The sequence below is a fragment of the Callionymus lyra genome, chromosome 4 (assembly GCF_982586985.1).
Source record: "Callionymus lyra chromosome 4, fCalLyr1.hap1.1, whole genome shotgun sequence".
Lineage (NCBI taxonomy): Eukaryota > Metazoa > Chordata > Actinopteri > Syngnathiformes > Callionymidae > Callionymus > Callionymus lyra.
This window is the reverse complement of record NC_141821.1, coordinates 6897393-7158951: the sequence shown is the minus strand read 5'-3', so window position 1 is coordinate 7158951 and position 261559 is coordinate 6897393. Positions and strand designations below refer to the sequence as shown.

General features: G+C 35.9%; 3 protein-coding genes across 5 annotated transcripts; 2 read left to right on the top strand and 1 right to left on the bottom strand.

Annotated features, from left to right (window-relative positions):
* The first annotated feature begins 18258 nt into the window (after nt 1–18258).
* On the top strand, nt 18259–25263 carry LOC148081156 (thialysine N-epsilon-acetyltransferase-like). 2 transcript variants are annotated; one of them, XR_015710877.1, is made up of 7 exons: nt 18259–18340; nt 18401–18452; nt 18508–18591; nt 20437–20538; nt 21617–21657; nt 21721–23425; nt 23477–25263. XR_015710877.1 is itself a non-coding variant. In XM_087788578.1 (6 exons), the coding sequence occupies exons 1-6, from the start codon at nt 18278–18280 to the stop codon at nt 21886–21888; spliced, it is 510 nt and encodes a 169-aa protein (XP_087644704.1). In that variant the 5' UTR covers nt 18259–18277; the 3' UTR covers nt 21889–25263. The 2 variants fall into 2 exon arrangements, 1 of the variants encoding a protein (XP_087644704.1); XM_087788578.1 differs by having other exon boundaries at nt 21721–25263.
* Nucleotides 25264–31432: 6169 nt separating this feature from the next.
* On the top strand, nt 31433–146290 carry tnfsf12 (TNF superfamily member 12). The gene is made up of 6 exons (XM_087790284.1): nt 31433–31906; nt 34488–34569; nt 133940–133996; nt 134142–134165; nt 134283–134410; nt 145299–146290. Exons 1-6 carry the CDS (start codon nt 31733–31735, stop codon nt 145572–145574), a joined length of 741 nt encoding a protein of 246 aa, XP_087646410.1. The 5' UTR covers nt 31433–31732; the 3' UTR covers nt 145575–146290.
* Nucleotides 146291–159498: 13208 nt separating this feature from the next.
* chd3 (chromodomain helicase DNA binding protein 3) lies at nt 159499–259114 on the bottom strand. 2 transcript variants are annotated; one of them, XM_087788570.1, is made up of 39 exons: nt 258625–259114; nt 252605–252711; nt 252337–252525; nt 252144–252271; nt 248651–248889; nt 246440–246579; nt 246249–246378; nt 246012–246187; nt 245019–245288; nt 242615–242818; nt 232792–233015; nt 232596–232727; nt 231337–231433; nt 231061–231252; nt 229785–229985; nt 229584–229721; nt 227808–227929; nt 227571–227744; nt 226455–226596; nt 225827–225958; nt 225637–225754; nt 223148–223504; nt 221997–222181; nt 220276–220453; nt 218901–218987; nt 218446–218531; nt 217186–217319; nt 210194–210338; nt 209963–210125; nt 209178–209305; nt 208073–208274; nt 207356–207418; nt 207159–207296; nt 191199–191307; nt 189933–190065; nt 186311–186506; nt 185341–185504; nt 182735–182861; nt 159499–161388 (listed from the first exon to the last, which is right to left on the bottom strand). In XM_087788570.1, exons 1-39 carry the CDS (start codon nt 258803–258805, stop codon nt 161282–161284), a joined length of 6138 nt encoding a protein of 2045 aa, XP_087644696.1. In that variant the 5' UTR covers nt 258806–259114; the 3' UTR covers nt 159499–161281. The 2 variants fall into 2 exon arrangements, with proteins under 2 accessions (XP_087644696.1, XP_087644695.1); XM_087788569.1 differs by lacking the exon at nt 159499–161388 and adding an exon at nt 172989–173318.
* Nucleotides 259115–261559: the final 2445 nt, after the last annotated feature.

Sequence of the window (261559 nt, the reverse complement as noted above, 5' to 3'; positions counted from 1 at the left end):
TCTGTATGTGTGTGTTTGTATATCTCTTTGTGTGTTAATATGTGTCTGTATGTGTGTGTCAATGTGTGGCTGTGTTTTTGTGTGTCCACATAGGTGTCTGTATGTGTGTGTTTGTATATCTCTTTGTGTGTTAATATGTGTCTGTGCGGGTGTGTGCCAATGTGTGTCTGTGTTTTTGTGTGTCCACATAGGTGTCTGTATGTGTGTGTTTGTATATCTCTTTGTGTGTTAATATGTGTCTGTGCGGGTGTGTGCCAATGTGTGTCTGTGTTTTTGTGTGTCCACATAGGTGTCTGTATGTGTGTGTTTGTATATCTCTTTGTGTGTAAATATGTGTCTGTTCGGGTGTGTGCCAATGTGTGTCTGTGTTTTTGTGTGTCCACATAGGTGTCTGTATGTGTGTTTGTATGTCTATTTGTGTGTTAATATGGGTGTGTGTGTACGTGTGTGAGTTGTGTCAACATGAATGCTTGTGTATTGATCAATGAATATTATGGGATGTTTGCAGCAGCTTCTCCTGTAAACACACGAACAGGAAAAGTGTGTTGTTGTGTGACAAATCACATGAGCACACAAACAAAAGTGTCGACACTGGTCCAGATGTGAGTCCAAATAAGGATGTGGACGCGAACCCGTGACCACGCGTCTGACTTCATGTTTTCGGGGTCTGTGATGATGTCACTTCCTGTCGCTCATCCTCGCCTGACTTCATGTTATCGGGGTCTGTGATGATGTCACTTCCTGTCGCTCATCCTCGTCCGACATCAGCTGACTCAGGGATTGTTCGGGGAATTCCTAAACGTTTGAACTTGTGGTTCTTCTTTTTGTCGTCGTGATTTTGTGTTGTTTCCACATTTTAATTCTTCATGTTGGTCCAAGTGTGGTGATGTAGAAACTCAAGTACGAGTCAGTAGAAGAACCTTCATCCTCGTTGATCTTCAGCTTCTCAACCATCACTTGTAGAAACTTGCACTCAAAGATCATGGAGACTAAACAGGAAGAGGAAGGAACTTCCTGTTCAGACCACAAGATCCTGATTCTCAACAACAGAAGAAACACAAATCTTCAAGAAAAACATCAACTGTGTGCCTGTGTGTTAGTGTGTGCCTGTGTATGAGTGTGTTAGTGTGTGCCTGTGTGTTAGTGTGTGCCTGTGTGTTAGTGTGTGCCTGTGTATTAGTGTGTGCCTGTGTATTAGTGTGTTAGTGTGTGTAATGTTTTAGTGTGTGCCTGTGTATTAGTGTATTAGTGTGTGTAGTGTGTTAGTGTGTGCCTGTGTGTTAGTGTGTGCCTGTGTATTAGTGTGTTAGTGTGTGCCTGTGTGTTAGTGTGTGCCTGTGTGTTAGTGTGTGCCTGTGTATTAGTGTGTGCCTGTGTATTAGTGTGTTAGTGTGTGTAATGTTTTAGTGTGTGCCTGTGTATTAGTGTGTGCCTGTGTGTTACTGTGTTAGTGTGTGTAATGTTTAGTGTGTGCCTGTGTATTAGTGTGTGCCTGTGTGTTAGTGTGTGCCTGTGTATTAGTGTGTTAGTGTGTGCCTGTGTGTTAGTGTGTGCCTGTGTGTTAGTGTGTGCCTGTGTATTAGTGTGTGCCTGTGTATTAGTGTATTAGTGTGTGTAGTGTGTTAGTGTGTGCCTGTGTGTTAGTGTGTGCCTGTGTATTAGTGTGTTAGTGTGTGCCTGTGTGTTAGTGTGTGCCTGTGTGTTGGTGTGTGCCTGTGTATTAGTGTGTGCCTGTGTATTAGTGTGTTAGTGTGTGTAATGTTTTAGTGTGTGCCTGTGTATTAGTGTATTAGTGTGTGTAGTGTGTTAGTGTGTGCCTGTGTGTTAGTGTGTGCCTGTGTTTTAGTGTGTTAGTGTGTGCCTGTGTGTTAGTGTGTGCCTGTGTATTAGTGTGTGCCTGTGTATTAGTGTGTTAGTGTGTGTAATGTTTTAGTGTGTGCCTGTGTATTAGTGTGTGCCTGTGTGTTACTGTGTTAGTGTGTGTAATGTTTTAGTGTGTGCCTGTGTATTAGTGTGTGCCTGTGTGTTAGTGTGTGCCTGTGTATTAGTGTGTTAGTGTGTGTAATGTTTTAGTGTGTGCCTGTGTATTAGTGTGTTAGTGTGTGTAATGTTTTAGTGTGTGCCTGTGTATTAGTGTGTGCCTGTGTGTTAGTGTGTGCCTGTGTGTTAGTGTGTGCCTGTGTATTAGTGTGTTAGTGTGTGTAATGTTTTAGTGTGTGCCTGTGTATTAGTGTGTTCTGTGTTTTAGTGTGTGTCTGTGTGTTAGTGTGTTAGTGTGTGCCCGTGTGTTAGTGTGTGCCTGTGTGCCTGTCCAGTACTTGACTCTGGTGTTGTGATAGTGTAGTAACAAGGATATATGTGTAGTATTGTCCAGTACTTGACTCTGGTGTTGTGATAGTGTAGTAACAAGGATATATGTGTAGTATTGTCCAGTACTTGACTCTGGTGTTGTGATAGTGTAGTAACAAATATATATGTGTAGTATTGTCCAGTACTTGACTCTGGTGTTGTAGTATTTACAGACCACATGATTCTTGACGAAGTCGTAACTGCTTTCATTTGTTTTCAAACCAAAATATGTCCAAACACCAGCTTTAAAAGCTGCTGGACTCACTGTATCCTCTCGTCCTCAGTCATCATCAGGATCTCACAGTTTCTTAGCATGCGGAGAACATAATAACTGCTGCCATGAAGAGCCGGAAATTAAAATCTGCTGTTGAATTTCAATACGGTTTCATGAAAACAAATAATTTAAGTGAATCAATATTTTCCTACTTGTTTGTCGAGTCAAACACAAAAAAAACACTTCAAAACGTATCAACAGCAACACGTGTGCGAATAATTAATTTAGTGTTTAGGACTAAACGTCTAAACTTCGTGCAGGCCAGCCTCTAGTGGACATTCCATGAACTGCAGCCTTCTGCTCACTAGCTTCTTTCCAACCCCTGGACCTGGAGAACAAACTGTCACGAGACGACACGTCGCATGAGCTGACGACAAACAAGGTGAAAAAGTTCCAAAAGAAAACAACAACTTTACTGACGTGTTTGTTCCTGAAAGCAGAAGAAAGAAAAACTATTGTTCTGATGAAATATTGTACTTTATTTTCATTCCTGGATTTTATACATTTCCCTGAAATGAATCCATGTTCGACTCATCAAACGACCTCCTGGGCAGAAGGTCACGGGTTCGATATCGTGCGTGAAGGTTTCAAACTTGACGGGAACAGAAGCTTCACTTCTCTCTCCTTCACAACAAGGGCGTGGACTTCGCTGGACGGAGAAGGTTTTACTTTATTCCTGCTTCTTCACAAACGACAGGAAACTCTGCCCAAAGCAAAGATTCGTTTTTCCTGCTCAGAGGTTGTTCCTTGTGTTGGTTTTTTTTCTACACGTGGCTGAAGCATCAGTTGTTCAACATTTATAGTTATTCATCCTTTACAGTTAAAAATTGTTTAATTATAGTTGAAAATTGTTTGATTATAGTTGAAAATTGTTTGATTATAGTTGAAAATTGTTTGATTATAGTTGAAAATTGTTGGATTATAGTTGAAAATGGTTTGATTATAGTTGAAAATTGTTTGATTATAGTTGAAAATTGTTGGATTATAGTTGAAAATTGTTGGATTACAGTTGAAAATTGTTTGATTATAATTGAAAATTGTTTGATTATAGTTGAAAATTGTTTGATTATAGTTGAAAATTGTTTGATTATAGTTGAAAATTATTTGATTATAGTTGAAAATTGTTTGATTATAGTTGAAAATTGTTTGATTATAGTTGAAAATTGTTTGATTATAGTTGAAAATTATTTGATTATAGTTGAAAATTGTTTGATTATAGTTGAAAATTGTTTGATTATAGTTGAAAATTGTTGGATTATAGTTGAAAATTGTTGGATTATAGTTGAAAATTGTTGGATTATAGTTGAAAATTGTTTACTAAATCGAATGTCTTTTTTCTCAAATGACTTAAAGCTGAATAATGCACGATAGAACATAAACAAAAACACATGAACATGTCATGAGTCTTGGTTTCATTTCCTTTTCTTCTTCTTCTCCTCCTTCTTCTCCTTCTCCTTCTCCTTCTCTCCACTCAGACACTGACTCATACTGTCTTCAGTGCTTCTGTGAAAACTATTTATCGACGTCATCTGATGAAAACTCTGCTCCTGGTTTTGTGCGTCCAGTGAACAGAATCATTACTCGTCGTAAAGAGCAACACGCCTCAGCAGAGCTATTTATAGCAACACAGTGTTTTCACAGCAGAGCCGGAGAGAAGTCGCGGCCAAAGAAAACCCACTCACTTCCTCCCCACCCTCTCAGACGCCTGTGACCAGTCACTGATATTTATAGCATTTATGAAGAACATCAACGCCGGAGATGATATGTGATCATGTGTGGATTCAAACATCAGTTCACATGTCAGTGTGTCTGTGTCTGTGTCTGTGTCTGTGTCTGTGTCTGTGTCTGTGTCTGTGTCTGTGTCTGTGTCTGTGTCTGTGTCTGTGTCTGTGTCGGTGTCTGTGTCTGTGTCTGTGTCTGTGACTGTCTGTGTCTGTGTCTGTGTCTGTGTCTGTGCCTGTGCCTGTGTCTGTGTCTGTGTCTGTGACTGTCTGTGTCTGTGTCTGTGTCTGTGTCTGTGTCTGTGTCTGTGTCTGTGTCTGTGTCTGTGCCTGTGTCTGTGTCTGTGTCTGTGTCTGTGTCTGTGTCTGTGTCGGTGTCGGTGTCGGTGTCGGTGTCTGTGTCTGTGTCTGTGCCTGTGTCTGTGTCGGTGTCTGTGCCTGTGCCTGTGTCTGTGTCTGTGTCGGTGTCTGTGTCTGTGTCTGTGTCGGTGTCTGTGCCTGTGCCTGTGCCTGTGTCTGTGTCTGTGTCTGTGTCTGTGCCTGTGCCTGTGCCTGTGCCTGTGTCTGTGTCTGTGTCTGTGTCTGTGTCTGTGTCTGTGTCTGTGTCTGTGCCGGTGTCGGTGTCGGTGTCGGTGTCGGTGTCGGTGTCTGTGTCTGTGTCTGTGCCTGTGCCTGTGTCGGTGTCTGTGTCTGTGCCTGTGCCTGTGCCTGTGCCTGTGCCTGTGCCTGTGTCTGTGTCTGTGTCTGTGTCTGTGCCTGTGTCTGTGTCGGTGTCGGTGTCTGTGTCTGTGCCTGTGCCTGTGTCGGTGTCTGTGCCTGTGCCTGTGCCTGTGCCTGTGCCTGTGTCTGTGTCTGTGTCTGTGTCTGTGTCTGTGTCTGTGTCGGTGTCGGTGTCGGTGTCTGTGTCTGTGTCTGTGTCTGTGTCTGTGTCTGTGTCTGTGTCTGTGTCTGTGTCTGTGCCTGTCTCTGTGTCTGTGTCTGTGTCTGTGTCTGTGTCTGTGTCTGTGTCTGTGTCTGTGTCTGTGTCTGTCTCTGTCTCTGTGTCCGTGTCTGTGTCTGTGTCCGTTTTTATTTCTCATTTTCGTCTATTTATTATTAAACAAAAATGGAAACATGTCTTTAAATTAATTCATCATGTTTTCCTTATAAACGTTATTAATAAATTAACAAACAAACAATTGATTGTTGAATGTAGCCTTTAGCTCAATAATGCGAACTAACTATAAACATTCAGAATCAAAACCAAAGACACAACCAAAATCAAAACACACTTGGTGATCAAAACACACTCATTAAAACCAAAGACAAAACAAAAAATAAAACACACACACAAGGCAGTCAACACACACTCACGGGAACCAACGGAAAAGCACAAAAACACACATGGTGGTCAACACACACTCATGCAAACCAAAGACAAAAAACAAAAAAACACAAAACATGGTGGTCAACACACACTCATGCAAACCAAAGACAAAAAACAAAAAAACACAAAACATGGTGGTCAACACACACTCATGCAAACCAAAGACAAAAAACAAAAAAACACAAAACATGGTGGTCAACACACACTCATGCAAACCAAAGACAAAAAACAAAAAAACACAAAACATGGTGGTCAACACACACTCATGCAAACCAAAGACAAAAAACAAAAAAACACAAAACATGGTGGTCAACACACACTCAGGGAAACCAAAGACATAATACATTTCTACATAATAATAATAATAATAATAAGTGTTTCTACAGCAGTTAAATCTGAACCAAATACAAGTACTATGATATGTTTCATCATCATTATTGTTATTATTATTGTAAAAATGTAACACAGTGTTGATTGTAGTCCTGAGGCACATGTTGATTCTTAAATGGCTGTTATTTTGAAAAGACATCAGCGTATTGAATGATGGAATATAACATTTCAAAATGTTTATTTGAACCTCTATTTCTTATTTTGTCTCTGGGTCAAAGGTCAAAGACCACTGCATATGTATTTATGGAGGTCATGGACCTATATATGACTTTTATCTTGTAAAATATGTGTTATATATGACTTTAATCTCAATAAATGTAATATTGTAATAAATACGACTTAAATATAAAATACATTTTATATTTACGACTTTTATCTTGTTATAAATGTATTATATGACTTTATACTCAAAAAATGTAATATATACAACTTTAATATCATAATAAATGTAAGTAAGTAAGTAAGTCATTTGTATTTGTATAGCGCTTTTCTAGACCAGGGTCACAAAGCGCTTAAACAATCAAAACAATATTCAATAAAGTATATACTTTAAAGATCAAGATAAAACTGAGAAACACAACAGGAGTTCCAGAAAATCAAGGAAAAATAAAAACGTCTTAAGAGGTTTCTTGAAGGAGTCAGTAGATCATCAAGCGCAAAGAGAGATATAGTAAATACGACTTAAATATAATAATACATGTAATACATACACATTTTAATTTGCACAAAAACACACAATCATGGAAACTAAAATACAAATGCAAAATACACAAAAGTCAAAACAAATCATACCAAATGCACATCTCTGGTCAAAACACACTCAGGGATCAATGGCAGTAATAAACGCAGTAATAAAGTATAAGCAGAATATTTGGAGCTGCACATGTTCTACACATGGTTTGTGTCTTTTCTGGATTAAAAGTTTTTTCCAACAAGGACTAATTCTTTGCACATCATGGAGTCAAATCAGACGTTGAGTCACAAACATTTGTCTCAGTTTTACGAGTGAGAAGCTGCGTCACCAGGTGTCGTTCCAACAGAACCTGAGGCTGGAACTTCACGAGGTGTCGCGACGACTAAATGAGTCCACGGGTTTTTCTCCACCTTCAAGGTCCAGAAATAATGGATCGATTGGAAACTATCATGGGTTTGTTTTCAGGAGAAAAGTTGCTTTTCGTCTGTTTGGACAAAAAAATCTAAAACTTTTAAATGTGATTTTTTTCTGTAATAAAGAGTTTCTTTGTTTTAAATGTTGTTGATTCTCCAGTTTCAGCTGAACTAATAAACATCCATCCATCCATCTATAATTCCATCCATCCATCCATCCATCCATCCATCCATCCATCCATCCATCCATCCATCCATCCATCCATCCATCCATCCATCCATCCATCCATCCATAAGTAAGTAAGTAAGTAAGTAATATATATTTATATAGCGCTTTTCGAGACCAGGGTCACAAAGCGCTTTAACAATCAAAACAATACTCAAAACAGTACATACTTCAAAGATCAAGATAACACCGAGAACAACACAGGAGTTCGAGAAATTCAAGGAAAAGCCTGCACAAATAGAAACGTCTTAAGATGTTTCTTAAAGGAGTCAGTAGACTCCATCAAGCGCAAAGAGAGAGGAAGATTGTTCCAAAGCTTAGGAGCAACAGCCTGAAAAGATTTCTCTCCTCTGGTCCTGAGCCGTGTGCGTGGAACCATCAGTAGATTCTGATCCACAGACCTCAGAGCCCGAGCTGGGGTGTAAGGCTGGATCAGATCAGTGATGTAAGGAGGAGCCTGACCATGAATAGCTCTGAAAGTAAGAACCAGAATTTTAAAGTTGATCCTGAAAGAAACTGGAAGCCAGTGAAGAGTTTTAAGGACCGGAGAAATGTGAGTTCTTCTACTAGAGCGGGTCAGAATTCTCGCTGCAGAGTTCTGAATCAACTGCAGGCGAGACAGCTCCTTCTTGTTAAGACATGAAAACAAACTGTTACAATAGTCCAGACGAGAAGAAACAAACGCATGGATTACAAGCTCCAGATCATGTTGTGACAGCATTTTCCTAAGTTTAGAGATTTTTCTCAGTTGAAGGAAACAGTTTCTGGTCAGTTTTCTACAGTGTTGAACAAGAGACATGTCTTTATCAAATACAACACCCAGGTTTCTCAGGCTCAGTTTGACAGACTGACCTAAGTCACCCAAGTACTGACTCAACCCTGGAATCGTATCATCAGGAGCAATCACCAGAGTTTCAGTTTTGTCCACATTAAGCTGTAAAGTGTTTTCACTCAGCCATTGTTTGATTTCTAGCAAACAATTGACTAAGCTGTTCAGCCTCTGGGGCTCAGTTGGGTCAAAAGAGCAGTAGAGCTGGATGTCATCAGCAAAAATGTGATAAGAAACATCTGGAAATCTCTGAATGATTTTACCAAGGGGAATCAAGTACAGCAAAAACAATAAAGGACCCAGAACAGAACCTTGAGGGACTCCACACAACAGATCTGCCGATTCAGACCTCATTTGATTGGCAGATACACTAAAACTGCGCCCAGAAAGGTAAGATGAGAACCATTCTAACACAGACCCAGACAGTCCCACTTCATCCCTTAGTCTTCTCAGCAGGATCTGGTGATCAACTGTGTCAAAGGCTGACGACAGATCCAAGAGAACCAGAACAGTGAATTTACCAGAGTCAGCCGACATCATGATGTCACTGGACACTTTCAGTAAAGCTGTCTCCGTAGAGTGATGTTTACGGAAGCCAGACTGAAACTTCTCATGGATGTCGCTCTGATCCAAGAACAAAGACAGCTGCTCGGACACCACCTTCTCCAAGATCTTGGACAAGAAAGGGAGCTTAGAAATAGGCCTGAAATTACTGAGGTCAGTTGGGTCTAAGCCTGGTTTTTTGAGCAGAGGCTCCACAATGGCATGTTTAAATGCATTGGGAAAAACCCCTGTGGAAAGGGAGAGGTTCACCATATTGGTAACCCAGGGGCCAATTACCTTAAATACTTTGATAAAAAGCCTACAAGGAAGGACGTCATCTGAGCAAGAGGAGGGTTTCATCTTGTTCACTAGTGCTGAAATATCACCCAAAGATACAGCAGAGAAGGATGACCAAGAGGAGGAGATGGGCTCAGAGACAGTAGACATCCATCCATCCATCCATCCATCCATCCATCCATCCATCCATCCATCCGTCCGTCCGTCCGTCCATCCATCCATCCATCCATCCATCCATCCATCCATCCGTCCATCCATCCATCCGTCCGTACGTCCATCTATCCATCCATCCATCTATTCTTCCATCCATCCATCCATCCATCCATCCATCCATCCATCCATCCATCCATCCATCCATCCATCCATCCATCCATCCATCCATCCGTCCGTCCGTCCGTCCGTCCGTCCGTCCGTCCATCCATCCATCCATCCATCCATCCATCCATCCATCCATCCGTCCATCCATCCATCCGTCCGTACGTCCATCTATCCATCCATCCATCTATTCTTCCATCCATCCATCCATCCATCCATCCATCCATCCATCCATCCATCCATCCATCCATCCATCCATCCATCCATCCATCCATCCATCCATCCATCCATCCATCCATCCATCCATCCATCCATCCATCCATCCATCCATCCATCCATCCATCCATCCATCCGTCCGTACGTCCATCTATCCATCCATCCATCTATTCTTCCATCCATCCATCCATCCATCCATCCATCCATCCATCCATCCATCCATCCATCCGTCCGTCCATCCATCCATCCATCCATCCATCCATCCATCCATCCATCCATCCATCTATTCTTCCATCCATCCATCCATCCATCCATCCATCCATCCATCTATTCTTCCATCCATCCATCCATCCATCCATCCATCCATCCATCCATCCATCCATCCATCCATCCATCCATCTATTCTTCCATCCATCCATCCATCCATCCATCCATCCATCCATCCATCCATCCATCCATCCATCATCCGTCCGTCCATCCATCCATCCATCCATCCATCCATCCATCTATTCTTCCATCCATCCATCCATCCATCCATCCATCCATCCATCCATCCATCCATCCATCCATCCATCCATCCATCCATCCATCCATCCATCCATCCATCCATCCATCCATCCATCCATCCATCCATCCATCCATCCATCCAACCATCTATTCTTCCATCTATTAAAATGGAGGAAACATATGAAAAATAATTGTAAAATATCTTTGTTCAAAGATTTGTTATAGTTATAGTTCAGTTATAAACAAACACTTATAGAGAAAAACTACAAATATAATGAAGAATGTTATAAAAAAGACTAAAGGATAATAAATAATCATGTTAATTTGTTAATTTGTTAATTTGTTAATTTGTTCATTTGTTCATTTGTTCATTTGTTCATTGTTTATTTGTTCATTGTTCATTTGTTCGTTTGTTCATTGTTAATTTGTTTATTGTTCATTGTTCATTGTTCATTTGTTCATTTCTTTATTTCTTTATTTCTTCGTTTGTTCGTTTGTTCGTTTGTTCGTTTGTTCGTTTGTTCGTTTGTTCGTTTGTTCGTTTGTTCGTTTGTTCGTTTGTTCGTTTGTTCATTGTTTATTTGTTCGTTTGTTCATTGATCATTTGTTCATTGTTAATTTGTTCATTTCTTTATTTCTTCATTTCTTCATTGTTTATTTGTTTATTTGTTAATTTGTTCATAGTTAATTTGTTAATTTGTTAATTTGTTCATTGTTCATTGTTCATTTGTTCATTTGTTCATTTGTTCATTTGTTCATTTGTTCATTTGTTCATTTGTTCATTTGTTCATTTGTTCATTTGTTCATTAAAACACATGAAGAACAAGAACATAATCCCTGAGCATGACTTTCATTTTCTTCTCCTGACGTCAGTCTTTGTTCCGAACCATCAAAATGTATTTTATTTCCTCGTAAAGACTTTTTTTACGAGGTGTTGTGTTTGGCTCGATGCCAGAGTCGATGATGTCATCCCTGGAACGTCATGTGACCCTCGTTGTAACGAGAAAACGATACAAATGAGGTTCGTATCTTTCTTGTGTCGTCTGGTGAAGTCATTCCTCACCGGCTTGAGAAACTATAAACTCGGGTATTTCTGACCCGCAGCTTCACATTAACCAGCATGAGGTCACATGACGTCACCTGGTTATTAACGCCAGCTTTAGTTACTGCGGATCAGATACACATTTGTGAACTATCTGTTGATATCAACGCACATGAATCCATCCGTTCCTTTGATCATCCAACACATCAAAGGTTGTTCTTAAAATGTCGTTAAATAAGTAAGTAAGTAAGTCATTTTTATTTATATAGCGCTTTTCTAGACCAGGGTCACAAAGCGCTTAAACAATCAAAACAATATTCAATAAAGCATATATTTTAAAGGTCAAGATAAAACTGATAACACAACAGGAGTTCCAGAAAATCAAGGAAAAGCCTGAACAAATAAAAACGTCTTAAGATGTTTCTTGAAGGAGTCAGTAGATCATCAAGCGCAAAGAGACATATAGTAAATATGACTTAAATATAATAATACATGTAATACATACGAATTTTAATTTGTAATAAATTAAATATATATGACTTTAATCACGTAACAAATGTAATATATTCGACTTTAATCTTGTAATAAATGTATTTGTATGATCCAGACTTACACCCCAGCTCGGGCTCTGAGGTCTGTGGATCAGAATCTACTGATGGTTCCTGAACACGGTTCAGGACCAGAGGAGAGAAATCCTTCCAGACTGTTGCTCCTAAGCTTTGGAACCATCTCTGTGTTTGATGATCTACTGACTCCTTCAAGAAACATCTGTGTTTGATGATCTACTGACTCCTTCAAGAAACATCTGTGTTTGATGATCTACTGACTCCTTCAAGAAACATCTGTGTTTGATGATCTACTGACTCCTTCAAGAAACATCTGAAGACACTTTTATTTGTTCAGGCTTTTCCTTGATTTTCTGGAACTGCTGTTGTGTTCTCAGTTTTATCTTGACCTTTAAAATAAATACTTTATTGAATATTGTTTTGATTGTTTAAGCGCTTTGTGACCCTGGTCTGGAAAAGCTCTATACAAATAATAATTACTTACTTACTTACATCAAGTAATAAATAAATAAATATGGCTTTATTCTCATAATAAATGAATATAATGCCTTGATAATGTACGACTTAAATCTCGTTACAGTTTAAAAAATAAAACGTGGCACTGGTCCTGGTGTGGTAATAATTGGTCGTAATTAAGAGAATGAATTGTGTGTAATTATTCTTTATGTGGGTCATGAACTAATAATGACATCAAGCCGGTCCGTGGTGAAGGTTTGACGTCTAGAGAATTCTCGCTCAAAGTGAAACATGAATTATATGAACCTTTATATTCTTATTTCTAAATGTCTGAAACGCTCCGAGGACACAGACTCACTAATGTCACCGTCTGATGTGTGTTTGTCGTGGTTGTTTACATCACGAACACACAACTAGACAACAACATCAACCTCCGTCACAGAGATCGACCAGAGGCTCTTTGAGCGTCTGACTCAGGGGTCGTCAAACATCTTTCTTTTCAGTCAACACCAGCCCAGGTGAACACAAACACACCTGGTGCAGGTGTGTGAGGGTTGTGTTGCTCATACACTTCATATCAACACCTACACAAACTACACACTCTATTAATGAGACCATCGACATAAACCACGAACAACAACTTCCTGACAAGTCCTCATGCATCGTTTCCTCTGGGCTGTTTGCTGAGCCCCCTCCTGTTCACCCTGCTGACACAGTGAAATAAAGTTTGTTACCTCCTCCTTAGAAGTTATGTATTATGATGTTGATTGTATTTTATTGTATTTACATCGAATCCTTTGATCTATACTTTTTGCTTTTGTTATCTCTTTGCACTTCTTGTTCTTCTTATCAGTCAACATCGGGTACTTCAGATGCTCTTGTTATAAAAAATGTAATAACAAAATAAATGTAATATACACGACTTTAAGCTCGTAAAACGTTTTACTTTTATTTCGTAATAAACAATATATACAACTTTAATATAGTAATAAACAACATATACAACTTTAATATAGTAATAAACAACATATACAACTTTAATGTCGTAATAAACAATATATACAACTTTAATGTCGTAATAAACAACACATACAACTTTAATATTGTATTAAACAACATATACAACTTTAATATCGTATTAAACAACATATACAACTTTAATATTGTAATAAACAATACATACAACTTTAATATCGTATTAAACAATATATACAACTTTAATATCGTATTAAACAATACATACAACTTTAATATTGTAATAAACAATACATACAACTTTAATATCGTATTAAACAACATATACAACTTTAATATTGTAATAAACAATACATACAACTTTAATATCGTATTAAACAATATATACAACTTTAATATCGTAATAAACAATACATACAACTTTAATATCCTATTAAACAACATATACAACTTTAATATTGTAATAAACAATGTTAAATAATAATAATAATAATAATAATCTCTATTTATATAGCGCCTTTCTAGACCAGGGTCACAAAGCGCTTTGACAGCCATTCACACATACAACTTTAATGTCATAATAAACAATACATACAACTTTAATATCGTATTAAACAATATATACAACTTTAATATCGTATTAAACAATATATACAACTTTAATATCGTAATAAACAATACATACAACTTTAATATCGTATTAAACAACATATACAACTTTAATATTGTAATAAACAATGTATACAACTTTAATGTCATAATTAACAATATATACAACTTTAATATCGTAATAAACAAAATATACAACTTTAATATGTGAGTGTAATGTAACTAAAAAAAGACATTTAAACAATGACTTTATTGTTTCTCTTTACGTTTCAAGTGTTTTTTGCTTCAAATGTTCAAAACAACAACAAAGAAGTCATGTGACTGTAAGTAAGTAACTAAGTAAGTCGTTTTTATTTATAAAGCACTTTTCCAGACCAGGCTCGTCATTCACTAAACACTAAATAAAGTGTTTCTATCCAAACATCACCTCCTGCGTCAAAGTGAAACAACAGTGACACTGACTCCACACCGGAGGAAATGTTTGGTTTCGTGATTCATTTTCTCCGTCAACTCAAAGGTCAAAAGGTCACTGACGTGAGAGATCCTGATTGGACGGCTTCATTAGCGTAAGCTTTATTTTTAGTTGTGTGCAAATAGGAAATTGTACTAATGTTTATTGTACTAATGGTTATAGTTGTTGATATATTTATCTTCTTTTTCAATTATTGGATTTTTTTTTCTTCATTAATTTCATTTTACTCATTTTTATATATTTATTATATATATATATATATATTTATATTATTTTTAATGTGTTCTATATTTCTCAATATAAGTAAGTAAGTAAGTAATTTATATTTGTTGTTTTAGTCGGTGCTAGAAAATGTGTCAGTTGTTCATGTGGTCACATGACCTCGACACTTGTAAACTACTTTATGATGTTCCTTGAACTCACCAGTGGAACCTTCTCGTCTCTCGACTCTCGACTCGTAAGCGTTTGGACCTGAACCTCCTGCTGTGACGATGGAAAGAATGAGCCGAAGAAATATCAACATCTCATTAGAGAAGATCAATGTTTGCTATGACTCGGAGTAGCTGATCCTCATCATTCAAGGCCAAGGTTTATTGAAAATATATACAGTATACAGTATTTACAATTGTTATACATCATAGTTCTACTATAATACATACATGTGTACAGTATGTACAATCATTATACATCATAGTTATACTATAATTGTTTATTGAAAATACATACATACACGTGTACAGTATGAACAATCATTATACATCATAGTTATACTATAACAGCTTTTCGAAAGTATATACATACACGTGTACAGTATTTACAATCATTATACATCGTAGTTATACTATAACGGTTTATTGAAAATACATACATACACGTGTACAGTATGTGCAATCATTATACATCATAGTTATACTACAACAGCTTTCCGAAAGTATATACATACACGTGTACAGTATTTACAATCATTATACATCATAGTTATACTATAACGGTTTATTGAAAAGATATACATACACGTGTACAGTATGTACATTTATTATACATCATAGTTATACTATAACAGTTTATTAAAAATATATACATACACATGTACAGTATGTACAATCATTATACATAATAGTTTCAATCTTACAACTACTACAACATCCTTTCACGACGTTCATTGATCTCTAAACATGCTTTATCTGTTAGTGTCTGATTATAAATACAGGGTTTAAAATAAAATAAAATTAAATAACATTAGATTAGATTAGGTTAGATTAAACAAATAAAATAAAATAAAATTAGATTAGATTAGATTAGATTAGATAAAATCAAATCAAATCAAATCAAATCAAATCAAATCAGATAAAATAAAATAAAATAAAATAAAATAAAATAAAATAAAATAAAATAAAATAAAATAAAATAAAATAAAATAAAATGAGGGAAACGATAGATTCAACCATAGATCAAAGGAACTAACACATAGAAAAGGCTTCATTAGCTTCATAAGATTAATTAGCTTTATTAGCTGCATTGGCTTTATAAGCTTCATTAGCCTTATTAGCCTCATTAGCTTCATTAGCTTCAATAGCGTTATTAGATTAATTGGCTTTATTAGCTTCATTACCTTTATTAGCCTCATTAGCTTCATTAGCTTCAAAAGCTTATGTTTTTATTCGTGCTGGCTTTTCCTTGATTTTCTGGAACTCCTGTGTTGTTCTCAGTATTATCTTGACCTTTTAATTTACTTTATTGAATAGTGTTTTGGTTGTTTAAGCGCTTTGTGACCCTGGAAAAGCGCTATATAAATACAATTTACTTACATATTACTTACATTGGCTTTATAAGCTTCATTAGCTTCATTAGCTTTAATAGCTTTATTAGCTTAATTGGCTTTATTAGCTTCATTAGCTTCATTAGCCTCATAAGCTTCATTAGCTTCAATAGCTTGATTATCTTAATATCTTTATTAGCTTTATTAGCTTTATTAGCTGTGTTTTATTGAGTGAAAATATCCAGTAACCAACATAAGAGATGAAAACTAAAGTTGTGATACAAATACTTGTATCGTCTGATATTTAATGGGTTTTTTTTACTCTTGAAGTTCAATGAGCAGGATTTGTGTAAATGGCCTGCGGTCCTAGAACAACATACTGCATGTGCTGCACGTGTTTAATGTTCAATGTTAGGATAACACGGCAGTGACTTTGACTCAAAACAACCACAAACACTATGGATTCGCTGCCGGCGTCTAAAGCAACATTTGCTAAAATATGACTTAAACATTCAACGTGTATCTCTCGTGTCAAGAGTGTTTATAAAGAATAAATACTGTTTTAAAAGTTTGGAAAACATGTTCACGTGCAGTTAGTCACACGTTTGTTGCTGTGGGTTTGTTTTTTCAAACGTATCAAGTCATCTTTACCTTTCTAATTGCATTAGTTTGGTCGAGTGAAACAAATAAAATAAGAAAAAATTCTTCTTATAAATTTTTAGTTAGTAAATCAAAAGGACATTGTGTGAGTTATTTTTAAGTTAAAATAATGAAAACGATTGATGTGTAAATTTATAAAGAATTTGATGATTAACTGCACTTCAATTAAGTAGAATATGTACAAGAAGTACATATCTAATACACTGGTAGTATATAAAACCGTTTGTTCTCAATTTACTTTAGGTATAGTTTCATAAATTACGTATTAAGTATTAGAAGTGAATATCTAACACATTTAAAATATATATAGATTACTGTACTTTGAATATACCTAGGTATACTTCTATTTAGTAAAATATGTACAAGGTATACATATCTAGAACAGTTTACTCCAGATATAAGTGTACTTCAATTGAGTAAAATATGTACTATAGGTGTATACCTACTACATTGGAAGTATAGAAAATACTGTACTTTGAATACCCTTTAAGTGTACTTCAGTTTAGTAAAATACGTACTAGAAGTATAACCCTAGTACAGTGTTAGTATAGAGGTACTTTGAATATAGTTTAGGTATACTTTAATAAACCAAAATATGTACTACAATTATATACTAACACATTGGTGGTATAACGAATACATACTGACTAGTACTTTGAATGTAGTTTAAGTAAACTTTAATAAACCAAAATATATGTACTAGAATTATATACTAACACATTGGTGGTAAAGAGAACACATACTGACTAGTACTTTGAATATAGTTTAAGTATTCTTTAATAAACCAAAATACGTACTAGAATTATATACTAACACATTTGTGGTATAGAGAATACATACTGACTAGTACTTTGAATATAGTTTAAGTATACTTTAATAAATCAAAATACGTACTAGAAATATATACTAACACATTTGTGGTATAGAGAATACATACTGACTAGTACTTTGAATATAGTTTAAGTATACTTTAATAAACCAAAATACGTACTAGAATTATATACTAACACATTGATGTCAAGAGAATACATACTGACTAGTACTTTGAATATAATTTAAGTATACTTTAACAAACCAAAATATGTACTAGAATTATATACTAACACATTGGTGGTATAGAGAATACATACTGAATACTACTTTGAATATAGTTTAAGAATACTTTAATAAACCAAAATACGTACTAGAATTATATACTAACACATTGGTGGTATAGAGAATACATACTGATTAGTACTTTGAATATAGTTGAATTGCACATCTGTAAACGGTTACATTTTCAAACTTAGTGTAGAGTAGTGTTAGTAAAAGTACATACACCTTAGTAGTATACCTACTTTACTTATACTCAGTACACTTGACAACGAGAACCTTAATACGGTATTTTGTTCTCTCACGCATCATGTTGTGCACAGAGCCCTCTAGTGGTGAACTAATAGTACTGCGGAACAAGACGACGCTCTTCAGACGTAAACACCAGTCTGACGTCATCGCTCCCTCGGGTTACACGCCCGCTTCCTCCTCCGTCCACGTGGGGGCGCTGTGAGCCGCTCGGCTCCACTCTCGTCTTCCGGTCCGAAGAACCGTCAGCCTCGACCATGGACTTCTCGATCCGAGCCGCGAGCCTGGAGGACTGCAAGGACGTGTACCGCATGATGATGGTGAGGCTTCGTGACGTCAGAGCGGTGACGTGATGACGGAGCGCGTGTGGTTGTGCGCAGGAACTGGCGGAGTACGAGAAAGTGCTGGACCAGGTGAAAGTCACGCAGAGAGGTAACGTGCGCGCGCGTGTCAGAGGTCGAGAAGTGACGTGCGTGATGTTGAGCAGATCTGGAGCAGGACGGGTTCTCCAAGAACCCCTTCTTCCATGGCATCATGGCTGAGGTTCCGGAGGAGCTCAAGTCCAAAGAAGGTGAGCAGATGTGACGTCACAAGAATTAATATTTAATCTTCTTTTATAACTCAGTTAATATCGAAGGCTTGAATATGTTTATTTTATTCTGGATAATTTGTTTTAAATTTAATTATTTTTTACACAGAGTTAAATATTATATTTCCAATAGTTCACAAATATAATTTCTAAATTATTTATTTTTTTACAGTCTTTTAAATTCAAATCTTAAATTGGATCGATCTTTCAGCCAATCATGTGACGCACAGACTATCATGTGATGAGGCGGAAACAGTAAAGTACGAAACATCAACATAAAATAAACTTGCGCAAAATAAACTTTGGTGTCAAATAAATCTGATGTTAATGTTGCTTACATTTATTTTGAAGACATTTTATTTAGAGTTGATACAATAATAAACACAAAATAAGATAGTTAGCTGTCAGAAAAAAATACAATTAAAGTATATTAATTTTAGAAAAAGTATTTTTTAATTGTTCAAATGTTTTCATATTAAACTCTGTTCGTAAAAAAACCCATTAATTTTATGATATAATTGTATTCGCATTTAAAATCAACCTTTATCGATATACTTGATTAAATACAACAATAACACATTTTTTTATTTAATGATATAATTGTATTGTAAAAAATGTGTATAAACAGTATATCGATATGCTTGATTAAATAAAACAATTAAAAAAAACTTATTTAATGATATAATTGTATTGTAAGTAAGTCATTTTTATTTGTATAGCGCTTTTTTCCAGACCAGGAATATTGATATACTTGATTGAATACAACAATAATTACTTAATAAAAACATTTATTTAATGAAATAATTGTATTGTAAAATATATATATATATATATATATATATATATATTTTATCTATATACTTACAATAAAACACATGTATTTAATGATTAAACAAAGGAGTTTCTCAGTCTATTGGTCCTACACTTGGGGAGCAGCAGTCTCTGAGTGAACCTCTGGTTGGTGATGACAGTGTGCAGAGGGTGGCTGGTGTCATCCATGATGTCCATCAGTTTGTCCTCTTCTCTGCCACCGACACCAGAGAGTCCAGTTTATTGCCGACCACAGAGCCTGCCCACCTGATGAGTTTGTCCAGTCTGGATGAGTCCCTCTTGGATATGCTGCCCCCCCAGCATACCACGGTGTGAAAGAGGATGCTGGAGACGACAGATTGATAAAACTGCAGATGTTGAAGGACCGCAGTCTCCTTAGGAAATACATCCTGCTCTGGGTCTTTTTGTACTGGTGGTTGGTGTGTGTTGTCCAGTCCAATTTATTGTCCAACCACAGGCCAAGGTACTTGTAGGACTCCACTGCCTCCACCTCAGCTCCGTCTAAGACAACTATCTATATATATCTATATAGAAATGATTGACCTTAATTATTAAAACTTAAAAAACATTTATTTACAGATGTACTTCTTCTGTGACTCGTCCGTCAACCAGTGCGTGTTGAACATCTTGTCGTCTTCATGTTCGTCTCTGTTCTCATGTGTGACGCATTTTTCCATCCGTCCACGTCAGTCACTTCCTGTCACTCATTTATTTCTCCTCAAAGACACTTATGTAACAAACATCTTTAACCTCCACGAGTCGCCATGACGACGCGGTCGTTCCCTCCGCTGCTTCTCCGTGAAGACCTTTGACCTCCTCCAGCTGACACTGACCACTGCAGGTTCACTCTAGTGTTAATGACGAGCAGTCGCGGTGAAAATTAGCCATGCGTTCTGCAGTGAGTCAGAAGGTCTCCTGCGCAGTGGTCAGTAGCTAGGCTACATTTGTGATGATTGTAAACGACAATTGTGTTTTAATTGTGGTGTTTGGCTGCAGGTCACACCAAGGTCGGCTACGCTCTCTACTTCTTCTCCTACAGCTCGTGGAAGGGCAGGTCTGTGTTCATGGAGGACTTGTACGTGATGCCCGACTTCAGAGGTGACCACGCATGCTAACATGCTAACATGCTAACAGACCAACTTCCCTTTATTTATTCATTCAAGAGTCAGATCACTATATATCTAATAATATTATATCTTACAACAACAACAAGTCATATAGTTTTTATACAAATGGATTAAATAAAGCACTAACTAGGACTGTAATTAATTAATCGCAATTAATCGACAACTTAATCACAAGACCAGCAACACAAAATCACTGCATTTTTTACAAAAGGGTAAATCATAAAAAAATTAAAAAAATCATTAATTAATGCGTTTCAATGGAATAGAACATTTATTATGGTTAATTAATCACAATTAATCTTCTACTCAATCACAAGATGAACAATCCCAAAAATTCAACATATTTTACATAATGGAAAATCAAATGATTTTTTTTTTATTCGTGCGATAACATGGAATAGAAAAATTATTAAGATTAATTAATCAAAAGTAATCTATTACTCAATCGCAAGACCAGCAACACAAAAAACAAGAGATTTTAGAAAAGTTTAAATCATAAACAAAAACATTAAAATAATGGATGAATGCGATTAAATGGAATAGAAAAGTTATTATGATTAATTAATCGCAATTATTCGACAACTCACTCACAAGACAAGCAACACCAAAGAAAACAAAAGATTTTACAAAAGGTTAAATTGTAAATAAATGGAAATCGTAAACAAAAAGAAAAAATAATTGATTAATGCGATTACATGGAATAGAACAATTATTATGATTAATTAATCGCAATGAATCGATAACTCAAGTACAAGAACAACAGACAAATTATAAACAGAAGGTGTCAAAAAGATGATAAGGCTATTTAAAAATTTAAGAGAAAAGTAAAAAAACAAAAAACAAATATTACTGGACTGAATTAATCGCAATTAATCGACAACAAAGGAACAAGAAAAACGATTTGACAAAAAGGCAAATTGTAAAAATAAACAACGGTATTAAAATAATGAAGCACTAAGAATGTAATTACTAATCAAAAGTCAGTCATTTGACCGCCGTTCCTCTCTGGACTCTGATTGGACGAGAGATGATTGACACGTGTGTTCCAGGGAAGGGAATCGGGAAGGCGCTGATGAGCAAGGTGGCTCAGGTGAGTTCCTCAGGTGAATGATCCTCGCCAACCGTTGTCTTGACGACGACTCTCTCGCCGTAGCTGGGGATGGCGGCCGGCTGCAACCAGCTCAACTTCACCGTCCTGGACTGGAACAAGCCGTCGCTGGACTTCTACCTCAGCCAGGGCTGCTGGGACGTGACCTCCGACATGGGCTACCACTACATGTGCTGCCACGGGGAGGCGCTGGAGAACCTGGCGCAACCTTGAGCGGGGGTCGCAGGTGCAGCAGGTTCATGACAATCAGGAGTTGACTAAGCCCCGCCCATTTTCTCCGCCATAATACCTGCGTTAATAATAATAATAATAATAATGATCTATATTTATATAGCGCCTTAGCTTTAAAGTTGTTTATATTTTACACTAAAAACATCTTAAATCATTGTGATGATGCAAGAACATTATGACCAGCCATTGATCAATCCAGCTTCATGTATTGCAGCTTCATTTACTCCAAAGTCGAAGAATACTCGTAATAGTAAATATTTGTGCTGAGACAGCTGAGATTTCAGGGCATTGCAGTCGCACTCTTCTGACACCGAGTGGCGCCAGAAACATCCTATTAAACTTGCGTAGTTCTACTTTAATGCACCGGAGAATATCTCAACGATGTGAACAAAACATTTATGGTAAAGTTAACCAGTGCCAGAATATTCAAATGGTTTAATTTAAAATTCAAATATTATATGTTAAATAAGTGTTTTTTTTAAGCATTGCATTTTCTATTTAATAATTGAATACAATAATATCTATATCATGAAGCTTAATTTTTGGACAATTAAGTTAATTGTTTGATATTCTTGTTCCAATAATTCAGAAATACATTTTCTAAAAAAAAAAAAAAAAAAATCGTCTTTCTTGTTATTTGAATAATAAAATAAAGTTGTTTTTTGAATGATAAAGTATTTTAAATACAAAAAGAACATTATGGTTAAAAGATAAAAGGCTCTGAATTAAAACACATTGATTTAAAAAGAAATACTATAAATTATATGTATTAAAAAATACATATAATTCAAAAATATTGATTTTTGTTTCAATTAAATAAAAAATAAAAACTTTTTTATATAAAAATTATTGAATTCAACTATTTAAAAAAAAAATCCATGTTTAAAAATAGTTTAATAATAAATTGATCATTTTTTTAATTCAATGTTCTGATGTCACTGATATACTTCCATAAATCGAGTCAATCAATGATTTATTTATATGGACACTTGTTCTCCACTGACCTCTGACCTTAACAAAATATAAAGCGTAAACAGTGTGTGTTTCTTAAAGGGGCGGGGCTCAGTTAACACGTTTACACTAATAGTTTATAATAGTTTAAATTGCACTATGACCTGATTCTTCTGTGTCGGTAGATTAAAAACAATCTTGTTCACGCTCACTGTATTTGCCACTAGTAACAAACTATAGTTGACGCACAAGTGTGTAGTTCAGTGGTGAGTGTGTAGTTTGTGTACGATTCTCAACACTCTTGACCGTCTGTGAACCTTTAACCTCAACTGTCGTTTTAAAGCTGTTATCAACCTTGATATTTTAATTAAGATGAAAAAAAAACAACATATTGTTTTTTTGAAAACTCTACTGCCCCCTTGAGGTCGATATTTACCTTTGTTACTATTTCACATGTTTTTTAAACACTCCTGCTTCCTAAAGGATTTGATGGGTTTAGAACTTTTACACCTAAACCTGTGGATTATACCAAAACTTAGAGAGACTACTGAGGCTTCGTGAAGTATGAGTGGATAGATAAATAGATGGATGGATGGGTGGATAGATGATAGATAAATAGATGGATGGGTGAATGGATGGATGGATGGAAAGATAAATAGATGGATGGATGGATTGATGGATGGGTGGATAGATAAATGGGTGGATGGATGATAGATAAATAAATGGATGGGTGAATGGATGGATAGATAAAGAGATGGATGGGTGGATTGATGATAGATAAATAGATGGATGGGTGAATGGATAGATGAATGGACAGATAAATGGATGGATGAATAGATGGATGATAGATAAATAGATGGATGGGTGAATGGATAGAAGGATGGACAGATAAATGGATGGATGGGTGGATGGATGGATGAAATCTAAACAACAATAAAGAACATAGATTTAAAAGGATACAAAGGTTAACATAGAATAGAATCATATTTTCACTCCTGCCCCCAAACTCAGAATAATAAAGTCTAATAGACTCAGGAACGAATGAGGCCCTGAGTCTATTAGTGTTGCATCATGGGAGGAGCATTCGTGCACTCCTCCAAGATTCATGAAACGTTGTCATTACACTCTGAGTGAACTATGAACTCTATCAAATCAATTCATTTGAAAAAAATATTGCAGTTTTTGATTCAAGCTCGAATATTATACAACGTTGTCGACCTTCGTTTAGCTCTGAGCGACTTCCTCGTCATTTTTTTCGGGAATCTGTTGCGAAAAAACTGCTGCTGGAAACCATTTTGAATCCATGCGAGCTTGTTAAACAATAAATACTTTAAACTAAATAGACAAAACAACAACATCTCAATAAACACAATTCAAGAGTTTGAGTATTTGAATTGTTAAATTCATTGAATAATATGAAGCAACTAAAACACAATCCGTGAGACATTGATCACTACTAGAGGCGGCCACAAGGGGGCGGTAGACAACACGTTGTTTTTTTCTTACATATAGTCGATGGAAAAATACTCTGCAATATTGTAGCTGGAGTAAGAGTTTGTGTAGCACTGATGTAGCATCCGAGCACTGTTTCCTGCTCTGGCTCCCGTCTTCCTGCTGTTGTGGCACAATGTTGGCGTTCCTGTCGTTTTTTTTTCCACTGAAGGTTCTTCACCAGTAAATAGTTGCTGGAGGAGCCAAAACGGCAGCTCTGGGGTCTGGACTCGAGAGAAGGAAGTCTGGAGTCTGAAGCTCCATGTGCTGGAATTTCAAGAAAAGGGAAAGTCTTGGCTCAGGTGGCGTCTTTGAACCTGCGAGTGGCTCCTCTCGGCTCCTGCTTTATATCCCGCGCTGGAAAAAAAAAGAAAAAGTTGAATTCCCTCCAGGAGTCTAATGAATACCGTCTGAGCGAGAGGTTATATTTAGTTTGTTTTGCTTCTCTCTAAACAAGAAAGAACAACTTACTGATTTGTAGTTTCTGTTTATTCTTTCTTACATTTCTATGGTTTCTTATTTACATTTTTTTCAATGTTTTTTTTATTCGTGTGTGTGCGTGCGTGTGCATGTGTGCGTGTGCGTTCACATGCAGCGGCAGATTGAAACGTCAACACGGTGTCGGTCAGAGGTATTTATATCCGACTTTGTCCGCAAACGTTCCAGCGCAGTTCCAGACCCCAAGCTATAAATTACACCGCGCCGAGATCTTAACGTGGATCCAAAGATGTTTGCAATAAAACCGAGGAGTCGAACAATAAACGTGGAGGTTATATTTTTCTACTGGTTTTCAAGATGTCAAAGTGATTTTTCTTTTGCGTTTTCTAATCATGTGATGGTGTCGCTCCGAGTGTTTCCCGTTCGTCTACAAGTGTGAAGTGTTTAAGGATGTTATGAATAAATGTGGGGAAAATATTCACAAAATGTCTTTATTTCAATCACTGATCAAGTTGCATCTGAAAGAAATGACCTTTGAAAATTGTCATTTTCTGTCATTAAGTACTTTTATTGAGTCTTGTTATTACAGGCGATATATTTCGATATATATATTTTCACAACAAAGTGTGTAAAATATAATTAACATGCAAATATTCACAGCTTTCGTCTATTTTCGTTTTGCGATTAAACCTCTGTATCGTGTTCAGAAAATATTATATTGAATCGTACGGTGAGATAAATATATCGTATTGTATTTGGAAAAATATTTTATTAAATCTTACGTGAGCTAAATATATCGTATTGTGTTCGGAAAATATTATATTGAATCGTACGGTGAGCTAAATATATCGTATAGTATTTGGAAAATATTGTATTGAATCGTACGGTGAGCTAAATATATCGTATTGTGTTCGGAAAATGTTGTATTGAATCGTACGGTGAGATAAATATATCGTATTGTGTTCGGAAAATATTGTATTGAATCGTACGGTGAGCTAAATATATCATATAGTATTTGTAAAATATTGTATTGAATCGTACGGTGAGCTAAATATATCGTATAGTATTTGGAAAATATTATATTGAATCATATGGTGAGCTAAATATATCGTATTGTGCTGGAAAATATTGTATTGAATCGTACGGTGAGCTAAATATATCGTATTGTGCTGGAAAATATTGTATTGAATCGTACGGTGAGCTAAATATATCGTATTGTGCTGGAAAATATTGTATTGAATCGTACGGTGAGCTAAATATATCGTATTGTGCTGGAAAATATTGTATTGAATCGTACGGTGAGCTAAATATATCGTATAGTATTTGGAAAATATTGTATTGAATCGTACGGTGAGCTAAATATATCGTATTGTGCTGGAAAATATTGTATTGAATCGTACGGTGAGCTAAATATATCGTATTGTGCTGGAAAATATTGTATTGAATCGTACGGTGAGCTAAATATATCGTATAGTATTTGGAAAATATTGTATTGAATCGTACGGTGAGCTAAATATATCGTATTGTGCTGGAAAATATTGTATTGAATCGTACGGTGAGATAAATATATCGTATTGTGCTGGAAAATATTGTATTGAATTGTACGGTGAGCTAAATATATCGTATAGTATTTGGAAAATATTGTATTGAATCGTACGGTGAGCTAAATATATCGTATAGTTTTTGGAAAATATTGTATTGAATCGTACGGTGAGATAAATATATCGTATTGTGTTCGGAAAATATTATATTGAATCGTATGATGAGCTAAATATATCGTATTGTGTTCAGAAAATATTGTATTGAATCGTACGGTGAGATAAATATATCGTATTGTGTTTGGAAAATATTATATTGAATCGTACGGTGAGATAAATATATCGTATTGTGCTGGAAAATATTGTATTGAATTGTACGGTGAGCTAAATATATCGTATAGTATTTGGAAAATATTGTATTGAATCGTACGGTGAGATAAATATAGCGTATAGTGTTCGGAAATTATTATATTGAATCGTATGGTGAGATAAATATATCGTATAGTATTTGGAAAATATTATATTGAATCGTATGGTGAGATAAATATATCGTATTGTGTTCAGAAAATATTATATTGAATCGTACGGTGAGATAAATATATCGTATAGTACTTGGAAAATATTGTATTGAATCGTACAGTGAGCTAAATATATCGTATTGTGTTAGGAAAATATAATATTGAATCGTACGGTGAGCTAAATATATCGTATTGTGTTCGGAAAATATAATATTGAATCGTACGGTGAGCTAAATATATCGTATTGTGTTAGGAAAATATAATATTGAATCGTACAGTGAGCTAAATATATCGTATTGTGTTAGGAAAATATAATATTGAATCGTACGGTGAGCTAAATATATCGTATTGTGTTCGGAAAATATAATATTGAATCGTACGGTGAGCTAAATATATCGTATTGTGTTAGGAAAATATAATATTGAATCGTACGGTGAGCTAAATATATCATATAGTATTTGTAAAATATTGTATTGAATCGTACGGTGAGCTAAATATATCGTATAGTATTTGGAAAATATTGTATATAATATTAAATCTTAAGTTGCAAACTCATCAAAATACGTTTGGTTCTAAGGAACTCACTGTCTCTTGGTTTGAAATGATCTGTATTTACTGGACAGAGAGTCTTCACAGTGAGTGTGGAATGAAAAATAACAAACATACCAGAGCAAAAAACGATTTAACCAGAAGGTAAGAAAAGAATGATGACAAAGACACAAACATGGAACCAGAAAACAGGAAGAGAATGAAAGAGGAGACTGAAGAAAATAAACAACTGAATTAACACAACTGATGACGGATAAATACACGTTTTAGCAGCAAGAAGTAAGAAGATGTTTTTTTCGAAAAAAAAGAGAAAATAATACATTGAATTATGTCCAATTTCTTGACAGAAATATTCTGTAGCCAACAAATAAATCAAAAATGGTGCAAAAACATTGACCTGGAAAAAAAAAAATTGGGAATGAAAAGTATGTCAAAACACTACAAAAAGTAAACAAACAAAGACAAAATACATAATCCAAGAGAACACAGCACGAGAGAAGAAAATATAGAAGCAATAACCAACAGAAAAAAACGTTTTGGTCTGAAATTCAGTAGAAATTGAGTAGATCAATCAGTTCCTGTTTCATCAGGATTAAAATCTTTATCTGAGAATATCGTTGGCCGTCGTACAACAGCTAGCATTAGTTACATAGAAGTAAGTAAGTCGTTAATGTTTGTCAAACACAGAGGAAGATCATTCCTTAGTTTAGGAGCAACAGTCTGGAAGGATTTCTCTCCTCTGGTCCTGAAGCGTGTTCAGGAACCATCAGTAGATTCTGATCCACAGACCTGAGAGCCCGAGCTGGGGTGTAAGTCTGGATCAGATCACTGATGGAAGGTCTGACCATGAATAGATCTGAAAGTAAGAACCAGAATTTTAAAATTGATCCTGAAAGAAACTGGCAGCCAGTGAAGAGTTTTAAGGATCAGAGAAATGTGAGTTCTTCTACTAGAGCGGCTCAGAATTCTGGCTGCAGAGTTTTGTATGAACTGCAGGCGAGACACATCCTTCTTGTTTAGACACGAAAATAAACGCTTACAGTAGTCAAAACGACACAAACAAATGATTTAAAATGTCTACCCCCACACAAACAATCTTAATCTTAATCTTAAACCACAAACTAAGAATCTTTGAAATATATCTCAAACTCAAGATATGATTATGTATACCTTCGTTGTTCTCACATTGAGTTATCACAGCGGTTCAAAAAAATTCACATTATATTAAGACAAACAGTACAAAGATTAAAAAATAATTATAAAAAACAATACATGAAAATGATAATAATAAAAGCAATAAATAATAATTATAAATACGAATGATAATAAAACAAAAATAATAATCAATTAAAGGGAGACTTATGTGAAAAAACAACTCTCCTGATGTTTCAAATCTTGAATCTTCCTCTCAAGATGCTCTGAAATCTGGGCGAACAAGAGGTTACGAGATTCCATTATGACGTAATAATGGCTTCACTCCTCCAGCTTTAATCACGCCCGCTTTGTTTATACAACACGTCCCTTGGAGGTGGAGACCATTGATGACGCATGGTGACAAACCTACATGCTTGACTAATCACAGCAGAGTGGCTGTGTTTATGGTCAACAAGATTTAATCTCCAGAACAACAAAGTGTTTTCAGTTGGCGGAGCTTAAGATCATTTTCTAATGTCAATATTTCAATGAAAAGAGAGTTTTGTACAAACACACACTGATGATACAATAGAGTCACACACCACAACAACACACACACACTGATGATACAATAGACTCACACATCACAACAAAACACACACACCTGATGATACAATAGAGTCACACATCACAACAACATACACACTGATGATACAATAGAGTCACACATCACAACAACACACACACACACTGATATTACAATAGAGTCACACAACACACATATTTGTTGAAAATGAAAAAAACACAAAAATAAATAAAAATATGATAAATATACAGTATAATCAGTACACGTGCACACACTACAAAAGCATGTTGTTGAGATTTTTCATTGCCAAAATTCAATTGATCAAAGAGAAAATCTCTCCCCCTTTGTTTGGAACCCCTACTGTCTCTGAGCCCCTCTCCTCCTCTTGGTCTTCCTTCACTGCTGTATCTTTGGGTGATATTTCAGCACTAGTGAACAAGATGAAACCCTCCTCTTGCTCAGATGACGTCCTTCCTTGTAGGCTTTTTATCAAAGTATTTAAGGTAATTGGCCCCTAGGTTACCAATATGGTGAACCTCTCCCTTTCCACAGGGGTATTTCCCAATGCATTTAAACATGCCATTGTGGAGCCTCTGCTCAAAAAGCCAGTCTTAGACCCAACTGACCTCAGTAATTTCAGGCCTATGTCTAAGCTCCCTTTCTTGTCCAAGATCTTGGAGAAGGTGGTGTCTGAGCAGCTGTCTTTGTTCCTGGATCAGAGCGACATCCATGAGAAGTTTCAGTCTGGCTTCCGTAAACATCACTCTACGGAGACAGCTTTACTGAAGGTGTCCAGTGACATCATGATGTCGGCTGACTCGGGTAAATCCACTGTTCTGGTTCTCTTGGATCTGTCCCCAGCCTTTGACCCAGTTGATCACCAGATCCTGTTGAGAAGACTGAGGGATGAAGTGGGACTGTCTGGGTCTGTGTTACAATGGTTCTCATCATACCTTTCTGGGCACAGTTTTAGTGTATCTGCCAATCAAATGAGGTCTGAATCGGCAGATATGTTGTGTGGAGTCCCTCACGGTTCTGTTCTTGGTCCTTTATTGTTTTTGCTGTACTTGATTCCCCTCGGTAGAATCATTCAGAGATTTCCTGATGTTTCTTATCACATTTTTGCTGATGACATCCAGCTCTACTGATCCTTTGATCCAACTGAGCCCCAGAGGCTGAACTTAGTCAATTGTTTGCTAGAAATCAAACAATGAGTGAAAACACTCATAGGATAAAACTGAAACTCTGGTGATTGCTCCTGATGATACAATTCCAGGGTTGAGTCAGAGCATGGGTGACTTAGGTCAGTCTGTCAAACTGAGCCTGAGAAACCTGGGTGTTGTATTTGATAAAGACATGTCTCTTGTTCAACACTGAAGAAAACTGACCAGAAACTGTTTCCTTCAACTGAGAAAAATCTCTAAACTTTGGAAAATGTTGTCACAACATGATCTGGATCTTATAATCCATGTGTTTGTATCTTCTCGCCTGGACTATTGTAACAGTTTGTTTTCATGTCTTAACAAGAAGGATCTGTCTCGCCTGCAGTTGATTCAGAACTCTGCAGCGAGAATTCTGACCCGCTCTAGTAGAAGGACTCACATTTCTCCGATCCTTAAAACTCTTAACTGGCTGCCAGTTTCTTTCAGGATCATTTTAAAATTCTGGTTCTTACTTCCAGATCTATTCATGGTCAGACCTTCCATCAGTGATCTGATCCAGACTTACACTCCAGCTCGGGCCCTGAGGTCTGTGGATCAGAATGTACTGATGGTTCCTGAACACGGTTCAGGACCAGAGGAGAGAAATCCTTCTAGGCTGTTGCTCCTAAGCTTTGGAACCATCTTCTTCTCTCTTTGTGCTTGATGGATCTACTGACTCCTTTAAGAAACATCTTAAGACGTTTTTATTTGTTCAAGCTTTTCCTTGATTTTCTGGAACTCCTGTTGTGTTATCAGTTTTATCTTGATCTTTAAAGTATATACTTTATTGAATATTGTTTTGATTGTTTAAGCGCTTTGTGAGTGACCTTGGTCTGGAAAAGCGCTCTACAAATAAAAATTACTTACTTACTTACTACAGACGAAACCGCATCTTTAGTCGGACTCTGTCGCCACCATGCGGTCAGAGTAGGAAGTGCCGCTGATATATTTGCAAGTTGCTGAAAGTGCTGAGAGGAGGAGGAGAGGAAGAGAGGGAGGAGGTGAAGCAGGAGGAGGAGGAGGAGAGGGAGGAGGAGGAGAGGGAGGAGGAGGAGGAGAGGGAGGAGGACCAGGACCGGTGCGTGTGTTTTCTTCTGCTCACATTTGTTCCACGGCGGATGCACGTTAATATCGCGACATCTGAGAGCGCACGGAAAGTTCAAGCCCCAGTGCGTGTGTGCGCGTGTGCGTGCGATAGCGTGACCCCCCAGCGGGCGCTTTTTTAAAGGGACCACAAGAGTCGCGAGGATGCAACAGTTGCCGCGCACTGCGATGTGCGAGCGCCGAGGATGGTGGCGCTGATCTGACCCGAGATCCGCCGGCTCGTGTCCTCGTCTTGACCCGGGACTAACACACGCCAGGATGGACGCGCGGACCCCGGTGGGGGGCTCCCAGCGGCGGTGAGTCTGCGGCAGCGACATGCATCGTATTCTGCAGCGGAGGCGAGTGCGCCAGCTGCGGGTGCTGTGGGCTTCACTGGCGCTGCTGGCTCTGTCTCTGGCCGCCTGCAGCGCGCTCTTCACGGCCTGGACCTGGAGGCAGACGCGGGACCTGTCCCAGTCCTTCAAGATCCTGCAGGAGCGACTCGAGCAGGTTTGTCTCAAACTCACTTTTTTTTTTTTTTCCACGAGTCTGTTGGAATAAGTTTGTCTCCCCCTCGCTCCCCCCTCACCCGCCATGTTTAATGGCTCTGGTGCCAGTTGCTGCTGCACTTTATCTCAACTCACTGATGCGGTTCTGGAGCTCCACGAGTCAGAACCATTAGCAGCGCGCAGGGGTCAGGGGTCACCAATCTGAAGGCTTTTTTTTCCACACTTTACTGATTTTCACTGTAAATAAAGATTTGTTGACTAAAATTCCACAGTTTAAACTCACTGAGAGATGTAAACATACAAGAGAGTCAACATACTTAAAGAGATCATAACAGTAATAAACAGTATATATATATTTTATCATAGTTTATATTTATAGTGTAGGTTATAGTTATCGTTCTTATTTCCTTATATTTGAATGTAGTTTGTTTAAATTAAAATAAGAAGAACTTTAAAGTTAGAGTAAAAAAGTTAATATTTCACAGTGTTTTTCAATTTTTTGTGTGGCAATTACACTTCGGGCCTCTAGATGGCAGCAGTCGTTACATCCTTCGCAGCTAAACCAACAATTAAATCCTGGCGATGACTGAGGACGAGAGGATACAGTGAGCTTTTAAAGCTGATGTTTGGACATATATATTTGGTTAAAAACAAATGAAAGCAGTTACGACTTCAAGAGTCATGTAAGTTCTACAACACCAGAGTCAAGTAATCGACAATACTATACATATATACTTGTTACTACACTATCACAACACCAGAGTCAAGTACTGGACAATACTACACATATATCCTTGTTACTACTATATGTACCGTAATATGTATCGCGATATATATGGTGATATGTATCATGATATACATCAGATATATATTGTGATATATATCATGACATATATTGTGATATGTATCATAATATGTATCGTGATATATATCATGATTTGTATCTTAATATGTATCGTAGTTTGTATCATAACACGTATTGTGATATGTATCGTGATATATATCATGATATGTTTCTTGATATGCATCATAGTTTGTATCGTAGCATGTATCGTAACATGTATCGTGATATATATCATGATATGTATCATAATATGTATTGTAGTTTGTATTGTAACATGTATCGTGATATATATCGTGACATATATTGTGATATGTATCATAATATGTATCGTGATATATATCTGATATGTTTCGTAGTTTATATCTTAACATGTATCGTGGTATATATCATGATATGTATCTTGATATGTATCGTAGTTTGTATCGTGATATATATCATGGTATATATCATGATATGTATCTTGATATGTATCGTGATATATGTCATGATATGTATCTTGATATGTATCGTAGTTTGGATCATAGCATGTATCGTGATATATATCATGATATGTATCATAATATGTTTCGTGGTTTGTATCTTAACATGTATCGTGATATATATCATGATATGTATCTTGATATGTATCGTAGTTTGGATCGTAACATGTATCGTTATATATATCGTGATATATATCGTGATATATATCATGACATATATCGTGATATATATCATGACATATATCGTGATATATATCATGACATATATTGTGATATGTATCATAATATGTATCTTGATATTTATCGTAGTTTGGATCGTAACATGTATCGTGATATCATGACATATATTGTGATATGTATCATAATATGTATTGTGATATGTATCGTAGTTTGGATCGTAACATGTATCGTGATATATATCGTGATATATATCATGACATATATTGTGATATGTATCATAATATGTATCTTGATATGTATCGTAGTTTGGATCGTGATATATATCGTGATATATATCATGACATATATATTGTGATATGTATCATAACATGTATCGTGATATATATCGTGATATATATCGTGATATATATCATGACATATATTGTGATATGTATCATAATATGTATCGTGATATATATCACGATATATATCGTGATATATATCGTGATATATATCATGACATATATTGTGATATGTATCATAATATGTATCGTGATAGGTAATATACGTATCATATCAGCAGTTGTCAATACTAACCTCTAGTTGCATCATCAAGTGAAAACACTTTAAATGGAAAAAAAGTCCTCTTTGGATGTTTTCAGAACCAGATGGCGAGACAGGTCGGGCTGTGTGTCCTGCAGACAGACCCACTCACACACTTCCCTCTCACACTCTAACACCCCCAAACCTTGGACACGTGGAGTGTTGATCCTGGAGCGGCTCCCGAGGGGCCCCCCTCACGGTCCGCATGAGCGCCTGACAAGTCGTGGTTCTGTGCCCCTCATTTCCACAGTAGCCGTTGACTTAAGCTCTTCCTGCATCTCTTCTTACCGGGCCCGGGTCACCAGGCGGGCCCGCTGCCAGTAACCCCTCGATTCCGCTGGCTCGGCAGAAAGAGACAGAGACGGCAGGAATGCACTATAAACACGCGCGAGACGTTGCGAGCTAGCATGGCAGCGGGACCTGGGTCCGGGACCGGTGCCAGGCCCGTCATAATAAACCCGGCGGTCGTTAATGGCCTGTTTTTGCTCTTTCAACAGGTCAACACACAACGCAAGGCCATTGTTCAGCTCATACTGGAGAAGAGGGAGCTGCTGGTGGGCCAGAGAGTCAAGAGAGACGGTACCTCCATCTTTTTAACCCGTCTAGACCGACCGACTATCTTGTCCCGCGGGCTGACTTCTAACCGACTCTACCTGACTCTACCCGTCTTCACTGCAGGAGCTCACACTGAGTGACCTGTGGCGACGTGTTGAAGAGGCTTCATGAAACAGTTGATGAAGTATCACGATACAGCGTCTTCATTTTGACCACTAGATGTCACTCTCTGTTTAAAAATGATGCCTGCCAGAACCAAAGAAAGGAGAGCGACATCTAGTGGTCAAAATGAAGACACTGTATCATCATAGACATCATTTTTTTAAATCGACCCTGACCTTATGACCTCTTAATAACCATGACACTGTTTCATGAAGCTTCATCGACACATCAGTGGTAAGATTGAGCTACTGCAGTTTCTCTCACGTCTCGGGGTTGATCGACGACTTAACCAAAGATGTTTGTTTAGTTGAAGCTTCATGAAACAGCTGATAATGTATCGTGATACAGCGTCTTCATTTAGAAAGACCACTAGGTGGAGCTATTGGTTTTGAAAGTGGGTCACAGACTAAAGAGCGTGCCATCTAGTGGACTTTCAAAATAGTGAGTCAGGTTCGTGAAGCCTCACAGACCCATCATTACAAATCTGTGGCTTCATAAAGAAATGAATTAAAAAATAGTAATAAATGAATTAAGTTAAAATAAACACCATAAACATATTAAATATTATTTTATATATGACATATTATTTAATAATAAGTTAAGAAGTACAACATATTTAAATCAATAATAGAAGTAAAAATTGATCGTTTGGTTTTTTTTCTGAATACAGTTTAAGAAAATATATATATATATATTTTAAATATAGAAATAATAATATTAATACTTTTTATCTTGGAGAAAAAGTTTCATACATGTTTGAAGCTCATGGGTTCATTCATTCAGTCGAATGTTCATACTAATAATATAAACTATTCATGTGTTAATGAGGCTTCATGATACAGTGTCGGACCACTAGATGGCACTTCATAGTATTTGACTCTTTCACTGTGAAAAGTATTTGAACAACATGTTGTAAGAAGTAAAACATCGGAGTGAACGTCTCGGTATCAAAGACCGTAGAACACGAGTTCCTGCAGAGAAACTTCTGATCTCAAGAGCTCGTGTAGAACCGGGCCGACCCACTCGGCAACTCCCAGAGTTCCTGAAATGGATTTTCAGAAGCCAGTGAAGAGAGCAAATGATACGCTTGGTGGTTTATGGTTGTTATTCAGTGACAAGTAGCTTTTATTGCCGCGACCTCAGAGTCTGCCGGAGAACACACGTCACACGGAACCCAACCTTCCGCACAAACGGCTCAAAAGGAATTCTTGCGAGAGGAATTCCTTCGGTTTTCAACCCGGAGGTGGGATCCGAACCGGCGACCTTCACGCTCGAAAAAAATAAAAAACGCACTCGGACTCACTAACCGTACTTTGCCAGCGCAGTCGTGTTGTTTTTCTGGGACGAACATTTAACACGAGCGGCTGCAGAGCCTCCCACCCGCAGGCCACTTTGGTCGGAGCTCGCGGGCCGCAGCCGCTACCGCTGCTAAAAGTTGACACAGGAAAGAGTCGGCAGCTGCGTGACTGGTTCACAAATTACAGGGTCACGCTTTCGGGCCCAGAAAACCCGCCGGTGCGGGAGCCAGGAGTGTCGCACGCTTTCCGGCGGTGACCCCTCTCATAGCACCCCCCTCACCCCACATTACACCCCCCGGACGTGAGCACACGACCAGGGTTTTGTTGTGAAAGACGTGATGAGCCATCGTTGCGTCAGAGTCACGAGACCATGGGTTCACTTCTCGCCCGAGAATAAACCCTGGAAGTTACATCAGCGTCTGAAGCGTCACTAGCGTCACTTTCACGCTTTTGAATTCATGACTGACGGCGGCGCAGCGATCAGATCGTCTCGCGGCGAGAAGGTTGTTGGTTCGCTTCCCGGTCAGTTGGTACGTTCTCCCCGTGTTGCTTGGTTTTCCACTCTCTCCTCACCCTCCTCACCCTCCCCTCTCTCCTCACCCTCCTCACCCTCCTCTCTCTCCTCACCCTCCTCACCCTCTTCACCCTCCTCACCCTCCTCACTCTCCTCACCCTCCTCACCCTCCTCACCCTCCTCACCCTCCTCTCTCTCCTCACCCTCCTCACCCTCCTCTCTCTCCTCACCCTCCTCACCCTCTTCACTCTCCTCACCCTCCTCACCCTCTTCACCCTCCTCACCCTCCTCACTCTCCTCACCCTCCTCACCCTCTTCACCCTCCTCACCCTCCTCACTCTCCTCACCCTCCTCACCCTCCTCACCCTCCTCACCCTCCTCACCCCCTCCTCACCCTCCTCACCCTCCTCACCCTCCTCACTCTCCTCACCCTCCTCACCCTCCTCATCCTCCTCACCCTCCTCATCCTCCTCACCCTCCTCATCCTCCTCATCCTCCTCACCCTCCTCACCCTCCTCATCCTCCTCAACCTCCTCATCCTCCTCAACCTCCTCATCCTCCTCATCCTCCTCACCCTCCTCATCCTCCTCATCCTCCTCACCCTCCTCACTCTCCTCACCCTCCTCACCCTCCTCATCCTCCTCACCCTCCTCATCCTCCTCACCCTCCTCATCCTCCTCATCCTCCTCACCCTCCTCACCCTCCTCATCCTCCTCACCCTCCTCATCCTCCTCATCCTCCTCATCCTCCTCATCCTCCTCATCCTCCTCACCCTCCTCACCCTCCTCATCCTCCTCATCCTCCTCATCCTCCTCACCCTCCTCATCCTCCTGAACCTCCTCATCCTCCTCACCCTCCTCATCCTCCTCATCCTCCTCAACCTCCTCATCCTCCTCAACCTCCTCATCCTCCTCATCCTCCTCACCCTCCTCATCCTCCTCATCCTCCTCACCCTCCTCACTCTCCTCACCCTCCTCATCCTCCTCAACCTCCTCATCCTCCTCATCCTCCTCACCCTCCTCATCCTCCTCATCCTCCTCACCCTCCTCACTCTCCTCACCCTCCTCACCCTCCTCATCCTCCTCACCCTCCTCATCCTCCTCACCCTCCTCACCCTCCTCATCCTCCTCACCCTCCTCATCCTCCTCACCCTCCTCACCCTCCTCATCCTCCTCATCCTCCTCATCCTCCTCACCCTCCTCATCCTCCTCACCCTCCTCACCCTCCTCATCCTCCTCACCCTCCTCATCCTCCTCACCCTCCTCACCCTCCTCATCCTCCTCAACCTCCTCATCCTCCTCACCCTCCTCATCCTCCTCATCCTCCTCACCCTCCTCACCCTCCTCATCCTCCTCATCCTCCTCACCCTCCCCTCTCTCCTCCCCCTCCTCCCCCTCCTCCCCCTCCTCCCCCTCCTCATCCTCCTCATCCTCCTCATCCTCCTCCCCATCCTCATCCTCCTCATCCTCCTCACCCTCCTCACCCTCCTCACCCTCCTCATCCTCCTCCCCATCCTCACCCTCCTCACCCTCCTCACCTTCCTCACCCTCCTCACCCTCCTCCCCCTCCTCCCCCTCCTCCCCCCCTCACGACAGCTTGTGTCTATAACATTATGTCATCATGTCAACATGGTTCCAGGTTCATGAGGGAAGAAGCAGATTTTTCCAGTTTGTGAAAGTTCAGGGTCAAAGTTCAAGCTGTCAACGCGACGCACTCGGGATGTTCTGAGACGATGATTGACAGCTACAGACCAGCCTCAGGGTTTAGACTCACCCGTGTGCGAGGTCACCCACGTGGGAGTCATTTCAGCGACTCACCCGTCAGAGGGGGGAGTCTTGACTAGAACTTTATTGATTTATCTGTTGATTCATCTTTTTTTTACTTCATTGATTTATCTGTTGATTCATCTTTTTTACTTTATTGATTTATCTGTTGATTCATCTTTTTTTACTTTATCGATTTATCTGTTGATTCATCTTTTTTATACTTTATTGATTTATCTGTTGATTCATCTTTTTTACTTTATTGATTTATCTGTTGATTCATCTTTTTTTACTTTATTGATTTATCTGTTGATTCATCTTTTTTTACTTTATTGATTTATCTGTTGATTCATCTTTTTTTACTTTATTGATTTATCTGTTGATTCATCTTTTTTTACTTTATTGATTTATCTGTTGATTCATCTTTTTTTACTTTATTGATTTATCTGTTGATTCATCTTTTTTTTACTTTATTGATTTATCTGTTGATTCATCTTTTTTTACTTTATTGATTTATCTGTTGATTCATCTTTTTTTACTTTATTGATTTATCTGTTGATTCATCTTTTTTTTTACTTTATTGATTTATCTGTTGATTCATCTTTTTTTTACTTTATTGATTTATCTGTTGATTCATCTTTTTTTACTTTATTGATTTATCTGTTGACTCATCTTTTTTTACTTTATTGATTTATCTGTTGATTCATCTTTTTTTACTTTATTGATTTATCTGTTGATTCATCTTTTTTTACTTTATTGATTTATCTGTTGATTCATCTTTTTTTACTTTATTGATTTATCTGTTGATTCATCTTTTTTTACTTTATTGATTTATCTGTTGATTCATCTTTTTTTACTTTATTGATTTATCTGTTGATTCATCTTTTTTTTATACTTTATTGATTCATCTGTTGATTCATCTTTTTTTTATACTTTATTGATTTATCTGTTGATTCATCTTTTTTTTTACTTTATTGATTTATCTGTTGATTCATCTTTTTTTTTATACTTTATTGATTTATCTGTTGATTCATCTTTTTTTTATACTTTATTGATTTATCTGTTGATTCATCTTTTTTACTGAATTGATTTATCTGTTGATTCATCTTTTTTTTTATACTTTATTGATTTATCTGTTGATTCATCTTTTTTACTGAATTGATTTATCTGTTGATTCATCTTTTTTACTTAATTGATTTATCTGTTGATTCATCTTTTTTTACTTTATTGATTTATCTGTTGATTCATCTTTTTTTTTATACTTTATTGATTTATCTGTTGATTCATCTTTTTTTACTTTATTGATTTATCTGTTGATTCATCTTTTTTTTATACTTTATTGATTTATCTGTTGATTCATCTTTTTTTACTTTATTGATTTATCTGTTGATTCATCTTTTTTTACTTTATTGATTTATCTGTTGATTCATATTTTTTTTATACTTTATTGATTTATCTGTTGATTCATCTTTTTTTACTTTATAGATTTATCTGTTGATTCATCTTTTTTTACTTTATTGATTTATCTGTTGATTCATCTTTTTTTACTTTATTGATTTATCTGTTGATTCATATTTTTTTTATACTTTATTGATTTATCTGTTGATTTATCTTTTTACACTTTATTGATTTATCTGTTGATTCATCTTTTTTTTTACTTTATTGATTTATCTGTTGATTCATCTTTTTTTTACTTTATTGATTTATCTGTTGATTCATCTTTTTTTTACTTTATTGATTTATCTGTTGATTCATCTTTTTTTACTTTATTGATTTATCTGTTGATTCATCTTTTTTACTTTATTGATTTATCTGTTGATTCATCTTTTTTACTTTATTGATTTATCTGTTGATTCATCTTTTTTACTTTATTGATTTATCTGTTGATTCATCTTTTTTACTTTATTGATTTATCTGTTGATTCATCTTTTTTACTTTATTGATTTATCTGTTGATTCATCTTTTTTACTTTATTGATTTATCTGTTGATTCATCTTTTTTATACTTTATTGATTTATGTGTTGATTCATCTTTTTTACTTTATTGATTTATCTGTTGATTCATCTTTTTTACTTTATTGATTTATCTGTTGATTCATCTTTTTTACTTTATTGATTTATCTGTTGATTCATCTTTTTTACTTTATTGATTTATCTGTTGATTCATCTTTTTTATACTTTATTGATTTATGTGTTGATTCATCTTTTTTACTTTATTGATTTATCTGTTGATTCATCTTTTTTACTTTATTGATTTATCTGTTGATTCATCTTTTTTTTAACTTTATTGATTTATCTGTTGATTCATCTTTTTTTACTTTATTGATTTATCTGTTGATTCATCTTTTTTTACTTTATTGATTTATCTGTTGATTCATCTTTTTTTACTTTATTGATTTATCTGTTGATTCATCTTTGTTTTACTTTATTGATTTATCTGTTGATTCATCTTTTTTTTTACTTTATTGATTTATCTGTTGATTCATCTTTTTTTACTTTATTGATTTATCTGTTGATTCATCTTTTTTTACTTTATTGATTTATCTGTTGATTCATCTTTTTTTACTTTATTGATTTATCTGTTGATTCATCGTTTTTTTTCCTTTATTGATTTATCTGTTGATTTATCTTTTTTTACTTTATTGATTTATCTGTTGATTCATCTTTTTTTTACTTTATTGATTTATCTGTTGATTCATCTTTTTTTTACTTTATTGATTTATCTGTTGATTCATCTTTTTTTTACTTTATTGATTTATCTGTTGATTCATCTTTTTTTACTTTATTGATTTATCTGTTGATTCATCTTTTTTTATACTTTATTGATTTATCTGTTGATTCATCTTTTTTACTTTATTGATTTATCTGTTGATTCATCTTTTTTTTACTTTATTGATTTATCTGTTGATTCATCTTTTTTACTTAATTGATTTATCTGTTGATTCATCTCTTTTTTACTTTATTGATTTATCTGTTGATTCATCTTTTTTATACTTTATTGATTTATCTGTTGATTCATCTTTTTTATACTTTATTGATTTATGTGTTGATTCATCTTTTTTACTTTATTGATTTATCTGTTGATTCATCTTTTTTACTTTATTGATTTATCTGTTGATTCATCTTTTTTTTTAACTTTATTGATTTATCTGTTGATTCATCTTTTTTTTTAACTTTATTGATTTATCTGTTGATTCATCTTTTTTTACTTTATTGATTTATCTGTTGATTCATCTTTTTTTACTTTATTGATTTATCTGTTGATTCATCTTTTTTTAACTTTATTGATTTATCTGTTGATTAATCTTTTTTTTTACTTCATTGATTTATCTGTTGATTCATCTTTGTTTTACTTTATTGATTTATCTGTTGATTCATCTTTTTTTTTACTTTATTGATTTATCTGTTGATTCATCTTTTTTTACTTTATTGATTTATCTGTTGATTCATCTTTTTTTTTACTTTATTGATTTATCTGTTGATTCATCTTTTTTTACTTTATTGATTTATCTGTTGATTCATCGTTTTTTTTCCTTTATTGATTTATCTGTTGATTCATCTTTTTTACTTTATTGATTTATCTGTTGATTCATCTTTTTTTACTTTATTGATTTATCTGTTGATTCATCTTTTTTTACTTTATTGATTTATCTGTTGATTCATCTTTTTTTACTTTATTGATTTATCTGTTGATTCATCTTTTTTACTTTATTGATTTATCTGTTGATTCATCTTTTTTTACTTTATTGATTTATCTGTTGATTCATCTTTTTTTACTTTATTGATTTATCTGTTGATTCATCTTTTTTTAACTTTATTGATTTATCTGTTGATTAATCTTTTTTTTTACTTCATTGATTTATCTGTTGATTCATCTTTGTTTTACTTTATTGATTTATCTGTTGATTCATCTTTTTTTTTACTTTATTGATTTATCTGTTGATTCATCTTTTTTTACTTTATTGATTTATCTGTTGATTCATCTTTTTTTTTACTTTATTGATTTATCTGTTGATTCATCTTTTTTTACTTTATTGATTTATCTGTTGATTCATCGTTTTTTTTCCTTTATTGATTTATCTGTTGATTCATCTTTTTTACTTTATTGATTTATCTGTTGATTCATCTTTTTTTACTTTATTGATTTATCTGTTGATTCATCTTTTTTTACTTTATTGATTTATCTGTTGATTCATCTTTTTTTACTTTATTGATTTATCTGTTGATTCATCTTTTTTACTTTATTGATTTATCTGTTGATTCATCTTTTTTTACTTTATTGATTTATCTGTTGATTCATCTTTTTTTACTTTATTGATTTATCTGTTGATTCATCTTTTTTTACTTTATTGATTTATCTGTTGATTCATCTTTTTTTTACTTTATTGATTTATCTGTTGATTCATCTTTTTTTTAACTTTATTGATTTATCTGTTGATTCATCTTTTTTTACTTTATTGATTTATCTGTTGATTCATCTTTTTTTTTTATACTTTATTGATTTATCGGTTGATTCATCTTTTTTACTTTATTGATTTATCTGTTGATTCATCTTTTTTTTACTTTATTGATTTATCTGTTGATTCATCTTTTTTTACTTTATTGATTTAACTGTTGATTCATCTTTTTTTACTTTATTGATTTATCTGTTGATTCATCTTTTTTTTTACTTTATTGATTTATCTGTTGATTCATCTTTTTTTTTACTTTATTGATTTATCTGTTGATTCATCTTTTTTTACTTTTTTGATTTATCTGTTGATTCATCTTTTTTTTTATACTTTATTGATTTATCGGTTGATTCATCTTTTTTACTTTATTGATTTATCTGTTGATTCATCTTTTTTTTTACTTTATTGATTTATCTGTTGATTCATCTTTTTTATACTTTATTGATTTATCTGTTGATTCATCTTTTTTTTACTTTATTGATTTATCTGTTGATTCATCTTTTTTTTACTTTATTGATTTATCTGTTGATTCATCTTTTTTTACTTTATTGATTTATCTGTTGATTCATCTTTTTTTACTTTATTGATTTATCTGTTGATTCATCTTTTTTTACTTTATTGATTTATCTGTTGATTCATCTTTTTTTACTTTATTGATTTATCTGTTGATTCATCTTTTTTTTTACTTTATTGATTTATCTGTTGATTCATCTTTTTTTTTATACTTTATTGATTTATCGGTTGATTCATCTTTTTTACTTTATTGATTTATCTGTTGATTCATCTTTTTTTTTACTTTATTGATTTATCTGTTGATTCATCTTTTTTTATACTTTATTGATTTATCTGTCGATTCATCTTTTTTACTTTATTGATTTATCTGTTGATTCATCTTTTTTTTATACTTTATTGATTTATCTGTTGATTAATCTTTTTTACTTTATTGATTTATCCGTTGATTCATCTTTTTTTTAACTTTATTGATTTATCTGTTGATTCATCTTTTTTTATACTTTATTGATTTATCTGTTGACTCATCTTTTTTTTTACTTTATTGATTTATCGGTTGATTCATCTTTTTTACTTTATTGACTTATCTGTTGATTCATCTTTTTTTTTACTTTATTGATTTATCTGTTGATTCATCGTTTTTTACTTTATTGATTTATCGGTTGATTCATCTTTTTTACTTTATTGATTTATCTGTTGATTCATCTTTTTTTACTTTATTAAGGTAAGGTAAGGTAAGGTAAAACTTTATTGATCCCTCAGGAGGTCTCCTTCGGGAATTTTTTTTTTTCCAGTAGCCAGCAATTTTTCATAAACAATAAAAAATAATACATAAAAAATAAAATAAGAAAAGAACATAAGCAGAAGAAGATGACACAATCTAAGTATAAAGATAAAGACAAAGAACATAGAGTCAAAGAAAAACAAAGACAAAGGATACAAAGACTAACATGGAACAGAACATCCAGATACTTTCACTCCACTCCTGCCCCCAAACTCAGAATTGTACAACTTAATAGCCCGAGGGATGAATGAGTCCCTGAGTCTATTTGTCTTGCACCTGGGTAGGAGCATTTGTGCACTCATTCTGCTTCTCTGCTCACTGATGACAGTGTTCAGAGGATGACTGTCATCATCCATGATGGACAGTAGTTTGTTCAGTGATCTCCTCTCAGCAACTGTCACCAGTGAGTCCAGCTTCATTCCAACCACAGAGCCAGCCCTCCTGATCAACCTGTCCAACCTGTTGACACTCCTCTTGGACACATTTCCACCCCAACACACCACAGCATAGAACATGACACTGGCCACCACAGACTGGTAGAACATGCAGAGGAGCTTCTTGCAGATGTTAAATGATCGAAGCCTCCTCAGAAAGTACAGTCTACTCTGAACTTTCTTATATACATGGTCTGTATTGAAGGACCAGTCCAGTTTACTGTCCATCCACACACCGAGGTACTTATAGTTGTCCACTATCTCCACCTCGTCGCCTCTGATGGACACTGGACGTGGCTTTGTCCTGGACCTCCCGAAGTCCAAGACCAGCTCCTTGGTCTTTGAGGTGTTCAGCTGCAAGTGGTTCCTCTCACTCCAGTCCACAAAGTCACTTATCAGACTCCTATACTCGTCTTCGCTGTTGTCCCTGATGCATCCAACAATGGCAGTGTCGTCAGCATACTTCTGGACGAGACTCAGCTCTGAGTTGTAGCAGAAGTCTGAAGTGTAGATGGTGAAGAGGAGAGGGGCCAGTACTGTCCCCTGAGGTGCTCCTGTACTGCACACCACAGTGTCAGACTTGATATCCTTCAGCCTGACATACTGTGGTCGATCAGTAAGATAGTCCGTAATCCAGGAGACCAGACCAGGGTCCACATGCATCTTAGTCAGTTTGTCCTGCAGCAGAGTGGGTTGGATAGTGTTGAAGGCACTAGAAAAGTCCAGGAACAGGATTCTCACTGAACCGCTTCCTTTATCCAAGTGGGAGTAGGTCCGATGCAGGAGGTGAAGGATGGCATCTTCCACACCAACTGCTGGCTGGTAGGCAAACTGCAGAGGGTCTTGCGCGTGCTGGACTTGTGGCCTGAGATGTTTGAGGACCAGCCGCTCCAGTGACTTCATCAGCTGCGAAGTCAGTGCCACCGGTCTGTAATCGTTCAGCACACTTGGTCGGATCTTTTTAGGGACTGGAACGATACAGGAAGTCTTCCACAGAGTTGGTACTTTCCCCAGCCGTAGACTGAGGTTGAAGACATGCTGTAGTGGCTCAGCTAGTTCAGCAGCGCAGGTCTTTAGCAGTCGAGCAGACACCTTATCAGGACCAGCAGCCTTCCCTGGACGAATCCTCCGAAGTACATCCTGTACCTGGAGTGAGGTGAAGCTGGGAAGTGGTTCTGTGGAGCTGAGGGGGCACAAGAAGGTGGGGCAGGTCCTGAGGCAGGCAGCAGTGAGGGTGAGGTGACCTGCTCAAACCTGTTGAAAAAGTTGTTCAGTCCATTTGCCTCCTCCACCGTGTCCACTGCAGTCAGAGAGGCCTTGGTCTTGTGTCCAGTGATGGTTTTAACACCATCCCAGACCTCTCTTATTTCTTCTCGGCTCAGCTTCTCCTCCAACCTCCTCCTGTAGGTGTCCTTTGCCTCCCTCAAGCATCGCTTCACCTCCTGCTGAGCTGATCTCATGGCGTCCCTGTCCCTGCTCCTGAAAGCCACTTTCTTCCTGTTAAGGACATCCTTGACCTCCTTTGTTACCCACGGTTTATTATTAGGGTAACAGCGGACAGTCTTAGTAGGGGCGACAACGTCCAAGCAGAAATTTGAATAATCTGTTAGACAGTGTGTCTGTCCCTCGATGTCCTCACCATGAGACCTCGGCAGCACATCCCAGTCTGTTGTTTCAAAGCAGTCTCTGATGGCGTCCTCCACAGCTGGTGTCCACTTTCTGATTGTCTTAGTGGTCACAGTCTGTCTCTGCACCAGAGGAATGTACTGTGACTGAAGGTGGACCAGGTTATGATCGGACCTTCCAAGTGGAGGAAGAGGTTTGGCTCTGTAGGCGTCCTTCAAGTTGGAATAAAGAAGGTCAATTGTCCTGTTATTCCTGGTGGGACAATCCACAGCCTGATGGAAAGTAGGCAGATTAGAGTCCAGGTTGGCATGATTTAAGTCTCCAGAGATGATGATAAACGCGTCAGGATGTTGATTCTGAAGTCGAGCTGTCATTGTGTGGATCTTCTCACAGGCAGATGCAGCCGCAGCGCTCGGAGGAATGTAGACACACAGCGCGATCACGTGACTGAACTCACGCGGTAGATAATATGGACGCATGCTGACAGCCAACAGATCTAAATCTTGACAACACGAGACTTTCTTTACAGTAACGTGTCCCGGACTACACCAGCGTTTATTCACGTACATGATCAGACCTCCTCCTTTGCGCTTCCCACAAGCGTCTGAGTCTCTGTCCGCTCTGACGGAGCTGAAACCCGGCAGCTCCAGGAGTGAGTCCGGAGTCAGCTGAGTGAGCCACGTCTCCGTGAAGATCAACAAGCTGCTCTCTCTGTAGATCCGCTGGTTGTTGAGGGCAGACAGCTCGTCCATCTTATTCGTCAGTGAATTGACGTTCATCGTGATCGTTGGGATCGTTGGTCTGTGACGTCTCCGATTGTCCGTTAGCTTAGCCTTTAGCCGCTTCCCTGCTCGACAGCCACGATAACGGCGCTGAAGTTCGATCGGGATCTCGTGTCGATCTCCAGCCCGTGTCATTGACTTCAGCGACAGTAGATCCTCTCTTGAGTAAACAAGACGATTCTCCACATGTTCAGAAGTATCCATTTAAAAAATTATAGTAAAAAAAATTAATAAAAACAGAAAAATTATAGAAATGGCTGCTGAGCTACTGGAGAGGCAGCCGTCCTCGTCGTCACCTTTATGACGTTTTTGGACGTTATTGATTTATCGGTTGATTCATCTTTTTTACTTTATTGATTTATCGGTTGATTCATCTTTTTTTTACTTTATTGATTTATCGGTTGATTCATCTTTTTTACTTTATTGATTTATCTGTTGATACATCTTTTTTTTTACTTTATTGATTTATCTGTTGATTCATCTTTTTTTACTTTATTGATTTATCTGTTGATTCATCTTTTTTTACTTTATTGATTTATCGGTTGATTGATATTTTTTACTTTATTGATTTATCTGTTGATTCATCTTTTTTTACTTTATTGATTTATCTGTTGATTCATCTTTTTTTACTTTGTTGATTTATCTGTTGATTCATCTTTTTTTTTTCATTGATTTATCTGTTGATTCATCTTTTTTTCTTCATTGATTTATCTGTTGATTCATCTTTTTTACTTTATTGATTTATCTGTTGATTCATCTTTTTTACTTTATTGATTTGTCTGTTGATTCATCTTTTTTACTTTATTGATTTATCTGTTGATTCATCTTTTTTTCTTCATTGATTTATCTGTTGATTCATCTTTTTTATACTTTATTGATTTATCTGTTGATTCATCTTTTTTTCTTCATTGATTTATCTGTTGATTCATCTTTTTTACTTTATTGATTTATCTGTTGATTCATCTTTTTTACTTTATTGATTTATCTGTTGATTCATCTTTTTTTCTTCATTGATTTATCTGTTGATTCATCTTTTTTACTTTATTGATTTATCTGTTGATTCATCTTTTTTACTTTATTGATTTATCTGTTGATTCATCTTTTTTTACTTTATTGATTTATCTGTTGATTCATCTTTTTTTCTTCATTGATTTATCTGTTGATTCATCTTTTTTACTTTATTGATTTATCTGTTGATTCATCTGTTTTTCTCTATTGATTCATCTGTTGATTCATCTTTTTTTTTTTTACTTTATTGATTTATCTGTTGATTCATCTTTTTTTTACTTTATTGATTTATCTGTTGATTCATCTTTTTTTTACTTTATTGATTTATCTGTTGATTCATCTTTTTTTTACTTTATTGATTTATCTGTTGATTCATCTTTTTTTTACTTTATTGATTTATCTGTTGATTCATCTTTTTTTCTTTATTGATTTATCTGTTGATTCATCTTTTTTTACTTTATTGATTTATCGGTTGATTCATCTTTTTTTTACTTTATTGATTTATCTGTTGATTCATCTTTTTTTTACTTTATTGATTTATCTGTTGATTCATCTTTTTTTTACTTTATTGATTTATCTGTTGATTCATCTTTTTTTACTTTATTGATTTATCTGTTGATTCATCATTTTTTTACTTTATTGATTTATCTGTTGATTCATCTTTTTTTCTTTATTGATTTATCTGTTGATTCATCTTTTTTTACTTTATTGATTTATCTGTTGATTCATCTTTTTTTCTTTATTGATTTATCTGTTGATTCATCTTTTTTTTACTTTATTGATTTATCTGTTGATTCATCTTTTTTTTACTTTATTGATTTATCTGTTGATTCATCTTTTTTTACTTTATTGATTTATCTGTTGATTCATCTTTTTTTTACTTTATTGATTTATCTGTTGATTCATCTTTTTTTCTTTATTGATTTATCTGTTGATTCATCTTTTTTTACTTTATTGATTTATCGGTTGATTCATCTTTTTTACTTTATTGATTTATCTGTTGATTCATCTTTTTTTACTTTATTGATTTATTGGTTGATTCATCTTTTTTACTTTATTGATTCATCTGTTGATTCATCTTTTTTTACTTTATTGATTTATTGGTTGATTCATCTTTTTTACTTTATTGATTTATCTGTTGATTCATCTTTTTTTACTTTATTGATTTATCTGTTGATTCATCTTTTTTTTACTTTATTGATTTATCTGTTGATTCATCTTTTTTTAACTTTATTGATTTATCTGTTGATTCATCTTTTTTTCTTTATTGATTTATCTGTTGATTCATCTTTTTTTACTTTATTGATTTATCGGTTGATTCATCTTTTTTTTACTTTATTGATTTATCTGTTGATTCATCTTTTTTTTACTTTATTGATTTATCTGTTGATTCATCTTTTTTTTACTTTATTGATTTATCTGTTGATTCATCTTTTTTTACTTTATTGATTTATCTGTTGATTCATCATTTTTTTACTTTATTGATTTATCTGTTGATTCATCTTTTTTTCTTTATTGATTTATCTGTTGATTCATCTTTTTTTACTTTATTGATTTATCTGTTGATTCATCTTTTTTTCTTTATTGATTTATCTGTTGATTCATCTTTTTTTTACTTTATTGATTTATCTGTTGATTCATCTTTTTTTTACTTTATTGATTTATCTGTTGATTCATCTTTTTTTACTTTATTGATTTATCTGTTGATTCATCTTTTTTTTACTTTATTGATTTATCTGTTGATTCATCTTTTTTTCTTTATTGATTTATCTGTTGATTCATCTTTTTTTACTTTATTGATTTATCGGTTGATTCATCTTTTTTACTTTATTGATTTATCTGTTGATTCATCTTTTTTTACTTTATTGATTTATTGGTTGATTCATCTTTTTTACTTTATTGATTCATCTGTTGATTCATCTTTTTTTACTTTATTGATTTATTGGTTGATTCATCTTTTTTACTTTATTGATTCATCTGTTGATTCATCTTTTTTTACTTTATTGATTTATCTGTTGATTCATCTTTTTTACTTTATTGATTTATCGGTTGATTCATCTTTTTTTACTTTATTGATTTATCGGTTGATTCATCTTTTTTACTTTATTGATTTATCTGTTGATTCATCTTTTCTTTACTTAATTGATTTATCTGTTGATTCATCTTTTTTTACTTTATTGATTTATCTGTTGATTCATCTTTTTTTACTTTATTGATTTATCGGTTGATTCATCTTTTTTTACTTTATTGATTTATCGGTTGTTTCATCTTTTTTACTTTATTGATTTATCTGTTGATTCATCTTTTTTTACTTTATTGATTTATTGGTTGATTCATCTTTTTTACTTTATTGATTTATCTGTTGATTCATCTTTTTTTACTTTATTGATTTATCTGTTGATTCATCTTTTTTACTTTATTGGTTTATCTGTTGATTCATATTTTTTTACTTTATTGATTTATCGGTTGATTCATCTTTTTTTTACTTTATTGATTTATCTGTTGATTCATCTTTTTTTTACTTTATCGATTTATCTGTTGATTCATCTTTTTTTTACTTTATTGATTTATCTGTTGATTCATCTTTTTTTACTTTATTGATTTATCTGTTGATTCATCTTTTTTTATACTTTATTGATTTATCTGTTGATTCATCTTTTTTTTACTTTATTGATTTATCTGTTGATTCATCTTTTTTTTACTTTATTGATTTATCTGTTGATTCATCTTTTTTTTACTTTATTGATTTATCTGTTGATTCATCTTTTTTTTACTTTATTGATTTATCTGTTGATTCATCTTTTTTTTACTTTATTGATTTATCTGTTGATTCATCTTTTTTTTACTTTATTGATTTATCTGTTGATTCATCTTTTTTTTACTTTATTGATTTATCTGTTGATTCATCTTTTTTTTACTTTATTGATTTATCTGTTGATTCATCTTTTTTTACTTTATTGATTTATCGGTTGATTCATCTTTTTTTACTTTATTGATTTATCGGTTGATTCATCTTTTTTACTTTATTGATTTATCTGTTGATTCATCTTTTCTTTACTTAATTGATTTATCTGTTGATTCATCTTTTTTTACTTTATTGATTTATCTGTTGATTCATCTTTTTTTACTTTATTGATTTATCTGTTGATTCATCTTTTTTTACTTTATTGATTTATCGGTTGATTCATCTTTTTTTACTTTATTGATTTATCGGTTGTTTCATCTTTTTTACTTTATTGATTTATCTGTTGATTCATCTTTTTTTACTTTATTGATTTATTGGTTGATTCATCTTTTTTACTTTATTGATTTATCTGTTGATTCATCTTTTTTTACTTTATTGATTTATCTGTTGATTCATCTTTTTTACTTTATTGGTTTATCTGTTGATTCATATTTTTTTACTTTATTGATTTATCGGTTGATTCATCTTTTTTTTACTTTATTGATTTATCTGTTGATTCATCTTTTTTTTACTTTATCGATTTATCTGTTGATTCATCTTTTTTTTACTTTATTGATTTATCTGTTGATTCATCTTTTTTTACTTTATTGATTTATCTGTTGATTCATCTTTTTTTATACTTTATTGATTTATCTGTTGATTCATCTTTTTTTTACTTTATTGATTTATCTGTTGATTCATCTTTTTTTTACTTTATTGATTTATCTGTTGATTCATCTTTTTTTTACTTTATTGATTTATCTGTTGATTCATCTTTTTTTTACTTTATTGATTTATCTGTTGATTCATCTTTTTTTTACTTTATTGATTTATCTGTTGATTCATCTTTTTTTTACTTTATTGATTTATCTGTTGATTCATCTTTTTTTTACTTTATTGATTTATCTGTTGATTCATCTTTTTTTACTTTATTGATTTATCTGTTGATTCATCTTTTTTTACTTTATTGATTTATCTGTTGATTCATCTTTTTTTTACTTTATTGATTTATCTGTTGATTCATCTTTTTTTACTTTATTGATTTATCGGTTGATTCATCTTTTTTTACTTTATTGATTTATCTGTTGATTCATCTTTTTTTTACTTTATTGATTTATCTGTTGATTCATCTTTTTTTTACTTTATTGGTTTATCTGTTGATTCATCTTTTTTTACTTTATTGATTTATCTGTTGATTCATCTTTTTTTACTTTATTGATTTATCGGTTGATTCATATTTTTTTTACTTTATTGATTTATCTGTTGATTCATCTTTTTATACTTTATTGATTTATCTGTTGATTCATCTTTTTTACTTTATTTATTTATCTGTTGATTCATCTTTCTTTTTACTTTATTGATTTATCTGTTGATTCATCTTTTTTTACTTTATTGATTTATCTGTTGATTCATCTTTTTTTACTTTATTGATTTATCTGTTGATTCATCTTTTTTTTTACTTTATTGATTTATCTGTTGATTCATCTTTTTTTACTTTATTGATTTATCTGTTGATTCATCTTTTTTTTTACTTTATTGATTCATCTGTTGATTCATCTTTTTGTACTTTATTGATTTATCTGTTGATTCATCTTTTTTTACTTTATTGATTTATCGGTTGATTCATCTTTTTTTACTTTATTGATTTATCTGTTGATTCATCTTTTTTTATTTTATTGATTTATCTGTTGATTCATCTTTTTTTACTTTATTGATTTATCTGTTGATTCATCTTTTTTTTTACTTTATTGATTCATCTGTTGATTCATCTTTTTTTACTTAATTGATTTATCTGTTGATTCATCTTTTTTACTTTATTGATTTATCTGTTGATTCATCTTTTTTTACTTAATTGATTTATCTGTTGATTCATCTTTTTTTACTTAATTGATTTATCTGTTGATTCATCTTTTTTACTTTATTGATTCATCTGTTGATTCATCTTTTTTTACTTTATTGATTTATCTGTTGATTCATCTTTTTTTACTTTATTGATTTATCTGTTGATTCATCTTTTTTTACTTTATTGATTTATCTGTTGATTCATCTTTTTTTACTTTATTGATTTATCTGTTGATTCATCTTTTTTACTTAATTGATTTATCTGTTGATTCATCTTTTTTACTTTATTGATTTATCTGTTGATTCATCTTTTTTTACTTTATTGATTTATCTGTTGATTCATCTTTTTTTACTTTATTGATTTATCTGTTGATTCATCTTTTTTTACTTTATTGATTTATCTGTTGATTCATCTTTTTTTTACTTTATTGATTTATCTGTTGATTCATCTTTTTTTACTTTATTGATTCATCTGTTGATTCATCTTTTTATACTTTATTGATTTATCTGTTGATTCATCTTTTTTTACTTTATTGATTTATCTGTTGATTCATCTTTTTTTTACTTTATTGATTTATCTGTTGATTCATCTTTTTTTCTTTATTGATTTATCTGTTGATTCATCTTTTTTTACTTTATTGATTTATCGGTTGATTCATCTTTTTTACTTTATTGATTTATCTGTTGATTCATCTTTTTTTACTTTATTGATTTATTGGTTGATTCATCTTTTTTTACTTTATTGATTTATTGGTTGATTCATCTTTTTTACTTTATTGATTCATCTGTTGATTCATCTTTTTTTACTTTATTGATTTATCTGTTGATTCATCTTTTTTACTTTATTGATTTATCGGTTGATTCATCTTTTTTTACTTTATTGATTTATCGGTTGATTCATCTTTTTTACTTTATTGATTTATCTGTTGATTCATCTTTTCTTTACTTAATTGATTTATCTGTTGATTCATCTTTTTTTACTTTATTGATTTATCTGTTGATTCATCTTTTTTTACTTTATTGATTTATCGGTTGATTCATCTTTTTTTACTTTATTGATTTATCGGTTGTTTCATCTTTTTTACTTTATTGATTTATCTGTTGATTCATCTTTTTTTACTTTATTGATTTATTGGTTGATTCATCTTTTTTACTTTATTGATTTATCTGTTGATTCATCTTTTTTTACTTTATTGATTTATCTGTTGATTCATCTTTTTTACTTTATTGGTTTATCTGTTGATTCATATTTTTTTACTTTATTGATTTATCGGTTGATTCATCTTTTTTTTACTTTATTGATTTATCTGTTGATTCATCTTTTTTTTACTTTATCGATTTATCTGTTGATTCATCTTTTTTTTACTTTATTGATTTATCTGTTGATTCATCTTTTTTTACTTTATTGATTTATCTGTTGATTCATCTTTTTTTATACTTTATTGATTTATCTGTTGATTCATCTTTTTTTTACTTTATTGATTTATCTGTTGATTCATCTTTTTTTTACTTTATTGATTTATCTGTTGATTCATCTTTTTTTTACTTTATTGATTTATCTGTTGATTCATCTTTTTTTTACTTTATTGATTTATCTGTTGATTCATCTTTTTTTTACTTTATTGATTTATCTGTTGATTCATCTTTTTTTTACTTTATTGATTTATCTGTTGATTCATCTTTTTTTTACTTTATTGATTTATCTGTTGATTCATCTTTTTTTTACTTTATTGATTTATCTGTTGATTCATCTTTTTTTACTTTATTGATTTATCGGTTGATTCATCTTTTTTTACTTTATTGATTTATCGGTTGATTCATCTTTTTTACTTTATTGATTTATCTGTTGATTCATCTTTTCTTTACTTAATTGATTTATCTGTTGATTCATCTTTTTTTACTTTATTGATTTATCTGTTGATTCATCTTTTTTTACTTTATTGATTTATCTGTTGATTCATCTTTTTTTACTTTATTGATTTATCGGTTGATTCATCTTTTTTTACTTTATTGATTTATCGGTTGTTTCATCTTTTTTACTTTATTGATTTATCTGTTGATTCATCTTTTTTTACTTTATTGATTTATTGGTTGATTCATCTTTTTTACTTTATTGATTTATCTGTTGATTCATCTTTTTTTACTTTATTGATTTATCTGTTGATTCATCTTTTTTACTTTATTGGTTTATCTGTTGATTCATATTTTTTTACTTTATTGATTTATCGGTTGATTCATCTTTTTTTTACTTTATTGATTTATCTGTTGATTCATCTTTTTTTTACTTTATCGATTTATCTGTTGATTCATCTTTTTTTTACTTTATTGATTTATCTGTTGATTCATCTTTTTTTACTTTATTGATTTATCTGTTGATTCATCTTTTTTTATACTTTATTGATTTATCTGTTGATTCATGTTTTTTTTACTTTATTGATTTATCTGTTGATTCATCTTTTTTTTACTTTATTGATTTATCTGTTGATTCATCTTTTTTTTACTTTATTGATTTATCTGTTGATTCATCTTTTTTTTACTTTATTGATTTATCTGTTGATTCATCTTTTTTTTACTTTATTGATTTATCTGTTGATTCATCTTTTTTTTACTTTATTGATTTATCTGTTGATTCATCTTTTTTTTACTTTATTGATTTATCTGTTGATTCATCTTTTTTTACTTTATTGATTTATCTGTTGATTCATCTTTTTTTACTTTATTGATTTATCTGTTGATTCATCTTTTTTTTACTTTATTGATTTATCTGTTGATTCATCTTTTTTTACTTTATTGATTTATCGGTTGATTCATCTTTTTTTACTTTATTGATTTATCTGTTGATTCATCTTTTTTTTACTTTATTGATTTATCTGTTGATTCATCTTTTTTTTTACTTTATTGGTTTATCTGTTGATTCATCTTTTTTTACTTTATTGATTTATCTGTTGATTCATCTTTTTTTACTTTATTGATTTATCGGTTGATTCATATTTTTTTTACTTTATTGATTTATCTGTTGATTCATCTTTTTATACTTTATTGATTTATCTGTTGATTCATCTTTTTTACTTTATTTATTTATCTGTTGATTCATCTTTTTTTTTACTTTATTGATTTATCTGTTGATTCATCTTTTTTTACTTTATTGATTTATCTGTTGATTCATCTTTTTTTACTTTATTGATTTATCTGTTGATTCATCTTTTTTTTTACTTTATTGATTTATCTGTTGATTCATCTTTTTTTACTTTATTGATTTATCTGTTGATTCATCTTTTTTTTTACTTTATTGATTCATCTGTTGATTCATCTTTTTGTACTTTATTGATTTATCTGTTGATTCATCTTTTTTTACTTTATTGATTTATCGGTTGATTCATCTTTTTTTACTTTATTGATTTATCTGTTGATTCATCTTTTTTTACTTTATTGATTTATCTGTTGATTCATCTTTTTTTACTTTATTGATTTATCTGTTGATTCATCTTTTTTTTTACTTTATTGATTCATCTGTTGATTCATCTTTTTTTACTTAATTGATTTATCTGTTGATTCATCTTTTTTACTTTATTGATTTATCTGTTGATTCATCTTTTTTTACTTTATTGATTTATCTGTTGATTCATCTTTTTTTACTTTATTGATTTATCTGTTGATTCATCTTTTTTACTTAATTGATTTATCTGTTGATTCATCTTTTTTACTTTATTGATTTATCTGTTGATTCATCTTTTTTTACTTTATTGATTTATCTGTTGATTCATCTTTTTTTACTTCATTGATTTATCTGTTGATTCATCTTTTTTTTACTTTATTGATTTATCTGTTGATTCATCTTTTTTTACTTTATTGATTCATCTGTTGATTCATCTTTTTATACTTTATTGATTTATCTGTTGATTCATCTTTTTTTACTTTATTGATTTATCTGTTGATTCATCTTTTTTTTTACTTTATTGATTTATCTGTTGATTCATCTTTTTTTACTTTATTGATTTATCTGTTGATTCATCTTTTTTTTTACTTTATTGATTTATCGGTTGATTCATCTTTTTATACTTTATTGATTTATCTGTTGATTCACCTTTTTTTTACTTTATTGATTTATCTGTTGATTCATCTTTTTTTTTACTTTATTGATTTATCGGTTGATTCATCTTTTTTACTTTATTGATTTATCTGTTGATTCATCTTTTTTTACTTTATTGATTTATCGGTTGATTCATCTTTTTTTTACTTAATTGATTTATCTGTTGATTCATCTTTTTTACTTTATTGATTTATCTGTTGATTCATCTTTTTTGCTTTATTGATTTATCTGTTGATTCATCTTTTTTTACTTTATTGATTTATCGGTTGATTGATCTTTTTTACTTTATTGATTTATCTGTTGATTCATCTTTTTTACTTTATTGATTTATCTGTTGATTCATCTTTTTTTTACTTTATTGATTTATCTGTTGATTCATCTTTTTTTTACTTTATTGATTTATCTGTTGATTCATCTTTTTTTTTACTTTATTGATTTATCTGTTGATTCATCTTTTTTTAACTTTATTGATTTATCTGTAGATTCATCTTTTTTTACTTTATTGATTCATCTGTTGATTCATCTGTTTTTCTTTATTGATTAATCTGTTGATTCATCTTTTTTTTTACTTTATTGATTTATCTGTTGATTCATCTTTTTTTTACTTAATTGATTTATCTGTTGATTCATCTTTTTTTACTTTATTGATTTATCTGTTGATTCATCTTTTTTTTACTTTATTGATTTATCTGTTGATTCATCTTTTTTTTACTTTATTGATTTATCTGTTGATTCATCTGTTTTTCTTTATTGATTCATCTGTTGATTCATCTTTTTTTTTACTTTATTGATTTATCTGTTGATTCATCTTTTTTTTACTTAATTGATTTATCTGTTGATTCATCTTTTTTTTACTTTATTGATTTATCTGTTGATTCATCTTTTTTTTACTTTATTGATTTATCTGTTGATTCATCTGTTTTTCTTTATTGATTCATCTGTTGATTCATCTTTTTTTTTACTTTATTGATTTATCTGTTGATTCATCTTTTTTTTACTTTATTGATTTATCTGTTGATTCATCTTTTTTTTACTTTATTGATTTATCTGTTGATTCATCTTTTTTTACTTTATTGATTTATCTGTTGATTCATCTTTTTTATACTTTATTGATTTATCTGTTGATTCATCTTTTTTTCTTCATTGATTTATCTGTTGATTCATCTTTTTTTTTACTTTATTGATTTATCTGTTGATTCATCTTTTTTTACTTTATTGATTTATCTGTTGATTCATCTTTTTTTACTTTATTGATTTATCTGTTGATTTATCTTTTTTATACTTTATTGATTTATCTGTTGATTCATCTTTTTTTTAATTTATTGATTTATCTGTTGATTCATCTTTTTTTTACTTTATTGATTTATCTGTCGATTCATCTTTTTTTACTTTATTGATTTATCTGTTGATTCATCTTTTTTTACTTTATTGATTTATCTGTCGATTCATCTTTTTTTTACTTTATTGATTTATCTGTCGTTTCATCTTTTTTTTACTTTATTGATTTATCTGTCGATTCATCTTTTTTTTACTTTATTGATTTATCTGTTGATTCATCTTTTTTTTACTTTATTGATTTATCTGTCGATTCATCTTTTTTTTACTTTATTGATTTATCTGTCGATTCATCTTTTTTTTACTTTATTGATTTATCTGTTGATTCATCTTTTTTTACTTTATTGATTTATCTGTTGATTCATCTTTTTTTACTTTATTGATTTATCTGTTGATTCATCTTTTTTTTACTTTATTGATTTATCTGTCGATTCATCTTTTTTTTACTTTATTGATTTATCTGTCGATTCATCTTTTTTTTACTTTATTGATTTATCTGTTGATTCATCTTTTTTTTACTTTATTGATTTATCTGTCGATTCATCTTTTTTTTTACTTTATTGATTTATCTGTTGATTCATCTTTTTTTACTTTATTGATTCATCTGTTGATTCATCTTTTTTTTCTTCATTGATTTATCTGTTGATTCATCTTTTTTTACTTCATTGATTTATCTGTTGATTCATCTTTTTTTTCTTCATTGATTTATCTGTTGATTCATCTTTTTTTACTTTATTGATTCATCTGTTGATTCATCTTTTTTTTCTTCATTGATTTATCTGTTGATTCATCTTTTTTTTCTTCATTGATTTATCTGTTGATTCATCTTTTTTTTTACTTTATTGATTTATCGGTTGATTCATCTTTTTTTACTTTATTGATTTATCTGTTGATTCATCTTTTTTTTTACTTTATTGATTTATCGGTTGATTCATCTTTTTTTTCTTCATTGATTTATCTGTTGATTCATCTTTTTTTACTTTATTGATTTATCTGTTGATTCATCTTTTTTTTCTTCATTGATTTATCTGTTGATTCATCTTTTTTTACTTTATTGATTTATCTGTTGATTCATCTTTTTTTACTTTATTGATTTATCTGTTGATTCATCTTTTTTTACTTTATTGATTTATCTGTTGATTCATCTTTTTTTACTTTATTGATTTATCTGTTGATTCATCTTTTTTTTCTTCATTGATTTATCTGTTGATTCATCTTTTTTTTCTTTATTGATTTATCTGTTGATTCATCTTTTTTTTCTTCATTGATTTATCTGTTGATTCATCTTTTTTTACTTTATTGATTTATCTGTTGATTCATCTTTTTTTTCTCATTGATTTATCTGTTGATTCATCTTTTTTTACTTTATTGATTTATCTGTTGATTCATCTTTTTTTTCTTCATTGATTTATCTGTTGATTCATCTTTTTTTACTTTATTGATTTATCTGTTGATTCATCTTTTTTTACTTTATTGATTTATCTGTTGATTCATCTTTTTTTACTTTATTGATTTATCTGTTGATTCATCTTTTTTTACTTTATTGATTTATCTGTTGATTCATCTTTTTTTTTACTTCATTGATTTATCTGTTGATTCATCTTTTTTTTCTTCATTGATTTATCTGTTGATTCATCTTTTTTTTTACTTTATTGATTTATCTGTTGATTCATCTTTTTTTTTACTACATTGATTTATCTGTTGATTCATCTTTTTTTACTTTATTGATTTATCTGTTGATTCATCTTTTTTTTTACTTTATTGATTTATCTGTTGATTCATCTTTTTTTTTACTTCATTGATTTATCTGTTGATTCATCTTTTTTTACTTTATTGATTTATCTGTTGATTCATCTTTTTTTTACTTTATTGATTTATCTGTTGATTCATCTTTTTTATACTTTATTGATTTATCTGTTGATTCATCTTTTTTATACTTTATTGATTTATCTGTTGATTCATCTTTTTTATACTTTATTGATTTATCTGTTGATTCATCTTTTTTTTTACTTCATTGATTTATCTGTTGATTCATGTTTTTTTACTTCATTGATTTATCTGTTGATTCATCTTTTTTTACTTTATTGATTTATCTGTTGATTCATCTTTTTTTACTTTATTGATTTATCTGTTGATTCATCTTTTTTTACTTTATTGATTTATCTGTTGATTCATCTTTTTTTTAACTTTATTGATTTATCTGTTGATTCATCTTTTTTTACTCTTTTGATTTATCGGTTGATTCATCTTTTTTTACTTTATTGATTTATCTGTTGATTCATCTTTTTTATGCTTTATTGATTTATCTGTTGATTCATCTTTTTTATACTTTATTGATTTATCTGTTGATTCATCTTTTTTTCTTAATTGATTTATCTGTTGATTCATCTTGTTTTACTTTATTGATTTATCTGTTGATTCATCTTTTTTTACTTTATTGATTTATCTGTTGATTCATCTTTTTTTTACTTTATTGATTTATCTGTTGATTCATCTTTTTTTTACTTTATTGATTTATCTGTTGATTCATCTTTTTTTACTTTATTGATTTATCTGTTGATTCATCTTTTTTTTACTTTATTGATTTATCTGTTGATTCATCTTTTTTTACTTTATTGATTTATCTGTTGATTCATCTTTTTTTACTTTATTGATTTATCTGTTGATTCATCTTTTTTACTTTATTGATTTATCTGTTGATTCATCTTTTTTACTTTATTGATTTATCTGTTGATTCATCTTTTTTACTTTATTGATTTATCTGTTGATTCATCTTTTTTTACTTTATTGATTTATCTGTTGATTCATCTTTTTTTTACTTTATTGATTTATCTGTTGATTCATCTTTTTTTACTTTATTGATTCATCTGTTGATTCATCTTTTTTTACTTTATTGATTTATCTGTTGATTCATCTTTTTTTACTTTATTGATTTATCTGTTGATTCATCTTTTTTTACTTTATTGATTTATCTGTTGATTCATCTTTTTTTACTTTATTGATTTATCGGTTGATTCATCTTTTTTTACTTTATTGATTTATCGGTTGATTCATCTTTTTTTACTTTATTGATTTATCTGTTGATTCATCTTTTTTTACTTTATTGATTTATCTGTTGATTCATCTTTTTTTTACTTTATTGATTTATCTGTTGATTCATCTTTTTTCACTTTATTGATTTATCTGTTGATTCATCTTTTTTATACTTTATTGATTCATCTGTTGATTCATCTTTTTTTACTTTATTGACTTATCTGTTGATTCATCTTTTTTACTTTATTGATTTATCTGTTGATTCATCTTTTTTACTTTATTGATTTATCTGTTGATTCATATTTTTTATACTTTATTGATTTATCTGTTGATTCATCTTTTTTTTATACTTTATTGATTTATCTGTTGATTCATCTTTTTTTTATACTTTATTGATTTATCTGTTGATTCATCTTTTTTCACTTTATTGATTTATCTGTTGATTCATCTTTTTTATACTTTATTGATTCATCTGTTGATTCATCTTTTTTTACTTTATTGATTTATCTGTTGATTCATCTTTTTTACTTTATTGATTTATCTGTTGATTCATCTTTTTTACTTTATTGATTTATCTGTTGATTCATCTTTTTTATACTTTATTGATTTATCTGTTGATTCATCTTTTTTTTACTTTATTGATTTATCTGTTGATTCATCTTTTTTTTAATTTATTGATTTATCTGTTGATTCATCTTTTTTTAACTTTATTGATTTATCTGTTGATTCATCTTTTTTTTAATTTATTGATTTATCTGTTGATTTATCTTTTTTTACTTTATTGATTTATCTGTCGATTCATCTTTTTTTTACTTCATTGATTAATCTGTTGATTCATCTTTTTTTTACTTTATTGATTTATCTGTTGATTCATCTTTTTTTTACTTTATTGATTTATCTGTCGATTCATCTTTTTTTTACTTTATTGATTTATCTGTTGATTCATCTTTTTTTTACTTTATTGATTTATCTGTTGATTCATCTTTTTTTACTTTATTGATTTAACTGTTGATTCATCTTTTTTTACTTTATTGATTTATCTGTTGATTCATCTTTTTTTACTTTATTGATTTATCTGTTGATTCATCTTTTTTATACTTTATTGATTTATCTGTTAATTCATCTTTTTTTCTTCATTGATTTATCTGTTGATTCATCTTTTTTTACTTTATTGATTTATCTGTTGATTCATCTTTTTTTACTTTATTGATTTATCTGTTGATTCATCTTTTTTTACTTTATTGATTTATCTGTTAATTCATCTTTTTTCTTCATTGATTTATCTGTTGATTCATTTTTTTTTTTACTTTATTGATTTATCTGTTGATTCATCTTTTTTTACTTTATTGATTTATCTGTTGATTCATCTTTTTTTACTCTTTTGATTTATCTGTTGATTCATCTTTTTTTACTTTATTGATTTATCTGTTGATTCATCTTTTTTATACTTTATTGATTTATCTTTTGATTCATCTTTTTTATACTTTATTGATTTATCTGTTGATTCATCTTTTTTATACTTTATTGATTTATCTGTTGATTCATCTTTTTTTCTTCATTGATTTATCTGTTGATTCATCTTTTTTTACTTTATTGATTTATCTGTTGATTCATCTTTTTTTTACTTCATTGATTTATCTGTTGATTCATCTTTTTTTACTTTATTGATTTATCTGTTGATTCATCTTTTTTTTACTTTATTGATTTATCTGTTGATTCATCTTTTTTTACTTTATTGATTTATCTGTTGATTCATCTTTTTTTACTTTATTGATTTATCTGTTGATTCATCTTTTTTTTACTTTATTGATTTATCTGTTGATTCATCTTTTTTTACTTTATTGATTTATCGGTTGATTCATCTTTTTTTTACTTTATTGATTTATCTGTTGATTCATCTTTTTTTACTTTATTGATTTATCTGTTGATTCATCTTTTTTACTTTATTGATTTATCTGTTGATTCATCTTTTTTTACTTTATTGATTTATCTGTTGATTCATCTTTTTTACTTTATTGATTTATCTGTTGATTCATCTTTTTTATACTTTATTGATTTATCTGTTGATTCATCTTTTTTTATTATACTTTATTGATTTATCTGTTGATTCATCTTTTTTTCTTCATTGATTTATCTGTTGATTCATCTTTTTTTTACTTTATTGATTTATCTGTTGATTCATCTTTTTTTACTTTATTGATTTATCTGTTGATTCATCTTTTTTTACTTTATTGATTTATCTGTCGATTCATCTTTTTTTTACTTCATTGATTTATCTGTTGATTCATCTTTTTTTACTTTATTGATTTATCTGTTGATTCATCTTTTTTATACTTTATTGATTTATCTGTTGATTCATCTTTTTTATACTTTATTGATTTATCTGTTGATTCATCTTTTTTTACTTTATTGATTTATCTGTTGATTCATCTTTTTTTATACTTTATTGATTTATCTGTTGATTCATCTTTTTTTATACTTTATTGATTTATCTGTTGACTCATCTTTTTTTTTACTCTATTGATTTATCTGTTGATTCATCTTTTTTTACTTTATTGATTTATCTGTTGATTCATCTTTTTTTACTTTATTGATTTATCTGTTGATTCATCTTTTTTTACTTTATTGATTTATCTGTTAATTCATCTTTTTTCTTCATTGATTTATCTGTTGATTCATCTTTTTTTCTTCATTGATTTATCTGTTGATTCATCTTTTTTTACTTTATTGATTTATCTGTTGATTCATCTTTTTTTTACTTCGTTGATTTATCTGTTGATTGATCTTTTTTTACTTTATTGATTTATCTGTTGATTCATCTTTTTTTACTTTATTGATTTATCTGTTGATTCATCTTTTTTTACTTTATTGATTTATCGGTTGATTCATCTTTTTTTTACTTTATTTATTTATCTGTTGATTCATCTTTTTTTACTTTATTGATTTATCTGTTGATTCATCTTTTTTACTTTATTGATTTATCTGTTGATTCATCTTTTTTATACTTTATTGATTTATCTGTTGATTCATCTTTTTTTATTATACTTTATTGATTTATCTGTTGATTCATCTTTTTTTTACTTTATTGATTTATCTGTTGATTCATCTTTTTTTTACTTTATTGATTTATCTGTTGATTCATCTTTTTTTACTTTATTGATTTATCTGTTGATTCATCTTTTTTTACTTTATTGATTTATCTGTCGATTCATCTTTTTTTTACTTCATTGATTTATCTGTTGATTCATCTTTTTTTACTTTATTGATTTATCTGTTGATTCATCTTTTTTTATTATACTTTATTGATTTATCTGTTGATTCATCTTTTTTTTACTTTATTGATTTATCTGTTGATTCATCTTTTTTTTACTTTATTGATTTATCTGTTGATTCATCTTTTTTTACTTTATTGATTTATCTGTTGATTCATCTTTTTTTACTTTATTGATTTATCTGTCGATTCATCTTTTTTTTACTTCATTGATTTATCTGTTGATTCATCTTTTTTTACTTTATTGATTTATCTGTTGATTCATCTTTTTTATACTTTATTGATTTATCTGTTGATTCATCTTTTTTATACTTTATTGATTTATCTGTTGATTCATCTTTTTTTACTTTATTGATTCATCTGTTGATTCATCTTTTTTTACTTTATTGATTTATCTGTTGATTCATCTTTTTTATACTTTATTGATTTATCTGTTGATTCATCTTTTTTTACTTTATTGATTTATCTGTTGATTCATCTTTTTTATACTTTATTGATTTATCTGTTGATTCATCTTTTTTTACTTTATTGATTTATCTGTTGATTCATCTTTTTTATACTTTATTGATTTATCTGTTGATTCATCTTTTTTTCTTCATTGATTTATCTGTTGATTCATCTTTTTTTACTTTATTGATTTATCTGTTGATTCATCTTTTTTTTTACTTTATTGATTTATCTGTTGATTCATCTTTTTTTACTTTATTGATTTATCTGTTGATTCATCTTTTTTTACTTTCTTGATTTATCTGTTGATTCATCTTTTTTTACTTTATTGATTTATCTGTTGATTCATCTTTTTTTACTTTATTGATTTATCTGTTGATTCATCTTTTTTACTTTATTGATTTATCTGTTGATTCATCTTTTTTACTTCATTGATTCATCTGTTGATTCATCTTTTTTTTACTTTATTGATTTATCTGTTGATTCATCTTTTTTTATACTTTATTGATTTATCTGTTGATTCATCTTTTTTTTATACTTTATTGATTTATCTGTTGATTCATCTTTTTTTATACTTCATTGATTTATCTGTTGATTCATCTTTTTTTTATACTTTATTGATTTATCTGTTGACTCATCTTTTTTTATACTTTATTGATTTATCTGTTGATTCATCTTTTTTTTTACTTTATTGATTTATCTGTTGATTCATCTTTTTTTTTACTTTATTGATTTATCTGTTGATTCATCTTTTTTTTAACTTTATTGATTTATCTGTCGATTCATCTTTTTTTACTTTATTGATTTATCTGTTGATTCATCTTTTTTTTACTTTATTGATTTATCTGTTGATTCATCTTTTTTTTACTTTATTGATTTATCTGTTGATTCATCTTTTTTACTTTATTGATTTATCCGTTGATTCATCTTTTTTTTACTTTATTGATTTATCTGTTGATTCATCTTTTTTACTTTATTGATTTATCTGTTGATTCATCTTTTTTTTACTTTATTGATTTATCTGTTGATTCATCTTTTTTACTTTATTGATTTATCTGTTGATTCATCTTTTTTTTACTTTATTGATTTATCTGTTGATTCATCTTTTTTACTTTATTGATTTATCTGTTGATTCATCTTTTTTTTACTTTATTGATTTATCTGTTGATTCATCTTTTTTACTTCATTGATTTATCTGTTGATTCATCTTTTTTACTTTATTGATTTATCTGTTGATTCATCTTTTTTTACTTTATTGATTTATCTGTTGATTCATCTTTTTTTACTTTATTGATTTATCGGTTGATTGATCTTTTTTACTTTATTGATTTATCTGTTGATTCATCTTTTTTACTTTTTTGATTTATCTGTTGATTCATCTTTTTTTACTTCATTGATTTATCTGTTGATTAATCTTTTTTACTTTATTGATTTATCTGTTGATTCATCTTTTTTTTTACTTCATTGATTTATCTGTTGATTAATCTTTTTTTACTTTATTGATTTATCTGTTGATTCATCTTTTTTATACTTAATTGATTTATGTGTTGATTCATCTTTTTTACTTTATTGATTTATCTGTTGATTCATCTTTTTTTACTTTATTGATTTATCTGTTGATTCATCTTTTTTTTACTTTATTGATTTATCTGTTGATTCATCTTTTTTATACTTAATTGATTTATCTGTTGATTCCTCTTTTTTTATACTTTATTGATTTATCTGTTGATTCATCTTTTTTTATACTTCATTGATTTATCTGTTGATTCATCTTTTTTTTATACTTTATTGATTTATCTGTTGACTCATCTTTTTTTATACTTTATTGATTTATCTGTTGATTCATCTTTTTTTTTACTTTATTGATTTATCTGTTGATTCATCTTTTTTTTTACTTTATTGATTTATCTGTTGATTCATCTTTTTTTTAACTTTATTGATTTATCTGTCGATTCATCTTTTTTTACTTTATTGATTTATCTGTTGATTCATCTTTTTTTTACTTTATTGATTTATCTGTTGATTCATCTTTTTTTTACTTTATTGATTTATCTGTTGATTCATCTTTTTTACTTTATTGATTTATCCGTTGATTCATCTTTTTTTTACTTTATTGATTTATCTGTTGATTCATCTTTTTTACTTTATTGATTTATCTGTTGATTCATCTTTTTTTTACTTTATTGATTTATCTGTTGATTCATCTTTTTTACTTTATTGATTTATCTGTTGATTCATCTTTTTTTTACTTTATTGATTTATCTGTTGATTCATCTTTTTTACTTTATTGATTTATCTGTTGATTCATCTTTTTTTTACTTTATTGATTTATCTGTTGATTCATCTTTTTTACTTCATTGATTTATCTGTTGATTCATCTTTTTTACTTTATTGATTTATCTGTTGATTCATCTTTTTTTACTTTATTGATTTATCTGTTGATTCATCTTTTTTTACTTTATTGATTTATCGGTTGATTGATCTTTTTTACTTTATTGATTTATCTGTTGATTCATCTTTTTTACTTTTTTGATTTATCTGTTGATTCATCTTTTTTTACTTCATTGATTTATCTGTTGATTAATCTTTTTTACTTTATTGATTTATCTGTTGATTCATCTTTTTTTTTACTTCATTGATTTATCTGTTGATTAATCTTTTTTTACTTTATTGATTTATCTGTTGATTCATCTTTTTTATACTTAATTGATTTATGTGTTGATTCATCTTTTTTACTTTATTGATTTATCTGTTGATTCATCTTTTTTTACTTTATTGATTTATCTGTTGATTCATCTTTTTTTTACTTTATTGATTTATCTGTTGATTCATCTTTTTTATACTTAATTGATTTATCTGTTGATTCCTCTTTTTTTTTACTTTATTGATTTATCTGTTGATTCATCTTTTTTTTTTACTTTATTGATTTATCTGTTGATTCATCTTTTTTTTTACTTTATTGATTTATCTGTTGATTCATCTTTTTTTTTACTTTATTGATTTATCTGTTGATTCATCTTTTTTTTTTACTTTATTGATTTATCTGTTGATTCATCTTTTTTTACTTTATTGATTTATCTGTTGATTCATCTTTTTTTTTACTTTATTGATTTATCTGTTGATTCATCTTTTTTTTTACTTTATTGATTTATCTGTTGATTCATCTTTTTTTACTTTATTGATTTATCTGTTGATTCATCTTTTTTTTACTTTATTGATTTATCTGTTGATTCATCTTTTTTATACTTAATTGATTTATCTGTTGATTCCTCTTTTTTTTTACTTTATTGATTTATCTGTTGATTCATCTTTTTTTTTTACTTTATTGATTTATCTGTTGATTCATCTTTTTTTTTACTTTATTGATTTATCTGTTGATTCATCTTTTTTATACTTAATTGATTTATGTGTTGATTCATCTTTTTTTACTTCATTGATTTATCTGTTGATTCATCTTTTTTTACTTTATTGATTAATCTGTTGATTCATCTTTTTTTACTTTATTGATTAATCTGTTGATTCATCTTTTTTTTTACTTTATTGATTCATCTGTTGATTCATCTTTTTTTTTACTTTATTGATTTATCTGTTGATTCATCTTTTTTTACTTTATTGATTTATCTGTTGATTCATCTTTTTTTACTTTATTGATTCATCCGTTGATTCATCTTTTTTTTACTTTATTGATTTATCTGTTGATTCATCTTTTTTTTTACTTTATTGATTTATCTGTTGATTCATGTTTTTTTAACTTTATTGATTTATCTGTTGATTCATGTTTTTTTGTACTTTATTGATTTATCTGTTGATTCATCTTTTTTTTTACTTTATTGATTTATCTGTTGATTCATCTTTTTTTTTACTTTATTGATTTATCTGTTGATTCATCTTTTTTTTTACTTTATTGATTTATCTGTTGATTCATCTTTTTTTTGTACTTTATTGATTTATCTGTTGATTCATCTTTTTTTTTACTTTATTGATTTATCTGTTGATTCATCTTTTTTTTTACTTTATTGATTTATCTGTTGATTCATCTTTTTTTTTACTTTATTGATTTATCTGTTGATTCATCTTTTTTTACTTTATTGATTTATCTGTTGATTCATCTTTTTTTACTTTATTGATTCATCTGTTGATTCATCTTTTTTTACTTTATTGATTTATCTGTTGATTCATGTTTTTTTTACTTTATTGATTAATCTGTTGATTCATCTTTTTTTACTTTATTGATTTATCTGTTGATTCATCTTTTTTTACTTTATTGATTAATCTGTTGATTCATCTTTTTTACTTTATTGATTTATCTGTTGATTCATCTTTTTTTACTTTATTGATTTATCTGTTGATTCATCTTTTTTTTAAAACTTTATTGATTCATCTGTTGATTCATCTTTTTTTACTTTATTGATTTATCTGTTGATTCATCTTTTTTTTTAACTTTATTGATTTATCTGTTGATTCATCTTTTTTTTACTTTATTGATTTATCTGTTGATTCATCTTTTTTTTTTACTTTATTGATTTATCTGTTGATTCATCTTTTTTTTACTTTATTGATTTATCTGTTGATTCATCTTTTTTTTACTTTATTGATTAATCTGTTGATTCATCTTTTTTTTAAACTTTATTGATTTATCTGTTGATTCATCTTTTTTAACTTTATTGATTAATCTGTTGATTCATCTTTTTTTTTAACTTTATTGATTCATCTGTTGATTCATCTTTTTTTACTTTATTGATTTATCTGTTGATTCATCTTTTTTTACTTTATTGATTCATCTGTTGATTCATCTTTTTTTTTACTTTATTGATTAATCTGTTGATTCATCTTTTTTTTTACTTTATTGATTTATCTGTTGATTCATCTTTTATACTTTATTGATTAATCTGTTGATTCATCTTTTTTTTTACTTTATTGATTTATCTGTTGATTCATCTTTTTTACTTTATTGATTTATCTGTTGATTCATCTTTTTTACTTTATTGATTTATCTGTTGATTCATCTTTTTTTACTTTATTGATTTATCTGTTGATTCATCTTTTTTACTTTATTGATTTATCTGTTGATTCATCTTTTTTACTTTATTGATTTATCTGTTGATTCATCTTTTTTTACTTTATTGATTTATCTGTTGATTCATCTTTTTTACTTTATTGATTTATCTGTTGATTCATCTTTTTTACTTTATTGATTTATCTGTTGATTCATCTTTTATACTTTATTGATTTATCTGTTGATTCATCTTTTTTACTTTATTGATTTATCTGTTGATTCATCTTTTTTACTTTATTGATTTATCTGTTGATTCATCTTTTTTTACTTTATTGATTTATCTGTTGATTCATCTTTTTTTACTTTATTGATTTATCTGTTGATTCATCTTTTTTTAAACTTTATTGATTCATCTGTTGATTCATCTTTTTTTTACTTTATTGATTTATCTGTTGATTCATCTTTTTTTTTAACTTTATTGATTTATCTGTTGATTCATCTTTTTTTACTTTATTGATTAATCTGTTGATTCATCTTTTTTTTTACTTTATTGATTAATCTGTTGATTCATCTTTTTTTTATTTTATTGATTTATCTGTTGATTCATCTTTTTTACTTTATTGATTTATCTGTTGATTCATCTTTTTTACTTTATTGATTTATCTGTTGATTCATCTTTTTTACTTTATTGATTTATCTGTTGATTCATCTTTTTTTACTTCATTGATTTATCTGTTGATTCATCTTTTTTTTTACTTTGTTGATTTATCTGTTGATTCATCTTTTTTACTTTATTGATTTATCTGTTGATTCATCTTTTTTACTTTGTTGATTTATCTGTTGATTCATCTTTTTTACTTTATTGATTTATCTGTTGATTCATCTTTTTTACTTCATTGATTTATCTGTTGATTCATCTTTTTTACTTTATTGATTTATCTGTTGATTCATCTTTTTTTACTTCATTGATTTATCTGTTGATTCATCTTTTTTTACTTTATTGATTCATCTGTTGATTCATCTTCTTTTTTAATTTATTGATTTATCTGTTGATTCATCTTTTTTTTAATTTATTGATTTATCTGTTGATTTATCTTTTTTTACTTTATTGATTTATCTGTCGATTCATCTTTTTTTTACTTCATTGATTAATCTGTTGATTCATCTTTTTTTTACTTTATTGATTTATCTGTTGATTCATCTTTTTTTTACTTTATTGATTTATCTGTCGATTCATCTTTTTTTTACTTTATTGATTTATCTGTTGATTCATCTTTTTTTTACTTTATTGATTTATCTGTTGATTCATCTTTTTTTACTTTATTGATTTAACTGTTGATTCATCTTTTTTTACTTTATTGATTTATCTGTTGATTCATCTTTTTTTACTTTATTGATTTATCTGTTGATTCATCTTTTTTATACTTTATTGATTTATCTGTTAATTCATCTTTTTTTCTTCATTGATTTATCTGTTGATTCATCTTTTTTTACTTTATTGATTTATCTGTTGATTCATCTTTTTTTACTTTATTGATTTATCTGTTGATTCATCTTTTTTTACTTTATTGATTTATCTGTTAATTCATCTTTTTTCTTCATTGATTTATCTGTTGATTCATCTTTTTTTTTTACTTTATTGATTTATCTGTTGATTCATCTTTTTTTACTTTATTGATTTATCTGTTGATTCATCTTTTTTTACTCTTTTGATTTATCTGTTGATTCATCTTTTTTTACTTTATTGATTTATCTGTTGATTCATCTTTTTTATACTTTATTGATTTATCTTTTGATTCATCTTTTTTATACTTTATTGATTTATCTGTTGATTCATCTTTTTTATACTTTATTGATTTATCTGTTGATTCATCTTTTTTTCTTCATTGATTTATCTGTTGATTCATCTTTTTTTACTTTATTGATTTATCTGTTGATTCATCTTTTTTTTACTTCATTGATTTATCTGTTGATTCATCTTTTTTTACTTTATTGATTTATCTGTTGATTCATCTTTTTTTTACTTTATTGATTTATCTGTTGATTCATCTTTTTTTACTTTATTGATTTATCTGTTGATTCATCTTTTTTTACTTTATTGATTTATCTGTTGATTCATCTTTTTTTTACTTTATTGATTTATCTGTTGATTCATCTTTTTTTACTTTATTGATTTATCGGTTGATTCATCTTTTTTTTACTTTATTGATTTATCTGTTGATTCATCTTTTTTTACTTTATTGATTTATCTGTTGATTCATCTTTTTTACTTTATTGATTTATCTGTTGATTCATCTTTTTTTACTTTATTGATTTATCTGTTGATTCATCTTTTTTACTTTATTGATTTATCTGTTGATTCATCTTTTTTATACTTTATTGATTTATCTGTTGATTCATCTTTTTTTATTATACTTTATTGATTTATCTGTTGATTCATCTTTTTTTCTTCATTGATTTATCTGTTGATTCATCTTTTTTTTACTTTATTGATTTATCTGTTGATTCATCTTTTTTTACTTTATTGATTTATCTGTTGATTCATCTTTTTTTACTTTATTGATTTATCTGTCGATTCATCTTTTTTTTACTTCATTGATTTATCTGTTGATTCATCTTTTTTTACTTTATTGATTTATCTGTTGATTCATCTTTTTTATACTTTATTGATTTATCTGTTGATTCATCTTTTTTATACTTTATTGATTTATCTGTTGATTCATCTTTTTTTACTTTATTGATTTATCTGTTGATTCATCTTTTTTTATACTTTATTGATTTATCTGTTGATTCATCTTTTTTTATACTTTATTGATTTATCTGTTGACTCATCTTTTTTTTTACTCTATTGATTTATCTGTTGATTCATCTTTTTTTACTTTATTGATTTATCTGTTGATTCATCTTTTTTTACTTTATTGATTTATCTGTTGATTCATCTTTTTTTACTTTATTGATTTATCTGTTAATTCATCTTTTTTCTTCATTGATTTATCTGTTGATTCATCTTTTTTTCTTCATTGATTTATCTGTTGATTCATCTTTTTTTACTTTATTGATTTATCTGTTGATTCATCTTTTTTTTACTTCGTTGATTTATCTGTTGATTGATCTTTTTTTACTTTATTGATTTATCTGTTGATTCATCTTTTTTTACTTTATTGATTTATCTGTTGATTCATCTTTTTTTACTTTATTGATTTATCGGTTGATTCATCTTTTTTTTACTTTATTTATTTATCTGTTGATTCATCTTTTTTTACTTTATTGATTTATCTGTTGATTCATCTTTTTTACTTTATTGATTTATCTGTTGATTCATCTTTTTTATACTTTATTGATTTATCTGTTGATTCATCTTTTTTTATTATACTTTATTGATTTATCTGTTGATTCATCTTTTTTTTACTTTATTGATTTATCTGTTGATTCATCTTTTTTTTACTTTATTGATTTATCTGTTGATTCATCTTTTTTTACTTTATTGATTTATCTGTTGATTCATCTTTTTTTACTTTATTGATTTATCTGTCGATTCATCTTTTTTTTACTTCATTGATTTATCTGTTGATTCATCTTTTTTTACTTTATTGATTTATCTGTTGATTCATCTTTTTTTATTATACTTTATTGATTTATCTGTTGATTCATCTTTTTTTTACTTTATTGATTTATCTGTTGATTCATCTTTTTTTTACTTTATTGATTTATCTGTTGATTCATCTTTTTTTACTTTATTGATTTATCTGTTGATTCATCTTTTTTTACTTTATTGATTTATCTGTCGATTCATCTTTTTTTTACTTCATTGATTTATCTGTTGATTCATCTTTTTTTACTTTATTGATTTATCTGTTGATTCATCTTTTTTATACTTTATTGATTTATCTGTTGATTCATCTTTTTTATACTTTATTGATTTATCTGTTGATTCATCTTTTTTTACTTTATTGATTCATCTGTTGATTCATCTTTTTTTACTTTATTGATTTATCTGTTGATTCATCTTTTTTATACTTTATTGATTTATCTGTTGATTCATCTTTTTTTACTTTATTGATTTATCTGTTGATTCATCTTTTTTATACTTTATTGATTTATCTGTTGATTCATCTTTTTTTACTTTATTGATTTATCTGTTGATTCATCTTTTTTATACTTTATTGATTTATCTGTTGATTCATCTTTTTTTCTTCATTGATTTATCTGTTGATTCATCTTTTTTTACTTTATTGATTTATCTGTTGATTCATCTTTTTTTTTACTTTATTGATTTATCTGTTGATTCATCTTTTTTTACTTTATTGATTTATCTGTTGATTCATCTTTTTTTACTTTCTTGATTTATCTGTTGATTCATCTTTTTTTACTTTATTGATTTATCTGTTGATTCATCTTTTTTTACTTTATTGATTTATCTGTTGATTCATCTTTTTTACTTTATTGATTTATCTGTTGATTCATCTTTTTTACTTCATTGATTCATCTGTTGATTCATCTTTTTTTTACTTTATTGATTTATCTGTTGATTCATCTTTTTTTATACTTTATTGATTTATCTGTTGATTCATCTTTTTTTTATACTTTATTGATTTATCTGTTGATTCATCTTTTTTTATACTTCATTGATTTATCTGTTGATTCATCTTTTTTTTATACTTTATTGATTTATCTGTTGACTCATCTTTTTTTATACTTTATTGATTTATCTGTTGATTCATCTTTTTTTTTACTTTATTGATTTATCTGTTGATTCATCTTTTTTTTTACTTTATTGATTTATCTGTTGATTCATCTTTTTTTTTACTTTATTGATTTATCTGTTGATTCATCTTTTTTTTTACTTTATTGATTTATCTGTTGATTCATCTTTTTTTTTTACTTTATTGATTTATCTGTTGATTCATCTTTTTTTTTACTTTATTGATTTATCTGTTGATTCATCTTTTTTTTTACTTTATTGATTTATCTGTTGATTCATCTTTTTTTTAACTTTATTGATTTATCTGTTGATTCATCTTTTTTTTTACTTTATTGATTTATCTGTTGATTCATCTTTTTTTTAACTTTATTGATTTATCTGTCGATTCATCTTTTTTTACTTTATTGATTTATCTGTTGATTCATCTTTTTTTTACTTTATTGATTTATCTGTTGATTCATCTTTTTTTTACTTTATTGATTTATCTGTTGATTCATCTTTTTTACTTTATTGATTTATCCGTTGATTCATCTTTTTTTTACTTTATTGATTTATCTGTTGATTCATCTTTTTTACTTTATTGATTTATCTGTTGATTCATCTTTTTTTTACTTTATTGATTTATCTGTTGATTCATCTTTTTTACTTTATTGATTTATCTGTTGATTCATCTTTTTTTTACTTTATTGATTTATCTGTTGATTCATCTTTTTTACTTTATTGATTTATCTGTTGATTCATCTTTTTTTTACTTTATTGATTTATCTGTTGATTCATCTTTTTTACTTCATTGATTTATCTGTTGATTCATCTTTTTTACTTTATTGATTTATCTGTTGATTCATCTTTTTTTACTTTATTGATTTATCTGTTGATTCATCTTTTTTTACTTTATTGATTTATCGGTTGATTGATCTTTTTTACTTTATTGATTTATCTGTTGATTCATCTTTTTTACTTTTTTGATTTATCTGTTGATTCATCTTTTTTTACTTCATTGATTTATCTGTTGATTAATCTTTTTTACTTTATTGATTTATCTGTTGATTCATCTTTTTTTTTACTTCATTGATTTATCTGTTGATTAATCTTTTTTTACTTTATTGATTTATCTGTTGATTCATCTTTTTTATACTTAATTGATTTATGTGTTGATTCATCTTTTTTACTTTATTGATTTATCTGTTGATTCATCTTTTTTTACTTTATTGATTTATCTGTTGATTCATCTTTTTTTTACTTTATTGATTTATCTGTTGATTCATCTTTTTTATACTTAATTGATTTATCTGTTGATTCCTCTTTTTTTTTACTTTATTGATTTATCTGTTGATTCATCTTTTTTTTTTACTTTATTGATTTATCTGTTGATTCATCTTTTTTTTTACTTTATTGATTTATCTGTTGATTCATCTTTTTTTTTACTTTATTGATTTATCTGTTGATTCATCTTTTTTTTTTACTTTATTGATTTATCTGTTGATTCATCTTTTTTTACTTTATTGATTTATCTGTTGATTCATCTTTTTTTTTACTTTATTGATTTATCTGTTGATTCATCTTTTTTTTTACTTTATTGATTTATCTGTTGATTCATCTTTTTTTACTTTATTGATTTATCTGTTGATTCATCTTTTTTTTACTTTATTGATTTATCTGTTGATTCATCTTTTTTATACTTAATTGATTTATCTGTTGATTCCTCTTTTTTTTTACTTTATTGATTTATCTGTTGATTCATCTTTTTTTTTTACTTTATTGATTTATCTGTTGATTCATCTTTTTTTTTACTTTATTGATTTATCTGTTGATTCATCTTTTTTATACTTAATTGATTTATGTGTTGATTCATCTTTTTTTACTTCATTGATTTATCTGTTGATTCATCTTTTTTTACTTTATTGATTAATCTGTTGATTCATCTTTTTTTACTTTATTGATTAATCTGTTGATTCATCTTTTTTTTTACTTTATTGATTCATCTGTTGATTCATCTTTTTTTTTACTTTATTGATTTATCTGTTGATTCATCTTTTTTTACTTTATTGATTTATCTGTTGATTCATCTTTTTTTACTTTATTGATTCATCCGTTGATTCATCTTTTTTTTACTTTATTGATTTATCTGTTGATTCATCTTTTTTTTTACTTTATTGATTTATCTGTTGATTCATGTTTTTTTAACTTTATTGATTTATCTGTTGATTCATGTTTTTTTGTACTTTATTGATTTATCTGTTGATTCATCTTTTTTTTTACTTTATTGATTTATCTGTTGATTCATCTTTTTTTTTACTTTATTGATTTATCTGTTGATTCATCTTTTTTTTTACTTTATTGATTTATCTGTTGATTCATCTTTTTTTTGTACTTTATTGATTTATCTGTTGATTCATCTTTTTTTTTACTTTATTGATTTATCTGTTGATTCATCTTTTTTTTTACTTTATTGATTTATCTGTTGATTCATCTTTTTTTTTACTTTATTGATTTATCTGTTGATTCATCTTTTTTTACTTTATTGATTTATCTGTTGATTCATCTTTTTTTACTTTATTGATTCATCTGTTGATTCATCTTTTTTTACTTTATTGATTTATCTGTTGATTCATGTTTTTTTTACTTTATTGATTAATCTGTTGATTCATCTTTTTTTACTTTATTGATTTATCTGTTGATTCATCTTTTTTTACTTTATTGATTAATCTGTTGATTCATCTTTTTTACTTTATTGATTTATCTGTTGATTCATCTTTTTTTACTTTATTGATTTATCTGTTGATTCATCTTTTTTTTAAAACTTTATTGATTCATCTGTTGATTCATCTTTTTTTACTTTATTGATTTATCTGTTGATTCATCTTTTTTTTTAACTTTATTGATTTATCTGTTGATTCATCTTTTTTTTACTTTATTGATTTATCTGTTGATTCATCTTTTTTTTTTACTTTATTGATTTATCTGTTGATTCATCTTTTTTTTACTTTATTGATTTATCTGTTGATTCATCTTTTTTTTACTTTATTGATTAATCTGTTGATTCATCTTTTTTTTAAACTTTATTGATTTATCTGTTGATTCATCTTTTTTAACTTTATTGATTAATCTGTTGATTCATCTTTTTTTTTAACTTTATTGATTCATCTGTTGATTCATCTTTTTTTACTTTATTGATTTATCTGTTGATTCATCTTTTTTTACTTTATTGATTCATCTGTTGATTCATCTTTTTTTTTACTTTATTGATTAATCTGTTGATTCATCTTTTTTTTTACTTTATTGATTTATCTGTTGATTCATCTTTTATACTTTATTGATTAATCTGTTGATTCATCTTTTTTTTTACTTTATTGATTTATCTGTTGATTCATCTTTTTTACTTTATTGATTTATCTGTTGATTCATCTTTTTTACTTTATTGATTTATCTGTTGATTCATCTTTTTTTACTTTATTGATTTATCTGTTGATTCATCTTTTTTACTTTATTGATTTATCTGTTGATTCATCTTTTTTACTTTATTGATTTATCTGTTGATTCATCTTTTTTTACTTTATTGATTTATCTGTTGATTCATCTTTTTTACTTTATTGATTTATCTGTTGATTCATCTTTTTTACTTTATTGATTTATCTGTTGATTCATCTTTTATACTTTATTGATTTATCTGTTGATTCATCTTTTTTACTTTATTGATTTATCTGTTGATTCATCTTTTTTACTTTATTGATTTATCTGTTGATTCATCTTTTTTTACTTTATTGATTTATCTGTTGATTCATCTTTTTTTACTTTATTGATTTATCTGTTGATTCATCTTTTTTTAAACTTTATTGATTCATCTGTTGATTCATCTTTTTTTTACTTTATTGATTTATCTGTTGATTCATCTTTTTTTTTAACTTTATTGATTTATCTGTTGATTCATCTTTTTTTACTTTATTGATTAATCTGTTGATTCATCTTTTTTTTTACTTTATTGATTAATCTGTTGATTCATCTTTTTTTTATTTTATTGATTTATCTGTTGATTCATCTTTTTTACTTTATTGATTTATCTGTTGATTCATCTTTTTTACTTTATTGATTTATCTGTTGATTCATCTTTTTTACTTTATTGATTTATCTGTTGATTCATCTTTTTTTACTTCATTGATTTATCTGTTGATTCATCTTTTTTTTTACTTTGTTGATTTATCTGTTGATTCATCTTTTTTACTTTATTGATTTATCTGTTGATTCATCTTTTTTACTTTGTTGATTTATCTGTTGATTCATCTTTTTTACTTTATTGATTTATCTGTTGATTCATCTTTTTTACTTCATTGATTTATCTGTTGATTCATCTTTTTTACTTTATTGATTTATCTGTTGATTCATCTTTTTTTACTTCATTGATTTATCTGTTGATTCATCTTTTTTTACTTTATTGATTCATCTGTTGATTCATCTTCTTTTTTACTTTATTGATTAATCTGTTGATTCATCTTTTTTTTTACTTTATTGATTAATCTGTTGATTCATCTTTTTTTACTTTATTGATTTATCTGTTGATTCATCTTTTTTTTTTACTTTATTGATTAATCTGTTGATTCATCTTTTTTTTTACTTTATTGATTAATCTGTTGATTCATCTTTTTTTACTTTATTGATTCATCTGTTGATTCATCTTTTTTTACTTTATTGATTCATCTGTTGATTCATCTTCTTTTTTACTTTATTGATTTATCTGTTGATTCATCTTTTTTTACTTTATTGATTCATCTGTTGATTCATCTTCTTTTTTACTTTATTGATTTATCTGTTGATTCATCTTTTTTTTAACTTTATTGATTAATCTGTTGATTCATCTTTTTTTACTTTATTGATTCATCTGTTGATTCATCTTTTTTTTTACTTTATTGATTCATCTGTTGATTCATCTTTTTTTACTTTATTGATTTATCTGTTGATTCATGTTTTTTTTACTTTATTGATTTATCTGTTGATTCATCTTTTTTTTACTTTATTGATTTATCTGTTGATTCATGTTTTTTTTTACTTTATTGATTTATCTGTTGATTCATCTTTTTTTTTACTTTATTGATTTATCTGTTGATTCATCTATTTTTTTTACTTTATTGATTAATCTGTTGATTCATCTTTTTTTACTTTATTGATTAATCTGTTGATTCATCTTTTTTTTTACTTTATTGATCAATCTGTTGATTCATCTTTTTTTTACTTTATTGATTAATCTGTTGATTCATCTTTTTTTACTTTATTGATTTATCTGTTGATTCATCTTTTTTTACTTTATTGATTTATCTGTTGATTCATCTTTTTTTTTAACTTTATTGATTTATCTGTTGATTCATCTTTTTTTTACTTTATTGATTTATCTGTTGATTCATCTTTTTTTTAAACTTTATTGATTTATCTGTTGATTCATCTTTTTTTTACTTTATTGATTTATCTGTTGATTCATCTTTTTTTTAAACTTTATTGATTTATCTGTTGATTCATCTTTTTTTACTTTATTGATTAATCTGTTGATTCATCTTTTTTTTAAACTTTATTGATTTATCTGTTGATTCATCTTTTTTTACTTTATTGATTAATCTGTTGATTCATCTTTTTTTTTAACTTTATTGATTCATCTGTTGATTCATCTTTTTTTACTTTATTGATTTATCTGTTGATTCATCTTTTTTTACTTTATTGATTCATCTGTTGATTCATCTTTTTTTTTACTTTATTGATTAATCTGTTGATTCATCTTTTTTTTTACTTTATTGATTCATCTGTTGATTCATCTTTTTTTTTACTTTATTGATTAATCTGTTGATTCATCTTTTTTTTTACTTTATTGATTAATCTGTTGATTCATCTTTTTTTTTACTTTATTGATTAATCTGTTGATTCATCTTTTTTTTTACTTTATTGATTTATCTGTTGATTCATCTTTTATACTTTATTGATTTATCTGTTGATTCATCTTTTTTACTTTATTGATTTATCTGTTGATTCATCTTTTTTACTTTATTGATTTATCTGTTGATTCATCTTTTTTTACTTTATTGATTTATCTGTTGATTCATCTTTTTTTACTTTATTGATTTATCTGTTGATTCATCTTTTTTTTAAACTTTATTGATTCATCTGTTGATTCATCTTTTTTTTTAACTTTATTGATTTATCTGTTGATTCATCTTTTTTTACTTTATTGATTTATCTGTTGATTCATCTTTTTTTTTAACTTTATTGATTTATCTGTTGATTCATCTTTTTTTACTTTATTGATTAATCTGTTGATTCATCTTTTTTTACTTTATTGATTTATCTGTTGATTCATCTTTTTTTACTTTATTGATTTATCTGTTGATTCATCTTTTTTTTAAACTTTATTGATTCATCTGTTGATTCATCTTTTTTTTTAACTTTATTGATTTATCTGTTGATTCATCTTTTTTTACTTTATTGATTTATCTGTTGATTCATCTTTTTTTTTAACTTTATTGATTAATATGTTGATTCATCTTTTTTTTAACTTTATTGATTTATCTGTTGATTCATCTTTTTTTTACTTTATTGATTTATCTGTTGATTCATCTTTTTTACTTTATTGATTTATCTGTTGATTCATCTTTTTTACTTTATTGATTTATCTGTTGATTCATCTTTTTTACTTTATTGATTTATCTGTTGATTCATCTTTTTTTACTTCATTGATTTATCTGTTGATTCATCTTTTTTTTTACTTTGTTGATTTATCTGTTGATTCATCTTTTTTACTTTATTGATTTATCTGTTGATTCATCTTTTTTACTTTGTTGATTTATCTGTTGATTCATCTTTTTTACTTTATTGATTTATCTGTTGATTCATCTTTTTTTACTTCATTGATTTATCTGTTGATTCATCTTTTTTTACTTTATTGATTCATCTGTTGATTCATCTTTTTTTTTACTTTATTGATTAATCTGTTGATTCATCTTTTTTTTTACTTTATTGATTTATCTCTTGATTCATCTTTTTTTACTTTATTGATTCATCTGTTGATTCATCTTTTTTTTTACTTTATTGATTTATCTGTTGATTCATCTTTTTTTTTACTTTATTGATTAATCTGTTGATTCATCTTTTTTTACTTTATTGATTTATCTGTTGATTCATCTTTTTTTTTACTTTGTTGATTTATCTGTTGATTTATCTTTTTTTACTTTATTGATTCATCTGTTGATTCATCTTTTTTTACTTTATTGATTCATCTGTTGATTCATCTTTTTTTACTTTATTGATTCATCTGTTGATTCATCTTTTTTTACTTTATTGATTCATCTGTTGATTCATCTTTTTTTACTTTATTGATTCATCTGTTGATTAATCTTCTTTTTTACTTTATTGATTAATCTGTTGATTCATCTTTTTTTACTTTATTGATTTATCTGTTGATTCATGTTTTTTTTACTTTATTGATTAATCTGTTGATTCATCTTTTTTTACTTTATTGATTTATCTGTTGATTCATGTTTTTTTTACTTTATTGATTTATCTGTTGATTCATCTTTTTTTTACTTTATTGATTTATCTGTTGATTCATGTTTTTTTTTACTTTATTGATTTATCTGTTGATTCATCTTTTTTTTTACTTTATTGATTTATCTGTTGATTCATCTATTTTTTTTACTTTATTGATTTATCTGTTGATTCATCTTTTTTTTAAACTTTATTGATTTATCTGTTGATTCATCTTTTTTTTACTTTATTGATTTATCTGTTGATTCATCTTTTTTTACTTTATTGATTAATCTGTTGATTCATCTTTTTTTTAAACTTTATTGATTTATCTGTTGATTCATCTTTTTTTACTTTATTGATTAATCTGTTGATTCATCTTTTTTTTTAACTTTATTGATTCATCTGTTGATTCATCTTTTTTTACTTTATTGATTTATCTGTTGATTCATCTTTTTTTACTTTATTGATTAATCTGTTGATTCATCTTTTTTTTTACTTTATTGATTAATCTGTTGATTCATCTTTTTTTTTACTTTATTGATTTATCTGTTGATTCATCTTTTTTTTTACTTTATTGATTAATCTGTTGATTCATCTTTTTTTTTACTTTATTGATTAATCTGTTGATTCATCTTTTTTTTTACTTTATTGATTAATCTGTTGATTCATCTTTTTTTTTACTTTATTGATTTATCTGTTGATTCATCTTTTATACTTTATTGATTTATCTGTTGATTCATCTTTTTTACTTTATTGATTTATCTGTTGATTCATCTTTTTTTACTTTATTGATTTATCTGTTGATTCATCTTTTTTTACTTTATTGATTTATCTGTTGATTCATCTTTTTTTTAAACTTTATTGATTCATCTGTTGATTCATCTTTTTTTTTAACTTTATTGATTTATCTGTTGATTCATCTTTTTTTTTAACTTTATTGATTTATCTGTTGATTCATCTTTTTTTACTTTATTGATTTATCTGTTGATTCATCTTTTTTTTTAACTTTATTGATTTATCTGTTGATTCATCTTTTTTTACTTTATTGATTAATCTGTTGATTCATCTTTTTTTACTTTATTGATTTATTTGTTGATTCATCTTTTTTTACTTTATTGATTTATCTGTTGATTCATCTTTTTTTTAAACTTTATTGATTCATCTGTTGATTCATCTTTTTTTTAAACTTTATTGATTTATCTGTTGATTCATCTTTTTTTACTTTATTGATTTATCTGTTGATTCATCTTTTTTTTTAACTTTATTGATTAATCTGTTGATTCATCTTTTTTTTAACTTTATTGATTTATCTGTTGATTCATCTTTTTTTTACTTTATTGATTTATCTGTTGATTCATCTTTTTTACTTTATTGATTTATCTGTTGATTCATCTTTTTTACTTTATTGATTTATCTGTTGATTCATCTTTTTTACTTTATTGATTTATCTGTTGATTCATCTTTTTTTACTTCATTGATTTATCTGTTGATTCATCTTTTTTACTTTATTGATTTATCTGTTGATTCATCTTTTTTACTTTATTGATTTATCTGTTGATTCATCTTTTTTACTTTGTTGATTTATCTGTTGATTCATCTTTTTTACTTTATTGATTTATCTGTTGATTCATCTTTTTTTACTTCATTGATTTATCTGTTGATTCATCTTTTTTTACTTTATTGATTCATCTGTTGATTCATCTTTTTTTTTACTTTATTGATTAATCTGTTGATTCATCTTTTTTTTTACTTTATTGATTTATCTGTTGATTCATCTTTTTTTACTTTATTGATTCATCTGTTGATTCATCTTTTTTTTTACTTTATTGATTTATCTGTTGATTCATCTTTTTTTACTTCATTGATTTATCTGTTGATTCATCTTTTTTTTTACTTTGTTGATTTATCTGTTGATTTATCTTTTTTTACTTTATTGATTCATCTGTTGATTCATCTTTTTTTTTACTTTGTTGATTTATCTGTTGATTCATCTTCTTTTTTACTTTATTGATTAATCTGTTGATTCATCTTTTTTTTTACTTTGTTGATTTATCTGTTGATTCATCTTCTTTTTTACTTTATTGATTCATCTGTTGATTCATCTTTTTTTTTACTTTGTTGATTTATCTGTTGATTTATCTTTTTTTACTTTATTGATTCATCTGTTGATTCATCTTTTTTTTTACTTTGTTGATTTATCTGTTGATTCATCTTCTTTTTTACTTTATTGATTCATCTGTTGATTCATCTTTTTTTTTACTTTATTGATTCATCTGTTGATTCATCTTTTTTTTTACTTTGTTGATTTATCTGTTGATTTATCTTTTTTTACTTTATTGATTCATCTGTTGATTCATCTTCTTTTTTACTTTATTGATTAATCTGTTGATTCATCTTTTTTTTTACTTTATTGATTAATCTGTTGATTCATCTTTTTTTACTTTATTGATTTATCTGTTGATTCATCTTTTTTTTTACTTTGTTGATTTATCTGTTGATTTATCTTTTTTTACTTTATTGATTCATCTGTTGATTCATCTTTTTTTACTTTATTGATTCATCTGTTGATTCATCTTTTTTTACTTTATTGATTCATCTGTTGATTCATCTTTTTTTACTTTATTGATTCATCTGTTGATTCATCTTTTTTTACTTTATTGATTCATCTGTTGATTAATCTTCTTTTTTACTTTATTGATTAATCTGTTGATTCATCTTTTTTTACTTTATTGATTTATCTGTTGATTCATGTTTTTTTTACTTTATTGATTAATCTGTTGATTCATCTTTTTTTACTTTATTGATTTATCTGTTGATTCATGTTTTTTTTACTTTATTGATTTATCTGTTGATTCATCTTTTTTTTACTTTATTGATTTATCTGTTGATTCATGTTTTTTTTTACTTTATTGATTTATCTGTTGATTCATCTTTTTTTTTACTTTATTGATTTATCTGTTGATTCATCTATTTTTTTTACTTTATTGATTAATCTGTTGATTCATCTTTTTTTACTTTATTGATTAATCTGTTGATTCATCTTTTTTTTTACTTTATTGATCAATCTGTTGATTCATCTTTTTTTTACTTTATTGATTAATCTGTTGATTCATCTTTTTTTACTTTATTGATTTATCTGTTGATTCATCTTTTTTTTACTTTATTGATTTATCTGTTGATTCATCTTTTTTTTTAACTTTATTGATTTATCTGTTGATTCATCTTTTTTTACTTTATTGATTAATCTGTTGATTCATCTTTTTTTTTACTTTATTGATTAATCTGTTGATTCATCTTTTTTTTATTTTATTGATTTATCTGTTGATTCATCTTTTTTATTCAACACAAACTGACGTAACAACACACACAAATGTTGCGTATTTAAAAGACTTGTGTTAACTTCTTTTCTCTGTGTGTGAAGGTTGTTGTGTGTTAAAAAGACGTGTGTTAACTTATTTTCTCTTAATGTGAAGGTTGTTGTGTGTTAAAAAAAACGTGTGTTAACTTGTTTTCTCTGTGTGTGAAGGTTGTTGTGTGTTAAAAAGACGTGCGTTAACTTCTTTTCTCTTAATGTGAAGGTTGTTGTGTGTTAAAAAGACGTGTGTTAACTTCTTCTCTGTGTGTGAAGGTTGTTGTGTGTTAAAAAGACGTGCGTTAACTTCTTTTCTCTTAATGTGAAGGTTGTTGTGTGTTAAAAAGACGTGTGTTAACTTCTTCTCTGTGTGTGAAGGTTGTTGTGTGTTAAAAAGACGTGTGTTAACTTATTTTCTCTTAATGTGAAGGTTGTTGTGTGTTAAAAAGACGTGTGTTAACTTATTTTCTCTTAATGTGAAGGTTGTTGTGTGTTAAAAAGACGTGTGTTAACTTATTTTCTCTTAATGTGAAGGTTGTTGTGTGTTAAAAAAAACGTGTGTTAACTTGTTTTCTCTGTGTGTGAAGGTTGTTGTGTGTTAAAAAGACGTGCGTTAACTTCTTTTCTCTTAATGTGAAGGTTGTTGTGTGTTAAAAAGATGTGTGTTAACTTCTGTTCTCTTTGTGTGAAGGTTGTTGTGTGTTAAAAAGACGTGTGTTAACTTCTTTTCTCTTAATGTGAAGGTTGTTGTGTGTTAAAAAGACGTGTGTTAACTTCTTTTCTCTGTGTGTGAAGGTTGTTGTGTGTTAAAAAGACGTCTGTTAACTTATTTTCTCTGTGTGTGAAGGTTGTTGTGTGTTAAAAAGACGTGTGTTAACTTCTTTTCTCGCTGTGTGAAGGTTGTTGTGTGTTAAAAAGACGTGCGTTAACTTCTTTTCTCTGTGTGTGAAGGTTGTTGTGTGTTAAAAAGACGTGTGTTAACTTCTTTTCTCTGTGTGTGAAGGTTGTTGTGTGTTAAAAAGACGTGTGTTAACTTCTTTTCTCTGTGTGTGAAGGTTGTTGTGTGTTAAAAAGACGTGCGTTAACTTCTTTTCTCTCTGTGTGAAGGTTGTTGTGTGTTAAAAAGACGTGTGTTAACTTCTTTTCTCTTAGTGTGAAGGTTGTTGTGTGTTAAATAGACGTGTGTTAACTTCTGTTCTCTGTGTGAAGGTTGTTGTGTGTTAAAAAGACGTGTGTTAACTTCTTTTCTCCGTGTGTGAAGGTTGTTGTGTGTTAAAAAGACGTGTGTTAACTTCTTTTCTCGCTGTGTGAAGGTTGTTGTGTGTTAAAAAGATGTGTGTTAACTTCTTTTCTCTGTGTGTGAAGGTTGTTGTGTGTTAAAAAGACGTGCGTTAACTTCTTTTCTCTGTGTGTGAAGGTTGTTGTGTGTTAAAAAGACGTGCGTTAACTTCTTTTCTCTTAGTGTGAAGGTTGTTGTGTGTTAAAAAAACATGCGTTAACTTCTTTTCTCTTAGTGTGAAGGTTGTTGTGTGTTAAAAAGACGTGTGTTAACTTATTTTCTCTGTGTGTGAAGGTTGTTGTGTGTTAAAAAGAAGTGTGTTAACTTCTTTTCTCTTAATGTGAAGGTTGTTGTGTGTTAAAAAGACGTGTGTTAACTTCTTTTCTCTGTGTGTGAAGGTTGTTGTGTGTTAAAAAGAAGTGTGTTAACTTCTTTTCTCTCAGTGTGAAGGTTGTTGTGTGTTAAAAAGACGTGTGTTAACTTCTTTTCTCTTAATGTGAAGGTTGTTGTGTGTTAAAAAGAAGTGTGTTAACTTCTTTTCTCTCAGTGTGAAGGTTGTTGTGTGTTAAAAAGAAGTGTGTTAACTTCTTTTCTCTCAGTGTGAAGGTTGTTGTGTGTTAAAAAGACGTGTGTTAACTTCTTTTCTCTGTGTGTGAAGATTGTTGTGTGTTAAAAAGACGTGTGTTAACTTCTTTTCTCTCAGTGTGAAGGTTGTTGTGTGTTAAAAAGACGTGTGTTAACTTCTTTTCTCTGTGTGTGAAGATTGTTGTGTGATAAAAAGAAGTGTGTTAACTTCTTTTCTCTCAGTGTGAAGGTTGTTGTGTGTTAAAAAGACGTGCGTTAACTTCTTTTCTCTGTGTGTGAAGGTTGTTGTGTGTTAAAAAGACGTGTGTTAACTTCTTTTCTCTGTGTGTGAAGGTCGTTGTGTGTTAAAAAGACGTGTGTTAACTTCTTTTCTCTGTGTGTGAAGGTTGTTGTGTGTTAAAAAGACGTGTGTTAACTTCTTTTCTCTGTGTGTGAAGGTTGTTGTGTGTTAAAAAGACGTGTGTTTACTTCTTTTCTCTTTGTGTGAAGGTTGTTGTGTGTTAAAAAGACGTGTGTTAACTTCTTTTCTCTTTGTATGAAGGTTGTTGTGTGTTAAAAAGACGTGTGTTAACTTCTTTTCTCTGTGTGTGAAGTTTGTTGTGTGTTAAAAAGACGTGTGTTAACTTCTTTTCTCTGTGTGTGAAGATTGTTGTGTGATAAAAAGAAGTGTGTTAACTTCTTTTCTCTCAGTGTGAAGGTTGTTGTGTGTTAAAAAGACGTGCGTTAACTTCTTTTCTCTGTGTGTGAAGGTTGTTGTGTGTTAAAAAGATGTGTGTTAACTTATTTTCTCTGTGTGTGAAGGTTGTTGTGCGTTAAAAAGACGTGTGTTAACTTCTTTTCTCTGTGTGTGAAGGTCGTTGTGTGTTAAAAAGACGTGTGTTAACTTCTTTTCTCTGTGTGTGAAGGTTGTTGTGTGTTAAAAAGACGTGTGTTAACTTCTTTTCTCTGTGTGTGAAGGTTGTTGTGTGTTAAAAAGACGTGTGTTTACTTCTTTTCTCTTTGTGTGAAGGTTGTTGTGTGTTAAAAAGACGTGTGTTAACTTCTTTTCTCTTTGTATGAAGGTTGTTGTGTGTTAAAAAGACGTGTGTTAACTTCTTTTCTCTGTGTGTGAAGTTTGTTGTGTGTTAAAAAGACGTGTGTTAACTTGTTTTCTCTGTGTGTGAAGGTTGTTGTGTGTTAAAAAGACGTGTGTTAACTTCTTTTCTCTTAATGTGAAGGTTGTTGTGTGTTAAAAAGACGTGTGTTAACTTCTTTTCTCTGTGTGTGAAGGTTGTTGTGTGTTAAAAAGACGTGTGTTAACTTCTTTTCTCTTAATGTGAAGGTTGTTGTGTGTTAAAAAGACGTGTGTTAACTTATTTTCTCTTAATGTGAAGGTTGTTGTGTGTTAAAAAGACGTGTGTTAACTTCTTTTCTCTTAATGTGAAGGTTGTTGTGTGTTAAAAAGACGTGTGTTAACTTCTTTTCTCTTAATGTGAAGGTTGTTGTGTGTTAAAAAGACGTGTGTTAACTTCTTTTCTCTTAATGTGAAGGTTGTTGTGTGTTAAAAAGACGTGTGTTAACTTCTTTTCTCTTAATGTGAAGATTGTTGTGTGTTAAAAAGACGTGTGTTAACTTCTTTTCTCTTAATGTGAAGGTTGTTGTGTGTTAAAAAGACGTGTGTTAACTTCTTTTCTCTGTGTGTGAAGGTTGTTGTGTGTTAAAAAGACGTGTGTTAACTTCTTTTCTCTTAATGTGAAGGTTGTTGTGTGTTAAAAAGACGTGTGTTAACTTCTTTTCTCTGTGTGTGAAGGTTGTTGTGTGTTAAAAAGACGTGTGTTAACTTCTTTTCTCTTAATGTGAAGGTTATTGTGTGTTAAAAAGACGTGTGTTAACTTCTTTTCTCTTAGTGTGAAGGTTGTTGTGTGTTAAAAAGACGTGTGTTAACTTCTTTTCTCTTAGTGTGAAGATTGTTGTGTGTTAAAAAGACGTGTGTTAACTTCTTTTCTCTGTGTGTGAAGGTTGTTGTGTGTTAAAAAGACGTGTGTTAACTTATTTTCTCTGTGTTTGAAGGTTGTTGTGTGTTAAAAAGACGTGTGTTAACTTCTTTTCTCTGTGTGTGAAGGTTGTTGTGTGTTAAAAAGACGTGTGTTAACTTCTGTTCTCTGTGTGTGAAGGTTGTTGTGTGTTAAAAAGACGTGTGTTAACTTCTGTTCTCTGTGTGTGAAGGTTGTTGTGTGTTAAAAAGACGTGTGTTAACTTCTTTTCTCTGTGTTTGAAGGTTGTTGTGTGTTAAAAAGACGTGTGTTAACTTCTTTTCTCTGTGTGTGAAGGTTGTTGTGTGTTAAAAAGACGTGCGTTAACTTCTTTTCTCTGTGTGTGAAGGTTGTTGTGTGTTAAAAAGACGTGTGTTAACTTCTTTTCTCTTAGTGTGAAGGTTGTTGTGTGTTAAAAAGACGTGTGTTAACTTATTTTCTCTGTGTGTGAAGGTTGTTGTGTGTTAAAAAGACGTGTATTAACTTCTTTTCTCTGTGTGTGAAGGTTGTTGTGTGTTAAAAAGACGTGTGTTAACTTCTGTTCTCTGTGTGTGAAGGTTGTTGTGTGTTAAAAAGACGTGCGTTAACTTCTTTTCTCTGTGTGTGAAGGTTGTTGTGTGTTAAAAAGACGTGTGTTAACTTCTTTTCTCTGTGTGTGAAGGTTGTTGTGTGTTAAAAAGACGTGTGTTAACTTCTTTTCTCTGTGTGTGAAGGTTGTTGTGTGTTAAAAAGACGTGTGTTAACTTCTTTTCTCTGTGTGTGAAGGTTGTTGTGTGTTAAAAAGACGTGTGTTAACTTCTTTTCTCTGTGTGTGAAGGTTGTTGTGTGTTAAAAAGACGTGTGTTAACTTCTTTTCTCTGTGTGTGAAGGTTGTTGTGTGTTAAAAAGAAGTGTGTTAACTTCTGTTCTCTGTGTGTGAAGGTTGTTGTGTGTTAAAAAGACGTGCGTTAACTTCTTTTCTCTGTGTGTGAAGGTTGTTGTGTGTTAAAAAGACGTGCGTTAACTTCTTTTCTCTGTGTGTGAAGGTTGTTGTGTGTTAAAAAGACGTGTGTTAACTTCTTTTCTCTGTGTGTGAAAGTTGTTGTGTGTTAGAAAGACGTGCGTTAACTTCTTTTCTCTGTGTGTGAAGGTTGTTGTGTGTTAAAAAGACGTGTGTTAACTTCTGTTCTCTGTGTGTGAAGGTTGTTGTGTGTTAAAAAGACGTGCGTTAACTTCTTTTCTCTGTGTGTGAAGGTTGTTGTGTGTTAAAAAGACGTGCGTTAACTTCTTTTCTCTGTGTGTGAAGGTTGTTGTGTGTTAAAAAGACGTGCGTTAACTTCTTTTCTCTGTGTGTGAAGGTTGTTGTGTGTTAAAAAGACGTGCGTTAACTTCTTTTCTCTTAGTGTGAAGGTTGTTGTGTGTTAAAAAGACGTGTGTTAACTTATTTTCTCTGTGTGTGAAGGTTGTTGTGTGTTAAAAAGAAGTGTGTTAACTTCTTTTCTCTTAATGTGAAGGTTGTTGTGTGTTGAAAAGACGTGTGTTAACTTCTTTTCTCTTAGTGTGAAGGTTGTTGTGTGTTAAAAAGAAGTGTGTTAACTTCTTTTCTCTTAATGTGAAGGTTGTTGTGTGTTAAAAAGAAGTGTGTTAACTTCTTTTCTCTTAATGTAAAGGTTGTTGTGTGTTAAAAAAACATGCGTTAACTTCTTTTCTCTTAGTGTGAAGGTTGTTGTGTGTTAAAAAGAAGTGTGTTAACTTCTTTTCTCTGTGTGTGAAGGTTGTTGTGTGTTAAAAAGAAGTGTGTTAACTTCTTTTCTCTCAGTGTGAAGGTTGTTGTGTGTTAAAAAGACGTGTGTTAACTTCTTTTCTCTGTGTGTGAAGATTGTTGTGTGATAAAAAGACGTGTGTTAACTTCTTTTCTCTCAGTGTGAAGGTTGTTGTGTGTTAAAAAGACGTGTGTTAACTTCTTTTCTCTCAGTGTGAAGGTTGTTGTGTGTTAAAAAGACGTGTGTTAACTTCTTTTCTCTGTGTGTGAAGATTGTTGTGTGATAAAAAGAAGTGTGTTAACTTCTTTTCTCTCAGTGTGAAGGTTGTTGTGTGTTAAAAAGACGTGTGTTAACTTCATTTCTCCGTGTGTGAAGGTTGTTGTGTTTTAAAAAGAAGTGTGTTAACTTCTTTTCTCTGTGTGTGAAGATTGTTGTGTGATAAAAAGAAGTGTGTTAACTTCTTTTCTCTCAGTGTGAAGGTTGTTGTGTGTTAAAAAGACGTGTGTTAACTTCTTTTCTCTCAGTGTGAAGGTTGTTGTGTGTTAAAAAGACGTGTGTTAACTTCTTTTCTCTGTGTGTGAAGATTGTTGTGTGTTAAAAAGACGTGCGTTAACTTCTTTTCTCTTAGTGTGAAGGTTGTTGTGTGTTAAAAAGAAGTGTTTTAACTTATTTTCTCTCAGTGTGAAGGTTGTTGTGTGTTAAAAAGACGTGTGTTAACTTCTTTTCTGTGTGTGAAGATTGTTGTGTGTTAAAAAGACGTGTGTTAACTTCTTTTCTGTGTGTGAAGATTGTTGTGTGTTAAAAAGACGTGCGTTAACTTCTTTTCTCTTAGTGTGAATGTTGTTGTGTGTTAAAAAGACGTGTGTTAACTTCTTTTCTCTTAGTGTGAAGGTGGTTGTGTGTTAAAAAGACGTGTGTTAACTTCTTTTCTCTTAGTGTGAAGGTTGTTGTGTGTTAAAAAGACGTGTGTTAACTTCTTTTCTCTTAGTGTGAAGGTTGTTGTGTGTTAAAAAGACGTGTGTTAACTTCTTTTCTTTGTGTGTGAAGGTTGTTGTGTGTTAAAAAGACGTGCGTTAACTTCTGTTCTCTGTGTGTGAAGGTTGTTGTGTGTTAAAAAGACGTGCGTTAACTTCTTTTCTCTGTGTGTGAAGGTTGTTGTGTGTTAAAAAGACGTGCGTTAACTTCTTTTCTCTGTGTGTGAAGGTTGTTGTGTGTTAAAAAGACGTGTGTTAACTTCTTTTCTCTGTGTGTGAAGGTTGTTGTGTGTTAAAAACACGTGTGTTAACTTCTTTTCTCTGTGTGTGAAGGTTGTTGTGTGTTAAAAAGACGTGTGTTAACTTCTTTTCTCTGTGTGTGAAGGTTGTTGTGTGTTAAAAAGACGTGCGTTAACTTCTTTTCTCTTAGTGTGAAGGTTGTTGTGTGTTAAAAACACGTGTGTTAACTTCTTTTCTCTTAGTGTGAAGGTTGTTGTGTGTTAAAAAGACGTGTGTTAACTTCTTTTCTGTGTGTGAAGATTGTTGTGTGTTAAAAAGACGTGCGTTAACTTCTTTTCTCTGTGTGTGAAGGTTGTTGTGTGTTAAAAAGACGTGTGTTAACTTCTGTTCTCTGTGTGTGAAGGTTGTTGTGTGTTAAAAAGACGTGCGTTAACTTCTTTTCTCTGTGTGTGAAGGTTGTTGTGTGTTAAAAAGACGTGCGTTAACTTCTTTTCTCTGTGTGTGAAGGTTGTTGTGTGTTAAAAAGACGTGCGTTAACTTCTTTTCTCTGTGTGTGAAGGTTGTTGTGTGTTAAAAAGACGTGCGTTAACTTCTTTTCTCTTAGTGTGAAGGTTGTTGTGTGTTAAAAAGACGTGTGTTAACTTATTTTCTCTGTGTGTGAAGGTTGTTGTGTGTTAAAAAGAAGTGTGTTAACTTCTTTTCTCTTAATGTGAAGGTTGTTGTGTGTTGAAAAGACGTGTGTTAACTTCTTTTCTCTTAGTGTGAAGGTTGTTGTGTGTTAAAAAGAAGTGTGTTAACTTCTTTTCTCTTAATGTGAAGGTTGTTGTGTGTTAAAAAGAAGTGTGTTAACTTCTTTTCTCTTAATGTAAAGGTTGTTGTGTGTTAAAAAAACATGCGTTAACTTCTTTTCTCTTAGTGTGAAGGTTGTTGTGTGTTAAAAAGAAGTGTGTTAACTTCTTTTCTCTGTGTGTGAAGGTTGTTGTGTGTTAAAAAGAAGTGTGTTAACTTCTTTTCTCTCAGTGTGAAGGTTGTTGTGTGTTAAAAAGACGTGTGTTAACTTCTTTTCTCTGTGTGTGAAGATTGTTGTGTGATAAAAAGACGTGTGTTAACTTCTTTTCTCTCAGTGTGAAGGTTGTTGTGTGTTAAAAAGACGTGTGTTAACTTCTTTTCTCTCAGTGTGAAGGTTGTTGTGTGTTAAAAAGACGTGTGTTAACTTCTTTTCTCTGTGTGTGAAGATTGTTGTGTGATAAAAAGAAGTGTGTTAACTTCTTTTCTCTCAGTGTGAAGGTTGTTGTGTGTTAAAAAGACGTGTGTTAACTTCATTTCTCTGTGTGTGAAGGTTGTTGTGTTTTAAAAAGAAGTGTGTTAACTTCTTTTCTCTGTGTGTGAAGATTGTTGTGTGATAAAAAGAAGTGTGTTAACTTCTTTTCTCTCAGTGTGAAGGTTGTTGTGTGTTAAAAAGACGTGTGTTAACTTCTTTTCTCTCAGTGTGAAGGTTGTTGTGTGTTAAAAAGACGTGTGTTAACTTCTTTTCTCTGTGTGTGAAGATTGTTGTGTGTTAAAAAGACGTGCGTTAACTTCTTTTCTCTTAGTGTGAAGGTTGTTGTGTGTTAAAAAGAAGTGTTTTAACTTATTTTCTCTCAGTGTGAAGGTTGTTGTGTGTTAAAAAGACGTGTGTTAACTTCTTTTCTGTGTGTGAAGATTGTTGTGTGTTAAAAAGACGTGTGTTAACTTCTTTTCTGTGTGTGAAGATTGTTGTGTGTTAAAAAGACGTGCGTTAACTTCTTTTCTCTTAGTGTGAATGTTGTTGTGTGTTAAAAAGACGTGTGTTAACTTCTTTTCTCTTAGTGTGAAGGTGGTTGTGTGTTAAAAAGACGTGTGTTAACTTCTTTTCTCTTAGTGTGAAGGTTGTTGTGTGTTAAAAAGACGTGTGTTAACTTCTTTTCTCTTAGTGTGAAGGTTGTTGTGTGTTAAAAAGACGTGTGTTAACTTCTTTTCTTTGTGTGTGAAGGTTGTTGTGTGTTAAAAAGACGTGCGTTAACTTCTGTTCTCTGTGTGTGAAGGTTGTTGTGTGTTAAAAAGACGTGCGTTAACTTCTTTTCTCTGTGTGTGAAGGTTGTTGTGTGTTAAAAAGACGTGCGTTAACTTCTTTTCTCTGTGTGTGAAGGTTGTTGTGTGTTAAAAAGACGTGTGTTAACTTCTTTTCTCTGTGTGTGAAGGTTGTTGTGTGTTAAAAACACGTGTGTTAACTTCTTTTCTCTGTGTGTGAAGGTTGTTGTGTGTTAAAAAGACGTGTGTTAACTTCTTTTCTCTGTGTGTGAAGGTTGTTGTGTGTTAAAAAGACGTGCGTTAACTTCTTTTCTCTTAGTGTGAAGGTTGTTGTGTGTTAAAAACACGTGTGTTAACTTCTTTTCTCTTAGTGTGAAGGTTGTTGTGTGTTAAAAAGACGTGTGTTAACTTCTTTTCTGTGTGTGAAGATTGTTGTGTGTTAAAAAGACGTGCGTTAACTTCTTTTCTCTGTGTGTGAAGGTTGTTGTGTGTTAAAAAGACGTGCGTTAACTTCTTTTCTCTGTGTGTGAAGGTTGTTGTGTGTTAAAAAGACGTGCGTTAACTTCTTTTCTCTTAGTGTGAAGGTGGTTGTGTGTTAAAAAGACGTGTGTTAACTTCTTTTCTCTTAGTGTGAAGGTTGTTGTGTGTTAAAAAGACGTGTGTTAACTTCTTTTCTCTTAGTGTGAAGGTTGTTGTGTGTTAAAAAGACGTGTGTTAACTTCTTTTCTCTGTGTGTGAAGATTGTTGTGTGATAAAAAGAAGTGTGTTAACTTCTTTTCTCTCAGTGTGAAGGTTGTTGTGTGTTAAAAAGACGTGCGTTAACTTCTTTTCTCTGTGTGTGAAGGTTGTTGTGTGTTAAAAAGATGTGTGTTAACTTCTTTTCTCTGTGTGTGAAGGTTGTTGTGCGTTAAAAAGACGTGTGTTAACTTCTTTTCTCTGTGTGTGAAGGTCGTTGTGTGTTAAAAAGACGTGTGTTAACTTCTTTTCTCTGTGTGTGAAGGTTGTTGTGTGTTAAAAAGACGTGTGTTTACTTCTTTTCTCTTTGTGTGAAGGTTGTTGTGTGTTAAAAAGACGTGTGTTAACTTCTTTTCTCTTTGTGTGAAGGTTGTTGTGTGTTAAAAAGACGTGTGTTAACTTCTTTTCTCTGTGTGTGAAGTTTGTTGTGTGTTAAAAAGACGTGTGTTAACTTCTTTTCTCTGTGTGTGAAGGTTGTTGTGTGTTAAAAAGACGTGTGTTAACTTCTTTTCTCTTAATGTGAAGGTTGTTGTGTGTTAAAAAGACGTGTGTTAACTTCTTTTCTCTGTGTGTGAAGGTTGTTGTGTGTTAAAAAGACGTGTGTTAACTTCTTTTCTCTTAATGTGAAGGTTGTTGTGTGTTAAAAAGACGTGTGTTAACTTCTTTTCTCTTAATGTGAAGGTTGTTGTGTGTTAAAAAGACGTGTGTTAACTTCTTTTCTCTTAATGTGAAGGTTGTTGTGTGTTAAAAAGACGTGTGTTAACTTCTTTTCTCTGTGTGTGAAGGTTGTTGTGTGTTAAAAAGACGTGTGTTAACTTCTTTTCTCTTAATGTGAAGGTTGTTGTGTGTTAAAAAGACGTGTGTTAACTTCTTTTCTCTGTGTGTGAAGGTTGTTGTGTGTTAAAAAGACGTGTGTTAACTTCTTTTCTCTTAATGTGAAGGTTATTGTGTGGTAAAAAGACGTGTGTTAACTTCTTTTCTCTTAGTGTGAAGGTTGTTGTGTGTTAAAAAGACGTGTGTTAACTTCTTTTCTCTTAGTGTGAAGATTGTTGTGTGTTAAAAAGACGTGTGTTAACTTCTTTTCTCTGTGTGTGAAGGTTGTTGTGTGTTAAAAAGACGTGTGTTAACTTATTTTCTCTGTGTGTGAAGGTTGTTGTGTGTTAAAAAGACGTGTATTAACTTCTTTTCTCTGTGTGTGAAGGTTGTTGTGTGTTAAAAAGACGTGCGTTAACTTCTGTTCTCTGTGTGTGAAGGTTGTTGTGTGTTAAAAAGACGTGCGTTAACTTCTTTTCTCTGTGTGTGAAGGTTGTTGTGTGTTAAAAAGACGTGTGTTAACTTCTTTTCTCTGTGTGTGAAGGTTGTTGTGTGTTAAAAAGACGTGTGTTAACTTCTTTTCTCTGTGTGTGAAGGTTGTTGTGTGTTAAAAAGACGTGTGTTAACTTCTTTTCTCTGTGTGTGAAGGTTGTTGTGTGTTAAAAAGACGTGTGTTAACTTCTTTTCTCTGTGTGTGAAGGTTGTTGTGTGTTAAAAAGATGTGTGTTAACTTCTTTTCTCTGTGTGTGAAAGTTGTTGTGTGTTAAAAAGACGTGCGTTAACTTCTTTTCTCTGTGTGTGAAGGTTGTTGTGTGTTAAAAAGACGTGTGTTAACTTCTGTTCTCTGTGTGTGAAGGTTGTTGTGTGTTAAAAAGACGTGCGTTAACTTCTTTTCTCTGTGTGTGAAGGTTGTTGTGTGTTAAAAAGACGTGCGTTAACTTCTTTTCTCTGTGTGTGAAGGTTGTTGTGTGTTAAAAAGACGTGCGTTAACTTCTTTTCTCTGTGTGTGAAGGTTGTTGTGTGTTAAAAAGACGTGCGTTAACTTCTTTTCTCTGTGTGTGAAGGTTGTTGTGTGTTAAAAAGACGTGCGTTAACTTCTTTTCTCTGTGTGTGAAGGTTGTTGTGTGTTAAAAAGACGTGCGTTAACTTCTTTTCTCTTAGTGTGAAGGTTGTTGTGTGTTAAAAAGACGTGTGTTAACTTCTTTTCTCTGTGTGTGAAGGTTTTTGTGTGATAAAAAGACGTGTGTTAACTTCTTTTCTCTCAGTGTGAAGGTTGTTGTGTGTTAAAAAGACGTGTGTTAACTTCTTTTCTCTCAGTGTGAAGGTTGTTGTGTGTTAAAAAGACGTGTGTTAACTTATTTTCTCTGTGTGTGAAGGTTGTTGTGTGATAAAAAGACGTGTGTTAACTTCTTTTCTCTCAGTGTGAAGGTTGTTGTGTGTTAAAAAGACGTGTGTTAACTTCTTTTCTCTCAGTGTGAAGGTTGTTGTGTGTTAAAAAGACGTGTGTTAACTTCTTTTCTCTGTGTGTGAAGATTGTTGTGTGATAAAAAGACGTGTGTTAACTTCTTTTCTCTCAGTGTGAAGGTTGTTGTGTGTTAAAAAGACGTGTGTTAACTTCTTTTCTCTCAGTGTGAAGGTTGTTGTGTGTTAAAAAGACGTGTGTTAACTTCTTTTCTCTGTGTGTGAAGATTGTTGTGTGATAAAAAGAAGTGTGTTAACTTCTTTTCTCTCAGTGTGAAGGTTGTTGTGTGTTAAAAAGACGTGTGTTAACTTCTTTTCTCTCAGTGTGAAGGTTGTTGTGTGTTAAAAAGACGTGTGTTAACTTCTTTTCTCTGTGTGTGAAGATTGTTGTGTGTTAAAAAGACGTGCGTTAACTTCTTTTCTCTTAGTGTGAAGGTTGTTGTGTGTTAAAAATAAGTGTTTTAACTTATTTTCTCTCAGTGTGAAGGTTGTTGTGTGTTAAAAAGACGTGTGTTAACTTCTTTTCTGTGTGTGAAGATTGTTGTGTGTTAAAAAGACGTGCGTTAACTTCTTTTCTCTTAGTGTGAAGGTGGTTGGGTGTTAAAAAGACGTGTGTTAACTTCTTTTCTCTTAGTGTGAAGGTTGTTGTGTGTTAAAAAGACGTGTGTTAACTTCTTTTCTCTTAGTGTGAAGGTTGTTGTGTGTTAAAAAGACGTGTGTTAACTTCTTTTCTCTTAGTGTGAAGGTTGTTGTGTGTTAAAAAGACGTGTGTTAACTTCTTTTCTGTGTGTGAAGATTGTTGTGTGTTAAAAAGACGTGCGTTAACTTCTTTTCTCTTAGTGTGAAGGTTGTTGTGTGTTAAAAAGACGTGTGTTAACTTCTTTTCTCTTAGTGTGAAGGTTGTTGTGTGTTAAAAAGACGTGTGTTAACTTCTTTTCTCTTAGTGTGAAGGTTGTTGTGTGTTAAAAAGACGTGTGTTAACTTCTTTTCTCTTAGTGTGAAGGTTGTTGTGTGTTAAAAAGACGTGTGTTAACTTCTTTTCTCTTAGTGTGAAGGTTGTTGTGTGTTAAAAAGACGTGTGTTAACTTCTTTTCTCTGTGTGTGAAGGTTGTTGTGTGTTAAAAAGACGTGCGTTAACTTCTTTTCTCTGTGTGTGAAGGTTGTTGTGTGTTAAAAAGACGTGCGTTAACTTCTTTTCTCTTAGTGTGAAGGTTGTTGTGTGTTAAAAACACGTGTGTTAACTTCTTTTCTCTTAGTGTGAAGGTTGTTGTGTGTTAAAAAGACGTGTGTTAACTTCTTTTCTGTGTGTGAAGATTGTTGTGTGTTAAAAAGACGTGCGTTAACTTCTTTTCTCTTAGTGTGAAGGTTGTTGTGTGTTAAAAAGACGTGTGTTAACTTCTTTTCTCTGTGTGTGAAGGTTGTTGTGTGTTAAAAAGACGTGTGTTAACTTCTGTTCTCTGTGTGTGAAGGTTGTTGTGTGTTAAAAAGACGTGCGTTAACTTCTTTTCTGTGTGTGTAGGTTGTTGTGTGTTAAAAAGACGTGTGTTAACTTCTGTTCTCTGTGTGTGAAGGTTGTTGTGTGTTAAAAAGACGTGTGTTAACTTCTTTTCTCTGTGTGTGAAGGTTGTTGTGTGTTAAAAAGACGTGTGTTAACTTCTGTTCTCTGTGTGTGAAGGTTGTTGTGTGTTAAAAAGACGTGCGTTAACTTCTTTTCTCTGTGTGTGAAGGTTGTTGTGTGTTAAAAAGACGTGTGTTAACTTCTGTTCTCTGTGTGTGAAGGTTGTTGTGTGTTAAAAAGACGTGCGTTAACTTCTTTTCTCTTAGTGTGAAGGTTGTTGTGTGTTAAAAAGACGTGCGTTAACTTCTTTTCTCTGTGTGTGAAGGTTGTTGTGTGTTAAAAAGACGTGTGTTAACTTCTTTTCTCTGTGTGTGAAGGTTGTTGTGTGTTAAAAAGACGTGCGTTAACTTCTTTTCTCTGTGTGTGAAGGTTGTTGTGTGTTAAAAAGACGTGCGTTAACTTCTTTTCTCTTAGTGTGAAGGTTGTTGTGTGTTAAAAAGACGTGTGTTAACTTCTTCTCTCTGTGTGTGAAGGTTGTTGTGTGTTAAAAAGACGTGTGTTAACTTCTTTTCTCTTAGTGTGAAGGTTGTTGTGTGTTAAAAAGACGTGTGTTAACTTCTTTTCTCTATGTGTGAAGGTTGTTGTGTGTTAAAAAGACGTGTGTTAACTTATTTTCTCTGTGTGTGAAGGTTGTTGTGTGTTAAAAAGACGTGTGTTAACTTCTTTTCTCTTAGTGTGAAGGTTGTTGTGTGTTAAAAAGACGTGTGTTAACTTCTGTTCTCTTAGTGTGAATGTTGTTGTGTGTTAAAAAGACTTGCGTTAATTTCTTTTCTCTATGTGTGAAGGTTGTTGTGTGTTAAAAAGACTTGTGTTAACTTCTGTTCTCTTAGTGTGAAGGTTGTTGTGTGTTAAAAAGACGTGTGTTAACTTCTTTTCTCTGTGTGTGAAGGTTGTTGTGTGTTAAAAAGACGTGTGTTAACTTCTGTTCTCTGTGTGTGAAGGTTGTTGTGTGTTAAAAAGACGTGTGTTAACTTCTTTTCTCTGTGTGTGAAGGTTGTTGTGTGTTAAAAAGACGTGTATTAACTTCTTTTCTCTGTGTGTGAAGGTTGTTGTGTGTTAAAAAGACGTGTATTAACTTATTTTCTGTGTGTGAAGGTTGTTGTGTGTTAAAAAGACGTGTGTTAACTTCTTTTCTCTGTGTGTGAAGGTTGTTGTGTGTTAAAAAGACCTGTGTTAACTTCTTTTCTCTGTGTGTGAAGGTTGTTGTGTGTTAAAAAGACGTGTGTTAACTTCTTTTCTCTGTGTGTGAAGGTTGTTGTGTGTTAAAAAGACGTGCGTTAACTTCTTTTCTCTGTGTGTGAAGGTTGTTGTGTGTTAAAAAGACGTGCGTTAACTTCTTTTCTCTGTGTGTGAAGGTTGTTGTGTGTTAAAAAGACGTGCGTTAACTTCTTTTCTCTGTGTGTGAAGGTTGTTGTGTGTTAAAAAGACCTGTGTTAACTTCTTTTCTCTGTGTGTGAAGGTTGTTGTGTGTTAAAAAGACGTGTGTTAACTTCTTTTCTCTGTGTGTGAAGGTTGTTGTGTGTTAAAAAGACCTGTGTTAACTTCTTTTCTCTGTGTGTGAAGGTTGTTGTGTGTTAAAAAGACGTGTGTTAACTTCTTTTCTCTGTGTGTGAAGGTTGTTGTGTGTTAAAAAGACGTGCGTTAACTTCTTTTCTCTGTGTGTGAAGGTTGTTGTGTGTTAAAAAGACGTGCGTTAACTTCTTTTCTCTGTGTGTGAAGGTTGTTGTGTGTTAAAAAGACGTGCGTTAACTTCTTTTCTCTGTGTGTGAAGGTTGTTGTGTGTTAAAAAGACGTGCGTTAACTTCTTTTCTCTGTGTGTGAAGGTTGTTGTGTGTTAAAAAGACGTGCGTTAACTTCTTTTCTCTGTGTGTGAAGGTTGTTGTGTGTTAAAAAGACGTGTATTAACTTCTTTTCTCTGTGTGTGAAGGTTGTTGTGTGTTAAAAAGACGTGTGTTAACTTCTGTTCTCTGTGTGTGAAGGTTGTTGTGTGTTAAAAAGACGTGTATTAACTTCTTTTCTCTGTGTGTGAAGGTTGTTGTGTGTTAAAAAGACGTGTATTAACTTCTTTTCTCTGTGTGTGAAGGTTGTTGTGTGTTAAAAAGACGTGTGTTAACTTCTGTTCTCTGTGTGTGAAGGTTGTTGTGTGTTAAAAAGACGTGTATTAACTTCTTTTCTCTGTGTGTGAAGGTTGTTGTGTGTTAAAAAGACGTGTATTAACTTCTTTTCTCTGTGTGTGAAGGTTGTTGTGTGTTAAAAAGACGTGCGTTAACTTCTTTTCTCTGTGTGTGAAGGTTGTTGTGTGTTAAAAAGACGTGTGTTAACTTCTTTTCTCTGTGTGTGAAGGTTGTTGTGTGTTAAAAAGACGTGTGTTAACTTCTTTTCTCTGTGTGTGAAGGTTGTTGTGTGTTAAAAAGACGTGTGTTAACTTCTTTTCTTTGTGTGTGAAGGTTGTTGTGTGTTAAAAAGACGTGTGTTAACTTCTTTTCTCTGTGTGTGAAGGTTGTTGTGTGTTAAAAAGACGTGTGTTAACTTCTTTTCTCTGTGTGTGAAGGTTGTTGTGTGTTAAAAAGATGTGTGTTAACTTCTTTTCTCTGTGTGTGAAAGTTGTTGTGTGTTAAAAAGACGTGCGTTAACTTCTTTTCTCTGTGTGTGAAGGTTGTTGTGTGTTAAAAAGACGTGTGTTAACTTCTGTTCTCTGTGTGTGAAGGTTGTTGTGTGTTAAAAAGACGTGCGTTAACTTCTTTTCTCTGTGTGTGAAGGTTGTTGTGTGTTAAAAAGACGTGCGTTAACTTCTTTTCTCTGTGTGTGAAGGTTGTTGTGTGTTAAAAAGACGTGCGTTAACTTCTTTTCTCTGTGTGTGAAGGTTGTTGTGTGTTAAAAAGACGTGCGTTAACTTCTTTTCTCTTAGTGTGAAGGTTGTTGTGTGTTAAAAAGACGTGTGTTAACTTATTTTCTCTGTGTGTGAAGGTTGTTGTGTGATAAAAAGACGTGTGTTAACTTCTTTTCTCTCAGTGTGAAGGTTGTTGTGTGTTAAAAAGACGTGTGTTAACTTCTTTTCTCTGTGTGAAGATTGTTGTGTGTTAAAAAGACGTGTGTTAACTTATTTTCTCTGTGTGTGAAGGTTGTTGTGTGTTAAAAAGACGTGTGTTAACTTCTTTTCTCTGTGTGAAGATTGTTGTGTGTTAAAAAGACGTGTGTTAACTTATTTTCTCTGTGTGTGAAGGTTGTTGTGTGTTAAAAAGACGTGTGTTAACTTCTTTTCTCTCAGTGTGAAGGTTGTTGTGTGTTAAAAAGACGTGTGTTAACTTCTTTTCTCTGTGTGTGAAGATTGTTGTGTGATAAAAAGACGTGTGTTAACTTCTTTTCTCTCAGTGTGAAGGTTGTTGTGTGTTAAAAAGACGTGTGTTAACTTCTTTTCTCTCAGTGTGAAGGTTGTTGTGTGTTAAAAAGACGTGTGTTAACTTCTTTTCTCTGTGTGTGAAGATTGTTGTGTGATAAAAAGAAGTGTGTTAACTTCTTTTCTCTCAGTGTGAAGGTTGTTGTGTGTTAAAAAGACGTGTGTTAACTTCTTTTCTCTCAGTGTGAAGGTTGTTGTGTGTTAAAAAGACGTGTGTTAACTTCTTTTCTCTGTGTGTGAAGATTGTTGTGTGTTAAAAAGACGTGCGTTAACTTCTTTTCTCTTAGTGTGAAGGTTGTTGTGTGTTAAAAATAAGTGTTTTAACTTATTTTCTCTCAGTGTGAAGGTTGTTGTGTGTTAAAAAGACGTGTGTTAACTTCTTTTCTGTGTGTGAAGATTGTTGTGTGTTAAAAAGACGTGCGTTAACTTCTTTTCTCTTAGTGTGAAGGTTGTTGTGTGTTAAAAAGACGTGTGTTAACTTCTTTTCTCTTAGTGTGAAGGTGGTTGGGTGTTAAAAAGACGTGTGTTAACTTCTTTTCTCTTAGTGTGAAGGTTGTTGTGTGTTAAAAAGACGTGTGTTAACTTCTTTTCTCTTAGTGTGAAGGTTGTTGTGTGTTAAAAAGACGTGTGTTAACTTCTTTTCTCTTAGTGTGAAGGTTGTTGTGTGTTAAAAAGACGTGTGTTAACTTCTTTTCTCTTAGTGTGAAGGTTGTTGTGTGTTAAAAAGACGTGTGTTAACTTCTTTTCTCTGTGTGTGAAGGTTGTTGTGTGTTAAAAAGACGTGCGTTAACTTCTTTTCTCTGTGTGTGAAGGTTGTTGTGTGTTAAAAAGACGTGCGTTAACTTCTTTTCTCTTAGTGTGAAGGTTGTTGTGTGTTAAAAACACGTGTGTTAACTTCTTTTCTCTTAGTGTGAAGGTTGTTGTGTGTTAAAAAGACGTGTGTTAACTTCTTTTCTGTGTGTGAAGATTGTTGTGTGTTAAAAAGACGTGCGTTAACTTCTTTTCTCTTAGTGTGAAGGTTGTTGTGTGTTAAAAAGACGTGTGTTAACTTCTTTTCTCTGTGTGTGAAGGTTGTTGTGTGTTAAAAAGACGTGTGTTAACTTCTGTTCTCTGTGTGTGAAGGTTGTTGTGTGTTAAAAAGACGTGCGTTAACTTCTTTTCTCTGTGTGTGAAGGTTGTTGTGTGTTAAAAAGACGTGTGTTAACTTCTGTTCTCTGTGTGTGAAGGTTGTTGTGTGTTAAAAAGACGTGTGTTAACTTCTTTTCTCTGTGTGTGAAGGTTGTTGTGTGTTAAAAAGACGTGTGTTAACTTCTGTTCTCTGTGTGTGAAGGTTGTTGTGTGTTAAAAAGACGTGCGTTAACTTCTTTTCTCTGTGTGTGAAGGTTGTTGTGTGTTAAAAAGACGTGTGTTAACTTCTGTTCTCTGTGTGTGAAGGTTGTTGTGTGTTAAAAAGACGTGCGTTAACTTCTTTTCTCTTAGTGTGAAGGTTGTTGTGTGTTAAAAAGACGTGCGTTAACTTCTTTTCTCTGTGTGTGAAGGTTGTTGTGTGTTAAAAAGACGTGTGTTAACTTCTTTTCTGTGTGTGAAGGTTGTTGTGTGTTAAAAAGACGTGCGTTAACTTCTTTTCTCTGTGTGTGAAGGTTGTTGTGTGTTAAAAAGACGTGCGTTAACTTCTTTTCTCTTAGTGTGAAGGTTGTTGTGTGTTAAAAAGACGTGTGTTAACTTCTTCTCTCTGTGTGTGAAGGTTGTTGTGTGTTAAAAAGACGTGTGTTAACTTCTTTTCTCTTAGTGTGAAGGTTGTTGTGTGTTAAAAAGACGTGTGTTAACTTCTTTTCTCTATGTGTGAAGGTTGTTGTGTGTTAAAAAGACGTGTGTTAACTTATTTTCTCTGTGTGTGAAGGTTGTTGTGTGTTAAAAAGACGTGTGTTAACTTCTTTTCTCTTAGTGTGAAGGTTGTTGTGTGTTAAAAAGACGTGTGTTAACTTCTGTTCTCTTAGTGTGAATGTTGTTGTGTGTTAAAAAGACTTGCGTTAATTTCTTTTCTCTATGTGTGAAGGTTGTTGTGTGTTAAAAAGACTTGTGTTAACTTCTGTTCTCTTAGTGTGAAGGTTGTTGTGTGTTAAAAAGACGTGTGTTAACTTCTTTTCTCTGTGTGTGAAGGTTGTTGTGTGTTAAAAAGACGTGTGTTAACTTCTGTTCTCTGTGTGTGAAGGTTGTTGTGTGTTAAAAAGACGTGTGTTAACTTCTTTTCTCTGTGTGTGAAGGTTGTTGTGTGTTAAAAAGACGTGTATTAACTTCTTTTCTCTGTGTGTGAAGGTTGTTGTGTGTTAAAAAGACGTGTATTAACTTCTTTTCTGTGTGTGAAGGTTGTTGTGTGTTAAAAAGACGTGTGTTAACTTCTTTTCTCTGTGTGTGAAGGTTGTTGTGTGTTAAAAAGACCTGTGTTAACTTCTTTTCTCTGTGTGTGAAGGTTGTTGTGTGTTAAAAAGACGTGTGTTAACTTCTTTTCTCTGTGTGTGAAGGTTGTTGTGTGTTAAAAAGACGTGCGTTAACTTCTTTTCTCTGTGTGTGAAGGTTGTTGTGTGTTAAAAAGACGTGCGTTAACTTCTTTTCTCTGTGTGTGAAGGTTGTTGTGTGTTAAAAAGACGTGCGTTAACTTCTTTTCTCTGTGTGTGAAGGTTGTTGTGTGTTAAAAAGACCTGTGTTAACTTCTTTTCTCTGTGTGTGAAGGTTGTTGTGTGTTAAAAAGACGTGTGTTAACTTCTTTTCTCTGTGTGTGAAGGTTGTTGTGTGTTAAAAAGACCTGTGTTAACTTCTTTTCTCTGTGTGTGAAGGTTGTTGTGTGTTAAAAAGACGTGTGTTAACTTCTTTTCTCTGTGTGTGAAGGTTGTTGTGTGTTAAAAAGACGTGCGTTAACTTCTTTTCTCTGTGTGTGAAGGTTGTTGTGTGTTAAAAAGACGTGCGTTAACTTCTTTTCTCTGTGTGTGAAGGTTGTTGTGTGTTAAAAAGACGTGCGTTAACTTCTTTTCTCTGTGTGTGAAGGTTGTTGTGTGTTAAAAAGACGTGCGTTAACTTCTTTTCTCTGTGTGTGAAGGTTGTTGTGTGTTAAAAAGACGTGCGTTAACTTCTTTTCTCTGTGTGTGAAGGTTGTTGTGTGTTAAAAAGACGTGTATTAACTTCTTTTCTCTGTGTGTGAAGGTTGTTGTGTGTTAAAAAGACGTGTGTTAACTTCTGTTCTCTGTGTGTGAAGGTTGTTGTGTGTTAAAAAGACGTGTATTAACTTCTTTTCTCTGTGTGTGAAGGTTGTTGTGTGTTAAAAAGACGTGTATTAACTTCTTTTCTCTGTGTGTGAAGGTTGTTGTGTGTTAAAAAGACGTGTGTTAACTTCTGTTCTCTGTGTGTGAAGGTTGTTGTGTGTTAAAAAGACGTGTATTAACTTCTTTTCTCTGTGTGTGAAGGTTGTTGTGTGTTAAAAAGACCTGTGTTAACTTCTTTTCTCTGTGTGTGAATGTTGTTGTGTGTTAAAAAGACGTGTGTTAACTTCTTTTCTCTGTGTGTGAAGGTTGTTGTGTGTTAAAAAGACGTGTGTTAACTTCTTTTCTCTGTGTGTGAAGGTTGTTGTGTGTTAAAAAGACGTGTGTTAACTTCTGTTCTCTGTGTGTGAAGGTTGTTGTGTGTTAAAAAGACCTGTGTTAACTTCTTTTCTCTGTGTGTGAATGTTGTTGTGTGTTAAAAAGACGTGTGTTAACTTCTTTTCTCTGTGTGTGAAGGTTGTTGTGTGTTAAAAAGACGTGTGTTAACTTCTTTTCTCTGTGTGTGAAGGTTTTTGTGTGTTAAAAAGACGTGCGTTAACTTCTTTTCTCTTAGTGTGAAGGTTGTTGTGTGTTAAAAAGACGTGTGTTAACTTCTTTTCTCTGTGTGTGAAGGTTGTTGTGTGTTAAAAAGACGTGTATTAACTTCTTTTCTCTGTGTGTGAAGGTTGTTGTGTGTTAAAAAGACGTGCGTTAACTTCTGTTCTCTGTGTGTGAAGGTTGTTGTGTGTTAAAAAGACGTGTGTTAACTTCTTTTCTCTTAGTGTGAAGGTTGTTGTGTGTTAAAAAGACGTGTGTTAACTTCTTTTCTCTTAATGTGAAGGTTGTTGTGTGTTAAAAAGACGTGTGTTAACTTCTTTTCTCTGTGTGTGAAGGTTGTTGTGTGTTAAAAAGAAGTGTGTTAACTTCTTTTCTCTCAGTGTGAAGGTTGTTGTGTGTTAAAAAGACGTGTATTAACTTGTTTTCTCTGTGTGTGAAGATTGTTGTGTGATAAAAAGACGTGTGTTAACTTCTTTTCTCTGTGTGTGAAGATTGTTGTGTGATAAAAAGACGTGTGTTAACTTCTTTTCTCTCAGTGTGAAGGTTGTTGTGTGTTAAAAAGACGTGTGTTAACTTCTTTTCTCTCAGTGTGAAGGTTGTTGTGTGTTAAAAAGACGTGTGTTAACTTCTTTTCTCTATGTGTGAAGATTGTTGGGTGATAAAAAGAAGTGTGTTAACTTCTTTTCTCTCAGTGTGAAGGTTGTTGTGTGTTAAAAAGACGTGTGTTAACTTCTTTTCTCTGTGTGTGAAGATTGTTGTGTTTTAAAAAGAAGTGTGTTAACTTCTTTTCTCTCAGTGTGAAGGTTGTTGTGTGTTAAAAAGACGTGTGTTAACTTCTTTTCTGTGTGTGAAGATTGTTGTGTGTTAAAAAGACGTGCGTTAACTTCTTTTCTCTTAGTGTGAAGGTTGTTGTGTGTTAAAAAGACGTGTGTTAACTTCTTTTCTCTTAGTGTGAAGGTAGTTGTGTGTTAAAAAGACGTGTGTTAACTTCTTTTCTCTGTGTGTGAAGGTTGTTGTGTGTTAAAAAGACGTGTGTTAACTTCTTTTCTCTTAGTGTGAAGGTTGTTGTGTGTTAAAAAGACGTGTGTTAACTTCTTTTCTCTTAGTGTGAAGGTTGTTGTGGGTTAAAAAGACGTGCGTTAACTTATTTTCTCTGTGTGTGAAGGTTGTTGTGTGTTAAAAAGACGTGTATTAACTTCTTTTCTCTGTGTGTGAAGGTTGTTGTGTGTTAAAAAGACGTGTGTTAACTTCTTTTCTCTGTGTGTGAAGGTTGTTGTGTGTTAAAAAGACGTGTGTTAACTTCTGTTCTCTGTGTGTGAAGGTTGTTGTGTGTTAAAAAGACGTGCGTTAACTTCTTTTCTCTGTGTGTGAAGGTTGTTGTGTGTTAAAAAGACGTGTGTTAACTTCTTTTCTCTGCGTGTGAAGGTTGTTGTGTGTTAAAAAGACGTGCGTTAACTTCTTTTCTCTGTGTGTGAAGGTTGTTGTGTGTTAAAAAGACGTGTGTTAACTTCTTTTCTCTTAGTGTGAAGGTTGTTGTGTGTTAAAAACACGTGTGTTAACTTCTTTTCTCTTAGTGTGAAGGTTGTTGTGTGTTAAAAAGACGTGTGTTAACTTCTTCTCCCTGTGTGTGAAGTTTGTTGTGTGTTAAAGAGACGTGTGTTAACTTCTTCTCTCTGTGTGTGAAGGTTGTTGTGTGTTAAAAAGACGTGTGTTAACTTCTGTTCTCTTAGTGTGAAGGTTGTTGTGTGTTTAAAAGACGTGTGTTAACTTCTTTTCTCTGTGTGTGAAGGTTGTTGTTTGTTAAAAAGACGTGCGTTAAATTCTTTTCTCTGTGTGTGAAGGTTGTTGTGTGTTAAAAAGACGTGTGTTAACTTCTTTTCTCTTAGTGTGAAGGTTGTTGTGTGTTAAAAAGACGTGTGTTAACTTCTTTTCTCTGTGTGTGTAGGTTGTTGTGTGTTAAAAAGACGTGTGTTAACTTCTTTTCTCTGTGTGTGAAGATTGTTGTGTGTTAAAAAGACGTGCGTTAACTTCTGTTCTCTGTGTGTGAAGGTTGTTGTGTGTTAAAAAGACGTGTGTTAACTTCTTTTCTCTGTGTGTGAAGATTGTTGTGTGTTAAAAAGACGTGCGTTAACTTCTTTTCTCTGTGTGTGAAGGTTGTTGTGTGTTAAAAAGACGTGTGTTAACTTCTTTTCTCTTAGTGTGAAGGTTGTTGTGTGTTAAAAAGACGTGTGTTAACTTCTTTTCTCTGTGTGTGAAGGTTGTTGTGTGTTAAAAAGACGTGTGTTAACTTCTTTTCTCTTAGTGTGAAGGTTGTTGTGTGTTAAAAAGACGTGTGTTAACTTCTTTTCTCTTAGTGTGAAGGTTGTTGTGTGTTAAAAAGACGTGTGTTAACTTCTTTTCTCTTAGTGTGAAGATTGTTGTGTGTTAAAAAGACGTGTGTTAACTTCTTTTCTCTGTGTGTGAAGGTTGTTGTGTGTTAAAAAGACGTGTGTTAACTTCTTTTCTCTTAGTGTGAAGGTTGTTGTGTGTTAAAAAGACGTGTGTTAACTTCTTTTCTCTTAGTGTGAAGGTTGTTGTGTGTTAAAAAGACGTGTGTTAACTTCTTTTCTCTTAGTGTGAAGATTGTTGTGTGTTAAAAAGACGTGTGTTAACTTCTTTTCTCTGTGTGTGAAGGTTGTTGTGTGTTAAAAAGACGTGTTTTAACTTCTTTTCTCTTAGTGTGAAGATTGTTGTGTGTTAAAAAGACGTGTGTTAACTTCTTTTCTCTTAGTGTGAAGATTGTTGTGTGTTAAAAAGACGTGTGTAAATTTCTTTTCTCTGCGTGTGAAGGTTGTTGTGTGTTAAAAAGACGTGTGTTAACTTCTTTTCTCTTTTTGTGAATATTGTTGTGTGTTAAAAAGACGTGTGTTAACTTCTTTTCTCTTAGTGTGAAGGTTGTTGTGTGTTAAAAAGACGTGTGTTAACTTCTTTTCTCTGTGTGTGAAGGTTGTTGTGTGTTAAAAAGACATGTGTTAACTTCTTTTCTCTGTGTGTGAAGGTTGTTGTGTGTTAACTTCTTTTCTCTGTGTGTGAAGGTTGTTGTGTGTTAAAAAGACGTGTGTTAACTTCTTTTCTCTGTGTGTGAAGGTTGATGTGTGTTAAAAAGACGTGTGTTAACTTCTTTTCTCTGTGTGAAGATTGTTTTGTGTTAAAAAGACGTGTGTTAACTTCTTTTCTCTGTGTGTGAAGATTGTTGTGTGTTAAAAAGACGTGCGTTAACTTCTTTTCTCTGTGTGTGAAGGTTGTTGTGTGTTAAAAAGACGTGCGATAACTTCTTTTCTCTGTGTGTGAAGGTTGTTGTGTGTTAAAAAGACATGTGTTAACTTCTTTTCTCTGTGTGTGAAGGTTGTTGTGTGTTAAAAAGACGTGCGATAACTTCTTTTCTCTGTGTGTGAAGGTTGTTGTGTGTTAAAAAGACTTGCGTTAACTTCTTTTCTCTGTGTGTGAAGGTTGTTGTGTGTTAAAAAGACGTGCGATAACTTCTTTTCTCTGTGTGTGATGGTTGTTGTGTGTTAAAAAGACGTGTGTTAACTTCTTTTCTCTGTGTGTGAAGGTTGTTGTGTGTTAAAAAGACGTGCGATAAATTCTTTTCTCTGTGTGTGAAGGTTGTTGTGTGTTAAAAAGACGTGCGATAACTTCTTTTCTCTGTGTGTGAAGATTGTTGTGTGTTAAAAAGACGTGAGATTACTTCTTTTCTCTCAGTGTGAAGGTTGTTGTGTGTTAAAAAGACTTCCGTTAACTTATTTTCTCTGTGTGTGAAGGTTGTTGTGTGTTAAAAAGACGTGCGTTAACTTCTTTTCTCTTAGTGTGAAGGTTGTTGTGTGTTAAAAAGACTTGCGTTAACTTATTTTCTCTGTGTGTGAAGGTTGTTGTGTGTTAAAAAGACGTGTGTTAACTTATTTTCTCTGTGTGTGAAGGTTGTTGTGTGTTAAAAAGACGTGTGTTAACTTCTTTTCTCTCAGTGTGAAGGTTGTTGTGTGTTAAAAAGACTTGCGTTAACTTATTTTCTCTGTGTGTGAAGGTTGTTGTGTGTTAAAAAGACGTGTGTTAACTTATTTTCTCTGTGTGTGAAGGTTGTTGTGTGTTAAAAAGACGTGCGTTAACTTATTTTCTCTGTGTGTGAAGGTTGTTGTGTGTTAAAAAGACGTGTGTTAACTTCTTTTCTCTTTTTGTGAATATTGTTGTGTGTTAAAAAGACGTGTGTTAACTTCTTTTCTCTTAGTGTGAAGGTTGTTGTGCGTTAAAAAGACATGTGTTAACTTCTTTTCTCTGTGTGTGAAGGTTGTTGTGTGTTAAAAAGACGTGTGTTAACTTCTTTTCTCTTAGTGTGAAGGTTGTTGTGCGTTAAAAAGACGTGTGTTAACTTCTTTTCTCTGTGTGTGAAGGTTGTTGTGTGTTAAAAAGACGTGTGTTAACTTCTTTTCTCTGTGTATGAAGGTTGTTGTGTGTTAAAAAGACGTTTGTTAACTTCTTTTCTCTGTGTGAAGATTGTTGTGTGTTAAAAAGACGTGAGTTAACTTCTTTTCTCTGTGTGTGAAGATTGTTGTGTGTTAAAAAGACGTGCGTTAACTTCTTTTCTCTGTGTGTGAAGGTTGTTGTGTGTTAAAAAGACGTGCGATAACTTCTTTTCTCTGTGTGTGAAGGTTGTTGTGTGTTAAAAAGACGTGTGTTAACTTCTTTTCTCTGTGTGTGAAGGTTGTTGTGTGTTAAAAAGACGTGCGATAACTTCTTTTCTCTGTGTGTGAAGGTTGTTGTGTGTTAAAAAGACGTGCATTAACTTCTTTTCTCTGTGTGTGAAGGTTGTTGTGTGTTAAAAAGACGTGCGTTAACTTCTTTTCTCTGTGTGTGAAGGTTGTTGTGTGTTAAAAAGACTTGCGATAACTTCTTTTCTCTGTGTGTGAAGGTTGTTGTGTGTTAAAAAGACTTGCGATAACTTCTTTTCTCTGTGTGTGAAGGTTGTTGTGTGTTAAAAAGACTTGCGATAACTTCTTTTCTCTGTGTGTGAAGGTTGTTGTGTGTTAAAAAGACTTGCGTTAACTTCTTTTCTCTGTGTGTGAAGGTTGTTGTGTGTTAAAAAGACGTGCGTTAACTTCTTTTCTCTGTGTGTGAAGGTTGTTGTGTGTTAAAAAGACGTGCGATAACTTCTTTTCTCTGTGTGTGAAGGTTGTTGTGTGTTAAAAAGACGTGCGTTAACTTCTTTTCTCTGTGTGTGAAGGTTGTTGTGTGTTAAAAAGACGTGCGATAAATTCTTTTCTCTGTGTGTGAAGGTTGTTGTGTGTTAAAAAGACGTGCGATAACTTCTTTTCTCTGTGTGTGAAGGTTGTTGTGTGTTAAAAAGACGTGCGATAAATTCTTTTCTCTGTGTGTGAAGGTTGTTGTGTGTTAAAAAGACGTGCGATAAATTCTTTTCTCTGTGTGTGAAGGTTGTTGTGTGTTAAAAAGACTTGCGTTAACTTCTTTTCTCTGTGTGTGAAGGTTGTTGTGTGTTAAAAAGACGTGCGTTAACTTATTTTCTCTGTGTGTGAAGGTTGTGTGTTAAAAAGACTTGCGTTAACTTATTTTCTCTGTGTGTGAAGGTTATTGTGTGTTAAAAAGACTTGCGTTAACTTATTTTCTCTGTGTGTGAAGGTTGTTGTGTGTTAAAAAGACGTGTGTTAACTTCTTTTTTCTGTGTGAAGATTGTTGTGTGTTAAAAAGACGTGTGTTAACTTCTTTTCTCTTAGTGTGAAGATTGTTGTGTGTTAAAAAGACGTGTGTTAACTTCTGTTCTCTGTGTGTGAAGGTTGTTGTGTGTTAAAAAGACGTGCGTTAACTTATTTTCTCTGTGTGTGAAGATTGTTGTGTGTTAAAAAGACGTGTGTTAACTTATTTTCTCTGTGTGTGAAGATTGTTATGTGTTAAAAAGACGTGTGTTAACTTCTTTTCTCTGTGTGTGAAGGTTGTTGTGTGTTAAAAAGACGTGCGTTAACTTATTTTCTCTGTGTGAAGATTGTTGTGTGTTAAAAAGACGTGTGTTAACTTCTTTTCTCTGTGTGTGAAGGTTGTTGTGTGTTAAAAAGACGTGCGTTAACTTATTTTCTCTGTGTGAAGATTGTTGTGTGTTAAAAAGACGTGCGTTAACTTCTTTTCTCTGTGTGTGAAGGTTGTTGTGTGTTAAAAAGACGAGTGTTGACGTCTTTTCTCTTAGTGTGAAGGTTGTTGTGTGTTAAAAAGACGTGCGTTAACTTCTTTTCTCTGTGTGTGAAGGTTGTTGTGTGTTAAAAAGACGTGCGTTAATTTAATTTCTCTGTGTGTGACGATTGTTGTGTGTTAAAAAGACGTGCGTTAACTTCTTTTCTCTTAGTGTGAAGGTTGTTGTGTGTTAAAAAGACGTGTGTTAACTTCTTTTCTCTTAGTGTGAAGGTTGTTGTGTGTTAAAAAGACGTGCGTTAACTTATTTTCTCTGTGTGTGAAGGTTGTTGTGTGTTAAAAAGACTTGCGTTAACTTATTTTCTCTGTGTGTGAAGGTTGTTGTGTGTTAAAAAGACTTGCGTTAACTTATTTTCTCTGTGTGTGAAGGTTGTTGTGTGTTAAAAAGACGTGCGTTAACTTATTTTCTCTGTGTTTGAAGGTTGTTGTGTGTTAAAAAGACGTGTGTTAACTTCTTTTCTCTGTGTGAAGATTGTTGTGTGTTAAAAAGACGTGTGTTAACTTCTTTTCTCTTAGTGTGAAGATTGTTGTGTGTTAAAAAGACGTGTGTTAACTTCTTTTCTCTGTGTGTGAAGGTTGTTGTGTGTTAAAAAGACGAGTGTTGACGTCTTTTCTCTTAGTGTGAAGGTTGTTGTGTGTTAAAAAGACGTGCGTTAACTTCTTTTCTCTTAGTGTGAAGGTTGTTGTGTGTTAAAAAGACGTGCGTCTCAGCCGATACTGCAGACAGTTTTTCTGCTATGTTTGACCGTCTTTCCTTTGATGACTGTCCAGATGTGGACAGTTTGATTCACTGTTACACTGATCATTGTGTTGAAATACTGGATCAAGTGGCACCTGTTAAATCGAACTTGAAAATTCATAAAAAACGGTGCCCTTGGACAAATGAAGATCTCCTGAGTCTGAAGAGACTTTGTCGAAAGACTGAGCGTCTCTGGAAGTCTACTAAACTTGAGGTGCACAGACTTCACCTCAGGGATCTGTTGACTTCTTACAATGAGATGGTAGAAACTGCTAGATCTGATTTCATCAGAAAACTGGTAGCAGCAAATAGGAAAAACCCCAAAGTTTTGTTTGACACGATTAATTCTCTCGTGTCTCCTGCTCCTCAGATCACGCCGGTCTTCTGTGAAGCTGACAGCAATGCATTGTTGAGATTTTTCATTGACAAAATTAAATTGATCAAAGAGAAAATCTCTCCCCCTTTGTTGGGAACCCCTATTGTCTCTGAGCCCATCTCCTCCTCTTGGTCATCCTTCACTGCTGTATCTTTGGGTGATATTTCGGCACTAGTGAACAAGAAGAAACCCTCCTCTTGCTCAGATGACGTCCTTCCTTGTAGGCTTTTTATCAAAGTATTTGATGTAATTGGCCCCTGGGTTACCAATATGGTGAACCTCTCCCTTTCCACAGGGGTTTTTCCCAATGCATTTAAACATGCCATTGTGGAGCCTCTGCTCAAAAAACCAGGCTTAGACCCAACTGACCTCAGTAATTTCAGGCCTATTTCTAAGCTCCCTTTCTTGTCCAAGATCTTGGAGAAGGTGGTGTCCGAGCAGCTGTCTTTGTTCCTGGATCAGAGCGACATCCATGAGAAGTTTCAGTCTGGCTTCCGTAAACATCACTCTACGGAGACAGCTTTACTGAAGGTGTCCAGTGACATCATGATGTCGGCTGACTCGGGTAAATTCACTGTTCTGGTTCTCTTGGATCTGTCCTCAGCCTTTGACACAGTTGATCACCAGATCCTGCTGAGAAGACTGAGGGATGAAGTGGGACTGTCTGGGTCTGTGTTAGAATGGTTCTCATCTTACCTTTCTGGGCGCAGTTTTAGTGTATCTGCCAATCAAATGAGGTCTGAATCGGCAGATCTGTTGTGTGGAGTCCCTCAAGGTTCTGTTCTGGGTCCTTTATTGTTTTTGCTGTACTTGATTCCCCTCGGTAAAATCATTCAGAGATTTCCAGATGTTTCTTATCACATTTTTGCTGATGACATCCAGCTCTACTGCTCTTTTGATCCAACTGAGCCCCAGAGGCTGAACAGCTTAGTCAATTGTTTGCTAGAAATCAAACAATGAGTGAAAACACTTTACAGCTTAATGTGGACAAAACTGAAACTCTGGTGATTGCTCCTGATGATAAGATTCCAGGGTTGAGTCAGTACTTGGGTGACTTAGGTCAGTCTGTCAAACTGAGCCTGAGAAACCTGGGTGTTGTATTTGATAAAGACATGTCTCTTGTTCAACACTGAAGAAAACTGACCAGAAACTGTTTCCTTCAACTGAGAAAAATCTCTAAACTTAGGAAAATGTTGTCACAACATGATCTGGATCTTATAATCCATGCGTTTGTTTCTTCTCGTCTGGACTATTGTAACAGTTTGTTTTCATGTCTTAACAAGAAGGATCTGTCTCGTCTGCAGTTGATTCAAAACTCTGCAGCGAGAATTCTGACCCGCTCTAGTAGAAGAACTCACATTTCTCCGATCCTTAAAACTCTTCACTGGCTTCCAGTTTCTTTCAGGATCAACTTTAAAATTCTGGTTCTTACTTTCAGATCTATTCATGGTCAGGCTCCTCCTTACATCACTGATCTGATCCAGCCTTACACCCCAGCTCGGGCTCTGAGGTCTGTGGATCAGAATCTACTTATGGTTCCTGAACACGCTTCAGGACCAGAGGAGAGAAATCTTTTCAGGCTGTTGCTCCTAAGCTTTGGAACGATCTTCTCTCTCTTTGCGCTTGATGGATCTACTGACTCCTTTAAGAAACATCTTAAGACGTTTCTATTTGTTCAGGCTTTTCCTTGAATTTCTCGAACTCCTGTGTTGTTCTCAGTATTATCTTGATCTTTGAAGTATGTTCTGTTTTGAGTATTGTTTTGATTGTTAAAGCGCTTTGTGACCCTGGTCTCGAAAAGCGCTATATAAATAAATATTACTTACTTACTTAAAAAGACGTGCGTTAACTTCTTTTCTCTGTGTGTGAAGGTTGTTGTGTGTTAAAAAGACGTGTGTTAACTTCTTTTCTCTGTGTGTGAAGATTGTTGTGTGTTAGAAAGACGTGTGTTAATTTAATTTCTCTGTGTGTGACGATTGTTGTGTGTTAAAAAGACGTGCGTTAACTTCTTTTCTCTGTGTGTGTAGGTTGTTGTGTGTTAAAAAGACGTGTGTTAACTTCTTTTCTCTGTGTGTGAAGATTGTTGTGTGTTAGAAAGACGTGTGTTAACTTCTTTTCTCTGTGTGTGAAGGTTGTTGTGTGTTAAAAAGACGTGTGTTAACTTCTTTTCTCTTAGTGTGAAGGTTGTTGTGTGTTAAAAAGACGTGTGTTAACTTCTGTTCTCTTAGTGTGAATGTTGTTGTGTGTTAAAAAGACTTGCGTTAATTTCTTTTCTCTATGTGTGAAGGTTGTTGTGTGTTAAAAAGACGTGTGTTAACTTCTTTTCTCTGTGTGTGAAGGTTGTTGTGTGTTAAAAAGACGTGTGTTAACTTCTTTTCTCTGTGTGTGAAGGTTGTTGTGTGTTAAAAAGACGTGTGTTAACTTCTTTTCTCTTAGTGTGAAGGTTGTTGTGTGTTAAAAAGACGTGTGTTAACTTCTTTTTTCTGTGTGTGAAGGTTGTTGTGTGTTAAAAAGACGTGTGTTAACTTCTTTCCTCTGTGTGTGAAGGTTGTTGTGTGTTAAAAAGACGTGTGTTAACTTCTTTTCTCTTAGTGTGAAGGTTGTTGTGTGTTAAAAAGACGTGTGTTAACTTCTTTTCTCTTAGTGTGAAGGTTGTTGTGTGTTAAAAAGACGTGTGTTAACTTCTTTTCTCTGTGTGTGAAGGTTGTTGTGTGTTAAAAAGACGTGTGTTAACTTCTTTTCTCTTAGTGTGAAGGTTGTTGTGTGTTAAAAAGACGTGTGTTAACTTCTTTTCTCTTAGTGTGAAGGTTGTTGTGTGTTAAAAAGACGTGTGTTAACTTCTTTTCTCTGTGTGTGAAGGTTGTTGTGTGTTAAAAAGACCTGTGTTAACTTCTTTTCTCTTAGTGTGAAGGTTGTTGTGTGTTAAAAAGATGTGTGTTAACTTCTTTTCTCTGTGTGTTAAGGTTGTTGTGTGTTAAAAAGACGTGTGTTAACTTCTTTTCTCTTAGTGTGAAAGTTGTTGTGTGTTAAAAAGACGTGTGTTAACTTCTTTTCTCTTAGTGTGAAGGTTGTTGTGTGTTAAAAAGACGTGTGTTAACTTCTTTTCTCTGTGTGAAGATTGTTGTGTGTTAAAAAGACGTGTGTTAACTTCTTTTCTCTTAGTGTGAAGGTTGTTGTGTGTTAAAAAGACGTGTGTTAACTTCTTTTCTCTTAGTGTGAAGATTGTTGTGTGTTAAAAAGACGTGTGTTAACTTCTTTTCTCTTAGTGTGAAGATTGTTGTGTGTTAAAAAGACGTGTGTAAATTTCTTTTCTCTGTGTGTGAAGGTTGTTGTGTGTTAAAAAAACGTGTGTTAACTTCTTTTCTCTTTTTGTGAATATTGTTGTGTGTTAAAAAGACGAGTGTTAACTTCTTTTCTCTTAGTGTGAAGGTTGTTGTGCGTTAAAAAGACATGTGTTAACTTCTTTTCTCTGTGTGTGAAGGTTGTTGTGTGTTAAAAAGACGTGTGTTAACTTCTTTTCTCTGTGTGTGAAGGTTGTTGTGTGTTAAAAAGACGTGTGTTAACTTCTTTTCTCTGTGTGTGAAGGTTGATGTGTGTTAAAAAGACGTGTGTTAACTTCTTTTCTCTGTGTGAAGATTGTTTTGTGTTAAAAAGACGTGTGTTAACTTCTTTTCTCTGTGTGTGAAGATTGTTGTGTGTTAAAAAGACGTGCGCTAACTTCTTTTCTCTGTGTGTGAAGGTTGTTGTGTGTTAAAAAGATGTGTGTTAACTTCTTTTCTCTGTGTGTGAAGGTTGTTGTGTGTTAAAAAGAAGTGCGATAACTTCTTTTCTCTGTGTGTGAAGGTTGTTGTGTGTTAAAAAGACGTGTGTTAACTTCTTTTCTCTGTGTGTGAAGGTTGTTGTGTGTTAAAAAGACGTGCGATAAATTATTTTCTCTGTGTGTGAAGGTTGTTGTGTGTTAAAAAGACGTGCGATAACTTCTTTTCTCTGTGTGTGAAGGTTGTTGTGTGTTAAAAAGACGTGTGTTAACTTCTTTTCTCTCAGTGTGAAGGTTGTTGTGTGTTAAAAAGACTTGCGTTAACTTATTTTCTCTGTGTGTGAAGGTTGTTGTGTGTTAAAAAGACGTGCGTTAACTTATTTTCTCTGTGTGTGAAGGTTGTTGTGTGTTAAAAAGACGTGTGTTAACTTCTTTTCTCTCAGTGTGAAGGTTGTTGTGTGTTAAAAAGACTTGCGTTAACTTATTTTCTCTGTGTGTGAAGGTTGTTGTGTGTTAAAAAGACGTGCGTTAACTTATTTTCTCTGTGTGTGAAGGTTGTTGTGTGTTAAAAAGACGTGCGATAACTTCTTTTCTCTGTGTGTGAAGGTTGTTGTGTGTTAAAAAGACGTGTGTTAACTTCTTTTCTCTGTGTGTGAAGGTTGTTGTGTGTTAAAAAGACTTGCGTTAACTTATTTTCTCTGTGTGTGAAGGTTGTTGTGTGTTAAAAAGACTTGCGTTAACTTATTTTCTCTGTGTGTGAAGGTTGTTGTGTGTTAAAAAGACGTGTGTTAACTTCTTTTCTCTTTTTGTGAATATTGTTGTGTGTTAAAAAGACGTGTGTTAACTTCTTTTCTCTTAGTGTGAAGATTGTTGTGTGTTAAAAAGACGTGTGTTAACTTCTGTTCTCTGTGTGTGAAGATTGTTGTGTGTTAAAAAGACGTGCGATAACTTCTTTTCTCTGTGTGTGAAGGTTGTTGTGTGTTAAAAAGACGTGTGTTAACTTCTTTTCTCTGTGTGTGAAGGTTGTTGTGTGTTAAAAAGACGTGTGTTAACTTCTTTTCTCTCAGTGTGAAGGTTGTTGTGTGTTAAAAAGACTTGCGTTAACTTATTTTCTCTGTGTGTGAAGGTTGTTGTGTGTTAAAAAGACTTGTGTTAACTTATTTTCTCTGTGTGTGAAGGTTGTTGTGTGTTAAAAAGACGTGCGTTAACTTATTTTCTCTGTGTGTGAAGGTTGTTGTGTGTTAAAAAGACGTGCGATAACTTCTTTTCTCTGTGTGTGAAGGTTGTTGTGTGTTAAAAAGACGTGTGTTAACTTCTTTTCTCTGTGTGCGAAGGTTGTTGTGTGTTAAAAAGACTTGCGTTAACTTATTTTCTCTGTGTGTGAAGGTTGTTGTGTGTTAAAAAGACTTGCGTTAACTTATTTTCTCTGTGTGTGAAGGTTGTTGTGTGTTAAAAAGACGTGTGTTAACTTCTTTTCTCTTTTTGTGAATATTGTTGTGTGTTAAAAAGACGTGTGTTAACTTCTTTTCTCTTAGTGTGAAGATTGTTGTGTGTTAAAAAGACGTGTGTTAACTTCTGTTCTCTGTGTGTGAAGATTGTTGTGTGTTAAAAAGACGTGCGATAACTTCTTTTCTCTGTGTGTGAAGGTTGTTGTGTGTTAAAAAGACGTGTGTTAACTTCTTTTCTCTGTGTGTGAAGGTTGTTGTGTGTTAAAAAGACGTGCGTTAACTTCTTTTCTCTGTGTGTGAAGGTTGTTGTGTGTTAAAAAGACGTGTGTTAACTTCTTTTCTCTGTGTGTGAAGGTTGTTGTGTGTTAAAAAGACGTGCGATAACTTCTTTTCTCTGTGTGTGAAGGTTGTTGTGTGTTAAAAAGACGTGTGTTAACTTCTTTTCTCTGTGTGTGAAGGTTGTTCTGTGTTAAAAAGACTTGCGTTAACTTCTTTTCTCTGTGTGTGAAGGTTGTTCTGTGTTAAAAAGATGTGTGTTAACTTCTTTTCTCTTAGTGTTAAGGTTGTTGTGTGTTAAAAAGACGTGCGATAACTTCTTTTCTCTTAGTGTGAAGGTTGTTGTGTGTTAAAAAGACGTGCGATAACCCCTGAGTTATCTATTATAACCTCGGGTTCTGCGAGTTGGTGCGAAGCCCTCCAACGGCTTCGCTATGGGTTTACCCCGAGGCACCGCCTCGTCTCTGAGAAAGCTTAATGAACTCGCCACCCAGCAGGGGGCAGTACCTTCCTATAAAGGCGGGCAGCACCCGCCGCACTTTCTCCAACTGAAAACTCAGCGAGAAGGGCGGCCGCTGGGCGACGAGGTTGGAGGGCTTCGCACCAACTCGCAGAACCCGAGGTTATAATAGATAACTCAGGGGTTCTGCTTCATTGGTGCTCCGCCCTCCAACGGCTTCGCTATGGGTTTACCCAAAAGGCGAAGCCTGACGGGATAAATGTACCCCCAGCTGGACGCTTGCTCCTGGAGCAGCATCACTAGGGCCCCGCCGGCCCAGGGCCCAAACCCACTTGAGCCGTGGGCCCTGAGGGGGGCACAACAGCGCTCAAGACAGTATGAGCTACTGATCCCGCCGTTACGTCGAGGAGATAGGCCTTAGCGAAGGTAGACGTGGACGCCCAAGAGGCAGCAGAGCAGATATCCTCTGCTGCCACACCCCGCAAAAGAGCCACTGAGGCTGCCACGCCACGGGTGGAATGTGCCCTCAGACCGCTAGGAGCGGATCCACCCGCTGCTCGGTAGGCACGGATAATGGCCGATCTCACCCAATGAGAGAACCTCTGGGGGGAGAGCGCCTCTCCCCGCCGGCATCTACCGTGGCAGACAAAAAGGGCATCAGAGCGCCTAAACTCGGCCACCCGCCGCAAGTAACAGGCCAACGCCCTCACTGGACACAACAGGTGGAGACGCTCCTGACCCGGGTCCGAGTGAGGCGGCGGGTGAAAGGCCCGCAGCGTGAAGGTCGTCGCCCGGAACAAGGAACTCAGAATCTTCGGGCGGAACGCTGGGTTAGGACGCAAAGACACCGAAGACTCCTCGACGCCAAAGGAAAGACACTCAGGGCTAATGGAGAGGGCACAAAGCTCACTTGCTCTCTTCGTGGTTGTTAGTGCCAGAAGGAGCGATACCTTGAAAGACAAGATATCCAATGGGACTTGGTCAAGAGGCTCGAAGGTCGGCCCTGTGAGAAAGTCCAGTACCAACTGGAGATCCCACTGAGGGCTGGAAGGCCTTGCAGGAGGTCGAAGCCTGCAGGCACCCCGCAGGAAACGCGCCACCAAAGGGTGGGCGCGAACCGAAGCACCCTCAAAACCGACGTGCCTCGTCGCTATGGCTGATGCGAACACTCTCAGTGTCGCCACAGTCCGCCCGTTATCCAGCAAATGTTGCAGGAAAGACAGGATAGCGGAGACCAAACAAGAGCTGGGGTCCAAGGACCTGTCTGAACACCAGCGGGAGAATATCCCCCACTTTGAGGCATAAAGCCTACGTGTTGAAGGGGCCCGGGCGTTCTCCAGCGTGTGGAGAACGTCCGGGTCCAGGGTCCCGATCAGCTCGTCCCGTGCAGGAGCCACACCTTGAGAGGCCGGCCCAGCACCGGGGGCGCCGTCAGTGTCCCCCCCGCCTGACACAGGGCAGCGGGGCCCCAAGGGATGGCCCACGGGGCCCCGACCGCCATGCGCACCAGCTCTGGGAACCAGAGCGCCCCCGGGGAGTCTGGTGCCACTAGAATTAACCTCAGCCCCCCCCGCCTCGTCCTCCGAATCAGGGGGAGAAGGAGCCGCGGAGGAGGGAAGGCGAACAGCAGACCGACCGGCCACCTCGAATGGGCTAAAGCGTCCACGCCTAGTGGGGGGCGGTCCGAAGCCCTGAGGGAGAACCAAAGAGGGCATTTGAAGTTCTCCTTGCTGGCGAAGAGGTCTGCAACCGGGTGACCGAATCGAGACCAGATCTCGCTTGCCACTGCCTCGGACAGACCCCATTCGTCCTGGACGGCCCCCCTCGACAGTCTGTCCGCTACTGCATTCAGCTCGCCCGGGACGTGCTGGGCTCTGAGCGAAAGCAGGTGACAGTCCGCCCACAGCCAAATCTTCCTTGCCACACACAGAAGGGCTGGGGATCTGACTCCACCTTGGCGATTTACGTACGCCACGGCGGTGGAGCTGTCTGAAAATACTAGGACGTTGGACTGTGACAGTTGGGGAGAGAGGTGAAGCAGGACATTGTGAATCGCCTTCAGCTCTAGCCAGTTTATGTGTCTGAGCACCGGACTGCTCCAGACCCCACTGGCATAGGCCTGACCCGAGGTGCCTCCCCAACCTGTCAGGGAAGCGTCTGTGAACACTTGAGTGTAACGAAGGACGCAACCCAATGGAACTCTCCGCCTGAGGTTGGCGTGAGAGTTCCAGAACTGGATGTCCTGCAAAACCCGAGCGGGAAGGCGCACTTTCCGACCTCTTTCCCGCTTGAGGTCTAGCTTGAGACGACCAAACCATCTCTGAAGCTCCCTCATGTGCAGCAAGCCCAGCCGAACAACCGTGTGGGCTGCCGCCATGAGCCCCAGGAGGGACATAACAGTGCCTGCTGTTGTCACGTGACACCGAGCTTCCAGCAACTGTGTTGTCAGTCGGAGAATGGGCTGGATACGCACGTCCGGGAGGCGCGCGTATCCTTCCTCCGAGTTCAACAGTACCCCCAGGTAAACTAACTGTTGAACTGGAGTCAGAGCGCTCTTGCTGAGGTTCACTGTGAACCCCAGGGTGGCAATATGGCTCAACACCTTCTGTGTGTGAGCGTAACTTTCTGCCTCTGACCTGGCAAGGATCAACCAGTCGTCCAGATAGGTCAAGATCCTTACCCCACTCACTCTCAAAGGCTCCACTGCCGCTTCCACACACTTGGTGAAGGTCCTGGGTGCCAGAGAGTAGCCGAACGGAAGTCGAGTGTACTGAAACACCCGACCCTCGAGGGCGAAACGCAAGTACTTTCGATGTCTCTTGACTATCGGTATGTGAAAGTACGCGTCGGTCAGGTCGATAGATGTCATCCAATCTCCTGGACATACACCTGAAAGCAGTTTCTTGACCGTCAACATGCGAAACGGGCGGGTAGCTATGAACTTGTTCAAATAGCTGAGGTCCAGAATGGGCCTCCAACCCCCGGTCTTCTTCGCCACGAGGAAGTACCGGGAGTAAAACCCTGACATCATCTCGGCTGCAGGGACCAGTTCTACGACCTCCTTCTGCAGCAGAGTAGACACCTCGTTTCTCAGACAGGATAGTTTCTCCTGCTCCACCATACGCGTCCAGAGAATCCCTGAAAAACGCGGGGGTTGACGGGCAAACTGTAGCGCATAGCCCCGCCTGATTACTCCCCCCAGCCAAGTGGGTCCTAGAAGTAAAACCAGGCGACTCCAAGCCGAATAATGTTCTGTCAGAACCGCAGCCCTGGCGAACCTTGGGTAGTCCTCCGGCCCGCCCCCCATGGACGGGCCGTAGACGAAAGGGCATCACACAAGCCGCGTCTCTATCTCTTGAATCCACAGAGCATGTACTCGAGTTGGATTCACTAGAACCCCCACTCTCATACATAAAAGCCGGCTCTGTGGGAGAAGCGCGCAAGTGCGCGTGAGACACCTCAGATGCGCGTCGTGCGTGTTTCCTTCCCCCCCCGGAAGTCTTCCCAACTCCCTGAGCACTTCTTAGTGTCACCGGAGCTGACAAAACCCGCGATGTGGAGGAAAGCGCTGGAGAATTAACCCGGAGCTGAAGTGAGTTAGGTCGCGCGCGCGTCGGCACCGCATCACTCACCCGGTCCCGTACATTCTCCAGCCCCGCTGGCGGTCCCGACCTGTTCGTCACTCGTGAGATCCGACCGCCACGCACCTCTCCAGTTGATCGACCAGACGGGACGGAAGTTCCTCGCCCTCGCCTGGTCTCAGAACGGCGAAAAAACTCGCGCGTAAAAACACCAGGTTGCGTCAGTTCCATGGCGCTTCTCCGCCGCCAAACGTGACGTCCTCCACGGTGCCAGTGTTTGTAGACAGCGCTGTGGGGGAAGGAACAACCTCCGGTTAACATAGACATGTCCGGACAAGTTCCACTCACCTCATCAGCTGTCACGCTCTGTCGGGCACGAGCGCTGGTCGACGCGGAAGTAAACACAGCTGATTCAGCCGGTCTCGCGGACCTCTGCTCGTCTGTAAACAAAACACATGTGGTTGGAGTCTGCCCCTCATTCGTGTGGACAGACTCCGTTATTGCAGTCTCGGTATGACCCGGACGAAGGGGTTTAAAACCTCCTTCGGACTGTGTTATGAGAGGAAAATCACGCCGTCTATGACCGGCGGAGCATGTTAGCTTAGCATTAGCGGCGAAAGTTTCTAATGACGCCTGTGAATACGTCACACTCACAGGCGGAAACACATGCACGCTACCAACCTCTCTCTCATAACGAACCACAGAAACGTCATACGTTCTTTTGTTTTTATTTACATAAAGCCCTTTGAAAGAGTAAGGGGGAGGAGGGCTCCCCCGAGACGAAGCCTCGACGCCCCTGCGTCCTCGCCGCTGCGGGTCCCTCCTCCGCTGGCTCCGCTGCGGCTGCTGGCTCCGCTGCTGGCTCCTCGGCTCCTGCTGCGGAACCCGGCGACGCTCGCTCGTCGCCTGCCGCGGCTGTTGCCGTTGCTGCTGGTGCTGCTGGGGCGGCTGGCTCTGGTGACGCTTCCCCCCCGCACCAGCTGATGGGGCCGACGAACGGGCTCTCCGTCTCCGAGCGCCGGACCCCCGTCGCGCCTCGTCCTCACGCCCATGCAGGTGATGGCGGAGCTGCGCCGACTCCTGCTGCGCTGCCTCCTGCCGGGCCACGACGTTCCGGAGCTCCGGACCGAACAGCGAATCCTCCGTAATTGGTCCGTCCAGGAGGAGCCTCCGGTCTCTCTCCGGCAGCGCTGTGGCCAGGTCTAGCCACAGGTGCCGGTGGCCCAGCTGTCCAGCGTCGCGTAGACCTCCTCCCAGGATCGCGTACGCCTGCGACATCCGGAGGAGCGCAGCCACCGAGTCCTTGACTTCCTCCAACTCCGAAGGTCCAAGGTCGTCTCGGTCCACGGTGAGCCTGTCGAGCGCACCGCACAGGAGAGCCATGTTGTTCGCGAGGGAGACCACCTGCGTCCCCCCCTTGTAGGATCGGTTGAACAACATTGCCGTCAACCTGTCTTCAGCTCTAGGCAGAGCTACAGGGCGGCCTGGCCACAGTCGAGCCCCCGGGTCGAGGGCGGCACGTACCGCATCCGAGGGTTCCGGGACACCGCGCCGCCAGTCCACCCCGTCCACACGGCAATAGGGTCCGTAGGATCCTACGGGAGGCCCTGAAGCCATGGGAGAGGCAGACCCTCGCCGCGCGTAGCCCCAGATTTCGTCCAGCTTAGGACAAATAACCCCCGGAACAGCAGGCCTGCGCGCTTCGTTCCGCCCGACCTTCACTCCGCATGTAAACGGTGGTGGCGCGAGTGGAGGCACGGGGGGGAGCTCGACCTCCATGCGGTTCGCCGCGGCGGTGAATATGCGCGGCAGGGCGTCAAGCGGGTAGCGAGGAGCCGGCCCGGCTCCCCCGACCGCTTCGACGTCCCCCGGCTCGGAACCGAACAGGGTGCTCGGATCCGCCTCATAACACCGCCGGTCGTCCTCCTCGTCGTAGTCGGCCCACGACCTGGCTGGAGGACGCGGCGTGCGCCGACGGGCCTCGTATGCTCCCCGTCTCTTCCGGACCTCCTCGGGAAGCATACGGCAGGCCCCACAATCCGCAACCGCGTGATCTGGGCCTAGACAAACGAAGCAGAGCACATGTGTGTCCCCCCTCCCCAGGGGGGTGTCACACGTTAAACACACAGACACGTCTACGTCCACGCTCATGCTTACGTCCGCCATGCTGTAACCAGGAGCTTTCTCGCTGAGTTGAAAATGGAGGAAGTGCGGCGGGTGCTGCCCGCCTTTATAGGAAGGTACTGCCCCCTGCTGGGTGGCGAGTTCATTAAGCTTTCTCAGAGACGAGGCGGTGCCTCGGGGTAAACCCATAGCGAAGCCGTTGGAGGGCGGAGCACCAATGAAGCAGAACTTCTTTTCTCTGTGTGTGAAGGTTGTTTGTGTGTTAAAAAGACGTGCGATAAATTCTTTTCTCTGTGTGTGAAGGTTGTTGTGTGTTAAAAAGACGTGCGATAACTTCTTTTCTCTCGGTGTGAAGGTTGTTGTGTGTTAAAAAGACTTGCGTTAACTTATTTTCTCTGTGTGTGAAGGTTGTTGTGTGTTAAAAAGACGTGTGTTAACTTCTTTTCTCCGTGTTTGAAGATTGTTGTGTGTTAAAAAGACGTGTGTTAACTTCTTTTCTCTTAGTGTGAAGGTTGTTGTGTGTTAAAAAGACTTGCGTTAACTTATTTTCTCTGTGTGTGAAGGTTGTTGTGTGTTAAAAAGACGTGCGTTAACTTCTTTTCTCTTAGTGTGAAGGTTGTTGTGTGTTAAAAAGACTTGCGTTAACTTCTTTTCTCTGTGTGTGAAGGTTGTTGTGTGTTAAAAAGACGTGCGTTAACTTATTTTCTCTGTGTGTGAAGGTTGTTGTGTGTTAAAAAGACGTGTGTTAACTTCTTTTCTCTGTGTGTGAAGGTTGTTGTGTGTTAAAAAGACGTGTGTTAACTTCTTTTCTCTTAGTGTGAAGATTGTTGTGTGTTAAAAAGACGTGTGTTAACTTCTGTTCTCTGTGTGTGAAGGTTGTTGTGTGTTAAAAAGACGTGTGTTAACTTATTTTCTCTGTGTGTGAAGATTGTTGTGTGTTAAAACGACGTGCGTTAACTTATTTTCTCTGTGTGTGAAGATTGTTGTGTGTTAAAAAGACGTGTGTTAACTTATTTTCTCTGTGTGTGAAGATTGTTGTGTGTTAAAAAGACGTGTGTTAACTTCTTTTCTCTTAGTGTGAAGGTTGTTGTGTGTTAAAAAGACGTGCGTTAACTTCTTTTCTCTTAGTGTGAAGGTTGTTGTGTGTTAAAAAGACGTGCGTTAACTTATTTTCTCTTAGTGTGAAGGTTGTTGTGTGTTAAAAAGACTTGCGTTAACTTATTTTCTCTGTGTGTGAAGGTTGTTGTGTGTTAAAAAGACGTGCGTTAACTTATTTTCTCTGTGTGTGAAGGTTGTTGTGTGTTAAAAAGACGTGCGTTAACTTCTTTTCTCTGTGTGTGAAGGTTGTTGTGTGTTAAAAAGACGTGTGTTAACTTCTTTTCTCTTAGTGTGAAGATTGTTGTGTGTTAAAAAGACGTGTGTTAACTTCTGTTCTCTGTGTGTGAAGATTGTTGTGTGTTAAAAAGACGTGTGTTAACTTATTTTCTCTGTGTGTGAAGATTGTTGTGTGTTAAAAAGACGTGTGTTAACTTCTTTTCTCTGTGTGTGAAGGTTGTTGTGTGTTAAAAAGACGTGCGTTAATTTAATTTCTCTGTGTGTGACGATTGTTGTGTGTTAAAAAGACGTGCGTTAACTTATTTTCTCTGTGTGAAGATTGTTGTGTGTTAAAAAGACGAGTGTTGACATCTTTTCTCTTAGTGTGAAGGTTGTTGTGTGTTAAAAAGACGTGCGTTAACTTCTTTTCTCTGTGTGTTAAGGTTGTTGTGTGTTAAAAAACGTGTGTTAACTTCTTTTTCTCTGTGTGTGAAGGTTGTTGTGTGTTAAAAAGACGAGTGTTGACGTCTTTTCTCTTAGTGTGAAGGTTGTGTGTTAAAAAGGCGTGTATTAACTTATTTTCTCTGTGTGTGAAGGTTGTTGTGTGTTAAAAAACGTGTGTTAACTTCTTTTTCTCTGTGTGTGAAGGTTGTTGTGTGTTAAAAAGACGAGTGTTGACGTCTTTTCTCTTAGTGTGAAGGTTGTTGTGTGTTAAAAAGACGTGCGTTAACTTCTTTTCTCTGCGTGTGAAGGTTGTTGTGTGTTAAAAAGACGTGTGTTAACTTATTTTCTCTGCGTGTGAAGGTGGTTGTGTGTTAAAAAGACGTGTATTAACTTATTTTCTCTGTGTGTGAAGGTTGTTGTGTGTTAAAAAGACGTGCGTTAACTTCTTTTCTCTGTGTGTGAAGGTTGTTGTGTGTTAAAAAGACGTGTGTTAACTTCTTTTCTCTGTGTGAAGATTGTTGTGTGTTAAAAAGACGTGTGTTAACTTATTTTCTCTGTGTGTGAAGGTTGTTGTGTGTTAAAAAGACGTGCGTTAACTTCTTTTCTCTGTGTGTGAAGGTTGTTGTGTGTTAAAAAGACGTGTATTAACTTATTTTCTCTGCGTGTGAAGGTTGTTGTGTGTTAAAAAGACGTGTGTTAACTTCTTTTCTCTTAGTGTGAAGATTGTTGTGTGTTAAAAAGACGTGTGTTAACTTCTGTTCTCTGTGTGTGAAGGTTGTTGTGTGTTAAAAAGACGTGTGTTAACTTCTGTTCTCTGTGTGTGAAGGTAGTTGTGTGTTAAAAAACGTGTGTTAACTTCTTTTTCTCTGTGTGTGAAGGTTGTTGTGTGTTAAAAAGACGAGTGTTGACGTCTTTTCTCTTAGTGTGAAGGTTGTTGTGTGTTAAAAAGACGTGTGTTAACTTCTTTTCTCTTAGTGTGAAGGTTGTTGTGTGTTAAAAAGACTTGTGTTAACTTATTTTCTCTGTGTGTGAAAGTTGTTGTGTGTTAAAAAACGTGCGTTTACTTCTGTTCTCTGTGTGTGAAGATTGTTGTGTGTTAAAAAGTCGAGTGTTAACTTCTTTTCTCTGTGTGTGAAGGTTGTTGTGTGTTAAAAAGACGTGCGTTAACTTCTCTCTGTGTGTGAAGGTTGTTGTGTGTTAAAAAGACGTGTGTTAACTTCTTTTCTCTTAGTGTGAAGGTTGTTGTGTGTTAAAAAGACGTGTGTTAACTTCATTTCTCTGTGTGTGAGGTTGTTGTGTGTTAAAAATACGTGTGTTAACTTCTTTTCTCTGTGTGTGAAGGTTGTTGTGTGTTAAAAAGACGTGTGTTAACTTCTTTTCTCTGTGTGTGAAGGTTGTTGTGTGTTAAAAAGACGTGCGTTAACTTCTTTTCTCTGTGTGTGAAGGTTGTTGTGTGTTAAAAAGACGTGTGTTAACTTCTTTTCTCTTAGTGTGAAGGTTGTTGTGTGTTAAAAAGACGTGCGTTAACTTATTTTCTCTGTGTGTGAAGGTTGTTGTGTGTTAAAAAGATGTGCGTTACCTTCTTTTCTCTTAGTGTGAAGGTTGTTGTGTGTTAAAAAGACGTGTGTTAACTTCTTTTCTCTGTGTGTGAAGGTTGTTGTGTGTTAAAAAGACCTGTGTTAACTTCTTTTCTCTTAGTGTTAAGGTTGTTGTGTGTTAAAAAGACGTGTTAACTTCTTTTCTCTTAGTGTTAAGGTTGTTGTGTGTTAAAAAGACGTGCGTTAACTTCTTTTCTCTTAGTGTTAAGGTTGTTGTGTGTTAAAAAAGACGTGCGTTAACTTCTTTTCTCTGTGTGTGAAGGTTGTTGTGTGTTAAAAAGACGTGTGTTAACTTCTTTTCTCTTAGTGTTAAGGTTGTTGTGTGTTAAAAAGACGTGTGTTAACTTCTTTTCTCTTAGTGTTAAGGTTGTTGTGTGTTAAAAAAGACGTGCGTTAACTTCTTTTCTCTGTGTGTGAAGGTTGTTGTGTGTTAAAAAGACGTGTGTTAACTTCTTTTCTCTTAGTGTTAAGGTTGTTGTGTGTTAAAAAGACGTGTGTTAACTTCTTTTCTCTGTGTGTGAAGGTTGTTGTGTGTTAAAAAGACGTGCGTTAACTTATTTTCTCTGTGTGTGAAGGTTGTTGTGTGTTAAAAAGATGTGCGTTACCTTCTTTTCTCTTAGTGTGAAGGTTGTTGTGTGTTAAAAAGACGTGTGTTAACTTCTTTTCTCTGTGTGTGAAGGTTGTTGTGTGTTAAAAAGACCTGTGTTAACTTCTTTTCTCTGTGTGTGAAGGTTGTTGTGTGTTAAAAAGACGTGCGTTAACTTCTTTTCTCTTAGTGTTAAGGTTGTTGTGTGTTAAAAAGACGTGCGTTAACTTCATTTCTCTTAGTGTTAAGGTTGTTGTGTGTTAAAAAGACGTGTGTTAACTTCTTTTCTCTGTGTGTGAAGGTTGTTGTGTGTTAAAAAGACGTGTGTTAACTTCTTTTCTCTTAGTGTTAAGGTTGTTGTGTGTTAAAAAGACGTGTGTTAACTTCTTTTCTCTTAGTGTTAAGGTTGTTGTGTGTTAAAAAAGACGTGCGTTAACTTCTTTTCTCTGTGTGTGAAGGTTGTTGTGTGTTAAAAAGACGTGTGTTAACTTCTTTTCTCTTAGTGTTAAGGTTGTTGTGTGTTAAAAAGACGTGTGTTAACTTCTTTTCTCTTAGTGTGAAGGTTGTTGTGTGTTAAAAAGACGTGTGTTAACTTCTGTTCTCTGTGTGTGAAGGTTGTTGTGTGTTAAAAAGACATGCGTTAACTTCTTTTCTCTGTGTGTGAAGGTTGTTGTGTGTTAAAAAGACGTGTGTTAACTTCTTTTCTCTGTATGTGAAGGTTGTTGTGTGTTAAAAAGACGTGCGTTAACTTATTTTCTCTTAGTGTGAAGGTTGTTGTGTGTTAAAAAGATGTGTGTTAACTTCTGTTCTCTGTGTGTGAAGGTTGTTGTGTGTTAAAAAGACGTGCGTTAACTTCTTTTCTCTTAGTGTGAAGGTTGTTGTGTGTTAAAAAGACGTGCGTTAACTTCTTTTCTCTGTGTGAAGGTTGTTGTGTGTTAAAAAGACGTGTGTTAACTTATTTTCTCTGTGTGTGAAGGTTGTTGTGTGTTAAAAAGACGTGCGTTAACTTATTTTCTCTTAGTGTGAAGGTTGTTGTGTGTTAAAAAGACGTGTGTTAACTTATTTTCTCTGTGTGTGAAGGTTGTTGTGTGTTAAAAAGACGTGTGTTAACTTCTTTTCTCTGTGTGTGAAGGTTGTTGTGTGTTAAAAAGACGTGTGTTAAATTCTTTTCTCTGTGTGTGAAGGTTGTTGTGTGTTAAAAAGACGTGCGTTAACTTATTTTCTCTTAGTGTGAAGGTTGTTGTGTGTTAAAAAGATGTGTGTTAACTTCTGTTCTCTGTGTGTGAAGGTTGTTGTGTGTTAAAAAGACGTGCGTTAACTTCTTTTCTCTTAGTGTGAAGGTTGTTGTGTGTTAAAAAGACGTGCGTTAACTTCTTTTCTCTGTGTGAAGGTTGTTGTGTGTTAAAAAGACGTGCGTTAACTTCTTTTCTCTGTGTGAAGGTTGTTGTGTATTAAAAAGACGTGTGTTAACTTCTTTTCTCTGTGTGTGAAGGTTGTTGTGTGTTAAAAAGACGTGTGTTAACTTCTTTTCTCTGTGTGTGAAGGTTGTTGTGTGTTAAAAAGACGTGTGTTAACTTCTTTTCTCTATGTGTGAAGGTTGTTGTGTGTTAAAAAGACGTGTGTTAACTTCTTTTCTCTTAGTGTGAAGGTTGTTGTGTGTTAAAAAGACGTGTGTTAACTTCTTTTCTCTGTGTGTGAAGGTTGTTGTGTGTTAAAAAGACGTGCGTTAACTTCTTTTCTCTGTGTGTGAAGGTTGTTGTGTGTTAAAAAGACGTGCGTTAACTTCTTTTCTCTGTGTGTGAAGGTTGTTGTGTGTTAAAAAGACGTGTGTTAACTTCTTTTCTCTGTGTGTGAAGGTTGTTGTGTGTTAAAAAGACGTGTGTTAACTTCTTTTCTCTGTGTGTGAAGGTTGTTGTGTGTTAAAAAGACGTGTGTTAACTTCTTTTCTCTGTGTGTGAAGGTTGTTGTGTGTTAAAAAGACGTGTGTTAACTTCTTTTCTCTGTGTGTGAAGGTTGTTGTGTGTTAAAAAGACGTGTGTTAACTTCTTTTCTCTTAGTGTGAAGGTTGTTGTGTGTTAAAAAGACGTGTGTTAACTTCTTTTCTCTGTGTGTGAAGGTTGTTGTGTGTTAAAAAGACGTGTGTTAACTTCTTTTCTCTGTGTGTGAAGGTTGTTGTGTGTTAAAAAGACGTGTGTTAACTTCTTTTCTCTGTGTGTGAAGGTTGTTGTGTGTTAAAAAGACGTGTGTTAACTTCTTTTCTCTTAGTGTTAAGGTTGTTGTGTGTTAAAAAGACGTGTGTTAACTTCTTTTCTCTTAGTGTGAAGGTTGTTGTGTGTTAAAAATACGTGTGTTAACTTCTGTTCTCTGTGTGTGAAGGTTGTTGTGTGTTAAAAAGACGTGCATTAACTTCTTTTCTCTGTGTGTGAAGGTTGTTGTGTGTTAAAAAGACGCGTGTTAACTTCTTTTCTCTGTGTGTGAAGGTTGTTGTGTGTTAAAAAGACATGCGTTAACTTCTTTTCTCTGTGTGTGAAGGTTGTTGTGTGTTAAAAAGACGTGTGTTAACTTCTGTTCTCTGTGTGTGAAGGTTGTTGTGTTAAAAAGACGTGTGTTAACTTCTTTTCTCTGTGTGTGAAGGTTGTTGTGTGTTAAAAAGACGTGTGTTAACTTCTTTTCTCTGTGTGTGAAGGTTGTTGTGTGTTAAAAATACATTTGTTAACTTCTTTTCTCTGTGTGTGAAGGTTGTTGTGTGTTAAAAAGACGTGTGTTAACTTCTTTTCTCTGTGTGTGAAGGTTGTTGTGTGTTAAAAAGACGTGTGTTAACTTCTTTTCTCTTAGTGTTAAGGTTGTTGTGTGTTAAAAAGACGTGTGTTAACTTCTTTTCTCTTAGTGTGAAGGTTGTTGTGTGTTAAAAAGACGTGTGTTAACTTCTGTTCTCTGTGTGTGAAGGTTGTTGTGTGTTAAAAAGACGTGCGTTAACTTCTTTTCTCTGTGTGTGAAGGTTGTTGTGTGTTAAAAAGACGTGTGTTAACTTCTTTTCTCTGTGTGTGAAGGTTGTTGTGTGTTAAAAAGACGTGCGTTAACTTCTTTTCTCTGTGTGTGAAGGTTGTTGTGTGTTAAAAAGACGTGTGTTAACTTCTGTTCTCTGTGTGTGAAGGTTGTTGTGTTAAAAAGACGTGCGTTAACTTCTTTTCTCTGTGTGTGAAGGTTGTTGTGTGTTAAAAAGACGTGTGTTAACTTCTTTTCTCTGTGTGTGAAGGTTGTTGTGTGTTAAAAATACATTTGTTAACTTCTTTTCTCTGTGTGTGAAGGTTGTTGTGTGTTAAAAAGACGTGTGTTAACTTCTTTTCTCTGTGTGTGAAGGGTTTGTGTGTTAAAAAGACGTGCGTTAACTTCTTTTCTCTGTGTGTCAAGGTTGTTGTGTGTTAAAAAGACGTGCGTTAACTTCTTTTCTCTGTGTGTGAAGGTTGTTGTGTGTTAAAAAGATGTGTGTTAACTTCTTTTCTCTTAGTGTTAAGGTTGTTGTGTGTTAAAAAGACGTTTGTTAACTTCTTTTCTCTTAGTGTGAAGGTTGTTGTGTGTTAAAAAGACGTGCGTTAACTTCTTTTCTCTGTGTGTGAAGGTTGTTGTGTGCTAAAAAGACGTGTGTTAACTTCTGTTCTCTGTGTGTGAAGGTTGTTGTGTTAAAAAGACGTGCGTTAACTTCTTTTCTCTGTGTGTGAAGGTTGTTGTGTGTTAAAAAGACGTGTGTTAACTTCTTTTCTCTGTGTGTGAAGGTTGTTGTGTGTTAAAAATACATTTGTTAACTTATTTTCTCTGTGTGTGAAGGTTGTTGTGTGTTAAAAAGACGTGTGTTAACTTCTTTTCTCTGTGTGTGAAGGGTTTGTGTGTTAAAAAGACGTGCGTTAACTTCTTTTCTCTGTGTGTCAAGGTTGTTGTGTGTTAAAAAGACGTGCGTTAACTTCTTTTCTCTGTGTGTGAAGGTTGTTGTGTGTTAAAAAGATGTGTGTTAACTTCTTTTCTCTTAGTGTGAAGGTTGTTGTGTGTTAAAAAGATGTGTGTTAACTTCTTTTCTCTTAGTGTTAAGGTTGTTGTGTGTTAAAAAGACGTGTGTTAACTTCTTTTCTCTTAGTGTGAAGGTTGTTGTGTGTTAAAAAGACGTGTGTTAACTTCTGTTCTCTGTGTGTGAAGGTTGTTGTGTGTTAAAAAGACGTGCGTTAACTTCTTTTCTCTGTGTGTGAAGGTTGTTGTGTGTTAAAAATACGTATGTTAACTTCTTTTCTCTGTGTGTGAAGGTTGTTGTGTGTTAAAAAGACGTGCGTTAACTTCTTTTCTCTGTGTGTGAAGGTTGTTGTGTGTTAAAAAGACGTGCGTTAACTTCTTCTCTGTGTGGGTGTAGATTGTTGTGTGTTAAAATCATGTGTGTTAACTTCTTCTCTGTGTGTGTGAAGGTTGTTGTGTGTTAAAATCATGTGTGTTAACTTCTTCTCTGTGTGTGTGTAGATTGTTGTGTGTTAAAATCATGTGTGTTAACTTCTTCTCTGTGTGTGTGAAGGTTTTTGTGTGTTAAAATCATGTTTGTTAACTTCTTCTCTGTGTGTGTGTAGATTGTTGTGTGTTAAAATCATGTGTGTTAACTTCTTCTCTGTGTGTGTGAAGGTTGTTGTGTGTTAAAATCATGTGTGTTAACTTCTTCTCTGTGTGTGTGTAGATTGTTGTGTGTTAAAATCATGTGTGTTAACTTCTTCTCTGTGTGTGTGAAGGTTTTTGTGTGTTAAAATCATGTTTGTTAACTTCTTCTCTGTGTGTGTGTAGATTGTTGTGTGTTAAAATCATGTGTGTTAACTTCTTCTCTGTGTGTGTGTAGGGGGGAGTCTGCGAGGGAGGAATGGAAGTGGAAAGAAAGCGGCGTCTCATTTCGAGAGTAAGTGTCTTGGCAGATCTCTGATCGCTGTCTCGTGCAGCATCTGCTCAAGTGGTTTCAAACACACAGCCCTCGAGCAAGGCACTCATAAAAACCTTGATTGACTTTCCCTTCCCTTAATGTCTCTTTCCCTTCTTTCCACCAGTCACCAAAGACTCCTCGCAGCAAGGTAGGAACCCCAGAGAATCTGCAAGTCCTCAGTGTGATGAATAACCTTGACCCTGTGTGTGTGTGTGTGTGTGTGTGTGTGTGTGTGTGTGTGTGTGTGTGTGTGTGTGTGTGTCAGTGGGTGAGGGGGGGGTGATAAAAGGCTGGGAGGAGAGGACTCTCAACATGAGTAAGGCCGTGAGGTACAACAAGGAACAAGGCACCTTCACGGTGGAGAGAGCCGGCGTCTACTTCCTGTTTTGTCAGGTACGTCTGAAACTCTTTCTAAACACTTCTCAAGGGCTCCCCCTGGAGGAGAGGAGCGACATGTTTTTAAAAGTTGCTTAAGTCCTGCTTATTAGCGAGTGTATCGTGTTGATATATATGTGTAGTATTGTCCAATACTTGACTCTGGTGTTGTGATACTGTAGTAACAAGGATATATGTGTAGTATTGTGGAGTACTTGACTCTGGTGTTGTGATAGTGTAGTAACAAGTATATATGTGTAGTATTGTCCAATACTTGACTCTGGTGTTGTGATACTGTAGTAACAAGGATATATGTGTAGTATTGTGGAGTACTTGACTCTGGTGTTGTGATACTGTAGTAACAAGGATATATGTGTAGTATTGTGGAGTACTTGACTCTGGTGTTGTGATAGTGTAGTAACAAGTATATATGTGTAGTATTGTCCAATACTTGACTCTGGTGTTGTGATAGTGTAGTAACAAGTATATATGTGTAGTATTGTCCAATACTTGACTCTGGTGTTGTGATACTGTAGTAACAAGGATATATGTGTAGTATTGTGGAGTACTTGACTCTGGTGTTGTGATAGTGTAGTAACAAGTATATATGTGTAGTATTGTCAAGTACTTGACTCTGGTGTTGTGATTGTGTAGTAACAAGTATATATGTGTAGTATTGTCGAGTACTTGACTCTGGTGTTGTGATAGTGTAGTAACAAGTATATATGGGTAGTATTGTCGAGTACTTGACTCTGGTGTTGTGATAGTGTAGTAACAAGGATATATGTGTAGTATTGTCCAGTACTTGACTCTGGTGTTGTGATACTGTAGTAACAAGGATATATGTGAAGTATTGTCCAGTACTTGACTCTGGTGTTGTGATAGTGTAGTAACAAGTATATATGTGTAGTATTATTGAGTATTTGACTCTGGTGTTGTGATAGTATAATAACAAGGATATATGTGAAGCATTGTCCAGTACTTGACTCTGGTGTTGTGATAGTGTAGTAACAAGGATATATGTGTAGTATTATCGAGTACTTGACTTTGGTGTTGTGATACTGTAGTAACAAGGATATATGTGAAGCATTGTCCAGTACTTGACTCTGGTGTTGTGATAGTATAATAACAAGGATATATGTGTAGTATTGTGGAGTACTTGACTCTGGTGTTGTGATAGTGTAGTAACAAGCATAGATGTGTAGTATTGTCGAGTACTTGACTCTGGTGTTGTGATACTGTAGTAACAGGTATATATGTGTAGTATTGTCGAGTACTTGACTCTGGTGTTGTGATAGTGTAGTAACAAGGATATATGTGTAGTATTATCGAGTTCTTGACTCTGGTGTTGTGATAGTGTAGTAACAAGTATATATGTTTAGTATTGTCGAGTACTTGACTCTTGTGTTGTGATAGTGTAGTAACAAGGATATATGTGTAGTATTGTCCAATACTTGACTCTGGTGTTGTGATAGTGTAGTAACAAGGATATATGTGTAGTATTATCGAATACTTGACTCTGGTGTTGTGATACTGTAGTAACAAGGATATATGTGAAGTATTGTCCAGTACTTGACTCTGGTGTTGTGATAGTGTAGTAACAAGTATATATGTGTAGTATTGTCCAATACTTGACTCTGGTGTTGTGATAGTGTAGTAACAAGTATATATGTGTAGTATTGTCCAATACTTGACTCTGGTGTTGTGATACTGTAGTAACAAGGATATATGTGTAGTACTGTGGAGTACTTGACTCTGGTGTTGTGATAGTGTAGTAACAAGTATATATGTGTAGTATTGTCAAGTACTTGACTCTGGTGTTGTGATTGTGTAGTAACAAGTATATATGTGTAGTATTGTCGAGTACTTGACTCTGGTGTTGTGATAGTGTAGTAACAAGTATATATGGGTAGTATTGTCGAGTACTTGACTCTGGTGTTGTGATAGTGTAGTAACAAGGATATATGTGTAGTATTGTCCAGTACTTGACTCTGGTGTTGTGATACTGTAGTAACAAGGATATATGTGAAGTATTGTCCAGTACTTGACTCTGGTGTTGTGATAGTGTAGTAACAAGTATATATGTGTAGTATTATTGAGTATTTGACTCTGGTGTTGTGATAGTATAATAACAAGGATATATGTGAAGCATTGTCCAGTACTTGACTCTGGTGTTGTGATAGTGTAGTAACAAGGATATATGTGTAGTATTATCGAGTACTTGACTTTGGTGTTGTGATACTGTAGTAACAAGGATATATGTGAAGCATTGTCCAGTACTTGACTCTGGTGTTGTGATAGTATAATAACAAGGATATATGTGTAGTATTGTGGAGTACTTGACTCTGGTGTTGTGATAGTGTAGTAACAAGCATAGATGTGTAGTATTGTCGAGTACTTGACTCTGGTGTTGTGATACTGTAGTAACAGGTATATATGTGTAGTATTGTCGAGTACTTGACTCTGGTGTTGTGATAGTGTAGTAACAAGGATATATGTGTAGTATTATCGAGTTCTTGACTCTGGTGTTGTGATAGTGTAGTAACAAGTATATATGTTTAGTATTGTCGAGTACTTGACTCTTGTGTTGTGATAGTGTAGTAACAAGGATATATGTGTAGTATTGTCCAATACTTGACTCTGGTGTTGTGATAGTGTAGTAACAAGGATATATGTGTAGTATTATCGAATACTTGACTCTGGTGTTGTGATACTGTAGTAACAAGGATATATGTGAAGTATTGTCCAGTACTTGACTCTGGTGTTGTGATAGTGTAGTAACAAGGATATACTGTATGTGTAGTATTGTCGACTACTTGACTCTGGTGTTGTGATAGTGTAGTAACAGGGATATATGTGTAGTATTATCGAGTACTTGACTCTGGTGTTGTGATACTGTAGTAACAAGGATATATGTGAAGTATTGTCCAGTACTTGACTCTGGTGTTGTGATAGTGTAGTAACAAGGATATATGTGTAGTATCGTCCAGTACTTGACTCTGGTGCTGTGATAGTGTAGTAACAAGGATATATGTGTAGTATTGTGGAGTACTTGACTCTGGTGTTGTGATAGTGTAGTAACAAGCATAGATGTGTAGTATTGTCGAGTACTTGACTCTGGTGTTGTGATACTGTAGTAACAGGTATATATGTGTAGTATTGTCGAGTACTTGACTCTGGTGTTGTGATAGTGTAGTAACAAGGATATATGTGTAGTATTATCGAGTTCTTGACTCTGGTGTTGTGATAGTGTAGTAACAAGTATATATGTGTAGTATTGTCGAGTACTTGACTCTTGTGTTGTGATAGTGTAGTAACAAGGATATATGTGTAGTATTGTCCAATACTTGACTCTGGTGTTGTGATAGTGTAGTAACAAGGATATATGTGTAGTATTATCGAATACTTGACTCTGGTGTTGTGATACTGTAGTAACAAGGATATATGTGAAGTATTGTCCAGTACTTGACTCTGGTGTTGTGATAGTGTAGTAACAAGGATATACTGTATGTGTAGTATTGTCGACTACTTGACTCTGGTGTTGTGATAGTGTAGTAACAGGGATATATGTGTAGTATTATCGAGTACTTGACTCTGGTGTTGTGATACTGTAGTAACAAGGATATATGTGAAGTATTGTCCAGTACTTGACTCTGGTGTTGTGATAGTGTAGTAACAAGGATATATGTGTAGTATCGTCCAGTACTTGACTCTGGTGCTGTGATAGTGTAGTAACAAGGATATATGTGTAGTATTATCGAGTTCTTGACTCTGGTGTTGTGATAGTGTAGTAACAAGTATATATGTGTAGTATTGTCGAGTACTTGACTCTGGTGTTGTGATAGTGTAGTAACAAGGATATATGTGTAGTATTGTGGAGTACTTGACTCTGGTGTTGTGATACTGTAGTAACAAGGATATATGTGAAGTATTGTCCAGTACTTGACTCTGGTGTTGTGATAGTATAATAACAAGGATATATGTGTAGTATTGTGGAGTACTTGACTCTGGTGTTGTGATAGTGTAGTAACAAGCATATATGTGTAGTATTGTCGAGTACTTGACTCTGGTGTTGTGATACTGTAGTAACAGGTATATATGTGTAGTATTGTCCAGTACTTGACTCTGGTGTTGTGATAGTGTAGTAACAAGGATATATGTGTAGTATTATCGAGTTCTTGACTCTGGTGTTGTGATAGTGTAATAACAAGTATATATGTGTAGTATTGTCGAGTACTTGACTCTGGTGTTGTGATAGTGTAGTAACAAGGATATATGTGTAGTATTGTGGAGTACTTGACTCTGGTGTTGTGATAGTGTAGTAACAAGGATATATGTTTAGTATTGTCCAGTACTTGACTCTGGTGTTGTGATACTGTAGTAACAAGGATATATGTGAAGTATTGTCCAGTACTTGACTCTGGTGTTGTGATAGTGTAGTAACAAGTATATATGTGTAGTATTATTGAGTATTTGACTCTGGTGTTGTGATAGTATAATAACAAGGATATATGTGTAGTATTGTGGAGTACTTGACTCTGGTGTTGTGACACTGTAGTAACAAGGATATATGTGAAGTATTGTCCAGTACTTGACTCTGGTGTTGTGATAGTGTAGTAACAAGTATATATGTGTAGTATTGTCCAATACTTGACTCTGGTGTTGTGATAGTGTAGTAACAAGTATATATGTGTAGTATTGTCCAATACTTGACTCTGGTGTTGTGATACTGTAGTAACAAGGATATATGTGTAGTACTGTGGAGTACTTGACTCTGGTGTTGTGATAGTGTAGTAACAAGTATATATGTGTAGTATTGTCAAGTACTTGACTCTGGTGTTGTGATTGTGTAGTAACAAGTATATATGTGTAGTATTGTCGAGTACTTGACTCTGGTGTTGTGATAGTGTAGTAACAAGTATATATGGGTAGTATTGTCGAGTACTTGACTCTGGTGTTGTGATAGTGTAGTAACAAGGATATATGTGTAGTATTGTCCAGTACTTGACTCTGGTGTTGTGATACTGTAGTAACAAGGATATATGTGAAGTATTGTCCAGTACTTGACTCTGGTGTTGTGATAGTGTAGTAACAAGTATATATGTGTAGTATTATTGAGTATTTGACTCTGGTGTTGTGATAGTATAATAACAAGGATATATGTGAAGCATTGTCCAGTACTTGACTCTGGTGTTGTGATAGTGTAGTAACAAGGATATATGTGTAGTATTATCGAGTACTTGACTTTGGTGTTGTGATACTGTAGTAACAAGGATATATGTGAAGCATTGTCCAGTACTTGACTCTGGTGTTGTGATAGTATAATAACAAGGATATATGTGTAGTATTGTGGAGTACTTGACTCTGGTGTTGTGATAGTGTAGTAACAAGCATAGATGTGTAGTATTGTCGAGTACTTGACTCTGGTGTTGTGATACTGTAGTAACAGGTATATATGTGTAGTATTGTCGAGTACTTGACTCTGGTGTTGTGATAGTGTAGTAACAAGGATATATGTGTAGTATTATCGAGTTCTTGACTCTGGTGTTGTGATAGTGTAGTAACAAGTATATATGTTTAGTATTGTCGAGTACTTGACTCTTGTGTTGTGATAGTGTAGTAACAAGGATATATGTGTAGTATTGTCCAATACTTGACTCTGGTGTTGTGATAGTGTAGTAACAAGGATATATGTGTAGTATTATCGAATACTTGACTCTGGTGTTGTGATACTGTAGTAACAAGGATATATGTGAAGTATTGTCCAGTACTTGACTCTGGTGTTGTGATAGTGTAGTAACAAGGATATACTGTATGTGTAGTATTGTCGACTACTTGACTCTGGTGTTGTGATAGTGTAGTAACAGGGATATATGTGTAGTATTATCGAGTACTTGACTCTGGTGTTGTGATACTGTAGTAACAAGGATATATGTGAAGTATTGTCCAGTACTTGACTCTGGTGTTGTGATAGTGTAGTAACAAGGATATATGTGTAGTATCGTCCAGTACTTGACTCTGGTGCTGTGATAGTGTAGTAACAAGGATATATGTGTAGTATTGTGGAGTACTTGACTCTGGTGTTGTGATAGTGTAGTAACAAGCATAGATGTGTAGTATTGTCGAGTACTTGACTCTGGTGTTGTGATACTGTAGTAACAGGTATATATGTGTAGTATTGTCGAGTACTTGACTCTGGTGTTGTGATAGTGTAGTAACAAGGATATATGTGTAGTATTATCGAGTTCTTGACTCTGGTGTTGTGATAGTGTAGTAACAAGTATATATGTGTAGTATTGTCGAGTACTTGACTCTTGTGTTGTGATAGTGTAGTAACAAGGATATATGTGTAGTATTGTCCAATACTTGACTCTGGTGTTGTGATAGTGTAGTAACAAGGATATATGTGTAGTATTATCGAATACTTGACTCTGGTGTTGTGATACTGTAGTAACAAGGATATATGTGAAGTATTGTCCAGTACTTGACTCTGGTGTTGTGATAGTGTAGTAACAAGGATATACTGTATGTGTAGTATTGTCGACTACTTGACTCTGGTGTTGTGATAGTGTAGTAACAGGGATATATGTGTAGTATTATCGAGTACTTGACTCTGGTGTTGTGATACTGTAGTAACAAGGATATATGTGAAGTATTGTCCAGTACTTGACTCTGGTGTTGTGATAGTGTAGTAACAAGGATATATGTGTAGTATCGTCCAGTACTTGACTCTGGTGCTGTGATAGTGTAGTAACAAGGATATATGTGTAGTATTATCGAGTTCTTGACTCTGGTGTTGTGATAGTGTAGTAACAAGTATATATGTGTAGTATTGTCGAGTACTTGACTCTGGTGTTGTGATAGTGTAGTAACAAGGATATATGTGTAGTATTGTGGAGTACTTGACTCTGGTGTTGTGATACTGTAGTAACAAGGATATATGTGAAGTATTGTCCAGTACTTGACTCTGGTGTTGTGATAGTATAATAACAAGGATATATGTGTAGTATTGTGGAGTACTTGACTCTGGTGTTGTGATAGTGTAGTAACAAGCATATATGTGTAGTATTGTCGAGTACTTGACTCTGGTGTTGTGATACTGTAGTAACAGGTATATATGTGTAGTATTGTCCAGTACTTGACTCTGGTGTTGTGATAGTGTAGTAACAAGGATATATGTGTAGTATTATCGAGTTCTTGACTCTGGTGTTGTGATAGTGTAATAACAAGTATATATGTGTAGTATTGTCGAGTACTTGACTCTGGTGTTGTGATAGTGTAGTAACAAGGATATATGTGTAGTATTGTGGAGTACTTGACTCTGGTGTTGTGATAGTGTAGTAACAAGGATATATGTTTAGTATTGTCCAGTACTTGACTCTGGTGTTGTGATACTGTAGTAACAAGGATATATGTGAAGTATTGTCCAGTACTTGACTCTGGTGTTGTGATAGTGTAGTAACAAGTATATATGTGTAGTATTATTGAGTATTTGACTCTGGTGTTGTGATAGTATAATAACAAGGATATATGTGTAGTATTGTGGAGTACTTGACTCTGGTGTTGTGACAGTGTTGTAACAAGGATATATGTGTAGTATTATCGAGTACTTGACTCTGGTGTTGTGATACTGTAGTAACAAGGATATATGTGAAGTATTGTCCAGTACTTGACTCTGGTGTTGTGATAGTGTAGTAACAAGTATATATGTGTAGTATTATTGAGTATTTGACTCTGGTGTTGTGATAGTATAATAACAAGGATATATGTGTAGTATTGTGGAGTACTTGACTCTGGTGTTGTGATCGTGTAGTAACAAGCATATATTTGTGGTATTGTCGAGTACTTGACTTTGGTGTTGTGATACTGTAGTAACAGGTATATATGTGTAGTATTGTCGAGTACTTGACTCTGGTGTTGTGATAGTGTAGTAGCAAGGATATATGTGTAGTATTGTCCAGTACTTGACTCCGGCGTTGTGATAGTGTAATAACAAGTATATATGTGTAGTATTGTCGAGTACTTGACTCTGGTGTTGTGATAGTGTAGTAACAAGGATATATGTGTAGTATTGTGGAGTACTTGACTCTGGTGTTGTGATAGTGTAGTAACAAGGATATATGTGTAGTATTGTCCAGTACTTGACACTGGTGTTGTGATACTGTAGTAACAAGGATATATGTGTAGTATTATCGAGTTCTTGACTCTGGTGTTGTGATAGTGTAATAACAAGTATATATGTGTAGTATTGTCGAGTGCTTGACTCTGGTGTTGTGATAGTGTAGTAACAAGGATATATGTGTAGTATTGTGGAGTACTTGACTCTGGTGTTGTGATAGTGTAGTAACAAGGATATATGTGTAGTATTGTCCAGTACTTGACTCTGGTGTTGTGATACTGTAGTAACAAGGATATATGTGAAGTATTGTCCAGTACTTGACTCTGGTGTTGTGATAGTGTAGTAACAAGTATATATGTGTAGTATTATTGAGTATTTGACTCTGGTGTTGTGATAGTATAATAACAAGGATATATGTGTAGTATAGGGGAGTACTTGACTCTGGTGTTGTGACAGTGTTGTAACAAGGATATATGTGTAGTATTATCGAGTACTTGACTCTGGTGTTGTGATACTGTAGTAACAAGGATATATGTGAAGTATTGTCCAGTACTTGACTCTGGTGTTGTGATAGTGTAGTAACAAGTATATATGTGTAGTATTATTGAGTATTTGACTCTGGTGTTGTGATAGTATAATAACAAGGATATATGTGTAGTATTGTGGAGTACTTGACTCTGGTGTTGTGATCGTGTAGTAACAAGCATATATTTGTGGTATTGTCGAGTACTTGACTCTGGTGTTGTGATACTGTAGTAACAGGTATATATGTGTAGTATTGTCGAGTACTTGACTCTGGTGTTGTGATAGTGTAGTAGCAAGGATATATGTGTAGTATTGTCCAGTACTTGACTCCGGCGTTGTGATAGTGTAATAACAAGGATATATGTGTAGTATTGTGGAGTACCTGACTCTGGTGTTGTGATAGTGTAGTAACAAGGATAAATGTGTAGTATTATCGAGTACATGACTCTGGTGTTATGATGGTGTAGTAACAAATATATACGTGTAGTATTGTCGAGTACTTGACTCTGGTGTTGTGATAGTGTAGTAACAAGTATATATGTGTAGTATTGTCGAGTACTTGACTCTGGTGTTGTGATAGTGTAGTAACAAGCATACATGTGTAGTATTATCGAGTACTTGACTCTGGTGTTGTGATAGTGTAGTAACAAGGGTATATGTGTAGTATATAGAGTACTTGACTCTGGTGTTGTGATAGTGTAGTAACAAGGATATATGTGTAGTATTATCGAGTACTTGACTCTGGTGTTGTGATAGTGTAGTAACAAGGATATACGTGTAGTATTGTGGAGTTCTTGACTCTGGTGTTGTGATAGTGTAGTAACAAAGATATATGTGTAGTATTGTCCAGTACTTGACTCTGTAGTTGTGATTGTGTAGTAACAAGTATATATGTGTAGTATTGTCCAGTACTTGACTCTGGTGTTGTGATATTGTAGTAACTAGGATATATGTGTAGTATTATCGAGTACTTGGCTCTGGTGTTATGATGGTGTAGTAACAAGGATATATGTGTAGTATTGTGTAGTACTTGACTCTGGTGTTGTGATATTGTAGTAACAAGGATATATGTGTAGTATTGTCGAGTACTTGACTCTGGTGTTATGATGGTGTAGTAACAAGGATATAAGTGTAGTATTGTGGAGTACTTGACTCTGGTGTTGTGATAGTGTAGTAACAAGGATATATGTGTAGTAAGTAAGTAAGTAAGTAATATTTATTTATATAGCGCTTTTCGAGACCAGGGTCACAAAGCGCTTAGACAATCAAAACAATACTCAAAAAAGTACATACTTTAAAGATCAAGATAATACTGAGAACAACACAGGAGTTCGAGAAATTCAAGGAAAAGCCTGAACAAATAGAAACGTCTTAAGGTGTTTCTTAAAAGAGTCAGTAGACTCCATCAAGCATTATCGAGTACTTGACTCTGGTGTTGTGATAGTGTAGTAACAAGGATATACGTGTAGTATTGTGGAGTACTTGACTCTGGTGTTGTGATAGTGTAGTAACAAAGATATATGTGTAGTATTGTCCAGTACTTGACTCTGTAGTTGTGATTGTGTAGTAACAAGTATATATGTGTAGTATTGTCCAGTACTTGACTCTGGTGTTGTGATATTGTAGTAACTAGGATATATGTGTAGTATTATCGAGTACTTGGCTCTGGTGTTATGATGGTGTAGTAACAAGGATATATGTGTAGTATTGTGTAGTACTTGACTCTGGTGTTGTGATATTGTAGTAACAAGGATATATGTGTAGTATTGTCGAGTACTTGACTCTGGTGTTGTGATAGTGTAGTAACAAGGATATATGTGTAGTATTATCGAGTACTTGACTCTGGTGTTGTGATAGTGTAGTAACAAGGATATACGTGTAGTATTGTGGAGTACTTGACTCTGGTGTTGTGATAGTGTAGTAACAAAGATATATGTGTAGTATTGTCCAGTACTTGACTCTGGTGTTGTGATATTGTAGTAACTAGGATATATGTGTAGTAATCGAGTACTTGGCTCTGGTGTTATGATTGTGTAGTAACAAGGATATATGTGTAGTATTGTGTAGTACTTGACTCTGGTGTTGTGATATTGTAGTAACAAGGATATATGTTTAGTATTGTCGAGTACTTGACTCTGGTGTTATGATGGTGTAGTAACAAGTATATATTTGTAGAACATTTGTGTAAAACATTTAAAATGTTATATTTATTCAATATTCCGATGAAATACTTAAACTACTGTTTGGTTCTGATCCTCTCAGGTGTTGTTCAACGAGCATCAGTCTCAGTATGTGAAGCTGGACGTGGTGACCAGCGGCCTCCGGCCTCAGAAGCTGCAGTGCATGGAGGGATACGGGACCACGCCCTCCGCCAAAGATCACAACTTCCACTTCCTGAAGCCGTGCCAGGTGTCGGGTCTGCTGCGCCTGGACAAGGGCGCCGAGCTGCACGCCATCACGGGCCCGTCCTTCAGGCTGCAGAGCGTCGGCAACCGCTCGGCCTCGCCGCACGTCTTCAGCATCTTCAAAGTCAACTGAACCTTCGGCTCCAAAATAACTTCCCGACAAAAACGCACTCGTTTTGCCAAAAGGAGTTTTTTTTTTTTTTTTTTTTTTTCTTCCGCTCACGCGGTTTCAAAGTCATGACATCATGGCTCGTCTGGAGAAGAAACATTTGAGGAATTTGTTGTGGAATCTTTGGACGTTTGGATGTAAAACCCAGACCTGAACGGACCTGAACGGACCTGAGAGGACCTGAACGGATCTGAACGGACCTGAAAGGACCTGAACGGACCTGAACGGACCTGAACGGATCTGAACGGACCTGAGAGGACCTGAGAGGACCTGAGAGGACCTGAACGGATCTGAACGGACCTGAAAGGACCTGAAAGGACCTGAGAGGACTTGAAAGGACCTGAACGGACCTGAACGGACCTGAACGGACCTCAACCTCCGGGCGTCTGCGAGGAGACCAGATGGACGCTGTAGATAAAGAGCTTCGTATACGATTCATACTCTCCAGATATACACGTCAAGCTGTGCATGCACGTCCCACTTTTGTGTCAGCGCTCGTTGCCATGGAGACCTCCGTCCTCCCGCCGTCTCCCCGAGCGACCGGACGGTTGTTTGTAACCGTCGGTTCTTGAATGGATGTGAATTTTTACTCTTTCTTGAGATCAGATAAATATTTTTGATGGATTTTTTTTTACTCTTGTCAACAAAGAAGCCAGTGTCGTAGTAAAAAATGGAATTTATTCACAGAACTCTTCTTTCTTTTCATCCTCGTGGAACACATTCCTGCTTTTCTTCTCCTCCAGGAAATACTTTGAGCTCATTCGTTTCCTTAAAGCTAATTGGCTAATGCTAACACAAAATCGACACCCATGTTGTTCGTACTTGACACAAAGATTAATGTTTATTAAGAAATAAAAAAGCAGTATTTCTGACTAAAAGCGCAGTTAAATGTAGCAAATTAGCATGAGTCGGCTAACTGCTAGCTCCTAGCTTAAGCGCTATAGTTTTAGCTGGGAAGCTAATAAACGTACTTTCGACCGCAACACATCAATCAAAGGGTGGATTCAGATGTAGCTTTTTGTTTAGAGCTAATTGGATAATGCTAATAAAAAACCTACTGACACAAACCAATAGGTTAAACTGTTAGCGTGCTAACACTTGAAAATGCTATATGCTAAACCTTGAAACGGAGAAAACACACGGGTATATGACGGTTGTCAACTTGACAAAACAACATCATAAATAAATGTACAACCAATAATGTGTACAAACATATATGTGTCGCTAACTGCTAATCATCTGTAGAACTCTTTCTAGGTACGAAACCATACTGTTGCTCACAGATGCTAACTTCTGCTCTCAGTCTAGTTTCCACTTCTCTTTCCCATCTCTACGTAAACCATTACTCTTGTTCTCCGTTCCTCTGGCATCTCCTCGCTCTCTAAGATCTTGTTGAACTAGTCTAACCAGAAACTCAGCTGCCTTCTCTCCCAGACACTTCCACACCTGCACAGGTATATCATCAGAACTGTCTTCCTCACTTCACCTTTACTAATCTCTGCTACTTTGTTCACAGTAGTCACCTCTTCTACCCTTTGCTCTCTTTCATTTTCCTCATTCATCAGCTCTTCAAAGTTCTCTTTCCATCGTCCTATAACTTCTGTGGCATTTGTCAACAAATCTCTCTCTCTCCTTAATCACCTGAACCTGCTGCAGGTCTTTCCATCTCTATCTCGCTGTTTTGCCAACCTGTATAAATCATTCCTGCACTTCCCCATTCCACCACCAAGTCTTCTTAAGTACTTTCCTTCCAGACCACACACCAAGTCATCTCCTACCTGTCTCCCTGATCACATTAGCTATAGTTGTCCAGTCATCTGGCACCTTTCCCTGACCACCCAGATTCTTTCTCAACTCCTCCCTGAAAACCATTGTCCTCTTCCTTGTCACCAGATTCCTCCTGCAGAACACCATCCTATGCTGACTTGCTATACTCTCACCCACCATCTTGATCTTCAGATTACATTGTCTATAGAAGATCTAGTCTACCTGTGTGCTCATATCTCCACCCTTATAAGTTAACCTATGTTCATTCCTCTTTTGGAAAAAAAAAGTATTCACTACAGCCATTTCAATCCTTTTTGCAAAGACGACCACCATCTGTCCCTGTGTTCCTGTCCTGGATACAACACCTGCCCATCGCTTCTTCATCACCTCTATTTCCTGCACCAACATGTCCATGGAAGTCTACACCAATGAGCACTCTCTCACCTCTGAGGATATTCTGAAACGCTTTATCTACCTCCCTCCAGAAGGTTTCCTTCTTCTCTAATTCCCATCCCACCCGTGGGGCATAGCCACTAATAACATTTAACATTACACCTTCAATTTCAAGCTTCAGACTCATCACTCTTTTCACTTCCAGGACATTTCTAACAAACTCTTCTTTTAGGATAACTCCTACTCCATTTCACTTCCTATCGATACCATAGTACAGGGGTGGCCAACCCAGTCCTCAAAGAGTCGCAGTGGCTGCAGGTTTTTGTTCCAACCGATCAAGCATGCCCAGTTTAACCAATGAGGTTTGAGCTGAAACAAGCAACACCAGACTGACCATCAACTGATTACACTCCTAAGACACCTGATTGGTGAAAAGGTGTCTTCTTGATTGGTTGGAACAAAAACCTGCACCCACTGCGGCTCTTTTAGGACCGGGTTGGCCAGCCCTGCCATAGTAGTACAACTTAAAACCTGCACCTAGGCTTCTCGCCTTTCCACCTGGTCTCCTGGATACACAGTATCTCCACCTTCCTTCTCTGCATCATGTCAATCAAGTCTCTAGCTTTTCCCGTCATCGTCCCAATATTCAAAGTCCCTACTCTCAGTCCCAGACTCTTGCATTTCCTATTTCCCTTCTGTTTCTGAACATGCCTTCCTCTTCTCCTCCTTCCACTTCAACCCACAGAAGCCCAACTTGCATTGTTGCCCTGAAGTTTATCGGCACCAGTGGCGGTCGTTGTTAACCTCGACCGATCCGGTACTAAAGTCATGGTTTTGATTCGCATATTTGGTTTTGGCTCAGATTTTACGTCGGATGCCCTTCCTGACCCTCAACCCTCTGCATTCAACCGGGCTCGGGACCGGCTCAAAAATACCCTGATGGCTCGTGACCCCTTAAGGCGGCGTTTTATTAAAGGTAATAATTTGGCATAATTAGCCAGATCGGAGTCGCACTCGTCAGTGAGAGCGACCTCAGAGGAGATACTGGGAGCAAAAATATGCAAACACACTAAAAACGTTTTAACTTCAATCATTTATAGAGAAATGTTTTCCTTGAGGTCGTCTCGGAGAATGTTTGGTGTTGAAATGCGTCAAGAAACAACTTTTGTTTTCCATGAGTTGTCGGACGAACATTCCCGGACACAAGTGTTTCCAGCAGAAGTCGTGTTTACGCGTCGTTGTTGTGGACCAACCTCAGAACTTTACAGTAGCAAACCACAGCTTCTAATCTGAGCCTCAATCCTGGCTTCAAATGACAAGTGTGGAAGTGTGGAGGAAAAACACACACACACACACACACACACACACACACTCACACTTCCTGTCAGCACTGATCAGTCTGCAGACACACACTGGAGTGTCCTTCACGCACACACCGGTCGTCTACATTTTCACTTCCTCAATCGAGACCTGAAACTCATCCTCGGAAGATGATTCGACAGACGCACACACACGCACACACTTACACACATGCACACACACACACCCAGGCACACACATGCACACAAACACACACACACACATGCAGGCACACGCACACTCACAGGCACGCACACACACACAGGCACAGACAGACACACACACGGATGCAGGCACGCACACACACACAGGCACAGACAGACACACACACGCATGCACACACACATGCATACACACACAGGCACGCACACACACAGAGGTACAGAAAGACACACACACACGCTCACAGAGACACACACACATGGACGCACACACACCACACATGAAAGTCAACTTCCCTGCTTTTGATTTCTGCTTTTTCCGAAGGTCAAAGTTGAACTTTCTCTCTTTGTCATCGTCACGAACATGGAGTTGTGAGGTTTGTTATGTCGACACAAATACTATTATTGTGTATATTATTGTTATTGTCATTATTTGATGATTCGACTGAATCATTCGACTCCATGAATCAAAACATTTCATTGCTTCAATGTTTGTTAATGTTGAAATAATACAGAGCCACCCAATCGCCTCACCGAGTAGTACTATGTAGCCTCACCGAGTAATACTATGTAGCCTCACCGAGTAATACTATGAAGCCTCACCGAGTAATACTATGTAGCCTCACCGAGTAATACTATGTAGCCTCACCGAGTAATACTATGAAGCCTCACCGAGTAATACTATGTAGCCTCACCGAGTAATACTATGTAGCCTCACCGAGTAATACTATGTAGCCTCACCGAGTAATACTATGAAGCCTCACCGAGTAATACTATGTAGCCTCACCGAGTAATACTATGAAGCCTCACCGAGTAATACTATGTAGCCTCACCGAGTAATACTATGTAGCCTCACCGAGTAATACTATGTAGCCTCACCGAGTAATACTATGAAGCCTCACCGAGTAATACTATGTAGCCTCACCGAGTAATACTATGTAGCCTCACCGAGTAATTCTATGTAGCCTCACCGAGTAATACTATGAAGCCTCACCGAGTAATACTATGTAGCCTCACCGAGTAATACTATGTAGCCTCCCAGAATACTATAAAGCCTCGTGGAGTAATACTATGTAGCACCGTTGAGTAATACTATGAAGCCTCCCAGAATACTATAAAGCCTCGTGGAGTAATACTATGTAGCACCGTTGAGTAATACTATGAAGCCTCGTGGAGTAATACTACGGAGACCCTTGGAGTAATATTACGTTGTCTTGTGAAGTAATAGTATCTAGCTGCGGCGTAATACTAGGTAGCCCCATGGAGTGATACTATGTAGCCTAGTGGAGTAATACTATGTAGCCTTGTGGAGTAATACTATGTAGCATAGAGGCCTAATACTATGTAGCCTCGCGGAGTAATACTATATAGCTTCGTGGATTGATAACACACGCATGCAGGCACGCACACACACACAGGCACAGACAGACACACACACGCATGCACACACACATGCACACACACACAGGCACGCACACACACACAGGTACAGAAAGACACACACACACGCTCACAGAGACACACACACATGGACGCACACACACCACACATGAAAGTCAACTTCCCTGCTTTTGATTTCTGCTTTTTCCGAAGGTCAAAGTTGAACTTTCTCTCTTTGTCATCGTCACGAACATGGAGTTGTGAGGTTTGTTATGTCGACACAAATACTATTATTGTGTATATTATTGTTATTGTCATTATTTGATGATTCAACTGAATCATTCGACTCCATGAATCAAAACATTTCATTGCTTCAATGTTTGTTAATGTTGAAATAATACAGAGCCACCCAATCGCCTCACCGAGTAGTACTATGTAGCCTCACCGAGTAATACTATGTAGCCTCACCGAGTAATACTATGAAGCCTCTCCGAGTAATACTATGTAGCCTCACCGAGTAATACTATGTAGCCTCACCGAGTAATACTATGTAGCCTCACCGAGTAATACTATGAAGCCTCACCGAGTAATACTATGTAGCCTCACCGAGTAATACTATGTAGCCTCACCGAGTAATACTATGTAGCCTCACCGAGCAATACTATGAAGCCTCACCGAGTAATACTATGTAGCCTCACCGAGAAATACTATGTAGCCTCCCAGAATACTATAAAGCCTCGTGGAGTAATACTATGTAGCACCGTTGAGTAATACTATGAAGCCTCCCAGAATACTATAAAGCCTCGTGGAGTAATACTATGTAGCACCGTTGAGTAATACTATGAAGCCTCGTGGAGTAATACTACGGAGACCCTTGGAGTAATATTACGTTGTCTTGTGAAGTAATAGTATCTAGCTGCGGAGTAATACTAGGTAGCCCCATGGAGTGATACTATGTAGCCTAGTGGAGTAATACTATGTAGCCTTGTGGAGTAATACTATGTAGCATAGAGGCCTAATACTATGTAGTCTCGCGGAGTAATACTATATAGCTTCGTGGATTGATACTATGTAGCCTCACTAAATACTATATAGTCTTGTGGAGTAATAATATGTAGCCTCGCGAAGTAGTACTATGTAACCTCATCATGTAATACTATGTAACCTTGTGGAGTATTACTATGTATTACTATAATACTATGTAGCCCCGCGGTGTAAAACTATGTAGCCTCGTGGAGTAATACTATTTATTCTCGCAGGGTAATTCTATGTAGCCTCGCAGAGTAATACTATGTAGCCTCGCTGAGTAATACTGTGTAGCCTCCTGGAGTAATACTATGTAGCCCTGCGGAGTAAAACTACTTAGCCTTGCTTAGTAAAAACTACGTAGCCTTGCGGAGTGAAAACTATGTAGCCTTGTGAAGTTATACTATTTAGGCTCACGGTGTAATACTACGTAGCCTCGTGGAGTTATCCTTTTTTTTCTTGTGGGGTAATACTATGAAGCCTCTTGGAGTAATATTATGTAGCCTCGTGGAGTTATACTATGAAGCCTCGCAGAGTAATACTACATAGTCTTGTGAAGTAATAGTATCTAGCTGCGGAGTAATACTATGTTGCCTTGTGGAGTAATATTATGTACCCTTGTAGAATAATATTACGGAGCCTCGTAGATCAATTCTATATGGCCCCTCGGAGTAATTCTATGTAGTCTTGTGGAGTTATACTATGTAGTCTCGTGGAGTTATACTATGAAGCCATTTGGAGTAATACTATGTAGCCTCGTTGAGTAATACTATGTAGACTCCTGGAGTAACACTATGTAGCCTTGTGGAGTAATACTGTGTAGTCTCGTGGAGTAATACTACGAAGCCTCGCGGAGTAATAATAAGTAGTCTTGTCAAGTAATACTATCTAGCCTCGTGGAGTAATACTATGAAGCCTTGCAGAGTAAGCCTATGTAGCATCGCTGAGTAATACTGCGTAGTCTTGTGAAGTAATAGTATCTAGCTGTGGAGTAATACTATGTAGCCTCGTGGAGTAACACTATGTAGCCTGGCAGAGTAATACTATGTGGCCTCGTGGAGTAATACTACGGAGCCTCGCGGGGTTATACTATGTAGTCTTGTCAAGTAATACTATCTAGCCTCGTGGAGTAATACTATGTATTCTTGCAGAGTAATACTATGTAGCCTCGCAGAGTAATACTATGTAGCCTCGCGGAGTAATACTATGTAGCCTTGCAGAGTAATACTATGTAGCCTCGTATAGTAATTCTATGTAGTCTTGTCAAGTAATACTATCTAGCCTCGTGGAGTTATACTATGAAGCCTCGCAGAGTAATACTACATAGTCTTGTGAAGTAATAGTATCTAGCTGCGGAGTAATACTATGTTGCCTCGTGGAGTAATATTATGTAGCCTTGTAGAATAATATTACAGAGCCTCGTAGATCAATTCTATATGGCCCCTCGGAGTAATTCTAAGTAGTCTTGTGGAGTTATACTATGTAGTCTCGTAGAGTTATACTATGAAGCCATTTGGAGTAATACTATGTAGCCTCTTGGAGTAAAACTATTTAGCCTTGTGGAGTAATACTATGTAGCCTCTTGGAGTTATACTATGTAGATTCGTGGAGTAATACTATGTAGGCTCTTGGAGTAATACTATGTAGCCTCGTTGAGTAATACTATGTAGCCTCGTGGAGTAACACTATGTAGCCTCGTGGAGTAATACTGTGTAGCCCTGTGGAGTAATACTACGAAGCCTCGCGGAGTAATAATACGTAGTCTTGTCAAGTAATACTATCTAGCCTCGTGGAGTAATACTATGAAGCCTTGCAGAGTAAGACTTTGTAGCCTCGCTAAGTAATGCTGCGTAGTCTTGTGAAGGAATTGTATCTAGCTGCGGAGTAATACTATGTAGCCTCGTGGAGTAACACTATGTAGCCTCATGGAGTAATACTACGGAGACTTGTCGAGTAATAATACGTATTCTTGTCAAGTAATACTATCTAGCCTCGTGGAGTAATACTATGAAGCCTTGCAGAGTAAGACTATGTAGCCTCGCTGAGTAATACTGCGTAGTCTTGTGAAGGAATAGTATCTAGCTGCGGAGTAATACTATGTAGCCTCGTGGAGTAACACTATGTAGCCTCATGGAGTAATACTACGGAGACTTGTGGAGTAATAATACGTATTCTTGTCAAGTAATACTATCTAGCCTCGTGGAGTAATACTATGAAGCCTTGCAGAGTAAGACTATGTAGCCTCGCTGAGTAATACTGCGTAGTCTTGTGAAGGAATAGTATCTAGCTGCGGAGTAATACTATGTAGCCTCGTGGAGTAACACTATGTAGCCTCATGGAGTAATACTACGGAGACTTGTGGAGTAATAATACGTATTCTTGTCAAGTAATACTATCTAGCCTCGTGGAGTAATACTATGAAGCCTTGCAGAGTAAGACTATGTAGCCTCGCTGAGTAATACTGCGTAGTCTGCGTAGAAAGAAATGGTATCTAGCTGCGGAGTAATACTATGTAGCCTCGTGGAGTAACACTATGTAGCCTCGTGGAGTAATACTACATAGACTTGTGGAGTAATACTTTGCAGCCTTACGGAGTAATACTATGTAGCCTCGCAGAGTAATACTATGTAGCCTCGCTGAGTAATACTGTGTAGCCTCCTGGAGTAATACTATGTAGCCCTGCGGAGTAAAACTACTTAGCCTTGCTTAGTAAAAACTACGTAGCCTTGCGGAGTGAAAACTATGTAGCCTTGTGAAGTTATACTATTTAGGCTCACGGTGTAATACTACGTAGCCTCGTGGAGTTATCCTTTTTTTTCTCGTGGGGTAATACTATGAAGCCTTTTGGAGTAATATTATGTAGCCTCGTGGAGTTGTACTATTTAGTCTCATGGAGTAATACTATGTAAACCCGCGGAGTAAAATTTTGTAGCCTTGCGGGGTAAAACTACGTAGCCTCACGGATTAATAATATGTAGCCTCGGGGAGTAATACTATGTAGCCTTGTGAAGTAATACTATGTAGACTCCTGGAGTAATACTACGTAGTCTTGTGAAGTAATAGTATCTAGCTGTGGGGTAATACTATGTAGCCTCAAGGAGTAATACTATGTATCCTCGTGAAGTAATACTACAGAGCGTCGTGGAGTAATACTATGTAGCCTCGCAGAGTAATACTAGGTAGCTTTACGGAGTAATACTATGTAGCCTCGTGGTGTAATGCTATGTAGTCTCGCAAAGTAATACCTTGTAGCCTCGTATAGTAATACTATGTAGCCTCGCAGAGTAATACTATGTAGCCTCGCGGAGTAATACTATGTAGCCTCGTGGAGTAATACTATGTAGCCTCCTGGAGTAATACTATGTACCCTTGCGGAGTAATACTATGTAGTCTCACAGAGTAGTACTATGTAGCCTCTTTGAGTAATACTATGTAGCCTCTTGGAGTAATATTATGTAGCCTTGCGGAGTAATAATATGTATTCTTGTGAAGAAATAGTATTTAGCTGCGGAGTAATACTATGTAGTCTCGTGGAGTAAAACTACGTAGCCTCATGTAGTGATACTATTTAGTCTCAAGGAGTAATACTATGTAGCCTTGTGGTGTAATGCTATGTAGTCTTGCAAAGTAATACTATGTACCCTCGTATAGTAATACTATGTAGCCTGGTGGAGTAATACTATGTAGCCTCGCGGAGTAATACTATGAGCATCGCAGAGTAATACTATGTAGCCTCGTGGAGTAATATTATATAGCCTTGCAACGTAATACTATGTCGCCTCGTAAAGTAATTCTATGTAGCCTTGCGGAGTTATACTATGTAGTCTTGTCAAGTAATTCTATCTAGCCTCGTTGACTAATACTATAAAGCTTTGCGGAGTAATACTACGTAGTCTTGTGAAGTAATAGTATCTAGCTGCGGAGTAATACTATGTAGCCTTGCGGAGTAATACTATGAAGCCTCTCGAAGTAATACTACGTAGTCTTGTGAAGTAATAGTATCTAGCTGCAGAGTAATACTATGTAGTCTCGCAGAGTAATACTATGTAGCCCCGCGGTGTAAAACTATGTAGCCTCGTGGAGTAATACTATTTATTCTCGCAGAGTAATTCTATGTAGCCTCGCAGAGTAATACTATGTAGTCTCCAAAATAATACTATGTACCCTTTCAGAGTAATACTATGTAGCCTCGTACAGTAATACTATGTAGCCTTGCGGAGTAATACTATGTAGTCTAGTGGAGTAATAGTACCTTTCTGCGGAGTAATACTATGAAGCCTCGTGAACTAATACTACAGAGCGTCGTGGAGTAATACTATGTAGCCTCGCAGAGTAATACTAGGTAGCTTCATGGAGTAATACTATGTAGCCTCGTGGTGTAATGCTATGTAGTCTCGCAAAGTAATACCTTGTAGCCTTGTATAGTAATACTATGTAGCCTCGCAGAGTAATACTATGTAGCCTCGCGGAGTAATACTATGTAGCCTCGTGGAGTAATACTACGTAGCCTCGTGGAGTAATACTATGTACCCTTGCAGAGTAATACTATGTAGTCTTACAGAGTAGTACTATGTAGCCTCTTTGAGTAATACTATGTAGCCTCTTGGAGTAATACTATGTAGCCTTGCGGAGTAATAATATGTATTCTTGTGAAGTAATAGTATTTAGCTGCGGAGTAATACTATGTAGTCTCGTGGAGTAAAACTACGTAGCCTCATGTAGTGATACTATTAAGTCTCAAGGAGTAATACTATGTAGCCTTGTGGTGTAATGCTATATAGTCTTGCAAAGTAATACTATGTACCCTCGTATAGTAATACTATGTAGCTTGGTGGAGTAATACTATGTAGCCTCGCGGAGTAATACTATGAGCATCGCAGAGTAATACTATGTAGCCTCGTGGAGTAATATTATATAGCCTTGCAACGTAATACTATGTCGCCTCGTAAAGTAATTCTATGTAGCCTCGCGGAGTTATACTATGTAGTCTTGTCAAGTAATTCTATCTAGCCTCGTTGATTAATACTATAAAGCTTTGCGGAGTAATACTACGTAGTCTTGTGAAGTAATAGTATCTAGCTGCGGAGTAATACTATGTAGCCTTGCGGAGTAATACTATGAAGCCTCTCGAAGTAATACTACGTAGTCTTGTGAAATAATAGTATCTAGCTGCAGAGTAATACTATGTAGTCTCGCAGAGTAATACTATGTAGCCCCGCGGTGTAATTCTATGTAGCCTCGCAGAGTAATACTATGTAGTCTCCAAAATAATACTATGTACCCTTTCAGAGTAATACTATGTAGCCTCGTACAGTAATACTATGTAGCCTCGCGGAGTAATACTATGTAGTCTAGTGGAGTAATAGTACCTTTCTGCGGAGTAATACTATGTAGCCTCGTGGAGTAATATTATGTAGCCTTGTGGAGTAATACTACGGAGCCTCGTGGATCAATACTATGTAGCCTCGCGGAATAATACTATGTATCCTTTTTGAGTAATAGTATCTTTCTGCGGAGTAATACTATGTAGCCATTTGGAGTAATATTATGTAGCCTTGTGGAGTAATACTACGGAGCCTCGTGGATCAATACTATTTAGCCTCGCGGAGTAATACTATGTAGTCTAGTGGAGTAGTAGTATCTTTCTGCGGAGTAATCCTATTTAGCCTTGTATAGTAATACTATGTAGCCCCGCAGAGTAATACTATGTAGCCTAGTGAAGTAATAGTATCTTTCTGCGGAGTAATACTATGTAGCCTCCTGGAGTAATATTATGTAGCCTTGTAAGTAAGTAAGTAAGTTGAGTAATACTATGGAGCCTCATGGATCAATACTATGTAGCCTCGCGGAGTAATACTATGTAGCCTAGTGGAGTAATAGTATCTTTCTGTGGAGTAATACTATGTAGCCTCCTGGAGTAATATTATGTAGCCTTGTAAGTAAGTAAGTAAGTCAAGTAATACTATGGAGCCTCATGGATCAATACTATGTAGCCTCGCGGTGTAATACTATGTAGCCTCGCGGAGTAATACTATGTAGCCTAGTGGAGTAATAGTATCTATCTGCGGAGTAACACTATGTAGCCTCGTGGAGTAATATTATGTAGCCTTGTGGCGTAATACTACGGAGCCTCATGGATCAATACTATGTAGCCTCGCGGAGTAATACTATGTAGCCTAGTGGAGTAATAGTATCTTTCTGCGGAGTAATATTATGTAGCCTCGTGGAGTAATATTATGTAGCCTTGTGGAGTAATACTACGGAGCCTTGTGGATCAATACTATGTAGCCTTGCGGAGTAATACTATGTATCCTTTTGGAGTAATAGTATCTTTCTGCGGAGTAATACTATTTAGCCTCCTGGAGTAATATTATGTAGCCTTGTGGAGTAATACTACGGAGCCTCATGGATCAAAACTATGTAGCCTCGCGGAGTAATTCTATGTAGCCTTGTGGAGTAATACTATGTAGCCTTGTGGAGTAATTCATTTTTGTAAAGAGTGACAGGAAGGAAGGATGACGTTGATGTTCTCACCTTTACCTTCATCACCGCTGGACCAGAAGAATGTTGAAGATGGCTGAAGAAGAAAGACAGTAGGTAACCATTTCAGTCACGGTGACCTGAACAGCTCCCATAATACTTTGATGCCCAGCCAACCAATCACAGCTGTCGATGACCTTTGACATAGCCCTCCTATTTCTACCACCGATTTCAACATGGCTGATGTGTGGAGTTCAGTGTTATGTTGGCACCATAAGTAAGACGGGTGTGGTAACTAAGTGTCACTAAGTGTCACTAAATTCTCTTGTTGTGTTGTGTCTAAGCTTTGTTGTTCCTGACAACACTTTTCTTACATTTAAACATGTCGCATTAAAAAAAAAAAACTCAATTTGTGCATGTTGATAAGAACCAGTCCTGTCCCCCCACCTTCATGTCGTCGACCTGCCAGGTCAGCATTTTAACGAGTCGCTGGAGAAAAAAACGCAGACTTATCGTTTGTTTCAGGAGATTCACTGAAAATTTTCATGAAGTTGTCGCAGCTTATTTTCCTCACAATAAACTTTATTAATAAACATGTGCTGGACAAAAGTCTGTGTGTGTTCTTTGTGAGTCTTTGTGTGTGTGTCTATCTCCACCTGATCTAATGTCTTGTTCTGACCTCTCAGTGAAGGTTTGAGAGGAAGGTCAAAGGTCAACTCTAGTAGGTCAAGAAAAACGGGCTCATTTTGAAAAGGTTCGTCTCGGCAGTAAAGCAGGTGATTCACGAGTATAAATAGTATAGTATAAAGTGTATTATTGTACGATTACGAGAGTAATGAGTGACTCACGGTTCATGGACTCCATCAGTTCTCAGGAGAAGTTAGTTTGTCAAGAAATCCTGAATCATTTCCTGCTTCACTCTCGTCAACTTCCTGTGAAAACTTTATTTATACCATGTTTACAAAATATTTTCCCAGAAAAACTCACATGACTGATGATGACGCCTGTCAATCAAAGATGGCTGACGGAAAACGAAGAAATGTATTTTGAATTTATTTTTTTAATAATTAATACGAAAAAGGAAACAACAATAAACATTACAATCTATTAATATACCAGGTTAAATATATATATATATATATATATATATATATGTGTGTAATTTCTCATTCTTTTTGTTCTTTAAATGAAGTTTTATTTTTTACTCCTCTTCTTGTCTACGCTTTAAACTGAGGCGCCACCTACTGGCCTGTCAACATATGACACAGTATCATGAAGCTTCATCGACGCCCGATCACGACAAACCAGACGAACACTCGGTGAATCATTCAGTTCAGTTTTATTACAAACAAAAAAGAAAATAAAAACCATAAAAGAAGCAGAAGAAGATGCGTCACCACGTACACGGCGACACAACATGGGAACCGAAAGATGATCGGGGGGGTGTCCTGGGTCCAGCGGAGACTCTACAACTATGAGAGATCGGGGTCTAACGTGAGTCTCGTACATTTGCTCAGCGGTTATTAAGGCGTTGATCTGCAGCTGGACCTTCAGGACCGGAAGAGTTTCCCTCGTGGAGGCGTTGCCATGGCGACGAGTCCATCTCGATATGAAGACGCAAAAGATCGAAACTCTCAGGAAGTTCGTCGTCACAACGTCGAAGGAATTTTACATTTCAAATGTGGAATCTTTGAACCCTTTTATTGAAATGTTGGTCTTTTACTATATATTTACTTACTTTTTCAAATGCTTTAAATCAATAACGAGTGTATTGAAATGTTGAATTAATTATTATTTTTACACATAGTTTGATATTCTTATTTCAACAATTCAAAAAAAAAAAGTACTAATTAAATATTGTTTAATTTGTAGTCTTTTGAATTCAATATATTAAAAAAAAACTAAAAACACAGCCAATGATGCAACAGTCATGTGACCTTCTGCCTGTGGCGTCATTGGCTGAGAGTTTGACGTTGAATTTATTGGACTTCAAACTATATAAATTGAACATTAAAAAAAAAAATCTTTCTACACATAGAGTTCGATATTCTTGTTCCAATCATTCAAAAATACATGTTTTCTAAATGTAATATCGTTTCATTCGTAGCCTCTTAAATTCAATAACCATGTGACGCTCAATGGAGTCGCTCGGTATTCCATTGTTAATGTCTGGTGACACCAACATGTTTATATTGACTTTAAAGAGTACGAATAAAAAATATTGAATTTAGAACATTTAATTTTTGAATTATTATTAACAATATCGAACTCTATGTGTAAAAAAATATGTATTTATTCTTAAATTATTCATATATTAATAAAAAACAGATTCAACCTCATCATATGAATTAAATTATTATTTAAAATGCACAAAAAAACAACATTTCAATAAAACAATCGTAGTTTCAACAATGAAAATGTGATTCTTTCAATTCGCTGACGACACCAACATTGCACAGAAGCAGCAACAAGAGGAAAACATCGATGACGAGGGTTGGTAGTTGAATAACACTGACTTATGAAAGGTTATAAACATTCAAAGGAGGTTCTGAAAATAGCTGTCGAGGCTTTTTTTTCTTCTTCTTCTTCTTTTTCTCCTTTAAACGCTGGAAACAAAACCTCCGTCTGTACATGTCAGGACTAGTCCTGAAGTTAATCCCGAGTGTTTCCGTACCGAAGGAATCACAGAGAAGCTGCTGCAGGATCACAAACGTCTTCCCGGTGCAGGGCAAAGATTACACGGTCTGTGTGTAGCTGTGTGTGAGTCTGTGTGCGTCTGTGTGTGTCTGTGTGTGTCTGTGTGCGAAGGTAAGAAACATCCCAAGAGGAAGAAAAGCCTGCGTGAGGCTCATGAGGAGTATAATGGTTTGAGGCAGACGAGAGAAGAGATGTGTGTGTGTGTGTGTGTGTGTGTGTGCGTTTGTGTAGGTGTGTGTGTTTGTGTAGGTGTGTGTGTCTGGACCGTAAGTGCAACACGTGCAGGAGTGTGTGGAAGATGTTGGAGGACAGTTCAGCCACGGATAATCACAATCACTCGACCGTCAGTGATGTTTCTCTTCCCGGAGATGCTTTGTGTAGAAGTTGTGTAGTTGTCGTGGTGTGCGTCTAGTCGTCGATGCAGATGACCTCGCCGCTGCGCTGCTCGCGCCGCCCGACCAGCAGCAGCTCCGCCTCGCGCTCCTTCTTCACGGACATGGGAGGCCCGTTCAGAGCTGCAGGGGGAGAGAGAAGAGTTGTGGGTTCGGGGGTCACGGGGGTCAGACTTCAGGACGAGATGTTTTCTCTCTCGACACGAAGCAGAAGCTCGTCCGCGATAAACGCTCCCGACTCCAGGAAACACTCGGACATCGCGGTCCTGGCCCCGCATGAACCCCCGGCACAGATGGATTGTATCTGAAGGACGGGGGGGTGGGGGGGGTTCGCTGTGAATCATGTCTGATGGAAATGGCGACGGTTCAGGAAACATCACGGTTCGTCAGGAGACATGAAGCGAGAGGAGGATCAGGAACTTCTCAAAGTGTGTTCCTGAGGTTGGAGAAGATCCTGGACCAGCAGGAACCGAGATAAAAGTGCAGAAACACCAGCGTGTGGCGGAGAAAACTAGTGACGTCTCTGTTACAACAGCTGGTTCGCACACCTGAGATCATGTCGTCATACAAAGCAGGTACGAGTCGCTCTGACTCTGACCAGGTTTAACTGCCTCAGGCAGGTTCACAGCAAACGTGTCGAAACATTTAAAGTAAAGACGACGAGGGAATCAAGACATCTTTGATTTTGGACCATAAAGCTCTGTACTTTTAGTTTCGGGTCGTCCCCTGACCACCGGCGAGACCTGGGCCTCCAGCCCCCAGGACCTGGTTTAGGTCACAGGTTTTCCACGGGTCCCCTGACTCCAGGGAGACCCTCCAGGCCCGGGAGCCAAGTTCAATTTCCTCCAAGATTTAGGGAGACCCACTGACTGGACGACGACCACAGGCTTCCCCAGACCTCTTCTGGGACCCTCAGGGTCCACTTTAAGGTTTTGAGTCCAGACTAAGTACTTCAGTCCGGTACTTCCTACGTGCATCGTAAAGCTTTTTTAATGAGTGAACATAACTTCGACAGAAACGTTTTCTTTTCACCAAATAAAACATTCAAATGAACAAAAAGACAAACTAAGGTCAATCGTTTTCCAAGCATCTCATTGTTTTGTCACTTCCTGGTCCGACGACACGTGCGACGCTGATTGGCCGAAACACATTTGACTAAAAATAAGACTCGTAACCGTCAGTTGAGTGACTAAAAACTGATCTAACTTAAAAATGGAAAATGTTGAAATGTTTTGATGACTGTTAAAATAACTGGATCCGTCAACACGTTGTTTCTAAAACGACCTTCACGTCTGACGTTGTCACACAGGAAGTGCTGGATCGAAACGGTTCCTGGCATCGCAGGCCGTTTGGATGAGTCGCTCAAGTTTAAAAAACCTGCCCAGGGATGCATGCGAGGAGGAACCTTCTAAAGGGTTTGTTCTGTGGCACGAGAGTCAAACAACTAGTGTCAAAGGACAATAGACTTTAGCTTTTATGCTAACTAGCTGTTACGTAGCTACCGTGGTGAATTGAAATAGTTTGAAGATGAAATTTTTCAAGACTATAAGATGCGCTTAACGTGGACAATGTGCCTAATTGATCAAATCTTGTTGTTGTGACTGACCTTGAACCCAAACACTGTTGCTACGAAGCTACAGCGAAGCCTGACCTTATATCGAGAAAGATAGGTGGTTAAGAAACTAGGGTTTCGGGGACGATAACATAGACGAGAAGAAGGATGGAGTTATGTCAACATCTGCTTTGAAAAATGTGAAGTTAATGCAAAACAGTAAAAAAAAAAAAAGAAGAAAAGAAGCTAAAGTTCATCGAGTGTCCACTAGAGGCTGGCAGCAGAAAGACACACCAGGCCACATAAATTAGCTTTTACAAAATGAAAAACTTTCAATTTATGTCCTGGTTTAAAGTACAGACTAGGACTTATCGAGCTAGCACTTGTTAGCCGCCGCAGCCTCGAACCTAAAGCTGCATTTTTTTAATCACTTTATTTCCAACAAGACAAAACCGTCAGTGAAACAAGTTCCTTTTTCTAATCGGTAGATACTTGTCATGTAGCTTCTTATTAAGACTTGGTTTTTTAACTCACATAGAATCGTGTACAATTTGACCGTTTTTGTTATTATATAAGGCTGAGGTGTGTTGTCGTTTGTCGACGTCTCTTCTATTTGTGTCTTTATATCTCGGATGACGTCGACACTTTCAGATGAATCCACGTCAGACGAAGTGAAATATAAATAAATAAACGGTTCTTCTCAGGGTGAGGAAGTCGATCTCATTCTCACAGCAGACGGTTGAAGAAGTGAAGAAAAATGAGTCAGAAAATCTTCGTCGTCCTTCACTAGAAGCTCATGTGTCCAGAAACTTGCTTTTCATTAAAAAGTACTCGTGGTTCTCGTAGATTCATCTCTTTATTGTTAGACTTTCTTCGAAACATCTTGAAATGGCTAAAAGTTCACTGAACTCCTGCTGCTGCTAAAAAAAAACAACACAGACTTTGTCTAAATATTATTTATAAATAAAGTAAAAACATGGAGTGTGTTGTTGTGTGTTTGTGTCGTTGAGGTCGGACCGGAGTGTGTGGTCGAGACTTCATTCCAGGAGGCTTAAGATCCCGTCGCTGACATTTTATTACATTTCTTCGAGCTTCAGTTTCCAAAATGACTTGAACTGAGAATATTTTGTGAAACTGGTCGAGAAGTTTGTGTGAAAAACACAAGTAGAGAAAGTGTTTCCAAAAACACACTCCTCGTGATAATGGCTTCACTCCTCCAGCTGTAATCACGCCCGATTTGTTTATACAACGAGTCCCTTGGAGGTGGAGACTCCCAGGATTGATGACCCACGGTGACAAACCTCCATGATTGACCAATCACAGCAGAGTGGGTGTGGTTATGGCCAACGAGATTTCATCTCCAGAACAAAAAAGGCTTTTCTAGCACAAAACACAAAGCACACAAACACACAGTGATGATACAATAGAGTCACACATCACAACAACACACACACACTGATTATACAATAGAGTCACACATCACAACAACACACACACACTGATTATACAATAGAGTCACACATCACAACAACACACTGATGATACAATAGAGTCACACATCACAACAACACACTGATGATACAATAGAGTCACACATTACAACAACACACTGATGATACAATAGAGTCACACATGACAACAACACACTGATGATACAATAGAGTCACACATGACAACAACACACTAATGATACAATAGAGTCACACATCACAACAACACACACACACTGATGATACAATAGAGTCACACCTCACAGCAACACACTGATGATACAATAGAGTCAAACATCACAGCAACACACTGATGATACAATAGAGTCACACATCACAGCAACACACTGATGATACAATAGAGTCACACATCACAACAACACACTGATGATACAATAGAGTCACACATCACAGCAACACACTGATGATACAATAGAGTCGAACATCACAACAACACACTGATGATACAATAGAGTCACACATCACAACAACACACTGATGATACAATAGAGTCACACATCACAACAACACACTGATGATACAATAGAGTCACACATCACAACAACACACTGATGATACAATAGAGTCACTCATCACAACAACACACTGATGATACAATAGAGTCACACATCACAACAACACACTGATGATACAATAGAGTCACACATCACAACAACACACTGATGATACAATAGAGTCACTCATCACAACAACACACTGATGATACAATAGAGTCACACATCACGAGTGTTAAAGTAAGTGCTTTGAGTTCTGATCACTTTAATATAATGAGCTGCAAGTGTAAGACGGTCATAAATCTATAAATATTCAAGTTAGTTTTAAAAAAACATAATTACATCCTGGTTCCAACAAACTGTCTTAATCTCAATCCAGCCCAGTTTCTCTAAACCTCAAGTATTTTCCGACACGACTGTGACTGTCATAGATACTGTGTCCGTACTACACACGGTGACATGTACACATCGAATGTACGACTTGATTCAACAGGAAGGTCCGACAACGAGACCATATCTCTGGAGAGTATTTAAGTCCCGGACCAGAACAGCGCCGCAGCAGCAGATATAAATACACGTACGGGGGCAGATTGGTGACTTTTGTCAGAGGCATAATTTGGACGCGGAGGAGCCGAGGCCCGCAGCAGCGAGAACACACACGACTGCGACCGCCGCAGACGAGAGCACGAGACTGGCGGAGACGTCACGAGGGCGAGCGGGCGGCGAGCACTTCGCTCGCAGCGGCTCGGAGAAAGTAAACTGTCAAAACACCTGGAGATCCTGGATGGAGGGGCTTCAGCGAGGTGTGTGTGTGTGAGTGTGTGTGTGTGTGCGTGTGTGTGTGTGTGCGTGTGTGTGTGCGTGTGAGCGTGTGTGTGTGTGTGTGTGTGTGAGCGTGTGTGTGTGTGTGTGAGCGTGTGTGTGTGTGTGTGTGAGCGTGTGTGTTAGTGTGTGTGTGTGTGTGTGTGCGTGTGAGCGTGTGTGTGTGTGTGTGTGTGCGTGTGTGTGTGTGTGTGAGCGTGTGTGTGTGTGTGTGAGCGTGTGTGTGTGTGTGTGAGTGTGTGTGAGCGTGTGTGTGTGTGTGTGTGTGTGTGTGTGTGTGTGTGTGTGTGTGTGTGTGTGTGTGTGTGTGTGTGTGTGTGTGTGTGTGTGTGTGTGTGTGTGTGCGAGGCTCTAGAACCAGACGGCGAGTGTTTGGAGAAAACAACATGGCAGCGAGCCAGCGGAGGCCGCCGCAGGGTTGCAGAGACAGAAGTAGGAAAGTTGTCGGGAGGTGAGGACGAGGTGAAACGGTTGCAGCCGCACGTCTTCCCGAGAGCGTCCACCGGGGGGCCGCCGGGGGGGCCGCCGGGGGGGCCGCCAGCAACGCACAGCCGCTATTGATGTGGACTTTAATGATCCACTTCCTGGAGTCTGGGAGGCGTTTGTCTTTGGAAGCTCGAACTCGTCGAGACGAAGAGTGGCTCGTCACTGGTCGTGACCCTTGAACCCCGTGAGCTGCTACAGGTGGACCACATCTCCGGGTCTGACTGTGTCTACGAGACCCTCTTGTGTATATATTATATAGCGCAGATTTATCTTTTATTCCATTTAGATTTTCTTTCTCGTTTTTATTTCTGGGTGTTTTTATTTCTCTTGCTGCTGTTAAACCGAATTTCCCCTCGCGGGACTAATAAAGGTTTTCTGATTCTGATTCTGATTCTTGAGGTCCCAGCAGATCATCTCGAGATGTTTCCGACGAATTGTACTTTGGATTTATTTTCAACGATGACCAGTTTGAATCACTAAAGTCCTGCATTTTAGGACTTGACCCCTCAGTTACCCCTTATTTTTGCTATTGTAAGTACTGGAGAGGGGTCTGGCTGCAGACCTGTCCTCTTAGGCCCCTGACATCAGTATCAAAGCACTTACACTGATGATAGGAGGGTTGAGGGGCTTCAGAGAGCAGGTTGAGAGGCTTGAGAGGAGCCGGTTGAGGGGCTTGAGAGAACAGGTTGAGGGGCTTCATAGAGCAGGTTGAGGGGCTTGAGAGGAGCAGGTTGAGGGGCTTCAGAGAGCGGGTTGAGGGGCTTCAGAGAGCAGGTTGAGGGGCTTCAGAGAGCAGGTTGAGGGGCTTGAGAGGAGCCAGTTGAGGGGCTTCAGAGAACAGGTTGAGGGGCTTCAGAGGAGCCGGTTGAGGGGCTTCAGAGAACAGGTTGAGGGGCTTCAGAGAGCAGATTGAGGGGCTTCAGAGAGCAGATTGAGGGGCTTCAGAGAGCAGGTTGAGGGGCTTCAGGGAGCAGGTTGAGGGGCTTCAGAGAGCGGGTTGAGGGGCTTCAGAGGAGCAGGTTGAGGGGCTTCAGAGAGCGGGTTGAGGGGCTTCAGAGGAGCAGGTTGAGGGGCTTCAGAGAGCAGGTTGAGGGGCTTCAGAGAGCGGGTTGAGGGGCTTCAGAGGAGCAGGTTGAGGGGCTTCAGAGAGCAGGTTGAGGGGCTTCAGAGGAGCAGGTTGAGGGGCTTCAGAGAGCGGGTTGAGGGGCCTGAGAGAGCAGGTTGAGGGGCTTCAGAGGAGCAGGTTTACTCTAGACCACCTTTGTCAAATCTACTCCACCGAATCATGTTGTGTGGCCCGTGGATGGTTTTCTCAAAACCAGACTCTAGACGTCAACAAGTCAAGTCTTGAGGACGAGACCAGAGATAATGGAGATGAATTGAGGCTCAAAAGACAACATAAAAACTCAAGACTTTGGTAAATAAACATTTTGTTTGGCCCCGAAAACTTCCGACTGCCGAAAGATTTCTTGTGTGACAAAAGTTTGACAAAATCAATCTCTTGACTGTAAAGACGACAAAACAAGTTTTTTTTTATGACGAGCGTGAAGCACAGACCTGCTGCGCCCCCTCCTGGCTTTATTCTGAACTTCACAACGATGTGTCGAATGTAAAATCTTCGGAACACAAGAAGAAACACACAAACTCTACTTCTCTCGTATTACAATACAACACACTTCATATTTGACTTCTTCATCAGATGCTTCTTAAACTCACAGTTCCTTTTTAAAAACATGCATCAGTGTCGATGAGGTTCACAGTTTCACAGTGTTCAGTAGGTGGCGCTCTCAGTTTAAATATGTCGCGATGCACACAGTGACACCTGGTGGCCGGTGAGGGTTAGCACGGAAAACCTTCCGTCGAGTCCTCGGTCAAGGTTCATCAGAAAAATCCACGAAGACACTTTTCTTTTTGCCGAACCGAAAAGGTTTTCGTCGACGTTTCATCGAAACCTTTAGATCCGTGGTGTTGAATTGTCGTGAAAACAGAAGCGTCGCCCGCCCTGCAGCCACGCTCAACATTTGTTCACACAACAAGAGAAATAAAAGACTCTCATTGCGATTATTTTTAAAGAAATTAAAGAAATACAAAAACATCTGTTACTTTTCCAAAAGGTTACATCTGTAACATTTGGAAAACATGTTACGTTGACGACGATTCTTGAGTGACGAGTCAAACAGTCACATCTCAGGACTTTGAAAATTTATGGATCAACATTTTTAAACCTACTTTTTTTATGCCCAAACAAGACAAGAGTTCTCGACAACGTAGATAAACGATGACATTGTTTTTCAATCTTTGGTGGAGTTAGAAACCTCAAGACTTTCCATCAAAGAACAGGTTTAAAAATGAAAATAAAATAAACGTCGGAGCGAGACTCGTGTCGGACCAAACGCCGACAACAAAGAAACGGCGCTTCAGTTTCTGAGACGTTGAAGATCGTGAGACGAACATCTAACCTCATATTTGTTCTTAACTCTCTGAAAAGTCAATCAGATAAGAAAACGCAATAAAAAACATTCCTGGCCAACGAGCGTCCGAGCTAACGCCGGACCATCTGATGAGAGCCGCCATCTTGGCAGCGCCACTGAGGGCTTGATCTTCGCGTGAGCGCAGGAAAGCCTCGCGCTCGCGTCTCTCGGCCGCCGACCGTCGACGGAGCTTGAGAGTCAGAATTACCCGCCGGGACTTGAAAGACTTTCATAAATCCAGAGTTACGGGATCGATCTGAAGGCAGGAAATCTTTCGGGCAGGAGGTTTTAAGTGATTTGCACACATTCAGAAGTCGGTGTCACACCTCATTTCCTCGCTGGAGCGGCTTCAGAACACACTGATAGCACCTCATATCAGAACCTGCGGGTCCACCAGTACCAGAGCCCGATGAGAAAACCTGCCTCCATTGTCAACGTTGTTCTTTGATGGACTCTTTGTTTTTTCGGCGTGTTGGCAGACGCTGGCGTTTTCACACGTCCAGCAGACGCACGGAATAACCATTTGGAATGTCTGGACTGACATCGGATCTGCTTGGATTTCTGGCTAAATTGGCGAAGATATTTGAAGTTGCCTATCTGCTAAGACGGTTAAGTTTATTTGTGTTCATGTAGAAGTTCGACGACAGCTTTTCCAAATACATCTGATGCTCTTGGAAACTACTTTGATGAGAATCTCTTATTATGTCTGGAGTTTGAAAGTTATGGATGTAAAGTCAGCAAATATATATGATTCATTACTGACGCTAGAACCTTTGATACGTATCACGACACAGAGTATTGTGGAGTACTTGACTCTGGTGTTGTGATAGTGTAGTAACAAGTATATATGTGTAGTATTGTGGAGTACTTGACTCTGGTGTTGTGATAGTGTAGCAACAAGTATATATGTGTAGTATTGTGGAGTACTTGACTCTGGTGTTGTGATAGTGTAGTAACAAGTATATATGTGTAGTATTGTGGAGTACTTGACTCTGGTGTTGTGATAGTGTAGTAACAAGGATATGTGTGTAGTATTGTCCAGTACTTGACTCTGGTGTTGTGATAGTGTAGTAACAAGGATATGTGTGTAATACTGTCAAGTACTTTACTCTAGTGTTGTGATAGTGTAGTAACAAGGATATATGTGTAGTATTGTCCAGTACTTGACTCTGGTGTTGTGATAGTGTAGTAACAAGGATATGTGTGTAATACTGTCGAGTACTTTACTCTAGTGTTGTGATAGTGTAGTAACGAGTATATATGTGTAGTATTGTGGAGTACTTGACTCTGGTGTTGTGATAGTGTAGTAACAAGTATATATGTGTAGTATTGTGGAGTACTTGACTCTGGTGTTGTGATAGTGTAGCAACAAGTATATATGTGTAGTATTGTGGAGTACTTGACTCTGGTGTTGTGATAGTGTAGTAACAAGTATATATGTGTAGTATTGTGGAGTACTTGACTCTGGTGTTGTGATAGTGTAGCAACAAGTATATATGTGTAGTATTGTGGAGTACTTGACTCTGGTGTTGTGATAGTGTAGTAACAAGTATATATGTGTAGTATTGTGGAGTACTTGACTCTGGTGTTGTGATAGTGTAGTAACAAGGATATGTGTGTAGTATTGTCCAGTACTTGACTCTGGTGCTGTGATAGTGTAGTAACAAGTATATATGTGTAGTATTGTGGAGTACTTGACTCTGGTGTTGTGATAGTGTAGTAACAAGGATATATGTGTAGTATTGTCCAGTACTTGACTCTGGTGTTGTGATAGTGTAGTAACAAGGATATATGTGTAGTATTGTCCAGTACTTGACTCTGGTGTTGTGATAGTGTAGTAACAAGTATATATGTGTAGTATTGTCCAGTACTTGACTCTGGTGTTGTGATAGTGTAGTAACAAGGATATGTGTGTAATACTGTCGAGTACTTTACTCTAGTGTTGTGATAGTGTAGTAACAAGTATATATGTGTAGTATTGTGGAGTACTTGACTCTGGTGTTGTGATAGTGTAGTAACAAGGATATATGTGTAGTATTGTCCAGTACTTGACTCTGGTGTTGTGATAGTGTAGTAACAAGTATATATGTGTAGTATTGTCCAGTACTTGACTCTGGTGTTGTGATAGTGTAGTAACAAGGATATGTGTGTAATACTGTCAAGTACTTTACTCTGGTGTTGTGATAGTGTAGTAACAAGGATATATGTGTAGTATTGTCCAGTACTTGACTCTGGTGTTGTGATAGTGTAGTAACAAGTATATATGTGTATGTTTGTCCAGTACTTGACTCTGGTGTTGTGATAGTGAAGTAACAAGGATATGTATATAGTACTGTCGAGTACTTGACTCTGGTGTTGTGATACTGTATTAACAAGGATATGTTTCTAGTACTGTCAAGTACTTGACTCTGGTGTTGTGATAGTGTAGTAATGAGTATATATGTGTAGTATTGTCCAGTACTTGACTCTGGTGTTGTGATAGTGTAGTAACAAGGATATGTGTGTAGTACTGTCGAGTACTTGACTCTGGTGTTGTGATAGTGTAGTAATGAGGATATATGTGTAGTATTGTCCAGTACTTGACTCTGGTGTTGTGATAGTGTAGTAATGAGGATATATGTGTAGTATTGTCCAGTACTTTACTCTGGTGTTGTGATAGTGTAGTAACAATGATATGTATTTAGTACTGTCGAGTACTTGACTCTGGTGTTGTGATAGTGTAGTAACAATGATATGTATGTAGTACTGTCGATTACTTGACTCTGGTGTTGCAGAATTTACGCTTTAAAAGCTGCTGGACTCACTGTATCCCCTCATCCTCAGTCATCGCCCGGGATCTTTTACTCTAGCTGCGGAGGATGTAACGACTGCTGCCATCTGGCGGCCGGAAGATAAATTGCAACACAAAAATGTTAATTGTGATTAGAAAAATAATAAACGTTTTATTCAAATATAACCCATAAGATAACTATGAGTAAAGAAAACACATTTAAATAGAAAATATATCAAAATGGTTACAGTGCTGTTGAGTATCGACACAGAAACATATTTGTTTGGATCATTTCTCTCGAACTTCAAGGCCAGTTAAACAACTTCAACAAGAGGTTCAGGAGAAACTTTGACGTTGGCAGGATCGCACAGAAGGATTTAAGACGAGGACTCTTGCGTTCAAGTCATGTTTTCTCAAAGTTCGACTTCAAGTTTGTGAGGACGACGGCCAACGAGGCCGAGGTGCCAGAGAGTCGTAAGCGCCGTCGACTTTACAGCGACCGACTCTCACAAGAGGACATTAGAGAGAAGGTGTGAGGAGAGTGTTAGAAGAACAAACGCTGTGCCGGGCTTGAGACCTCGAGTCCAGAGTTCCTGCAGCGATACGTCTCGTGTCACGTCGGCATCAGAGCTCGAACTGTCCGTCAAATCATTTCAATCCACTTCAAAAGTGACGGAGAAGCAACTGGAAACACAAGCTCTCGCAACCACGTCTCTGACTTCTTAAAAAGGATTGTCTGGTTTCGTTGGTTCCACAGAGGAGGCTCTAGAGTTCACCGCGCTCCCCACTCCAGACTGTCACACTCATGCACACACTGAGCTGGAAAAATTACGACGGGGCCCCAAATGTTTTACTTTCAGGAGGATCAAGGGACAACCAAGAATTCATCTTAGTGTCACTATAAAGAAGAAAAAGATCTTTCGCTTCCTCCGGTGGCAGCGGAAAGTTATCAGCGGCAAGAAAACCTGTTTTCAATCCGCCCGTCGTCAAAGTCGCTACTGATGGAAACAGTTTGTCGAAGCTTTATTTAGACTCAGGATCCTCGATGTTACGCTTCGTCCGGGCGAGGAATGCCGGAGCCGCGGGAAGTCGTCGCTCGACGAAACCATCGACTTCAACCTTCACTCTTTAACAAAACAGGTCTATTTTAAGAGTCGTCTGCTTGTGCTCGGCAGATACATGGAGTTCTGTGCAGGTTCTGCGTGAGGTCCGGAGTGTATATGTTTGTACATGTGTGTGTGTGTGAGACGGAAGGCTGCGAGGAATGAGGGAGGACAGGGTCAGGACGAGGCGACAGACGTGTTCAGTCGGCCCGCGGATGAAGAATTGATCCGCTGGGAAATCTTTTGGCCCACGAGTGGAGACAGAAAAAAGGAGTCGGTAGAAATCCGAGGAATAAAGAAAAGAGGTTTGAGTGTAGCGTTTTTTTATCCTATGTGATCTGCTGAGAGGCAGCAAATGCATTAGCACGCTTCACGTTCTCTTTTTAGTCCAGCCATCTTTCATTGGGCTCAGATTTGTGGCCACTTTTTTTCAGTAGCTCATTTTTTCTCAGGGGCCAGCGTTTCATCACGTCCTCTTACTCTGGCCGGTCCTCGGCCCCCCCTCGGTTTTTAACCATTGGAAGTTCAACTTGGTTTGGTCCAAACTGTTCCCCAAGTGTAAAGTGCGATTGTTCCTCTCAGGGTTTCTTTGGTCGGCCGTTGCGCGGCAGGTTCTCCACGGTGTTGCTGAGCCTGTACTTGACGATGATGCTGTGAACCGTGGACTTGGGCATTCGAAGCTCCAGGCCGATGGCGCCCTCTGACTTGCCGTCCTTCCAGAGGTCCACCACCCGCTGCCGCTGACCCACATCGTGCTCCTTGGTCTTCTGGCACACTCCGCCGTTGCTGGGCCCTCCGAAGGCTCCCCCCGCGGCCCCTGCGGCCCCAGCAGCGACGCCGGCTTCTGTGGGGGCAGACAAGCGGCAGACTGTAGTGGAGGCGTTGGGAGCAGGACAATGAGACACTTTACTGGTCCCTGCAGGCTTATTTCTCCTAGTCTCCCCCCGGCCTCAGCCGGAGCATCTGTCAGAGGTGACGATAGCTCAGTGTCAGGCTCAAGGACACATCGGCGGGGCAGGAGTCCTCATGAACAGCAACTCCCTAAATAGCAATGATGGAGTGTCTCTAAGTGCAGATGTGCAGCTTCTCGGGTTCTAATGATGGACGAGCGAAGCTTTTCCAAAAGTTATTGAAGGTGTGAAATCATGGTGTTCTGACCCGCGGAGCAGGGTGTTCCCCAGAACCATCCGGTGTTTGGACGTCGACCTCCTACAGCTATAAAGCATTTTGAAGAGCTACACAACATTTGCTAAAGGCATAAGGGATCGGAAGAGTTCTAGCTACAAAAAAAAACTCAAGATGGATTCAAGGACAACACGAGTGTCCAAAAGTGATGAGTCTTTGTTATTATCTTCGGATCATTGTGTGTTTATCCATCAAACCAACTCATCACGAAGCTCAAGCGACCTTTAAAGTTCACGCTGAGGACGAGCCGCAGGAGACTTGGTGGGATTATATATAAATATATATAATATTACAGTTTATTATAGAGTAACTTTACGTACAATAATTTAAAGGATCCTTCTCCACGAGGGTTATTCAACTCAATTGCCAACTCATGTTCTACTACTTCCTGTTGACTGTTGGACAAACAGATTCAAAATAAAGTTATACGTCTTGTGTATTTAAACAGTATCAGACAAGTGTCTCCTCTCGGTGCACTGGAGTTCTTTTGCTTTGTGTTGACATTTCTCGGTCCATTCGTCATCGAATCTTTAGTCGTCCGCGTCAACTTTACGTCGCTGTCGTTGCGACGTCGAGACGAGAAGACAATCGAAGATCAGCTGATCGGATCGAACACGTTTATTTATCGTGGATGAAGCGGTCCGGTCCAAACCAGCTTGAAGTTGTGTGGTTAGGTGGTCCATTTAGTTGAAGGGACTTCCTGTATTTGAGACTTTCTTGCCGGTGAGACGACCCGAGGCGATCCAACCCACTCGCTTCACGTGAACCCCTCGAACAAAAGTACACATGATTGTAGCTCAAAGGGTTTGTCGTCACATTGTTTCCATCGAAGCCGACGGTTGTTTTGTCGCATCACGGTCGTCGTGTGCGTCCGTGGCTGTGATTCAACAACATATGTGGAGGATTTAAACAAGACGAGCAGGCTGGACTGGATCTCGAAAACATTTCACCTTTATTCCAGAAGGCTTCTTCTGATCCGTTGGCCTTGGCCGAGATAGTCGGAATACTTTTGGTTTGGTTGTGTGGACTGGGAGAGGGGGTCAGACGGGGTCTCGTCTGCAGGGAGAGCTATTAAAGTCATCAAATCAGTTGTTGTTTCAACCCCGGCTGTTTGTCCTGCAGACTTTCCTCTCTTTGGCGAAGCCTCGCGGGGTCAGATACCACTGCGACCCCAATCAAGAGTGCAGACCCGATCGCCGTCAGAACCTTCGGGATGTTCGCTCTGCACCTCGGGCCGGGCTCCGCCGCTCACCGCGAGGCCCCCGCGAACGAAGCCCTGCTCACGCACGACTATTTCTGAGCGGTGAAAAAAAGCCATCGGTCCAGCCCTCGTGCCGACTCACGAGTCACAACACGACGTTTACACAACCAAACTGCTGCTGCGGTTTCAGTCCTTCTCAAAATACCTTGGTCCGAAGCCCGAATGTTTTCTTGGCACGGCCCGGGCCTCAGGACCGGTTGAGCATAATGACATTTTCAGAGATAGGCCCTGGCTCTCCAGAATGTCTTTGACAGATGTTTCAGTCTACAATTACATAAATCAAGATACGCCGTCTGAAAGTGCCGGAGCTGGCGGTGGTGGTTTTTAGGGCAAAGCTTTGGGGAAATATCGGGTTCTCGCAGTTATCTCTGCCATCGTCTCCACCGTCTAAACATCCAGCGCCGCAGGAGCACGTCTGGGGAACACATGCCGTTACCAATCGAATTACGACAAAATGAATCCACGGAGCAGCTTCTGACTGCAGAGGAGCGACGGTCGCACAAGAAGACGAGAAAACGTCTGAACGTTTGAGACACGAGGAGGGAAACAAAGTTGGCGAGCAGACGCTGCGATAGCACTGCAGACTTTCCTCTTGCGCAACGTGTTATTAGCATCAGGGCTGCGAGGTGAAGCGAGCGTCTGCACTGCAGCGTGTTTGTGTTTGATTCGGGTAATGTCTATTTCAGGTGTCTTTTTGGCAGCCGCTTCAAAAACAGTGGCGGTTTTTTTGGTCGTTCTCGAATCTCACGACTAATGCCTTCCACACACGAGCGCGCGGACGCCGTACGCGAGTCTGATTGCTTCAAGTGCTGATGAAGCAACCCTTGACTGCCAATGTTTTTACATTCTGACCCGCGCCGCTGGATATATGAACACTCCACGTCAAAATAATCACAGAAGGGCCGTAACATTCCCACAAGGAGGAATTTTTTCAATGGAATTTTCCACATTGAATCTTCGGATACAAGCACCAGAATAAAAGCATTAAGTCTAATGAAGTGAAAAACTATTTTACGCAACGTCAACAGCCGCTGTGCGACGAAGGTTGTTGAGAGGGATGTGAATGTGTTAATTGTATATGATCTATATGCTGGCAGACTATGTTAAATAAGGGGTGGGTTTCAGAAGTTGACCCCCCAATAAACCACTGTAGACAGTTATAGACTGTATTGACGTCCATGATCTCTGAAACACTGGCATCTCTATAGGCCACAATATCAACATGAACATTCGTCTACTTTGAATTTGGCCCGGCCATCCCCAGGCCACTTAAAATGACTCTGAAACAATGACCGTTATTTTCCACTAGATGTCACTCTCTGCTCTATAAGATATTGCTTTAAGCAACTATCCAACTTAAACGTCATTTTAAACCGAAGGCACCACCTACTGACCTCTGAAATACGATACTGTTTCATGAAGCTTCATGAAACAATTTCCATTATTTAACACTATATGTCACTCTCTACTCTATAAGATATTGCTTTAAGCAACTGTTCAATTTAAATGTAATTTTAAACCGAAGGCACAACCTACTGATTCCTGAAATAACATACAGTTTCATGAAGCTGCATCATGAAACAGTTTCAATATTTCAAGAATCCATTAGATGTCACTCTATGCCCTATAATATCTAGATTTAAACAACGATTAAAACCTCACATCACTGCATGAAGCTTCATGAAACAATGTAAATTATTTAACACTAGATATCACTCTCTACTCTATAAGATATTGCTTTAAGAAACTATTCAATTTAAACGTTTTTTGGAACTGAAGGTGCCACCTACTGACCTCGGAAATATGATACCGTTTCATGAAGCTTTATGAAACCGTTTCATGATGCTTCATGAAACAGTTTCAATATTTTAAGAATCCACTGGATGTCACTATATGCTCTATAATATCTAGATTTAAACAACGATTAAAACCTCACATCACTTTCGAACTGACGGTGCCACCTATTGACCTTGGAAATTATATGACACCGTTTCATGAAACTTCATGAAACAATGTCAATTATTTAACACTAGATGTCACTCTTTACTCTATAAGATATTGCTTTAAGCTACTATTCAATTTAAACGTAATTTTGAACTGAAGGTGCCACCTAAAGACCTCGGAAATACGATACCGTTTCATGAAGCTTTATGAAACCGTTTCATGATGCTTCATGAAACAGTTTCAATATTTTAAGAATCCACTAGATGTCACTATATGCTCTATAATATCTAGATTTAAACAACGATTAAAACCTCACATCACTTTTGAACTGACGGTGCCACCTATTGACCTTGGAAATTATATGACACCGTTTCATGATGCTTCATGAAACAGTTTCTATATTTTCAGAATCCACTAGATGTCACTCTATGCTCTATAATATCTAGATTTAAACAACGAGTGAAATCACACATCACTTTTTAACCGACTGGGCCAACTATTGACCTTGGAAATTATATGACACCGTTTCATGAAGCTTCATGAAACAATGTAAATTATTTAATACTAGATGTCACTCTCTACTCTATAAGATATTGCTTTAAGCAACTATCCAACTTAAACGTCATTTTAAACCGAAGGCGCCACCTACTGACCTCTGAAATACATTACTGTTTCATGAAGCTTCATGAACCAGTTTCAATATTTTTAGAATCCACTAGATGTCACTCTATGCTCTATAATATCTAGATTTAAACAACGATTAAAACCTAACATCACTTTTGAACTGACGGTGCCACCTATTGACCTTGGAAATTATATTACACCGTTTCATGAAGCTTCATGAAACAATGTCAATTATTTAACACTAGATGTCACTCTTTACTCTATAAGATATTGCTTTAAGCTACTATTCAATTTAAACGTAATTTTGAACGGAAGGCGCCACCTACTGACCTCTGAAATACGATTTCCGTTTGAAACAGTTTCAATATTTTCAGAATCCACTAGATGTCACTCTATGCTCTATAATATCTAGATTTAAACAACAAGTGAAATCACACATCACTTTTGAACCGACAGTGCCACCTACTGACCTCGGAAATTATATGACACCGTTTCATGAAGCTTCATGAAACAATTTCAATATTTTAAGAATCCACTAGATGTCACTCTATGCCCTAAAATATCTGGATTTAAACAACGAGTGAAACCACACATCACTTTTGAACCGACAGTGCCACCTACTGACCTTGGAAATTATATGACACTGTTTCATGAAGCTTCATGAAACAATTTCCATTATTTAACACTAGATGTCACTCTCTGCTCTATAAGATATTGCTTTAAGCAGCTATTGAACTTAAACGTCATTTTGAACCGAAGGCCCCACCTACTAACCTCGGAAATACGAAACTGTTCCATGAAGCTTCATGAAACAGTTTCAATATTTTCAGAATCCACTAGATGTCACTCTATGCTCTATAATATCTAGATTTAAACAACGATTAAAACCTCACATCACTTTTGAACTGACGGTGCCACCTATTGACCTTGGAAATTATATGACACCGTTTCATGATGCTTCATGAAACAGTTTCAATATTTTCAGAATCCACTAGATGTCACTCTATGCTCTATAATATCTAGATTTAAACAACGAGTGAAATCACACATCACTTTTGAACCGACTGGGCGACCTATTGACCTTGGAAATTATATGACACCGTTTCATGAAGCTTCATGAAACAATGTTAATTATTTAATACTAGATGTCACTCTCTACTCTATAAGATATTGCTTTAAGCAACTATCCAACTTAAACGTCATTTTAAACCGAAGGCGCCACATACTGACCTCTGAAATACATTACTGTTTCATGAAGCTTCATGAACCAGTTTCAATATTTTTAGAATCCACTAGATGTCACTCTATGCTCTATAATATCTAGATTTAAACAACGATTAAAACCTAACATCACTTTTGAACTGACGGTGCCACCTATTGACCTTGGAAATTATACGACACCGTTTCATGAAGCTTCATGAAACAATGTCAATTATTTAACACTAGATGTCACTCTTTACTCTATAAGATATTGCTTTAAGCTACTATTCAATTTAAACGTAATTTTGAACGGAAGGCGCCACCTACTGACCTCTGAAATACGATTTCCGTTTGAAACAGTTTCAATATTTTCAGAATCCACTAGATGTCACTCTATGCTCTATAATATCTAGATTTAAACAACAAGTGAAATCACACATCACTTTTGAACCGACAGTGCCACCAACTGACCTCGGAAATTATATGACACTGTTTCATGAAGCTTCATGAAACAATTTCAATATTTTAAGAATCCACTAGATGTCACTCTATGCCCTATAATATCTAGATTTAAACAACGATTAAAACCTCACATCACTTTTGAACTGACTGGCCCACCTATTGACCTTGGAAATTATATGACACCGTTTCATGAAGCTTCATGAAACAATGTCAATTATTTAACACTAGATGTCACTCTCTACTCTATGAGATATTGCTTTAAGCAACTATTCAATTTAAATGTAATTTTGAACCGAAGGCGCCACCTACTGACTACTGAAATACGATACCTTCATGAAGCTTCATGAAACAGTTTCAATATTTAAAGAATCCACTAGATGTCACTCTATGCTCTATAATATCTACATTTAAACAACGATTGAAACCTCACATCACTTTTGAACTGACGGTGCCACCTACTGACCTTGGAAGTATATGCAGTATCACCCACACATGTTGATAATAGTTTGGAAAGATCTTGTTTTATTTATTGAAATATTGATATATTTAAGATGTTTTTATGCTAAAATAGAATAAATATACATCTGAGAACTGAAATCATCTTTTCTTGAAACTCTAGTTGTTTACTGACGAGCAGCTCTTCGTTGTTTGTCTGAGAATTCTGTTGTAACAAAAATGCAAGAAATCTAATTTTGGACTTTCTGGCCTGAACAGTTTCCCAACAACAACATGTCCATATAAAGGTTGAATTCCTGCGATGAAATCTCTAAATAGGCGCAGCATCTCTGGGTCTGCCCATCATCACAGGAGGCTGCCAAGCAATCAAGTCCAGATCGAGAACGTCTGATTCCCGCGTCAGTTGTGAACGTTTGTCCAAAAATAACAACAAGCAGACGACGGAGAGAAACTGCTGAGTTGGTGCTTTTCTTCCAACACGGACTGAAGTCCAGCAGAGGAGAGTCAAACTAATGCTGCTTCCTCGTGACATCAGAGTCGTTTAAACATCATATTTCTCAGCATCCACGGCTTAATACACTTAATACTTAATACACAACTTATTTTCAACAAAAATGTCAAACATATTTTCTTCCATGATAGAGGGAAAAAATATAAAACATTACGATAAATTATGATACTGTACTTACAAGGATATATGTGTAGTATTGTCGAGTACTTGACTCTGGTGTTGCGATAGTGTAGTAACAAGTATACTTTATATATGTAGTATTGTCAAGAACTTGACTCTGGTGTTGTGATAGTGTAGTAACAAGTATATATGTGTAGTATTGTCCAGTACTTGACTCTGGTGTTGTGATAGTGTAGTAACAAGGATATATGTGTAGTATTGTCCAGTACTTGACTCTGGTGTTGTGATAGTGTAGTAAAAAGTATATATGTGTAGTATTGTCGAGTACTTGACTCTGGTGTTGTGATAGTGTAATAACAAGTATACTGTATATATGTAGTATTGTCAAGTACTTGACTCTGGTGTTGTGATAGTGTAGTAACAAGTATATATGTGTAGTATTGTGGAGTACTTGACTCTGGTGTTGTGATAGTGTAGTAACAAGTATATATGTGTAGTATTGTCGAGTACCTGACTCTGGTGTTGTGATAGTGTAGTAACAAGTATACTGTATATGTGTAGTATTGTCCAGTTCTTGACTCTGGTGTTGTGATAGTGTAGTAACAAGTATATATGTGTAGTATTGTCGAGTACCTGACTCTGGTGTTGTGGTAGTGTAGTAACAAGTATACTGTATATGTCTAGTATTGTCAAGTACTTGACTCTGGTGTTGTGATAGTGTAATAACAAAAATACTGTATATGTGTAGTATTGTCAAGTACTTGACTCTGGTGTTATGATGGTGTAATAAAAAGGATATATGTGTAGTATTGTCAAGTACTTGACTCTGGTGTTGTGATAGTGTAGTAACAAGTATATATGTGCAGTATTGTCCAGTACTTGACTCTGGTGTTGTGATAGTGTAGTAACAAGTATATATGTGTAGTATTGTTGAGTACCTGACTCTGGTGTTGTGATAGTGTAGTAACAAGTATACTGTATATGTGTAGTATTGTCAAGTACTTGACTCTGGTGTTGTTATACTGTAGTAACAAGGATATATGTGTAGTATTGTCGAGTACTTGACTCTGGTGTTGTAGTATTTAAAGACCACATGACTCTTGACGAAGTAATAACTACTTTCATCAGCTTTAAAAGCTGCTGGACTCACTGTATCCTCTCGTCCTCAGTTATTGCTGTAATCTAGTAGGATAAATGCTTCCTTTAGCTGCCGGGGACTTAATGACTGCTGCCATCCAGAGGCGTGAAGATTAATTGCAACAAAAAAATGAACAAACGTCGTCAATCTTTGTTAATTGTACATTTAAAAAAATCTAATCATTTTATTTTAAACACACTATATTGAAGAGTACGCCATAAATGGAACTTTAGTAAGATTTTGAATACAGTTCTACTTAAATTGTCAAAATGGATACTTTATCGTGAACAAAAATAAATAATTCTGTACCGATATTTTCTAACAAGCGTATTCAGGAGTGAAGTGTGTATTCAAATATTTGCTGGATTTAAACAACAGATTCCATTTGAGAATAAACTCAGTAACTCAATGTAACTTCAAATAAGTCAAATCACTTTCAGAGGAAGATTCAAATATTCAATCGTTGAAAGGTTTCCTTGATCCAGTTCTTTTATTTCCGTCCACCAAACGATCCACTGTGAGATGTTTGCTGACGTCCAGGAGTATTTCTGCTGCCGTCATGATCCTCGTAGTATTTGTTAAGAAGAAGAAAAAAGTGTTTCCTCGACGTCTTCTCTCAGAGGTGAGTCCAGCAGTGACTTCCATCAACCTTGGATCCTGACGACCATCGTTCACTCCATGGATCCTGACACGGACTTTACAAAGTCAATGTTTTGGGGAAACATGTTTTCAAAACTGAGATTTCCTTTATTGTTGGTCTCATAGTTGTTATCGGCCTCACAGCACGAGGGTTGCAGGTTCAATTCCAGCTCGTGAAAACCTGCATCCTCTCTGTGTTTGACTCTTCTCCTCAAGTTTACTCCGGGCACTCCGATTTCCTCCCACAGGTCAAAGACCTCAAAGATTGATTGAGAAGGTCTTAGTGTGTGTTTGTCCAGGGGGTTTCCCCTGCCTCTCGCCCCAAGGAGCTGGGACTGGCTCATAAAATATGTGGAAACTCAATTTGTAAAAACATAAACAACACAAATCCTCTGAAGACGATGAACAAAAGAATTCGATAAGAAAGAAGAAAAGTCTCAGACAATCACAATGAAAACTTGCTCTGAACAGGCAGAAACCTGGAGCAGAACCAGACTCTGCTGCCACAGAGCGAAGGTGATAGATATACAAGTATATGTGTAGAAAAGAGAATACGTGTGAGGAAAAGAGAGCAAATGTGTATGAATGTCATGTTAGGAAACCAGACACAGAATGAAAGTGTGATCTGGACGGTGAAGGAGAAAATCTAATCTAAAAGAAGGTGTTTGTAGTTCGTCCGTCAGATCATGTGTCGACCACATGTGTCAGAGACGCACTGACCTGATATGAAGGATCCCGGCGGCATCTGACTGTAGTTGGCTCCGCCCAGATGGAGGGCGCTGACCGGGGCTGGAGTGTAGGGGGCGCCGTAGTTCTGATGAGTCGCGTACGGTCCAGTGGGAATGGGCTGTGAATGAGAACGTCACGAACGTGTCAGGACGGCAGACCATAATACTTTATCTTCACTTTTAACTGTCACCAGGGTCAACGATACATTATATATAGAGATTCTGTAGTAACAAGTATGTATGTGTAGTATTGTCGAGTACTTGACTCTAGTGTTGTGATACTGTAGTAACAAGTATGTATGTGTAGTATTGTCGAGTACTTGACTCTAGTGTTGTGATACTGTAGTAACAAGTATATATGTATAGTATTGTGGAGTACTTGACTCTGGTGTTATTATAGTGTCGTAACAAGGATATATATGTAGTATTGTCGAGTACTTGACTCTGGTGTTGTGATAGTGTAGTAACAAGGATATATGTGTAGTATTGTGGATTACTGGACTCTGGTGTTGTAATAGTGTAGTAACAAGGATATATGTGTAGTATTGTCGAGTACTTGACTCTGGTGTTGTGATAGTGTAGTAACAAGGATATATGTGTAGTATTGTGGAGTACTTGACTCTGGTGTTGTGTTAGTGTAGTAACAAGAATATGTGTAGTATTGTCGAGTACTTGACTCTAGTGTTGTGATACTGTAGTAACAAGTATATATGTATAGTATTGTCGAATACTTGACTCTGGTGTTGTGATAGTGTAGTAACAAGTATATATGTGTAGTATTGTCCAGTACTTGACTCTGGTGTTGTGATAGTGTAGTAACAAGTATATATGTGTAGTATTGTCCAGTACTTGACTCTGGTGTTGTGATAGTGTAGTAACAAGGATATATGTGTAGTATTGTGGAGTACTTGACTCTGGTGTTGTGTTAGTGTAGTAACAAGAATATGTGTAGTATTGTCGAGTACTTGACTCTAGTGTTGTGATACTGTAGTAACAAGTATATATGTATAGTATTGTCGAATACTTGACTCTGGTGTTGTGATAGTGTAGTAACAAGTATATATGTGTAGTATTGTCCAGTACTTGACTCTGGTGTTGTGATAGTGTAGTAACAAGTATATATGTGTAGTATTGTCAAGTACTTGACTCCGGTGTTGTGATACTGTAGTAACACGGATATATGTGTAGTATTGTCAAGTACTTGACTCTAGTGTTGTGATACTATAGTAACAAGTATATATGTGTAGTATTGTCAAGTACTTGACTCCGGTGTTGTGATACTGTAGTAACACGGATATATGTGTAGTATTGTCGAGTACTTGACTCTGGTGTTGTGATAGTGTAGTAGCAAGGATATATGTGTAGTATTGTGGATTACTGGACTCTGGTGTTGTAATAGTGTAGTAACAAGGATATATGTGTAGTATTGTCGAGTACTTGACTCTGGTGTTGTGATAGTGTAGTAACAAGGATATATGTGTAGTATTGTGGAGTACTTGACTCTGGTGTTGTGTTAGTGTAGTAACAAGAATATGTGTAGTATTGTCGAGTACTTGACTCTAGTGTTGTGATACTTTAGTAACAAGTATATATGTATAGTATTGTCGAATACTTGACTCTGGTGTTGTGATAGTGTAGTAACAAGTATATATGTGTAGTATTGTCCAGTACTTGACTCTGGTGTTGTGATAGTGTAGTAACAAGTATATATGTGTAGTATTGTCCAGTACTTGACTCTGGTGTTGTGATAGTGTAGTAACAAGGATATATGTGTAGTATTGTGGAGTACTTGACTCTGGTGTTGTGTTAGTGTAGTAACAAGAATATGTGTAGTATTGTCGAGTACTTGACTCTAGTGTTGTGATACTGTAGTAACAAGTATATATGTATAGTATTGTCGAATACTTGACTCTGGTGTTGTGATAGTGTAGTAACAAGTATATATGTGTAGTATTGTCCAGTACTTGACTCTGGTGTTGTGATAGTGTAGTAACAAGTATATATGTGTAGTATTGTCAAGTACTTGACTCCGGTGTTGTGATACTGTAGTAACACGGATATATGTGTAGTATTGTCAAGTACTTGACTCTAGTGTTGTGATACTATAGTAACAAGTATATATGTGTAGTATTGTCCAGTACTTGACTCTGGTGTTGTGATACTGTAGTAACAAGTATATATGTATAGTATTGTTGAGTACTTGACTCTGGTGTTGTGATAGTGTAGTAACAAGTATATATGTGTAGTATTGTCCAGTACTTGACTCTGGTGTTGTGATACTGTAGTAACAAGTATATATGTGTAATATTGTCCAGGACTTGATGACTGCTGCCATCTAGCGGTAGGAAGTTTCATTGCAACACGAATATGAACCAACACTGTGAATATTATGTTAATTGTAAATAGAAAAATACAATTATTTTATTTTAAACACACTTTGTTGGAATATTATCCATAAAAGATCAATTATATAGTAAATATATCGTGAAAGTATTTTCTTACACTAGTCGCAGACTCTTGTGTTACTGTGACCGACAACTTTTACTTTTCCTCGACTACATTTTCCACACCCGCTGAAATGTTCTCAGAGGTACTGACCGGGGGAAGGTGCGACTCCGTGCCCTTGCTGGCCAGGCGGCTGAGGATGCTGCGCTCGGACATCTGCAGGCGGGCGGCGATGGGCGGGACCCTGGACAGCGAGGCCGGGAGTCTGGTGACGTCCGCCTTCATGTCGCTCAACAGCTCCTCCAGCTGGTTCAGGACTGCAATGACAACAGACACCAGTTTGAAACGTCAGCTGTGGAAGTATTTCAGTGGCATCAGAATAGTATGAGGTTTAACATTTTAAATGTTGAACATTTTTTAATTTTTTTTATTTAAATGTTGTTGTTTTACTAGCATTGATCAAAAAAATATCAATTCAAAAGTTTGTATGTTGAATAGTTTTGTTGTGTTTCTAAAAATGGAATCCTTATCAACTCATTTTATTATTTGATATTTTTATTCATTTAATTCAACTTAAATAAAGGTTTTTGTATACATACTTTATTTCATAGACTTTTAAATTCAATGTAAAATCGTGTAGATAGTGCCACTGGATAACTACAATTTAAAATTGAATTGAAAAGGCTACAAATAAAAAATATATTGAGTATAGAAAACGTAATTTTGTGTTATTGTAATTAATAAAACACATAATTCTAACCTTTCAAAATAGAAATTATTGGATTAAACTATCAAAAATGGAAGAAAAACAACATTTTAATCCCAAAAACAAGTTTTAGAAGTTAAAATAATGTCATATTTTGATCGAACTACATGTGTTTAAACCTGGTCGAGGCTCACACGAGTGGAAACACAAACACAAGAGCAGGAAACGATCCGCTCACATCTGCTCAGCTTCACTCAAAACTGCTGCCGTGGGAGGAAGACGTGTGATTGCACAAGAGTTCATGTGATTATCGCTCAGCTTTCTCTGCCCACATTTCACTTCCTCTTTTCTTCTTCCCGTCCAAAGATACGTCGTGTGTCGTCGCCCCCGGTGGCGAGGAGATGAAACCTCACTGACCTTTGTGCAGCACGGCGTTGGCCGGCTTGTTGCCCGCCAGCGACTCTTTGCTGAGGTGTTGGTGCGACTCCGCCAGACACTCCACTTCCGCGAAGCGAGCGTTGAGCGCCATGGCCGGGTGACCGGGGTCTTGGGTCATGTTGAGATACGCCGCTCGCCTCAGCTGCTCCTCGATGACCAGCGCCTGCTCCAGCAGCTGAAGACAAAGTTTCATTTTCTTCTCATTAATGCCACGACTCTGTGAAATCATTTGACACGACTCATCAAATTTTATCGCGTGGAGGCTTCCAATGTTCCGACCACATGTTTTTACAACAAACCCATCCAGCCGGGGCTGCCCTCGCGGGACCTCCACTTGAATGGTTGAGCAGATATGAAGACGAGCCATTAAAAAGTGTTGGACTTCAGTGCGACTCCTAAAATGTCCGTCACGTGTTTGTGTTCCTGCTGAGGAGGATCAAGGATCTGCTCCATCATCATGTTCTCCAGCACATCGTGAAGTACTAGACAATCACTAAAACTGCTGAGTCATTTTTTATTTGTTAAAGTGAAAAACAAAGTTTCTTCTGATTCAACAAATCTTTCTTTAAGTAAATGGAAAGATTTCGGAAACAATCGACATGAAAACATCTCTTAATTCTGTTTTATTACTCTTAAATCATTAGAAAAATGAATAGAACTCTTCAAGTGAGGCTTTTTAATATTACTCTGTGAGCCTCTGTAGTATTACATTTTGAGGCCCGGTAGTATTACTACGAGAGGCTCCATAGTATTACTTCGCAAGGCTAAGTAGTATTTTTTTGGTAGTTACTGTAGTATTAGTATATACGGCTCTGTAGTAATACTCCTCAAGGCTCCATAGTATTACTTTGTGAAGTTCCATAGTATTACTTTGCAAAGCTCCATAGTATTACTCTGTAAAGCTCCATAGTATTACTCTGTGAAGCTCCATAGTATTTATTACTCTGTGAAGCTCCATAGTATTATTCTGCAAGGACCCACAGTATTACTCTGTTAGGCTCCATAGTATTACTCTGCAAAGCTCTTTAGTATAACCCTAAAAGCTGCATAGTATTACTCCACAAAGCTCCATAGTATTACTTCGCAAAGCTCCATAGTATTACTCCGCAAAAGTTCATAGTATTAGTCTACAAAGTTTCATAGTATTACTTCACAAAGCTCCATAGTATCACTCTGCAAAGCTTCATAGTATTAGTCTACAAAGTTTCATATTATTACTTCACAAAGCTCCATAGTATTACTCCACAAAGCTCCATAGTATTACTTGCGAAGCTCCATAGTATTACTCCACAAAGCCCCATAGTATTATGGTGTAAAGCTCCGTAGTATTACTCCACAAAGCTACATAGTATAAGTCTACAAAGTTTCATAGTATTACTTTACAAAGATCCATAGTATTACTCCGCAAAGCTTCATAGTATTAGTCTACAAAGTTTGATATTACTTCACAAAGCTCCATATTATTACTCCACAAAGCTCCATAGTATTATGCTGCAAAGCTCCGTAGTATTACTCCACAAAGCTCCATAGTATAACTCCACAAAGCTCCATAGTATTACTTGCAAAGCTCAATAGTATAACTCCACAAAGCTCAATAGTAAAATTCCACAAAGCTCCATAGTATTACTCCACAAAGCTCCATAGTATTATGCTGCAAAGCTCCGTAGTATTACTCCACAAAGCTCCACAGTATAACTCCACAAAGCTCCATAGTATTACTTGCAAAGCTCAATAGTATAACTCCACAAAGCTCAATAGTAAAATTCCACAAAGCTCCATAGTATTACTCCACAAAGCTCCATAGTATTATGCTGCAAAGCTCTGTAGTATTACTCCACAAAGCTCCACAGTATAACTCCACAAAGCTCCATAGTATTACTTGCAAAGCTCAATAGTATAACTCCACAAAGCTCAATAGTAAAATTCCACAAAGCTCCATAGTATTACTCCACAAAGCTCCATAGTATTATGCTGCAAAGCTCCGTAGTATTACTCCACAAAGCTCCACAGTATAACTCTACAAAGCTCCATAGTATTACTTGCAAAGCTCAATAGTATAACTCCACAAAGCTCAATAGTAAAACTCCACAAAGCTTTATGCTGCAAAGCTCCATAAAATGACTCTCTGAGGCTCCTTAGTATTTCTCAGGGAGGCGCCACCACACCGCAAGGCTCCCCAGATATTCCGTGGCACCCCTCTAACACAAGGCACTTCAGTCTTACTACATGCAAAGTAATTCTTCAAAACTGCACTGGTGCTAACAGTCATTCAGTAGAACATGATGCAACTTATAATCCAGTGAACCTTCTGATCTGAAATATACATATATATATATATAACTGTCTAAATACAATAGTAACACAGTAAGATGGAGCCACATGCATTCTTAGAACCGCGGTTATGGGAGTAACCTACGTGAAGCGTGCTCTTCCCTTCTGCCTTCCTATTGGCTACCAGATGGCAGCAGGTCTAGATCAACTCCCAGTCGGCCACACATATAACACTAAGCCGCCCCATCCAACCAGGGAGAGACCATGCAGACGAAAACAAACTAGGCTCGGCAGCTCAAGGTCAGCGTGGCTCCTTGAAATCCTGTGCTGGAGTCAGGCGGCCCCTTAACTAACTTGTTCACCCGAAGACCCCCCTGCCGAGCTGGGATGCCGAGGTACAAAGGAACAATGTGTTCTGTCTGTGGTGGGTCACGATCAAGACTTGAAGTTTGCATCCGCTCAACCCATGACCTGATCCCCTCCCTGTGAGCGACAACATCCTAGTCTGGACCCATTCAAGCGAATCATCCAGGATGGTTCTCTTGAAGACTGTCAAGGTCAACCGGAGAAAAGAGCTGAAAACCTTCCAGATGAATGACTAGATGTTAGAAACTCATTTCACTCCATCTACTGACTGGAATGACCATAAGACGATTAGAGGGCAGAGCACACGTGAAGTAGAACTGACGTCAGCAACACTAAGTTAAGCAACACTTTGGAAGAGGACAGTGCAGTCGTTGCTATTGTGGGTGATACCAAAATGACAGTATAAACTCGGATTTCCTATCATAGTTAGCAAGTGGATATCATTAGCATAAAAACAATCCTCAAAAACGCAGCAGCACCACCTGCTGGCCACCACTGTCACACCGTCATACATTTGCTCTCACAAGCCTTCATCTGATGTGACACATGATCACGTCTTCCTCCTGAACTACTTTTGTTTTACGAGCGTCTCCCAGGCTTGAATGTAGCAGAGATGGATTGTGCAGGTTTGGCGTGAAGGAGGGATCGAAACAAACAAAAGACATTTATCAACTCCACTCACTAACAAGCATCTCTGAAGACAGTGAGTCACGGAACATCTGCACAGATGTTGAGGAGTTCACGCAGACACATGGAGGAGGACAAAAGGTCTTCTCAGAGATTCATGACAAATACAAATCACCCTCACAACACTTCGGCGCTAAACTAATCTCACATGACACGGTCTTGGAAAAAACATTTCAACCTCTACCTCTTCGGTCGCTCGTCCTCTCTGGACCCGACCACTCGACCCGTGAGTTCGCAGAATGTGAAACAGACGTCGTCAAACTTCTGCTCGTCCTACCTTGAACCGTCGAGCCAGGAACTTGTTCTTCATCTCCAGGAAGTTCCCCTTGTTGGCCTGCGACTTGAAGGGCTCGTTGATGATGGCGAACTGAGGGTCGTTCTGGATGTCCTGCCACCGGGCGTAGCCGTGACTGCGCCGCGGGTCAGGAAAACACGCATCTTCCCATCATGCATTTCAAATAAAAATACGTATATATTGAGCAATATTGCCTAACATACAACTGTTAGTATCAATGATTACTATGATATAGAAGGTACTGTCGTGGGCTCACTGCTGACCCCTGCTGGTGAATAATCATACTCGCCTAGTTGAAAACAACTTAACTCATTGACCCAAGTTACTCAATAGTTGAGATAATAGAACATTTTTATGTCACATAACATGTTACATCTGCAGCTTAACTTGATTAATAGAACTTATAGTTATCCCTACATTTAACTTAAATTAATAAAACATACATCCATCCCCGTGTTGTTGTGGGTTTACTCCGGGCACTCCGGTTTCCTCCCACAGTCCAAAAACATACAGAGGTTGATTGAGAACTTTGGGATATTGTCAATAGGTATGAGTGTGTGTGTGAATGGTTGTCTGTCTTTGTGTGTCCTGCGACAGACTGGTGTCCTGTCCAGGGTGTCCCCCGCCTCTCGCCCTATGATCCAAGGATGTACCCCAGTCTCCCCGCGACCCCGGTAAGGGATGAAGCGGTAGACAATGAATGAATGATATATATCTATGATATAAATATTATATGTAAACTACATCATAGTATTTGACGTATTCTTTTTAATATCATAAGTATTACTGTTCTACTGTATATTCTACTACGATGTCTCTGCATGTATAAATAACTTAAACAATATTGTTAAGTATTTTTTTAAATTAATAAAGTAGGTTTTTTACCAAAAATGTAAGCTTTAGGCAAAAGGTTGTAGTGAAATACTCAAAGTTGTTAAGTATGTTTTTTTGGGGCTGTGGGAGGAAACCAGAGTGTCCAGAGAAACTCTCACTAGTTGTGAAGCTGCAGCACCGACAACTACACATCAGCACATTTGCAAAGTCTTTGTGGAAATCACAACAATCTGCTGCTGGAAGAGCGAGCGAGATATGAATTCAAAATAATGCTGGACGAGGCTGGAGCAGCCGAGCCAAGAGCCGCTGATGTTTACTGCTCTGGCAGCTCTTCTGCTCACACAAGCTTCTTCTGGCCAAACGCTAAATAAACAAAAGAGAGGTCATCGCCGGGGCAACCGCCGTCAAGGATACATCACGATCCCCGCCAGCAGCCAGAAGTCGTGGCGTCGATGCCAGATCTCACTCATCTTCCCCGAGGTGATGGCGGCGCGTTCTTCGTTCTGCCAGAGAGTGTGCAGCTCTAGGGCGAGAGAGGTGGAGGAGAGAGAGTTACCAGCAGGTGTTTCCACACAGGGTTTGACATGAAGATGATCTGAATCACGTGTTGATTTTTAGCGTGATTTTGTGAACACGGTGGGTTCGATTTAAATCTGGCTTCGACTCGTTCACCTTCAGTTTACCTCGTCTAGACTTTCTCTGGAGGCAACGTCGACTCACATCTGAACATCTGAAGATACTTTTAGTCTCTGAGGCAAGAAAAGGTGCAAATATGATAAGATTGTAGTGTTTTGTGAAGAATCTGTTGAAATACATATCATGATACAACATCAATGATACTATATATAGTGAAAGTGTAGTAACAAGGATATATGTGTAGTATTGTGGAGTACTTGACTATGGTGTTGTGATAGTGTAGTAACAAATATATATGTGTAGTATTGTCCAGTACTTGACTATGGTGTTGTGATAGTGTAGTAACAAGGATATATGTGTAGTATTGTGGAGTACTTGACTCTGGTGTTGTGATAGTGTAGTAACAAATATATATGTGTAGTATTGTCCAGTACTTGACTCTGGTGTTGTGATAGTGTAGTAACAAAGATATATGTGTAGTATTGTCCAGTACTTGACTATGGTGTTGTGATAGTGTAGTAACAAATATATATGTGTAGTATTGTCCAGTACTTGACTCTGGTGTTGTGATAGTGTAGTAACAAGGATATATGTGTAGTATTGTGGAGTACTTGACTCTGGTGTTGTGATAGTGTAGTAACAAATATATAAGTGTAGTATTGTCCAGTACTTGACTCTGGTGTTGTGATAGTGTAGTAACAAGTTTATATGTGTAGTATTGTCGAGTACTTGACTCTGGTGTTGTGATAGTGTAGTAACAAGGATATATGTGTAGTATTGTCCAGTACTTGACTCTGGTGTTGTGATAGTGTAGTAACAAGGATATATGTGTAGTATTGTCCAGTACTTGACTATGGTGTTGTGATAGTGTAGTAACAAGGATATATGTGTAGTATTGTCCAGTACTTGACTCTGGTGTTGTGATAGTGTAGTAACAAGGATATATGTGTAGTATTGTGGAGTACTTGACTCTGGTGTTGTGATAGTGTAGTAACAAATATATATGTGTAGTATTGTCCAGTACTTGACTCTGGTGTTGTGATAGTGTAGTAACAAGTTTATATGTGTAGTATTGTCGAGTACTTGACTCTGGTGTTGTGATAGTGTAGTAACAAGGATATATGTGTAGTATTGTCCAGTACTTGACTATGGTGTTGTGATAGTGTAGTAACAAGGATATATGTGTAGTATTGTCCAGTACTTGACTCTGGTGTTGTGATAGTGTAGTAACAAGGATATATGTGTAGTATTGTCGAGTACTTGACTATGGTGTTGTGATAGTGTAGTAACAAGGATATATGTGTAGTATTGTGGAGTACTTGACTCTGGTGTTGTGATAGTGTAGTAACAAATATATATGTGTAGTATTGTCCAGTACTTGACTCTGGTGTTGTGATAGTGTAGTAACAAATATATATGTGTAGTATTGTCCAGTACTTGACTCTGGTGTTGTGATAGTGTAGTCATAAGGATATATGTGTAGTATTGTCAAGTACTTGACTCTGGTGTTGTAGTATTTACAGACCACATGACTCTTGACAAAGTCGTAATTGCTTTCATTTGTTTTTCTAAACCAAATTATGTCTGAACATCAGCTTTAAAAGCTGCTGGAGTCACTGTATCCTCTCGTCCTCAGTCACTGCCAAGTTTTCATTGTAACGTTGGCTTTTGGTTTAGGATATCATGACAGCTGCCACCTAGCGGCCTGAAGTTAATTGCAACACAAAAATGTTATTAATGAGTAAAAAAATAAATGTATACACAGATTATTGAAACCATAAAAAAGCTTTGATTAAACAAAACAGGTTCAAATAAAATGTAAAAAATTGATTGTTTTCTGTTGAAAGCTTTGAATATATTCATGTTAATTTACTTTAGTTTACTTCAACCTTCTTATACATCGCTCAGAAAAATCTTAAGACGACAACGATAAGCCTGTGTGTTTAAGTTGCTTCTAGGAATGATCAGTTCACTCCCATGGTAACGATGATCAAATGATGTTTAAAAGGCTTCAAGCAGCATCGCGCAAGACTGGTGTTGTGAACAGCAGTGAAGTTGAGCGCGTGTATGACGGCTAGAGCTTGCGTGTATGACATGTTGAACGCACGTGTATGACTGGTTGAGTGCGCAGCAGAGTGATTTTGCGTGTACAACAACCAAGACACACTCGCTCAAATCGGTGGCAGTAATCTTACTCCATAGACGTCCACCATGATGTGACGTGCCTTTATCCTACCCCGTGATGACGCAATGACATAATCCCACCCACGGTGTGTCGGCTCAGTTGGCGCAGAGTCATGAAAGTGTTTGTAAACAAGTCACCCACCAGGTAAAGTTCATATATAAGGCGCTCTGGGTAACAAAGCGCACTGTTGTTTTTTGAGAAATTTAAAGGCTTTTAAGTTCACTTTATAGTGCGGAAAATAAGGTAATCTGATGACAGACTCAGTGTCGAGAGCACGACGGCGAAAACACAACGTCTCTTCTGCATCTTGGGTTTAGGTTCATGGATCTGATGTGTCTGAGTGAGTCTGCCAGACTCCTGGAGTGAAACTGCTGCGTCAACAGAAACCAATAATTAATCACTTCAATAAAACTACAAAGGCTAGTATCCAGAGCCAGAAGCAGCGATAAATAATCCCCGCAAACTGTAAATTTGCATCACAGGTTCTGCTCGTCTGGCCCGAGAGAGTTTTCTTCAGGTGAGACACGAAGTGTCGGGGTCGGAGAGAAATCATGTTTAATGTGTTTTTTTTAAAATCTCTCTTGTGTTTCTTTTTCCAGGCTTCACTGGAAATGTCAAAAATATAAACAAAAGCCGTTTGACTTCCTTGAGCCGCCGAAGCTAAAACTCTCATAAATGTGGATTAAAAAGTCACATCTTGTTCTGATCTCTGTGGATAAATGGCTACAGTTTCAGTGACATTTTAGTTTCTGAGATGAATACACGTTTGAAATATATCTTTCTCTTTCTACATACAAAAGAAAGAAAATACAAATAAAATAAGTTAAAAAAGGGGAAAAACCTGAAAAAACAACAACACTGTAGTTGTGCGAAATAAAATCTGTTAACAAATAAAACTTACTTACTGAATTGTCCTATGATCTACAAATGTATTTTTACTCAAACATTGTATTGAAGATAAATATGAAATATTATGTGAATATGGCTTCAACTACCTTTATTTATCTCTTTATTAATTTACTTTATTTTGCCTTTTACGACTATTGTTGTCGTCGCTGTGACTCACTTGTAGTGATGTGTTGATGAAGCTTCATGAAACAGTGTCATTATCTTCAGAGTCCACTAGATAGTAGTGATGTGTTGATGAAGCTTCATGAAACAGTGTCATTATCTTCAGAGTCCACTAGATGGGAGAGATGTCTTATGAAGCTTCATGAAACAGTGTCATTATCTTCAGAGTCCACTAGATAGTATTGATGTGTTGATTGAGCTTCATGAAACAGTGTCATTATCTTCAGAGTCCACTAGATGGTACTGATGTGTTGATGAAGCTTCATGAAACAGTGTCATTATCTTCAGAGTCCACTAGATGGTAGTGATGTGTTGATCAAGCTTCATGAAACAGTGTCATTATCTTCGGAGTCCACTAGATGGTAGTGATGTGTTGATGAAGCTTCATGAAACAGTGTCATTATCTTTAGAGTCCACTAGATGGGAGAGATGTTTTATGAAGCTTCATGAAACAGAGTCATTATCTTTAGAGTCCACTAGATGGTACTGATGTGTTGTTGAAGCTTCATGAAACAGTGTCATTATCTACAGAGTCCACTATATGGAAGAGATGTGTTATGAAGCTTCATGAAACAGTGTCATTATCTTCAGAGTCCACTAGATGGAAGTGATGTGTCGATGGAGCTTCATGAAACATTTTCATTATCTTCAGAGTCCACTAGATGGTAGCGATGTGTTGATGAAGCTTCATGATACATTTTCATTATCTTCAGAGTCCACTAGATGGTAGCGATGTGTTGATGAAGCTTCATGAAACATTTTCATTATCCTCAAAGTCCACTAGATGGTAGCGATGTGTTGATGAAGCTTCATGAAACAGTGTCATTATCTTCAGAGTCCACTAGATGGTAGTGATGTGTTGATCAAGCTTCATGAAACAGTGTCATTATCTTCAGAGTCCACTAGATGGTAGTGATGTGTTGATGAAGTTTCATGAAACAGTGTCATTATCTTTAGAGTCCACTAGATGGGAGAGATGTTTTATGAAGCTTCATGAAACAGAGTCATTATCTTTAGAGTCCACTAGATGGTACTGATGTGTTGTTGAAGCTTCATGAAACAGTGTCATTATCTACAGAGTCCACTAGATGGAAGAGATGTGTTATGAAACTTCATGAAACAGTGTCATTATCTTCAGAGTCCACTAGATGGAAGTGATGTGTTGATGGAGCTTCATGAAACATTTTCATTATCTTCAGAGTCCACTAGATGGTAGCGATGTGTTGATGAAGCTTCATGATACATTTTCATTATCTTCAGAGTCCACTAGATGGTAGCGATGTGTTGATGAAGCTTCATGAAACATTTTCATTATCTTCAAAGTCCACTAGATGGTAGCGATGTGTTGATGAAGCTTCATGAAACAGTGTCATTATCTTCAGAGTCCACTAGATGGTAGTGATGTGTTGATCAAGCTTCATGAAACAGTGTCATTATCTTCAGAGTCCACTAGATGGTAGTGATGTGTTGATGAAGTTTCATGAAACAGTGTCATTATCTTTAGAGTCCACTAGATGGGAGAGATGTGTTATGAAGCTTCATGAAACAGAGTCATTATCTTCAGAGTCCACTAGATGGTACTGATGTGTTGTTGAAGCTTCATGAAACAATGTCATTATCTACAGAGTCCACTAGATGGGAGAGATGTGTTATGAAGCTTCATGAAACAGTGTCATTATCTTCAGAGTCCACTAGATGGTAGTGATGTGTCGATGGAGCTTCATGAAACATTTTCATTATCTTCAGAGTCCACTAGATGGTAGCGATGTGTTGATGAAGCTTCATGAAACATTTTCATTATCTTCAGAGTCCACTAGATGGTAGCGATGTGTTGATGAAGCTTCATGAAACATTTTCATTATCTTCAGAGTCCACTAGATGGTAGCGATGTGTTGATGAAGCTTCATGAAACAGTGTCATTATCTTCAGAGTCCACTAGATTGTAGTGATGTGTTGATGAAGCTTCATGAAACAGTGTCATTGTCTTCAGAGTCCACTAGATGGTAGTGATGTGTCGATGAAGCTTCATCAAACAGTGTCATTATCTTCAGAGTCCACTAGATGGTTCTGATGTGTTGTTGAAGCTTCATGAAACAGTGTCATTATCTTCAGAGTCCACTAGATGGGAGAGATGTGTTATGAAGCTTCATGAAACAGTGTCATTATCTTCAGAGTCCACTAGATGGTAGTAATATGTCGATGTTGAAGCTTCATGAAACAGTTTTATTATCTTCAGAGCCCACTAGATGGTACTGATGTGTTGATGAAGCTTCATGAAACAGTGTCATTATCTTCAGAGTCCACTAGATGGGAGAGATGTGTTATGAAGCTTCATGAAACAGAGTCATTATCTTCAGAGTCCACTAGATGGTACTGATGTGTCGATGAAGCTTCATCAAACAGTGTCATTATCTTCAGAGTCAACTAGATGGTACTGCTGTGTCGATGACGCTTCATGAAACAGTGTCATTATCTTCAAAGTCCACTAGATGGTACTGATGTGTTGTTGAAGCTTCATGAAACAGTGTCATTATCTTCAGAGTCCACTAGATTGTAGTGATGTGTTGATGAAGCTTCATGAAACAGTGTCATTATCTTCAGAGTCCACTAGATGGTAGTGATGTGTTATGAAACTTCATGAAACAGTGTCATTATCTTCAGAGTCCACTAGATGGAAGTGATGTGTTGATGGAGCTTCATGAAACATTTTCATTATCTTCAGAGTCCACTAGATGGTAGCGATGTGTTGATGAAGCTTCATGAAACAGTGTCATTATCTACAGAGTCCACTAGATGGAAGAGATGTGTTATGAAACTTCATGAAACAGTGTCATTATCTTCAGAGTCCACTAGATGGAAGTGATGTGTTGATGGAGCTTCATGAAACATTTTCATTATCTTCAGAGTCCACTAGATGGTAGCGATGTGTTGATGAAGCTTCATGATACATTTTCATTATCTTCAGAGTCCACTAGATGGTAGCGATGTGTTGATGAAGCTTCATGAAACATTTTCATTATCTTCAAAGTCCACTAGATGGTAGCGATGTGTTGATGAAGCTTCATGAAACAGTGTCATTATCTTCAGAGTCCACTAGATGGTAGTGATGTGTTGATCAAGCTTCATGAAACAGTGTCATTATCTTCAGAGTCCACTAGATGGTAGTGATGTGTTGATGAAGTTTCATGAAACAGTGTCATTATCTTTAGAGTCCACTAGATGGGAGAGATGTGTTATGAAGCTTCATGAAACAGAGTCATTATCTTCAGAGTCCACTAGATGGTACTGATGTGTTGTTGAAGCTTCATGAAACAATGTCATTATCTACAGAGTCCACTAGATGGTACTGATGTGTTGTTGAAGCTTCATGAAACAGTGTCATTATCTACAGAGTCCACTAGATGGAAGAGATGTGTTATGAAACTTCATGAAACAGTGTCATTATCTTCAGAGTCCACTAGATGGAAGTGATGTGTTGATGGAGCTTCATGAAACATTTTCATTATCTTCAGAGTCCACTAGATGGTAGCGATGTGTTGATGAAGCTTCATGATACATTTTCATTATCTTCAGAGTCCACTAGATGGTAGCGATGTGTTGATGAAGCTTCATGAAACATTTTCATTATCTTCAAAGTCCACTAGATGGTAGCGATGTGTTGATGAAGCTTCATGAAACAGTGTCATTATCTTCAGAGTCCACTAGATGGTAGTGATGTGTTGATCAAGCTTCATGAAACAGTGTCATTATCTTCAGAGTCCACTAGATGGTAGTGATGTGTTGATGAAGTTTCATGAAACAGTGTCATTATCTTTAGAGTCCACTAGATGGGAGAGATGTGTTATGAAGCTTCATGAAACAGAGTCATTATCTTCAGAGTCCACTAGATGGTACTGATGTGTTGTTGAAGCTTCATGAAACAATGTCATTATCTACAGAGTCCACTAGATGGGAGAGATGTGTTATGAAGCTTCATGAAACAGTGTCATTATCTTCAGAGTCCACTAGATGGTAGTGATGTGTCGATGGAGCTTCATGAAACATTTTCATTATCTTCAGAGTCCACTAGATGGTAGCGATGTGTTGATGAAGCTTCATGAAACATTTTCATTATCTTCAGAGTCCACTAGATGGTAGCGATGTGTTGATGAAGCTTCATGAAACATTTTCATTATCTTCAGAGTCCACTAGATGGTAGCGATGTGTTGATGAAGCTTCATGAAACAGTGTCATTATCTTCAGAGTCCACTAGATTGTAGTGATGTGTTGATGAAGCTTCATGAAACAGTGTCATTGTCTTCAGAGTCCACTAGATGGTAGTGATGTGTCGATGAAGCTTCATCAAACAGTGTCATTATCTTCAGAGTCCACTAGATGGTTCTGATGTGTTGTTGAAGCTTCATGAAACAGTGTCATTATCTTCAGAGTCCACTAGATGGGAGAGATGTGTTATGAAGCTTCATGAAACAGTGTCATTATCTTCAGAGTCCACTAGATGGTAGTAATATGTCGATGTTGAAGCTTCATGAAACAGTTTTATTATCTTCAGAGCCCACTAGATGGTACTGATGTGTTGATGAAGCTTCATGAAACAGTGTCATTATCTTCAGAGTCCACTAGATGGGAGAGATGTGTTATGAAGCTTCATGAAACAGAGTCATTATCTTCAGAGTCCACTAGATGGTACTGATGTGTCGATGAAGCTTCATCAAACAGTGTCATTATCTTCAGAGTCAACTAGATGGTACTGCTGTGTCGATGACGCTTCATGAAACAGTGTCATTATCTTCAAAGTCCACTAGATGGTACTGATGTGTTGTTGAAGCTTCATGAAACAGTGTCATTATCTTCAGAGTCCACTAGATTGTAGTGATGTGTTGATGAAGCTTCATGAAACAGTGTCATTATCTTCAGAGTCCACTAGATGGTAGTGATGTGTCGATGAAGCTTCAAGAAACAGTGTCATTATCTTCAGAGTCCACTAGATGGTACTGATGTGTTGATGAAGCTTCATGAAACAGTGTCATTATCTTCAGAGTCCACTAGATCGCAGTGATGTGTTGATGAAGCTTCATGAAACAGTGTCATTATCTTCAGAGTCCACTAGATGGTAGTGATGTGTCGATGAAGCTTCATGAAACAATGTCATTGTCTTCAGAGTCCACTAGATGGTAGTGATGTGTTGATGAAGCTTCATGATACTGTCATTATCCTCAGAGTCAACTAGATGGTAGTGATGTGTTGATGAAGCTTCATGAAACAGTGTCATTATCTTCAGGGTCCACTTGATGGTAGTGATGTGTTGATGAAGCTTCATGAAACAATGTCATTGTCTTCAGAGTCCACTAGATGATAGTGATGTGTCGATGAAGCTTCATGAAACAGTGTCATTATCTTCAGAGTCCACTTGATGGTAGTGATGTGTCGATGAAGCTTCATGAAACAGTGTCATTATCTTCAGAGTCCACTAGATGATAGTGATGTGTCGATGAAGCTTCATGAAACAGTGTTGTTATCTTCAAAGTCCACTAGATGGTACTGATGTGTTGATGAAGCTTCATGAAACAGTTTCATTATCTTCAGAGTCCACTAGATTGTAGTGATGTGTTGATGAAGCTTCATGAAACAGTGTCATTATCTTCAGAGTCCACTAGATGGTAGTGATGTGTTGATGAAGCTTCATGAAACGTTGTCATTATCTTCAGAGTCCACTAGATGGTACTGATGTGTTGATGAAGCTTCATGAAACAGTGTCATTATCTTCAGAGTCCACTAGATGGTAGTGATGTGTCGATGAAGCTTCAAGAAACAGTGTCATTATCTTCAGAGTCCACTAGATGGTACTGATGTGTTGATGAAGCTTCATGAAACAGTGTCATTATCTTCAGAGTCCACTAGATCGCAGTGATGTGTTGATGAAGCTTCATGAAACAGTGTCATTATCTTCAGAGTCCACTAGATGGTAGTGATGTGTTGATGAAGCTTCATGAAACAGTGTCATTATCTTCAGAGTCCACTAGATTATAGTGATGTATTGATGAAGCTTCATGAAACAATGTCATTATCTTCAGACTCCACTAGATGATAGTGATGTGTCGATGAAGCTTCATGAAACAGTGTCATTATCTTCAGAGTCCACTAGATGGTAGTTATGTGTCGATGAAGCTTCATGAAACAATGTCATTGTCTTCAGAGTCCACTAGATGGTAGTGATGTGTTGATGAAGCTTCATGAAACTGTCATTATCCTCAGAGTCAACTAGATGGTAGTGATGTGTTGATGAAGCTTCATGAAACAGTGTCATTATCTTCAGAGTCCACTTGATGGTAGTGATGTGTTGATGAAGCTTCATGAAACAATGTCATTGTCTTCAGAGTCCACTAGATGATAGTGATGTGTCGATGAAGCTTCATGAAACAGTGTCATTATCTTCAGAGTCCACTTGATGGTAGTGATGTGTCGATGAAGCTTCATGAAACAGTGTCATTATCTTCAGAGTCCACTAGATGATAGTGATGTGTCGATGAAGCTTCATGAAACAGTGTTGTTATCTTCAAAGTCCACTAGATGGTACTGATGTGTTGATGAAGCTTCATGAAACAGTTTCATTATCTTCAGAGTCCACTAGATTGTAGTGATGTGTTGATGAAGCTTCATGAAACAGTGTCATTATCTTCAGAGTCCACTAGATGGTAGTGATGTGTCGATGAAGCTTCATGAAACGCTGTCATTATCTTCAGAGTCCACTAGATGGTACTGATGTGTTGATGAAGCTTCATGAAACAGTGTCAATATCTTCAGAGTCCACTAGATGGTAGTGATGTGTCGATGAAGCTTCAAGAAACAGTGTCATTATCTTCAGAGTCCACTAGATGGTACTGATGTGTTGATGAAGCTTCATGAAACAGTGTCATTATCTTCAGAGTCCACTAGATCGCAGTGATGTGTTGATGAAGCTTCATGAAACAGTGTCATTATCTTCAGAGTCCACTAGATTATAGTGATGTATTGATGAAGCTTCATGAAACAATGTCATTATCTTCAGACTCCACTAGATGATAGTGATGTGTCGATGAAGCTTCATGAAACAGTGTCATTATCTTCAGAGTCCACTAGATGGTAGTTATGTGTCGATGAAGCTTCATGAAACAATGTCATTGTCTTCAGAGTCCACTAGATGGTAGTGATGTGTTGATGAAGCTTCATGAAACTGTCATTATCCTCAGAGTCAACTAGATGGTAGTGATGTGTTGATGAAGCTTCATGAAACAGTGTCATTATCTTCAGAGTCCACTTGATGGTAGTGATGTGTTGATGAAGCTTCATGAAACAATGTCATTGTCTTCAGAGTCCACTAGATGATAGTGATGTGTCGATGAAGCTTCATGAAACAGTGTCATTATCTTCAGAGTCCACTTGATGGTAGTGATGTGTCGATGAAGCTTCATGAAACAGTGTCATTATCTTCAGAGTCCACTAGATGATAGTGATGTGTCGATGAAGCTTCATGAAACAGTGTCGTTATCTTCAAAGTCCACTAGATGGTACTGATGTGTTGATGAAGCTTCATGAAACAGTTTCATTATCTTCAGAGTCCATTAGATTGTAGTGATGTGTTGATGAAGCTTCATGAAACAGTGTCATTATCTTCAGAGTCCACTAGATGATAGTGATGTGTCGATGAAGCTTCATGAAACAGTGTCGTTATCTTCAAAGTCCACTAGATGGTACTGATGTGTTGATGAAGCTTCATGAAACAGTTTCATTATCTTCAGAGTCCATTAGATTGTAGTGATGTGTTGATGAAGCTTCATGAAACAGTGTCATTATCTTCAGAGTCCACTAGATGGTACTGATGTGTTGATGAAGCTTCATGAAACAGTGTCATTATCTTCAGAGTCCACTAGATGGTACTGATGTGTTGATGAATCTTCATGAAACAGTTTCATTATATTCAGAGTCCACTAGATGGTAGTGATGTGTTGATGAAGCTTCATGAAACAGTGTCATTATCTTCAGAGTCCACTAGATGGTAGCGATGTGTTGACGAAGCTTCATGAAACAGTGTCATTATCTTCAGAGTCCACTAGATTGTAGTGATGTGTTGATGAAGCTTCATGAAACAGTGTCATTATCTTCAGAGTCCACTAGATGGTAGTGATGTGTCGATGAAGCTTCATCAAACAGTGTCATTATCTTCAGAGTCCACTAGATGGTTCTGATGTGTTGTTGAAGCTTCATGAAACAGTGTCATTATCTTCAGAGTCCACTAGATGGGAGAGATGTGTTATGAAGCTTCATGAAACAGTGTCATTATCTTCAGAGTCCACTAGATGGTAGTGATGTGTTGATTGAGCTTCATGAAACAGTGTCATTATCTTCAGAGTCCACTAGATGGTAGTAATATGTCGATGTTGAAGCTTCATGAAACAGTTTCATTATCTTCAGAGTCCACTAGATGGTACTGATGTGTTGATGAAGCTTCATGAAACAGTGTCATTATCTTCAGAGTCCACTAGATGGGAGAGATGTGTTATGAAGCTTCATGAAACAGAGTCATTATCTTCAGAGTCAACTAGATGGTACTGATGTGTCGATGAAGCTTCATCAAACAGTGTCATTATCTTCAGAGTCAACTAGATGGTACTGATGTGTCGATGAAGCTTCATGAAACAGTGTCATTATCCTCAGAGTCCACTAGATGGTACTGATGTGTTGTTGAAGCTTCATGAAACAGTGTCATTATCTTCAGAGTCCACTAGATTGTAGTAATGTGTTGATGAAGCTTCATGAAACAGTGTCATTATCTTCAGAGTCCACTAGATTATAGTGATGTATTGATGAAGCTTCATGAAACAATGTCATTATCTTCAGAGTCCACTAGATGATAGTGATGTGTCGATGAAGCTTCATGAAACAGTGTCATTATCTTCAGAGTCCACTAGATGGTAGTTATGTGTCGATGAAGCTTCATGAAACAATGTCATTGTCTTCAGAGTCCACTAGATGGTAGTGATGTGTCGATGAAGCTTCATGAAACAGTGTCATTATCTTCAGAGTCCACTAGATGGTAGTGATGTGTCGATGAAGCTTCATGAAACAGTGTCATTATCTTCAGAGTCCACTAGATTGTAGTGATGTGTTGATGAAGCTTCATGAAACAGTGTCATTATCTTCAGAGTCCACTTGATAGTAGTGATGTGTTGATGAAGCTTCATGAAACAGTGTCATTATCTTCAGAGTCCACTAGATGGTAGTAATATGTCGATGTTGAAGCTTCATGAAACAGTGTCATTATCTTCAGAGTCCACTAGATGGTAGTGATGTGTTGATGAAGCTTCATGAAACAGTGTCATTATCCTCAGAGTCCACTACATGGCAGTGATGTGTTGATGAAGCTTCATGAAACAGTGTCATTATCTTCAGAGTCCACTAGATGGTAGTGATATGTTGATGAAGCTTCATGAAACAGTGTCATTATCTTCAGAGTCCACTAGATGATAGTGATGTGTTGATGAAGCTTCATGAAACAGTGTCATTATCTTCAGAGTCCACTAGATGATAGTGATGTGTTGATGAAGCTTCATGAAACAGTGTCATTATCTTCAGAGTCCACTAGATGGTATTGATGTGTTGATGAAGCTTCATGAAACAGTGTCATTATCTTCAGAGTCCATTAGATGGTAGTAATGTGTTGATGAAGCTTCATGAAACAGTTTCATTATCCTCAGAGTCTACTAGATGGTAGTGATGTATTGATGAAGCTTCATGAAACAGTGTCATTATCTTCAGAGTCCATTAGATTGTAGTGATATGTTGATGAAGCTTCATGAAACAGTGTCATTATCTTCAGAGTCCACTAGATTGCAGTGAGGTGTTGATGAAGCTTCATGAAACAGTGTCATTATCTTCAGAGTCCACTAGATGGTAGTAAAGTGTTGATGAAGCTTCATGAAACAGTGTCATTATCTTCAGAGTCCACTAGATTATAGTGATGTATTGATGAAGCTTCATGAAACAATGTCATTATCTTCAGAGTCCACTAGATGATAGTGATGTGTCGATGAAGCTTCATGAAACAGTGTCATTATCTTCAGAGTCCACTAGATGGTAGTTATGTGTCGATGAAGCTTCATGAAACAATGTCATAGTCTTCAGAGTCCATTAGATGGTAGTGATGTGTTGATGAAGCTTCATAAAACACTGTCATTATCCTCAGAGTCCACTAGATGGTAGTGATGTGTTGATGAAGCTTCATGAAACAGTGTCATTATCCTCAGAGTCAACTAGATGGTAGTGATGTGTTGATGAAGCTTCATGAAACAGTGTCATTATCTTCAGAGTCCACTAGATGGTAGTGATGTGTTGATGAACCTTCATGAAACAGTGTCATTATCTTCAGAGTCCACTAGATGGTAGTTAGGTGTCGATGAAGCTTCATGAAACAGTGTCATTATCTTCAGAGTCCACTAGATGGTAGTGATATGTTGATGAAGCTTCATGAAACAGTGTCATTATCTTCAGAGTCCATTAGATGGTAGTAATGTGTTGATGAAGCTTCATGAAACAGTTTCATTATCCTCAGAGTCTACTAGATGGCAGTGATGTGTTGATGAAGCTTCATGAAACAGTGTCATTATCTTCAGAGTCCACTAGATGGTAGTGATGTATTGATGAAGCTTCATGAAACAGTGTCATTATCTTCAGAGTCCATTAGATTGTAGTGATATGTTGATGAAGCTTCATGAAACAGTGTCATTATCTTCAGAGTCCACTAGATTGCAGTGAGGTGTTGATGAAGCTTCATGAAACAGTGTCATTATCTTCAGAGTCCACTAGATGGTAGTAAAGTGTTGATGAAGCTTCATGAAACAGTGTCATTATCTTCAGAGTCCACTAGATTATAGTGATGTATTGATGAAGCTTCATGAAACAATGTCATTATCTTCAGAGTCCACTAGATGATAGTGATGTGTCGATGAAGCTTCATGAAACAGTGTCATTATCTTCAGAGTCCACTAGATGGTAGTTATGTGTCGATGAAGCTTCATGAAACAATGTCATAGTCTTCAGAGTCCATTAGATGGTAGTGATGTGTTGATGAAGCTTCATAAAACACTGTCATTATCCTCAGAGTCCACTAGATGGTAGTGATGTGTTGATGAAGCTTCATGAAACAGTGTCATTATCCTCAGAGTCAACTAGATGGTAGTGATGTGTTGATGAAGCTTCATGAAACAGTGTCATTATCTTCAGAGTCCACTAGATGGTAGTGATGTGTTGATGAACCTTCATGAAACAGTGTCATTATCTTCAGAGTCCACTTGATGGTAGTGATGTGTTGATGAAGCTTCATGAAACAGTGTCATTATCTTCAGAGTCCACTAGATGGTAGTTAGGTGTCGATGAAGCTTCATGAAACAGTGTCATTATCTTCAGAGTCCACTAGATGGTAGTGATATGTTGATGAAGCTTCATGAAACAGTGTCATTATCTTCAGAGTCCACTAGATGATAGTGATGTGTTGATGAAGCTTCATAAAACACTGTCATTATCCTCAGAGTCCACTAGATGGTAGTGATGTGTTGATGAAGCTTCATGAAACAGTGTCATTATCCTCAGAGTCAACTAGATGGTAGTGATGTGTTGATGAAGCTTCATGAAACAGTGTCATTATCTTCAGAGTCCACTAGATGGTAGTGATGTGTTGATGAACCTTCATGAAACAGTGTCATTATCTTCAGAGTCCACTTGATGGTAGTGATGTGTTGATGAAGCTTCATGAAACAGTGTCATTATCTTCAGAGTCCACTAGATGGTAGTTAGGTGTCGATGAAGCTTCATGAAACAGTGTCATTATCTTCAGAGTCCACTAGATGGTTGTTATGTGTTGATGAAGCTTCATGAAACAATGTCATTATCTTCGGAGTCCACTAGATGATAGTGATGTGTTGATGAAGCTTCATGAAACAGTGTCATTATCTTCAGAGTCCACTAGATGGTAGTTAGGTGTCGATGAAGCTTCATGAAACAGTGTCTTTATCCTCAGAGTCCACTAGATGGTAGTGATGTGTTGATGAAGCTTCATGAAACAGTGTCATTATCTTCAGAGTCCACTAGATGGTAGTTATGTGTTGATGAAGCTTCATAAAACAGTGTCATGTTATTAAGAGGTCATAAGGTCAGGGTCGATTTAAAAAATAACGTGAGTTTTCAATAGAACAGCTGTTCAAAGCCGTGATGTGTTGATGAGGCTTCATGAAACAGCTGATGATGTATCATGATACAGTGTCTGAATTTTTCCACTAGATGTCACTCTGTGTTTTAAAAAATGATAGACCAGAGTCAAAGATTCTGAAGCTGTGGGCGCCATCTAGTGGTCTTTCAACATGAAGACACTGCATCATGATACCTCATCAGCTGTTTCATGAAGCCTCGTCAATAAAAAAAACAAACACACAACGTGCCGAGTCATCACAAACCTGTGAAGCCGCCGTCGGCGATGTTGAACATGAAGCGCTGTCGCTCGAGCAGGGGCTTCCCGTTGCCCCTCGGGGGCTCCTCCTTCGCTGGTTTGAGTTCTTTCCCAGCATCCTTTTCACCTCTGGCCTCCTCCGTCACTGAGAAAGAGAACATGATTCTCAGTTGACATCGTGTCATGTTTGACCGTGAGACCAACCTTTCTTCATCTCAACAGAGGCTTCAGTTTCCTCCTCCTTCTTGTCTTTCTCCTCCTTTTCTTCTGATGAGAAACATCAACAAAGTGTAATTGTTTCTGATTGATGATCATGACGCGTCATCACGACAGAACACGTGTGTGTTATGTGTGCATGCGTGTGAGTGCATGTGTGTGTGTTAGTGTGTCTGCATTTGTGTTACTGTGTGTGCCTGTGTTTGTCTGCAGTGTGTGCGTATATGAGTGTAAGTGTGTCTGCATGTGTGTGTGTGTGTGCATGTCTAAATGTGTGTGTGTGTTTGTGCCTATGTTAGTGCATTTGTGTGTTAGAGTGTGTTAGTGCATGTGTTATTTTGTATGTGCATGTATGTGTGTATTGTGCATGTGTTATTGTGTATATGCATGTGTATTTTGTGCATGTGTTATTGTCTATGTACATGTGTGTGTATGTGTGTGTTGTGCATATGTTATTGTGTATGTGTGTTTGTTATTGTGTATGTGTTATTGTATTTGTGTGTGTAAGTGCATTTGTGTTGTGTGTGTGTTTTCTGCATGTGTTATTGTGTATGGGTTGTGTGTATTGTTTGTTGTATGTTGTCATGTCAGTGTGTGTGTGTGTGAGTGTGTGTGTTGTGTGTGTTATCATGTCAGTGTGTATGTTGTGTGCGTTGTCATGTCAGTAATGCCATAACGAGTTTAAACATGTACTGCTGTTGTTACCTTTGACCTCTGACTCCTCCTTCGACGGAGGCGACTCCTCTTTCTTCTCTTCCTTCTTCTCCTCCTTCTTCTCCTCCTTCTTCTCCTCATTCTTCTCCTCTTGCTTCTCCTCTTTCTTCTCCTCCTCCGCCGTCGTCGTCTCTTTCTTCTCTTCGTCCTTCTCCTCACTTTCTTCTTCTTGATCAGTTTTCTGGCTCGATTCCTGTGGAGGAGAAAATATACGAGTCAGAACTTTAGGTTTGAACTTATATAATGTTATGTTATGTCATTAGTGTCTAATGTTTGAGTATTTTTGAGTATTTCATTTACTAAGATGTGTTTAGAATTGAGAAGAAACTACTGGAGAGAGAAGGAGGTTTTACACTGTATTTATTATTTATTATCTTCGTTTCCATTTGTCCTGTAATTATTCATTTTAAATAGTTAAATAAATATCTTGCATCTCTCTGACTATCATGGACCAATAACAACGATTAAAATAAGTTAAAAATAAATAAATACAATTAATACATTTTTCATTAAGTAAATACAATTTCAGTTAAATATAAAAACGTAGTGTTAAATGTGTTTAAATACGTTTTAAAAGCAACAAAATAAAATAAGACAAAATAAAAATAAAATGAATAAATGTTTCATTGATTAAATAAAATTGTAGTTAAATATATAAACGTAGTATTAAATTTGTCATTAACTAGTTAAAATCTAAATACATTTCATAGAGAAACAGGAACAAAAGCGACAAATAAAATAAATAAATACCTCATGAAATAATTAAATGTCTTTCAATAGTAAAATACATAAATAAGGTGTTAAACGTTTAATTAACTGATTAATTTCATGATGTAAATAATGGTTTTAAATTGTTCAGTTGTGTTGCTGTGTGTGCGCAACACTGTCCTGTTTCATAACGTTTGTCAATAAAGTTTGGATCCACTGGGGGGCGCTGTTCTCTTCTATGACGTTTTTTTTTTAAACTTTATTTTGAGCGCGAATCACAACAACACGATCGTATTGAAAGAGAATTAAACACAAATAAAACGATGATGTTTTTGTGTCGATAAATGATTTCGTACGAGAAAAATGACTTCAAACTGTCTTCTCTCACCTGCTCGGGGTCTCCAGGTGTGTCGACGTCCTCTTCTTTCGCTTCTCTCTCCTTCTCTCTCTCGCCCTCTTCCTTCTCCTCCTTCTCGCCGTTCTTTCCGTTCTTCTGGTCGGCGGGAGCAGGTGTGGCTGGAAGAACCAAGAACACGTGACGACACCGATGCTGTGTCTCAAATCGCATACTAGCGTACTAAAAGTTAGTATTTTTAGTACGTTAGTGTGTCTCAATTCTTAGTATGCGAAATTTAGTGCGCCATGCACACTAAATTGGCGTACTAACACGCCCACAAAACTAGCATGGTTCGATGGACACTAACCATACTAAACAGCCGCCATTTTAGTGACGTTTTAAACGGAAGTTACGTCATATATAAATGCATATATATTCATATACTTAAATGTGTATTTTCAGCAGCAGTAGGAGGATAAACACGTCTTCGCTGCTGATACCAGCTTAAATATCTCGCGATTATTTAGATTCTCATATTTTTTCTTTATTTCTTTTTCCAAAGTTGCAATACGTGCTGCCAGCAGGTGTCGGCGAAGGCGTTCAAACAGCTGCTTGAAACATCGTTAAATAGAAGAAGAAGAAGAAGCTGTCATGTGATTTCCGGTTAGTGTGTAGCTTCAGGGTTTGATTTGAGACATACTATCTGCGGAGAATTTGCGTACTAGTTAGTATGCATACTAAACTGATGCATACTAACTTCTAGCATACTAAGATTAGTATGCGATTTGAGACACAGCACAGCTCTCGTGTGAGGTGTGCGTTCAACGGCGCTCTACCTGGCGTGGACGTGCACGGCGTGTTGTTGTAGCTGGCGTCGGGCGTGGGCGTGGCCGTCTTCATGGCGGGCGAGGAGGCTCTGGAGCTGGACTTCTCCAGGGTGACCTCGGGCTTCAGCTCCGGGAGACTCCAGCGCCCGTTGATGTGCTCGAACTCCTGGATCTGTTGGGAGACACGAGGAGACGGTCGGGCGAGGGAACCACGACGTGACCTTGAGACGTCCATCTGACCTTCTTCTTGACCAGCGACATGACGCCGATGCGGGTCAGGACCGGCTGACGACACAGACCCTCTCTTGGGACGCCGTCCGCGAAGGTCTCGGCGCCGTCGGCGACCGGTTCGCACAAGTGACGCATGAAGAGAGACACGTACGCCCTGAGAAGAGATGAAGTTTGTGTACTCAGGAAGTACTTCTCAGTGTTATATCAGTATTTTATCAGAGTACTGCATGAAGAGAGACACGTACGCCCTGAGAGGAGATGAAGTTTGTGTACTCAGGAAGTACTTCTCAGTGTTATATCAGTATTTCATCAGAGTACTGCATGAAGAGAGACACGTACGCCCTGAGAAGAGATGAAGTTTGTGTACTCAGGAAGTACTTCTCAGTGTTATATCAGTATTTCATCAGAGTACTGCATGAAGAGAGACACGTACGCCCTGAGAGGAGATGAAGTTTGTGTACTCAGGAAGTACTTCTACGTGTTATATCAGTATTTCATCAGAGTACTGCATGAAGAGAGACACGTACGCCCTGAGAAGAGATGAAGTTTGTGTACTCAGGAAGTACTTCTCAGTGTTATATCAGTATTTCATCAGAGTACTGCATGAAGAGAGACACGTACGCCCTGAGAAGAGATGAAGTTTGTGTACTCAGGAAGTACTTCTCAGTGTTATATCAGTATTTCATCAGAGTACTGCATGAAGAGAGACACGTATGCCCTGAGAAGAGATGAAGTTTGTGTACTCAGGAAGTACTTCTCAGTGTTATATGAGTATTTCATCAGAGTACTGCATGAAGAGAGACACGTACGCCCTGAGAAGAGATGAAGTTTGTGTACTCAGGAAGTACTTCTCAGTGTTATATCAGTATTTCATCAGAGTACTGCATGAAGAGAGACACGTACGCCCTGAGGGGAGATGAAGTTTGTGTACTCAGGAAGTACTTCTCAGTGTTATATCAGTATTTCATCAGAGTACTGCATGAAGAGAGACACGTACGCCCTGAGAAGAGATGAAGTTTGTGTACTCAGGAAGTACTTCTCAGTGTTATATCAGTATTTCATCAGAGTACTGCATGAAGAGAGACACGTACGCCCTGAGAGGAGATGAAGTTTGTGTACTCAGGAAGTACTTCTCAGTGTTATATCAGTATTTCATCAGAGTACTGCATGAAGAGAGACACGTACGCCCTGAGAAGAGATGAAGTTTGTGTACTCAGGAAGTACTTCTCAGTGTTATATCAGTATTTCATCAGAGTACTGCATGAAGAGAGACACGTACGCCCTGAGAAGAGATGGAGTTTGTGTACTCAGGAAGTACTTCTCAGTGTTATATCAGTATTTCATCAGAGTACTGCATGAAGAGAGACACGTACGCCTTAAGAAGAGATGAAGTTTGTGTACTCACGAAGTACTTCTCAGTGTTATATCAGTATTTCATCAGAGTATTGCATGAAGAGAGACACGTACGCCCTGAGAGGAGATGAAGTCTGTGTACTCAGGAAGTACTTCTCAGTGTTATATCAGTATTTCATCAGAGTACTGCATGAAGAGAGACACGTACGCCCTGAGAAGAGATGAAGTTTGTGTACTTGGGAAGTATTTTCAGTGTTATATCAGTATTTCATCAGAGTACTGCATGAAGAGAGACACGTACGCCCTGAGAAGAGATTAAGTTTGTGTACTCGGGAAGTATTTCTCAGTGTTATATCAGTATTTCATCAGAGTACTGAATGAAGAGAGACACGTACGCCCTGAGAAGAGATGACGTTTGTGTATTCAGGAAGTACTTCTCAGTGTTATATCAGTATTTCATCAGAGTACTGCATGAAGAGAGACACGTACGCCCTGAGAAGAGATTAAGTTTGTGTTCTCGGGAAGTATTTCTCAGTGTTATATCAGTATTTCATCAGAGTACTGCATGAAGAGAGACACGTACGCCCTGAGAAGAGATTAAGTTTGTGTACTCAGGAAGTACTTCTCAGTGTTATATCAGTATTTCATCAGAGTACTGCATCAAGAGAGACACATACGCCCTGAGAAGAGATGGAGTTTGTGTACTCAGGAAGTACTTCTCAGTGTTATATCAGTATTTCATCAGAGTACTGCATGAAGAGAGACACGTACGCCCTGAGAAGAGATGAAGTTTGTGTACTCGGGAAGTATTTCTCAGTGTTATATCAGTATTTCATCAGAGTACTGCATGAAGAGAGACACGTACGCCCTGAGAAGAGATGAAGTTTGTGTACTCGGGAAGTATTTCTCAGTGTTATATCAGTATTTCATCAGAGTACTGCATGAAGAGAGACACGTACGCCCTGAGAAGAGATGAAGTTTGTGTACTCAGGAAGTACTTCTCAGTGTTATATCAGTATTTCATCAGAGTACTGCATGAAGAGAGACACGTACGCCCTGAGAAGAGATGAAGTTTGTGTACTCAGGAAATACTTCTCAGTGTTATATCAGTATTTCATCAGAGTACTGCATGAAGAGAGACACGTACGCCCTAAGAAGAGATGAAGTTTGTGTACTCAGGAAGTACTTCTCAGTGTTATATCAGTATTTCATCAGAGTACTGCATGAAGAGAGACACGTACGCCCTGAGAAGAGATGAATTTTTTGTACTCAGGAAGTACTTCTCAGTGTTATATCAGTATTTCATCAGAGTACTGAATGAAGAGAGACACGTACGCCCTGAGAGGAGATGAAGTTTGTGTATTCAGGAAGTACTTCTCAGTGTTATATCAGTATTTCATCAGAGTACTGCATGAAGAGAGACACGTACGCCCTGAGAAGAGATGAAGTTTGTGTATTCAGGAAGTACTTCTCAGTGTTATATCAGTATTTCATCAGAGTACTGCATGAAGAGAGACACGTACGCCCTGAGAAGAGATGAAGTTTGTGTACTCAGGAAGTACTTCTCAGTGTTATATCAGTATTTCATCAGAGTACTGCATGAAGAGAGACACGTACGCCCTGAGAAGAGATGAAGTTTGTGTACTCAGGAAGTACTTCTCAGTGTTATATCAGTATTTCATCAGAGTACTGCATGAAGAGAGACACGTACGCCCTGAGAGGAGATGAAGTTTGTGTATTCAGGAAGTACTTCTCAGTGTTATATCAGTATTTCATCAGAGTACTGCATGAAGAGAGACACGTACGCCCTGAGAAGAGATGAAGTTTGTGTACTCAGGAAGTACTTCTCAGTGTTATATCAGTATTTCATCAGAGTACTGCATGAAGAGAGACACGTACGCCCTGAGAAGAGATGGAGTTTGTGTACTCAGGAAGTACTTCTCAGTGTTATATCAGTATTTCATCAGAGTACTGCATGAAGAGAGACACGTACGCCTTAAGAAGAGATGAAGTTTGTGTACTCACGAAGTACTTCTCAGTGTTATATCAGTATTTCATCAGAGTATTGCATGAAGAGAGACACGTACGCCCTGAGAGGAGATGAAGTCTGTGTACTCAGGAAGTACTTCTCAGTGTTATATCAGTATTTCATCAGAGTACTGCATGAAGAGAGACACGTACGCCCTGAGAAGAGATGAAGTTTGTGTACTTGGGAAGTATTTTCAGTGTTATATCAGTATTTCATCAGAGTACTGCATGAAGAGAGACACGTACGCCCTGAGAAGAGATTAAGTTTGTGTACTCGGGAAGTATTTCTCAGTGTTATATCAGTATTTCATCAGAGTACTGAATGAAGAGAGACACGTACGCCCTGAGAAGAGATGACGTTTGTGTACTCAGGAAGTATTTCTCAGTGTTATATCAGTATTTCATCAGAGTACTGCATGAAGAGAGACACGTACGCCCTGAGAAGAGATTAAGTTTGTGTACTCAGGAAGTACTTCTCAGTGTTATATCAGTATTTCATCAGAGTACTGCATCAAGAGAGACACATACGCCCTGAGAAGAGATGGAGTTTGTGTACTCAGGAAGTACTTCTCAGTGTTATATCAGTATTTCATCAGAGTACTGCATGAAGAGAGACACGTACGCCCTGAGAAGAGATGAAGTTTGTGTACTCGGGAAGTATTTCTCAGTGTTATATCAGTATTTCATCAGAGTACTGCATGAAGAGAGACACGTACGCCCTGAGAAGAGATTAAGTTTGTGTACTCGGGAAGTATTTCTCAGTGTTATATCAGTATTTCATCAGAGTACTGCATGAAGAGAGACACGTACGCCCTGAGAAGAGATGAAGTTTGTGTACTCAGGAAGTACTTCTCAGTGTTATATCAGTATTTCATCAGAGTACTGCATGAAGAGAGACACGTACGCCCTGAGAAGAGATGAAGTTTGTGTACTCAGGAAATACTTCTCAGTGTTATATCAGTATTTCATCAGAGTACTGCATGAAGAGAGACACGTACGCCCTAAGAAGAGATGAAGTTTGTGTACTCAGGAAGTACTTCTCAGTGTTATATCAGTATTTCATCAGAGTACTGCATGAAGAGAGACACGTACGCCCTGAGAAGAGATGAATTTTTTGTACTCAGGAAGTACTTCTCAGTGTTATATCAGTATTTCATCAGAGTACTGCATGAAGAGAGACACGTACGCCTTAAGAAGAGATGAAGTTTGTGTACTCACGAAGTACTTCTCAGTGTTATATCAGTATTTCATCAGAGTATTGCATGAAGAGAGACACGTACGCCCTGAGAGGAGATGAAGTCTGTGTACTCAGGAAGTACTTCTCAGTGTTATATCAGTATTTCATCAGAGTACTGCATGAAGAGAGACACGTACGCCCTGAGAAGAGATGAAGTTTGTGTACTTGGGAAGTATTTTCAGTGTTATATCAGTATTTCATCAGAGTACTGCATGAAGAGAGACACGTACGCCCTGAGAAGAGATTAAGTTTGTGTACTCGGGAAGTATTTCTCAGTGTTATATCAGTATTTCATCAGAGTACTGAATGAAGAGAGACACGTACGCCCTGAGAAGAGATGACGTTTGTGTACTCAGGAAGTATTTCTCAGTGTTATATCAGTATTTCATCAGAGTACTGCATGAAGAGAGACACGTACGCCCTGAGAAGAGATTAAGTTTGTGTACTCAGGAAGTACTTCTCAGTGTTATATCAGTATTTCATCAGAGTACTGCATCAAGAGAGACACATACGCCCTGAGAAGAGATGGAGTTTGTGTACTCAGGAAGTACTTCTCAGTGTTATATCAGTATTTCATCAGAGTACTGCATGAAGAGAGACACGTACGCCCTGAGAAGAGATGAAGTTTGTGTACTCGGGAAGTATTTCTCAGTGTTATATCAGTATTTCATCAGAGTACTGCATGAAGAGAGACACGTACGCCCTGAGAAGAGATTAAGTTTGTGTACTCGGGAAGTATTTCTCAGTGTTATATCAGTATTTCATCAGAGTACTGCATGAAGAGAGACACGTACGCCCTGAGAAGAGATGAAGTTTGTGTACTCAGGAAGTACTTCTCAGTGTTATATCAGTATTTCATCAGAGTACTGCATGAAGAGAGACACGTACGCCCTGAGAAGAGATGAAGTTTGTGTACTCAGGAAATACTTCTCAGTGTTATATCAGTATTTCATCAGAGTACTGCATGAAGAGAGACACGTACGCCCTAAGAAGAGATGAAGTTTGTGTACTCAGGAAGTACTTCTCAGTGTTATATCAGTATTTCATCAGAGTACTGCATGAAGAGAGACACGTACGCCCTGAGAAGAGATGAATTTTTTGTACTCAGGAAGTACTTCTCAGTGTTATATCAGTATTTCATCAGAGTACTGCATGAAGAGAGACACGTATGCCCTGAGAAGAGATGAAGTTTGTGTACTCAGGAAGTACTTCTCAGTGTTATATGAGTATTTCATCAGAGTACTGCATGAAGAGAGACACGTACGCCCTGAGAAGAGATGAAGTTTGTGTATTCAGGAAGTACTTCTCAGTGTTATATCAGTATTTCATCAGAGTACTGAATGAAGAGAGACACGTACGCCCTGAGAGGAGATGAAGTTTGTGTATTCAGGAAGTACTTCTCAGTGTTATATCAGTATTTCATCAGAGTACTGCATGAAGAGAGACACGTACGCCCTGAGAAGAGATGAAGTTTGTGTATTCAGGAAGTACTTCTCAGTGTTATATCAGTATTTCATCAGAGTACTGCATGAAGAGAGACACGTACGCCCTGAGAAGAGATGAAGTTTGTGTATTCAGGAAGTACTTCTCAGTGTTATATCAGTATTTCATCAGATTACTGCATGAAGAGAGACACGTACGCCCTGAGAAGAGATGACGTTTGTGTACTCAGGAAGTACTTCTCAGTGTTATATCAGTATTTCATCAGAGTACTGCATGAAGAGAGACACGTACGCCCTGAGAAGAGATGAAGTTTGTGTACTCTGGAAGTACTTCTCAGTGTTATATCAGTATTTCATCAGAGTACTGCATGAAGAGAGACACGTACGCCCTGAGAGGAGATGAAGTTTGTGTACTCAGGAAGTACTTCTCAGTGTGAAGTATATCAGTATATCATCAGAGTACTGCATGAAGCGAGACATGTACGCCCTGAGAGGAGACACACTTGATTTTCACGATTGACACTGAAGGAAGTACTTCTCAGTATGAAGTATAGTTTCATCACAGTACTGCATGAATTTATTATTTTAAAACTTTGATTATTTTTCTTATTGAGTATTTTAATTGTAATTAAATAATACAATCAATAACTTCTATATAAAAGGTTGTATTTGCTTATTTAAAAAAAATTCAAATCTTGGGATTTATTTCCAATACATAGAATTTGATATAATTCTAATAAAAATAATAAAAAATAGTTGTATTGTTTATGTCTTTTCTATACACAATGAAAATGTATTCAGTTTAGATTTCTTTTTAATTATTGCAATTAGATTATATATATTAAAATAATCATAATTTTCATTTTAATTCAATAAAAAAAAAAAAAAAGGTTTTTAATGACATGAATCCGAGGCAACAATCCAGCGTCTCTGCTACTGACTTGAATTCTTTCTCCGACTTGCCGCGCAGATCTCGCACCAGCCACTGCGAGGCGAAGGCGTCCTGAGACGGCATCCCCCAGCGCATCACGGCGTTCAGGAAGGCTTTTCTCTGACGGGTGTTGAAGCCCAGAACCTGTGGATCCAAGATCAGAGTCTCTTGATACATAGTTACTGAAACTCTTTTATTATTTAAGTTTATTACACTGTAATGACTTGATTTTTTTATTATGATGTATTTATATATTTAATAAACATCTGTAATATATAGTAACGACTTCTTTATAACACAGTTATGACTCTATTTTATCAACTTAACATCTATTATGATGTATTTATATATTTAATAAACATCTGTAACATATAGTTACAACTTCTTTATTACACAGTTATGACTCTATTTTATCAACTTAACATCTATTATAATGTATTTATATATTTAATAAACATCTGTAATATATAGTAACGACTTCTTTATTACACAGTTATGACTTGATTTTATAAACTTTACATCTATTATGATGAATTTATATATTTAATAAACATCTGTAATATATATTTACGACTTATTGTTATTATTTATATGTTTATAATACATTTAGGGCTCAATCTTTTCATTCATATATTTATACATTGAAGACTTATTGTTCTAAACTATACTATTGTTATTATTATATATTTATTATACACTAATTCATTATAATTGGTATTTATATCTACAATATAATACATAATACATAATGAGTGTCTAATTGTTCATTTAAACGTATAATGTGTTCATTTGTATTGAAGAACTACATCAATAACTTTAATACTAACAATTCAAATATTATTTTTAAAGTATCAGAGACAAAATATCTTTATTTTAGATAACTTAATATAATAATCATTCAAAATATGGACAACCTTACTTTATATACTAAATAAAAATACTGACAATTACAAATATTTTAGAATATGATTTTTTTTTATTACGACTCTGTTTAAATATAACCTTTGATAACTTTATTTAATACTGTAGTTAAGGACGATTTGACTCTTTGTCTCAAGGTAAGACTTCGACGGCATCTTCAGGTCGTGAAGCATCATTTTCTTCCTCCTTTATCGTGAAAATAAAGTTTCTCTGCTGGATAATATTCTCAGAATGAGCTAATTTAATACAACTCTCCATTAGCAGAATGATTAATGGAATGTTGGCTTTCTGCAAGATAAATAATGTAATACTTCTGGACTGCGGTGCAGGTTGAAAAATCACTTCTTACCTCCAGGTTTCCTCCCACTCTGGCCAGCAGAGGAGGCAGAGGCTTATCCCTCTCATTCCTCAGCTGGCGCCGCGACTGCCTTCGCCCTGTTCCGACCCGGACACACAACAGAACCAGCAGTAAAAACGTGTTTCGGGAGCGAGATTAATGGATTCCTTGTTGTGATTTGACCGCATGTTCCAGGTCTGAGGAACCCGGGAGAGCGAGATTAAGCGCTCGGGCCTGACGGACGAGATCGTCCTGCGTCTGGTGCTTGGACCGACATCAAGCACTATTAAATACTTTGCAAATGAAATCTGACGTGAGCAGTGGATGAAGGTTTGAATGTTCCAGGCGGCGATAAATCAACTCCAGCCAGTAATCTGACACAGACGTGTGTGTGTGTGTGTGTGTTTCACTAAAAACATATTTAATGTTCAAGAACTGCTTCATGTCTCACTTCAGCCTCTGCTCACCTTCTGGCCGGTCGTCGAAGTCCTCGTCCTCCTCCTCCGAGCCCACAGAGTACTCCGACTGGTTGTCAGAGATGTCAGCGTGCCACTCTGCAGAAGCATGTTTTTGTCATCAGGTCGCACACTCGTGAAGGCAATAAGTTATAAAGAGACTCTGAAAAATATGACACTGTTTCATGAAGCTTCATGAAACAGTGTCATTATTTTCAGAGGTCAGACATGCTGAGTTTAAAAATTATTTGAGGTTTCAATCATTGTTCAATTCAAGAGATCAAGGGATTTACATCTGGTCAACATGGAAGATAATTAAACTGTTTCATGAAGCTTCATCAACACATCACTACCATCTAGTGGATTCTGAAGATAATGACACTGTTTCATGAAGCTTCATCAACACATCACTACCATCTAGTGGACTCTGAAGATAATGACACTGTTTCATGAAGCTTCATCAACACATCACTACCATCTAGTGTACTCTGGAGATAATGACACTGTTTCATGAAGCTTCATCAACACATCACTACCATCTAGTGGACTCTGAAGATAATAATACTGTTTCATGAAGCTTCATCAACACATCACTACCATCTAGTGGACTCTGAAGATAATGACACTGTTTCATAAAGCTTCATCGACACATCACTACCATTTAGTGGACTCTGAAGATAATGACACTGTTTCATGAAGCTTCATCAACACATCCCTATCATCTAGTGGACTCTGGAGATAATGAAACTGTTTCATGAAGCTTCATCGACACATCACTACCATCTAGTGGACTCTGAAGATAATGACACTGTTTCATGAAGCTTCATCAACACATCACTACCATCTAGTGGACTCTGAAGATAATGACACTGTTTCATGAAGCTTCATCAACACATCACTACCATCTAGTTGACTCTGAAGATAATGACACTGTTTCATGAAGCTTCATCAACACATCACTAGCATCTAGTTGACTATGAAGATAATGACATTGTTTCATGAAGCTTCATCAACACATCACTACCATCTAGTGGACTCTGAAGATAATGACACTGTTTCATGAAGCTTCATCAACACATCACTACCATCTAGTGGACTCTGAAGATAATGACACTGTTTCATGAAGCTTCATGAACACATCAATACCATCTAGTGGACTCTGAGGATAATGACACTGTTTCATGAAGCTTCATCAACACATCAGTACCATTTAGTGGACTCTGAAGATAATGACACTGTTTCATGACGCTTCATGAAACAGTCTCATATTTTTCAGAGCCAGTAGGTGGTGCCCTTCGTTTAAAATAGGTGTTTCAAAAGAAAAGTTGTTCAAAGTAATACATCATGAAACTCTAATGACACTGTGAAGCTTCACCGACACACTCACCTTGATCCTCCTGCGCGGCGTCGTTGTAGTTGACGGGTTTTCGGTTCCTCTTGCCTTTCCCCAGCTTGCTGGCCAGATCCTCCTGCTGCTGCTCGTAGTGATGACGCAGCAACTTCTCCCAATAATCCGGATCCACGTTCTCCTCCTGCTTGATGATCTCGCGCTCGATCTCCTCGACCTGAAGCACATGGAGCGTCGTGAGGAACCCATGGAACACACTTTCATGGTCAAATAAACGTACAAAGTGCAAGGGATGACAAAGTGCAAATATAAACATAGATCAAAGGATTAAGCAATGTTAAACATTTAAAATTCACGTGTCAATGTAAAAGATCTATTATAAAAATATTATAATTATACCAGCATATGGAAGAAATATTGGATTATTTTGAATTGTTTTGTTTGTAAGAATAATATAATAATAATGGTTTTCGTGTATCTCTTCCTAGACATTCAAATCACAAGCCGTTTCTTTAATTATTATATTATATTTATTTATTATATTTTTCTCTATTGCAGTTGTTTCTTGTAGTATTTGCATCTGACTGTTTTACTTCTTATGGTATTTTTGACTATTGAAGAAAAAAGGGCATTTAATGCAACATTGTTGCATCTTTACCTTGAGCAGCTGCATTGATTACAAATGCTTGATAAAAACATTTTAAACTTAAAAACATTTTTAAACTCATTGAAATTACAAACAATATTTTATTTAATGATTTAGATATATATATATATATTTTATTGTTCATTCATTTTAATGTATTGAACATACAGTATATTATTTTAATGTATTTCATATGTATTCTTTTAATGTATTTAACATATATTATTTTAATGTATTACATATTTATTACTTTAATGTATTTAATATATTTGTATTGAACATATATTATTTTAATGTATTTAATATGTATTATTTTAATGTATTTAACATATATTATTTGAATGTATTTAGTATGTATTATTTTAAATATTTAACATATATTATTTTAATGTATTTAACATATGTAATTTTAATGTATTTAACATATATTATTTTAATGTATTTAATAATTATTATTTTAATGTATTCAATATATAATATTTTAATGTATATAATATATCATATTTTAATGTATTTAACATATATTATTTTAATGTATTTAACATATATTATTTTAATGTATTTAATATATAATATTTTAATGTATTTAATATATATTATTTTAACGTAATTTTAACATATATCATTTTAATGTATTTTATATTTATTATTTTAATGTATTTAACATATATTATTTTAATGTATTTAATATAAATTACTTTAATGTATTCAACATATATTATTTTACTGTATATAACATTTATTTTTTGAATGTATTTTGTTGAAATTTAAGCTTAAACACTCTCTTTTGGTATTATCTAGAGGCTTTATTAATATTTTATATTTTAATATTGAATTTAATACATATGAATATATTATATTATAAATAAAACGTATTAAAAGATATAACATTTATAAAACATGTTTTTTTAATCATTTGAAAACAAAACAAATCAGACATTTAAATATAAAAAATATTGATTTCAGTTATTTTAAAAAATATAGTTAAATAAAGACAAACAAGTTAATATTGTCTAAAATACTTCTATAGAAAATGTTTTTCATTTAAAATGTTTTTCTCTCTTCAGTAAAATATAAGAAAAACCTCCCGCCTGTCAATCAAGCGTCTCCTGACCTTGTCCTCCTCGCGGACCATGTACTGCGCGACCTTGAAGGAGCTCAGGTACTCGTTCATGTTCTGAACGTCCGAGTCGTCCGTGTCGTTCTGACTGCGGTCCAGCAGCCGCTCGATGGCGCCGCTGTCGTAGTGGATCACGTTGCCCTCGTCCTCCGCTTTGTCTCCGCAGGAGTTCTTCATGCCTGGAACCAGAACCGGGTTCGGACCCAAATTCAAGGTCACTTTACATTTACATTTCACATGAAAACATACTGTCGTTTTGAATAGTTCTTGAGTATGTTTTATGCATTTATATATTGAAAGGTTGAATTTATTTATTTTACATTTTTATTCATTTATTCATTTTCCCTTATGGGGGTCGAGGGGAGACTGGAGTCTATCCCAGTATCATAGGGCGAGAGGCAGGGGACACCCTGGAAAGGACCCCAGTCTGTCTCAGGACACACAAAGACAGACAACCATTCACACACACACTCATTCTCAGTCATTTTTATTGACTTTTAAAAATCTAATTTACTCTAAATTAATGTTTTTTCTGTCGACACATAGTGTTTGATAATTAAAATAATTCAAAACTACATTTTCTTTATTTGTAGATTTTAATTTAAAAAAAAAAAGAAGATTGAAAGTATTAAAAACCAACAAATGTATCAAAGTTAAAAAGCTGTGAAATTAAAAATTGAGTTTGGAAAAAATTTAATTTTTAATTATTATAATAAGAATATCAAACCATATATGTTAAAATAATTGCATAATTAAATTAAAATAATTAAAATAAACTTTTAAATATTTTATTTTTTTAATTATACTATAAATAACAAATACAATCTTTAAATATAGACATTTTTGAAGACAATTGATTAAAAAAAGAAAAACTAATTGATTTAAGCATTTAGCCAATCAGGCGACACACAGACGATCATGTGACTCGTATCGTCAGGTAAACATTTTTACATTGAATTTAAAAGCTTCAAATTAAAAATATTAAATATATTTCGTTTCTGGGATTAAAATGTCAAACTATTTAATAAATTCATTCAAAAATAGATTAAATTATTTGACTATAGAGTTTTTATTGTGTTTTTAATTCAATGCATTTAAAATAAAAAACCTTGTTTCATTGGTTCAACTGATGCGTCTCTTCTGACCTTCGATCTCGTTCTTGAAGAGCTCCTCCGTTCCAAACTTCAGGATGTCGTCCAGCTCCTGCTTGGACATGGACCCGGCCTTGGAGCCCAGACCAGGCCGGACCACCAGGTGCGTGAGCATCATCTTCCTCTTGGCCACCTGCGTGATGCGCTCCTCCACGCTGGCCCGGGTCACGAAGCGGTAGATCATCACCTTGTTGGCCTGACCGATGCGGTGAGCTCGGCTGAAGGCCTGGATGTCGTTGTGAGGGTTCCAGTCCGAGTCGAAGATGACCACCGTGTCCGCCGTGGCCAGGTTGATGCCCAGACCTCCAGCTCTGGTGGAGAGCAGGAAGCAGAACTGGCACGCACCAGGAGCTGCAGAGGAACATCATCTTCATGAGTCATGTTTAGAGGAACATCATCTTCATGAGTCATGATTAGAAGAACATCATCTTCATGAGTCATGTTTAGAGGAACATCATCTTCATGATTCATGTTTAGAGGAACATCATCTTCATGATTCATGTTTAGAGGAACATCATCTTCATGAGTCATGTTTAGAGGAACATCATCTTCATGAGTCATGCTTAGAGGAACATCATCTTCATGAGTCATGTTTTGAGGAACATCATCTTCACGATTCATGTTTAGAGGAACATCATCTTCATGATTCATGTTAAGAGGAACATCATCTTCATGAGTCATGTTTAGAGGAACATCATCTTCATGATTCATGTTTAGAGGAACATCATCTTCATGATTCATGTTTAGGGGAACATCATCTTCATGAGTCATGTTTAGAGGAACATCATCTTCATGAGTCATGTTTAGAGGAACATCATCTTCATGAGTCATGTTTAGAGGAACATCATCTTCATGAGTCATGATTAGAAGAACATCATCTTCATGAGTCATGTTTAGAGGAACATCATCTTCACGATTAATGTTTAGAGGAACATCATCTTCATGATTCATGTTTAGAGGAACATCATCTTCATGAGTCATGTTTAGAGGAACATCATCTTCATGAGTCATGTGAAGAGGAACATCATCTTCATGAGTCATGATTAGAAGAACATCATCTTCATGAGTCATGTTTAGAGGAACATCAACTTCATGATTCATGTTTAGAGGAACATCATCTTCATGAGTCATGTTTAGAGGAACATCATCTTCATGATTCATGTTTAGAGGAACATCATCTTCATGAGTCATGTTAGGAGGAACATCATCTTAATGATTCATGTTTAGAGGAACATCATCTTCATGAGTCATGTGAAGAGGAACATCATCTTCATGAGTCATGTGAAGAGGAACATCATCTTCATGAGTCATGATTAGAAGAACATCATCTTCATGATTCATGTTAAGAGGAACATCATCTTCATGAGTCATGTTTAGAGGAACATCATCTTCATGAGTCATGTTAGGAGGAACATCATCTTAATGATTCATGTTTAGAGGAACATCATCTTCATGAGTCATGTTTAGAGGAACATCATCTTAATGATTCATGTTTAGAGGAACATCATCTTCATGATTCATGTTTAGAGGAACATCATCTTCATGAGTCATGTTTAGAGGAACATCATCTTCATGATTCATGTTTAGAGGAACATCATCTTCATGAGTCATGTTTAGAGGAACATCATCTTCATGATTCATGTTAAGAGGAACATCATCTTCATGATTCATGTTTAGAGGAACATCATCTTCATGAGTCATTTTTAGAAGAACATCATCTTCATGATTCATGTTAGGAGGAACATCATCTTCATGAGTCATGTTTAGAGGAACATCATCTTCACGATTCATGTTTAGAGGAACATCATCTTCATGAGTCATGTTTAGAGGAACATCATCTTCATGATTCATGTTTAGATGAACATCATCTTCACGATTCATGTTTAGAGGAACATCATCTTCATGAGTCATGTTTAGAGGAACATCATCTTCATGATTCATGTTTAGAAGAACATCATCTTCATGAGTCATGTTTAGAGGAACATCATCTTCATGATTCATGTTTAGAAGAACATCATCTTCATGAGTCATGTTTAGAGGAACATCATCTTCACGATTCATGTTTAGAGGAACATCATCTTCATGATTCATGTTTAGAAGAACATCATCTTCATGAGTCATGTTTAGAGGAACATCATCTTCACGATTCATGTTTAGAGGAACATCATCTTCATGAGTCATGTTTAGAGCAACATCATCTTCATGATTCATGTTTAGAAGAACATCATCTTCATGATTCATGTTTAGAGGAACATCATCTTCATGATTCATGTTTAGAAGAACATCATCTTCATGATTCATGTTTAGAGGAACATCATCTTCATGATTCATGTTTAGAAGAACATCATCTTCATGATTCATGTTTAGAAGAACATCATCTTCATGATTCATGTTTAGAGGAACATCATCTTCATGCACATTGAACTCTATCACACACACAGACACACACATTCATAAAGACACAACAAATAAGTGTGTGTCACCATTAAAGCGGTCGATGGCTTCTTGTCTCAGAGCTCCTGTGACGCTTCCATCGATCCTCTCGTACTTGTAACCCTCGTGGTCCAGGAAGTCCTCCAGGAGGTCCAGCATCTTGGTCATCTGCTCAGAGAGACCCGTTTGTAATCACAGATAAACATCATCAATCTTAATCCTGACATCATTTAATCCCACCTGAGAGAAGACCAGAACCCTGTGACCCTGATCCTTCAGCTTCCTCAGCATCTTCTGCAGCAGCATCAGTTTCCCAGAAGCCTTCGTGAGGGCCGAGCCCTCGTACGCACCGCTGGGAGACTTCTGAGCCTCCTACGAGACAACAACACCAACACACAAACACACACAAACACACACATCACTGCTTTATCCTCACACTGTAGTTTACAAACATCTTAAATTGCAATAGCGCATGGCGGCCACCAGGTGTCGTCGTTGAGCAGCGCTGGACTGAGTTCACTCAGAGTTCAACACAACCTCGAATCATTTACATTAACTACACAATTTGAAACATCCGCAGCAACACAACATTCACGGACGCAACACGTCGTTCATACGAGGTCGTGTTGACACAAAAGACCTGATTATTCATGATGTTCTATTTTAAGGACGACATTTGGGTCAAATTCTATAAATGAATGAAGATTATTGTGTTGCTATAATAACTGGATCACGGACTCCACATACTTCACTACCTCAGTTATTGTTGTATTACTCAAGATGCGTGTGTTATAATGTGTCACATTCATTGTTGCTGGAGTGTGCGGCTCCATAAGTGGGTCGACCGGTGTAATATTCATGACGGTACCATGGATGCGACGGGGAAGAGGTAGGGGTGGTTACAGCACTTCTTCAGATCCATCATGATGTTCAGCAGAGACACTTGGTTTCCTCCACCTTTGGAGTTCAGGGCTTCAAAGTTCTTGGTGAGAATCAACTTGTAGTATTTCCTGGAGAAGAAGAAGAAGAAAGATGAACAGAAGATCCTTTGAATGATGGAAGTATATCATGGTAGTATATATATATATGGTAGTATATTATAAAGTATATCATGGTAGTATATATATAAAGGGTAGTATATTATAAAGTATATCACAGTAGTATATATATAAAGGGTAGTATATTATAAAGTATATCATGGTAGTATATATATGGTAGTATATTATAAAGTATATCATGGTAGTATATATATATATATATATACATATATATGGTAGTATAGTATAAAGTATATCACAGTAGTATATATATAAAGGGTAGTATATTATAAAGTATATCATGGTAGTATATATATGGTAGTATATTATAAAGTATATCATGGTAGTATATATATATATATATATACATATATATGGTAGTATATATATGGTAGTATATTATAAAGTATATCATGGTAGTATATATATATATATATATATATATACATATATATATGGTAGTATATTATAAAGTATATCATGGTAGTATATATATAAAGGGTAGTATATTATAAAAAATATCATGGTAGTATATATATATGGTAGTATATTATAAAGTATATCATGTTAGTATATATATATATGGCAGTATATTATAAAGTATATTAGGATTGAATATATATATATATGGTAGTATATTATAAAGTATATTATGGTTGAATATATATAGAAGGATCTGTCTGCAGTTCATACAAAACTCTGCAGCCAGAATTCTGAGCTGCTCTAGTAGAAGAACTCACATTTCTCTGATCCTTAAAACTCTTCACTGGCTGCCAGTTTCTCTCAGGATCATTTTAAAATTCTGATTTTACTTTCAGATCCTTTCATGGTCAGACTAAGAATAATAGTTTTAATCTGTTTCTTTACGTTCTGAGTTTATTTCTAAATGACGTCACATTCGTTGGACGCCTCGTGTAAAACGAAAAGTGATCTTCTGCGCCTCGTACTTCTGCATGGGGCTCAGCTCCACGCGCACGATCAGCTCCGTCTTGGTCGGCATGTTCTTGAAGACGTCGGCCTTCAGCCGGCGCAGCATGTGAGGTCCGAGCAGGTCGTGCAGCTTCTTGATCTGATCCTCTTTGGAGATGTCGGCGAACTCTTCCAGGAAGCCCTCCAGGTTGCTGAGCGCAGGAGGAGACGCGATCAGACGCCGTCAGTCAGACGAGGTCAGGGGTCAGGCTTACTTGAATCGATTGGGTGTGAGGAAGTTGAGAAGATGGAAGAGCTCCTCCAGGTTGTTCTGGAGCGGAGTCCCTGTCAGCAACAGCTTGTGGTCGATCTTATAGTCGTTCAGTCGCCGGAAGAACTGAAGCAAATCAAAGACAGAATGGATTTTTAGAAAAAACCTTTTATAAAAGTAAATACAAAGATGTCAATAATGGTTTTATTTTTTACTTTTTGTTTATCTTGACATCAAGTAAAAGTACAAACAATTAATATTATATTATATTAATAAGTGATATGTTTTTCTATGTTATACAGTAAAGTAAAATATAAATAATGCATACGTTGATTATATGAATTAATTTAATATTTTTATTTTGTTATTTATGTGTTTATCTTTGCCAACTTTGTCACAAAACAATTAAAAATACAAACAATATTTATTTTGAATAATTAATTATGTGATATAATTCATAAATACATCTTTAATTTGTATTTACTAACTACGTCACTTATCCTGCCTTTTTGAGTGAGGTGTCACTTGTGTTATCTCAGGGTCAAGGTGTCCCGAAAGCCAGAAAAACAAATGTGTTTGAGGTATCCCTTGTCTCATGGTCAAGAAGAACAACCTCAACCACTGCATATGTATTTATGGAAGCCAGAGACCCAGTGAAAACACAAGGGATACCAAAAACACATTTGTTTTTCGGGCTTTCGGGTCACCTTGACCTTGAGATAACACAAGGGATAATGCCGGAAGTCTTAAAAATGTTGTAACGTTGCATATTTAAATCATGTCAAATGACAATAATGACTTCTGTGTTTATCTTTGTAATACATATCTTTGTTTAATGACATGATAGTAGTATTCCATCATGACATGATATTAGTATACCATCATGACACAATAGTAGTATTCCATCATGACATGATAGTTGTATTCCATCATGACATGATAGTTGTATTCCATCATGACATGATAGTAGTATTCCATCATGACATGATAGTTGTATTCCATCATGACATGATAGTAGTATTCCATCATGACATGATAGTTGTATTCCATCATGACATGATAGTAGTATTCCATCATGACATGATAGTTGTATTCCATCATGACATGATAGTAGTATTCCATCATGACATGATAGTAGTATTCCATCATGACATGATAGTTGTATTCCATCATGACATGATAGTAGTATTCCATCATGACATGATAGTTGTATTCCATCATGACATGATAGTTGTATTCCATCATGACATGATAGTAGTATTCCATCATGACATGATAGTAGTATTCCATCATGACATGATAGTTGTATTCCATCATGACATGATAGTTGTATTTCATCATGACATGATAGTAGTATTCCATCATGACATGATAGTAGTATTCCATCATGACATGATAGTTGTATTTTATCATGACATGATAGTTGTATTCCATCATGACATGATAGTAGTATTCCATCATGACATGATAGTAATACTCTATCATGACATGACAGTAGTATTCCATCATGACATGATATTAGTATTCCTTCATTACATGATAGTAGTATTCCTTCATGACATGATAGTAGTATTCCATCATGACATGATAGTAGTATTCCATCACAACATGATAGTAGTATTCCATCATGACATGATAGTAGTATTCCATCATGACAAGATAGTAGTATTCCTTCATGACAAGATAGTAGTATTCCTTCATGACATGATAGTAGTATTCCATCATAACATGATAGTATTATTCCATCATGGAATGAGAACCACTAAGAAACTTGACGTACCTTCGACTGGTTGTTTTTGAGGCGATGAGCCTCATCGACCACCAGACAAGCCCAGTCGATGGACTTCAGCGCCGTCTGGTCGATGGTCACGAGCTCGTAGGAGGTCAACAGCACGTGGAACTTGATGGGAATGTCTCTCTACGGGAAGATCGACAGCTCGGTCACCATCACGTGACTCACGCTCGCTTCTCCTCCGCTCACCCTCAGCTTGAAGGCCTTCTTCCCGACCCTCACCGCCGAGTCCTCGAAGGAGAACTCGTTCTCTCGGATGATGGCCCGGCTGTCCTTGTCGCCCGTGTACGTCACCACGTAGAAGTCGGGCGCCCACATCTCGAACTCCCTCTCCCAGTTGATGATGGTGGACAGTGGGGCGCTGACCAGGAACGGACCCTTGGTGTGACCCTGATGGACAGAACGTGACGTTGGACCGAGACAGGAAGGCACAGGAGAGACCAGATCCATGAGAGTGTATCGGTCAAAAGACACTGAAGATTTCAAACATTGAAACGTTTTCTTTTTCAAGTTTTGAGTCATTTTATGAAAAGCTTTCATTTGTTTTTATTGGATAATTTAATTAAAACATTTTAATTGATTGTTGTTGTTTTTCACACATAGAGATCTATATTTAAGATTAGATAGACTTTATTAACAAAAGAACAATGCGCAAGGGATAACAAAGGGCAAATATAAAGAACATAGATCAGAGGAAATAAACCCAAAGAATAGGATGCAAAAGAAAAAGGATACAAAGATTGACATGTTTTCATTAATTTCATTAATCAAAACATAACTTTTAAATTCAATATAAAAATGTTGCTACAAAAGTGAGATCAGACAAAACTAAAAGATCACCGAACTACTCGATGTAATTTTCAGCCAATCATACGACAGATAATCAAAAAACAACACATGATTTATTGAAATTTTGTTTTTGCAAGAATTGATTCATCGTTTGGAATATTTGAACATATATATTTCTGCATTGAACTGTGTTTTTTATACACTATAAATGACTTACTTACTTACGATTGAATTTGAAAAATAATGACAGATTTTGGACATCATTTTCGAGTTTAATTTTCTAATTCCAAAAATTCATTTTAATGTACAACAAAATTAGAAGACCAAACTGTGTGTAAAAAAAATATTTTGGAACCAACATTTTCATATTGAATTTAAAAGAAGTTAAAAAAAAAAAAAAAAAAAAAAAACATTTATCACATTTATTTTGAATTATTCAAACTAGAATATCAATCTGTGTAAAAAAAATCTAATGTTATTCAAAATAATCATTTTAATTGATGATGATTTAACCTTTCAGTATATAAATCATTCAAACAATGATTCAATAAAAAAGACTTAGTTATTCAAAATAATAATAATGCTTAAAAAACAAAAGAATTAAAGAAAGAAAGAAAGTTGAAACATTTGAAATGTTCAATTCATTGACTATTCTGATGATGATATATTGAAATACCTCTTTGAACAGAGAGTACAGGAAGACGATGGTCTGGATGGTTTTGCCCAGACCCATCTCATCTGCCAGGATGGTGTCGGTGCCCTGAGCCCAGGAGAAGCGCAGCCAGTTCAGACCCTCCATCTGGTACAGGTGCAGCGTTCCTCCCGTCGACGTCACGTAGTCCGGCTGCTCCTCGTACTTGATGGTGGGCTGAGACCACCAAGAAGCACCAGTTGTTGTTTCAGCTCAGTGAGTGAGAACAAACTTCAAATGAATGGTCCAGATCGAACTCACATCGGTGACCGGAGAAACAGGAGAACCTTCTTCGCCCTCCTGGTCTTTGCTCCTCATCCGCTTGGGTTTGTCCGGGTCCTCCTTCATGATGCTGTCTCTGGAGAAACAACATGAACAGTAGTAGAGTTTGTGTCTTCTCGTCTGGACTATTGTAACAGTTTGTTTTGGTGTCTAAACAAGACAATTCTGAGGATCTGTCTCGCCTGTAGTTCATACAAAACTCTGCAGCCAGAATTCTGAGCCGCTCTAGTAGAAGAACTCACATTTCTCAGATCCTTAAAACTCTTCACTGGCTGCCAGTTTCTTTTAGGATCAACTTTAAAATTCTGGTTCTTACTTTCAGATCCATTCATGGTCAGACCTTCCATCAGTGATCTGATCCAGACTTACACCCCAGCTCGGGCTCTGAGGTCTGTGGATCAGAATCTACTGATGGTTCCTGAACACGGTTCAGGACCAGAGGAGAGAAATCCTTCCAGACTGTTGCTCCTAAGCTTTGGAACCATCTCTGTGTTTGATGATCTACTGACTCCTTCAAGAAACATCTGTGTTTGATGATCTACTGACTCCTTCAAGAAACATCTGTGTTTGATGATCTACTGACTCCTTCAAGAAACATCTGTGTTTGATGATCTACTGACTCCTTCAAGAAACATCTTAAGATACTTTTATTTGAGCTTTTTCTTAACTTTCTTGTTGCTGCTGTGTTTGTCTCTGTGTTGTCTTGATCTTTTAAAATATGTATTTTAACTATTAACTGTATTGTTTTAGATTGTAAAAGTGCTTTGTGACCAACATCTGGAGCTCGGGTCAAACAACATTTATAATCAAAAGAGTCCGAAGAGAAATAAAACGTGAAAAAGTGTGTTTGTGACAGACGTGTCAGAGACTTTCTACTGCAAACTTACACAATCAAACTAATGTTTTCATCATTAAGCTCATTGTTTTGTTGTGAGCATTTGTTACATATCATCAGTTTTTGTTTTTGTTTTTGTTTTTTGTACCTGCAGGTTTTAACATCAACATGTGACTCTTGATGCATCCAGAGTTTATTCAAACATAATAAAATAAACCTGTAAACTGGTCAAAATGAGTGAAACAAAAACAATATATATTCGGAAAGTGAATATAAGACTTAAACCACGAGGCAAAAAAGGTTGGAGACGCTTCGTTGGCTGTGTTACAGGTTTTTTTCATGAGTAATAATTAAGTTAATAACTGATGGTTTGTTCATCATGTCGACTCACTAAATAACTCACCTATGTTTCCAGTAGTTCTTCTTGTGAACGACAAAGTCAGGGATGTCCATGTCGTCACTCTCCCACGTGCACTGGTCGTAGGTTAAATCCCTCCACTTGACCAGGTAGTGGTAGTTGCCCTTCTTGTCCACACTGGAGGACAGAACGGATGTCGGTGATCACGAGTGTGTTTCTCCAGAGCAACAGAGCGAGTCACCTGTGGTTGATGATGCGATGGATGATCATCCACTCGGGTTTGATTCCATATTTGTAGTACTTGTCGTCCATGATGGCGTACTGCGGATCTTTGGCCCTCCTCTTCTCGCTCTTCCCCACGCCGTTCTCATCCTCGGCGCCTGAGCCGTAGTCCAGGGAGGGCGGCTCGTCCATGTCCGTCTTCCTCTGGTAGTTTCTGTACATCACCGAGTGGAAAATCTCCAGCTACACCAAGACAAATAATGGTTTAATAGTTTGAAAGTGAAAATATTGCAAGAGACAAAGAGAGCCTCACATTACAATTCAATACGATATATTTACTTAAGGTTACAGTTTTTTACGATATATTCACCTCACGATACAATTCAATACGATATATTCACTTAAGGTTACAATTTGTTCAAATACTGTATATTCAACTAACATTACAATTCGTTACAATATATTCACCTCACGATACAATTCGATACAATATATTCACCTCACGATACAATTAGATACAATATATTCAGCTCACGATACAATTTGATATGATATATTCACCTAACGATACAATTCGATACGATATATTCAGCTCACGATACAATTCAATACGATATATTCACTTCACGATACAATTCAATACAATATACGGGGAGGTCTTGCTACAGTTTTTAGGGAGAGTTGTTCTTGCAAAGTGATCCAGACAAAGAAATTAACTTCTTTTGAGTCTCAGATGATCTTGGTTGGTTCTACAAGACCTTTCTATTGTGTGTCAATCTACCGCCCGCCTGGTCCTGCGGCGGTGTTCTTGAAAGACTTTAGTGACTTCTTATCTTCCATTATTCAAATGAATCTTTATGTTGATGATGTCATATCTTGCTCTGCTAAGGAACTTTTAACTTTAACAGAAGCCTTTAATTTTGAACAACATGTTTCTGAACGCACTCTCACTCTTTGTTTGGAACCCCTACTGTCTCTGAGCCCCTCTCCTCCTCTTGGTCTTCCTTCAATGCTGTATCTCTGGGTGATATTTCGGCACTAGTGAACAAAATGAAACCCTCCTCTTGCTCAGATGACGTCCTTCCTTGTAGGCTTTTTATCAAAGTATTTGATGTAATTGGCCCCTGGGTTACCAATATGGTGAACCTCTCCCTTTCCACAGGGGTTTTTCCCAATGCATTTAAACATGCCATTGTGGAGCCTCTGCTCAAATAGCCAGGCTTAGACCCAACTGACCTCAGTAATTTCAGGCCTATTTCTAAGCTCCCTTTCTTGTCCAAGATCTTGGAGAAGGTGGTGTCTGAGCAGCTATCTTTCTTCCTGGATCAGAGCGACATCCATGAGAAGTTTCAGTCTGGCTTCCGTAAACATCACTCTACAGAGACAGCTTAACTGAAGGTGTCCAGTGACATCATGATGTCGGCTGACTCGGGTAAATTCACTGTTCTGGTTCTCTTGGATCTGTCCTCAGCCTTTAACACAGTTGAGCACCAGATCCTGTTGAGAAGACTGAGGTATGAAGTGGGATTGTCTGGGTCTGTGTTAGAATGGTTCTCATCTTACCTTTCTGGGCGCAGTTTTAGTGTATCTGCCAATCAAATGAGCTCTGAATCAGCAGACCTCAAGGTTCTGTTCTGGGTCCTTTATTGTTTTTGCTGTACTTGATTCCCGTGAAAACACTTTGCAGCTAAATGCGGACAAAACTGAAACTCTGGTGATTGCTCCTGATGATAAGGTTCCAGGGTTGAGTCAGTACTTGGGTGACTTAGGTCAGTCTGTCAAACTGAGCCTGAGAAACCTGGGTGTTGTATTTGATAAAAACATGTCTCTAGTACAACACTGCAGAAAACTGACCAGAAACTGTTTCCTTCAACTGAGAAAAATCTCTAAACTTAGGAAAATGTTGTCACAACATGATCTAGAGCTTGTAATCCATGTGTTTGTTTCTTCTCGTCTGGACTATTGTAACAGTTTGTTTTCATGTCTTAACAAGAAGGATCTGTCTCGTCTGCAGTTGATTCAGAAATCTGCAGCGAGAATTCTGACCCGCTCAAGTACAAGAACTCTTCACTGGCTTCCAGTTTCATTCAGGATCAACTTAAAAATTCTGGTTCTTACTTTCAGATCTATTCATGGTCAGGCTCCTCCTTGCATCCCTGATCTGATCCAGCCTTACACCCCAGCTCAGGCTCTGAGGTCTGTGGATCAGAATCTACTGATGGTTTCACACACACGGTTCAGGACCAGAGGAGAGAAATCCTTCCAGACTGTTGCTCCTAAGCTTTGGAACAATCTTCCTCTCTCTTTGCACTTGACAGATCTACTGAATCCTTTAAGAAACATCTTAAGATGTTTTTATTTGTTCAGGCTTTGCCTTGATTTTCTGGAACTCCTGTTGTGTTATCAGTTTTATCTTGACCTTTAAAGTATATACTTTATTGAATATTGTTTTGATTGTTTAAGCGCTTTGTGACCCTGGTCTGGAAAATCGCTATACAAATAAAAATTGCTTACTTACTTACTTACTTATATATTCACCTCACGATACAATTCAATATGATATATACACCTGACGATACAATTCAATATGATATATTCACCTCACGATACAATTCATTATGATATATTCACCTGACGATACAATTCAATATGATATATACACCTGACGCTACAATTCATTATGATATATTCACCTGACGATACAATTCAATATGATATATTCACCTCACGATACAATTCAATATGATATATACACCTGACGATACAATTCAATACGATATATTCACCTCACGATACAATTCAATATGATATATTCACCTGACGATACAATTCAATATGATATATTCACCTCACGATACAATTCATTATGATATATTCACCTCACGATACAATTCAATATGATATATTCACCTCACGATACAATTCAATATGATATATTCACCTGACGATACAATTCAATATGATATATTAACCTCACGATACAATTCATTATGATATATTCACCTGACGCTACAATTCATTATGATATATTCACCTGACGATACAATTCAATATGATATATTCACCTCACAATACAATTCAATATGATATATTCACCTCACGATACAATTCAATATGATATATTCACCTCACGATACAATTCATTATGATATATTCACCTGACGGTACAATTCAATATGATATATACACCTGACGCTACAATTCATTATGATATATTCACCTGACGATACAATTCAATATGATATATTCACCTCACGATACAATTCAATATGATATATACACCTGACGATACAATTCAATACGATATATTCACCTCACGATACAATTCAATATGATATATTCACCTGACGATACAATTCAATACGATATATTCACCTCACGATACAATTCAATATGATATATTCACCTGACGATACAATTCAATACGATATATTCACCTGACGATACAATTCAATACGATATATTCACCTCACGATACAATTAAATATGATATATTCACCTGACGATACAATTCAATATGATATATTCACCTCACGATACAATTCATTATGATATATTCACCTCACGATACAATTCAATATGATATATTCACCTCACGATACAATTCAATATGATATATTCACCTGACGATACAATTCAATATGATATATTCACCTCACGATACAATTCAATATGATATATACACCTCACGATACAATTCAATATGATATATACACCTGACGATACAATTCAATATGATATATTCACCTCACAATACAATTCAATATGATATATTCACCTGACGATACAATTCAATATGATATATTCTCCTCACAGTACAATTCAATATGATATATTCTCCTCACAATACAATTCAATATGATATATTCACCTCACGATACAATTCAAAATGATTTATTCACCTGACGATACAATTCAATATGATATATTCACCTCACGATACAATTCAATATGATATATTCACCTCACGATACAATTCAATATGATATATTCACCTGACGATACAATTCAATATGATATATTCACCTCACGATACAATTCAATATGATATATTCACCTCACGATACAATTCATTATGATATTTTCACCTCACGATACAATTCAATATGATATATTCAGCTCACGATACAATTCAATACAATATATATACCTCACGATACAATTCAATATGATATATTCAGCTCATGATACAATTCAATATGATATATCCAGCTCACGATACAATACGATATATTCAGCTCACAATACAATTCAATATGATATATCCAGCTCACGATACAATACAATACGATATATTCAGCTCACAATACAATTCAATATGATATATTCACCTCACAATACAATTCAATATGATATATTCAGCTCACAATACAATTCAATATGATATATTCAGCTCCAGATACAATTCAATACGATATATTCACCTCACAATACAATTCAATATGATATATTCAGCTCACAATACAATTAAATATGATATATTAACGTCACGATACAATACAATACGATATATTCAGCTCACGATACAATTCAATACGATATATTCACCTCACGATACAATTCAATATGATATATTCACCTCACAATACAATTCAATACGATATATTCACCTCACAATACAATTCAATAGGATATATTCACCTCACGATACAATTCAATACGATATATTCACCTCACGATACAATTCAATATGATATATTCAACTCACAATACAATTCAATACGATATATTCACCTCACGATACAATTCAATACGATATATTCACCTCACAATACAATTCAATAGGATATATTCACCTCACGATACAATTCAATACGATATATTCACCTCACAATACAATTCAATATGATATATTCAGCTCACGATACAATTCGATACGATATATTCAGCTAACGATACAATTCGATATGATATATCCAGCTCACGATACAATACAATAAGATATATTCACCTCACGATACAATTCAATATGATATATTCACCTCACGATACAATTCAATACAATATATTAACCTCACAATACAATTCAATACAATATATTCAACTCACGATACAATTCAATACGATATATTCAACTCACGATACAATTCAATACGATATATTCACCTTGTGATACAATTAAATATGATATATTAACCTCACGATACAATACAATACGATATATTCAGCTCACGATACAATTCAATACGATATATTCACCTCACGATACAATTCAATATGATATATTCACCTCACAATACAATTCAATAAGATATATTCACCTCACGATACAATTCAATACGATATATTCACCTCACGATACAATTCAATACGATATATTCACCTCACAATACAATTCAATATGATATATTCACCTAACGATACAATTCAATATGATATATTCAACTCACAATACAATTCAATATGATATATTCACATAATGATACAATTCAATATGATATATCTTCCTCACAGTACAATTCAATATGATATATTCACCTCACAATACAATTCAGTATGATATATTCAGCTCACAATACAATTCAATATGATATATTCTCCTCATGATACAATTCAATATGATATATTCAGCTCACGATACAATTCGATACGATATATTCAGCTAACGATACAATTCGATATGATATATCCAGCTCACGATACAATACAATACGATATATTCAGCTCACGATACAATTCAATATGATATATTCACCTCACAATACAATTCAATACAATATATTCACCTCAGGATACGATTAAATATGATATATTCAGTTCACGATACAATTCAATATGATATATTCAGCTCACGATACAATACAATACGATATATTCACCTCATGATACAATTTGATACGATATATTCACCTCGTGATACAATTCAATATGATATATTAACCTCACAATACAATTCAATACAATATATTCAACTCACAATACAATTCAATACGATATATTCAACTCACGATACAATTCAATACGATATATTCACCTCGTGATACAATTAAATATGATATATTAACGTCACGATACAATACAATACGATATATTCAGCTCACGATACAATTCAATACGATATATTCACCTCACGATACAATTCAATATGATATATTCACCTCACAATACAATTCAATACGATATATTCACCTCACAATACAATTCAATAGGATATATTCACCTCACGATACAATTCAATACGATATATTCACCTCACGATACAATTCAATATGATATATTCAACTCACAATACAATTCAATACGATATATTCACCTCACGATACAATTCAATACGATATATTCACCTCACAATACAATTCAATAGGATATATTCACCTCACGATACAATTCAATACGATATATTCACCTCACAATACAATTCAATAGGATATATTCACCTCACGATACAATTCAATACGATATATTCACCTCACGATACAATTCAATAATATATATTCAACTCACGATACAATTCAATACGATATATTCAACTCACAATACAATTCAATACGATATATTCTCCTCACAATATAATTCAATACGATATATTCTCCTCACGATACAATTCAATAGGATATATTCTCCTCACAATACAATTCAATACGATATATTCACCTCACGATACAATTCAATATGATATATTCACCTCACGATACAATTCAATATGATATATTCAACTCACGATACAATTCAATACGATATATTCTCCTCACGATACAATTCAATAAGATATATTCTCCTCACAATACAATTCAATATGATATATTCACCTCACGATACAATTCAATACGATATATTCAACTCACAATACAATTCAATACGATATATTCTCCTCACGAAACAATTCAATAGGCTATATTCTCCTCACAATACAATTCAATAGGATATATTCACCTCACGATACAATTCAATACGATATATTCACCTCACAATACAATTCAATACGATATATTCACCTCATGATACAATTTGATACGATATATTCACCTCGTGATACAATTCAATAGGATATATTCTCCTCACAATACAATTCAATAGGATATATTCACCTCACGATACAATTCAATACGATATATTCACCTCACAATACAATTCAAAACGATATATTCACCTCATGATACAATTTGATACGATATATTCACCTCGTGATACAATTCAATATGATATATTAACCTCACAATACAATTCAATACAATATATTCAACTCACGATACAATTCAATACGATATATTCAACTCACGATACAATTCAATACGATATATTCACCTCGTGATACAATTAAATATGATATATTAACCTCACGATACAATACAATACGATATATTCAGCTCACGATACAATTCAATACGATATATTCACCTCACGATACAATTCAATATGATATATTCACCTCACAATACAATTCAATACGATATATTCACCTCACGATACAATTCAATACGATATATTCACCTCACAATACAATTCAATAGGATATATTCACCTCACGATACAATTCAATACGATATATTCACCTCACGATACAATTCATTATGATATATTCAACTCACGATACAATTCAATACGATATATTCAACTCACAATACAATTCAATACGATATATTCTCCTCACAATACAATTCAATACGATATATTCTCCTCACGATACAATTCAATAGGATATATTCTCCTCACAATACAATTCAATACGATATATTCACCTCACGATACAATTCAATACGATATATTCACCTCACGATACAATTCAATATGATATGTTCAACTCACGATACAATTCAATACGATATATTCTCCTCACGATACAATTCAATAGGATATATTCTCCTCACAATACAATTCAATAGGATATATTCACCTCACGATACAATTCAATATGATATATTCACCTCACAATACAATTCAATACGATATATTCTCCTCACGAAACAATTCAATAGGATATATTCTCCTCACAATACAATTCAATAGGATATATTCACCTCACGATACAATTCAATACGATATATTCACCTCACAATACAATTCAATAGGATATATTCACCTCACGATACAATTCAATATGATATATTCTCCTCACAATACCATTCAATAGGATATATTCTCCTCACAATACAATTCAATAGGATATATTCACCTCACGATACAATTCAATACGATATATTCACCTCACAATACAATTCAATAGGATATATTCACCTCACGATACAATTCAATATGATATGTTCAACTCACGATACAATTCAATACGATATATTCTCCTCACGATACAATTCAATAGGATATATTCTCCTCACAATACAATTCAATAGGATATATTCACCTCACGATACAATTCAATATGATATATTCACCTCACAATACAATTCAATACGATATATTCTCCTCACGAAACAATTCAATAGGATATATTCTCCTCACAATACAATTCAATAGGATATATTCACCTCACGATACAATTCAATACGATATATTCACCTCACAATACAATTCAATAGGATATATTCACCTCACGATACAATTCAATATGATATATTCTCCTCACAATACCATTCAATAGGATATATTCTCCTCACAATACAATTCAATAGGATATATTCACCTCACGATACAATTCAATACGATATATTCACCTCACAATACAATTCAATAGGATATATTCACCTCACGATACAATTCAATAGGATATATTCACCTCACGATACAATTCAATACGATATATTCACCTCACGATACAATTCAATACGATATATTCAACTCACGATACAATTCAATACGATATATATCCACCTCACGATACAATTCAATACGATATATTCGCCTCACAATACAATTCAATACGATATATTCACCTCACGATACAATTCAATATGATATATTCTCCTCACAATACAATTCAATAGGATATATTCACCTCACAATACAATTCAATAGGATATATTCACCTCACGATACAATTCAATATGATATATTCTCCTCACAATACAATTCAATAGGATATATACTCCTCACAATAGACCTCACGATACAATTCAATATGATATATTCTCCTCACAATACAATTCAATAGGATATATTCTCCTCACAATACAATTCAATAGGATATATTCACCTCACAATACAATTCAATACGATATATTCACCTCACGATACAATTCAATACCATATATTCTCCTCACAATACAATTCAATACCATATATTCTCCTCACAATACAATTCAATACGATATATCCACCTCACGATACAATTCAATACGATATATTCTCCTCACAATACAATTCAATACCATATATTCTCCTCAAAATACAATTCAATACGATATATTCTCCTCACAATACAATTCAATACGATATATCCACCTCACAATACAATTCAATACGATATATTCTCCTCACAATACAATTCAATACAATATATCCACCTCACAATACAATTCAATATGATATATTCTCCTCACAATAAAATTCAATACAATATATTCTCCTCACAATACAATTCAATGCGATATATTCTCCTCACAATACAATTCAATACGATATATTCTCCTCACAATACAATTCAATACGATATATTCTCCTCACAGTACAATTCAATATGATATATTCTCCTCACAATACAATTCAATACGATAAATTCATCTCAAGATACAATTCAATACGATGTTTTTAACTCATGATACAATTCGATAATATGTATTTGACTGACGTTATAATCCGATCTGATATATTCACCTCATGATACCATTCTTGATGTGACATACTTTCAAAGGTGTATTTATGAACTAGTTGACCCATTAAAAGTTAGACTGAGAAGTTTTCATTATCCTCTGAAGTGTTTTATTCATACGTAGTTTTAGGTTAGTTACCTGCAGCTCTGTGATCCACGAGCAGTGCCAGTAGGACTGGCCCACAAACTTGACAAAGAACTCCCTCTCGGCTCGGCCCTTCATGGGAGGAGGTGGAGGAGCGTCAGCAGGAGCGTCGGGAGGAGGAGGCACAGGGATGGGAGGAGGAGGCTCGCCCCACCGCCAGTGAAGGATCTTCTGAACTCGTCCCTTGATTGGTGGACACTAGAGGAGGGACATCAAAATCCGTTATTGTCACAGTTTGGTTTAACGTGGTCGGATGATTGGCTTGAAATCAAATTAGATTCATGTTCATGTTGATGTTACGACCAGTAAAGACGTCACGCTTTAATATAAGATAAGGAACAGAGAGGATGGATGTCAAGAACATAAGGAATTTAAAGTATTTAATATATAGTTCATAACCTCTTGTCGGTTAAAGTGTCTCAATATACATTATTGCAATCCATTATTCATAAAATAGTTCAACGAAAAGTATTAAATGTACCGTCATTCTCAGACTGTACGCCCTCTTTTCACATGTCTAAGAAGGAAATAGAGATGCTTTGCATCAACGGACCTAAGCTTCGCATCAATGAATTGATGTAAGATGCTGGAGACGGCAGCGTAAAGAACATAGTCGATGTAAAAAGTGCTAATAAAAGCACTTGACTTGAACTTGACTGTATAGAAAGGCTTTTTATTGAGCCACTTTACTGATGTGCTACAAGAACTGTTCAGTTATTTCTTTCAAAATGTAGAAAATACTAAGTGTTTTTATCGTGAGAGACAAAAATAGTCTCAAATGATTCTTTGTGATGAATAAAGACGACAAGGCTGAACAAGAAGGTGGTCGTGCAGCAAACAACAACAACAACAACAAATCACCTCAGTGACACAAGTGTTGTCAGACTGTAAACGTGTTCACTGGACACTAGATGGCGTCGAGGATGGACGGACATCAGTGACATCAGAATATTGAAAAGAAGAATTGAACAATTCAAATGTTGTCATTTGATTTCTTTTTGATTACATTTTGTTTTTTAATAATTTAATAATTTTCTTGAAAAGCTTAATTGAATTATTTGTATGTTCAAGGGCTGAATTTGTTTTATTTAAAAAAAAAGTTTTTTGATCTTTAATTTGATGTTAAAATTATAATAGATTAATATTAATATCAATTTTTTATTTTTTATTTGTAGCATTTTAATAATCTTAGTTTTATCCAGGGTGTTTTTATTCATTTTCATATTGAATATATTTATAATATATTTGAAAAGACCAAACAAACAAAAATAAAAAGTATTATATATACTGGCTACAAATGTTGAATGTATTGTTGATTATTGGAATGAGAATATCAAACTGTATGTGTACAAACAACCCTTAAATAATTATACAATCATTAAAAAACAAATTCAACCTTTCCCTCTATCCATCCATAACTCTCTCTCTCTCTCTCTCTCCTTATCCATCCATCCATCCCTCTATCTATCTCCCATCCATCTATCTCTCCATCCATCCAGCTATCCATCCATTCATCCCTCCATATATCTATCCATCTATCTATCCATCTATCCATCTATCTATCCATCTATCCATCCATCCATCACTCCATCCATCTCTCTATTTATCTATCCATCCATCCATCTCTCTATCTATCTCTCCATCTATCTATCTATCTATATATCTATCTATCTATCTATCTATCTATCTATCTATCTATCTATCTATCTATCTATCTATCTATCTATCTATCTATCTATCTATCTATCTATCTATCTATCTATCTATCTATCTATCAATCAATCTCTCCATCTATCTATCTATCTATCTATCTATCTATCTATCTATCTATCTATCTATCTATCTATCTATCTATCTATCTATCTATCTATCTATCTATCTATCTATCTATCTATCTATCAATCAATCTCTCCATCCATCTATCTATCATCTATCTATCCATCCATCTGTCTATCTATCTCTCCATCCATCTCTCCATCCATCTATCTATCCATCCATCTCTCTATCCATCTATCTCTCCATCCATCTCTCTATCCATCCATCCATCTCTCTATCTATCTCTCCATCCATCCAGCTATCCATCTCTCCATCTCTCCATCTATCTATCCATCTATCTAACATCTATAGAAAAAAGTTTAAAAATCAAATTCAATCATTAAATATTATATTTATTAAAAAATTCCACATTGGAAATGTTAAATCATTCAATATAGTGACGGCACTGACACAGGAGGAGCTCATGAGTGTGCACGTGAAGTGAGGAGCTCATGAGTGTGCACGTGAAGTGAGGAGCTCATGAGTGTGCACGTGAAGTGAGGCGCTCATGAGTGTGCACGTGAAGTGAGGCTGCAGCACCAGACGACGAGTGACAGAAGCAGAGAAGGCGACAGTGACTGACCGTGCAGCGTGGACACAACCACTCTCCATTGGGGATCTCTGGCAGTGGAGGGTTCAGACAGTGGATGTGGTAGGAGGATGTGCAGGTGTCACAGCACAACAGTTCACCTCCGTCTTTACACACCCGGCAGAACTCCATGTGGTCGTCGTCCTCCTCCTCCGCTCCGACGGGCAGACCCTGGCTCACCTCCGAGATCACCCGGTCCTCGCTGTCCTCCTCGAAGTCTTCAAAGTCCTCGTCCTTAGCCTCCCACTGGATCCCCTCTTTCTCCTGAGGCAACACAAGACCAACGCTCACGACCACACTGACTACAACAAAACAGTGAACTCCCATGATGCTTTTCTACACATTTGTTTCCAATAAATGACGCCTGATTGGTCACTAAAATACTGTATATAGATTCTACATCCATGTCAAGAAAGGATCACCAGCTGTGATTGGTTGGCTGGGCGGCAAAGCATCATCTTACTACTTTGTAGATTTTGAATATTGTTTTTTAAAATATGTAAATGTGAATTTATTCTGTTTTTGCAAAATAAAGATGGATAAAATCAAAATACATACACGCGAGTAGATGTATTGTCTGGTGGCACTAGTATATACTTTTATATAGGATTATAAAGGCGAGGTATTAAAACATTTGTTTTTGAATAATACAAATTAAAATACAAAACTAAAACAAACGAAAACATTCATGTTGAAATATTGTTTTAAATTTAAGTAAACAAACAAATAAACTATGCAATATTTAAATTATTGAGACAATTATTAAGAATTAAGTGCTTTAAAAAGCAACAACATTTCAATAGAAATGATTGAAGTTTCAACATTTGAAATGTTAAAAAATATTAAAAAAGATGTTTGGGTAAGAAATATGTCGGTAACGAACTAAGAACCCACTCTACGTATCTGTTAATACTATTTAAAGCATCATTTATTAACCATTTGCTCGTCGAACAACGACAAAAACTGCTTGTGCGCACACATACTCACACAGTGTGGACAGCTCCACTTGCCCTCGGGAGCCTTCTCCAGCTCCGGCTCCAGGCAGACGAGGTGATAGGCTCGTGGACACGTGTCGCACAGAATGATCTCCCCGCCCTGCTGACACACCTCGCAGTAGTCCTGGTGGTCCGTCTCGTAGCCGTCCCCCTCCTCCTCGCCGACAGCTGGAGCCACAAACAAGTTGTTGTCGTTTGTTTTTAACCGGAGCAGATATCGTTCTCTCACTCTTCTTCTTCTTCTTGGCGGGTCGTCCTCGCTTGTTCTTCTTCACGCGGCCCGAGCTGTCCGAGCGAACCGAGGAGCTGTGGACGCTGGAGTCCTCGTGCTCGGACTCGTCCTCGTCCAGGTCCTCGCTCTGAGACCGCGACGAAGGGAAGTGAGACTCGGACACGGAGTCGAGACGAGTTTCAACTCACCGAGCAACTCTTCTTCCTCTTGGCAGCCACTGGTGACAGTTTGATACGTATGGGCGCCATTTTCTTAGCCTTCGCTGCAGCCACTGACTTCTTCTTCTCCGACACTCGAGGACTCTTGCTGCGCTTCTTGTAACCTGGACCTGAACCACAAACATATGGACTGTAGTTAGAGGCACGTGCTGCGTGTTGTTGATACCATAGTGTCACGATAGTGATAGTGTAGTAACAAGGATATATGTGTAGTATTGTCCAGTACTTGACTCTGTACTTGTGATTGTGTAGTAACAAGGATATATGTGTAGTATTGTCGAGTACTTAACTCTGGTGTTGTGATAGTGTAGTAACAAGTATATATGTGTAGTATTGTCCAGTACTTGACTCTGGTGTTGTGATAGTGTAGTAACAAGTATATATGTGTAGTATTGTCCAGTACTTGACTCTTGTGTTGTGATAGTGTAGTAACAAGGATATATGTGTAGTATTGTCCAGTACTTGACTCTGTAGTTGTGATTGTGTAGTAACAAGTATATATGTGGAGTATTGTGGAGTACTTGACTCTGGTGTTGTGATAGTGTAGTAACAAGTATATATGTGTAGTATTGTCCAGTACTTGACTCTGTAGTTGTGATTGTGTAGTAACAAGTATATATGTGGAGCATTGTGGAGTACTTGACTCTGGTGTTGTGATAGTGTAGTAACAAGTATATATGTGTAGTATTGTCCAGTACTTAACTCTGGTGTTGTGATAGTGTAGTAACAAGGATATATGTGTAGTATTGTCCAGTACTTGACTCCGGTGTTGTGATAGTGTAGTAACAAGTATATATGTGTAGTATTGTCCAGTACTTGACTCTGGTGTTGTGATAGTGTAGTAACAAGTATATATGTGTAGTATTGTCCAGTACTTGACTCTGGTGTTGTGATAGTGTAGTAACAAGCATATATGTGTAGTATTGTCCAGTACTTGACTCCGGTGTTGTGATAGTGTAGTAACAAGTATATATGTGTAGTATTGTCCAGTACTTGACTCTGGTGTTGTGATAGTGTAGTAACAAGCATATATGTGTAGTATTGTCCAGTACTTGACTCTGTAGTTGTGATTGTGTAGTAACAAGTATATATGCGTAGTATTGTCGAGTACTTGACTCTGGTGTTGTGATAGTGTAGTAACAAGTATATATGTGTAGTATTGTCCAGTACTTGACTCTGGTGTTGTGATAGTGTAGTAACAAGTATATATGTGTAGTATTGTCCAGTACTTGACTCTGGTGTTGTGATAGTGTAGTAACAAGTATATATGTGTAGTATTGTCCAGTACTTGACTCTGGTGTTGTGATAGTGTAGTAACAAGCATATATGTGTAGTATTGTCCAGTACTTGACTCTGTAGTTGTGATTGTGTAGTAACAAGTATATATGCGTAGTATTGTCGAGTACTTGACTCTGGTGTTGTGATAGTGTAGTAACAAGTATATATGTGTAGTATTGTCCAGTACTTGACTCTGGTGTTGTGATAGTGTAGTAACAAGTATATATGTGTAGTATTGTCCAGTACTTGACTCTGGTGTCGTGATAGTGTAGTAACAAGCATATATGTGTAGTATTGTCCAGTACTTGACTCTGTAGTTGTGATTGTGTAGTAACAAGTATATATGCGTAGTATTGTCGAGTACTTGACTCTGGTGTTGTGATAGTGTAGTAACAAGTATATATGTGTAGTATTGTCCAGTACTTGACTCTGGTGTTGTGATAGTGTAGTAACAAGTATATATGTGTAGTATTGTCCAGTACTTGACTCTGGTGTCGTGATAGTGCAGTAACAAGTATATATGTGTAGTATTGTCCAGTATTTGACACGTGTTGTAGAATTATAGACCACATGACTGTTGACGAAGTCGTAACTGCTTTCATTTCTTTTCAAACCAAAATATGTCCAAAAATCGGCTTTAAAAACTGCTGTAAGTCACTGTATCCTCTCATCCTCAGTCATCAATTGAATGGGCGTAAGGACTGCTGCAATTTAGCGAACGGAAGTTTAATACTAAAATTATTTCCACAAAAAAAAATCACATGAAAATAATTAAAACGATATTCACAGTATCACAGTATTGTGAAAACAAATACTGCGATATTTAAGTGTTTTAATATCAAGTCTCCAGTTAAGTTTTAGTTAACGTCATGTTGTGAGACCATCTCATAGTTATCATCTGACCTTTGCCCTCTTTCGTCTTGGCTTTCCTGATTGGTGGAGGCAGTGGCGGCGGCTCAGGGGAGGCGGTCGCTGCAGAGACCTGCTCCGCGACAGCGATGGCGGCAGCAGCAGCGGCTGCAGCGACAGCAGCTGAGTTTCCCTTGAAGGGGTTGTTGGAGCTGAACTCTCGCCACTTGGCTCCCAGGATGGTCATCATCTTGGACATGGGGATCTTGGGATTCTTCTTGGCTATCATCGGTCTGTAGGAGGAACATCAGGATAGAATTTAGAATTGACTTTTGTCTAAGCATCTTCAACTCTGACTCTTCTAACTCTGACTCTTGTCTGAGCATCTTAAACTCTGACTCTTCTAACTCTGACTCTTGTCTGAGCATCTTAAACTCTGACTCTTCTAACTCTGACTCTTGTCTGAGCATCTTCTAACTCTGACTCTTGTCTGAGCATCTTAAACTCTGACTCTTCTAACTCTGACTGTTGTCTGAGCATCTTAAACTCTGACTCTTCTAACTCTGACTCTTGTCTGAGCATCTTAAACTCTGACTCTTCTAACTCTGACTGTTGTCTGAGCATCTTAAACTCTGACTCTTCTAACTCTGACTGTTGTCTGAGCATCTTAAACTCTGACTCTTCTAACTCTGACTGTTGTCTGAGCATCTTAAACTCTGACTCTTCTAACTCTGACTGTTGTCTGAGCATCTTAAACTCTGACTCTTCTAACTCTGACTGTTGTCTGAGCATCTTAAACTCTGACTCTTCTAACTCTGACTGTTGTCTGAGCATCTTAAACTCTGACTCTTCTAACTCTGACTGTTGTCTGAGCATCTTCAACTCTGACTCTTCTAACTCTGACTCTTGTCTGAGCATCTTCAACTCTGACTCTTCTAACTCTGACTCTTGTCTGAGCATCTTCAACTCTGACTCTTCTAACTCTGCTTCTTGTCTGAGGATCTTCAACTCTGACTCTTCTAACTCTGACTCTTGTCTGAGCATCTTCAACTCTGACTCTTCTAACTCTGACTCTTGTCTGAGCATCTTCAACTCTGACTCTTCTAACTCTGACTCTTGTCTGAGCATCTTCAACTCTGACTCTTCTAACTCTGACTCTTGTCTGAGCATCTTCAACTCTGACTCTTCTAACTCTGACTCTTGTCTGAGGATCTTCAACTCTGACTCTTCTAACTCTGCTTCTTGTCTGAGGATCTTCAACTCTGACTCTTCTAACTCTGACTCTTGTCTGAGCATCTTCAACTCTGACTCTTCTAACTCTGACTCTTGTCTGAGGATCTTCAACTCTGACTCTTCTAACTCTGACTCTTGTCTGAGGATCTTCAACTCTGACTCTTCTAACTCTGACTCTTGTCTGAGCATGTGGTTTAGTGACTTGATTCATTTAAGTATAGATTTATTCGTTTGAGTCAGGCCAATGATAACTGTAGTTATTTAGTTCAGCCACTAGGTGGCTCTAGTAAACATCCAATTAAAGAATTTTGCAACTATAGTTACAGATTTAAAACTTAAAATAAATTTGAAATATTTTTAAATGCTCTTGAGAAAGAAAATAGTATTACATGGAAATTATGTTAAAAAATATCGTTTTTGCCAACTTACAATTATTACAGAAATATTAGAAGAACTCATGTTGATATTTCTGAAGAAAATGAGAAGAAGATCTTGAAGAAAGTGCACCTATTATTGATCCATTTTTAATGGATCAAACCTGTGAAATGTAATCCGAATTCCTCTCCAGAGAGATTAATAAAGTCAATCTAATCTAAGATCTGTACGATATAGTGATTCAATTATTCATGGGATTTCATCGGCACCCAGGCACAGAAAACTAGCCACCTCCTGAGGACCAGGTGCTCACACTATCCCCAGAAGAGAGTGTGAGGCCCAGGAACCCACGGAAAGCCCAGGGTCCTGATAACATTCCTGGTCGTGTCCTGAGAGACTGTGCCGAGGAGCTCACAGATGTTGTCACCGATATCTTCAACTCCTCACTACGACAAGCTGTTGTCCCCACAGGCCTCAAAGCCACCACCATAATCCGGGTCCCAAAGAAGTCTTCCCCCTACGACGACTACCGCCCGATCACACTCACTCCCATCCTCATGAAGTGCTTCGAACGCCTAGTCCTGCAGCACATCAAGTCTGAGCTCCCCCTGCCCTGGACCCCTTCCAGTTTGCATATCGGTCCAAGCGCTCGACTGATGATGCCATCTCCGCTGCCCTCCACTCAGCCCTCACCCACCTGGAGACTAAAGACTCATATGTTAGAATGCCGTTTATCGACTTCAGCTCAGCATTCAACACCATCATCCCACAGCAGCTCATCCTCAAACTGGACCAGCTGGGACTCAACACCTCCCTGTGCAACTGGCTATTGGACTTCCTGACGGGGAGACCACAGACAGTGAGGGTCGGCAGTAACGCCTCCACAGCACCATCACACTGAACACAGGATGTGTCCTGAGCCCCCTCCTCTTCACTCTGCTGACCCATCATCCAGCTCCAACCGGTTCATCAAGTTTGCGGACGACACAACCGTGGTGGTTCTCATCAACAACAGCGATGAGACAGTCTCACCTGAACGTGGAGAAGACTAAGGAGGTCATTGTGGACCTCAGGAGAGTGCACACACCCAGCATCCACCACTGATCATCGACGGAGCGGCAGTGGAGAGGGTGAGCAGCACCGAGGTTCCTTAGGTGTGCACATCTCTGAAGATCTGTCCTGGAGCCACAATACAACATCAATGGCCAAAAAAAGGCCCACCAGCGCCTGTACTTCCTCCGCAGACTGAGGAGAGCAAGAGCTCCACCACCTATGATGCTCTCCTTCTACTGAGGCACCATCGAGAGCATAATGTCGAGCTGCATCACCGTGTGGTACGACGCCTGCACCGTGTCCTGCCGCAAGAAGCTGCAGCGCATCGTGAGAGCAGCTGAGAGGATCATTGGTGTCTCTCCCCCCCCCCCCCACTCCTGGACATTTATAAAACCAGCATCACCAGTAAGGCCATCAGGATCACTGGTGACCCCACTCACCCGTCCCACAGCCTCTTCAGGCCAGAACCAGCAGGTTAAAGGACAGCTTTTTCCAGCAGGCTGTCAGGAGACCCAACTCCCTCCCTGTCCTACCATCACTCTCACCTCGGCTTTAACTTTTATCTGTGCATTAACCTTGTTCTTTGTTTTTTTTTTGTTTATACTATGTTTATTAGTTGATTATTTAAGTTTGTTGATTATTTATTTCATTTTGTTGGTTATTTATTTTTATTCATTTTCTTGAATGTCTTAATTAATGTCTCAATACATTATTTGACAATAAAAAGGACTTGACTTATCAGAAATAATTGGCATGAAAAAAAGGAAAAGAGGCTGAAATGAAGGGATCTGCGTCGCATACGTTGGATTGATATCCAGCCTTAACTTTACTATTAAGTATCATTTCAAACGACTCCTCGGACACACTCGGATCTAAGTGAACCGACCTCATGAACTGGCTGAAGGCTTTGTAGTTGGTGAGCTCCCTGTAGTCCTCCTCGGTGAAGGTATGATCAACATCCTCCAGACCCCACTCCTTAGCCAGCTGGGCCGAGGTCTTCTGCTCCACAGGCTGCTGCAGACGACCAAGACACCCTCAGCCGTGGTCCACGTGCTGCCTTGCTCGGCGGCAACTCCTACCTTCGTGGTCTCCTCCTGGCTGCTGTCCCCGTCGCCCTTTTTCTTCTTTTTGGTTTTCCTTTCCTTCTTTTCTTTATGCTTCTTCTTCTTCTTCTTCTCACTAGATCCATAGTCGCTGGCGAAGCTGTCGGAGTTCTCGGCGTAGTCCCGACCCCGGTCCGAGTCCCTCTCGGCGTCGCTCTCCTGCACCTTGGATTCAAAAATAAAACATGTCGGGAAAAGCGTGAAAATGAGAAAAAGTTCAACTTGAAATCAAAACTTTACTCACAAGCTTCTTTCGTTTTTTCGCTTTTGGAGTCTTCCCTTCTTTTACTTTCTTCTTGTCATCCTTGTTTTTCTTCGGCCGTCCTTTCTTCCTGACCGGGACCTCGGGGTCTGAAGAAGACGGGAGATGAATTAAAAAAACAAAACACGATGAGTCGTGAATAATGACCTTCTCGCCGCCGGACCGACCCCCCCGCTGAGCTTAATTACCCGCAACAATGGTGGAACGACACTCGCGGGTGGCTTCCGCGACCTTTGACCTGATGCTGATTTTCTGACACGCCTGGAATTAGCTCCAGTTTGTTCGGCATAAGTGGAGCCGACAGCCGGTGGATGTTAGCGCGCGGCAGATAATTGGTTTATGCAGGAAGGAAACAGACGAACAAAAACCATAACAAAAGGCCAGAGTGAGCTATTTTAGCTCTTGTGTGAACCTGCAGGGATGATATATTCTGACGTCTCTTCTCCTCCACGAGAACATCAGTGCATTCCTCCTGAGGAACACCATTTGTGGAGAAGATACAAGTTATAAGTACAAGTAATGGAAGAATAATGTGGTTTCAAAAAGAAATAAAGCATTTATGATGAACAGAAGGTTTTAATTGGTTTATGTCTTTTCAAGATTCCTACGACAGGATCAACGATATATCCTGATAGTGTAGTAACAAGTATATTTGTGTAGTATGGTCCAGTACTTGACTCTGGTGTTGTGATAGTGTAGTAACAAGTATATTTGTGTAGTATTGTCCAGTACTTGACTCTGGTGTTGTGATAGTGTAGTAACAAGTATATTTGTGTAGTATTGTCCAGTACTTGACTCTGGTGTTGTGATAGTGTAGTAACAAGGATATATGTGTAGTATTGTCCAGTACTTGACTCTGGTGTTGCGATAGTGTAGTAACAGGGATATGTTTAGTATTGTCCAGTACTTGACTCTGGTGTTGTGATGGTGTAGTAACAAGTATATATGTGTAGTATTGTCCAGTACTTGACTCTGATGTTGTGATAGTGTAGTAACAAGTATATATGTGTAGCATTGTCCAGTACTTGACTCTGGTTTTGTGATATTGTAGTAACAGGGATATGTTTAGTATTGTCCAGTACTTGACTCTGGTGTTGTGATAGTGTAGTAACAAGTATATATGTGTAGTATTGTCCAGTACTTGACTCTGGTGTTGTGATAGTGTAGTAACAAGTATATATGTGCAGTATTGTCCAGTACTTGACTCTGGTGTTGTGATAGTGTAGTAACAAGTATATGTGTGTAGAATTGTCCAGTACTTGACTCTGGTGTTGTGATAGTGTAGTAACAAGTATATAGTTGTAGTATTGTCGAGTACTTGACTCTGGTGTTGCGATAGTGTAGTAACAAGTATATATGTGTAGTATTGTCCAGTACTTGACACTGGTTTTGTGATAGTGTAGTAACAAGGATGTGTGTAGTATTGTCGAGTACTTGACTCTGGTGTTGCGATAGTGTAGTAACAAGTATATATGTGTAGTATTGTCCAGTACTTGACTCTGGTGTTGTGATAGTGTAGGAACAAGGATATATGTGTAGTATTGTCGAGTACTTGACTCTGGTGTTGTGATAGTGTAGTAACAAGTATATGTGTGTAGAATTGTCCAGTACTTGACTCTGGTGTTGTGATAGTGTAGTAACAAGTATATAGTTGTAGTATTGTCGAGTACTTGACTCTGGTGTTGCGATAGTGTAGTAACAAGTATATATGTGTAGTATTGTCCAGTACTTGACACTGGTTTTGTGATAGTGTAGTAACAAGGATGTGTGTAGTATTGTCCAGTACTTGACTCTGGTGTTGTGATAGTGTAGGAACAAGGATATATGTGTAGTATTGTCGAGTACTTGACTCTGGTGTTGTGATGGTGTAGTAACAAGTATATATGTGTAGTATTGTCGAGTACTAGAGGCCGGAAGTTTACTTGCAAAAACTACTAAGAGTGAATATTGTAAACATGTTGAATGTAAATAAAATAATCTGATAAATGTATTTTATTCATACTTAATATACACCATAAGAAACAACTATGATAAAAATGTAATATGATTTGAAAACCAAATGTTTTGGGGATGATTCTTGATACAGTGATGTAAAATATCTATGTGGTATTGTGAGGGAAAATCTGGATATTTAAGCAAATCGATATTTTCTTACAACCCTAGCTTTTAATTAAAAAATAATACTTAAGGCTATGAATAAAATAAACTTTGAAATAAAAGGATTTGCAAGTATAATGTATTACCAGTTTTGGAAAACTAAAGTTTCTTGTGTGTGTGTCTTGGATACAGTAGAATGTAGAATGAATGGACAAAGACATGAAAAATGTAAAACTAGATGAACTCAATCCAAGGCCAAAATAGCCTGTACATTGAAGTGAGCAAATACATGTCCAAGACAACAAGTACAAGTACACAACTACACTCAGATTATATCGGCAGTGGGTGTCTCACGTGTCGACTCTTGTTCAGCACCGCGAGTCAAAGTCCAATTATCACCTGATGATTTTTGCCAAGATTAAAAGGTTAAACAGAAATAAAGTTGTTTCCATTCACGTCAACACTAAACAGGATTGTAACCAGTGATCTCACGAGGATAATTGAAGGTGAGGGTTAATAATAACATGTTCACCTGCCACTCACTCCTGCCACTCAATCTGAGATGAAACTGAGTTGATGGATGTGTAACCAAGACATCTTGAGCTTAGCTGCTGAAAAGTAAAGAATATACTGTGTATGTATATATATATATAAAATTAACTTGTTTGTTACTTTTGGTTTATGTGTATAAACATCAGTGACAGAGATAATTATGTTTGTAAATATAAATAAACAAGTAGAATATTATAAATAAATATATAAAATAAAAATATAAAAATATACTAAGGTGCATGTACTGGTGCTGTACTTAAAGTATACCAATTTGATACTTCTACAGAGTGAATTGGAAGAATTAAAGGTTTACAGAAGTGTACTTTCAAGTACAGTATACTTGTCTCTATACCCGCAATGTACTAAGGTATACACACCAAGCCTATAGTTTAATCTACTGATGTATATTCAAAGTACACTCATTTCTAAACTATCAATACACTATCTATAAAATACATAAATACATAAAGACAATACAAATGAGCAAACATACTATTTGGCATGATGATGAACTCCAGCAGTACATGATCATACACATGTAGAAGTATAATGGTGGTAATACCAGGGATCCCAGTCGGGTAAAGTAAAAGTATTTGTAAAACACTATAAGTAAATTGCAAGTGAGCCAGGGGTCTGGGCTTGGAGCCCCGGTGGGTGAGCGGAAAAATGTTTTATCGATCATTCATTTAATCAGTCAACGAATATCGACGATAAGCGGCTTTTTTGAAACATCGTACGATCAGTTGTTTACTGTTTTTATCTCACATCGTCTCCGGGATTTTACTTCCAAACTTTCCCGACATCGACGAGAACATGGAAAACAACCTTCAGTGGTTTTATACGGAAATTAAAATTAGAACTTCAGTTTTAGCTTTTAAAAAATGGTGCTAAATAACATATATCTAGGATCCCTGTAATACCTCAAAGCAAATATGTGTTTTTAACAATAACAACAAAAGTATTTCCATCAATTATTCCCATAATCCTTTGGGGTTACTTCTGGATCAACACAATAATAGAGTTTCATCAAGAAAAAAGTAGTATAGTGCACTTGAAATACTTTTCACAAAGTATTCTTGAATATGAGAACTCATCAATGAACTCTTTTCAAGTAAAGTATGTCAAAAGTAAACTTCAGGTGTACTACTTCCACACAAGTATAAAATAATTTTACTAATAGTACACTTGAATATATGTTTATTTGTTAAGGGATTTTGAAAATAAACTACAAGTATACTACTTCAATAAAACTATAAAATAAGTTTACTCATAGTACACTTGAATATATGTTTATTTGTCAAAGGATGTCGAAAATAAACTTCAAGTATATTACTTCAATATAAGTATAAAATAAGTTTACTAATAGTACACTTGAATATTCATTTATTTGTTAAAGGGTTGTCGAAAATAAACTTCAAGTATATTACTTCAATATAAGTATAAAAAAAAGTTTACTCATAGTACACTTGAATATATGTTTATTTGTTAAAGGATGTTGAAAATAAACCTCAAGTATACAACTCATAGTACACTTGAACGTACTTATTTGTCTCTAAATTATGTCAAAAGTAAACTTCATGTGTACTACTTAATGTTAAGTATTAAATAAGTTTACTCATTGTACACTTAATTATACATTTGTTTGTTACGGTTTGTCAAAGGTACACTTAAAGTATACTACCTGCATGTTAGTATAAAATGAGTTTCCTGATAGTACACTTAATTATACATTTATTTTTTACGGTATGTTAAAAGTACACTTAAAGAATACTACTTCCATGTAAGTATAAAATAATTTTACTCATAGTACACTTGAACATACTTATTTGTCTCTAAATGATGTCAAAAGTAAACTTCATGTGTACTACTTAATGTTTAGTATTAAATAAGTTTACTCATTGTACACTTAATTATACATTTGCTTGTTACGGTATGTCAAAAGTACACTTAAAGTATACTACTTCCATGTTAGTATAAAATAAGTTTACTCGTAGTACACTTGAATATACTTGTGTTTTTTTTCATGTCAAATATAAACGTCATGTCTACAACTGGAACATAAGAATACTCTGTGAAAATGTTCTTTTCAGTGATAATTATTTGATTTTGTAAATACTAAAAAAATGCACCTGACATCATATTCAGGTATGTGGTAATACCTACTGTATCAGATACTTTGTTGAGGATTGATATTTGTACTGTATTTGTATGAAAAAGTGAAATAAAATAGATTGTATAGAACAATAGTGACACAAGAGGATTAAATTATTGCAGATAAACTTAATTCCTGCTCAGTTTGGACAAACAATAACAGGTATTTCCAGAGGAATTGAACCTACAACCCGAGCAAACGCACTCAGCAGCAGCATTTGTGTGTGAAAGCAGCTTTGAAGCCATGAAGCCAAGTCTGCACTTTTTATTGTTGTCTGGCTCTCGTCGCTGCTAGCGGGCTCACTAGCAAGAGCTCGGCCGAGGGAGGGCGCCTGGAGGCGGCGGCGGCACTCACGCGAGGCCCGGGGATTGACAAGGCCGCGCCGGCGGGTCTGCGAGGACAGGAAAACAATTTCCCGCCATGTCACTATAAAGGTCGGAGGGGGGGCGTGTAGGAACTTGACATTGAACGCAACACCGTCTCGCGCCATTGACACGGGGGGTCCGAGCGTGTGTTGACAAACATCCCCAGTGACCAGCGCACGTACTTTTACAAACGCACAGTTTTTGTTTGGGACTCGTTCGCTCGCAGAAAGTTCCAGAGACGAGAAGACTTTTGACCATTGAACGCGTCACGCGGACGAAGAGACACATGTTGTTGTTTTTTTTCGCGGGTGATAAACAAATAACGGGTGTTTTTTTGTTTGATGCTGCAGAGACTGTGAGGCTGTGACCCGCCCTGGTGACCACAGGATCGGGGGGGGGGGGGGGTGTTAGGGGGTGACCACCCGGAGGAAGTCCGTCTTGACCAGTCCCACCACTGCGACCCCCTCAATAACAATAAATAAACTGAGGGTCTGTCGTGACCCCCCTGAGATTAAATCACATTAACTTCATCAGGAACGTGATGTCAGGAGGGGGTACGGGGGGCTGGGGTACGGGGGGGTCAGGGGGGTCTTCTTGTGCACTTTTATTTTTTATTATAGGGATGAACCGAGCGGGTCAGTCCGTGTAAACAAGTCTCTTCATGCGTTTAATGGTGAGAAATACAAGTGTGTGTTTCCAGACCTACTGTAACAGTACCAGGACCAGAACCTCTCGTGTATAGATATATTTCAATATATATTTTCGGACTTTAACGGATGGTTTTCAGGCGGATAACGTGCGGTAATTTTGCGCGCTCCCGAGCCTCCGGACGGTACCTGGCGCGTCTGTTGCAGTTTCTCGAGGCGCCGCCGGCGACTGGATGTCGCGTGCGTCCAGATCCCCGTCCTCCTCGTCGTGGTCCTGGTCGTCGCGGTCCTCCTCGGAACCTCCCGCCGCCTCGGACTGGAGCAGCAACATGCCCGCGTCTCGCTCGCAGCGCGGGCGCGGAGAGGACATTATTCTCCCGTCATCCGCGTCCTTGCATTGAAGGGAGAAGAAGAGGAGAAAAAAAAAAAGCTCCGAATATATGAAATTTATTTAATATTCAAATCGGCGCGAGGGGCAGAAAAAGTGGGGGGCGTTTTGGAATATTTTACACCAGGCAGAGCAACAAAGATGGCCGCCCTCTTATATTTATTTTTTAACAACCCCCCCAATAAGAAAAAAAAATCCCCTTACATAAAAAATGGCTGACTATATTATTACAGCCCCCCCCTCCTCCTCCCTTCTCTCTCGCTCCCCCTCCCTCCTTCAAACATTGTTCAAAGGGGTGTGTGAGCATGTAAGTTACATTGTTTGTTTGTGACCCCCCCTCACTGCACACACACACACACACACACACAACATTGATTCCAAGAGAGTCTGCATTGCAGAGCTCGACACACATCCATCAAACATGGCCACCTCACCCCCCCCTCTATGAAGATTATTTTGGTGTGTGCTGGGGAGGGAGGGAGAGAGAGAGAGAGAGGGGGGGGGGGGAGAGAGAGAGAGAAAAGAGAGAGTGAGTGAGGGGGGGAGAGAGAGAGAGAAAAGAGAGAGTGAGTGAGGGGGGGAGAGAGAGAGAGAAGAGAGAGAGTGAGTGAGGGGGGGAGAGAGAGAGAGAAAAGAGAGAGTGAGTGAGGGGGGGAGAGAGAGAGAAAAGAGAGAGAGTGAGTGAGGGGGGGGAGAGAGAGAGAGAAAAGAGAGAGTGAGGGGGGGGGGAGAGAGAGAGAGAAGAGAGAGAGTGAGTGAGGGGGGGAGAGAGCGAGAGAGAGAGAAAAGAGAGAGTGAGTGAGGGGGGAGAGAGAGAGAGAAAAGAGAGAGTGGGGGGGGGGGGGTACTGCCGCAGACTCATTGTAGCTGAACATTAACTAGTTGTGGTGAGGATGGAAACGTGAGTTCGTACGTTTCCATCCCAGGATGAGAGAAAAGAAACCATCATCCCTGGTTCAGACCGAGGTGACATCAGACGTCGACAGTGACAGTGAGGACATGGGAATCCCCCCCGCAAGCACACACACACACACACACACACACACACACACACACACACACACACACACACTGTCAACCCCCTGGTGACGCTGCTCAAGGGCACTTTGGTTTTTGCCTGCAGCGAATCTCAGAGGACGACATGGATGAAGCTGTGAAGTGATGATGACGTTGTTCCTTCACGTTTGTGTCTTTGGTTCAAATATAATCAAACAATTTTCAACTATAATCAAACAATTTTCAACTATAATCAAACAATTTTCAACTATAATCAAACAATTTTCAACTATAATCAAACAATTTAAACTATATTCAAACAATTTTCAACTATAATCAAACAATTTCAACTATATTCAAACTATTTCAACTGTAATCAAACAATTTTCAACTATAATCAAACAATTTTCAACTGTAATCAAACAATTTTCAACTATAATCAAACCATTTCAACTATAATCAAACAATTTTCAACTATAATCAAACAATTTTCAACTATAATCAAACTATTTAAACTATAATCAAACAATTTTAACTATATTCAAACTATTTCAACTATAATCAAACAATTTTAACTATATTCAAACTATTTCAACTGTAATCAAACAATTTTCAACTATAATCAAACAATTTTCAACTGTAATCAAACAATTTTCAACTATAATCAAACCATTTCAACTATAATCAAACAATTTTCAACTATAATCAAACAATTTTCAACTATAATCAAACTATTTAAACTATAATCAAACAATTTTAACTATATTCAAACTATTTCAACTATAATCAAACAATTTTCAACTATATTCAAACAATTTTCAACTGTAATCAAACAATTTTCAACTGTAATCAAACAATTTCCAACTATAATAAACAATTTTCAACTGTAATCAAACAATTTTCAACTATATTCAAACAATTTCCAACTATAATCAAACAATTTTCAATTATAATCAAACAATTTTAAACTATATTCAAACAATTTTCAACTATAAACAAACAATTTTCAACTGTAATCAAACAATTTTCAACTATAATCAAACAATTTTCAACTGTAATTAAACAATTTTCAACTATAATCAAACAATTTTCAACTATAATCAAACAATTTTCAACTATAAACAAACAATTTTCAACTGTAATCAAACAATTTTCAACTATAATCAAACAATTTTCAACTGTAATTAAACAATTTTCAACTATAATCAAACAATTTTCAACTATAATCAAACAATTTTCAACTATAATCAAACCATTTCAATTATAATCAAACAATTTTCAACTATAATCAAACAATTTTCAACTATAATCAAACCATTTCAACTATAATCAAACAATTTTCAACTATAGTCAAACAATTTTCAACTATAATCAAACCATTTCAACTATAATCAAACAATTTTCAACTATATTCAAACAATTTTCAACTATAATCAAACAATTTCAACTATATTCAAACTATTTCAAATGTAATCAAACAATTTTCAACTATAATCAAACAATTTTCAACTATAATCAAACAATTTTCAACTGTAATCAAACAATTTTCAATTATAATCAAACAATTTTAAACTATATTCAAACAATTTTCAACTATAAACAAACAATTTTCAACTGTAATCAAACAATTTTCAACTATAATCAAACAATTTTCAACTATATCAAACAATTTTCAACTGTAATCAAACAATTTTCAACTATAATCAAACAATTTTCAACTATAATCAAACAATTTTCAAC

Excerpts from the sequence above, each read along its gene's own strand:
- tnfsf12 (XM_087790284.1), top strand. The coding sequence starts at position 31,733 with ATGCATCGTATTCTGCAGCGGAGGCGAGTGCGCCAGCTGCGGGTGCTG. Across the intron at positions 31,907-34,487 it reads TGCAGGAGCGACTCGAGCAG|GTCAACACACAACGCAAGGC; the intron begins GTTTGTCTCAAA and ends CTCTTTCAACAG. Across the intron at positions 133,997-134,141 it reads AGCGGCGTCTCATTTCGAGA|TCACCAAAGACTCCTCGCAG; the intron begins GTAAGTGTCTTG and ends TCTTTCCACCAG.
- chd3 (XM_087788569.1), bottom strand. The coding sequence starts at position 258,805 with ATGTCCTCTCCGCGCCCGCGCTGCGAGCGAGACGCGGGCATGTTGCTG. Across the intron at positions 210,126-210,193 it reads TGTCGCTGGTCAAGAAGAAG|ATCCAGGAGTTCGAGCACAT; the intron begins GTCAGATGGACG and ends GTCTCCCAACAG. Across the intron at positions 186,507-189,932 it reads TCCTGGCTCGACGGTTCAAG|CTGCTGGAGCAGGCGCTGGT; the intron begins GTAGGACGAGCA and ends CTTTGTCTTCAG.
- LOC148081156 (XM_087788578.1), top strand. The coding sequence starts at position 18,278 with ATGGACTTCTCGATCCGAGCCGCGAGCCTGGAGGACTGCAAGGACGTG. Across the intron at positions 18,341-18,400 it reads ACGTGTACCGCATGATGATG|GAACTGGCGGAGTACGAGAA; the intron begins GTGAGGCTTCGT and ends GGTTGTGCGCAG. Across the intron at positions 18,592-20,436 it reads GGAGCTCAAGTCCAAAGAAG|GTCACACCAAGGTCGGCTAC; the intron begins GTGAGCAGATGT and ends GTTTGGCTGCAG.